The sequence below is a fragment of the Echeneis naucrates genome, chromosome 13 (assembly GCF_900963305.1).
Source record: "Echeneis naucrates chromosome 13, fEcheNa1.1, whole genome shotgun sequence".
In the NCBI taxonomy this organism is placed as follows: domain Eukaryota; kingdom Metazoa; phylum Chordata; class Actinopteri; order Carangiformes; family Echeneidae; genus Echeneis; species Echeneis naucrates.
Window position 1 is genome coordinate 24,243,634 of NC_042523.1, and position 288,358 is coordinate 24,531,991.

Below are 288,358 nucleotides of genomic sequence, written 5' to 3' on the forward strand. Positions count from 1 at the left end.
GCAGAATTGCTAGCTTTAAGTAGCCACACCTGAACATCTTATTAGTTATGCAGAGTTCAGGTACGAACTCTGAGCCCAGTTCAGATACAGGTGCAATATCATATGATTAGGGATGAGTACACCCCAATCCGTATCTGTTCAGCCGTCTACATTATCTGTATCTGTATTCGTACTCGTAAGGGGCGGGACTTAAATCGGAAGTGGGCGTGGTTCACACAAAAGTTGTGTAACTGATTACACAACTGAACTTGTAGATGATTATTTTACTGCCATTTATCCTGTTTCATTCGTATGTTCTTGTGCAGCCTTAGTTAGCGTATTGAGTTAATTGGTTCCTACCTGCCTTTGTTTTGTGGGGACAGGTATTAGTGACGCTCACAGGAAGTGCCTTGTGTTGGTGCAGGTTAAAAGAAAGAACTATTGTAGCCCGCTTATTTCCCAAAGCAAAGGAGACTGGAGAGTCCATAAAGAGAAGAAAACAGGGTTACTGTTGTATCTTAAGCCTGAAATTGACGTGGATTGGTCAGAAGTTGCCAGATTTATTATAAACCTCATTATGTTTTTATTTGCAGCTTAAGTTGAAGGCCGATCGGAAATGAAACAGTGAGGATGAGAAACAAGATGGCTGTTCTCCGCTTCTGTTAGGCGACACAACAACACACACACACACACACAGTATCTCCTCCTCTCTTACATCGATCAGGTTAGCTGGTTCTAACCTGCTACAGCTAACCATGCTAACTTTACTTACCGACTAACTTAGCGGCAGCGCCGGGCTCGTTCTGGGTCACCTTCTTCCGGTCAGCCGCCTCACCGGGCTCGTTCTCGGTCACCTTCTTCCGGTGTGACCAGACCAGACCGATTCCCCCCAAATTCCGGTTCCCCTTTACGCTGATTTACTGCTGAGTCGTGCGTAGTTGCTAAGTTACCGTGCGTACTTAAAGAAACACAAATAAAAACACAGCTGAGTGTACGGAAAGCGAAATGGAACAAGCCAATGTGTAGGTTACTGGTGTGTTATTTATTATATAACAAAATAAATTGAGAATGCATTTGTTCGGCCATTCTTTGTCAATCTTTGTGTAAATGGATACCAGCTAGCATATCTGTGCGAGAGTAGCCTACGTTAAGTAAACCTCCCCGCCGGATCACTTACACACTTACTTACGTAACTATAGCTTACCGTTCATTTTGAAACGGGCAGAGCGGCTGTGAATGACACATTTCTGCTCCTGGAAACACCCACCGGATAGTGTCCGTATGTTTCAGAATTCACGAACTCGTTGAACACTAGTTTGTCCATTTTACCATTTTAAGAACATACACTCACATGACAAACGCTCATCCTGGCCGCCCTTTGGGAAACTGGGTTGGGAATTAGTTTATGTCCTGGGTTAGTTCCAAATAAGGGCATGATTTATAGGAAAGTCAACAATCCGTTCACTGAACACTTCAAATATTTTTTCCCTGAAAGCCTACACATCTTCTGTTATCGCTTGCACGACATGCCCATGCTGAAAAAAATTCAGCAACAAAGCATGGTATTTATTTACTCATAAAAATTATAAACAAGTCAACAGGCGTGGACTCGGAGCTAAGAAGAGGTCACGTGGGATGCTGGAGCCAATCGCAGCCCACTCTGGGTGGGACGTCATCACGGTTAGGTCAGGTGACGTAAATGTGAACTGGTGAAGTAGCGCAAATGTGTAATGCAACTCTGCAGCGCTGTGGGGCAGTGGCAAATTTAGAAGTACTCCACCGCTTCACTTTAATACAAGCTAGGCTAATGGACGTTAGCATTAGAGCTGTCCAGTTAGCTTAGGGTTAGGGTTAGGCTAACCCTAACTCTAACCAGTTAGCTTATGTTACAAGCTAACGACCCTGGTTCTTACCTTGCTCTACGTTTCTCGTCCCAAATTCACCGTCACAACCTTAAAAAAAAACATTTGTATAGTGTATAGAAAATTTCTCAACCTTTATTTTCTTATTCTTCTTTATTTTCCTTTCTGATCACTGGACTGATGCTGACTGGACATTTTCCTACCGAACTTTAGACAACAGGCTAAGGATCGGTGGCCAAACCATTTGTTGTGGGGGGGAGGTTACAATTAGGAAGAAAACAAGAAAATAATTAATATACTGAAATATTACATAATCTTTCACTAAAACAGTTCATCTCAGTGGGTGTTCGCTTTACTGGTCTAGTTTGTTCTGTCTCCGGTCTGGTCTCGGTCTGTTCCTGGATGGGTGCCATCACCGGTCTGGTCTGGTTCGGCCTAGGTCCTGGGGGGGGCGCCGTATCTGCATTAGCCCAGTCCAATACTCGTAACCAACTAACTCCATAGACACGTTCAGGTGCCCACACCGGGAATGGACCTTTACATACATTACATTATATTCATATTCAACATTACATACATTTAGGGTTGCAATCACCATTACATTTACATCATGTATATATATTACCATTGTCATCAACCCCGGGGTTACATTACATTATACATTTACATCACCTATCCTAGCCGGGAATCGAACCCTTCCCACCTAGGTGCAGGGCGGCAGCAATGCCGCTGCGCCAAAGCGCTGCTCGAGTTGCAGCACGCTCGAGTTGCGCCATTTACGTCACCTGACCTAACCGTGATGACGTACCACCCAGAGTGGGCTGCGATTGGCTCCAGCATCCCACGTGACCTTTTCTTAGCTCCGAGTCCACGCCTGTTGACTTGTTTAAAATTTTTATGAGTAAATAAATACCATGCTTTGTTGTTGTATGATAATTATGTAGACCTATAGCCTATTTTATGGGCATGTCGTGCAAGAGATAACAGATAATGTGTAAAAATGTTTGAAGTGTTCAGTGAATGGATCCTTGACTTTCCTATAAATCATGCACTTACTTTGAACTAACCCAGGACATAAACTAATTCCCAACCCAGTTTCCCAAAGGGCGGCCAGGATGAGCGTTTGTCATGTGAGTGTTCTTAAAATGGTAAACTTGTGTTCAACAGTTCGTGAATTCTGAAACATACGGACACTATCCGGTGGGTGTTTCCGAGGAGCAGAAATATGTCATTCACAGCCGCTCTGTCCGTTTCCAAATGAACGGTAAGCTATAGTTACGTTATACGTCAAAAATAATGTCATCAGTTCGTCAGCCGAGCGGCAGACTGATCCGTACACTCAGCTGTGTTCCTATTCGTGTTTCTTCTTTCAGTACGCACGGTAACTTAGCAACTACGCACGACTCCGCAGTAAATCAGCGTAAAGGGGAACCGGAATTGGGGGGAACCAAATCGGTTGACACACCGGTCAGCCGCCTCACCTGGCTGTTCTCGGTCACCTTCTTCCTGTCAGTCGCCTCACCTGGCTGTTCTGGGTCACCTTCTTCCGGTCAGCCGCCCCACCTGGCTATTCTCGGTCACCTTCTTCCGGTCAGCCGCCTCACCTGGCTGTTCTCGGTCACCTTCTTCCGGTCTCGGTAACCTTCTTCCGGTCAGCCGCCCCACCTGGCTGTTCTCGGTCACCTTCTTCCGGTCTCGGTAACCTTCTTCCGGTCAGCCGCCTCACCTGGCTGTTCTTCTGTCGTTTCCGTGTTTAACTTTCTGACTTTAACGGCAGACTGATCAAACTGACAGAGAAACGAATAATTTCGCGGGCTTTGTCGGAGCCGAACAAATGTGTTGCCGTTGCTTAGCAACGGGTCACGGACCACAGGCGACGGAAGCCCCAGAGGGCCAAAAGTGAAATGGGCCTTAACGCAGAAAGGGCGAAGGAGTTAGAGTGCAACACAATATGATTTTTAAGAAGTATTCAGAAATCACTGACTCCTTCTCGTGGGAAGACGGCGTATACCAGCATATACTATTATAAAATGAGGATGTCGCCTGATTGGGGGGACTCCATCAGGTAGTCGTAAATATCGATGTTTGTCACCTCTGCATCATTTCTCCATGAAAATGAAGAGACAATGAGAAAGACCCACAGATGTGAGTTTTTCGTTGTACCTTTATTCTCAGCTACAGCTAGTGTGTTAAAATAATCATCTGACATGTTGAAATAATGTTTTAAGATAACTGCTGGACAGAGTTTTTCAAATTGTACCGCTGAATGTTTTCCTTTCCGGTGGGCGTGGCTTTCAGAACATGATGCGTGGCGCTCTGTCCTATCACAGGATGCCCTGAGGAAGATTTTCCTTCAGCCCTAGCAGGATTCAGAGTCGTCTTACTCAGATATTGACTCGTACTTGTCAAAATTGTTCTATACATACTGAATACTCCGCTGAAACGAGTATGCAATGTGCTTTACTTCCCAACCTATCCATCCTCCTTTGTTTCTGTAGTAGTTTACCTGCTGTTTTTCCAATCCATCACTGTAATTCTGGTGCCAGTTGCTCCTCTGCGACCTTTGACCCCTCCGGGTTACGCTCCCAGTGCTGCAGGTTCGCCACCTCCCCTGTTAGTATTCATCTCTGCTTCGTCTCTGTTTGCTTTCAGGGGGAACTGTCACTTCTGATCTGGAGCCTTCGCTGGTCTGAAACCTTGGTGACAACTCTGAGGGGGAACAGACGCGACATCGTGCTGTAAGCTCGACTGTGTGGAAAATACTTCTGCTGTCACACTCACTCCCCCCGTCTTTCTTTTTCCCTCTCCTTCATCTTTCCTCTGCCATGGCAGTGATTTGAGACACGGATCCAACTGTTGGCTTCGCCCCCTCTGGGAGACTCTTTAGCTCACTGTTGGTTCTTCTGTTTGGTCCTCTTTATTCTGCTTTGATAAACATGCAGTTCGATGGAGAAGTTGGGAGTAGGCCGCTGCTCAAATCAAATTTATGTTTTTTGTGTTAAATTACAAAGCTCAACTCATCTGTGGAGGTTTCAGTGGTTATGATATACAGCAGCGGTGCGATCCTTCCCATAGCGCCACCTCTGGAGACGCCACAGAAATGTAAAAAGAAAAAAAAAAAACAAAAGAATCATAACAAAAGGCTTGATGGCCATCCCCAAATAAAATTTGGTGCCACGTTAATTTCCAACATTCACCTTTTAGCTCTGGCTTGGTCTCCACCAACCACAGAAAGAAGCTCATAGACTTGTAGTGAGTTCTCAGATGCTACGTGTTGGGGGTTGGTCTCCTTGCTCACGCTGATTTCACTCATTAAGAGACAAGTAAATTCTCTCTACACAGCATTAATCTGTTTTCTTTTTCTTTAATTCTGGAAATCATAATAATCCGTCGTCATTCCTCCGTCAACCGCAGATACACAGAATGAATCCTGGACTGTTTGACTTCGGAGGACTTGCTGAGCCCCTGTCAAGTGTCTCAACTCCTGATTTTACATATATTGGTATTTCGGGGTTCCACATTGTTCCGGAGAGGTGTTTCAGTTGGCCTTGCCTGATGATTATTGGTGGTTGAATATTTGCATTTGCATGTTTAATGCACTTCTAATTCTTGCAATTTGCATAATGGTCCTCTGCTATCCATCTGAAGTCACTTAGAGGCGAGGGAGCAAATGGCTCACTGATCTCTGCCATCTCGCTGCATAATTTTCCCATTCCGGCTGATGGCCTTGGTTGGCATCCATTGTAATAGGCTGTCTGATTAGTGATTTAAATGTTTACCGGTACATGGAGAGATAAATCCAGGCAATAGGCCACCTCTGAAGCCCAGGCATGCAGCTGGCGTCACAGACAAATGGCCCCAGGGCTTATGTCTTTTTAACCACGTACTTAGTTGGCAACATGGTGAATGTTGGGAAGGCAGCGGGAGGGAGCTTTACAGATGCATGAAATCATACAGGACAAGACAATCAGCCCCTTTTTTTAACTACCATTTGTCACAGGCGAGTGATTTCACAATTGCCCAACATTGTTACAATCTCGTTGTCGAGTTTATTGCTGCTGAAAAATATCAAGTGCTTGTTGTTTTGGAAAAAAAAAAATGTTTCTTCTTCCATTTATTCAACTGCAAATCTGAACATGATCTCAGAGGTGAATAGCACAATACCAAAACAATGGTGAGGAATACTGAACAGATACGGACACATGAAAGGATTCAGACCTCAGAGGAAATTACATTTTTATTAAGCAACAGTTTCTGCTTTATTCAGAGCTTAATCCTCTTTTGCTGCATGAAATTATTTGTTTTCATCCTGTTGAAAAATGACAAACCTGTTTTTGTTTTTCTATAAATCATTAAATCATGAAGACATCTGATTTTCCCAAACTGTCACTCTCAGAAGAGTAGCAGAAACAAGACCTGTACTGTATTAGCTTATACAGTCGGTAAAGATGTGTTGTTGTGACATCACAATGTCCCAGATGTTTTTAAGGCTCAGTTTCTGTCTCTGGACTGTGAGGGTTTCTCCGAGACCAACCTGGAATCAAAGACCACATGGAGATTTCACCGTTAAGTGCTACACAGATGACAACATGCAATCAGACAAAAGATAAACTGATATTCGTTGTGTTGTGTTTTTGTGTTAAATTACACAACACCTGACGATTCGTTGGCTCTCTGGTCTTATAGAGCTGATTTGGTCTTCGTCTGGAAGCGTCTGATGCGGAAAGGTGAAAGGTCATAGGAGGGCACTTCTCCCAGGCTGAGTTCACACAGAAGCTTCCCGACGATTGGTCCAAACTTGAAGCCGTGACCTGGAGAGGAGAAGTCGTAACTGTGGGCAAAGTATGCAGAAAGGTCATCAAAATGTCAGATAAAAAGTGTGAATACGAGGCGGGCCGCCGACCCGGCACCTTGTAGTTTGCCCATAAATATCCTGCTCCTCAGGGCCCACGTGAGTCAGGCGGCAGGTTCAAGCCCCACATGAATGAAAACATAAAAGCCGAGCTGCACAACAAGCATCTACTCAATTCAGTGAACTGGGAGCACAAGCTAAATAAGGAAGATTTAGTCCTCTGCACAACGACTTCATGTGCTCGAGCCCGGGAGTGAGATGAGAGAGCGTCTATTTTTCAAAATGTGGCAGGCTGACTTCCCTTGTTGCTAAGGTCTGAGAGGCAAATTGTGAATGTCAACAGGGCTGGAGGAATGCAGCTCACTGCCATCTGACAAAGGTCTCACGGCTCCCCTGGATTCCGTCAGGCTTTGAAGTCGTAAAAGCTCGGCTCTGACAGTTTGGCCACGTGAATTTTCATCTTGCCAGAGAAAGAGAATGGAAAACCTCGATAGATGGCCAAGCCCACAGGGTGACTTTGTAGCCATGGCAACCCCCCAGCACTTGCTTTAAAGCACTTGTGTTGGGCTTTGATGACAAATGCACGTAGTGAAGGAGGAGGAGGAGGAGGAACGAAGGCAACACACTTTTTTTTTGCTGTATTATGGATAAGCCCTGTGAACTTCTCCAACATGGCTCTGAGCTCCTTCATTGCTGCTGCAGAGAAGCTGCAGAACGAGCAGACAGTGCAGATATTAATTAACACTGCTAACATGGCTAACTAACCTGCTAATTAAACAGAGATGGTGTCGGGGGAGGAATTTAATTGCCATATTTGGAATATTTCAGCTACGATGGCAGACACTTGTAATCCCTCCGACGACAGACGGCACCTTCTTCAAAGAAAAACAGCAAATCTTTGCCTATATCATATAAAACTCAGAAAATATGAAGTCATCATATTAAACACTCTGACCGTCAATCAGCAGTTCTCACTGTTCACCTGTTAGCATTTAGCTCAAAGCACTGGGCCTCTCAGACGACAAACTTTGCATCTTTTGCACAAACGTTTGGTTTCTCCTCCACATGTACAATAATGCCCTTCCTGTAGACTTTCTGAAAATAGAGAGGAGGTAGAGCTGATATCTGGTCTCTGACGTTACCTGTTTAGTCAGAGAATAATCCAGGTCGGGATGTTATTCATGGGAATGGCAGCACCATTAGTTCGTAATGCAAAATACTTTGTATATTTTGTGGGCTTTTGGACTGAGTGCAGATTTAATGAGGTGAAGACTGAATGAAGAGATGGAAACAATACTGAAGGAGCAACATTATGTCAGCTTTGTGTTTCAAAAAAATAAGATGGCCGGCAGACCAATTAAAAACAGCAGCCTGTGACCAAAGGTGACGTCACGGCGAATCAGAAATTTGACCAAGTGAGGAGATTCTTCGGCAGGTGCATAATGTTGTCAGATTAATTCTGCTTTTTAACACAATTTGATTTGATCCTCAAATGATCCGCTGAGTTTTCGCCAAGTCTTTGTTCTGAGAGAGCCGGCCCAGAACAAACAGACAGCTGAGTCAAAACAAGCGGAGTTAGACTAACATTCGACGGTTACGGAGGGAGTGCAAATTAAACCAGGAGCCGTTCAGGAAATCAACCTGAAATAATAAGAAACATCAGACGGCTGCTGCACTCCATTTTATGTTTCTGTCTTCTGTCCAGGAGGAATCCTCCTCGGACCGTGATGGCGGTCTTCAGACCCGAAGCAGTCCAACCATGTGCTGCAGCTCCTGAGCTTTTTATGTCCAGGCATCACACACTCGGCTGGGGCGCTTGGCTTCCTGCCGCCGGCTCCTCTGAGGTCAGCTGGAACAAGTGATGCTGATTCGTTTGGCTGCTGCTGTAGTTTTTCTTTTTTCCACGCTGGCACTCGACCTCACACATCTGGTGTACGAAGAGCTGTCCGCTCTTCGTATTGTTGAGATTCTCATTCTGACACCTGACATTCACTACTTGACTCCACCGGTCCCCCGAACAGCCGCTGTTGTTTTAAAATATTTTGCCTTTCAATAGATGACCACAAACATACAGAGAAATCTGAATAAAGCCAATGGATATTTAGAAATGTCACCTATTTATATATGTGATGATCTATTTATGCTTCTTAATTGTCTTTAAAGTTGGTGACTGAATGGCTGTGATGTCTCTTTGTGCACGTTGTGTACTTTTTGTCATTCCTCTCCTGTGGTGCGATGGCAGCATCGGTCATTGGCTTGGCTTGTCTTTCACGTTGGCCCAAACTGATATTGGTTTTATGTTTGCTGAGGCTCCTCACGGGCTGACTGTGACACCGTGAGTAATGTTCTCTTTCCTTTCTTCTGTGCAGCGGGATGAGATGATGCCCCGTTTGGACTATGAAATAAAACTGGAAGCCAATTCCTCCTGTTCGAACGCCAGGGATTCTTAAAGCGATTATATCAAATATACTAAATTTGCGCTTCTTCTGTAAGTCTGCTTTCAGCCCAGTTCGACGGCTGCTTCCATTACTGTGATCTCGCTCTCTCTGTAGTTATCTTGTTAAAAATCCTTATCACATTAGATATGTTTGTACACAAGCCAGAAGTAGAGGAGTCATCCTAGATTCTGTGTTAGAATAATAAAAAAAAAAAACAGATGAACTCAAGTCCATCACACTTTCATCACCTCTGAACTGTCACATCCGTCTTTATGTGGGAGTCTGTCAGTCATTATTTCCATCCCAATCAAAAATATCATACATAATAAGTGTCCATAAAATTTAATTATCTAATATCTGTCTTTCCAGACAACATATTTTAAAGCTTTACATGACCTTTGGAATTTGGAATAAATTCATATATTGGCATAAATGTCTGTTCATATTGTAGACAAATGTAATATATTTCCGTACAGCCCATCAATGTGTGGTTTGGAATAAGTTCAAATTTGGCTTTATTTTCTCAGGTTTTATTGTGTTGCTTCAATGCAAACAAAGAGTATAAATGTGAAATCCAAAGTCTTTGTGTTTGCAATGATTTTCTGGTGATGATTATCTGACAGTCTGAGGGAGCGTTGAGTGTGTGTGTCATTTGGTTTGTGTTGTACCTGAGAATCCAGCTCCAATCACAATGTTGCTGTATTTGGGGTGACAGTCCAGCACAAAGTGACGGTCGGGCGTCATCTGCAAGCACAACGACAAAACGTGAAGAGCCAGTGAAATGATTCAGCTGGTTTAGGATCGCACACATTCTGACTGTCGCTCAGCAACAGTTAAGATCCTTGTGTGTATTTCAACTATGTCCACAACGGCTGCGCTTTAGTTTAGGGGTTAACACCTTCCTTTCGCTATGTTGACACCTAAATAACTTTAAAATGGAGACTTTCAGAAAACGCTTTGATTTGAAAACAGACTAGCACGCAGCTCCTGAGTTCACATTTTGTTGCTGGTGTAACTTGGAATCACCAACAACTCGGTTCCTAATGAGCTAAGGTTTATTGTTGAACGGTTCAATTCTATGTGAAGTGTGACAGTTTTTGGCTGCCTGGATTTAATTTTTAATGCTTCCCCCCAGTCCCATTGTCAGATGTTGGATTGTGTGTCTGCATGTGTGTGTGTAATTCACAGCAGTGGGGGACTGTGCAGCTGCTCTGCCCTCCAGCAACACGAGCTGCTTTTACCACCATCACATACTGAAGCTGTAGGAAAACATAATATCTGTGACATTGTCCAATGCCATCCAAAATCCTGACAGTCACGCTCTTTTCTCGGTTCGCACTGAGAGTCGTGTGGCTCCGTCACCACTGATTCCTGTGAAAAGGGCAGAGCGTTCAGCTACACCTCGTCTGAAACTCTGCGTCCTGTCAGAGGTGGCCACTGACGTTTTCCTCAAAGACACAATGACAGATCCAGCTCAAGCGGACATGGGGTCGGATGGACAGAGCTCCTGTCTTTGTGAAGTGTTTCCCAGGACAACCAGCAGCTGCTCATTTCTTTCTTTTTGTCTCCATATCAGAGGAAGAAGACCAAATAAGTTTGAGTTTAAATCAGCATTTAAAATTAAAACAGAGTGTCCAGATTGAGTATCAACCCGCCGTGACGTTACTGTCAGATCCTCTCTGTTCCTTTGGAGGGAGCGTGAACAGTGGAGCTGACCTGCTCTGCTCTCTCTCCTGATTGGGTGATACAGTCTGTCAGTCACACAGTAGCCCCGCGCCTAACCCCTCCCATCCTTCTTGCTCTTCATCTAAATGGATCATCATGTTGTATTTCAGACTGGGAAAACGTTTACTGCTGAGGAGGACTGACTTTTTCCCATACACTTCAACACAATATGGTCTTATCTAAGAAGTCTGCAGCCACTTTTACAGACCATCGGTGTGTGTTTGGGAGACATTGTGGAGGATTTTTATTCATCTGAAAAGTTGTTTTTACAACTTTTACTTCATTCGGTCCTTTTTAATCAAAAATAGACTTTGACTGAATTTCAGCGTTTCATTGGAGAACTCCGGGACGTTGCAGGATGCCCTTTGTGTTCCTTCGTGAGACACTAGCACAACAACACACAAAGTATTTCTAATTCCTTACATCAACTTTTTGAACTTCAGTTTCTGGTCTCCAGAAAAATGATGTTTAAATCCCTCTAAATAAATGACACACTTGTGAACATCAGATATATTAAGTCTGAGGTCTCGATACTTCACCGTGTACATGCAGCTCTCCACCACGGCCGGTTCAGGGATCAGGCCCGGCACACAGCGGGCGACGTATTTCTGGAGGAGGTTGATGTCGGACCTGTCTGTCTGCTTGTCTCTCTGGTCTGGATCCGTCTTGACGCCGTTGTGGTAGCAGATCTACAAACAGGATGACACCGTCAGCGCTACCTCCAAATCCACTCCCATAAACAAATAAATGATCCCGTCTATATCACATATTGATATCATTGATTATCAGCCCAACAGATAAACTGTATATACTGATATTTCTGTAGTTTTCCATTTTTGCATGTTGACACGCTGTTGCTGTCATCTAAATGGGAACAAGCTGTTAACATGCAGAGAGGACGCGGCTGTGCAGGCTGTTTTCTGACAGTTGAACAGCTCAGGTGTGTTGAGTGGCATCTGAAATAAGATCTGTAACTACATAAACACAAATCAGCGAAGTGACAGAGAAAACAGAAATTAATAATTATCCTTATCTGAGGAATAAACAGGAAGTGGTTGGGAATATTCTGGATTGATCTGTTTTGATCATGACTGAGTGATCAGCGGACATAAATCCAGTGATTGATAGATTGATAGATCTGTGACCATTTGGCTGTGCAGCGCTGACTGCAGATTTTAGATTTTATATCAGTGGGTTTTTGGTCTGACAGTAGAACTGACAGACTCGGCAGGCACAGCAGCTAAAGGATTAAAAGAACACACGCATGATGTGAGTAATTACAAGATTCTCCTCCACTTGGTTTTCTTTCAAATTATGTTTAATGGTCCAAATATTGGACATACAGTAGCTCTGGTGACTGTGTCTCTGAGTGAATAATACGACGTGGCATCGCCATCTGTCCCCCCAACCCCCGTTTTACGCATGTGGCCTGCTATTAGGCAGCGAGCCCCTGCCGGCCTGCCATAATGCCTGCCACAGAGATGTGCCATCAAACCCTGCACGAGCTCCCACGACTAATCTCATGTTGAGGTACGACACGCTGCATTTTACAGTTAACTTTGCAGCTGGGAGTTCATTTTGCCCCCCACCCGAGGCAACACAGCTCTGAAAGGCAGATCTGCAGCCAGATTTTTCACAAATCCTTCTAGTTTTTATCTGAGAAGTTTGAACAAACAGAATTTCCTTTTCCTCCTGTAGCTGTGAGGAGTAATTGAATGTTTTGTGTTTAAGGAGGAGAAATCTGCCTGTTTTTTGAAATCCCTCCGTCTGCTCAAGGTCTGTGTCGTACCTTCACCAGACCCGGGTACTCGTCTGACGGGAGGCCGTAGATGTGCTCGTTAGTCTCCTCCCCCTCGGTCAGAACGAAGCAGGGAAAGCGCCGCTTCACACTGTAGGTTCCAGGAACCTTCTCCTTCCAGTAGCACACGTTGATCTTCACCACCTACAGAAGGAAACCCAGGAAAACCAGTGAAGTCCCTGCAGACCTGGTTCCTGCCTGAGACTGAAAGAGTCTTAGATTTGATCGTCATCATCAACATCCAGTTTGACTGAAATCTTCTGATCTGAAGTCTTTCCTTTCCTCAGATATGACAGATACCTTCTCATTAACAAATCGGCACTGGGCATGATTCCTGCAGGATGCCTTAAACCTGAATGAATGAGCAACTTCACTAAAACTGCTTCCAAAACCTTAAAATGCACAACCATCCGCTTCATGTTTTTTTTTTTTTTTGTGCTGATATGAAGCAGCTCTGCAGCTGAGAGGTGAGAATTATTAGGATTTAATGAAATGTGCACATGACTGTACAAACGACGGTGGCAGTAATAAGGACACATTGTTCAGGAGCTCTCAGTGTAATGACTAACCAGCCGTGCACTCATTCCCGGCAACCATAAAAATTCAGACTGAACTACTCTGTCGAGCCAATGGGCTTGTGCTTTTTCTACCAGTTCACATAGGAATGGCACTCCCCAGACGACCCCCCCCCCCCTCCCCCGAGTTAGCAGCAAGCCTGAATAATGCAAATCCAATATCAACTCCAGCTCTCCACTCTAACAACTGTGTGCTTGTTTTCCATCACCTTGTCTTTTCAGAATGTGTGGCAGATTGTAAGAGGGGAGAGGCAGCCTCGCTGACTGTGGCTGAATCCAAATGTTCAGACTTTACCCGACTTGCAGACTTAAACAGGCTCCAAACCTGGGAAGTCAGTCAGTGAGGTCATTAAAAATCCACCGGGGGCCTCAAGACGACTTTCTGCCAGACTTTAAGAGAGTCCGCTTGTGGTGAGGACTTCAAAGTTTCTCAGGAAATAGCTAAATCTACGGCCACGTGGACGTGATGATCTGAAATATTATAGAAATACCATGACTCATTCAAGGCCAAACAATCCTGCCAAGAAACCGAGGTCCAGTTTTATTTACAGTCTGTGAGAATAACACTTTCATTTCTGCTGCAGTGTCCAGAAATTTTTATATCACTTTCTTTTACGTTTACGTTTTTTTTTTTTTCATTTATGTCTCAAAAGGCCCAAATGAAAACAGACATTCACACCAAAGGCTGCAGATAACAGAATTTAGGTTATATCAGTAAGTGACTTGAGCTTTAGTACCTCCAGAGGCAGCTGGAGGTCCGTGTGGCTCAGCAGTCTGTTGGTCCACGGTCCTGCTGTGATCACCAGCCTCTTGGCCCGATAAACACCAGCAGAGGTGGACACCGTCACCACGGGGCCAGGCTTGATGTCCATCACCTTCTCTTTGTCTCTGATGATGCCGCCCAACTTCTGAAACTGTGCCTGTAAACAGAGCGACAAGAAAATCCATTGATGGAAAGAATTTTTTTAGTATTTATGTTATTAAGTACCTAAAATATAAAAATGTAGATGGAGCATTGAAGTAGTTTTCATCTGGTGTTTTTATCTCGCACCATCATTTCATGACATTTACTTTAGTTCAGAGACAATTTGTAATTGTTCAATTAACAGCACAAAGTGGGAATTCTTATTCTATATATATTTTAGATCTCTTGTCTCATATTTTATACTTACAAGCTGCTAAACAAAGCTTTGCATTATCTTATGTGCAAGCTTTCTATTTAGAGCACGTTAGCATGCAGCATTTAGCACGACTGGGATTTTACAGCTAAAGGTTGATAGCCTGAGAAACCCTTAATGCAACAAGACAGATCAATCAGGCAAGAGGTTATTAAAGAGACGTGGCATAAAAATACACAAAGCAATATCCGCTGATCTATTACACATTTGTCACTTCAGACTTTAGTTTATAATTGACTGCTGCTTCAGAAAAAAGCAGCTGAACATCCATCCAGTCGATTGAAAGTGGCACCTCATTGAAACAACAAAGCAACATTTTGTGCTTGACCTGGCAGCCTTGGATGAGTCTGTTCTCCTCTGGTGCTTTTTGTCAGCGCTGAGAAACTCCAGTAATGTGAATTTATCGTTGAAGATATTCCTGCTGTGAGTTATTATTAGATTAAAACAAAGGAAATTAAATATCAGCTTCAATTATCTCCATCTTGGTGTTTTTCAGCGTCTTGTGTTCACACATCTTGTGTGAGAATGTTTTTTTGCTTCTTTTATCTTTTCTAACTTCCACCTGCTCTCACATGTTTCTGCGACAGGACCACCGTCTTCAGTTCAGTTGAGAGGTTTATTTTCTACAGATTTATTCTTTTAAATCACAGACTTCCTGCAACGAAGGCTGGAACAGACGTCATTATGTTTTATTGAAACTGTCTTCTGAGTGATATACCGGGTAATTATAAGACTTATACGACAAATAAGACTTGAAATAATGCGGGTGCTTTTAGTACAGAGCACTTTTATTTTTACCAAGGAGAGAAAGGCCTTGAAGAAAATTGGATAAATGAATGAGTGAGCTTTAGAAACCTTCAGGGTCATGTTGTGTCTGGGTGGACAGAGACGGAGATGTCTGGAAACCAGATTCAGTGTTTTGATATAAAAGAAAATAATGAATGCGACAAGGTTAACGACCAAAGGCTGGGTAAAATAGGGTAAAAGGGTAAAATAATCATGATGTTGGTTTGAAGTTCTATCCCTGAGCCTTAGCTCCATGATCAGACTGCAGACAGAAAACTCAAACACATGGACCACATCAGCGACAGCGCTGCCGTACCTGGACAGTCCTGAGCGTGCGGTCAGCATACAGAATTCCAGCCGTTATGTCCACCAGTGCTCCGTCTCCCTCGGCCAGCGTGAAGTTGGGGATGTGCTGGCTGAAGTTGTCTCGGGTCAGGAGCACCAGAGGAACCTTGTTCCTCTCCAGGGTGGTTTTCAAAAGCTGGTAATTCTGGCTCTTCTCTGGTCCCATCACCAAAAGTCCTGTCTGCCTGATGGGGGGGGTGACAACCAAAAATTATTCAACCCTCTGATTTAGTTTCCCGATAATATAATAAAACATCAAGGTCACTGGATTTGAAAGTCTGCAGAGCAAAAACCTTTGAGCTCAAGTGCCACAAATACCTCCAAACGTATTTAAACGTATTTATAAAAACAACAAAATGTTGTTTTTATAAAAGGTTGTGTGACGACACCTGAGAAACACAGAGTGAGGCCAAGATCATCATCAGCAGGTTGACTTCTCTGATATTAAAACCTGCAGAATATTTCAGTAAAGGAATTGACACAGAGAAGCTGCTGTGATGAGAAAATATCTACCTGTCTGCTTCTACAAAAAAGGTAGTGCGTGGCTTCATAGTTCCCTGATGACTTGAGATCTTCTTCTTGAGGTTGACACCTTGGTTTTAGTGAAATGGCTGTACTGGTTGAATTTGAGCATTTATTGCTCCCAGATGATGAGCCCTGATGACTTTGGCCTTTTCCTTTGTTCGTGGCTGAACCTCTTACTTCATCTCTCTTCATCATCTGGTCCTGGTTCCGGACTCTTAGTGCTTTGATTGTTTGGTGTTTTTCTAACCTTCACGTTCCCTTTGCTCATCAAGCAGCGCTCCATTTTATTTTTCCTCTTAAGTGGGAGCAGAAGAGCAAACAAGTAGGAGGTTTATTTAAATCAGGCAGCACAAAGCAAGCAGTGGAATAAATTAGGCAGCAGCTAACGGACGGATCACGAAGACAACGCTGCTGTATCACACATGTAAAATGTATTACAGTAGAATTAGGACTGAGCTGGCTTTGGATTGATGCAGTCAGATAAACTGCTCCACCAGGCTATGTTTTTATTACTCATTTGTATCGTCATTGCACTAATTAACCGTTAAGAAGCCACACCATCTGCCTCTGGCTGCACATTTGTGGTGCCGTGTGTTCAGGATGTGCTGCTCTGCTCTGCGACATCCACACAACAACAGCTTCCTGCAGAAGCCTTTTTGAATTTGTTGTCGGTGAGATTACTGCAGCTGTTTCAGAGCAGAGACATCTGGATCTGCCCCGCCTATAATCCACTTCACCCAACTCTGCAGCACTTCCCTCCACTGCAGATACAGGAATGAAAATATCAGATGACCAATGTTCTGAAACTTCTAGCTGCTGTCGCTGTCTTTGTTTGATTACTAACCTGTTCAGCTGTTGAGTTGTTGGACCTGTCAGAAAACCTGGGTTGCTATGAAAGGCAATAACAAGCAACTTTTCTCCATATTTAGATACGAGGAGTCGTCGTGTTGTGTATGCTGACAAACATTTTTTTCTTTTTACCAAACTCTTTGCTTTCCCATGTTGATGTCACAGATTGAGCTTTCCCTTGAAAGCAGAGCTCATCGAATTTCAACAAATTTGCCCCTCTCAACCCCGAAACGGGTAAACTCTTCTGCTCATGTGTGTCATCCCAGCTGGTCTGTGATGCCTCACTTGCATATCACAGGACACTCAAAGAGATGAAAGAGAAAACAATCTCAGGGCAGAGCTCCCACTCGCTGGTGCTGAGGAGCCTCTTGGATTTTAACTCTGCGTTATGTGCTTCTTCGTCACTTCTGTGGAAAAATTGACTGAGGCTCTCGGTTTTGTGCGTAATTTCTATCCAACCTGTGAGTGCTAACTTGGAGCGCCAAGTCAGCGGCAAATGCGTGTTAGAGACACATCCATCTGTCCAAACCACACCAACTGCCACAACCTCCTGAAGAGACGAGAACACAGCAGCCAACCAAACTGCCCTCCGGCGGCTGACTTACATCACTGAAACCAACTGTCCTGTTAGTGTGCTCCAACAGACATGTGACGCAGAAACGTTTACTCTCCTTCCTGCACAGTCAAACTGCCGCTGCATAATTTTTCTGATATGAATGTGGAGTGCAGAGTGAGAAGGGGTTCAACACTGAACTGAGACCACATGTATATTTTAGACAGAAGAGGATCTTAGCTGAAAGATGGATGGGGGTTAAAAACACTTTAACCTGGATCTGCAGAGATTTTGTTCCTGCACGCACAAAATGCTGCTGATATTATGAGTTGATGTGGAGGGAACATCTTTGAGTCATAACACTGGTGAGGTTTCTTTTTTTAGCTGTGTCTCAGCAGAGTGCCTGTCCATCTCTGGATAATGAAGGATGGAAGCATCAAAGGTCTCACCACAAAGGTTGTTGGTTCTTAATGCTGTAAATATATTTACTTATAGAGATGGTTAAAATGTGGACCTTTAAATTCTTGGCATTGTCATTTGACTGGACATAATACAGCAGCTTGACAGGTTATGAAACACAAAGTCCAATGCTCTAATCTGGTTGACAGATGGCTGACTTGTGGTTCACCAGCAGAGTTTACTTTAGGCGGCGCTGACGTCTGTCAGTTGCCAACAACACCAGTGGAAGGCCTCAGTTATCTAACCCTCAATTAGAAGGTTTAATGCCACGTGGTGTCACCGAGGCCGGTCAGCTGTGCGTCTTAGGTTGTAAATGCAGCACCTCATCCGTTCTGACCCCGTCCAGGGACCCGATAGGTGGCTGGTGGACGTTGTGCATGTGTGCAGAGGAAATAAAAAAGGTTCGCGTTTTTTTTTTTTGATGGCTTCATCTGTCCCTGAGGCAGCAGCAGCAGGAGTGGGAGGTGATGCTCCCTCCAGCCAGCCCGACCTGGCGACATGCCTCACTGTTAGACGCGCAGTTTTTTATTTTTCTTAATTTTTCTATTTTTTGCCAGCCCAAGGGCACAGGTGGCTCTCGGATGTGGGCCCATCAGTCATGAGTTATAGATGGGCGCGCTGTGTTTCTGGGGAACATAATATGGGCATGGCTTGGTATCATAATCTGTTACCCTGAAACATGAATAATGAATGGATGTTATTCAGCTGGCTGGAGCTGAGATGCTCGGAGGTAAATGACCGCTGCTGGAAGCATGCAAGCAGTTCGATGCCACCGTCATATTTGTAAACACACAAATTCCTCCATGCTCTGCAAATGCAAAGCAGGTTTAGAAGCCACAATTGTACATTCAAAGGCAGGACAGCTGTCGAGGGGTGATTCAGCGACGCGGGGGGAAATGAGAAAGCCATTCATACATGGCTCCACCGCTTTGAGACGCTGCTCTTGAAAGTGACAAACCTCCATGTTCAGGCAGGGCTTTGTGACAATATTTTAATTGTCTGGTTTTCTTTTGTGTGTTTGTGCCAACTGCGTACCTGTACAATTTGACACCTGTCTCCCGCTCCAGCTGAGCCCACAGCGCGTAACACTCCTCCATCATGTGGGTGTAGAAGTCCTGCTCGTAGGCCTTGCGGATGATGCGGGTTTGGCCATGGGAGCTCCCTCGGGTGTGCGGCAGGACGAACTGCAAAACATGAACACACAACTTGTATTTCTCATGACGTGCTGCACACAAAGTGGCCAGAAATACGTGGACGTCTGGGCGTTACACACACAGACCTGGACTCCTCGAGACCTCTCAAACTGAGCTGTGAGATCTGGACTAAGAAAATCCTTTAAGTCCTGACACCTTTATATTAGAACCCTTTCATCTAAACCTGGTCCAGGCAAAGTCCAGGTCTTCCAGTAGGATCAGGCTGCCTGTCTCACTGTAACAGCATTCAGGAGGTTTGAGGGACAACCACCAGTTCAAGCTGGTGACTCCAAGTCCTTCAGATTTCAGTGCAGTCCAGCATCTGAGCTGGAGCAACAGGTCCAAATCCACGGAGGCTCCACTTCACAACTTCCAGGACTTAAAGGATCTTCTGATTACGTCTTGGTCCAGATCCTGAGACTCTGAATCAGGACTGTTTAGGAGGGAACAGTGTGACCTCCATTATATCACACAGGTGGCCGTAATGTTTTGGCTGATTAGGATTTAAATCCAAAAACATGTAAACTCTGAGCAGATGACCGGTCGAGACAGTTGCATTATGGGTAGACTGAAGTGTGGTCATGTCTGTGTTTTCAAAAAGTGATTAAATCTGTTTTGCAGATTAATCTTACTGTTTAACAGCATTCTGATTACTAATTTTGTTATTTTGCCAAAAGAAAAACGATGAGTTAATGCAAAAAAAATACAAATTTCTGCAAGTAGTCGCATACAAATGACATTGGCATTAACCTGCGTGTACTAATGACTCAGACAGAGAAGTGTTATGTAACATGGTGCCCTGTTTTTAAAAGTAAGAGCCCTGACTGATGATGATGATGATGATGATGATGTTTGTACTCTCACAGTTCTTTCACTTTCTGACACAGATTGTGATTTTCTAGATTCACAACTGCAGTTGGTCGCACAGTGTGTGTGTGTGTGTGTGTGTGCAGTATGCAGACTTTGTTAACACTCATGTCAGTGGTTTGTGTGACAGTTCTTCACCTGGTCGAGCAGCAGGGTCCTCTGGTTCTTCTGAGCCAGCTGGTGGGCCGTGAAGGAACCCTGGACTCCGGCTCCGACCACCACGCAGTCAAAGTCCTCCGCTGCAGACATGTCCTCTATCTTTAGCTCCAAGAGAAGAATGTCCAACTCTGCTGTCCAACAGGGACAGTCCCGCCCCGAAGGAGGCACCGGAGTGGGGGGGCAAGTGTGGGCTAAACTTCCCCCTGTGCGTTGGCTGAGAGGGACAGAACTTCATCAGGCTTAAATCTGGACTGGGCCTGGTCCTGGTCTGGATTTGGTGACACTGCTGAGATCAGTTTTAGAGGAACATTTGTGAACGTTTGAAATACAAGATAAATTTATCTTTAGCACCTGTCCTCCGGCTTCATATGAATTAGTGACTTTATTTTATCTTACATAATATAAACTTACCAAACAGCAACAATAATAATAATAAAACTTTTGGGAAGTAATTCAACAAGTTCATAAAATAATAAGTAAACAGTAGAATATGATATTTCACATTACTGTACACCATAGTATGATAACGGTTTAGAAATAACACTTTCAACTCTCCAAGTGATGTTCATTTACTATTATATGGAAAAAAGACTGCTAATCTGCATTTTCAGCACATTTCCACAGAAACAGGATAAACTGAAGGAAAGAAAACCTGCAGAAAACAGTCAGGGTGAAAAAGCTTCAGCAGTGGGCCAGAGCTAACTGCTCTGAAAGATAGAGTGAACAGGTTTGGTTCTGTGAGTAAAGCAAGATTTTCCAACAGATTATTCGATGAGTTAATAACAGATTCCAGTAAACTTTCCTCACAAGCTTCATTAATACATGAACTATTGAACACGCAGCCGCTTCCATCAGTGCAGTTATTGTCCTCTCTTGGTAGATAAGCTTACACTTACATAATGATGACTGGCCTGCAAAGTCCAGAGGTCGCTCATCTGTGGAGGGGGGGTGGGGGTGGAGGTGGAATGCACTGCGAGGGCGGCTTTGTCCTCTTTCAGATAAAAACACCAAACAATTCATAACCATGTGATTTCTGTTCATAAAAAAAAAAAAAAAAATTCTTGCCGTTCAGATTCATAACAGATCTGATACGACTGAACTGAAATCTCTGATCAGATAGTTTGGAAATATGTTTATTTATTTGTGCTCTTAACTGTTTGTGTAATTTAATGTATCATTGTTCACTTTTCAGACTTTGCAGTCAGACTGTGGACGAAGACGAGCTTGGAGACAAGGTAGAACCAGGACAGTGTGTTTCTCTTTAAATGCCCTTACAAACCTCCTTCAGGATCTTTTGCATTTGGACACATACTGGAAGGTTGTCAGGTTTGGGGGTTTTTTGTGTGCGTGTGTTGATAAATTCAAGCTTTCATTCATTGATTTTTTTTCCCTCTTCATATTCTGTGGACAGCTGGAGCCTCAGCCTGAACTCTTCTCATTTGCAATCCATCAGTGTTGAGATAGCTCATCCTCCTCTGACCTCCGCAACACGGCCGCCCAGATAAGGCAGCCTCTCCTCTAAAGCCGGCAAAAAAAAAAAAAAAAAAATACTGGCAGCCTTTTTTCTTTCGTCTCACACAGGCCGATGACTCTGTGTCTCCGTAAATTAAAGACACTTCCATTGCTGTTTAGTTTTCTGTGACCTGAGCTGTGAACCTTCCTGTCAGCTTCAGCATCTACAAGATGTTATAAATTCATCTTTTCATCATGAACATAACTCAAAGCAAGAGGACATAAAGGTCTGTGTTCACACAGAATGGACCCACCTCTGTTTGTCTTTTTACACCATTTTAACCTGCTGATAATATAAAAATAACTTCAAACCGATTATAAAACATTTTCTCTTATTTCATTCATTCATTCAAATTACAGAATGGACCTTTCTCCACCTTTACTACACAATTATACTGACGACATGATTTTAGATGCTTAACAGCCCATTCACATTATTGCTGTCATATTTATTATATTTATATAACACCGACTTTAATGGACCAGAATGATTGTAGGAGGATAAATAACTGTGGGTGTCTACGATCTGCTAATGACCTTAAAGTGATGAAGAGTCCAAACGAATAAAAGTGACATCAAACAGCACGTTATCTCGACCACGCCCTGTTTGCCATGGCAGAGGAATTGTGGGTAAACGGCGGGCTGTGTGGGAGCAGATGGATGGTGGAGAAAGGCAGAGCTGCAGAGGGTCAGATGGTCGAACACCCCACTGTTCCATCGTGTCACACACACACACACACACACACACACTGAGTGTGAACCTCCCCTACATGACACCACACACCTAGCAGCCCTGCTCCATGATCTGCTGTCTGATCCAAAGAGGCTGTGGGGGTTACATGTATTTATTATATTTATTTATTAAACCAAAAAGATTCACTTTTCTTATCTGTATTTTACTGGAGGATTATTTTTGGGGGGTACTTTTACTTTCACTTCACTTGAAGGACAAATACTGTACTTTTTACTCCACTACATTTCTACTGATGCTCTCATTACTCACTCCTGTTGTCTAACATTAGCTGTTAACTGTTTTTGTAACACACCTCTGTGTGTGTTACAGGTAAGAATACAGCCACGATGTGTAATCCTGAATAATCCTACCTGGATTATTCCTCCACAACGAGGCCGTATTATTACCTGAGCACACATTATCTTGTAGCCACAGTTTGGATGTCTTCACGACAACCCTAACCCCAACTCCTCATCAGTCACAGCTGAATACAGGTCTGTCTGTCTGTCTGCACACACACACACACACACACACATTACAACATTAACAATGAGTAACGTCCCGGTGTGTCAACCGATTTGGTTCCCCTTTACGCTGATTTACTGCTGAGTCGTGCGTAGTTGCTAAGTTACCGTGCGTACTGAAAGAAGAAACACGAATAGAAACACAGCTGGATGTACGGAAAGCGACATGGAACAAGCCAATGTGTAGGTTACTGGTGTGTTATTTATTATATAACAAAATAAATTGAGAATGCATTTGTTCGGCCATTCTTTGTCAATCTTTGTGTAAATGTATACCAGCTAGCATATCTGTGCGAGAGTAGCCTCCGTTAAGTAAACCTCACTGCCGGATCACTTACACTAGTTAGTCGCTTTGAAATGGACTGCTAGCTAACTGGTTAGCTAACTGGTTAGCATGCTCGACCGACGAACTGATTACATTATTTTTGACGTATAACGTAACTATAGCTTACCGTTCATTTGGAAACGGGCAGAGCGGCTGTGAATGACATATTTCTGCTCCTCAGAAACACCCACCGGATAGTGTCCGTAAGTTTCAGAATTCACGAACTGCTGAACACGAGTTTACCATTTTAAGAACACTCACATGAAAAACGCTCATCCTGGCCGCCCTTTGGGAAACTGGGTTGGGAATTACTTTATGTCCTGGGTTAGTTCAAAGTAAGTGCATGATTTATAGGAAAGTCAAGGATCCATTCACTGAACACTTCAAACATTTTTACACATTATCTGTTATCTCTTGCACGACATGGCCATAAAATAGGCTATAGGTCTACATAATCATCATTGATCGATCAACCTCGATTCCTGGCTAAGGTAGGTGATGTAGATGTACAATATAATGTACTTCTGTATAATGTAATGTAAGCCGTACTCTGTACGTCCCGGTCCCGGTCCTTGTGTGTGTTGTTGTGTCTGAAGCGGTGGAGTACTTCTTCTAAATTTGCGGTCAATCTTTGTGCAGAAATAAAGCCAACATGTTAAATAAATTCCTCTGCCCCCCCATGTCACTTTCTCTGTTACCTGACTGGAGCTGGAGCACTCTCCTCTCTGTCTCCTCCTTTCTGATGGAGCTACCAAACTCGGCTGTTTCTGTCAAAGCTAACGTTTTGTGTCGGGCTTTAATACAAGCTAGGCTAATGGACGTTAGCATTAGAGCTGTCCAGTTATCTTACGTTACAAGCTAACGACCCTGTTTCTTACCTTGCTCTACGTTTCTCGTCCCAAATTCACCGTTACAACCTTTAAAAAAAATCATTTGTATAGTGTATAGAAAATTTCTCAACCTTTTATTTTCTTATTCTTCTTTCTTTTCCTTTCTGATCACTGGACTGATGCTGACTGGACATTTTCCTACCGAACTTTAGACAACAGGCTAGCATAGCAACAGTAACAAATGGGGGCGGGGCTTAGCGAAGGAAGAAAACAAGAAATATTGCATTAAAATAGTTCATAGTTCATAGAACAAGGTGACTTGTTCGCTTTACTGGTCTAGTCTGTGGACGCGTCCTGTCTCCGGTCTGGTCTCGGTCCGTTCCTGGAAGGGTGCCGTCACCCGTCTGGTGTGGTTCGGCCTAGGTCCTGGGGGGGGCGCCGTATCTGCATTAGCCCAGTCCAATACTCGCAACCAACTAACTCCGTAGACACGTTCAGGTGCCCACACCGGGAATGGACCTTTACATACATACACATTACATACACATACATACACACACACACATTTAGGGTTACAGTAAGTCATACAATCACCATTATATTACATTTACATTATATTACATACATTTATCACTTATCCCCGGGGTTACATTACATTCTACATTTACATCACCTACCCTAGCCAGGAATCGAACCCCTCCCACCTAGGTGCGGGGCGGCAGCATTACCGCTGCGCCACAGCGCTGCACGAGTTGCATTAGACATTTGCGCTACTTCACCAGTTCACATTTACGTCACCTGACCTAACCGTGATGACGTCCCAACCAGAGTGGGCTGCGATTGGCTCCAGCATCCCACGTGACCTCTTCTTAGCTCCGAGTCCACGCCTGTTGACTTGTTTATATTTTTTATGAGTAAATAAACACCACATTTTTCTTGTGTATATGCTACAGTTTAACCGGTTGATCGATCAATGATAATTATGTAGACCTATAGCCTATTTTATGGGCATGTCGTGCAAGAGATAACAGATAATGTGTAAAAATGTTTGAAGTGTTCAGTGAATGGATCCTTGACTTTCCTATAAATCATGCACTTACTTTGAACTAACCCAGGACATAAACTAATTCCCAACCCAGTTTCCCAAAGGGCGGCCAGGATGAGCGTTTGTCATGTGAGTGTTCTTAAAATGGTAAACTTGTATTCAACAGTTCGTGAATTCTGAAACATACGGACACTATCCGGTGGGTGTTTCCGAGGAGCAGAAATATGTCATTCACAGCCGCTCTGCCCGTTTCCAAATGATTGGTAAGCTATAGTTACGTTATACGTCATCAGTTCGTCGGTCGAGCATGCTAACCAGTTAGCTAACCAGTTAGCTAGCAGTCCATTTCGAAGCGACTAACTAGTGTAAGTGATCCGGCAGTGAGGTTTACAAATTGACAAAGAATGGCCGAACAAATGCATTCTCAATTTATTTTGTTATATAATAAATAACACACCAGTAACCTACACATTGGCTTGTTCCATGTCGCTTTCCGTACACTCAGCTGTGTTTCTATTCGTGTTTCTTCTTTAACTACGCACGGTAACTTAGCAACTACGCACGACTCCGCAGTAAATCAGCGTAAAGGGGAACCGGAATTTGGGGGGAACCAAATCGGTTGACACACCGGTCCTTGTGTGTGTTGTTGTGTCTGAAGAGGTGAAGTACTTCTTCTACATTTTCGGTCAATATGTTTGTGCAGAAATAAGGCCAACAACTTAGACAAATCCCCCTCTCTGTTACCTGACTCAGCTGGAGCCCTCTCCTCTCTGATGGAGCCACCAAACTCAGCTGTTTCTGTCAAACATAACGTTTTGTGTCGGGCTAAGCTAAGCTAAGCTAAGCTAAGCTAGGCTAATGGACGTTAGCATTAGCGCTGGACAGTTAGCTTACATTACAAGCTAGCTGCTCCGTTTATTACCTTGCTCTACGTTTCTCGTCCCAGCGTTTAAAACATTTGTTTAGAAAATGTCTTAACCTTTATGTTATTATTCTCTTCTCTTTTCCTTCCTGGGCACCGGACAGGACAGGACAGGACTTCACGTTGACACGTTTCAGGTACCCACATCGGGAATCGAACCCTGCCCTCCTTGTTGCGCGTCGGCACGACGGCAGAAAAAAATCGGTCGATCAGCATCCTCCATCTGTATTTTATCTTTACATCCCGAACTGGGAAACAGAACTTTTATATTTTTTAATCCATTTTTTGATTATAAATATATATGATAGACATGTACTTTATTTCTCCTGAGGGAAATTCACTCAGAGGCATGCTGCCTCACCTTTACACTGCAATGAGCTTTACTTCCAACATGACAGACACACAGCTCGTTTTTGTGCAGATTAGATTCACACAAAATGGGCTCAGCAATGATGAACTATACTGAAATGTATGTTGATATTGTGCTAAAACACCTGACGGAAAAAAATTCAGGCTCTGGATTTTTTCTTATTTTCAGCCCTGTGTTTGATTCTTTAAAATTAGGACTGTCAAAGAAAACAGCGGAGGCCACATTCAGCCATTCCCATTTTATACTGATACTCATTTAGCACTTGAAGCGGCAGCCATCTGAGGCTGTTTAGGGTTTAGTATCGTGTCCAAGGACTCTTCATGTGGACTGGAGGAGCCAAGGATAAATAACCGCCCCACAAATCCAAATATAAATAGATAAGTAACTAAATTTAAGATGTAAAAATTCACAGTGGAAAATTAGACCCAAACAATGAAAGTTGTGAAAGTTGATTAAATAAGTAATTGTCTCATCAATGTCACTTCTTCCTGCCCAAAGCAGCATCCATGAAAAATCGAAATGGACACCTGCACTTCGCCTGTATATTAACATTTTACGCTTCGATGTGACTTTTGTGGTCTATTTCTTAATCTTGTTGTCGGACAGGCCTTTTCATGGCTCCACAAACAGATAAAACCAGACATCAGATTGCTTTATGATGTGGCAGTCTTGCTGGGCTGCTGAAATCACCATCTGCTGGTAGTGAAGGTTTATTTCTTCGGTGCAGGCGAAGCCCCGGCTCGGCTGTCCACGTCCCTCAGCGGTGTGCGAAACGCTGAAGGTTGTTTCTCTGCAGCGGGAGGAAAGTGCAGCGTCAGGGCATTTCAACCGAGCAATCTCCTCGTCCCTGACACCAGAGATCCGGAAACACCGGAATTAAAATGTAACTGGAGCAGAAATTGCCCTTGTTGTCCCAAGTTGGATTGACTTTGATGATTTCACCTTTAAACAAACACTGGTCTTTGTGCTTTTTGGAGAATTTTGAACTTTAAAGTGTGAGATTCTGTTTGAATTATTCATCCTGATCGGGCGTGAAGTTTCAGTTTAGTGTGTTTAAAAGCTGAAATTAGAGACAAAATGTTTCCTCTGTCTCTCAACCAGTAAAGTCAGTGGACTCTCATGTCCATGCACCCATCAGCCATAGCATTATGACCAGTGTGAAGGTCCTCCATTGAGGTCTAGATTCTTGTAGACCTCTGATGGTGGACTGTAGTGATCTGCAGTCCTGATGGCTTTCTACCAGAACCAGCACAAATTTCTTCAGCGGTCTGAGCTGCAGCAGCTCTTCTGTTGATCAGACCACGCAGTCCAGCCTTTGGTTTTAACGTGAAGTGAATTTAAAGTGAGAGGAACTTAGTTTGATTAAGTTTAAGTTGGTTTAGGAGAAGCAGATTATTATTTAGCATGCAGTCATCTGTTTTTATGACGCAGTCAGCCTCTGTGGCCAATAAAGTGAATTCTAATTTTGAAAATGATTCCAGTAAATGCACCTCTCTGTTCCAGATCTCCCACCACATTCTGTTTTGAATTGTTGTTCAGACTGACAGCTGTTGCTGGCGAACGCCTCCTACCTGCATTTTAATAGATGCACGAGCATTTTTAGGAAGTTAGTCCAGCCTGACAAACATGGACTGTAGTTTACATCACAACAGTAATTAGATCAGCTCTCTGCCCACACAGCAGCAGGATCAGCTGGTCAACTTGTGTTCTAATTGTCACAGTGACTGGTCCACTTGTTTTGTTGTTGTGTTAGCAGTGTGTATTTTTTACATCATGGCTGCACCAATAAAGCCATCTGAATACAGTTTTGTTCTCCTTCATGACGACTGTTCGATTAACTTCTTATCACTCATTTCTGTCTTTAGATTTTTATTTGTTAAGTTCTGTAGAATTCTGGCTGCTGTGTTATTAGAAATAGGATGATTGCTCTGGTATGTTTTTGTTTTGTTTTTGTTTTTGCCCGGACACCAGGACTTTAGGACAAAAGCCGAATGCTGTCCGACTCGTTCCTTTTATTTCACCATTTAACAAAAGCAGCAAAAAAGACTTTTAGAGTTGCAAGATATTTGACATATGTTTTAATGCCACACTCACTGCCAGCTAGTTTTTGCTGCAATTCAGATGCCCGAATAGATTATTAGGCAGAAAATCAATGACATAAGCTTCATTTGAGAAAAGGTCATTCAAAAAAAAAAAAAAAAAAAAAAAGCCCTCCCTGAGACTTGAGTACTTCTCTGCTATTTACCTGGCATTTACTGCTGGCAACGTATTCTGACTCATATATTCTTCAAATATCAAGCAGCTCTTGTAAATATTCATGACGATTGCCCGTACCAACAGGACAAGAGTATTCTCTGGAACATTTAATGAATACCTGAAGCCACATGAATAATGGAGAGCTGCTCCCCCCACATCACTGCAGCTTCAGGTGGAGTCTGTGCAGGCAGCAGGAGGTATCATGCGTCATTGTAGCGTTGGCTCTGACCTGAAGATGACACCTTCCACTTTGCCTCTCCTGTGTTAATGACTCTGTTTAACCGCTCTCTTCTGTACACCAATTGCTGGAGGATTAGCTGCCTCATTCTCCCTCTGTGGCCCTTTTTGCTGCCAGCTTTAATGGCTGCTCTTTGCCTGTCAGATAGATGTGGGCTCACTGAGGGGGAACAGGATTACCTTATTTTTTTCAGGATGGTGTTTATGGATAAAAAGCTCAGGCTGCACTTCCTTTTGTCTGCGTATACGCTAAAGACACACCCTGGGGCAAAAATCCCCTTTTTGACACAGTTGTCAGTGACATCGGGGCATGCTGTTTGATAAATGTATTTTTCTTTTTAATCGTTGTGGAGAAAACGAGAGCAAAGCCTGAAAAATTTCCTCTGGATACTGTAACATATTTCAGACTATAGTCTTTGTTGGGGGATGGAGAGACAGCTGTTGTTATCTCTCCCTCTGGAGCTGGCAGACGGGCAAAATCTCTCTATTGGAAAAAATACGGCCGCTCATCTCTCAGCCTGCAAACGGCTATTTATGAAGCCAGACAGTAACATGAGCAGCATCTCTAAAGTTTTCATAATGAACGTGCGCCGCTTTGAAATACCTGAAACCAAATCACAGTCAACTGCACCATCATGTTCTTAAATCTTCTCTCCCACAGTCCACATCGACGTTTGTCCTGTACTTTGGTTTATGAGCACGTCTCTGCAAAAACAATAACCATCCCCAACTAGCTCAGGTGCTCATTCAAGTGTATTTTTCTATTTAGCACGCTAACAAAGTTAAGTTTCACAACACGATGCCAGCTTGGCATCAGTGTTAATGAGATACAGTGTTTGAATTTCTGAATTCTTAATGCCACAGACGTCCATTTATTGAATTTGTAAAGTTCAGTTACTTCATTAAGCTAATTCATCTGAAATATTGACGGCTCCGTAATGTCTGAGTGATTCACTAAAATGTTACAATCTTATTTTAGAGCTTGTCGATAAATCTGTGGATGTGAGATGTTGCCCAAAAGCCAACAGCCTTCAGACCCCATAAACCACTGATATAGACTTATGCTGGACGTCCCCAAAGTTTAATCAGCACTTCAGATCATCCTTCTGTCCTGCAGATGTCCATTATTTTTTTTTGCCTGTCTGCGCTTCACCTCTGGTATCAGTCAGAGCTCGCTGGCTGTCAGCAGCTGGAGCAGAGTTGTATCAGACCCAGGAGATAAGCTCTGGACCTTAGATCTTAGGCTGACCTTGCAAAATGAATAAATATCTCCAATGCGATTGTATTTGCTGCAAACTAATGAGCTTCAGGCCCAGAAGCTGCAGGTTCAGTAGTTTTCTGTCCTTGCTGACAGTTGGCTCCAGCAGTTTGAGCCAAACAACCAGAGAAAATGGGGTATAAATAGTTTTATTTGGTTTTCTCATGTAATTTGAAAAATATCTGGCATGAAGGAAACGGCGTGATTATGATTTATTTCCTGTTTTATCTTGAAAGCACTTCCATTGCTTTTTCCTTCCTGTTTTTGTCCGGTGTCCTTCATGTGCTTGATTGCACTTCTGGATTTACGTCTCTCCTTTTGGGCTGCTCAGGTTTTGCTCTGTTGAATTTTGAGGAGAAAGAAAACTGTCAACAATCAGAAAACAAAGAAAAAGGACAAAAAGACACAAACACACAATGAGAACCAAACATTACAGCTCCTAGTTGGTTTCAGTCACACAGTTTGATATGACAGGGTTCATGTTGTGTAAGCTGAAAGTGACCGTGAGCTTCCAAATTTTAAAATGTTAAAGTTCTGAAGTGTTTGTTGATTTCACCAAATTATAAATGTGGGATGTGCAGAAGTTTGGGCACCTCGCAAATTACAAAGTGTGAGAACTTCAGTCACTGGAATGAACGTGTTACACTTTGTGAGGTAAACTGTCACAGAGTGATAGAATTCAAAGAAGAGAAATTCTGACTCTTTAAACTCTTTAAAAAGACACTAAAGCTCTTTCCAGTTTGAAATGTCCACTTGCTGTAATATCATTCAGGGGGAAGTCTGTCAAAGTCACTGAGAGGAGTGTTTGTCTGCTGGCGACATGCAGGAGCAACAGGAAGGTGTAGCTTCAGCTTTTGGCCCCGTGCTGTAGGAGCCATCAGTGAATATTGATCCCTGATTCATATCTTGCTGATATAGAGGATGATGTAGGAGTAAATGCTGCAGCTGGGCTTCCACTGAATTCAGGGTTTTCTCTGCTTACAGTAAATAACTCAGGAAAATGTATATGAAAACATTTTAATCAGCCCATTCAGACGCATTAAAGATAATGTGATCCACTCAAAGATCACAAATTAGCCTGTTAGCATCCCTGGCTGGTGGGCTGAGGTGTTAACAGCAGTGAACTGCACAAAAACACCAACTGCATCATGCACATTCAAAAGAGTTCATGTTGATGCACAACATGATGAAAGTAATTTCACATGATGAATAATCTGACATGATTATGATAATTTCACCTGTCAGAGACCTTAAATCCGACAGCATCATTATGTTTTTTACCCAGTCGAGATGAAGAATGGATTCTGTGCCTCTACAGTGTTGGTGTGGTTTCAGGGAATTCAGACGTCAATTTAACTGTCGATGCTCATAAAGTCAACCCAGAGTGTGACTTCACACTCAGTCTGCATGAATATCTAAACTGACTGCTGTGGCTCTCCTTTGTGGACTTGCATCAAAAATATTGAAACTGCTGCGACAGACTGAATGTAAAGCAGCTGCATGAAAAAAGTCAGTAGAGAGAGACAATTTGGTCCACTCCGATGTCATTTTGAGTTGGCGCTCCCTCAATCGACTGCACCCTGGGTGGTGCTGCCATGATATGTCTTTCTGCTCGCACTGAGAGCCGACGCAGCAAGAAAATGAAACCTTCCATTCATGCATCAATATGCAAGTCACACTGATCACAAGCATATCTGAATTACAAGAGAAAAACAGCTACAGTGCAATCAGAGAAAGGCTTACAGCCTTAAAATCTGTGACTTTGTGGTGTCACTCCGTTCAGCCGCGCCTCCTTTTTTAAAAAAACAATCAGCCGAATTGGTGATTGACTCACTGACCTGAGATGAAAAGCTATTTCGATTCTTAAAACCATCAAAATAAAACACACTGCTTTAACTTAAATGTCCATATTTTACCTTCTAGAGTTAAAGAAGACATTTTAATGATTCTAGAACTTCATGTTCTAAATAAAACACTTAAACTGAAGAGTAAACTAGCAGTGTGGGCACTATTTATATCTGCAGCATATAGTCAAAAATAAAACCGTGATTAGATGTTTTTTCCCCACAACTCTCCGGTCCTGGCAGTGCCGGGGCAATCTATCCTCAGCTCCGATGGGAAATGCATTCAGCCCGACCACGTCTAATAGAAGCAGCCATGACACTATCACTTATTAAGACAAATACGCTCCAGTGCCAGAGCAAAGGTGTGGAGGAGCCTTAATGTGATGCCGTTATTAGAAGGAAGGAGAAGTGAGCTGCTTGCTCTACTTCACACCACCTCCAGTAAAGTTGTCCTCTTCTGATCTGAAGGGAATGGATATATCTGCCACCATGTTGTGTACTGCTTGTTCTAAATCCTGCTAATTACTGTCTCTCACATTTCTGCCTGGGAAAGGGAGCGAACATGAGAAGAATGCAACTTTTGTGTAGCAGGTCTATTGTTAGACCAAAGCTGTCCTGGAGTCCTCCAGAGATTGGAGCGTTTAATACACTCCATGATACACAGGTCCAGGACAGAATTAACAGCTTCTGAGAATTAAGGCCCAGTTGCACCAGAATTCAGAACAGTGTGGAAGAATACCTTGCTCTATTTCTTCAAAAATGTAAATATATAACAAACTGGCATCAGCTAGTTTTGTAGGAGAAGAGTTGGAAACTTGATTGTGTCAACAAAATATTTTTGTTTAGTTTATAAAACCGTTCACTGCCAAAGCAGAATGTTGACAGTTGGCACGTTTAGTTTTCTTTCCATCAGGAGCCAAACAACAACCATTGGCGTCCAGTTAACTGACAGATGGGAGGACATCAGCGTTCTTCTTCTTTTAAGGTGAGTTGAAATCCACTTTAAAAATTCTAGTTTAGTTATTAGCACTAATTAGCATGAAAGCTGCCTACCCACCTCCTGCTCGCTGATACTGAACACATCTGCAAGCTGTCTTCATTCAGTCTGCCTCATTTGTTTTCCTACAACCTGCTGCTGAAAGTCGATTTCCTGAGAGCGAGGTTCTGTTCTAGATGTGTTAGCAGCGAATCTGTGTCCACACTGTCCGGATCTTTAGCCCTCCAGTAAATGAATTACTCCTGGACCGGCCTTCATGCAGACTAAGAGTAATACTGCTGATGGTGACGGATGCTTCTTATCAAACCGACGTCTCCTTGCAGTCTCAGCAGTAGCTCAGAGTTTCGGGCGGGATTCAGGCCGTGCCAAGATGGTGACAGTAAAGCGGAAACAGCAGAAACCTAAATCTACATTTTGTTTATCTTTGTTTGTGTTATATTGTTAAAACCAAAGTGCAGAAACCGCTGAGACAGGGTTTGATTGAGAGGAGGCCCCCGATCCTTCACATCAGAAATAACAGATTTCCAGCTCTGCTGCCTCTGATCCACTATTATATAAATGAAATGCCGAGGAGGATGATGGTGTATAAATGAACATTAAAACTGCATTAGGAAATGTTTCCTTGATGTAAAAAAGCTGCCTAGATTGCAAATTTTCACAAATGAGCATTCTCACTAATTGACATGTCGCCAACTCATCTCCTGTTTTTTAACATAGCACATTCTGTCGTGGTTGTTCCTGTCAGCTTGCGTGCACTAAATGATGAATTGCACCTTAAAAGTGAACAGAGGCGTTCTTGACATCTGTTCACACATCAGCGGTGTGAAGACGGCTTTTCATTTACTGATGTCACTTTTTGGATATCAGAGTCCTCCGGTCTGACTTTCCTTTAACGTTCTCTGAGAGCTACCTGCCTGTGCTGTTGCTTCAAGCAGCTTTAATAGAACTGTCCCAACATTTTGTTTTCCAGATCATTCAAAAATAGTTCAGACACAGAAGAAAAAAGTCATATTCCTTCCAATGTTGTAATATGTATTCTGCCTGTCTCTTTGCCTGAATTTCCTCTTTGTTTTTGCTGGATGAAGGAGTTTCACTGAGGAATAAAGTCAGCAGTGACTGACTGTGATTGACGTTGGGGAGGAAATTAAGCCATACTACAATGGGGGCGGTTAAGATGAGAGACGGATACAAAAGGAGTCTGAACAATATGAAACCTAAATGCTGACATACATGCAAGTGCAGAATGTAATTTGATTGGTGATCTGTCCAGATACATAGAGTATTTTTATGGGTCAACCCACTATGACATCAGCCATCAGTTTGGGGGGGTAGGGAGGGGGGTTGACCTGCTCTGAACTCTGTCCGGATTGGCTGACTCAGGAAAATGTTGACTGAGCTAATAAATCAAGGGAGAAGGAGGGACATTTTTCCAATAGAGTTCAATGCAGTCTGACATTAGTCACCCCCTGATGGTCATGGTCATCAGACGGAGCGCACGTTTAAAGCTGTCTGTTTATTTTAGAGTCGAAAAAATAAATAAATAAACAGGCCATATTCGTTATGGTGGTTACCATGGTTACCACGGTGACCATTGTGCGACACACAATCTCTCTGGATCGTATCAGAAGGTCAAAGAAAAGAAAACAACCTCCGACTGTTGAGGTTGGATGATGATCTCATGAAGAATGTCAAGGTCATGCCCTTCCAGACGGAATGAAGGAAATTTTCCAAAATTAGATGCTGTTTTTTTTTTTTTTGTTTCATGGCTTCATATGTAAATAGACCTTTTGTGTGTGTGTGTTCCAAAAGATTAGACTTTAGCACGATGAGTAGTGTCTGTGCATGACTCGGCTTTCACACACAGAGCATCGAATCTATGAATAGTTTCTCTGCTGTGAGGCAAAGGTGTGACAGTAAATGTGTTGTTGAGATTACAGTCTGCTCTCCTGCGCTGACGTAGTGAGTCATCTCTAAACGGGGAGCAGCCCGACGGCCTTCCATGGGTTTTTAAGTAGCTGGAGGTTCAACGGTAGGCTGAGCTGACAAAGGGCCGCTGATGCAGGGAACGAGACGGATCAGTCACAGATTATCGTGCAGTGTGAACCTTCTTATCAGGCCACCGTCGACATTCATGCATGATTCATAAATGTCTTCTCTTTTATTCGGACTTGGCAGTTTCCAGAGAGCAGACATGTTGATGAGCAGGTCGTTGTATGGCTAATCTCTGTGAAAGCACTTCATTTCCATTGTGCTGCCCTTTGTTTTGTTTCATTTGACAGGAATTCAACCCAATAAATCCGAGGTGGCTCCGATAAGAGATTAGCATAATGACCCTTTTATAATGGAAATCCTTCTAGTTTTGAGTTTTTTTACTCATCAGATTCAGATGAAAAACTTTAAGCTTTGTGTGGAAGAATACTTTGTAATTGATTAAAGTCATCAGAGCTTTGAAAAGCACAGATATGCGTCCAACAATAGAGTCCGAAAACTCAAATCAGTGAAGTTTTCGTCCTTCCAGGCACGTTGTCCTAAAATGAGTTCTGGGGTTAACGCGAGCTGACGACGAGCGTTTTAATCTGCAACATACGAGCACAAAGGTCATCTGTCAGCAGGTTGTTGTGAGTTTTGTTGCTTCGTAACACAGAGCAGTCATAATGATGAGAAACAAAGTGGGGTTGAGTGGTGGAGTCACACTAAAGTCACCCAACGTGATCAGTTTGAATCTCTGAGTTGTGGATGGTTGTTAATCTTTTATCTTTAGTCATCATCTGCAGAAGTTTTCAATTGACCTTTAACCTCTAATCTGAATATTCCTGCCCCTCCCCGACTTCATTGTATTTCAGTAGACACTCTGAAGCTCCTGATGAATGAATGAAATTCAGAGCTTTGTTTAAAAGGCATTGGAGGAGGAAACATGGATATTAGTGATCAGGTGGACATATTGATCCGTCTCTGAGCCGTCTCAGGTCTGGCTCAGGTCTGGCTCTGATCTGGCTCTGATCCGGTTCAGGTCTGGCTCAGGTCTGGCTCAGTTCTGGCTCTGATCCGGTTCAGGTCTGGCTCTGATCTGACTCAGTTCTGGCTCTGATCCAGTTCAGGTCTGGCTCATTTCTGGCTCTGATCTGGCTCTGATCCGGTTCAGGTCTGGCTCTGATCTGGCTCTGATCCGGTTCAGGTCTGGCTCTGATCTGGCTCAGGTCTGGCTCTGAACCGGTTCAGGTCTGGCTCATTTCTGGCTCAGGTCTGGCTCTGATCTGGCTCTGATCTGGTTCTGATCCGGCTCAGGTCTGGCTCTGATCCGGTTCAGGTCTGGCTCAGTTCTGGTTCAGGTCTGGCTCAGTTCTGGCTCAGGTCTGGTTCAGGTCTGGCTCAGTTCTGGCTCAGTTCTGGCTCAGTTCTGGTTCAGGTCTGGATCAGGTCTGGCTCTGATCCGGCTCAGTTCTGGTTCAGGTCTGGCTCAGTTCTGGTTCAGGTCTGGCTCAGTTCTGGCTCAGTTCTGGCTCAGGTCTGGCTCAGGTCTGGCTCAGTTCTGGTTCAGGTCTGGTTCAGGTCTGGCTCAGTTCTGGCTCAGGTCTGGCTCAGTTCTGGTTCAGGTCTGGCTCAGGTCTGGTTCAGGTCTGGCTCAGGTCTGGTTCAGGTCTGGTTCAGGTCTGGCTCAGTTCTGGTTCAGGTCTGGTTCAGGTCTGGCTCAGTTCTGGCTCAGTTCTGGCTCAGGTCTGGTTCAGGTCTGGCTCAGGTCTGGTTCAGTTCTGGCTCAGGTCTGGTTCAGGTCTGGCTCAGGTCTGGCTCAGTTCTGGCTCAGTTCTGGCTCAGGTCTGGTTCAGGTCTGGCTCAGTTCTGGCTCAGTTCTGGTTCAGGTCTGGCTCAGTTCTGGCTCAGTTCTGGCTCAGGTCAGGTTCAGGTCTGGTTCAGGTCTGGCTCAGTTCTGGTTCAGTTCTGGCTCAGGTCTTGTTCAGTTCTGGTTCAGGTCTGGTTCAGGTCTGGCTCAGTTCTGGCTCAGTTCTGGCTCAGGTCTGGTTCAGGTCTGGTTCAGGTCTGGCTCAGTTCTGGCTCAGTTCTGGTTCAGTTCTGGCTCAGTTCTGGTTCAGGTCTGGCTCAGGTCTGGCTCAGTTCTGGCTCAGGTCTGGCTCAGTTCTGGTTCAGGTCTGGCTCAGGTCTGGTTCAGTTCTGGTTCAGTTCTGGCTCAGTTCTGGTTCACTTCTGGCTCAGGTCTGGTTCAGGTCTGGCTCAATTCTGGTTCAGGTCTGGCTCAGTTCTGGCTCAGTTCTGGTTCAGGTCTGGCTCAGTTCTGGTTCAGGTCTGGCTCTGATCTGGCTCTGATCTGGTTCTGATCCGGCTCAGGTCTGGCTCTGATCTGGTTCAGGTCTGGCTCAGTTCTGGTTCAGTTCTGGCTCAGTTCTGGCTCAGGTCAGGTTCAGGTCTGGTTCAGGTCTGGCTCAGTTCTGGCTCAGTTCTGGCTCAGTTCTGGTTCAGTTCTGGTTCAGTTCTGGCTCAGTTCTGGCTCCCTATCCAGATCTGATGGAGCCTCATTGTGTTCCATTGGCCGACGCTAGGAGCTGTCCGCGGTGCTGAATGCGACTGAATAGGAAATTCCAGCTCAGGCAGCAGAATCTGATCCATCTGATCCACCAGATCCATCAGAACAATCTGATCCATCAGATCTACCAGATCAGTCTGATCCACCAGATCAATCAGATCCATCAGATCAATCTGATCCATCTGATCCACCAGATCCATCAGAACAATCTGATCCATCAGATCTACCAGATCAATCAGATCCACCAGATCAATCTGATCCACCAGATCCATCAGATCTACCAGATCCAGCCTCCAGCCAGTCCGTCAGTCCATCTTCGCCGTAACTGAAAGCCCCTTGTCTCTGAATGAGTAGATCGAGGCGGCTGAAGTCAGCTAGAGGGAGCGTTCGGTGTGTGTGTGTGTGTGTGAGTGAGTGAGTGAGTGTATGTGTGTGTGTGAGAGAGAGAGTGTGGGTGTGTGTGTGGGGGGGGGAGGACGGTGCTCGGCGGAGCTCGGTGTTTTCAGTCCGTCACAGGAAAAGTGCGGATCCCAAGGACGTCCAGTGGACCCGGAGCTCCAGAAGCGATGAACGCGATCAGAGATTATTTTCTTCTGCTTGTTCTGGCGGCGGCGGTGACAGAAACGGGCTCCAAGGGTAAGACATGTCCAGAAATATTTACCTTCTTTTCTGGAAGGGCTTCTCGGCGTCCGACGTCGCTGCTCCTGAATGAGCCGTTTCTGCCGTGGCTTCATTCCCCCTCTCGGTCCCTCCATGTGCTCTCCGGAATCTAATGAACACATGAACGCGGGGTTTGTTCCATATTTCGGGGTGTGCAGTCGGAAGCTTCAGAAACTGTTTCACTTTTCATTTCTTGTAGATTTAATTGTTTGAGGGTACATTTTCAGTCGGCTGTCTTTGACAGAGCAGCACAACCAAATCACTTTTCCTGTTCTGTTTTAATGTAATTGTTTGTTCCATGCTTGATCAGGGCAGGCTCCGTCAGACTGTCTTAGCTCAGGGCTCCGGCCGGCCGTCTGTTCTGGGTCTCTGTCGCCCCAGCATGTGTTCTGGTCTGTGTTCTTCAAGGACCTCAATGTGTTGGGACTCTCCGGCCTTTCCCCCTCCAGTCCAGCCGTGGTCCTCCTTCCAACAGGCTCTTGTATCTTTTCTAGTGGACTCTGTTTCATTTCTGGTGCTTCCATGTTCTCCGGGGAACTCTAAGCTTTAGAAATGGTTTTGTTCTATTCCTCACGGAGAGTCTCCGGAGGTCCTGCTTTGGTTATTGTCCCAATTTTCTGTCTAAGTTGTTAGTTAGTTGGACCTGAGCACAATCCAGAGAATGAGGTGGGGGGTGGGGGGTGGGGGGTCTGATTCTGTTTTTATAGCAGATATTTCTGGTTTTGATTTTTAGCTTTCTGCAAAAAAAAAAAAAAAAGATTCACTCTGTAATTATGGGTTGTGGGTAAAGTTACAAATTTCATCAATTAAGATTCAATTCTGTCTAAAGTGTCAGCACCTGAACATTTTCTGAATCCACTGAATGTCATGAAAGGAGCCTAATAATAGTGAAAACTTCTTATCTAGTTCTTCTCTAGTTTCATTATCCTTCCCTCAATTTAAGTTTTCAAGAAAATTCAAGCAGGGAAACAGGCTGATAAAAACGTCATTTTCCAGCCTTGGGAGAAAAAAATGAATTCAGCCCATCTCCTGGTCTTCTTGTCAAAGTAGTGGTATGGCTGATAGTGTTTTTGCAGCCTCCCTGCATTATTCATATCCCCTGACAAAATAGAGACGGCTACAAAACATGGCTGATAGAGAGTTGTCTCCCAGGATAGTTGCAACTATTTGAGCAAACACTCAATATTTTTCCTCCTCAAAATGAAGTCCCAGGATTTCATTATTAAATCAGTCATTTGTGTATTTAAAAACTCTTCTTCCAAAAACAAGAGACCCCCGTTTGTGCGGGATTGATGACAAAAGCAGGAGAGGGAAGGAGAGAGGTTACATGATGACAAACTCCCGCGCTGTTGGCCGTCTTTAATAGGATGTTTTTCCACGGACACGCTGGACGCCTCGACCTTAATAATTAAGCTTTTGATTATTATTTGCATGTCTGTTTGTAGAAATGTGCCGACTGTGTCTGCGTGTTCAGGTTCAATCTGGCAGATGACACACATTCACAGATGGACTGAGCATTTTACTCAATCAGCTCACATTTATTAAGGTCCCATGTATGACATCAGCGTTAAAGTAAGAAGATATATTTGTGAATTTAAATGTCTCAATGAAAGCTTGGCCTGAATAAGGATGCTTTTTTTTTGTCTAATCTGATTGGCTGATAAATAGAAGTATTGTAAATCTCAGAAACCCGACCACATGGAGGTCTGCTGTAGACCTCGACCTCGACCAGTCCTTGTTTGTTTTTGTTCACTTCCATAAAAGGAGCTCTGTCCCACTTCCAAGCGATGTGCTGATTCTAAGCAGATTTCAGTCTGGATGTTCAAAGTGAAAAAAACGAAGCGTGCAGACAAACAGTGTCTGACTGTGCAGCTCAGCTCATGTGCTCCAATGTTTCAGTGGAGAAGCTTCTCACAGCTGGTTAGAAATGAGAAAATAAATGTAGGTGGTGGGCATTTCTATAGAAAGCTCTAAAAATATTCATAAACAAAAATAAAAACAGGATCACAATACAAACCATTTTCACTAAATCTAATTTTAAATGATATGTTCCAGGAATCAGCAATTCAGCTGCATTTGGACTTTTTTTGAGATTCTAAAAATGATGGTGCTTGGCCTAAATGTTTACGACATTCAGTATTATTGGACTGAGTCCAGTTAGGCACAGTCTGACCAAGAGCTGCTGCTTTGAAGCTTGTGGTTTGTAATTTATCTGTTTTTTTGGTTTTTTTTTTTTTTATTGATACCAGAAGAAACCGGTATTGGAGGATAAAGTGGAGCGAGGGCTGAATCTGACTCAGGAAAGGTGTACAAATAATTACTTCTTCATGTTTTTATTAGAGAGAAACAATGAAAACTTTTTGTCTTTATCAAATTATAAGGAAAGATCAAATAATGACTCCATGAAGAAGATTTGACAGTTAGTGAAAAGAGACCATCAAATCTGTAAGACCAATAACTGAACTGATGATTGAAGAGGAGGAAGAAAAAACGCAACATTTAGTCTTTGGGAAAAATGTATAAGCTGTAACTAATAAAATGTCACATGTCAGCGTGTTAATGAAAGTAACTTTTGGTTTGACAGGTTGTGAGAAACGTGTGTGGCCTGTGAGTCATTAATTACCAAGCCAACAGTCAGTGTGTAATGTTACACACCATCAGCTCTTTCATGGAAGTCAGACTGTCTCCTTGATGAACTTAAGTGCGTCCCACCACGAAGGAGAGACCTGACAACCCTGAAGAAGTTTGTGTTCAGAGTCGCTCTGTTATCTGTCCTCCTTTTCAGACCAGCCTTTAAAATCTCCTCCAATGAGTTCTGTCGATGTGAAAGGGAAGAAAATTCACAGTCCTGTATCTGTGAGGAAAACGGTTCTTTGTGATGTTAGTCTGATTCACACAAAGGCTCAACTAGGTGTGGTCTCAACAGTGATGGGAAACCAAACCAGCCTCACTGCTGTCAGCCGAGCGGGTTCGTTAACATACCTGTCAAGAGAAATGAGAGAAAAATGAAATAATATTTTGGGATTTCAGCTCTCCCCTTTCTGGCTCCAGCAACAAAATGCTGCTGTCCAGAGATGTGTCAGCAATAGTTAATGCCGGGCTGGTGAGGCTGAATTTAACATTTCTCTAAACCAAAATAACACGTGCGCTCTCTGACGGCTTGGCAGCAGCTCTTTCTGCTTTGGTCCGTCTGCACATGCATCATAGTTTGCCAAAGCTCCTAATCTGTTGTTTTTCTTCACGTTTTGTGCGCCCACAATCGGCCCTCCTGCTCGTTGTCCGTCCTCCATCAGCACCGTTGAGATTAATCAGCTTTATGAGATGCTATTCTTGCTCGAATGGACAAGTATCTCCTAAGGCATGAGATAATTCATATTAACGCTGGAGATCCTTCACCATGCCCTCTGATTAGCCCGTAATCAGCAGTGCCAGGACCCTGCAGCCACTTGGTCTGGCTGCAACTTCCTGCTATGAAACTGATTCAGAGCTCCTCGCTGCCACCGTTGCACAAAGCAGCATCTTCTCTGAGAGGCATAAAATAAACCTAGCATGAAATAAACACGGTGTCTTTTGAGCAGCAGTGAGGCAGCGATTCAAAAACCCGTGCTGTTTCTGGACAGCTGCTGGCCCGCGGTGATCACCATGTCACGACCTTGAACTCTGACCCTTCTGGAAGGCAGAAAGTACATTTACAGTAGAAAGGGAGTCGGCAGCAGGTTTTATTCATTTTATGACCATCTGAAAAACATCACAGCGCAGCTCAGCAATCTGCATTCAAAACCTGAATCAAATAGGTTTCAAAAATTTGGTTAATCCTTCAAACCTGGTTCGGACATTTGGAGGATTAAAGATGCATTTCTGCGTTTTCACAAGAGTAGTCAGCTGCTGTGATGACGTGGAAAAGAAGTAAACATTTATTTTTAGCTCACAACAGACTAACAGACTTCCAATCCTGTGAGTCCTTGTGGCCCAAAAGTCTAATTATATGTGAAAACATTTAGATTGAATATGAGGTTCTTCACTATTTGCACGTTTTTATTCCATTTTATTTTAAATTGAAACAAAATTCCCTCACAGAGTTCACTCTCCTGGACCACAGCAGGAAGTCCCAGGAACTTCGGAGTTCTTTCAGTCCAACATGGCTGCAACAGAAAGAAGCTCAGCACAGACCAGTTCTGTTTAGCACTGCAGATGAATTAGCTCCTGGTCTGCAGCAAATCAGCGTCAGACGGAGGTGACAGTGTTGCAGTTTCAGCCCAGAGCTCGGCTCCATGAGTGATCAGCTCTTCTTCTTCTCCTTAATGGTTCAGGCTCGCTGCGACGCCGGCTGCTGATTGCTGCTGTGTTATTCATCAGCTGAGCTCCGGCTGTGGAGCCCGTTATGGTGGACCTGAAATAGCAGCTGTTTTGATGATGTCCCTGAGGTTTGGGGGTCAGGAATTCTGTCCTTTTCCCTTCAGATTACTGCCCAGATAAATATGTTGGCCTTGGCTAACCTGGAGCAAGCGATGCCCCCGGAGTCCCACCCCCTCCCCCCACCCCCCCAGAGTCTGCCTGCATCGCTGCGGCCTGTCGTCATTGTCAGCACTCCGCCGGGAGAGCTGCCTCGAAACTAATGGCTGCTGCAAGGCTGACTGGGCTAAAGGGGCTTTATTTTAGGCCAACAACAGCAACAGCTCTATTCAAACACACACACATCACACCAGCAGCAGTGGGGGGGTATGTGTGTGTTTGTCGGGGGGTATCCGCTGCTGTCAGAAAGAATGCAATCTTAAACAACCTTGACGCACACATTGATTTGTTTGTCTTAAAAAGCTGCCGCTGCAGCACCGAAGCTTTAACTATGTGATCATTTTTCTCTGTGAGGAAACAGTTTGTCCTATTGTGGGACAGTTGTGTTACTTACACACACACACACTAACCCACTGTGCGATTATTATTATTTTTTTTTTACTGAAGTGTTGAAAAGCACAACACAGTTTTGGACCCAATTAATCCACTTGAGGCAAAAATGAGCCGTTGAACCTCTCTCACTCTGAGCGGGATGGAACTTTTATTTTCTCAAAATAATTCTACTTTCTTCATTAATTAACCAGTTTTATCACATTTATTGTAAATTTAGTTTTCTGGTTTGACATCAAAATATTCCCAGACTCACAAAGAATGCATGTTTAAGAGCTGAAGTTATGACTTAGGTTTCATGTTGCTGGTAAAGAAGCATGAATTAATTAGAACTAAACATAAAGGCTGATGAGAATCAGACTTTTAAATCAAAGTATTGCAGAAGTTAAACAGTAGCTTAATTTTGGCATTAAAAGAGATAAAGATTGAAATGAACTCTTTAACTGGATACCAGCGAAGACAACTGGTCTGGTTTCTGTTCCTGCTTCACTGATGACTGAGAATTTAAGTTTACCTGTAATGTTAAAAAATAATAATAGTTAATGGTCTACGTTGTTTTAAGAAACCTGCATGTATGAATTAAATACAGGACAGTTAACAGAATGGGATGGAATAATTTTATATCATACCGTATGTAAGTACACGTCCACAATGCATGTAAATGGAATTATTACATATCAGTACATCAAGATCAGAATATGAGATTTCATTAATATCATACTGAAAATTCACACCGTGCAATTTCGAATTAACAACTAAAACATTATTGGAACATATTTATCATCATCAGACTCTCTGATCTGTAAATGATGATCACTTTCCTCATTCATCAACAAATCAGGACTCTTGTGCTATTTATACCGACCCGAAACGCCACAGACGTCGTTTAACGTTGTCATGGCGACAGCTATAAACATGTGGGCAATCGCCTCGGTTGCTGTGAAGCCTCTGGTTAAAACTATTTCTGGTGTCATAGTTGAGAACCATCACAGGTGATAGAAACATGAAGATGAAATGTCTGCAGCAGAGAGAACCGGAGGATTTACAGGACATCTCTGATCTACAGGTTTATTTCTCTTCTCTCTTTAATCTCTCTGCAAATTGTAAGGTTTGTTTGCATCCAACGACCTGTTTGTTGGTGAATTTCACACAACCAGAATAACGCTGCAGACAAACTGTGTTGATTCTCTTGGCAGTGACTGCTGTTGGCCTCAGTTTTCACTCAGACTCCAGCCATCGACACTGAAGTGGTGAAATGTTGTTTATGTCATTAAATGGCCGCTTCATACGACCTCTAATGAAAAAACGATTTAAATCGCTCACTTGAGGAAACCAATCTAATCTTAGAAACAGTTATTTTGATGAGCTTGTCCTGTTGTGCACTTTCAACAGTACACTTGTGTGTGAGCCGTAGATGGTCGGGCTTCCTGCTCAATAGACTCGCTCTGTTTTGATTAAAGGTGAAACTTGAACTCCTCTTTTCTGTGACTTCAGAGGACGATTTCCACGCTTCTTTTTTTTGCATCATCTTCAGATTAAAGGCACCATTGTGCCTCTCCTGTGATAAGCAACACTCATCCTATCTCCCAACACACACACACACACACACACACCCTGTCCCCACCCCCTTCATCATCCCTGCCACGGCAGAAAAAGCAATTTGTTCTCGGTGTCACTGATCTGATGCAATCAGCGTTGCTTCACGCTCTTGAATGAGGAAAAGACGGCAGCAGAGGACACTGTTTAATTAAAGCATGCACTTTCTTCTGAATGTGCCGATCATATAATTTAGGGTGGAGGGGGGGATTGTGAGGTTGCATGTTTGACACCTGCTTTCCGATTAGGACTGATTAACCTATCCAGAGCTGCCTGTTGCTCTCATGGAGGGCTATTCAGGGCGCCGGGGCGACGCTCTCATTCTAATTGTCTCCGAGCCTTTTCCTCTTTGAAGAGCTCAATTGGAAATGAGTGTTATCAAAATTCAGCTCGACTCCCTCTCTCAGGAAATGGGGGGAGGCTTTTGGTTCTTTACACTCAGCTCCTGACACCTCCTGAGAGGCCTGCAGGGTGGGGGTGGTGGTGGAGTGCTTTGATTTTCCCTTTTCTTGCATCGAACCCCCCCTCCCCCACACACACACACACACACACACACACACACACAAACACACACCCTTTGCATATGAGTCCCTGTGAAACTGCACTGAGCTTGTGAAGTGTTTACCCTCCGTCAGTCAAAGCTGGTTTCCCAAAGGCTGCGTTCATCTGCTTTACGATATCTGTCTCCTCCCCCTGCTGGAGATTTCTTCTCTCCAATGTAAATTAGAGGAGATGCAAATGTGATGCGTTGTGCTTTTGAACCTGCACCTGCTTTATGTGTCACCGTCACATCTCGTCTTGTGTCGTCTTTGAACGCCGCTGCAGCTCTCTGGCGTATTGGCCTTTTGAATAAGCAGAACGAACTGAGTGTCTCTCATTTGGCTCTAAATCTGACAATAGAACATTCTCCAAATCCAATTCTGCTCACAGATCGCACTTAATTCCAGTTTAAGTCTCAGAATAATTCCCTGCCTCCCAGCTGCTGCGCCGATACTTAACACGACGCTAATTGATAGCTGTCATGTTGCAGCTGTCATTCACAACATCAGGCCGCAGGCAGATTGAGGGGGGGTGAATTCCTGCTGATCGATAGCTGAGCTGAGATATATTGGGGGCGGGGCGGCAGGGCGGCCCAATGAATCACACAGCTCTGACACCAACCAATGAGGAAGTGATGGGCGGTGGTTCAGCAGAAGGTGACGCTCAGTTAGGGACGCTTTAGTTTAACCCTGATTAAAAAAAGAAAAAAAAATGGCGGCTGTCGGATGGGATGTGGGATGTACCTACCTCACCTGCATCACCACGGTTCCTGCTAAGGGTTGTGGCTCACTCACTTCATCTGACACTGGTCTGAAGGTCAGACATCTTCTCTCTATCTTTGGTGGCCAAAGGTCAAAGGTCGAGATCGGACACAGGTGTGGTCATAGCTCACAAATTTATAAAGTGATAGAATCTTATTTCTGAAAGGTCAAATGTCAACGTCACTGACATAACAAAAACTGACACCATTTCATTGGACACGATTTGTCTGCGTTGTTGTTGTTGTATTGAATTTCCATCAGCATCCCCTCGAAATATCATCCTCCTTTACATTTGCATTTGTGAAATGAAAGGTCTGATTTATTGGGCTGTATAAAAACATGGGAGGAGTTTTCCTGATTTGTCTTTGTGGTTTGTTATTAATTACATCTTTATTGTTTGGTTCTAAACCACACAATGAATGAAAACACAATGAACGCTGATTGATCTTTGAAGTGACTGAGCAGACTCTCATCTGGTCGCCGTCTTGCTGGCCTAGCGTTCCTCGGTGGGGGACAAGTTGTTTAGAAATCGCCATCGGCCGCCCCTCGTTTTCCCAGATGATCTCCATTTCCGCCTGTCAGCATTCCTTCCGACAGCTCTCGGGCCTCTGTTTAGCTGCCTGCTGCTCTGTGAGGCTGGGGGGGGGGGCATTGATCCAGCAGCGGCGGCCCAGAACTGGTGTTTGTGCAGAGACGGCGGCCCGTCGGCTCTGCTCTCGCTCACTGGCAGACTGTGCACACCTGTCTAATTGGGGCTGGCGTCTGCTGTGCATACAGAGCCGAGGGTCTTTCCACAACGATTAGGGCTCCGGCAGGCTTGGCTCCGTGTTACACCGCTGTTTCAGAGAGGTCCGAGGGAGGGGGGGGGGGGGGGACTCCTGATTTGGTCCTCACTGGTAGCAGTGAAGGAAGTGTGGGTGTTTTTTTGAGACAGAGACAGCAGCGAAGTGTCTGACTGCTGTGATGTTCTTTGTCCTCCTCTTGTCTTCGGAGCTGGTGGAGCTCAGCTGAAGAGTTTCCAGGGAAAAAAAAGAAAAATACAGAATCTGTGGCGCACACCTGAGTCGACTGCATCAGAATCTTCTTTGGTTTGCTTTGCTGGGAAATGTGTCATGAAATTTGTTCTTAGAGTGTGAAGACAGAATGTGACTCGTTGGGATGTTGGCCTGATATCAGCCACCTGCTCCTCCCTGCTACGTTAAGCTGCATGAAGTCTGATCCACAGGGATCAGTTTAAAGGAAATGATCTGGACTCTGCACTGTGAGATCTGCCACCCAGGGTGAAGCCCTTCGCTGAGGTTTCCTCCAACATATCCAGCTATATCTGACAGATGTCAGCTCAATGAGTATCGACTGTAAGGTTTGATTTTCATACTCGTCAGCAATGATGAATTGGAAAAACATCAGTCCTGGAGGTTTTCACATCATAACTCTCTCTGGCTCTTCATTAGAAACTCTTACGTAGTTTTATAGAAAGCAGCAGAACAGCTTGAGCTGCTGAAGTTGGTCATTTCTGAATTGTGCGTCATGTAGAAGAAAACTTTAGTGTGAGCGTCGAAGGAAAATGGTTCATCAATATGCAGCCGGCACATTTAACCGCGCTCGCTCTGATCCAGCATAATGGATGCTGCCATAGATCTTGATTTGTAGTTCGACAGCAAGTCGTATCAAGAGAAGCTTGGCGTCCGTACGAGACAGAGAGACGCTCCGGCAGCTCAGCTCACGTCACGTCAGATTAGGCAGAATGATCTGAGGGTGTTTGCAGTGTGACAGGATGTTGTCTGATCCTGATCCTCAGCTTTCAGGCCTCAATGCCCACCAGACACCTGCGACGGCGCTGACCTCACATCTTGGGGCCTGATGGTGCTTTTATTGTGCTCTGTGATGGCAAACAGCAGGGTTTATGGGTAATGCAGTCTTCATTTTGAGAAACACAATCATCAGAAGCAGAGTTACCACCTCAGGTGCCCAGTGGCCTGTTTGTAGACCCGGTGCTGACTGATCTAAGACTCTGACTGGCGTCAAGCTGTCCTGCTGAAATCACCACAGATAATGAACATCTGGTCCTTTGTTACCTCACGAAGACCCCAAAGCTTTCCTGGAAAACCGGTATTCAATATAATCTTTAGAACTTTTTATGAAATGCAGACAGAAACAGAAATGAAACCTCTGTCTTTTACTGTAAACCTCCAGCTCTTTATCTTCCTGTCATATCAAAGTGAAATTTCGCTCTTTGTGTTTCACTTAGCTGATCTCAATCTATTGCAGGTAACAAACTGATTATGGAACATCACACCTCCCACACAACTACCTGCACCACAAACATCCCTTATTCAGCTCTGAATAGTTGGACACTTCGGCTTTTACATCTTTCTGCTCTTCCACTCCAGTGAAATCTTTAGTTTTATTATTGCCCCTCTGGGAAGGCTGGTTAACGTGTACGTGGGACAAGAGATATTTATGGAGTTTTGGTTCTGGGGTTGAATGCACTGAATTAAAGAACAGAGACGGTGAATGATACGGTGAGGTAGCTGAGGCGAACTGCACTGTTGATTACAGCACAGTGTAAGTGCAGTGATGACATCTGCGAGGCCCAGGGGCTTCCTCCTTCCCGTAATGGTCTCTTTAGTACAGTTTGCGCTGCAGATGATCACAGCCGTGCTATTGCTTGTTAACACTATGCCAGGCCGTTTGCTTTTTAACCGAGGATGATATGAAAGCTGAGACTTGCACAAGCTGCCGTAGCGTAACAATGCCATATGAAAAGAGCAGAACCGGGTTTCCAGCCCTCCATTTGCTGTGTCATCTGTTTTATTTTGCCCCCTTTCTGATATTAGAGCTATTATTCATTCAGTGGCGTGTGTGTGGGGAAACAGAGGAGCTGGATGTGTTTGTGCTGAGGTTATATATGAGCATCAACTCGATGATGTGACGTATTGGATGTATTCATAATGTTGGGTTTTCTCATTTTAAAATGAAGAATTCGATGAGAAGGAGGAATGTATACTAATCACTTTCATGGAGATGAAGGGTGGATGAGCGTGAGCATGTAATGAACTGACCAAGTAAAGTGCCACTGACAGCACACCCCCGGCTCTCATTCCTGCAATAATAAAGATAAAAAAACAAAACAAAGCAAAAAGCATGCAAATGCAGAGCAGAGACACAGAATCCTGTCAGAAAGAATCAGCTGCCTCGTTTTTCACCCTCAGAGTTGTCTGGCAGGCTGCGGAGCTGCACCTATGGCTCCACGAATCGCAGGCGAAGAGCTCAGCATTGCAGATCTGCAAAAGTAAGACAAATGCTGCGACTTTTGCACAGAATTGACTATGCAGTTTTGTTGTGCAGGGAGACATCTGTGAGCTGCCAAATGAAAAAGCGGCAGTTTTTAGGGCCAGGCATTCTTGAATGAGGCTTAATTGCGTACCAAGGAAAAGCTGGCGGGGGATGGAGGGTGTTATTGTGTGCTCTGAATGAGCGGGGACAGTGAGGAGGACGGAGTTAGACCGCTCTGCTCCCCGTCAGTAACTGGCACCTGTTTCCATCAAGGCTACTGTTCAAAACTCCCACACTGCCACAATCCCCCTGTTGTGAATTACACACGCTGAATGAGCAACAGGAAGGAGGACAACAACAAAATGGAAGTGTGTGTGAGGTGTTTATATGTGGAGAACAGAAGCATGAAGGATTTATTCACTCCATGTTTCTTTGGTCACGTGACTGTCTGAGCCAATCATGGAAGAAAAGAACTCAACAGCATTTATGGAAATTATGGAAATTCATTTAGAGAAGCTGGAATTGTCCTGATTGGACAATTTAGATTACACATCCTTTAATTTCAAAATGTTTTTTCTTTTTAGACTTCCGTAATTTATGGAAGTAAAAATCTGCTAATTTAAAGCAACACAATTTTTCTCTTTGTCAAACGAAAACGACGATGCAATCCGGTCACAATTTTTCCTATCAGGAGCGTCATGCTTGCTAAAAATGCCTGACAGCAGCCAAGAAAGCTGTTATTACAACAAACAATGCTCCGAGGCCGTCGGCGTGGATGAAAACGAGACCGTTCCTTTCAGACAGCAGCAGTGCTTTTATACACCTACTCACTTGACTGCTGCTGCCCCCATCATGAGTTATTCTGTCTCATTCCCTCCTCACAGATAGATGCTTGTCGTGGATTGATTGAAAGCCGTATTCTCAGAGAGCTGATGCTGCACGGCCGGCAGCGGTGAAGCCACCAATGGCTCCTGCACGGTGCTGCAGGTGGAGGGGGCTCCGGGTGCCATTCGTCTCAACCCCCGTGTGTGGCCCCCTAAAAACGACACCAGGATCAGTGCCACTTTCGCCCACTGTGGAACCTGAACCCCCCTCCTCTCTGTGGGCTCCTTCTCAGTCGATCTGCCTCCGAAGTCTTCAATCTTGAAAGGAGCACAGGGCCCATCATCGCTTCATTTCTTCAAATTCAGAGAAAAAGATGAATACGAGCGGCCTGCACGCACACAGCGATGCTCCAAATTCCTCGCTGTGTTTTTGTGACAGGTTTACTTTCCCTGCCGTGGCTCGGCGTTCTGAGGTAAACATGCGCTCCCACAGCCTTGAAATGTGTGTCAGCAGGTGTTTCTTTGGTTTTTGTGGCTGTTCTGGCAGAAAAAAATGTTTAATGGGAAGGAACAATTAAATATTTAATGCTGTAGACCTGATTCTGTTATTTTCAAAGCGACTGCAGAGAGCTGGGGGGGGATTGAACATTGTTTAGGATTTATATACAGATACGCCACGATCACGTCAGCAGGTAAAGTTCTGCTTTAGCCTACTTTGCACTGTGCTCAAAATGTAAAACACATGCAGCCCATGATGGTGTCATATGATTTTAGAATTTGCAGCGAAACGTCACCCAACAAATGAGTGCTCTCACTTAATGTTTGTATTATTTTTGAACATCACCGTAGGCGTTTGGCAAATATACAGCCGAGATGATTAGGCCTCCCAAATGAAAATCCCCCTAAAGGATATTTTAATACACTGTAAGTGTCTGAAAGCGATGACACATCCCCATCACCCACCAGGTGACGTGCTGGCCTTCAGAAATGTTGCTGCATGCCTTAATTTTTTCAAAAGAATTCAAAGAAACACAATTAGGAAAATATATTCATTACTTTTTTTTATGTCGGTGGACAGAATTGGACACATTGAGCACAGTTCGGAGATTATTCTGGGACCGAAGGCCGGTTTCACAGAAACACTGGACTAGACCTTTATGTTTGAAATTACTTCTCAGTTCACTTCATGCTCACTATTCAGGGATGATGGACCTCTAAAAAATGTTTTCAACCAAATGTTTTTCACAAAGACTCACAAAAATTATCCGGGCAGCAACAACACAATATTGACATTCTTTGGAAAACTAAATATTTAAAATATTTGATCATATTTGCTGAACTTATGACGCCAAACTGAAGCGGTATCTTTAACCTTAACGCTGATAACGACCTTCAGACTGGAGCGTAGTTTAAACTCGTTTTCTGCTATATATAAAATGTGTTAACGCAGCATTTTTAACAAACTGAACTGACGAAGAGCTTTAACTGTCTGCTTTATCCAGGAGGAAGCTCGTTGACCTTCTGGCCTGAGATTCAGATGATTTTTATCAGAAATGCATAAAATCTGAGCTTTTGAATTGTGCTTATTGTATAAAAGTGTGATTTATTACAGCCTGGGCTTTAATTTTGGAACAGGAGCATAAATTAAAGGTCTTATTTGGTCTAAGAATAGCTTGAAGCTCCGTTGTGGTCATCAACAGACTTTTATGTTTATCTTGCATGTTTCGTAAAAACAAACAGTAACAGAGGTCTGAGAGAGGAGCTGTAAGACCGCAGAGATGGTTTGTCTGCTTCAAACCGCAAATATATCTTCGAATGGATATAATCCCTTCAAAATAAAACACTAAAAAAATATATTAAACATTGAAGTAACAATCTCTTGTGATTAACGCTCAGCAAAATAAAAGTTACTCATTAAGATTCAGTGAAGAGAGAAAGTACTGTATGAAACATCCAGAAGTCTCCAGTTGAAGGGGCGATATTCAGCAGTGGACTTGTTAACTGGCCTTGTTTGGGCTGCTTTGAGACTCCCGTCCACTTCCTTCACCCGATTCCTCACAGCGCGACCTTCCCACCTTTCTCAGGTGTCTCAATGGGGCCAAACCTCCGAGTGAAGGCAATTTAGAACAGCATTAACTGCAGCTCAGCCTCTGACCCCACTGCCAGAGCGGGCGCGCTCACGTGGTCGGCTGGAGGGGAAGGGAAGCACAAACACACACAGCCCTCCCTCCCTTCCGGGGGACTCCTTCACCTGCTGACCTCGTACAGAAAAGGGGATTATCACAGTCTGTGCTGTGAATGCTGGAATTCCTTGTTGACCTTGCAGAAAAACTGCATTGATGAACAATCGAGTTTTGGTGCTGAAACACCGGAGACTTCAGGCTCCATTTGATTTCCTGAAAGTTTCTAGCCAAAACTGTGGTAGTTAAGTAAATGACCGAGATCTTTGAATGTGAAAACTGGCCTTGTGTGGCCTGGATGTGAGGCGTTCAGGGAACATCCGTAAAATGCATAATTCAGCTTCAATAGTGTACATGAGAGGAGTTGAAGAGACGTCTGAGACATTTAAGTGAAACGTGTGAATTGAAGTTTGCATCATCTTGTGAGGCGTTTACTTGACATCTGTGAATTGTGGATGCAGTCTCCATGTGAGGTGTTTAGGGAACATCTGTAAATTGCAGAGTCTGACATTTCTCTTTTGATATCTGAAAACCACCTCGCTCAGTTTGGGGATGGAGCTGAGACGGCCGCTGTTCCCTGAACGCTGTGGCAATGTTCTGCCTATTCACCTGCACAGAATGCAGTCAGGCGTGAAAGATGGCGCCTGTCCTCTCTGCGCAGGAAAACAGTGGCCTCGCCATCCTGACAGGCTATAATTTGGCCAGCCTGCACAAACAAAACAATTCACCGTGATGGAACGGCAATGCAAAAACAAAAAAGGCAAAAAGGGGCCGTTTTTCTGAATCAACGAGTGTTGGTATGAATTACAGTAAGGCACAGCTGGCCCGGCCCGTCGAGGCCTTAGAAAATAAACTTTTGGGTCTTTTATGGCCAAACAAAAGATCAGATAAAGATAGAAACTTCAGATCGCAGGAACTTTTCTTTGGTTAATCTGCTTTACACAGAGGGAAGGTTTTTTCCTGCACTAAACTAGCCAAAAGAAAGAGGAGAGGAAGATGTGTCAGAACCACCTTCCCTTCCCCAGCAATAAAAAAAAAAAAAGATTTTTATGTTTGTATGCTGCTGTATAACACGCAGTAAACTTTAATTTTTGCATCAGTGAACGCGGCCTGACACAAAAACGAGCATAAAATCTCAACCTGGAGCGGAATACCTCCCAGGGTGGGTCGAGTGGAACAATAACTGTTTTCATACGCACTCTTTATGAAACAGCAATTAGCTTGTTTCTCATGCCTCGCTGACCTCACAGTGAACCCACTGAGGTCTGTTTGCTAAAAACCCTCCATTAGTTTCCCATTAAAATGTCGTTAGAGCCAAGCCGCTGATCTGCCTCACCTGGGTCACTACCGCTTACCAACCACCATCAAAGAAGAATATGGATAACACTGAATTATCTGTTACTGTTGAGGGATTTGTAGAGTTATCTGTAATGAAGTGAACAAGTCACAGAATAATGAAGTAGAGCTTCCAGTATAACATTAATAGTATTATTGTGTCTATTAAATAAAGCAGTTATGAACAGAACTAAAGCTGAACCTCTGTCGTGTTTATTGAATCCGTCCTCAGGTCTCAGTCCGGTTCATGAGACAATAAAGGGAACTGGACTGACCTACAATTTAGAAGTTCATCTTGATCAGCAAGGAGAAGCTACAAAGCAGATGTGACATGGTGCTGGCACACAGAGCTTTCCTCACCAGCTAAAGAAAAGAACAACGGGACCCTGAAAAACACGCCTCGACAGCTGGAACCTGACTAATCATTTGCTCATTGGTCTTTTTTTTTTTTTCTAAATTTGGGAAATTTCTGGGTTAAATTCCTGCACCAGAATGTATAAGTGGTGTAGAATAGAGCCAAACCCTCAAACATCAAAACACACCCCTAATAATAATTCTAATAATATAAAATAAAAAAAACATAATGAATAAAAACAAACGAATTGATTTACGTTCCAAAGAAGGACACTATGCTCCCCCCATCATGTATCTACGCCTCTTCTGCTGGGTGTTAAGTTACCAGAAGGACAAAAAACACCAAAACAAAACAGGAAACGGACACTGACAGCCCGCAGCTGAGAAACACTTTGTTTTAAGTGCTGTAAATGCAACGCATGCAGTTATGGCTCCTGCAGCCATTTGCATAAACCCCTCCCCCGACCTTTAGAGTAACCACAAACTATTTGTCTTCCGTTCTTCCTCCAAGTCTCCTGTGAGAAAAATGTCATTATTATGAATTATTCACGTCACACAGAGCATTAATTAAGCATGCATTGTATTTAGTGTGAGTAATGCGTTTAAATATATATCACAAACGTCGTCTTCTCTGAGCAGCACTCCTCGGTATCAGAGAGCGGCAGTCCTTTGAAAGCTCATCACTCTAATGCTCATATTCTCATCGTGTTTGAACAATATCTCTGGCGCTGATGTGCTGAGCTGTGAGCCTGATACGGGGTCGACAGTGTGTGACTGCTGGATGTGCTGTGTTTTAAGAACTGTTTGCCGTGCCGTAGCTGTGACAGAGCGGAGCTTTACGGAGGTGAAGTGCAGATTTAACAGACCGAGTGTTTGAGGATGAGACGAGTCTGTGTTTAAAATTCTGATTTCCAGAAGAAATCTGCAGCGCAGGTTTTAGCTTTTATTGTGTTTGCTTCACCAGTGAGACTTGGCAAAGATCAGCCAGGTTAAGTTTAGTTGATTTGAAAAGGAGGGCAGAGCGGCCGAGGTCGAAGGTCGTTTCTTTTTCACAGCAGAGGTACACACTGAGCTTATTCTCTCTCTTTTTTTTTTGGAGCATTTCTCAGGTTAGCTCATCTTTTGTGCATGAACTAAGGAAGGAATATTTATTTAAAAAGGGCAAAGGAGTACAACAAGAACGCAATTTTGGCTGATGCTGGAAGAATAAAAGTCGATCCAGCAGTTTATGATTCTGAAAATGTCAGCTGAATCGGTCGTGGTGAGTGTAATTGTTTTTTAATGCAGAGCTGTTAGCCAACACGGGGTTTGTTTATATGGGATCACAGATGTTAATCAGCACTGTCTTGATTATGATTAGTAGAGCCGGCGGTATCACCGCCACAATCACCATTAGACATTTGCTTTATCATTACCGAGAGGCTTCAAATAGCTTTACTGCAGGATGCTGTGGGGAAACATCATCAGCCCTGATGGACCACTAGATTTAACAAGCCCCAAAGCAAGAAGAAGCCTGCGCAGAGATCTACAACACTGCAGCTGCAAAAACCCTAACTCTATCAACTCCTCCAATATCTTTTGGAATCAGAACCATCCAGACTTTTATTTCCCTCTGGATTTGAATTGGAGTCTGTAATGGCTGGAAGCAGCAGCTATAAATTAAACAGACTCTTCCTGGAGATGTGTTCTTTGCTTATATTAATAGCGGGGAGACCTCGCTTTGCTCCAGGCAGTTATGCTCTTGTCTGCTTCAGATTCATTTGAGGGCTCCTTTTCTTAGCTCACACTCACCGTACGGCCCTATTGATTGGCTGAGTCAAGCGTATTAGTGTTGATGGATCACTGTCATAGAGTCACTCGTCACTGGAAACGAGCTGCATGTCAGTTAGAGAGAAGGTGGTTGACTCAGAGAGACCTTGAGTCCGAGGACGTTCAGGAGAAAACCTCGTGTTCCTCAGCTGAGGAGTCCTTTATGTCCTGTGAGGTGTGATGTGGCTGTGCTGCAGATCGACAGACCTGCTGATTGGGTCCTTCATCAAGTCGTGGTCTTTGGTTCCCTGAAGGAGAACATCCTCTCCTAAAAGCCTGAAGTGTCTAACTGCACCATCTCATCCGATTCCTGCACTTCTGACACTGAGGCCTCTTTCGGCCCTGAAGCTGTGCTCAGGTCGCTCATTGTGAGTCACTTTGGATTAAAGACACACATCTGCACTGACGCTTTCTGTCGTCCTTGAGAGATTTCTTTTGTTTGGCGTAAACACAAAGGGTTCTCTGCTGAAGGAAACTGGTGTCAGCGGAAACAGATAAATATACATTTGACATATTTCAGCATTATTTCTATTAAAATTAATTTAATACTGAAGTGACGGAGTAGTAGTTACACATTCGGGTACGTAAACATTTATATCATTGGACAATTTAGAGTCCCCAGTTAGCCTGAATGTGTCTTTGGACTGTGGAAGGAAACTGGAGCACCAGGAGGGACGTGCAAACTTCACATACATGAATAAATACATTTTATTAAACCTTGCCTTCATTCAGCTGAAGCTATGATTCATTAATCTGAGCGATACTGCTGCAACAAAACTCTTCACACTGAAGCTTCATCCAGAATGAAGAAGCTGAAATTAGCTGCTGGTCATCAACTTTATCTTTTTTCCAAACGTCAGTCAATGAATACGTACTCGTGCAGGATTTATATATTCTGAGAATGAAGAGCACAAAGCCGACGGGTCGTACTGGATTTACTCTGTCGACAAAAACAAACTGTGTTAACGCCAACTCACAAACCCCTCCGAGTCTCTCCTCAAAGCCCTGTTGGATTCTGGGAAAATCTGCCCTCATCAACACATGACCTTGATGTCACGTGTGAGAGCAGCAGCTCTGAGGATGTTTTCAGCTTTCAGTCCTTTCAGTCTGCGATGTCTTAAAAACCTCCCGTGTGTGAGATTTGCGGCGTGCTTGTTGTTTACATCGTTATCAGATTATAAAGCCTAATGTGTGTTTGTGTTTGTGTATGCAGGAGCGGAGGAGATCAGCCTCCCTCCTGATGTCTCTGAGGTTTTTTTTTTTGCCGCCTTACATGGAGCCATCACACTGGCGGCTTTCAGGAAGTGTTCCATTAGGAAGGCGAAATCCCCCCTCAGCCTTCAGCCGACTCTGCTCTTCAAGGTCACACCTTTTCAATTGGCCTCCAGAGAGACGGCAGCCGACACGCCGGCTCTCCGGAGGCCTCGCGGCCCGGCTGAGTGACACTTCGGTCGGGGTGAAGGAGACGCTGATATCTGCTGCTCATCCATCACTCCAGGGCTGAAACACGGGAGGCCTGAGAGGCGACAGGAGGAGGAAATGGATTATAATGAGCTCACCTCGATTTCACTGTTAGAGCAGGAAAAGAAAATGTTTGGCCAAAATAATCTTTTAAAGATTTGATGAAAAGTTCAACAGTGAACAGAAAAAAAAAGCTTCACAGTGTCTGACTAAAGGCGGAAATATCATTCTATCTAATGACCATCAAAAGAAGTCAGACTGCATTGAAGTCTTTGGGAAAATGCCCCTCCTCCTCCCTGATGAGTAAATGGTCTCAGTCTGAAATGCAACATGATGTTAATTTTTTAGATGATGCTCCATTTAGAGGGAAATAAGGCGCCTTCTTGTTTTGACATATGCATACATATATTAAAAAAACAAGAACATGCCAGCGAAGATGTTTGTTTCACTGGTGAAGTCTGACTTTGGCAAAGAGAGACATCTCATGTAAATATGAAAGTCAACTGTTAATTTTTAGTTTGATGATAAGAAATCAAACATCTTCCAGATGGCAATTTTGTTTCCCTTGAAACGTAATTTTCTAAATATGCAGTTCCGGTATTTTTGAAATATAATTTCTCAGGTTGTGTTCTTTGAAACGAAGCAGCTTTTCCTCCTCCTGACACTGTTCATGTTGGACTCCCGACTTCAGCTGTGAATCATTGCTGAGGTCGTTTAACATGACGTCATCCTGTGCGCTGCGTCTCATTGGGCTTTAGAGCGTAAACGCCGCAGCACCGAGGTGTCAGACGTGTTTTACACCAGGTCAGGTTGTGTTTGACACTTGAAACAAAACCTCCAGGATCAGAGCTGGAATAAGCCGACCTGCTGGTACATCATAAAGGCAGCAGAGTTAACCTCTGACCTCAGATGCAGCCAACTGACAGCAGAGCAGATACAGTAGATGTATAGAGACGCTGGTAAATGTAAAATGACATTTCTGCAGAGCTTTATTTACTGTTTTGTTGCTTGACTGAGTGGGGAGACGGTGTGTGTGTGTGTGTGTGTGTGTGTGTGTGCGTCAGCACAGAGAACATCAAGCTGAGTTCTGCTGTTTTACCCCCATTCAACAAAAACCCAGCATCATCCGCTGTGTTAACTCTCCTCCTGCAGGCTGATGCAGTCCATTTTTATTTTTAGAATGTCTTTTTTGTCATTTTATGTTTTGTCAGCTGGAGAATCAGGAACATTAAGATGAAAAACATTCATAGAGTGAGGATAAATTTTGAATGGTTGAGAAATATTTCCAGAGTAAATATTGAATAAATGTTTTGATGTGTCCTTTTTAAATCCGTTAAAGTGTATAAACCAAACTTTCCTAAAACATTCTGTCTGAAGAGAATTCACTGCTGAGTGACTTCCTGCTTCCTTTTTTCTGTGTGTTCATCCATTCACATCCTCATCCTCCATCTTTGATAGTGACGTCCAGAGTCACGTCTCTATGTCAGACGCTCCTATTGGCTCTGGTGGGTGATGTCACAGCCAATCAGAGAGTCTTTGGATCAGTCCTGAATGTTTCTGACAGAATAAAGACAATCAGATATTTGGAGCTGATTTTTCATCATTACTGAGCAGAACTCCTGATCAGATAAAGACAGAAACGATCCAAACACATGAGAGGAACTTTTCTTTGGTTATTCTGCTTCACACAGTTTTTATCAGGAAAACAAAGAAAACATTACAATTATATTTTTACTTAGTTCTTGTTTTCTGAGCTATCTCCTGTTACAATGAACAGTTTTTATTGAGCTGATTCTGAATATGTAGAAACTTGGAGACATTTGTGAATAAAAATAAAATACATGAAAGAAAATATAAAAACTATAATAGGATATTATTAAAAAGACACCTGGAAAATAGAATAAAATTAAATGATATGTATCGTACTGTACTCTAAAATACCGGGTATTACACCCACTCATTTTTGTGATGTAAAATTCATATATTAAGTTTAATATTCCATTTATTTATTCTGTGTTCACACTGAGGGTCATTTTCAGGGCAAACTCGTCGCACAAAACGCTAATTTATGCTAATTACGCTGACACATTCAGCTGCTGAGGAGATGTGCAGTATTAATTGGCAATTTAATTTGAGAGCCGACTACAAACGTGTTTTTATTGCAGTCGTCGCAATATCCAGGAATTATAGGACAACTTCTGCTGTGTTGTGACGATCCTTCAGAAACTTTTGGAAAGACGCACATCGTCCATTCGACTCTGGCTTCAGTTTCGACGGGATGCTGTCGTTCATCAGTCGTCCTATAATTAAAAACAGGATTCATGTGCGGGCCCGGCCTGCACTGTATTAATGTTTTGCTGTGGAGGCTTCATTATCTTCCCCACCATGCAGGAAAAAAAAAGAAGAAGCAATTATCGGTTTCTGTTAATGTTTGGTTCATTTCAGCGAGTCATTCCTCAAACTGAGTCTTCATCCCTGAAAGGCCAGATGCAGAGAGAGCATCTTCTGGTTTTAACGGAGCAGAAACTGGAATGGAGAGGGACACCACAGCTCCCCGAGGAATTTAGGTTCAGTATTGCTTCAGGGAATTCTGGCCAGCCCAAATCCCTGCAGGTCTCCGGGAATGGGCCGGTCTGAATTAATGATCTTTAAAGCTGATCCTGGTCTTCTGGCAGTGTTTGACTTTTTGAGCGGAGTGTGACCACTGGACTCTCCCCTGAGACCTCCAGTCGGCTCAGTGCACTCTTTAATTAAAGGGAGTCATTGCTCAGTGGACGGATCCAGAGGGCTTTACTTAATACCTTAAATACAGCTCAATAACACCAGCTGGATTTCAAATGGAGCTCCTGATACGGCTGCAGGTGAGACAGAAGTGGATGTTGCCGAATTTCCCTCTTCAGAAGATTAAAAAGTTGAGATGTGAACTTCTTTCACTTTCCATTCATTCATTATTTTCAGGACATTATTATCTGGACTTTAGTGTCGCTCTTTTCCACCACAGCTTTGGAGTTGGTCAAATTAATTGTTGGCACATCACGCTGATGACAGTCGTGTTCTCACTTCTGTGTCTGGCCTTTAAAAGAAAACGGTTTCTCTGTGTTTGTTCCCCTCAGACCCTCTCAGATTAAAAATAAATTAAAGGTCCATACAGAAGTTCAGTCCTCAGACTGTTCTCGCCGCTGCATTATTTTCTAAGTATATTGAAGGATCCACTTGTCAGGACTCTAATTTCCCAGAAAGAGGAGGAAACATTTGTTTTGGTTCTTAAACCCACAAATATCTTCTCCTGGGTGTCAGCACTGGCAGGTTTTTCACTGAGTCTGTTCCAGATCGGGATCAAGGTTGGACATCTGGTAAAGACAGACGACTAGAGCGACAGAAAAGACGTGGTGGCTGTAAAATGGAAAGGTTTTATTGTGCATGAAGTTCACTGTCAGGAGCACGTCAGTTGTTTTGGGACACGATGACAAACAACCTGAATTAACAGGTTGGGTGTGTAAAACTCTGCACCGTTTCACTCCAACGGCACCAGCTGAAGCCTTTTTCCTCTGACGGCTGCTGGAGGTCCAATGGCTGACTGAAAGCTTTGGTCATTGGCTTGTGACGGGCTGAGGGAAGGACTGAAGGCGGGGGGGGGGGGATCTGCTGCAGCGGGGTAAGAGAGTCATAACACTGCAGCCCCTCCAGTAGTAGCTCGCTCTTTTAATCTCAGTGCAACAAGGAAATGTCAGCGTACGTACGGAGTTTTGATCTGAGCCGCCCAGTCTGAAGACAGTCGAGATGAATTACTGTTCTGACATTCTCCAAATCCCTGAAACATTTGCCTTCAGCAAGTCTAATCCAAATATATATATACATATATATGAGCTGATGAACAGCAGGGCCCCGTTCCCCGAGTATCGCTTTATTAGACTGTGTTTGAGGGGAGATTTAATCCTTTATGGGGCTTCATCCTTTCGTGCATTTCCTTTTACAAAGTCGTCATTGCTGCATCGATGTCTCCGAATATTCAGAATCAGCTCAGCCTCAGCTAATTCTATGTGTGACTCAGTAAAGGCTAAAAAAAAAAAGAATTTTCCTGATTAAAAATTATAAAGCAGAATAACCAAAGAAAAGTTCCTCTCATGTGTTTGGGTCGTTTCTGTCTTTATCTGATCAGGAGTTCTGCTCATTAATGATGAAAAATCAGCTCCAAATCCAAACTAACTTTGCTCATCAGTTTATCGCTGAAGTCAGTTTCACACATGAAAAGTCAGGCCTGTTAGAAAGAGCTGACTCTGCAGTTTAAGAAGGAAACAGGAAACAGGAAGAACCATCAGGAGGAATAAAATCTGCTCTCTGTGGGATCGTAGACTGAAAGCTCCTCCTTTTATTTACCTGTAAATAATGGTGTTGAATTAGAATGAAGCAGAAGGTCACAATGAGGGATTTGATCTGATCTAGAAATCTCTTTGATGAATGTGTGAGAGCCTCCATCTGAACCTTGCTGATAATTATCATATAGTAAAAGTGAAGTTGGAGCAGAATTTGCTCCTCGGCTGAGCGATGCTGAAGAAGCTGGAATAGATAATGAAGGTCAGATGTTCACGGCTCGTACTGTCTGTACTGTAAAAATTCAGTTAATTATGGCTTCAAGCCATTAGAGCGGCCGAGTATTAGATTAGTCAGGTTCATTAACAGATTAACTTAAGATGACCTGTCGCACTTCAGACGCTTCTGACTTTGTCAGAAATGTACTTTTCAAGGTCACTTGTTTTTGTTTTTTTAAGTTCATCGGCATTACTTTTACTTATCTGGGGAACTGAGGCCGAACACGCTCCCATTTCCAGATTTATATTTTTCATGATTATACAGTTTAAAAATACAATTATATCAGTATTATTTGTCATATTTTATAGAATATGAAATAAATCATACCAGCTTACAATTTCCATCAGTGTGGCTTGTGTATGATTTTATTTCTGGATGTTCACCTGAAGGATGTTTCTGATTATTTGCGGGAGCTGATCTTTCTTTAGTAGCTGGGATTTGATAACTGAACTTCACGTCATTCTGATAAAAAGCCAACTAACCTGGAACTGATTACTCGGGTGAATGTTGGCGCAAACAACTTTTTGTTCTTCTCTAGATGTTTCCCATCACCACAAACAGATCGAGCCCGGCTCAGGAATACACCTTCAGCGGCCTCGGACACTTTGACCCTCCAGCAGGGAAGACATTCTGCTGTGGCCCAGAACTGTTGGTGCTGTCTAGAAAACATTAATATTCTCTACCTGCACACGGGGGTGCGGGAAGATTTGCTGTATCTAGCCTTGGAGGATAATCGTGAAATCCCATTAAGCCTCTTGTGTTTGCTGAGACAAAACAGCAGCCTTACTTAATGCCCCTCCTTTGGAGTCCCAGGTTTCCTGTATAGCTGTGAAAAGACGGGAAGCGTTGCTTACCAACTCGCTGTGATACTGTCCTTCTGCCCTGATAGAAAAATCTAATTCAAATCCAACTTTTCTCCTCATGCTATGGATATAAAATGGTAGTTTTGGGGCCATCTTTCCAACATATATATGTAAATGTGTCCCGGGCTGAGGGCATTAATAAAAGATACCTCATGCATGTGCAGGGAATGCACTTTTCATGCTTTGATATTTCAGCACATTCTTAAGCACGGTCATCAGGCATTGTGAGCGGGATGCATTATAAATAAAGTCACCACACCTAGCAGGTTAACTTCTACGCTGGAAATGCTAATACTGTAGTGTTCTGTTGATTCACTCTGCTGTTTCCAAATTCAAAATGATTGAAGCTCATCTGTCTTGAAGTGCTGCAGGAATGAGCGAGAGAAATACAATTTCCCAGCAGGAAATTAGGCTTTGCTTCCTCTGCCATTCAGGAAAACATTAACTCTTTGCCAAATGCATGTGGATGCCCGACCAGGAGGAACGTTAGCACTGCCAATAAAAGTGTTGGATTGAGCAAACAACCTTCGAAGGGTTTTCTATTTCTGGAAAGAGCCTGAATGCTGTTAGTCATACATGTGTTCTGATGCTCCTTCTGTATAAATGACCTAAAGTGGACAGATGATTGTTAGGAATCATCTGGAGGTGTCACCCTAATCCACAGAAAATGAGGCTACTAGTTATTGATTCAGATCTCACCTGAGTTTGGGCTTTTTCTGATTTAAAATTGAAGGTCTATCCAGTCTGAAGGTACAGACCGGACCGGACGTCTGAGCCGTCATTCAGGGAGCTAATGAAGCTCAAAGCGCGGCTCGTGGCTTCAAGCCGAGCTGACGGCGTGAGATGATTTTTGACGTTGGTGGAAAAAGATGGCTGAGAGATGTGAATCAGAATACTGTTTCCTCTGCACCGCGCAAGCCTTTCTGAGGTGTGGTGAGCAAATGGAAATGTCTCAGAGATAGGCAGGTGATAGAGTGGGTGAGTCCGGCGCGGCCCATCACTCACAGTAATGCCTCCATTACCTCGAAGTGAGTGCAGTGTGTGTGTGTGTGTGTGTGAAGCTGTAAGTGTGCCTTATTCTAAAATAGACACGCTCCACAGAGCTGGACGCAAAAACTACTGCAACACATTTTATCCCTCCGTTCCAGGAGACCACCTGTGTGGTTGTTGAAGTCGGAGTGAACATGTTGATGTAAAGGACACCTGAACATTTCACCCAATTATCAAAGTGTTTCCAAGCAGGAAAAACATCCTCAATGTGAGTTTAATCCTGTTTCCTCCTCCTCTCTCTGGCTGATCGATGTCCACAAAATACACTTAATGAAAGTTTGAAAAATGAGTCCGACCGGGTCACGTTAAACTCAAACGAGTTCTCCGTTCCAGTTGGTCATCGCTGCAGGTCATCTCTGAGCGGACTTATCTCTCCAAATCAGTCAGCTCATCAGCTCCCCCTCCCCCGACCACCGAGTTCCTCTCCCAACATCCAGTCTCTTATCTGACCTTTTTTTTCCAGAGGAATAAAGAGTTAAACAATAAAAATATTCAGCTACTTGAACAAACTTTTTTATTTTTTATTTTGGCTGTCTCGTCTCCCAGGTGTCACCTTGCTCTCTGCGGCTTCATGAAAATCTGCTTTGCTGATGCTGCAATCTGAATTATTTATTCACCCTGTAACTAATCTATTGTTCCTCTTTCACATTGGCATGTGGCTCTGCCCTTCTCCTGTGACTTGTCATTGAAGAGGTCTGTTTGTGTTCACATTCTCATTGAGCAGCATTAGTTCTTACATTCAGTGCTTTGTCAACAGTGTTTGGCCTAGTTTTGTTTTTGTTTGTTTGTGCCGTGCTGACGCTGAAGACAGGAATGTGTGATTTGTTGCTTCGCTAAAGTGATGCAGCTGAGCTGTTTTGTGGCCAGCGAGCTTAAAGGTCATATTTAATCTGCAGGTAAAGGTCCTTGTCTTCTTTCATGGCGGATAAATGGACTCCATTGTCCTGCACATAATCTTATAAAGGTTCCAGCGAGTCAAAAGTGATATTTGTCCTTTTTCATCATTATGAGGAAGGCCTAGATGTGAGATAGTCTCCATACAGGAACTGCAATCAAGGCTTCAGTAAATTTCAGTAAACCTTCAGCCCACCTGGATCCACCTCTGTGTCGGAGGGTTTCATTTAGTTTCCCTGAAATCTATTTTGGATTTAGTTCGCACCGTTGAGGTTCAGCCGCCACAGCAGTATTGTTCTTCACCTTCAAACCAAGAATATTCCCACCTCTGTCATTTTTCTCCACTTGTGGATAAAATGACACTGATTTGAAGATCACTTGAGGAAAAACACACCATGCATGTAGATCATCTGCATCTTCACTGATTTGACTGAACAGAGCAGATTCTGACTAATACACGACATGTCAGCTGTATGTGCTGGAACGTGGGATCTTTGGACATGATTTTCTGAGACTTCCTGGTCCTGGCTGAATTACTGTCCCATCCTAAATGTAGCCTTAGCTGTGGAGGTAAAAACAGTGCAGGTTTTCTGAACAGTCCTGCATAATGGATGCACACACTCTTGTCCAGCTGCTTTTCATTCAGGCTGTAGCTGCAGGAAAAATGAAGACCGAACATTTGAGGGGAAAACTCAGCCAAATGTTTTCCACAGTGGCTGCATTACTCCTGCTATTTTCTGTTTGGCTGGGCCTGGTCTTCTTTTTCATTGGCAGAGGCTAGATATTCAATAATTTATCGGTGTTACACAGGTAATTGATCCTGAAGGTCTCAGGTTCGACTCCTGTTTGCAGTTTTCAGTTTCAACAGTTGAGCGGTGGAGTGAAGATTTTAATACACGAAGCAGTAATCAAAAGTTTCTTTTGTCGACCTTCATCGTGGAGCTAAATGTATTCCATCAACAAAGCTCAAGAATTGCCATTCTCATTCGTTGCTCCTACTAAAAGCAGAGAGCCTGAAATCTGAAAACTGGAATATGCCAAACGACGGGCGGCGCCAACAGAAGATGCGCACAATGTAACCCAAAACATTATTGAACTCGGTGGACTGCGAATAAGAGAAAGAGTGAAGCCAAAACGTTGAATCCTGAGAGACTTGGATCTGTTTCCTCGGTGGAATCAGTCACATCTGTTCTCAACAGATTTCAAACATAGACCTCATATTTTTTCTCAATCTCATCATTATATGTGTGAAGAAATAATAGTCTTCAAAGTGTCACGGTGTCTGTCCCTCCCCGTGCCTTCGTCCTTGTCAGACAGGAAACGGAGGCCGAGGACCTGAATCTGCACAGCCTGCCAAGTGCCAATCTGCTGCTGCAAGCCAGCGCGGCGCACAAACAAGCTTATTGAATTAATGTTAAAAAGCAGTGCGGCCCCCGAGCGCAGTAATTATGAATCAAGACTAATCAGCAGAACATAATTGATTTGATAATTGTGTTTGCTTTCTTGAGTTGGAACCAAAACTTTGTTGGCGTAAATTAAAGAAGTTGTCAGTTGAAGCGCTGCGGTGTGGCGTTGTTGTTGTTTTTGTTTCAGCCGAGTATGAAACAGGCTCGTCACAACAACACAACAAAGAGTGCAGATGACAGAAGCTCTCACTGACATCAGAATGAAATATGGCTGACACAAATAATCACGCTTATTTGTGTCCAATACTTACATTTTTTATTGCACATTATAAATCATGCTGTTGTATCTTATTACTTCAAACAGCTCGCAGTGAAGTGGCTCTGTTTCTATCCGAGCCGTTTTCATTGGTTCCACCACAAACAAGGAACGACTGAGGCCTTTGATAAGACCGGATTTATGACCAAAGCAGACAGGGACGTCTGGAGAAGTTCATTTTTAAAAGTTTGCATTCAATTCATATTCAGCTCCTTACCTTCAAAATGTTTTAAATAGATCTTAAATTAAGTTTTTACATTTGAATCTGCAGCATGTTGATATTTTATATTTCCCGTTTGCACAATCACAATAAATATATCTATATCCCGCTAACAGTTCCTGTGTGTGATAAATGTTCCTCTCCGTCGGCACTGAGGTTGATTATGACTCAGTTCCACATACACCAGCCTGCTGCTGTATGTGGATTAATCCACTGCTCAAAATAGTCCCCAAGAAATCCAGTCCCTGCCCCTATTTCAGGAGGAGATGTCCAGATGTTTGAAGAGATGGCGTGGCCTTAAAGAATAATAATAAATACATAGATATGTATTCATTTAAATGTTTGTTATTGCAGACTGGTCTTTAGTAGAAAGCATCAGTCTGAACAAAGAGCACATCCCTCCTTTAAAAGGAGAGTTCACAATCACACAATTAACCTTTGACCTTGTGCGCCACCATCGCATCTTATCCAGACCTTTAATTCAAAACATCATCCATAATTAGTGTATGGATTTATGAGTCGCAGCCAAATGTGTTTAAGGTCACAGTGACCTTTGACCCTCAACATCCAGTCTCCATGTGAATGTTTTTGGGTTTTGTTTTTTTTTTCTGAATTAGAGGAACAGTCATGAAGTCCTGATTGAGATGGAGAAGCTGAAAAAGCTCGACTGCCGCCAACATGGAGGAACAATAAAACCAACAACATTCAAAGAGCAGCAGCTCCCAAACCAGAAGTTGTCTTTTGTTTTGAAGCTATCCGATGCAGCACCATCTCTTCTTCATCCTGCAGCTTTTTGTGTTCCTCCAGTGTCGGATTTAACGGCGGCCGCGAACAACTGCTGACAGAGAGCATCCGCAGGTCGGCTCTGCTTTCACTTCCTCGTTATCTCCACCCGGTGTAGCTGCCTGTCGCAGCACGATGAGGGACTGGAGGGGGCCAGATTGCCTGCCCATCCCCGATTGAATCAGCGGCTGTCTGCTGTCAGTTATCACCCCTCATCAGGTAGCGCTGCTCAGGTTTTCGCCTGACGCCCCGATAAGGCCGACAGGAAGCTGCACACTTGATCCCGTCACCGATGGCTTCCTCTTAGACACAAGGCAAAGCTTGCCTCCTTCCCTTCCTGATAATTCAAAGCTATTTGCCGCCCACTCTTTGTGCCTACTTCAAATATTTGAATTATTCTGGTCACTGATATGCAGATTGCTCGGTGGGGGAATGTTTTAATCACACCAGAGTGAGATGCTTCCTCTTTTCATTTCTATTTCCAGGCATTCTGCTCTAATTGTTTTACTGCTCGACATGATGGTTAAATTCCGCCTTAAACATACAACCGGCTCGCCTGTTTGTTTTTCTAAAGGATTAACCCTGCAGCTATCCTTCCCTCACACTTCACTGATTAAAAATTGCGCTTGGGAAATCAAGGACTGCCTCCATTCTGGCTGGTGAAACACGACTGGAACATTGTGAGACATCAGCGTATGGCTTATTTTCCCGTTGAGTGCCCTTGTTGCCGCCGGTGTCCCTCTCCATCTTAAGTTCAAAGGTCTTTAAGGCGGCAGGGTTTCATTTTGGGCTCCCTCTGCTTTTTCGGGTGCTGAATGTTGACGTCCTTCCCCTTCCTGTCCACTGACTTCACTCAGATTTCACACTTGCCAAAGCAGCCTGATTCCTCATAGAGCTGCCAGGAAATCAAAGTGTAACACTGCCCCCCCCCCAGGATAAAACAGAACCGTTCCCAGTTGGTGCCATTTTGAAATATTCATCTTTCATGTTGATGTAACAGGCTAATATCCTGATTAATGATTGTTGGCACGTCGAATGAGTCGTCACAAAAGTTTGATGTGAGAATCCACTGAGGGCTCCAAGTCCGGATCTTCTACTGGTCGTTATTTACTGATTATTGAGAACCTTTCTCAGGTCTGAGAGCCTCCAGTTTGTCATTTCACATGAGCCATCTTGGTCTTTTGAAACCACGTGAAGGTGGAGTTCTTTTACAGCCAGCGGCGTCACCTCCTGATGCTCATTAGATAGAATGAAGGTTTGCACCTCTCTTTACAGACCGTCTGTGATCTCTCTGTGCCGACTACCCTGAAAACAAGAAGGAATTTCTTATGACCTTTCATGCCCGTCCATGAAAACTCCACTGTGGTTCATAGCAGAGAAACAAATACCAAATTTAACTGCACAACAATGTCAGTAACAGTTTTAATTTTTCACAGGAAAGATCCAAACGCGTAATCATCACTACATGACAGAAGTAAAACCTCTTTAGTGGGGACGGAGCCTCAGACGTGAAGCTGCTGAGATGCCGCAGCAAACGGCCTGTAGTGTGTCACCATCGAGAGCGTTGTTCAACAGCAATCAATGTAACCATGACAACAACACATCCTAAAACCTGAGTAAGAAGTTTTTGTGTCTAGATTTGACTAAACCTTATCGAACGAGATGCTAATGAAGGATCACCGGAGAATTCAGAGGCCTAAACCGACACAGAGCATCCTGGGAATGCTAAGAAAAACACACATGCAAATGTCAGGCTGTAACGTGCGTCATCTTACATTTCACACACCGTACCGCCACATCCCGTTCTCCGCCTCACCGTCGCCGGGCCTCTCCTCCATCCAGCCCTCTGCCACTTTGAGCTCTTCTCTCGACCTGTTGGAGTGGAGAGGCCCATCTGTGGGCTTATCGTGCTCTGTCGGAGAGCAGTAAACACTCATTTTTGTGGCTGTCAGTTTGGCAAAGGTGTGCAGCCATGTGGAACGCCGCTGCAGCATCAGTGGAAATAGAGCTGGCTTCGAGGCGGCGAGAGTTTCTCCCTCCTACTTCTCTCTTCCCTCCCGGGGAACCGTGTTATAGCTTCCAAACATGCTGGCATTGATTTACAGCTCATGTTTTGTGCATTCTCTCGTACACATCTCTATATATGTGGTGCTCTGGAGTCATTACTGCTGTTTCCACACTGTTTTCTCATCGAGCTAAATTACTATGTAAATGTGATAAATACGCAACGTTGTGGGTTTAGTGCAACACAACTGCAGCCATAGAAACTCCAGTTTAGTGCATTCATACTGACTTTCTCCCCAGAAAAAGGACACTTATTGTGAATAGTGAGAGCCGGATTCCTGCAAAAACTGGCTGATGTTAAATAATACAGGAGATCGCTCATGACTGCGAGCAGAGCTGATCTGCTGAATCGTCACTACCCCCCCCCCCCCTCCAGAGGACCCAACACAAAAACACACAATCAGCTGGAAAAATCCCTTTTTGGACAATTTACAGGTTTTAAAATTGAGCGACAGAGGGAGTGAAAATGTTTAATTTCTTTTTTCACTGTAAGAAAATTCTAAGAAATAAAGATTAAGCATTCGGACCAGTGAGTCCCATTCACGGACAACCAATCAGAATGGGAAGCTGGGTTACCGCGGCAACCAAATGATGAAACTACCAGACCAGCAGTGCATGGCAGGAGCGGTATGTTGTCAAGATACTATTGTCGCAGAAATAAAACCCACGTATGGTGCTCCTCACCTTCATCCTACTTCATGCTAAAAAAACATCTGGACTTGTAACCTAAAGCTAAGAAGTGGAGTTTGAGTAAAGATTTTTTTCCTTTGGGAGAAACATGGAAACACTTTTTTCTTGTTTCTTGTTCACATGCTTGTAACTGCGGATGATGTGTTGGTCTGTACCTCAGTGACTTGGTCTCACAACAAGCATCAACCTTCAGGGCTGAAAAATGAAGCCGAAGTGAAAGAGCCCAAAACTGCTGCTCTTCAAATTGGCTTCAACTGCAGGTTGATCCCTGCAGACTGCGCAGCAGAAAGGAACATGTTTGCAGCTGCTAAAACCAAATGTTTTGGTCTTTACAGCTGATTTCCTCCCTCGTGGCAACTGTGCTGAGAAAGTGAAGGACTTCTGATGTTTCCTTATTTTAAGGTAAAGCCAAAGAAAAGTTCCTCTCATGTGTCTGGGTTGCTGCAGAGCCGATTGAGTTCTGGGGGTCAGCGGCCTTTTAGCAGGTTAGCGTCTACGCTAACATTCCTCCTGAGACGCTTTAAGGTGAAACTTTTGTTCAGCAAACAGAAACAAACATCAGCGTCCGTACAGTTTGAGCTCCGATGGGCTGACAACCTTTGGTGGCTTAAAGTTCTTCATGACTGAAGATGCTGCTGCTCCTGTGATCGACAGCTGTGTGAACGTTTCCTCCTCCGTTATGTTTACAGATTAAACAGGAGTTAGAAGGAATGCCAAGATGGCGTCAGTGGAGCAGCTCACTCTGAGCCTGAAAACTGTCCTCGCTGTCTGTGATCTCCTTTGACAGATCCATCTAGCGTTTCATCCAAATTGTGCACAGTTTCCCAGTGAGGCGATGTCGTGACGTCTAATCCCACAATCTGGACCGCAACATGCAGATTCTGTGAGCGATGCTCAAAAATAAACATTGAGGGAAACAAACCTTTTCCACTGTTTCTTCAGAGAGATTATGAGCAGCTGACTTGCTAACATATAGGCTCTGATGGTTCCAGGCCTGCAGTCCTCTAAAGGACCTCATTTGAGCCCCTAATGGTACAGAGAAATGGGTTTCAGGCAAAGCAGATAGTATCTTTGTGTTTTTGTCTGGGGGAGATGAAAGGAGGCCAGGCTCTCTATATGTGGCTGTGAAGATTGGGCCTCGCTGCCTTTCTCATCTTCACTCCATTCGGCAGAATTAATGACAGCAGCTCTATCATGCTATGGACTGGAGGATGGCGAGGCAGTGGGGGGGTTGAATGAAAGAAGAGGGGGGGCAGGGGTTACTGTGTTGAATCCCCCCCTGAATGGAAGTCTCTTGTGCTTGTCTTTGGAATAAGTTGGAGCGGTTTATCTCGCTGTCCACAGTCATGTCTCACGCCCCCTCTTTCCTCCCAAATCTTTTTATTTTCCTCCTGAAGATTGTTTATTTTACGGTCCAAAGTCGATGTCCAGATTCAAAACAGACCTCGATTCAGAAGTGAATGCTGTTTTTGTCCAGGAATTTCCAGAGTGAAGTGACTGCTGCTTTTTGTTGTGTTGAAAACGAGTCTACGTTGTTGGTTTCGATGTGATTATATTTGTCCCCTTGAATATCTTTGAGTGACTTTGAGAAAACATGTAAGCTAATCCCTCTGGGCGCCCGTGGTTTTCAATTCTCCAGAGGACGGACAGCCCTTTTTCTATCAAAGTACTCATTTCAACAACTAATTTTCCTCTCAGTCCACCGTTTGTGTTTCTGTCACCGCTCTGACTCGTTGATTGAATTTGGTTCATCACGCTCTCTGAGAAAAAGGTTTCCCTCCTCCTGTTTCTGCCCCCCCCCCCCCCCCCCCCCAGCCCCACCTCACAAACTAACCACAGAGGGCCCACATGCCAAAATTAATTAAACCAAAATAAATTATTGAAAGTGAGTAGGCATAGTTTGAAATTTAAAAATGATTCGTAAGGCAATAAAACGATACAAGTGTACTGGAAATAATTATCATTTTTAAATTAGCCTTCAGTTTTTCTTCTTGGTTGACACGCCGCAGCGTCACTGTGGAAGCTAAAGGCTGCAGACACATTCTTATCAGTTTAACAAAGATTATTTTGCATATATCTCCTCTTTCATTTACATTTAAAGCTGCTGACCAATGAGGATTCATAATTAACTCCTGTAAAGATTTATTATACGTCTAAACTATTAACTATACTATTTACTATAATTTTATGACATAGTAAGCAGCCGTCGATAGAAATTGTCATTAGCAAATGTTAGCATGCTAACAGGAAAATCTATCTTGTATGCATTGTTGTGTGTGTGTGTGTGTGTGTCAGGTGAGCCCTCCCATGTGTTTGGTAGTAAGCAGCCAAAGTGTTGAAGCGCTTGATCTTCCCCCAAAGCTGCCAGCTGCTGGAGGTCCCACATCTCCCCACCCCTCATATTTCTTCATCTAATTGGATTTCGGCTTGCCAGCGTCTCATTTATATACGACCACCTCCGCCTCTTCCACATTTTCAGCATTCTGCCGCTGATTATTCAGCCGACAGCTCCCCGACACCACCTCAGGAATGACTTTGCGTTGTAATTTCCCCCATCCGTTCATATTTGACTCGTCTTTGTGTTGTCGTCCATCTCTGTCTCTTGTTTTTGTGTATTTTCCTTTTTGTCCTCCTCTGGGTTTTTTTTTGTTTTGTTTTGTTACTTTTCGCTCCCTTCGTTCCTTCCAGCCTCGGGAGGAAGTGGAACACTCGCAGGCTGGATCTCAGTATTGATGCAGACTTTAGGTGGACGGATCCAAAGTGACAGATGGACTGAAGCTGCTGGACACTGGCAGGACAGAGCAGTGTAGATGACAGACTGGCAGCAGAGACGCCGCAGTCAGGCCGAGTTTACTCTCAACTGCCAGATCAGAAGTTTGACTGAGTGGAAAAGAGGTCAGAATATACGTCTCCACCAGCTGAGGTGTTCGCATGCAAAATAACACAACAATTACAGCAGCAGCCTCAACACAAACACACAAAGTCTTATTTTAAGTTCGTATGCAGTCTGAGACACGACAAACACATTTCATCTGTCATCTGTAAAATCCTTAAAAAAAAAATCTTCTAAAGAGGCGTCCTGTGTGTTTTAGGCGTATAAATGCAGACCAGAGGTCGGGGAACTGCCACCTCTCCCCAGTTAAGGTCGAGAACACTCAAAAACACTGCCGCAAACTGCAGCAGTCCTCATGAACTCATCAGAAAACATTATTTAATGATGTGTCTGTTTCCATGTGAGGATCAAAAACCAGCTGAAAGACAAATTCCTAACTTTTCCCAAACCTTTCCGTGACGGCTCGCTTCGAAGCCTCATTAGCACGGCTGAGCTGATGCAGTCGGATGGTGAAACGCCTGGTTGTACATGTTCAGACGGGATTTTTCCGTAACCAACAGTGACGAAGGAAGAATCCTGAGAAGAATTCAGCTTGATCAATTTTGAATCTGTTTGGAAAAAGGCACGAAAAGAAAACGAGAAGCTGAGCAAAGAAAGAATCTGAAGTGAAGCTGCAGATTTCTGACTAATGAATCTTTACAGCAGACGTTTTGCCTTCATTTCCATTTGACGGAGAGCCAAGTCGCCCCGGTGAGACTCAGAGCACCGAGTCCGACGGCAGCCACCTTAAAAAGCTTTTAGAATTAAAGTGCTGTAAGACCTTTGGGAATTCCAGGTCTCTCTTGGAAAAACAACTCTGTGAAATAATAAATGCTGCTTTTCTGAATATGAGCTGAGGTTCACATTTTGGCCTATTTCACCCAGAATCCTCTCTGAAACCTCACCGAGTAGTTTTTGCTTTAACTTAACCACAACCTGAGTCTAAAATAAAGCTGCTGCTGGGTCCTCGGGCATCTTCGTTTCCATGTCTGGGCCTTTCTTCTCGGTCCAAACCGGTTCCACATCCTGAATAGACCACGTTGGTTCTGCAGTTGTGTCCATGAGGTTCAGGTCCAGTTTGTTCATTTCAGACCATCATGCTGAGGGGTGGAATCCAAAGATTCCCCAATTCCTCGATCTGATCATCTGAGAAAACTTTGTCACGTTTAATTTAGCAGATTCCAGACTCATCTCGAGGATAATTAACGCTAATGGGACGAATTAATCTTCAGAACCTGAACGTGCGGCTTTGCAGAGGTTTTACCGTGCGAATGGAGTTTCTCCCTGTTTGTTTTATCTCCCTGCACAGACTCAGGCAGCCGACACGTCTATTTTACTTCACTGTTAACAGCGTGCACCTGTGAAACACCCAGTTAGTCATTTCCATAGGTCTGAATGAATTTCTGCTCAGTCAGACGTATTGAGAGTGGAGAGCGTTGCTTTGTCATGTCTCAGTAAGTACTTTCCCTCTAAATCACAATTCCTGGCATCACTGAAGTATACGGCTGCCAAATCATTTCCATTTGCTGTTGTTTGATAGGTGGATCCGGGCTTATCTCTCGGGCTGTTGTCTTTTTTTTTTTTTTAGCTTTTTCAAATTTTATTTTTTATTTAACATTAATTTGTTTGCCAACCGTAGCTGGGAAAGTGACAGCAGCCAGAACCTGAACTGAGTCTGAATCCTCACTGATTATTGCTACACTTAGAGCGAGAACAGGGTCCCTGTCTCTCAGCATTTCTGGCACGAGCAGCGAGCAAAATCAAATGCAATAAAAGCATGTCTGGATTAGAGCTTGTTAAGCGAGAGAAAAAACCTTTAATTGCTCAGGCTTTGTGTGGCTTCACAAAGAGCTGGCATTGCTAATCTGTAGCTCAAGGGTGAACGTTTGTGACGAAACAAGCAGAGATGTAAAGTGCGGTGGAGAGGAGAGAAAAGGCGTTCAGCATGTCGGGTCTGAGCAGAGTTGGCGGGAAAGATGCGCACACTTTCAATTAGCTGCTGGCACGTCGTTTGATTTCATGGGGACGGGTATCAGTCAGGACACCTGGAGGACACCTGGCCCGCCGAGGACCGTCCTCTCCACGCCGCAACTCCATCAAACAATCCCATTAACAATTTGTGTTTGTTTAAATATGCATACGCACAAACACAAAAAGTCAGTGCACAGAAGAATGTGTCCACGATTTTGGGCCTTTTCTTTGATTGGGGAAGACACCGCTCAGAGATTACACGTCGGCCGTAAGCCTGCTTATATTTCTTTGATTTGTGCTCCTTCACATGGACGTTTACAACGCCACATTTTTTATCCATTTTAGAGATAAACTTTAGCAGCAGTTCCATCAAATGACATTGTTTTATTATTTTCAGCGTGTCTCAGCGTGATCTGATGATAGATGAATTCAATTTCATTTGGACTTTTCAGTATGGAAATGGTTCACATTACAGTGGGAACCTGCCCAGCTGCACTCAGTGTAACAACAGAACACAGAGCAGAAGAGAAAATCAAGTTATATGTTTTTAAAGGTGACATTTAATATTTCCACTACATAGAAAAACAAATGATATTTTCAACTATGTATTTCGACTTAATAAAAACAAGGAAAAAAAAAACATCATTCAAGTCCCTGCTGCTGTTTTTCTGTCCCACCGGAGTCGGCCGTCCACTCGTACGAAATAACACTCGATATCGTTGGAACCTAAAAACGAGTTTCTGTCTGTTGTAATGATGTTTACCTGCTCTGCTCTGCAGCATATGTGCTCCCTCTTTTATCCACCAACTGTTGATGAAATGCTGCTAAAACAACTTTCACTTAGCCTTTTTTTGTGAAATCAATAAACACTCTGAAGTTAAAAAATAATAATAATAATTTGAAAAATTGAGGTTTTTCTAAAATGATGGGAAAGTTGGCTGCACCAATCAAACCACTGGCCACAGAAATGGTTTTTCATTTCTATCATTAAAACTACTTTCTGGTTTCTTCTTCGTGTGCATGCACACAGATATTCACGTGTGCCGCAGCTTCTCTCATCTGCTGGAAAAACAGGCCAGGCAGTTTCTTGGCTCAGAACATCACACGTCTTCTCTGTGAGCCACAGATCAATGCACCGGCACTGATACGGGCTGGAGCCGCCTATTGATCCACTCTGCCTCGTCCTTGTCCTCCGTCATTATGGCGATGAGAGAGTGACCTTTTGCAGAAGTGTCAGAGTGGAAGAGGAGACTTTTTAGCAGCTTTTCGGCCGCTCACAAAGACACCGGTGAGCTATGTCTCCACAAAGGCTGTGGCACCTTTGCTGCACGCTGCTGGCCTCAGACCGTCGTTAAAATGTCACCTTCTTCTCCGTCATGTCATTATTCCTACAGATGGTAGTGTGTGTGTCATTACAGTGGAGGCAATAGGCTGCTTCCAGTCGGCTGGATTAAAGGTGGATGGAGAAGAAGCTGCTGCTGCAGCCGTTAGTCCTTTTAATCCCATTTATAGATTCACCTGCTGTTCCTCCTCCAACCTGCACAACCTGATGTGCTGTTTTCCTTTTCAACCCGTAAACAGTCACAGCTCCATTACTAAGGCTGAAGTAAACAAGTTTGTGACAAATATATTCTAATTTCACTTCACTGATCCCAAACAGAGTTCCCCACTCTGAGGATGATTAAAATAAATACGTACAGCAGATAAATGAAATACTCCATATGTTTCTGACTGCTGATTGCCTGGTTACCATGGATACCTGTCAGCGCACCTACAGTGTCAGGCAGGTGGTCACGATGTTACGGCGCCTCGGTGCATATTCATACTGATTTTGTGTTAAAAATTGTGTCAGTGCTGCTGCTCAGGAGAGAAAACAAAGAAAATAAAAATGCTGCATTATGTTTTAAAGTAATCAATCATATGTATTTTAATGTCAGCGGCGGATAAAGATCACGTTCACTGACATCTCTGTACAACTGAAAAGGCGCCTGTTTGATTTTTGGAGAATAAAACATGCAGAAACACGAATCCCCAAACACCATCCAGTCTAATTTGATGTTTTAAGGCTTTTACTTTTAAAACAAGGTCGAACAACATGTGCAGCACAAGAAGCAGAATATATTTTACATTTCATTTATTTGCTGCAGATTTCTGTGTTTGGGTAAAAAGGGATTTGGCCCTTTAGGCCCAAACAGTGTTTGTTGTCGTTGGTTTTGGTTCCTGTAGTGTTTCTGGTGCCGCGGGGGGGCTGAGAGGCCTGTGTCTGGATAAAATATCAGAATGAAGCTTACACCTGATGATACTGTTGCATGAATTAGTGTCCTCAGCTGAGGCGGATCAATATGTTGGGTGAAATCTTAAAGTGGGTAACATTTTGCTTCAGGCTAAACAGAATTAAGAGTCTGCGTCGTGTTCGGATGAGAATGAGACAGCGAGTTTGGGATCAACTGGACCTCAAGCAAAAATCCAAAACATCCTGCGTTGGTACCTGAAGTGGACATTCTTCCTTTAATCTTTAAAATCAGTCAGATCTGGTTTACTGTACGACAATTTGTTGTTGACACAAACCCAGTGCTCTCCTTACAGTTCTACGGTGGCCCAGGCAGGTCCACACAAATGCAACAAAAGTCGAAAAACAAGACACAACGTCCATTGTGGCATAATTTGTGATTGTGTTGCAGCATTGCTGAATTTCTTTTTGTGTTGTGGCTTTTTTTACATGTTGTTACACTTTGATGTTTCTTTGTGTTTAAACTGTTGAAGCTATTATTAATTCATTCATTAATCAATCAAACTGTTTTTATTTTTAACATTTTCCAAAAAATACACAACATTCAATTGAACAGATTCAAATATAAGATAAAATTAAAGGTCTGTTGATGAAAGTTGATGGCTTTTTTAATATTTTATTATTACTATATTTTACTGTAGATTACCTTTAATTTGTAAATCTGTGTTACGGCTGAATTTGGCACTGGGGACTTCAGTAATATTACGACGAAGGCAGCACAGTTCCCAACACAAACCTGTCACGTTAACTGGGATTTTAAAAATTGCGCCTTCAGGTGTGAACGTGATTTGGTGCGGTTGTCTGGTTTTATGTGTCAGCCCTTTGATTGTACAGAAGCCTCCGGCGGCTGAATGCCACCTCTCACCCGGTGTCTTCTTGGATTAGCTCCAGCCCCCCCGGCAGCCCTCTGGGGCAAGCTAACAGGAGGGCAGGATGCTGTCAGGACAGAGCTAATGTTGATTTATAAGAAATCCCTTGCTTGCTCAGTGAAACAAGAAAATCTAAATTCAGGCTTTGCTTTTGATGTTGGAGAGATGTGATTTTTACAACCTCATTAATTCCCGTGAAGTCTGCTGTGCTTCATTTTCAGTGCAGACAGATGTTTTACGTCTCCAGTTGCTCAAAATGCAAAATCCCCTCTGAGGTGGGAGGCTTTTAATGTGAAAACCCCATCCAGGAAGTGTTTAAAGGCACTTATAGAGAGAACTCGGCAACAAATCAGCAGTATTCTGTTCTGTCTGTTTACTGCAGGCACACATTCAGCTGACGTTACATTATCTGACAGGCCGCATTATCTTTAGACGCACAACAGTGCACACACAGACACACAGGGCCACAGTTACAAACACGCAGCCGCCATCTGCTGATGTTCTTCCGGTGCGTCCTCGTCCTCCACATATTAAGTGGCCAAGGCAGAAAACGCTGAAATGAAAGAAAAACCCGATGAAAAGCTGCAGACGGCCTTTTCTTTCATGTCTGCTTTCACAGCTTGTTTGCAGCACGACAACTGTTTGATCCAGAAGCTCTTCGCTGCACGGGACTGAATAAATCCTCTATTCATTCATTTGGGAGACAAATGAAAGTGAAGAGTCTGCACGAGGGGAACAAAATAAAAGATACAAAAAAATTAAAAATAAAAATCACCTCTTCACAGTTACATTTTCATGCACCTACAGAGAAATACTCACAAAAACACCCTTGTGTACAGTAGCTGCTGATTGAGTCTGAGGTGTTTTATGTTGTGTATTTTATAGCTGACTGACTGAGAGTCCCCAGAGAGACTTTAAAAATAATCCAGTGATCAGACTTTGGACACAGGAGCCGGATCAGGAGGGGGGGGGGGGCAGTATCAAAGTGTCCCTTCAAGTGCTTTGCCCTTTTTCCACACCCTTCCCTTCAATGTGTCGCTGAGGCCGACGAACGCTCGACACTCCAGTTTAACGTGTAAATCGTTGAACGGTCAGATGATGGCGGCCTTTGGCGCAGCAGATACATTTATTCAGCACCAAAACTGTTGTCCAGAGAACGCTGTGATGAAAAGGATGTCATGCTCGGGGCGTTGGCATCGACGGCTGTTGACTTAAAGAAAGGTTGGAAGTTCACCAGCAGATATAAAGACTTTCCGATACTGTCATATTAAAAAAAAATAATAATAATCATTTATATTTCATTATATGTTTGTAAAAATGTTCAGTCTTGATAATACACTTTAATGTTAGTTACTAGTGATATTTTGGTGCAGATTGTAATTGAATTCTGCCACTTCAGTATCAACTTGTTTTTCTCAGACATGTTGATCAACAGTTTCCTCTCTGAGTTAGTGGGAGCTGTGACCCTGTTTGAATTAGATTTTCTTCGCTGCAGCAAATTATGTTTATATAGAAACTAATTTGCAGCAGGCGGAGTTGGTGCAGCCAGAGCTGAGGGCCGGTCTTGTGGGCGATCACTTTTGTGTTTTCCATTATTGTGTCTGATTAGATTTCTGTTCAGATTTGAGTTGTGCAGAGCTGCTGGAGGAGGCAGGAGGCCCAGTGGAGTTTTAGAAGAGGAGGTTCAGCCAAACATGAAATAAACAAATGGCAACAAATAATCTTGGTCCAGAAAAAAAAACTAAACTCAGACAAAGAGAACTTAACAAAAAAAACAAAAACAAAAAAAGAAGGAACACAAAGCTGCAGCCCTGACCAGCAGCTTTCCATCTGTGTGTTCACAACTTCATGAATATTAACCAAATTTGAGCTGTAAGATGATTTGATTATACATCTGAAGACCTTGATGTGTCAGCGTGCACATTAATACAGATAAACTGAAACGCAAGACAGAGTCAAGGACAACTCCTTAATGCTGGACTGTGCAGAGTTTATAGAATAATCCCAGCTGTGCTCTGTAACGACGTGATGTATGGCAGCACAGAAGAGACCTGAATGAAAGGCATGGTCTGTATTTCACAGCAGAAGTGTGGCGCCGTGGAAGCACGTCTGTTTTGATAACATGGAAAAGGCGGTTCGGAGTCGCAGCGAAGAGTCCAGCATACAAATATCAGGAATAACAGGATCGCTCTTCAGCCTACCTCCATTTAATCTTCTCTTAAAACCACAACTAAAACCACGAGAACGGTTCAACATAACAAGAACCAGCGTTGAAAGTACAAATAATTTTAATTATGACCGTCTGTCTGCAAGAAATGACCAACTAATCTTTAATTAGTAATTTCAGTGGAAATGGAAAGAGAACGTCTGGGGCAGCTTCTCGGCGCACCAGATGTTTTGTTTTTTATCTGAACCACACTCCAGAAACCAACAACTCTCATCTGAGGAGCAGAAATTACCGAAGAATGTTAGCTGCACCTTTTTTACAACTTAGCTTGAAAAAGGTATTGAAATGATTAATTGGATATGAATGAACTATCGGCAGGCTGTGGTTACGCTGATACCCAAGCAGATCGTGCTGTCACCGCCACGGAGAGAAACATTCAGCGGCTGGTGGGGGTCAAGGAGAAGGTCATAAGCTGCGTCACAGGCTTATGGTTCAAACAAAACAAAGCCTAACTGTGGCTGACGCTCAGCTGCGTGTTTGGATCTTTTTGGCCTTCTTTAGCCTCGTTTCATCATCAGAAACAGCCACAGTCAGTTAATGAGGCTAAACACAACACAACGCACCGACACACACCTTCCTCAGATAGCTCGTTTTCACCAGCCTGGAGGTGGGCAGCGATGGATTTGTCACATCAGCTGACCTCCCAGCTGTGCGTCCTCAGTCCGAACAGGAAGGTGAAACTGAACATCAGACTTCGACACACTGCTCACACAGAGCAGCGTAGAATCATCCAGCGTGTCATTTTCAGGAGTCGCTCACTGCTTTTTTTTTTTTTTTTTTAGATTTTCATGCCAACATTCTCGATCTTGTGCAAATTGCTGTGCGTGTCTGCAAAGCAAGGAGCTGGGTGGGAAGTGGCACAACTACAATAAACCCTGATTGTTTGAAGCAGATAGCTATTAGCCGACAGAGAGTGGGAGCTATTATGGTGGAAATGAAGCATTGTTAAAGAAACATAAGACTTCCCTCAGCGGATGAGAGCTTCCTGAAGGGGTCTCAGATTAGATCTCACAGGTGCACTTGGGAGGGGAGTGCTGATCATTACACTGGGAGAATTATAGCGCCTCATCAAATCTCCTCAGGAATGAATATTAAGTCTTATTACAAAGAGGAGGACAGGGAGGGAAGAAGTCACTGATGTGAGCAATTTCCCAGAAATGTTTGGACTGTAACATTTGGCGTTTTACACGGTTTTCCTCTGCAGCACACGGCGAGCAGTGGCGTGGCGGCGTTGATGTACCGTTCCCTATAAACAAGTGCTAAAAGGAAACATGGCAGAAATTCAATTCAAGTTTTTTTCCCTGAATGTCCTGTCTCTGTCCAGAGATGTGAGACGGGCCCCCTCAGTTTGAAGCAGAGGCAGAGAGCAGGCGGAGATAAAGAGGGCGACTGAGTTCCATATTTACTCTGCAGCTATGAAGTTACACTCTCTGCTGTCAAAGCTGCTGCAGTTCTGTGAAGTAAAACTCTCAAACTGATAAGTCAGTGACACACTATTTGAGCACGTGTGTAATTGGTTCGTGTCCGTTTTGAGTGCAGCAACAAGGTGGTTGCAGGTGAAGGCTGGTGTATCGAGACTCTTCTGCACAGGATGCATTAGAGCTGCAATAAACAGCAAAGCTCTTCAACATGACCACAATAGTTCCATCACATCAACTTTAACAGTGTTGCATCATCAAAACGTATTGCTGCTGTTTTCACTGATGGGAAATGAAGCTTCCTCTGCAGTCCGTTAGAATGTGTTCCACCTTTTGGGCTACGGATTGAGCGTGACAGTAAGAACTCATTTCATCAATAATTAGACGACATTAATAAAAGTTATTTGTGCTGCAGATGAGTTGTTGTGCTCACTGGTGCAGAATCCTTCAGGATAATGTGTTTAATTCAATTACCAGAAATGATATGACGCACGGTGAAACGCGAAGGGAGAAGGTTCTTTTTCCGGACTGGCTGCAGCTGTACTGCACAGCGGTTGTCATGGTTACAGCGACACTGACGATAAAACTGTTTGTCACCATGGTTACTATAATAACAGTCATTGATAACAACCTGGCTAAAAGTCACAGAGGTCAGCAGAGGTCGGGGTGGAACACGACACAGGAAGAGCTGCGTTCGATTCCCATGGGAAGTTACCGCGGCCAATTGTTGTTATCAATGTTATTGTTGTTAACCGTGACAACTACGATGGGCTACTTCTGACCTTAAACCAAATCATCACCATTCTCTACATCTAACCAAGTCATGGGAGGAACGCCGCGGCGTACGTTTATTACTGTAACCATGACAACCAGGTGGGGACATTATTTCAGGAGACATTCAGAAGGTTGGAAAAATAAAAACCGGCTGTGTGGTTGTTCAGGTTGTTGGTAGGTTGTGGTGCAGACTCTCAGGCTTCTCCATCATTAACCAGTAAAAGAACAGAGCCGGCGGAGCAGACAGGTGGGAAAGAGCAGCCAGAAATCGGTTCGAGAATCTTTGAATCTGTGAGTCAACATTTTTCTGACTGCACGTGTTATTCTCTCGTCCTCTGCAGCCTCCAGCTCTGAGGATGCCCCATCCATCACCCCGGGGGGGGCTTCGGAGAGCAGGGCCAGCATGTTCTCCACCACCCGGGACACGGAGCAGAGGCTCCCCGTGGTCACCACCGCGCTGCCTGTCAACGTCCCCAACCACCACCTGGTTTACAGACGGCCCCCCCAGCACCAGGCCCCACTTGGCCCTCACGGTCAGCTGAACTATTTTGCGGACAGCGGAGGATCCAGCTCCCCCACCCCCCCCTCATCACCCAGGTCTCCCCCAGACAGCGTGGATAAAGGTCTGTCAGACGACAGAGACACCTCCCGCTCCAACAGTCCCGGTGCGTTGGATCCACAACGCCCTCCCATCACCCCACCTCCACCTTCTGTAAGGGGCAGAAGTGCACTGACGCCAGATCAGCCTGGGCAGAGGCAGACTGCGAGGCCAGGAAGTGACGAAGAGGAGACAACCACCACCACCATCACCACCACCACCATCATCACCACCATGACGAGTCCAGGTGAGAACACGTGAGGAAAGTCTGATGAAAGCAAAAAATGGAAAAGCTCCATGTGGGCTAAATGTAGACCTCCATCGGACAAATGAAACATGGGGCCTTTCACAGAAAGATTCATGTTCCATGAAAGCAGTCAGACAACTTTTATTTGTTAAATTGTCAGCCGAGATAATCTGGATGTGATATGAACTACTTGAATCAGCAGAATTGGTATTTGCTCTGATCTGGTCTTAGTCTGCTTGTCCACACTTTCCTTCCTCCAGCTTGTGAGCTTCTTGCTGTCCTGACTTCAGTTCAGTTCACATGTTTATACCTGACATTTATTGTTTATTAAATTCATTTGCAGAGTCTGACCAACCGTAACTTGTACGCTGATCTTCAAGTGGTCGTTCTCCCAGTTCGTTCGTTATTGCAAACTCAGCGTTTCTGCCGTCTTTACTTCATCTATTTAAGCTGCTGCGGACATGCACATTATGCTGAATTTACGGTGTGTGCTGTTATTAATAGCCCTGGCAGATGCTTTGGAAATTTAAAAATAAAAGCGTCTTCTGGCTTTCTGTGTTCCACGTCGTTTTCCCAGAAGGCCGTCCTGTAAAAAAACGGCCCCAGATGTTATCAGAGCAGGCGGCTTACAACCTGCCGTTAGGTTTTATGGTGAGGTGACCTCCGGCAGCTGTGGTGATTATGAGGAGGCAGAGGAGAATGTCGGTGATAATGAGAAGCGCAGACTGTCTCCGGACTGGAGACCTCTGAGCAGCAGATCCTGTGGACCTGGTCCAGCTCATCCCAAAGATGCTTGACTGGCCCTGCAGACTGCAGAGCCTTCTTGAGTTTCCTTGAGTCCTCCAGGCACGCCTTGACGCAGTCCTTCAAAATGCTCTCAGCACCAATGGAGTCCGTGAGGCAGAAAAGCGTGTTGTGCGCTTGTTAGACAACCGACCACCCCAAATTACCTGCGACAGGAATGCCGCCTTCCAGCCGCCGTGCTGCTTTTTAACCACAACTTTTGATTTAGTAGCTATCCAAAACTTCAGTCATGCAGAGTGAGCAAAGCCTGAACGGCAGGGAAGCTGGCGGAAGGTCGGCACGCAGGTTTCTGTTTCTCGTCAGAGCATTTAATTTATTCATTGCTCTCCGGATGTTCGGAGAATTTAAGGAAACACATTCTAGCTTTAATGGAGATGCTTCACATCGATGGTGTCTAATCTCTGAGACTCTGTCACTGAACTCCAATCAACATCATTATTCACGTCCATTTGATCTCCCCTTGTTGAACTGTGACGGTGACACTCGCACACAGCTCAGGACGAGTGATGATACAGCAGTGCAGAAATAATACTGGAGTGGACTCGGAGTGGACGTACAGTCAGGAAGCACTTCAGCAGAAGTTTACTTTTCAGCTCAGAAGGAGAGGCAGAGGTGAAGGTGGCAGAAGGAAAATACTGTCCCCGGATGTGTGTCAGTTTAACACCTTTACAACTGCACGATGGAATCAATCCTCTGACGGCTATAAAAAATCTCCTTCAAAGAATTCCTTTAGAATTTGATAGTTTGGTCTTGACCTGCTGATAAACCGCCTTCAAGTAACTTTGTTAAGATTCATAAATACATTTTATTTGATTTGACAGACTTTCTGGACAGACCTCATTTGCTCAGGGATGACAGACGGCCTTCAGTGGGCGGTGCAGAGCATCATCATCATCATAATCATAGTCAGCCAGACACGGACCAATCGCTCACCCCCTAAAATCCTCCAGCTGTGAAGCTATTGATCCACAAAGTGATAATCTAAACCTGACAGATGTGGACATCGATGGAGCTGCCGTCAATCCTTCGGTATCAGCTCCTGAACTGGTTTCCGTCTGCTTCCTGTCCTTCGTCTTCCTCTGTCCTTGTCCCCTCAGTCGCTCTCTCAGACTATGAAATAGTTCAGCAGGCGGTGCTGGAACTTTGCTGGGTGTCGGCTGCCTCCCCGCCAGTGAAGGCTGAAGCGATGCTGACAGTAACACGATGATCCTGGAGCTTGGAGAGGAAACTGAGTCTTCAACACAGCGGCCCCATTTGTAGGAAAAACAGGGAATGGATTAGAATTGATATTTGGTGGCAACACATCCACAGAAACATATGGAATGAAAAAAATACTTTATATTTGCTGTTCTTCAGAAACACTCGATCACAGAATCCCACTCAGGAACAGAATTAGTATCTTTGTGTATGAAGAAGAGACGTTTTGGTCCAATGAGCTTTTCCAGTTAAATATTTGATCCCAGAATTACATCCAAAAAGCTTCAGGAGAGCTAAAGCTAAACATTTGAGGTTTGCAGAGGAGCAGCTTTTGGTTTCAGTGTTGCCATGGATAGAAAGACAGTTAGATGAGTGTATTAGTGTCTGACAGTCAAACCGTTGATGTGTTTCTCTTTGTCGCTGCAGTTCCCTGCCAGCTCAACCTGACCGGACCGGAGGGATACATCGAGGCTCCGCCTCTGACCCGATCTGCCTCTGGCTCTGCTGTGCACTGCAGCTACACCATCACCGTCCACATGGGATACGGCGTGGAGGTCCAGGTACGATCCAGACTCCTCTCGGAGGATTCGTGCAGATTAGGATAAGAGCATTAGCTCATTTCATGGTGTGCATGTTTAGCACCAGCTAAGACAAGTCTGATTCAACAAGGAGCAAAGTTTAAGGAATGAAATGGTCACAATCTTTTTTACGCTCACAGAATTTCATTTGTAAATTAACAGCAGGCGACAAAATTTCAACATACCATAAACAACAACAATAATAATCATGAGCTGGTGCTGGATGGGCTTCGTCCTCCTGTGTGAAATGGCTTTGGGCAAACGCTAATGTCCATTTGTGTCCAAAACCTTGTCCCCGTTTAAAACTGTTGAAATACGGTTTGTGTGGTCTTTGGCTTGTTTTCAGATGGATGGCTTCAATTAGCATTTTAATTTTTCATCAACAATGGTTCTCCGGCCGCCTCAGGGCCAGCACTGAGGAGAAATACAGTTTATGTAGCAGCCGCTCTGACAGCAGAGCAGTTCACTGTTCACGTTTTAAAATACGGCACCATTATATCTCCCCTCGCTCTGATACACGTCTGGAATTTATAAGAGGATTTCAACAGAAACACTTCATCAACGTGCCGCTGTGTTCCCTCATGTTCTGAAACAGCAGCTCATCTCCGCAAGATAAAAGGTGTCAGTTCATGAAGTGAATATATGGAGATGTTTAGATTAACGCCTCATTTCATTAAGTAATGAGAGCCTTGATAATGATCACCTGCACTCACACCGTAGATGGATGGTAGGTCTCATCCCTAAATACTGAGACGCATGGCTTCTTTATGAGATAGTAAAGAACAAATAAAAGAACTATTTCAAAACAATCAAATCAATGAAAGAATTGCAAAGTCATTTTTTCAAGGTTACCGTGATTTATGAAAGTTTTTGTTAAATAGTAATAGATTCATCCCAACAGGCAATTTTTTAAATGTGCTCTATAACAAAATACAAACAGAAGCCTTTAAATGTCTTATTTTAAGAATCATATCAATATTATTAATAATTTTATATGCACACATAGACTCTGTCCAGAAGATCTATTTATCTGATAGTAATCATTAGTAATCAACATTCCTCTTGATCCTCTTTTGACTGTAAATGCAGTTTGAATGCTCTCAAACGACGACTTGAGCGTGAAGTGCCGTGGTGGCACGCAGCTTGTGTCGAAGCCCAATGTCACCTCCGTAAATGCATTTGGCCTGTAGACAATGGCAGGCGCTCCAAATGATTACAACCACTCTGCTCACTCGAGGGCATTCAGTGTCATTTTGAAGCGTCTGACCTTTTTGGGGAGGCTTATGTGATGATTTAAGGAGTGCCCTTGTCTGCACCTGAAAATACCCCCCTCCCTTCCTGCCCCCACCCCCCAAGCTCCTCATCCACATGATTAACTCCAAGAGCTTTGCTTCCTGCTGCTCATAAAATATACAATGGCCATTACGCTTCTGAACCTCCAGATGCCTGGGCTAATATATTTAGGATAAAAAATGAATATGTGCTTGCAAATCATTGCCGATGATGTCTCCCAGCTGCTTCCTGTCACGAAGGAAAGGAAAGGAAGTAAAGAAGGAAGGGGGAGGGATAACAGAGGAGAGAAAGGAAAGGAAAAACACACACACAAAAAAAAAAACCCCAAACAGGAACTGTGAATAGCGAGGAGTTTGTCCAGAGTATCAGGGACTTTAAAGCGTTTTCCTCAGAGAGACTCGGAGCGTTTGATGTCTGCGTGCTGTTTACCAGCTTCCCCACCGAGGAGGAAGAGAAGGCCACTGAACCAACCAAAACCAAAACACCACTCCCAGAGACGTCCTGGTTGTGGCCCCCTCCCCTGAAGGAGCAGGAACGAGGAGCTTTTTGAGCAGATTAACCTCGTGTCTGACGGGCCTTCCTGTCAGACTTCCTGTAGACCGACCTGACAGCCTGATATCTGAGATGAAATCAGGGACCAAAAAAAAAAAAAAAGTTCTGATAAAGCTGCTGCGGTGCGACACAACAACAGAGAGCAGCTGAGGTGACGCTATCAGCATTTTATCAGTTCGGTGGCAGCAAGACAGGAAGAGACACCTCTTCAGAGAGCCGACCCAAACTGGACCAAAATCAGATTCAGAGAACTGACTGACTGATTTTAACAACATAATGTGAGAACGATGAGCTTTTCTTAAATTGCAGTGAAACTGAGAAAGGCTTGATAAGTTGTGTTTTCATGTTGTAACGCCACTGTAGACGGACCCGCCACGCCTGATTGCCTTCCATGTTGGAGACTGAAGTTGTTTTTGTTTTCTCGAGAGATTTGGGTGCCATTTTAATTTGACATAGCTGTGATCTTTTTTTTACACAGCCCCAACTAAATTCCCTTTACGGCGCAGGTAGAGTTCTTCTCCCTCCGAGCTGCCATATCTCATTCTTCCAACAGGCTCATAATAGACAAGACGAACCTTCGTGGCCCTGGAAACAATCAATACGACTAACAACCATGAAATTACCATGTGCAGACATTATGAGGAGAAAGAAAAAAAGCTCTCCTTGGATTTAAAGAAACATCGTCAGTGAATATAATGCTCAACCAACAATCGCTGCGACGCCAGTGTCGAAGAAGTCGGCCGGATGGATGTGTCACTCGCCTCTGATTGATTTAGACTGAAAAACCAAACAAAAAGAGGAAAAAAGCAGGGCAACAATCAGCACAGTGTCAACCTGAAGAAATGAATTGAAAGAAAATGGCCACAGGGTCAGATCAATCCCACATGGCTCTACGGCTAAAATGGAAATCTGGGAAAGCATAAAACGAGAGGGAATCTGTAAAATAAGCCGAGACAAAGGCAGGAAAGGAAAGAAGAAGAAGATAAACGTAGAGCAAAAAGGAAAGAAGGCAAGAACGACGAGATAAGGAGAAGAGTACCGACGATAAAATAAATGGAGTTCTCTCTCATCTGCTGTTTACTCTCATTATTAAAAGTGTCCGGTGTCTGGATGTGCCTGAGCAGCGGCAGCTAATTAATTGCTCATGGATTATCTGTCCTTTTCTATTGTTTGTGTACGGAGCTCTTTAAAGGCGCTGCGGTTAAAACGTCTATCATCCTCTACTACCTAAACTGAAAGACTTCCCTCCTCCGAAACGCAGACTCAAAGAAATGTGGGATTGAAATAACGTTGGACATGCATCAAAGATGTGCGGTGGGCCCGAGAGGTCACTCCGAGCTTTTTATAAAACCGAGAGCAGGTCTCTAATTTGTCTTATCTGGAAATCACACTCATTAATCTACTTCAGGGCTTTATTAGTCCCGGAGAAACACAGCTACCTAATGTGATGGTCCTCTCGTACAAGATAAGACGGGTTGATAAAAACGGATTGTCAGATGAAGTCTGGGAATAAAAACTTGGATTAACCAGGTTGTTGGTGTTTGGTTAATGAGGGGCTCTGATGTGAAAATTCTTATTCAAATGAATTTTTGAAAATATTCAGAATCCGACTCATAGCAGCAAATCTTCATAATCCATAAAGAGTTCGTTCGGTTAAATCTGTCCAGCTGTTGCTCATACTTTTCACAGGTAAACTCTGTGCAGCTGCCCTGATGGTGATGAGGCGGACTGAAACAGACTCTCCTCAGCTTCAGTAAATTCTCTTTACTTGTTTTCTCTTCCGCTCACTCCTGACTGATGTCTCTGCTTCATGCACAGCTGGATGCCGTCATTGATTATTCAGATCTTTTAAACTTCATCTAAATAGTAAAAAGTTATTTAATGCTGATTTGTTCTTATTTTTAAAGTCTTATTTTTTTCCATTGGATAAACAAGAAATAATTCACTGAAATTTACTGGCAAATTTTTCAAAATTGGGAATTTTTTTTTTTTTTTTACTTTTGAATTTAAGCTTGCATTAAGCTTGCATTCCCATTTTGGCATTACATGTCGGAGTCAAACTAGAAAAACTGAAGTCCCTTTTCCAGCAGTCAGAAACTCACTAAGAATCGCCAACATCTGGCTTTTGTCACCAACAAAAAAGGTCAAGTGACTCCACAGTGTTTATTTGCTTCGATCGACACCAGACTGAACCGGATATTTCCTGTTTCAGTGGCTTTCAGCAGGTTTTGTTAAATGACTGAAGCTCATCGTGGCTCCACCAGCTGACTGTGGATCTTTAAAACCCGACTCTTTATTGCTCCTCCTGTTCTTCATGCTGCCCTGTTGCCCCAATGGGACAAAAAAAAGAAAAGGAAAGCCTTATTTCAGGAAAACTGTGCCACTTCAGCATCAACACTGAATTTAAGTTTAGCAGCGAATGCAGTAAAACACAATCAACCTAAAGAAAGCTTTCACTTTAATAACTGATGTGCTGCTGATATATAATATATTTAATATATAATATATAATATATATATTCACAGCTACCCACACTGTCTTCCCGAGCTCTGTGGTAGACTGCTGATCTGAACCGGCCGTCTCATGAAATGAATTAGCCAGAAGGTAATTTTCTATTCCAGTGAGTTCCACTGCGTGGACTTTCATGCGTCCTCGCTGAGCAGGTCCTCGAGGTCGATGTGTTGAACTCTGTGGGTGAATCTGGGTTAGGATTGTACACAGAATGTGTGAGAATCGCTGTCGGCAAAAGGAGTAAAGAGAGTTCATCAGCTTTGTTCAATCTCCTCTGCTTCAGCGGGCCGAGCTCCACCAGGAATGCGAAGCAGCTCCGGGTCACAGTTCTTATCTGAGGACATAATAAGGTCTCTTGGCAGCATGTGACCTGCGTTAAATCTGACAGCTCAGCCACATACTGCAACGGTGAGCGTTATTTCCAGGCCAATTTTTTTTATGGACTCTTGTCTGCATGTCCTGACGCACACAGTCTGTTGATACGAAGCTGAGGATGTCATGAAGACTTCATCTCCATTCTTCAGTCCAACATTTAACCCAATAATCGATGAACTACTCACAGTGTCCAAAGAGGGAGCTCACATTTAAAAACAAAGCCTACGTGAGCAGTAGCTTCTGATTCATTTCAGAAATAAACAGTTTCATGGTTTCAAATCAGTTTTTCGTAAAGTAAAAAAATTTAGGATAATTCAGGAGGAGAGAAGTTGAACTCATCACTTTCAAGTTTAGAATTTGTCTGTCAGCCATCTTGGTTTTTTTTTAACCGAAAGACCATAAACTTTCAATCAAGTGATTAGATGAAGCATGCAGCTCTTAAATTCACTTCACATCTACATCAGCTGCGTTCAGCTGAAATTAAAGCTGCCTGGTTGTTCAGACACCTCTGAGTCAGGCAGATATTTCATGTCTGAACATCCACTTTGATTGGTAATTTATCCATCAGCCATCATGACGTCTTCATCAAGTCGTCCTTCTTCTTCGTGGTCTGACTGAAGAGACTGAGACCATAAACTCATCAGGAAGACGGAGGAGGGACATTTTCCCAGAGACTGATTTGTTTTAATAGCCAGTCAGAGTCTGTGGGTGAGATGGACGGAGGCAGGCAGCCAGTTTTGCTGGGTGAGGATTACTGCAGCTCAGGAAAACAGAGGATCAGCACAGAGCCAGAAAGAAAAAGGTCAACGACAACACAAACGCAACACTCAACAAAAACGAAAGCAGGATGCAAGACGTTTCACCGCAGCGGAGGATTGGAGGGGTTGTATCCTGGCAGGAGTGCTAATGTGGATTTATGGAACAGCATAGTCCACGTCCGGAGGTGGGGGGGTCAACAGGACACAGGAGAGCTGTGTTCGATTCCCAGGGGCGAACCAGCACTTTCACTTTCACCTAAACCAAAAAAAAAAACCATTCAAACATTCATTCTCTCCGCACCACCTGTTTTAATTCGGTGGATTAAAGCCTTTGTCCTCACTGATTTCTACATTTTGGGATAAAGCTGTTCTCATCATTATTGTACCCTCGACCAAAAAGCTGACTTCACCCTGACGAGCCCGCTCAGCCTCGCATTTTTATTTCTTTCATCAGTTAACTCACTGACTCCTCCGACGCCTTCAGATTCATCGGAGGGTTTTGGAGATATTTGGGTAAATAACAGCTGAAGTGCTGCGTCACTTGGGGTACGAAGGCCAAAATAAGCTGGATGTCTTGTGTTTTTGAGCATGTCGAGTTATTTGAACCGTCAGTTATGTGAGAATCCTCTCTGTGTGGCACGTGTGCAGTTTTTCAATGTGTCTTTAGGTCGATTGGCTCCACTACTGATACGGCTGTGACAGCGCGTGCTGTGATTACCTTGACAGTCCTCTTGTTTAATGAGAGTCTTCCCGGTGTGTGCAGCCTGAGCATGAATCCCGGATGACCATATAAAGATGAGAGCCAAGGCCAAATAGCAATCTCCCTGAAGAGAGCTCCAAGCAAATACAAACAACAGTCAGCAAAGGTTTGGCCACGGATAGTGCAGAGTATTGACGGATGGATCGATGCTCTCAACTGCTTTAGCTGAGCCAGACTCCGCCTCAGTTCAATACAGCCCAGGTCTATCTTCGGTCGCTGTCTCATCTGATGGCAGAGATTGATTAGGGCCCATTTGTTAATGCTGAGACAGTTTCCGTGAGGAATAGGTAAGACTCTCATCCTGTGCAGGCAGCTGCTCCCCTCACTTACAAGTATTTTCCTGCTCATTTTAAAAACGTGCGGGTTACCCACCCCAACAGTTTAAGTTTGTCTGCTTCGCCGTTAGCTTGTAATAATGAGTCTCCGTGGTGTGTTGTGAACGACTGAGCGTACGTGCCGATGCTGTAAAACCACCGAACCGTGTTTGCATGCAGGGGCCTTTGGGTTTACTGCAGAGTCACCCAGACTAATAATCCCACGCATGCTAAATGACGGAGGAGGCCAGAAACAAGACAGGAAGGATATTTGTGAAGGATACCTGAAGGAGACGATAATAAATTCAACCTAAACTGCACCTCCCTGCTACATTATGCATCAGCTCCATTACCATAAACATGTGTATGTTCACCCGTCAGCTGCATCGTCAGCTTTCCTTCCTTTCCAAGGGGTTAATTGCAGTCCTTACACTTTAAAATGTGAAAAAAATAAAATAAAATCCTGAGATTGTTGCCACGGGCTAAACTTAGTGTGCAGCAAAGGTCACTGTTCACTTCCTCTGTCATTGTGTTGCTGTGTGTGTACAGCAGAGCGTCCAGTTGTAAAAAGCAAAGTGTGAAGTGATTCATGCTTTAAGTGCCCCCCCCAGCAGCTACCCAACAATCTGAACCCGCATCTGCATTTTTACAGCGTCAGTCATCAGTCCGACCTCCGCGCAGAGTGAAGGAGGGCGGATGTGCATGTCAAGCATTTGCTGTCATCAGCATCCTGACTTTGTGTCACACCTCAAAGCCAGCACGGACATTTTGATTATTTGGCCGCAGCCCAACTTCTTCCATAAGTGTAACTTAGTGGTTAGAGTATTGAACATGAGCCTTGTGAATCTCTCTTTAAAGAGAAGGACGTTCTCAATAAACAAAACTTGGACTTTCCAGAATCACCAACATTAGTTCCAATGTGTTGATGAGCTCGAGACAAATAAAATAAATAAGATTATAAATGCGATTTGAGCTGGAAGTCAATAATATCCCAATATTTCTAAATATATCAAAACTGTGGCCATCAAACGTTGAGCTGCTGGTTAAAGGGAACACGTCAATATATTAGAATAATATATAATTAAAAAAGAAACATTCTGAAACTCAAAATAAAATAATCAGATTGAATGAAAATGATTTAGGATGGAATATGGGCCATAACTGATCCATCCAACACAGCTATGAGCTTTAAAAATGTTCATTGGAGAGATTTGATGTGCAGCAGAGGAGAAAAATGAAGGAGGTGCAAACGGCAGCAGCTCTGGATGGTCGAACAGCAGCTGTCAGTCATTTTCTACAGAAATAGAAGTTACTGTTGGAGCCGCTCATCTTCTGGGTGTCAGAAAGTGTGATGGCTAATGCTGAATGAGTCCATCAAGGGCCAGCGGTCAAAGTTAATCACGGAGGACATTCTTTTCACAGAATGGCTGACATTAGAGTCGGTGTGAGTCAGGTGGATGGATGCAGTTGTTGTAGTTATCCATCTGCAGAGATATCATAAGAGCGAGGTCACCCAGCTCTGCCTTCCACTCCGCCCTTGTGCTTATGCCATCCCGAGTGCCTCACATCACTCAAAGATGACAATCTAATGAAAGATCCTTGTACCGAGCTCCTGGTGCCTTCAGATGCATTCCGCCAAATAGCTATTAAAATGCCCTACACTCTGTGATTGCCTTTCAGAGGGGAGGAAATTGGAGAAGGCAATAGATTGGGTCGCAGGATTAAACGGTGCAGGAGTTGATTAGATTGCAGCAGTCTGTCAAGATCTCATTGACCAGAGGAAAGGATACTCTGTTAGGCAGCAGCCCAGCAGCTCCCACACAGACACACTGGAGGCATATCTGCATGCTGCCGTCGTGTTGTTCCAAAGTGCTTCCTCACAGCCTAGCACGTTATCTTAGCTCATCTGGATTATAATATCCTAACTTGTTAGCTTAGCTCATCTGGATTATAATATCCTAACTTGTTATTTTAGCTCATCTGGATTATAATATCCTAACTTGTTAGCTTAGCTCATCTGGATTATAATATCCTAACTTGTTAGCTTAGCTCATCTGGATTATAATATCCTAACTTGTTAGCTTAGCGTCACTGCAGCAGCTTTTCTGTCACGAGCCGGATGTTTGATCTTGTGATGTATGTAAACTTGGAACAGCCGTTCTGGGCCAAATGTCAAACGTTCATCATCATTTAGCTAAACATTATTTTCATTTAAGATCAAAACAGAGATAAAATATTTTCTCAGTCATGAAGAGAGAAACTGTGTTTAGAAAATATGAGCAATGAAGTTTTACATCTTTTCACATTATTCCCATTTTCTGCCTTGTTGTATTTCACTTCTTTCCTAAGCATTCTTTTTTTGTGGGAGTGAAGACACCAATCAGCTGCAGCTCAGCTCTGGATAGCAGTTTGAATGGGATCGACAGACAGGAAGAGGGGGGGTTGATGCAGAATGAAATCACTGCAGATCAAAAGACAGCATTCACATCACCTCGCTGCTCTTCTTCATTAAACGTTCCTCACAGCGGGGGGCCGGCTCCACTATAACATTACCACCCACTTATTACATCAGCAGCTGCAACAGGGACCCCTGTTGGTTTCCCAGCGGCCCCCTCCGGCTGGAGAGTCACTGCTGTGGAATCCTCAATCTGTGCAAACTCCCATGATGCACCAGCCCAAATTACTAAACCAGGACAAAGTGTGCAGAAGCTCAATGAACAGCAGCCAGACGACTTCATCGACAGCAGTTTAATGAAACAACCTCCGATTCTTCAGCTACTGACCAGGAACCAGCCTGACCAAGAGTCGAGCTCCCTCTCTCCCGGATATCGCCTCGGATTTTTCTGTTTGTCAGAAGAGATGGGATGTTCCTGAAGCCAAATCAGAACACACACATTATACATACACTTCTTTACCTGATATGACATACATCATACAAACATGAGTTTGTTTTTACGCTGTGACGCCACATGATTTAATCCAGAACAACCTTTAACCGTCACTATTAAACATTCAACACACAACACAGATATGAAAGCACTTAAATAAAAAAAATGAAAAGACTTCTTGTGGTCGTGTTACAAAGAGCACACACTGAACATTATGTTTGCATGTGATGTCGTGATGAATATAAGAATAAGTACAATTAAATGAACGTATCGTGAAATAAGGTTGTGCAACACAATGCTATAATTATTTTAAAAATTGTAGGAAGTGACAGCAAAAACCCTGAAAATGACAGCTGATCAGAAAATTCTACTTCTCTGTTCATTCAAATGTCCCCCTTTTGCACGTGCTCTCAGCCATTCTCCACTTGGCTGCAGTAATATGTTCCTGTTTTGTGGTGAGAATTAAATGTGAATGATGTGTGAGCCTCTTCAGGACGAGCAGATATCACTGACGGCGTTTCTGTATGCTGCAACGTCGTCCTCAGAAAAACCAGCAAAGACCCCAGAGCAGTGCAATTACTGGATTTCCATGTGAAGCCTCGCTTAGCCTCACATCACTGCGGGGGGGGCAGAGAAACATGGAGTCTCACTTAATTTGGCAACAGGGGAGTTGTGAACGCATCATCTGGCTGTGATTGTTCCCACCGCCGTCAACCTGGGCGATGGCGTGAAGAACATGCAGTGACACTGATTGGGCTTGTTCTCCGACGTTCTGCAGAAAGAAACACCAAGCGGAACAAAAACCAAACTGGCTGCTGTATTTTCATCAGACGGGACATTTCTGGGGCGACAATGACCAGCGATGGATGGAAGGTCAGACTAACAAGCACATGATATCCACTGAGCATTCAAACTGCAGCAGCAGCAGCAACATCCTGGATAACAAGTTACAGCAGCGACACCGGACACCTTGTTATTACAAATACACAACAACAAGGAGAAGCAGAGACAAACAAATGCCTCAGTCTGTGCTGTTTGATTGACAGACTGGACCATCCAATCAGGATGGAGTTCAGATCAGGGTAGAGCGGCAGCTCGCAGACTGACGGTTGGCGTCATGGAGGAACTTTCTGTGAGTCCGGTTCTTTCACTGAAACACAAAATGATCCGAAGACATTTCTGTCATTTGTCCTTTTGAATTGTTTGTATCCAGGTTTTTGTTTTCTCCAAAGAGAGAAAGTCCAAACTCTCACAGAATAAATCACACTTAACCTTAGAAAGCTTGAAATACAGATTGGACAGTGAAATAATTGGACGCTTGCCCTCGTGGAACAAACCACCAGCGAAACAGCAGCCTGCGAGGTAAATGCAAAAGATTTCAGTTTTTAATCAGGAGAAGCAGCTCTGGGGTCTCCGGCTTTGGTAGAACGGAGCCTCAGGACCGGACTGAGCTGTAAGCACAGATCTTCAGACGTTGGCCTCTACTCCACACAGCATAGAAGTACAAGTGTGTTCCTATCAGGAAGCACTTAGCTGCAGAGTGAATGGTGAAGGACGCCGGTCTTCTCGCTCGCTCGCTCCTTCTGCCCTCAGCGCCACCTTTTTGTAAGCGCCCATTGTTGGCTGAGGATTTCAGGCATGTGTTTGTGGCTGAGTTAGGCCTTTTAAATGTGCACTGTGCAGCGCTGCACTTTAGAAATTCTCTCCACTGAGGCTTTTTCTGATGTGGGTGTTTTTTATTCTGCTTTAGGTGAGCCACGCTTGATGGGTCAGCTATCAGCTCTCTGCAGCCCTGCTCACAAGGCTTTTGATTCACGCACACACACACACACAAATGCGTTTATAAATGCATGTGCAGCACACACCTTTACACACAGTCTGCTTCTTCGTGCCCTTGACTTTGTATTTTTGCTTTGGTAAAAACTCCAGCCAGCTCGGTCCAAAGCTGCCTTTAAATCCTTCACGCATAAAATATAAACTGTCTCAGTGGCAGAATTATCATTAACGCGACGATCTCTGTTAATTATCATTGACAGAGATCGTCATCTCCCTGAAAAGTGTCTGTTTGAGGTCAGCTGACATCTGAATGTACAAAACTTTTCTAACTCATGACAAATACCTCAATAAAACCTGTTGAGCCACCACCTGCTTTCAGACCGTAATCTTTCAGCCAACACTCTGTTGGTTTGCTGATTCATCAGTCTTCAACACGACCTGATGTTGGACGAGGTCACGGTCAAACAAAGAACTTTATTTAAAATTCTGAAAACCACAAGAAGAAAAAAAAACCCACCACATTAAGATAATCCTCTGCTTTACACATTTCATCTATTTATCAGAGAGTTGCTTTGTTTCATGAATTACTTATTAATACAATAAATATTTTACGTCTGCAATATAATTATTGAATTTAGAAACTCTGCTCTGATACTTATTATTATCGCTTTGTCCTTGATGTTTTTCTTATTCATTCACTGAAATAAAAATAAAAAAATCCAACTTCTGAAATGAATGATAATTTGGGAGCCCATCTGGTGGAACAGTAGACTCAGAAATGTAATCTTCTTCTCTCTGTGATGATGCTCATTCCACCTGAGACGTAAGGATCCATTTGGAAAGACAATTACCAGTGCTTGGTTTACTCTGAATATTGCTTCTACCTCCAGTCTCATTCCCAGTTTGGCTCCAGGAACAGTCCTGGTGTTATCATCACCATCACCGAGTTTCTCAGGTCTGCTTGATATTGATACCCCAGAGTCCAATTTCTGCATGCAGCTCTCTGGAAGGAAAATACATATTTTACTTTGCTCCATGTAATTTATTCTCTTCAGCACCATTTCCAATGACAAACGGACCTGAGAATGTAGATCCCATCCTGTTGTCCACACAAACGGCTCACTGCAGTGCATCTTAATCTACTTTTTATTTACACCTTCACCCTCACCTTTCTTGCTCATCATTTCTTTTTGCACCTTTTTTTCCCAGCTTGTGCTCTCATCTTATATTTGTTTCTTGTTTTTTTGTTTTTGTTTTTTCCCCTCCCGTTCAGGCTTACTGGATAAAACCAATTTTCTGACAGACATGTGGGGATTGTGGTAATAATGAAACAGCGATAGGTGAGGTGAATGCTAAAACAACATAAGTGCGTGAGTGAATTTTCTTGTGCCTGGTTACGATATTTTTTCCTCTGCTGGTGAGTTGAGGATGTTGAACCGGGCGCGGCTCTTTATAAAGTACATTTAACATTTACATCAAATATATATCAGAAATATAAACAAGTTTCCAGCCCTGCGACGTTTACTGTGCCAGATCTTTACTACTGACCACCAGGGGGCCACTCCGCTCCTGTCAGGATGCATTGATGTCTATAGGAAAATGTCCCTCCTCCTCCCTGATGAGTTTATGGTCTCAGTCCTCGACATGATGTTCATTTGTTTAATTAGAGGAAAATAGACCAGAAAGCAGGGGATTGGTTTGGGGGCGGGGCTACTGTTTGACTGACAGACTGCGCCACCCTATCAGGACAGGGCACAGAGTAGGTCAGCTCCACCTTCTCATCCTGATTTGGAATCATCAGACATCCTGAACGTGTCGCAGGTTATTATAGAAAGGTTAGGCTTTTTTGTTGATCATGAATGCAGCTCAGTGAAGCTGCTGACCTTCAGCGGGCTGCTGCGTTCAGACGACCTTCTGCCCACCTGCATTCATGCTGCCATTTGCACTACCCAGAGCCCATTTTTTTTACAAATACTCCTAGTTTGTTACTACTTTATTGTAAATGCTGTGCTACCGCAGTTTCATTGTACGTGCTACAAGGACAATAAAGAGATTCTGATTCTGAAACAACGATTATCTGGCCGTCCTGAGGGGGGCGGAGTCATAGAAAAAAGAAACAGGACCCTTCTCGCCTGCTTGTTGTGCCACCACGTGCAATTTCCCTTCAAAGAGCCGGACTAATCTCAAGCTCCTCTTCTTTGTGTTTGTAGCTGAAGAGAGAAAGAGGACTGCAGGGCATCTCAAGGACGGAGCTGTGAAAGAAGGCCGAACAGTGTTTTGCTCTGCTTTTCCTTTCATTGCAGAAAGAAAACCATATTCATCTCACGTGGTCTGCGTTGAAACTCTGTCAGCTTTTATACCAAACAACTTGTTTAACTGCGGAGCCCTCACGACATGAAGCTCTTCAGAGCACAACCCTGTGAGGAGACGATGTCCTCATTTCATTCTGAGGAATCATTCAGGTCTTTCTCGGCCTGCAGGTCACGGTCAGTGAGGAGATTTCATTAATGCTGCAGCATTTTAGAAACCACTCCACTACAGTCCGTATGTGATATTCTTATTCTGACTTAGATTTAAGTGTAGGGCTAATTATTAGCGATAACTTTTAGACTTGTTATATTCTAAGTACAAATTTCGTTTCATGCATAAATATGTGCAAAAAAACTAATCTTTAACCTTCAACCTTGAAAGAAGTGGCTTGTTCAATGTCTTTGATGATTATATTCTACGCAGGCGACACTCACTTCCACATATCTGACTGGACGGTCGTAATTATTCTACATATTATTGTAATTATACTGTTTCTAATGCAGAAATGTTGATGGAGAGAAGGATGAAGGATGATGTTGACATTTTCAGCAGACTTTGTCCTTTCAATCAAAAAACTCAGAATTAATGTAAAATAAACTGAAATTGAGCACTCAGGTATCAATCAAACCTCTAAAGCAGCTTCTTCTTTTTCTTCATTTATCGCTAAGTTGACATTGTGGACGAAAACATTATTCGTCAGTTTACTCTTCCTGCTTTAATATCGCTAACGATGCATCCCGTTTGCCACCTGCCTGTTTGTTTGCATAATACTGACAGCCATTAAATGAGAGTGAAATTAGAACTTCTTGATCACGTTTTGTGCCCACATACTGTTACATGGCGCCGTTTGATTGAGAGTAGATGCACAGGAAATTAGAATTTAATAGTTTGTCTGGTGGCTGACGGATCTCAGCAGTGAACAGATGTTTTCTCAATACAGTTTTGTTAAACTCGTAGGTCCGGCAGAGAAACAATGCACAGAGGTCATCAGTTTTCATTTTACTTTTTACCCTCGCAGTGCCAGCACTTTATAAAGAAGATTCATAATGACAAAATCTGGCTAAGTTAAATGATAAGTATGACATAACCCCTTTAGGTTTTACTTCAGGAGTCTGGGACCAGCGACCAAACAACTCACCCATTCAGTATCATGAAAATATCATTAAATCCTGATTTGACAGAAAAACTTTGGGCCTCAGACTGAACCAACACTGACAGTAAAAACCAACTGAGTCTTTAAAACTTATTAAAATCTTTTGCTGAATTATCTAGAACACAGAAATGTCTGCTGTGATGATAAACTAATGAACATCAGGAGAAAGTATGAGTAGGTGGAAGGTAAATGTGGATTAGTGAACATCTGGACACGTTAACAGTCTCATCTCTGTCTGTTCATTCTCACTGAAACATTCATTCGTCTCCGTCTGAAGAACTGGGACAGCACTTTAATCTATTGCATCAATCACTGTTGGGGAAAATGATGAAAAAGAGATCTAATGCTCTTAATTTGAAAATTTGATTCATTATTGAAAACGGCTGCACAGCCCACAAAAGTCAGGTAGCTGCTTTTTGTGCCTTCAAAGGAAGTTTTTTGTCATAAAAACACCAACATCTTATTTTGTGTGTGTATGAACTTATGATGGATTAATGTGGTTGATCAGCTGAACAGACTGGACTCCAACATCTCCAACTCAACTGTTGGAGGCAGATTTTTCAGCCTTGGAGGTGAAAGCCGTGAAACCAGCAGCATTAGTCACCTCTCCGCTGACCTGGACTCAGTAAAACAGCTGGAGGAGGACGGTGTGTGCTTAATAAATCTAAATATATCCATAGACACTTACATCCTTGATGGCCAGAGCCAATCACGTCTGACTCTTGGCGAGAGGTGGACCACGCCCATCCTGAGGACGGGCCGCCAATCAATCAGACCAGACGGTTTGCCGACCAGCATCAGCGTGGTCAGGTCGTATCAGGATTATTAGTCTGGCTTCAGTTTAAACCAGAGAGGAGAGACCAACCTGGGTCTTCTTCATCATCATCCTCTTCCTCGGTGGCTTTGGCAGGCGGTGCCGCTGTAACCCATCTCTCCGCTGTGACCCAGTTCTCCTGCTGGAACAGATGCTCCCTCGACAACGACATCATTTACTCACCTCCCTCTTAATTACCGCCGTTAATTAGCAGACACACAATCACAGCTCGTTATATGAACTCGCATGAACCATACTGTATATGTGATATGTGATATTAATTGAATATATGATGCATTTAAGCGGCGGCTTCAGCTTCAGCGGTAATTATGGATGAAAGAGAAGGTGTGATGTTTGGAGGGAGAGGTGAAAAGTCTTCTTCTTCTTCTCCTCTCGCTCTCTTTTTTTTTTTTTGCATGCCACCAAAGAAGAAGAAGATCAAGTCTCAGTGGAGAACAGAAGAACATATAACACAGAAACACAGTCGACGACGTTTACATGAGTCTGCGTTCCACTGGATCCCCCCCTCGTTCATTCCTCTCTCCGTCTCTGCACACACACACACTTTGATCCATTAGTCAACGCCATATCCCAGGGTTCCATCTGTCCCTGTTTTGCTCTCATCCTCCATGCTGTCCCCCACAGTTGTCAGCTTATACTTAATGAGGGAGTGTCAGTTGAATTATTCAGCTGTCATTTGTTGCTTTTATAAAGTAAATGCATGTCAGGAAGACTTTTCTTTGAATGCCGCCTCGCTCAGTGTTCTCTTTGTTTTGAGGATTTCGTTTTTCCGGATATAAATGTGACAGATGATGGATTAAAGAGGTCGACCGGAGGTGGATGGTGGAAAACGTACAAAAGACGATGTCAAACCAAAGTCCTGGTCCAAATCCAAAGTCTGGTCATTGGATGGGAACCTGAAGACGGTGGCTTCAGTTCAATTTAAAAAAATGTCTTCTGTGAAAATCAGACCAGACCAGGTTGGGGCCTAAATATAAGTATAAACAGCCGATACTTTGTAAAGGGAAGAGATGGAGTTCTAATCAGCTGACGTTCTGTACTGAGATGGCTAATATGTTCAATATGACACCTGATGAACGTCAGCTGTTAACTGACATTTAACTCTGCTCGTGTTTCCTCGGTTCAGCATCTGAAAACACCCACTTAACTTGTGTGTGTTTCACCGCTTTTGTTCTGGTTGCTTCTGCTCTTATTTGTGGTGAAGCTAATGCACTGAGGATCAACGGAGGAAAATGGAATTGACAATCGCAGAAGGCGAGTCAAGGGCTGCGTAGTATCGGCAGATGTGTCGACGACGATCAGCTCGCTAATCACGACGTGATCGCAGAACAAAAAAAAAAAAAAGCTCAGCTGCTGCTGCAGCTTTTCCTCAGATATCTCAAGTAAGCAAATAAGCGCTGCCAGATTTCAAAGTGCGACGCAATCCATTATGCTGTCAGAGTAATAACTCTTTCTCCTGACTGGGGGGAACACCCCTCATGATTATGTTTGTGAGGTGCAGCCATACAGAGGCTGGACTGACGCCAGGGCAAATTGGATTATGTCTCCCAGTGTTCTCTCAAGTGTTTTATTATCCCTGAGCTGAAGGCATAATGTGATTACTTGGTGATGCCCTTTGTTCAGTGATTCACTATTATCCTGATGCAGTGTCCACAAGTTCATTAACAACACATTATGACTTGTTATACACATGGCAGTGCGGTGCAGTGCGAGCCAGTCATGTTAGGCTCCAACTGTACGTGGGCTGGAAGTAAAACTTCTCTTAAAACAAGCTCACTGTAATTGAATAATGGATCGAACGTACAGAGAATTATGTAAGTGGCATTAAGCGGCCGCTGACATCAATCCCTCCCTCGTTTTCTGCTTTAAATCAGGATGACTCTGAAGCAAAGTGAGGGCCGTGCTGTGGTAACGAGTTTAAGTGGAAAATGTTAACTTAAAGTCCGTTTAATCAGCTCTGTTTTCCCACAGCTTTCAATCAGCTAATGGTCTTCACCCATGGCTGGAGTCAGAGAAGTCTGGGTATGTTTTTATTCAGGTTGTGCTGCCGAGTCTGAACGATCTGAGGATCAGTTTTTAGGGGTTAAAGGTCAGCTGGAATCAACATTTCAGGAAACATCCAATTAACCCGACGAGGGAATCAAACGGTGCCATCAGTGGACTTTATTTTATCAGCCTTGACTTGACTGAGGGAATCTGACGCCCCCTCCCTCTCGCTGGTCTGCATTTGAAAACATCCCCGCAGAACAATTTTCCTTAAGTGCGTGAGAAGCCGAGTCTAAAACACATTGATCCAAAGCACAAAAGGTGTCATCTCATTTCACAGAAAAGGAAGGAATCATGTGCAGGACGTGCTTCCTAAACAGGACGGTGAGTTGTTACTTTAGATGCGGCGCGGCAGAGGTCACTCTTTCCCTGCTTCGGCTGAACTGTGATAAAAGCCTGCAGTGCTTTTCTGCATAATATTGAAGCTCAATAGAAATAAAGTGGGGAATGAAAATACCCAGTTTGATGTGTGGCCTCCGTTTAAACCTACATGCATTAAATAAGTGGAGCCTCTTGTTGAGTTGTCAGCTCTCTAAAGACCAAACACAGCGTCAGCAGCTAAAGGTCATCCTGCTGTGGTAACATTTGACATCTTGATTTTCCACATATAACCTCCTTTTAAAGGGTAACAGTTGTCATCTTCACAACTCTCACCAACGCGTACAAATGACACACCCGACGTCACTAAAACCTGCTGCATCTCTGCAGAGAGGTTTCATACCGACGCTTCGAATTTCAGTCATTCAAGTCGGATTCTTTCTGAAGAGGAAAAGATGAGTGTGTGCCAGCTACACCCAGAAAGGAAGCAAACAACGTCGTCAGCTGTGTTCGCAAACTGCCGTCAGGACTTCTGATGCTTTGTGATGTCACTGCCCTCAGCCACCATCCAATCACGTCCTGTCGGTGGAGAAACGGCGCCTCACGCTTCTTCTCACAGGAGAGCCGTGGATAAATCTCCCGGACTGCTGGGAAGAGACGGCGTTGATACGATCTGGGGACGACCACGTGAAGACGAGACGCCTCCTTCCTCTTAACATCTCAACGGAGACACTCCTGCTGTGATAAAAGCAGATAAAAACAACATTTCTGGGCAGATGTGCCGTCAGAAGAGAAGACGAGCTGACAATTATCGGGCCTATCTGCTGTGTAATCACTGAGCTCCACGTCATCCTCCAGCTTTTCTCACTGCTCATTTGTGTTTAGGTGTCGTGGAAAGCAGACTGCACACGCCGCCTCTTATGATACACACAGATGTGCTCATGATAAAATGCAGACGGTGCTTGACTCAGTCAGTCTCTCACTTTCCGAGAGCGTTTGTTTTTCTTTTTTCCACCCAAACATTAAACATGCAAGTTTAAGTACGAAGTCCTCCATCAATGTGAATGCAGGCAGCTTCAGATTAAGGCCGATGTTCTTCGCCCCAAAGCCTTTGTATGATCTGATCTGAAATTGGAAAACGGGCTGCTGACGATGACTTGGCCTCAGTAATGGCCGCCACACTGATGGATAAACTTGATGCTTCTTTTGAAACGACTTCAAATAATCAGCTGCTGCTGCTAAGTGTCTTCAATGTTAATGGGCCTGATTGTCAATTCATATTATGTAAATCAATAAATTTGCGTTTCATTTATATTTGCATGTCTGCAGCAGTTTGTTGTTGTTGTTTGATCACTTTTGGGGTTTTTTCTAGCACAACCCAGAGTGAGTGCCGTGAGAAAAAAACTAATTATTTGATTTACTGATTTATTACTATTTAATTTACTGGTCAGGGAATTTGAGTCTTTTTACGTGCTCTCAATTAACTCACACAGGAGAAGGAAGAAATGTGCACAAAACAGAAACAGACCTGAATTCAATATTTTTTCTTTGAGCCTTCTTCAGTGTTTAAAGATAATATCAGACTTTAACATGTTGAGTTGTTTCCATCAGACTAATCTTTGATTTTATTTCTTATTTTCCTCCTTTTATGCCTTTTATTAGAGAGAGAGAGCGTTCTGATCACTAAGAAATCAGGGATTTTAATAATAGTAACGTCGATGATATCCTCAATGCTTTCTGTGTGTTCTGAAGATGACAGATTTGGATAAAATGTCCCTTTTGTAATTGACTAAATTTGGTCGTCAGCCATCTTGTTTGTTTAAAACAGATTTGGAGCTGGAGTTGGTCGATAGTCAACATTTTAGCTTTTGGGATCGTTTGTGACGTCAGGAGCTCTGTCTTCTGTTATTGTGTTGAAAGAGACATCTAGAGGCAGGAAGGTGCTTCATCTAGTCACAGATCAAAATCTCAGCAGATGAGATTTCAGGTTCAGGTTCAGGTTCCAGGACCTCCAGCTGCTGCAGCTTGTTTTTTAACTTAACTTTGTTTTCTTTCAGGTGATGAATGTGAATCTCTCTGAGGGTGATAAGGTGGTGTTCGAAGACGTGGGCCACCGGGAGAACACCATGCTGGCCAACGAGTCCATCCTGGTGAGAGGCCTGGTCGTACGGAGCCACAGCAACCAGATCTCCATCCGCTTCCACAGCCCGAGGTCTCGGACCGGATCCGTGCTGCTCAGATACCAATGTAAGTCCAACGCCAATCAGAATGTATATCTGCTGCGCTGAAACCTTGACGGTCAGAAATAATGATTTGCTATTGATGGCTGTATGATGCTAAGTTTGGAATTGTTGTTATCATAAGCAGAAACATCTCAAACATGTTTCAGGTCAGAAGGTTTGAAATCGTATTTTCAAATCAGTAAGAAGAGAACATAAGTTAGTTTTCTTTATTTCTGAAGGAAATCTGTCGGACGTGCTGACTTGGCATCATCAGGAGGATCCATCCAGTCTGCCTAAATAATCAGTGTAGTTCATTTCATTTTTTCCCCCACAAAATCGTACTTTGTGCATTTTTTATTCATACTTGTGTTTTGTTTTTTTGTGTGTGTGTGTGTTAATCATGAGTTAACACACAAACAGCTGATATTTCTCGATGTGATCGCAGCGACTGTCAGTCTGTCATCACGTCGGCTCTGATGAGACTGAGATCTGTTTGTTGGTTTTCTGTCACGGCTCCTGTTGAAGCTGAATGTGAGAAATACAAGCCCAGTTTCAGATTGTGCTGTCAGACCGTTTGGCTTTGTGTAATTGTTGTGTTGATCTTGACGGAGCCCTTCAGTGATGTTTGCAGGACGCTTCACTCGTGCTGATTGTTTGTTTTTTGATCCGCTCTGCAGCTCGTACACGTAAGACGAGCAGACACATGACGTGCGGTTGCCATTGATGCTCTCACACCTGTGTCATCCAGGTATAATGTCTAATTAATCAGTGAACATCCCATCATGCTTTGCAGCAGCTATAAAAAGTGGGTTGATGGATGAAGCAGGAGCTTCAGTCACTGAGATGCTAAAGGAGGAGATGGGAAGCGGCTCCGACTCGGAGCTGAGACAGACCTGGAGGTGGAAGCAGGACCTGAAAAGAACCTGCAGCACAACAATAACAGACATGAAATGATGTGCACAGCCGTGACAGATTTATTTTACAGGTTTAATCAGAGAACTCTGGAATAATTAAAATCATCACAAGGGTCACTTCCTAAGGACTAAAGAGAAATAAATATCGGAGTGTCTTGCCTGAAGAAACTGATCAGAAACAGGATCTGGTCTTTGAGGGGGATCACGTCTTAACAGCGGTCCTCAAGTATCCGTCCAACCATCAAACACTTTGAGGTTGCTTGTCGTGATCGTGCTTCAAAGAGCAGTGAGATGTTTTGACCTCACTTCTGTGATTCCAGAGTGAAACTACAGAAAGCGTCTCCCAATTAGTTTCAGGTCACGATCCGTGTTTGATCTTTCAGCTGAATTGATTGAAACGGATGCAGCATGTGAATGACCGTCAGCGTACGAACCCGAACACCCGGAGTCATGAAGGTTAACGAGAAACAGACGAATAACAGCGCCGGGAAACGTCCCAGTTGGTTGTCAGAGGTGGAGTACGCAACTTTCCTACCCGACTAAAAGTACAGATACTCTGATACAAGTGAAGGTAGCTTAGACAAAACACTACTTAAGTACTACTTACTCAGGAAACACTGTTAAAGAGGTGCTATGAGAACCGGTCCAGTCTCTAGGGGGTTCTGGTCTGGTCCACTTTTCTTTGCCTAGTCCATCACTCCTTCACGTTCAGGTGGGAATCGAACCTACAACCTTCGAAGTACAAGGCAACATTCCTAACCACTGCGTCACCGTGCTGCTCAAAGTAAACAGCAGAAAAGTGGTGGATCAGCAGCCTCCATCTGTTTCTCTCTGTTATTAATCTGTTATTAATCTGTGTTGGCCCTCTGCCTTGTGCTGAGAGAATTGAAGGTTTGATATGAATTTGAAGATAATTTGACTCTTTCTTTGTCAGCAGGTACCTTAAAAGTCGCCAGCCAGTGTAAGCACTGCTGACATTTCTATGAGTCTCAGTGTGTTTTGTTACAGTGAATTAAAGGAAGGTGAGAAAACTATTTTCAGCCAGTTGTTCTCTGAATTTTGGGCATTTTCATTAAAATATGTTGTTTCCTAACTACAGAAAGAACAAGCTGCTGTGCTGCTGTTGTTTTTTTGTTTTTGTTAAAATAAGTGTTAAAAGGTTCTTTATCCTTTTACAGAGTTTGGTCAGTAACATGTCACAGTTCTTAAACATTTCTCTAACTGAATATGAAGCGAGGTGACTGCCTCACCATCCCCTGATTGTGTAACCACGTGAATAATGAACAAAAGACACGAAGGGCCGTAGTTATGAGGGAACATTTGCGACAGCCGTGAACGAATCAGTGGCGTCATGTGGCCGGTGAACAACACACCCAGAACCGAAGACCCCGTTTTATGAATCAGAACATGCAGCATGAACGAATCTGAGTCTGTGGAAGGAAAACCCGATTCATGCAAAATGAACGACACATCACGAGCTCTGCTTCACATCCTGCGACGTGTTGTTCGCACTAACAACAAACATTTGAACTGTTTCGTCCATTCTTTATCTCATCCACACGTACGGCAACACGGCTGAGACAAACCATACGTGAATCAGCAGAAAGTTTATTTTCTCAGCTGATGTAAGTGCAGAAGTCGAGCGTAACGAGAGCATCAGTAGAAATGTAGAGGAGGACAAAGGACAATATTTGTCCTTCAAATGTATCTCCCAAAAATAATATCCAACGTACACAAGTACAGAGACTCAGAAACTTTACTGTCCACCCTGCTGCAGCTGCGGAGGACTATTCTGGTGTCTTTCTGTCGTTAACATATCGGTTTATATCGGAGAGATTCTTCTTTGCATGTTTCTGCCAGATCGTCCTGCTGGATCAGCGAAAAAGGCCCATCCTGTAAACGGCACACACAGTAAGTGTCCACTGTTCGGAGGCTCTTGGGAAGTTTCACTAGCTTCCCCAGACATAATGAGGAAGAATAGAAGCAGGACCTTTAAAATCTGTAATCGGCACTGACCCGTGCGTCCCAGAACACATCCGTTTTTTCTGCTCTGCCTGGAAACGCTGAAACAAAGGTGACTGATCAATACGCTGGATCGCTGCGGCTCGAGCAGTAAAGAAGCGCGTGTGTTGGCTGAGATAGGATTCATCACGCTGAGTTGCTGGTGCCACTTATTGTTCCCGGGAAATAAAAAGGAAAGCAGAGACCAGGCGGCGGCGGACGAGAGCGACAGCTTTGTGACTGCTTCAATGGATTCGTGGTTGAACGTGCACATATGTTATAAATGACATGCACATAGATATTCTGACCGCATCCAGAGCCAATTCTGCTCTTATCAGGAAGCTGCTGTACGGCAGCCGTCACGGAAATCCAATTTAGGAGTGTCACTTTTCACTTTTCAGCTTTTCCACCACTTTCCAATCTCCCAAAATATCGAACTTTTTTCCGTTTTTGTGTCGGTGGGTGGGGTTTACTGTCAGGTGACCTCCAAAGGAGGAAGGGTGCATCGCCACTGGTTGTAAGAAGTCAGACTGTATTGAAGTCTATGGGAAAATGTCCCTCCTCCTCCTCAGTCAACGTTTTCCTGATGAGTTCATGGTCTCAGTCTGAAATACAACATGATGTTCATTTTTTAAAATGAGAACACAAAAAGAGGGACGACTTGATGAAGAAGTCAAGATGGCTGATGGTTAAATTACCAATCAAAGCGAATGCTCAGACATGAAATATCTGCCTGACTCAGAGGTGTCGGTGTCTCCGTCTGGAACAAGCAGGCAGCTTTCATTTCAACAGAACACAGTGAATGTAGATGTAAAGTGAATTTAAGAGCTGCATGCTTCATCTAATCACTTGATTGAAAACAATGATTGTACTCCTCCATGTGACTCCGGCATTACTGCAGCGTCGCCACGATATTCAGCTAAATGTTGAGCAGCGACTGGGCCGGCTCATTCTGCAGCTTAGATAATTATAAATCATTGACATGGTGACAAATTAATTTGAAAGGGCATGTATCTAATATTCTTTTAGTCATTATGAAGATGTAATTGCAACAGGATTCTTCCATTAATTAATTATGGGGGAAGTCAAATTGTGTGTTTTTTTTTTTTTTTTTCCTGGCTGCATCAAATTACTGCCATATCAGAAATTAGCATGAATCACACACGGCACGTACGAAGAGGCGGGTATTCATTTGAGTCTGTCAAGCATAAAAAAGACATGGGGTGACAATTACACAGCCTTCAGCTACACAGTGTGTTTGTATCACTCACAATATCCAGACTTTTTGACTAAACTTTTGTGTGTGTGTGGAAGTCGGGGTGCCATTTAATGGGCCGTGGCTTATACTCTACTAAAGTTGATGAGCTTTTGTAAATCTGATAAATTGGGAATTATCAGGAAACTAGAAGTTTACCAGCCTCCTGTTTTTATTTTTAAACTGCCTGAAATTATGTCTTCAGATGAAATAAAGATTAGAATCAGATATTATTATAATCTGGCATAGAAGGAGTGACTCTGGACTCAAGACACCTTTTAGCTCTAGTTTGGTCTCCATACACCCAGATCTGAATCCAGTCCAGCATCTTTGGGATGAGCTGTTCCTCCTTCTGGACCAGCTGGTCTGATCTGTGACGGTGGAGTCGGCAGCCCTGAAGAGATCAAAAAGATTTTTTTAAGATGCTTAAAAAGATGCCAAAGAAAGTGTTTCTGTCACTTGGACCTGAGCGGGCCGACTCCCTTCAGGCGCACGTAAAAAAAGAGCCAAAGAGCATGATGATGAAACGGAGCTCTTCCTGATGGTTAATTAATTGGTAGGCAGCAGGAAGACGAGGGGTGACAGCAGTCACGACGCTGCTGTTATTTATAGGCTGTCTGTTTTAGCATCTGCTGCGTGACAAGTCTGTGATTTCCACAGCTGCTGTTATCACAGTAAAATCGAACATGTACTGGCTTTACTGGAGAGACCGCGTGGCCACATTCCTTTTCTGCTCCCTGTTATGTTGATCAAACAGATCATTTTCCTGCTTAAAAAGAACAGCGAGAAGGTTCTGGTTCAGTTTTCCCACCAGATCGGACTCTGTGAGGGTTCAGGTCCGGACTTTGGGCGACCCACAGATGAGACGTCCCCGGTGATGAAGTGTTGGATCTTTCTTTGCTGAGCTGGAAAACCTAAAACTATTAAAAATGGTTCATAACCAATTTCAACAGATCTGTCCAGCGCCACGATCCACTGCTTTTGATATTTAATACATCTGCAAGTAAAGCAAAGAACAAAACTCTAATAGTTTGTTTTCACTTTGCCATTATGGATGGTCAAGTCCACACTTGCAGAAAGAAATTGCTATTAAATCTGCGACGCAATGAAGTGCAGAAAGCGTGAAAAGGACCGAAGACTTTCTGAAGATGTCACAGTATAAATAGTTTTCTCACCAACGCCCCTTCACGCTGCATAATACGATTATTTTGGACAGAATTCATCCTTGTCATCATTGTCCTCCTTTCCAGCTCTGATTCAGATGAGCTGTCACGCCACTAAAATTATGACGAATCTCTCAGAAGAAGGATGTTTCCCTTTGCTCCCTTGAAAAGACAAATTCCTACTTTGAATGTAGGTCAGCTGCCTTTTTCTGCCCGTGGTCCAGATGGGCCTTATTATCATGATCACTGCTGTACCTAAATCCCGATCAGCTGCCTTCTGTCCGCTCAGTAAATAAACCCTCGCTGCTCACAGACTCCACGGCCCGATCCGACACGGCAGAGGTTGTGACATTGTGTGAAATTGAGTCTCATCACTGAAGGATATTTCCCACCCACAGTGTCCTGTCTCGTACAATCCTGTCACGCCCAATTATTTTCAATGAGCTTCGATGAGCGAGGCACGAATGAATCCACTCTGTCAGGTCCTTTATTGACGTCCGGACACGGAGAGAGATGGTTCTGGGTTTTATTGGTCCATGTAAAATGCTGCACCGCTAATAGACCATTTGTCTCTGCTAGCAAGAGGAAACTTCACTGTGGCATGAAACAGAACATCTGCAGGGAAGTCTGGACTCAGCAGACTGGAGGTTTACAAGCTGGAGCTGATTTCAGGAGAAAGAGAGAAGATTTAAATTTAGCATGTAGCTGAATTAAACTTTCGTGTGTCAGAGAAACAGGTAGTGTTGATGGTGTTGATTAAAGGGGCGTGTCTATCAAATTAAAGGTCTCAAAAGGGGCAAAAAATATTCAACATTGTCATTTTTTTCTGCAGCTTTTGTTCATTTGGCAGCGCTGATGCAGTTAAATGTCTGATGATGTCACATTTAAATTGGTGAAACTGGGCGGAGCAGTTTGAGTTGGACTCACACAGACCGTGACCCTGAGCTGTGCAGCCGCTGACAGCTGAAACGAGGCAGTCTGGCCTTCAGAGGACCGAAGCGGTGCTCAAACACCTGAGGTCACCAATGAACCGACCCACTGCTCCACCGTGCCCCCTGAAGACACTCCACTTCCTTTAGTTAGTTTGCGGTTTGTAAACTCTGTGCTTCAGTGTTTAAATGGCTAAAATGCATCTGCAGCTTCTCGCAGCTCCTCTGGGACGTTGTTGTTGTTGCGGGTCGGTCTCAGCAGAAGCTGGCAGAGCACCGGTGTAAACTACCTGCTCAGGCAGAGGGAAGGTCAGAGGGAGAGTTATGTGACTGATAACAGCTGCAGCAGCTGTGAACAAAGAGCTCTGCTAAAATGACTTTTTAGCAGCTTCTAATTTGCTGCAGTACTCACCATCCTGCCGTGCTGAAGTGCTTCTCTTTGTTATATAGTTATTAATGAAATGTTGGTAATAAGACGGACCAAATTTCTCTAATCTCTCTCTCTGTGCCCCCCCATCTGCCTCACAGACCTAATTTCCTCTCAATCAGCAGCAAGTATAAATTAGATTCACTGGCCATTTATACACATTTGCATTTCATTTCCTTTCTCATGTCTCATATTTTATGTGCACATGTAGGAACCCGGTCGAATACAACCTGAATTAACCCTGAAGTTCAGTTTCTAGCGATGCTTCTTCACTTTTATCTGCACAGATCCACGGAACAGTTGAAGCTTTACCTGTTAGAGCTGTCAACAGCTGGATCCTAAACCAGGAAGTTAAGTGGAAAAGATTCATCCACCAGAATATTCAGAGGAATTTCCTCTGTTTGAGAAAAAGGAAGGAAGGAAGGTCGAAGGAGGAAGGTCGCAGCACGTTTTAATTAAAATCTCTTGATGAGTTTCACATCTCTCTGATCTAGATCTGACCCCGGTCCTGGACTTCGGTGTTCAGCCGGTCAGAGATTTTAGGCTTACGTTGAAGGCAGGTCCAGTCTTCCCTTCTTCCAAATATTTATCTTTTCTCATATTTTATTTAAAATGTTTTCCTCTCTGTGTATTTGTTGTCTAGACAAAGTTATCGACATGAATAATTTCGTATTCTATCAGTGCAGCAGCAGATATGTCATGCTGACCTGCCCTCCGTTTCAAAGTAACACAATTCATATTTGAATTTTTTCAGTCACTCATATGTACATATCACCATAAAAGCCTTTCGCTGATCGCTGCCTGCGCTTGTAACCTTGACTGCAAATAAAACAAGTGAAGGATTTAATGGCATTTAAAGGAGAGGAGTGGGCGCTCGAAGTGGCACATTTTGCATTGACAATTATAAACCCCCCATATAGACACTTTTCTGTGCACGTGCCACCTGACAAAGTGGGTCGCTCGGGGAAAGTCGGACCACCTTACAGAAGGGCCTTGTTGCTGTGGATTACAGTGCCGGGCTGTTCTCACGGTAAAAGGCTCAAAAACACATGATGCTGAATATTTCAGGTCAGTAATTAGAGGATCGGACCGATCCATACGGAACAAAGCGTGATGAGGAAGGCTCGACGTCAGCTGCTGGGGGAGTCTCCTCAGCTCTGCCTCCACAGGCCCCATATGTCTTCAGACCGGCCATCAGAGGACCACGCATCGTGCTGCTGCTGGGTGATTAAGCTCCAGGTGGGGGGTCCAGTGCTCCGTACCATGTTCAGCTAATTGTGGGGGGGGTGATCCTGCTATAACAGCACGTCCACATCCTGCAGCCACAGGCCCCCGCTGGGCCGAGAGGCTGCTGCAATAAAGCAGAAATAAAATGGATGGCAGTGGAAGAGAAGGAGGCGGCAGGAGCTGTATGCCATCGGCTCAGTGACTTTAAGGGAGAGCTGCAACGTGGATTCCTCTCTACTGGACCCGTCCTGTGTCGACTGTGCAGCTCGGCTCGCCGGTTATTAATCATTGCCGATGGCCTCTTGAGGATGAGGGGAGCTGGGGCTGCAGCACCCAGCGGTTTCTGTCCATCCTCTCAAACTTTGTTTGGTTTTTTTTCTCTCCCAGTAGATCGCAGCCAAAATAGGACGAGATGAAGCAGAAAACAGGGAGAGAATAATTTTTTATGTTATATCAGCTCCTCTGTGGATACACCCAGCCGCTCCGTCATCATTAATGTGATTATTATTCTCCTGCAGCGGTGCATGATTTGACTCAATAGTCGAAAATAGGCAACAAAACTGTAGCTGTGATGGTTCAGAGGTGCTTTTTGGGGCATTATCAAGGTCAAAGTTGGCTTTGCTTTTATTTTTTAGACTTTCATGGAGACACTAAAACAAAGAAAAGTCAATCAGTTGTACTTTTCTGATCTCACATCGATGTGTGTCCTGATCTGATCCGGGCAGCATGAATGTGCTCAGTAAATTCCCGTAGATCTGGATCAATATGGGGGCGGTGGGTTCATCTTTCAGGGGACATGACCATCCATCTCCAGGATATGGATATTTGTTATATTGGAGACCGGTTATGGTTGTAACACTTTTTGCTTCAGCACCCGAAACTCACATTTTTTTTTACTTCAAATGGCACCTATTCCAAACTCTGCGGGAGGGGGGGGGGGGGAATAAGCAAAAACAGAAACCACATAAAAAATATGATTCAAAATGGTTGTACTGGAACAAAAGAAGGGCCCAGAACTACTTCTGTCTTTCCATGACCGACCAAAACTCAAAGTCACTCTGTGTGTTAATGAGTCTACAAAAAAACTTTCATAACGTGACTTTTTAATGAATACTGTATGAAAAACACACCTCCGTTGGTTTGATCTGTATCTGCTGTTGGAGCTTCCTTCACCGCTGATCTGACTGGCTCGTCCTTCTTTGCCACCTCATAAGATGCTTCTTTCTTTTCCACTAAAACTTTTTTAACGTTAAATATTACATATGTAGAAAGTTTGGCCTTTGCCTTTGTTAAAAAAAAGTTACCTTTTCAGACAGTTATAGCATATGTGCCATAAATGAAGCATAATCCCCTCAGAACAAGCTCGAGGTCTTTTGCCCACAGCGGCTCCGGTGTGAAGTCTGGAAAACGGAGCTGCATTAATGGAGGCAGACTTCGTTGGTGAATATGAGGCCAAACGGTCAGCAGAAATAAAAGGTCTGAGGGAGCCAAATGAGATTAGTGATGAAGTTTGATCCTTGCAGAGCAATTCCACATGAAAGCCTTGTCACATTGTGACCGCAAAATAAATAAATTCAATTTGCATCCGCTTGCTACGAGGGATCATTAAACATCTCAAATTATGGCTCTTCCCGTGTGATCTGCACCGTGGCCATGAGGCGCGGGCCGACATTTTCTCCCAGCAGTCGTAGAGAGTCGGCTTATGGCCGGTCAGGGGCTCGTGTTGGTTTAGCAGCTCAGGGGCAGCAGAGGAAACTGTAATACATCTACTGAAGTGCTGGTAATAACTGCTGAGACTTTATGGCTCCGGCGGCAGTAGAATTTCTAATGTGGAAACAGATAAGTCAAAATAAAGTCATAAATTTCTCAGTCCATATTTGAACTTGAACCTCCTCTGATTGACAGTTTTAATAGATTTGAGGTAAACACTCAAATCCTGCGAAGTGATGGAGCTTTGACAGACACCGTTTCTTAATTAGTGTTCCTCAACAACAAGCCAATAAAGTCTAATAATGTCAAAACAAATGATTCATTGTGGATCCTATTATTGCTAACTGATCGTCTCTGGCGTGTCCTTTGTGGATGCAGTCGCTCCGTCGGGAAGACGAGGCTGACCTAAAGGAAGTTAAATGTTATGTTAATGATGCATCACACTGAGCCGGTTGTTTTTCAGCTCAGTGAGACGAAACTTGCCGACTGTGGCTGTTCACAGTTTGGAACACGGTTGAGATAATCAAATCCTCAGACATTTCCTCATGCTCTGTTTGGAAACTCTTCCCTACAACACTCGGCAGCTGCGTCAAAACACATCCAGTAAATGTGTGTGGTTATCAGGACATCATGTAACCTGATTGGTTAAATGATGTCAGACAGCAGCAGATTAAGGAGCTTGGCTGGTGGGAACTGCAGCAGTTAGAGGAAGGATTGATGGGTACTTTATTTTATCCACAGGGAAACCCTTTGGCTGCAGCAGCATTGAGAAATAATCCAAACAAACAAAGTAAAAGGAAGAACAGAAGAATAGCCAACAACAAGTGCTAAACATACATACAGATGTTATAAACTGAGTGTGGGATTACGAGAGGAGGGATTTTGACAGTGTGGGAAAGTCGAAGCAGATCAGTTGGAGCTCTGCTGCACATGACAAAATAATCTTTACTTTTCCAGGTGAATGGACAGCGAGTGTCGTAGAAGATATGTTTGTTATCCTGATAATAGTTTGCCTGATAACTCAGTGATATTCTTCCAAAAATGCAGCAGGATGTCAGAACACGTTGGCAGCTTGGCAGATCTGAACACAAAACTTTTTCTGAAGCTAAATATGAAAGTTTAGAGGAAGATGTGGAGAAAATGTCCATCTGTGATTCAACAAAAAAAAAAACACAAAACTTTAGGTCCAAGCTTTTTTTTTGTTGTTGTTGTTTTGTTTCATTGTTTGTTCTGTCTATCTTCAGCTTCCATATTTCTTTGTCTTTGTTGAAGACGAACAATGTAACAGCGCTCCAGCTGAGCAGCACCAGCAGGTCGGAGAGAGAAAGGAATAAAAGCAGAGCTTATCAATAACCTTTCATTAAAACCAAAAGTTGATAAATGGCCAGAAGGTCCAAGTAGACAAGACAAAGTGATGCAGCATATAGCCGGCATTTTTCTGCTCCGAGGCAATTTGTCTCTGTGAAATCATCCTGTTAGCACTCAGTGCTATGATTCCACAATGCTACCATGATGGCTCTCTTATCTCTCTTCTAGTCTCCAGTGAGCCGCTGAGTCTCATAGTTTTTGGTTGGCCTGGATATTAATAGCTACAGCAGACCATGGTAATAACTAGCTCAGGGAGTGATAGGGTGCTGCTCCGGCAGCACCGAGTCCAGGATGAAGCTCTAATGAGAAATACTATAAAAACCAACGTTGCTCTTCTTATCTCTATTTCCACGCGACACTGCAGCTCTGGCATCATCCCTCAACGCTAACGGAGCGTTGGAAGCGGCGCAGGTCATAGGTTGTCATTTATTGGCCTCTCTAATGTCCCCACATATTTCCTTGGCTGCAGCACAGAGCCGTCCCCAGCAGGCAGAATCAATAGCAGCCTTCGGAGGCGTCACAATAAAACCAGAGACTTTAGCAGAAATATATTATTAAACTGTTCGGCTCGACGACCAGCAGGCTGAAGGGAGACAGATCATCAGCCATCATTGACAATAAGGCAAAGGCCTGGATGTGCCCCCCCCACCTTACACCAACAAACACACACATTCAGAAAAGATTCAGCAAAAGAGAACTATTCTGTTCCATTCAAGAAACTTTATTCGTCCCCAGGAAGCAAATTCTCTCTAATTCAGTTTCATTTTGTGCTTTTATTCCATCTTCATTGATCCTTTTCAGCAGAAACTAACGTCACATACCTCCACAGTGCAGGAAGAGAAGGTGTTGGTCCAACAGGTGTGTTCTGCCCCGGTCCCCCAGTCTTGTCTCTAGTTACCCCGTTTGATGCCCCCTGTGTCTCCGCAGTCTTCATCCTCAGCTGCGTCTTCCCCCAGCAGCCTCTTTATGGCGACGTAACGGTGACCAGCCTCCACTCAGGGGGGGAGGCCTTCTTCTCCTGCCTGACCGGCTACCAGCTCCAAGGCCCCGGTGTGCTGACCTGCCGCAACGCCAGCACCCCCTACTGGAGTGGCAAGGAACCGCACTGTCTGGGTGAGATCACCACAACCTGCAGGACACACAATCACACAGCAGAAATGTCACAAAATGTAAAAAGTCTTCATTTAAGCAGTAAAACACAACATGTCTTCACGTCGCTCTCAGGATAATTCTTTATTTTTATTCATCATTTTTTCTTTGCTGCCAAAGTCCCATCAGCACTGACAGCTTCATTTCCTGGAGGACCTGCTGTTTGTAGGGCAGACCTGGACAGAGCTGGACTCCCACCGGAGAGGCTGGATGACGGATCCTTTTTGTTTTTTTTTTCCTTTATCTGCTCCGATCAGGCTGATGAATAAAGAGTGGCAGTTTTGCTCCTGACCACTCGGCTCTGATTCACAGCGCAGGCAATGTGCATCTGAAAGCAATTTCCAAGACAGAGTTTGTGTGGTTGTGCGTCTCTATCTCTGCCATCTTGATTGTATGTGAGTGTGCGTGCTTGTGTGTGCGTCAGAGCATAAAGCATGGTGTATTGAGGTGTGATTACTGAGGGCTGGGCAGGACGCCACTGGGTTTGCTCTTCTTGTTCTGCTTTAATTAAGCTTTGTCTGCACGAGTAACCTTGACCTGATCAGCTGGGAAACAACAAACACACTCATCTTTACACAAACACAAACACACACAGCTTCTCGTATCCGCAGAAATGTTTCATCTTTATCTTGTTTCTCTTTATGAAAAACAAACAGATGATTATTTCTGTTTGACCTTTTTGACTCTTAAATTTAAAACCAAAGGTCTTTGATGAAATCTCCAAATCTGAGTACGTGTTTTCGTGTTTAGCTGGGAGCAAACACCAGACTTTATGAGTCTGGCTGAATTTAAATTGAATGTGGAATAACGTTTTCATTTTTTTGTCGTCTTTTCTCCTCCTGCTGCCTCCAGCCGCCTGCGGTGGTTTGATCAGGAACGTCACAATTGGTCGGATCATCTCTCCCGGTTTTCCCAGCAACTACAGCAACAACCTGACCTGCCACTGGCTGCTGGAGGCCCCCGAGGGCCAGAGGCTCCACGTCCACTTCGAGAAGGTGGCGCTGGCCGAGGACGATGATCGGTAGGCAGGATATTTAGTTGTTTTTTTGTTGCTGAGGATTGTTGGACGAGTCATGCGGCTCTCAGAGACTCACATTCCAGCTGCTCAGCACCAAATGGAAGAGAAACACAGTTTCTAAAAAACAAACATGTCTGAGTTAAAGTCAGAACGTCCAAACAGCTGATGACGCTGACAGAAACATGAATGTTTAATTTCATTTTCTGTTAAATCCATTTCAGGCTCTTTTTTTTTTATAAAGAATTCCCGAATCTTTGTATTTTCATAAAAATTTTTTAGGAACGATCTAAATTGATGACTAAATATTGTCGGAACAAATGAGGCGGTGATACATCAGCTCTGTATTTCCTGCTCCGTTAACAGTGGTGCATCACTTTGTGTCACGCTGCGTGGTTTGGTCCTTTTTAGAAGATTTTCTGAGGATTCCTCGGAGGTAACAACTGGCCATCAGTGCAGCTGGTAGCCATGACAGTCCGGTGTCATCTAAGCAGCGTGGGGTTCTCATATGGAAGAACCACGGGGGGGGGATTAGCTGAATAATCCATGGTTTATACCAGCCAGTAGCTGCTCTGATGAGCCCGTTACAAAAGTGGCCCTCACAGATGTAAAGCGACATCTGGACAGCTCAGAGGAAACTGAACAGATCAGGAAGAAGTGATGATTTGTGTGTGTGTGTGTGTGTGTGTGGGGGGGGGGGGGGGGGGGGGGGTAGAGAATTGGCCAGCGTGTAAAAGAAAGTCATGTGAGAAGGACTGATGGTCTCTCAAAGATGAGAATTCCTTGTTTTCTGTATGTACGCCTTCAACGGCCTTGATCACACGAGCGCGACTGAAGAACAGTGAAATCGTCAGCTGGTTGATGAGCTTCTGGCTGCGACAATAGAAGCAGCAGTCAACTGTTCTTCTTCAGCTTAGCTGCTGTTGTTTTGACAATGTGAGTCTGTTGTGAGTGCGTCAAAATGTGGCCCCCGTGCAGCAGCACAGAGGTGGGGGAGTCGGGGCCTTTTCAGAGGAATCACAAAGAATTATGACATGAACCGAACTGGCGAGGAACCAAAACTGTTCCCGTTTCAGAGAAAGAATTCGAAAAAGGGGAAGAATTTTCACATTCAGCTCAGTTCAGTCAGTGTGAAAGGAAACATAAAGAATAAATGTAAATATAGATTTTAGTTTGACGTGCTGTTGTGCTGCTACCTGAGAGGAATTAATTATGTCGACATGATGTAGAGCAGGTGGAGATCAATGAGGCGGCTGCCAGCGGAGGAACCGAGCTCGAGCTGCAGCAATCGATTATTTTCTTTGATTTGATTCCATTAAATGATCATTCAAATAGGTGGAAAAAACTGCACAAATGTGAGGAAGACATGTCTGAAGAACAGGCAGAGCTGGGAGGAGTTACGGCAGGTGATCTGCTGAGATTCTGTATTTTCTTCTTCTAGGCTGCTGATCAAGAACGGGAACAGCATCGACGCAGCTACGCTGTACGACTCGTACGAGGTGGAGTATCTGCCTAACGAAGGTTTGCTCAGCTCGTCCCGCCATCTCTTCATCGAGCTGACAACAGACTCTCTGGGCACGTCCACCGGCGTTGCCCTCAGATACCAAGGTAAATATGAAAAGATGTGTTCTGACGACCTCTGCAACCTGCTGTGAATTCTCAGTGAATCGTCCATTGACATGACATGATTAACAAGACTGCTGAGAGAAATTAGTTTCAAAGTTCAGCATGGCAACGTGTGAACGGAGGTCAGGAGTTCTAGCGGTGAAGAAATTTGTAAGGTGTGAAAAGAGGCTCCTTTCAGATGGAACACCTGGCAGCTCTCTCAGGTGTGGAGCCGCCGTGGGAATGAAAGGCAGACCTTCTTTCAGATCAACCCACCAGCACTGCCATGTTGCTGCTCAAAATCCTAATTTGGTCCAAACCTGGATGAAGGTGAAGACACATTTTTCACCACAAACCTTTAAATCTCCTGGACAGAGTTCGATGCAGGAGAGGAAACAACATGTTTTTGTCCCATCACCAAAACAGCGTCACCAAAAGTAATGTTTCACTTTCATTACCGCCTTCATTGCCGGCAATAATCTTGGCGATAAACACATTATTGGGCGTGCAGTTTAATGCTTCAATGCTTCCTGAGCTTACTTGGCTCTCTTTATTGATTTTTCTTTTACATTAGTTGCTTTTGTAGTAATTTAATGGCTCTTAGGACTCGAGAATCAAGGGCACTTTCAGGTTTCATATTCATTCGCGGCTTCTCAAAAAAATTCTAACAGATTGTAGGAACACTGTCAAGGTGAGACATCACTGAGCTTCTCTTATCCTTCGTCTCAGCTCTCACCATCAGATAAGCAGTTTGTGTCTGGTCCACAAGGAGCACTTGGAAATACAATCAGTGTAATCTTCTTAGGCCGCCGCTTCACTGCTACAAATGGGATTAAGTCCAAAGGGAGCAGCCATGCATAATTCCAGCGGACCTCATTATGGACCATTAACAGGAGTTAATGCTGTTCAGCTTGTCTCCAGCAGATTTTTATCGTTGTGACTTTTTCCCGACACACCATTCCCACGCCGGTTCTCAGATTATTCATAAGCTTTCACTTAGCCAATGCTTTTTCCCTTTTAAGCATCTTTTTGTCTCGTCTTCAAAGGAGCACGTACATTAAGCCCAAACTGGAATTTCCTGGAATTCATTAATTCACCTTAAAGGTTAAAGTCGTAGTAGGGACTGAGGTTTATACTTTGGAGGAACGTGGGGGAAGATGACGAGAACATAATGACCTGAACTCAAGTGGTGCTTTATCAGATGACTGTGCCAGCCGTGGATTGGCCATTAAGCTGGTTCATAAGTGTCTCAGGTAGCTGAGGACCTCGGGGCAGACATCGTTGATAGACTTTGGTCCTATCGTCAGATCTGCCTGTCAGACTAAGTCCTGGTACTCGGAAGTGGCAAAGGTCTCGCCATAATTAATCCTAATTTTAATTTGGTGTGCTGATCAGCTTCATCATCACCAGAACTGAACTGACGTGCCTCAAACTTTTATTCATTGCAGATAAAATGTCCAAACCATCAGAAGAACACGGCCACGAATGACATTAGCTTTAAAAGTCTCACCTTAACTTGCACTTTGTCTCTGCAGCCTTTGCAGCGGGCCACTGCTACGAGCCCTTCGTCAAGTACGGCAATCTGACCACCAGCGACTCCACCTGGGCGGTGGGAGCTGTGGTGGAGTTCGCCTGCGACCCCGGCTACACTCTGGAGCAGGGATCCGTCACCATCGAATGCATGGACCCCAACAATCCGCTGTGGAATGAGACCGAGCCCGCCTGCCGAGGTCAGTGCTGCAGAATTGAATTGTAGAAAGTGAGAATAATACCGCAGCTGAGATCTGCAAAGATAATAAATCTCTGGAGGTTTTTTTTTCACTGAGGTTAGCATGCTGCAGCCCTTCTTATCACTTTCCAATAAAAACTCACTGAAGCTTCCTGTCGGCTCTGATGCAACAATGGCCGACGCTGAAAAACACCCATGTGTACGTAGTCAGTACTGCTCAGAACTCCTTTTGGCTAAACAGCACGTTTTTAACATATGCTTATTCCTGACTTCGATGTAGTACAAGATTTAAAACCCATTTTAGAACCAGCTCTGCTGAAAGATTTAAACCTTTTTATTCTCTGATGAGACATTTGCTGATTTCAACCAAAATTTGTAATTTAAACAAAGAAAAAAAAAGGTTAGGTATCAAAAATCAAAAATCCAGCTTCTCTTTCGACCAAACTCTGAAGTTCAGGAGCTGTATCATGTGCTGATAAAATGAAATGTGTTTTTCAGCTGTGTGTAGCGGTGAGATCACAGATTCAGCCGGAGTGGTGCTCTCTCCAAACTGGCCCGAAGCCTACGATAAAGGCCAGGACTGTATCTGGGGGATCCACGTCGAAGAAGACAAGAGGATCATGTTGGACATTCAAGTGTATGTACCCCCCCCCCATCAAAACTCTTTCCTCTTTAGAACTAATCCAAACTGAAGCCACTTTGACTCCATGGGGAGGGGTCGGTCCACTGGGCCCTGGCTTCAAACAGAACCATGGATTGAAGATTATAAAGAGCTGCCCCCCCCCCCCGACTGGTAAAACACAAAGCGCCGTTAATGAAGGAGTGCTTGTCTCGTAGATACGACGCTGAGAGTCACACAGACAAAGGTTAATTAGGTGCAGCAGAGAAAGCTAATTATATCAGGAAGTTTTGGTTTGGAAGTCCCCCCCCACACACACACACTCCTGTAATGGCTGCTGTGTGGCGTAGAGGGTTGGTGTGTGTGTGATTGCAGAGTCGAGGTGACGACACTGAGCAGCACACCCCGCCGTGTTGGAGCTCGATAAGTCAGTCAGCCATCGAAAATCACTCGCCGTTTGGTGGCAAATTAAGGAGGCCTCATTTGAATAGGCTGCATCTCAGGCTGTGTTTTTCTCCCTCACCTCCACCCCCTCCATCCCTGCCTGTCTCTGAGCACCACCTGTGCTCCTGTTGTGTTTTCAGAAGCATTGATTAATGGCTTCCTCCAGTTTCTGAAAGGACGTCTGTCAACATAAGTAATTGCTGCTTTTCATTTAGCAGAGCAGGTGATTTTAGTGGAAGCGAAGGTACCTGGTGAAAACATTTAGAAAAAAAAACAAGCTGCACCTTTCCTGAAAATAAAGTTTGAACATTTTTACTTCTGTAAGAGGACGTGCTGTACGTGCACATGATCACATGAAATCATGAGGACACAAACCGTCCATCATATTCAGTCTGTAAACTGTCTTTACAGTGAAACAAAGTGGAGGTGATATCATTTGAACACAGTTAAAGCATCATTTTGTGTGAACAATGTTTAGTTTTAATGGATTGATTGGTGATAAATAATCATTCATTAATAGTTCGGTATCCATCTGTCAGAAAATAAATATTCAAGCTCCCAAATAAAAGTTCCAAACTGTTCACAGCCGCCTCGCTCTGGAGGCAAAGCCCAAATCATGAATTTTAAAGTCTGAAAACTAACTTGCACCGCATGACACGGACCAGCAGAGAGTGCTCATGGGAGTTCGGCAAACACAGTTTTCCGTGGAGGGAAACTTCTCATCTGACAGAAAAACCCCGCTGGCTGCCTGAACATGTGCAGAACAGGTGTCTGAGCATTTATATGAAGCTTATCGGCAGCAGCTGTTCTCCCCGAGCTCGCAGGGTTAGACCATGTACAGAGATATATGAGGCCTTTAACAAGGTCCCTGGGAATCAGTCCCAACCCCCCGAACACACACATCTCCAGCTCCATCTGCATAATGGACCAGGCTGTGGCAAATGACTTTTATAGATGGCCTTCAAATGAAAGAGGAGGGAGGGAAAGGTGTGATTTAAGTGAACATGGAAGAAGTAAAACGAATGAAATCACCATTTCCACCACAAATTATAGAGCTCAGCTCCCACCGCCCCCAGAAATCAAAGACGCTGCCTCGTTTAAATGGCAGTAACTGCTGAAGCGGTAATTAGCTGCATTATTAAAGAAACAATCCAGCTCACATGCTGTTCCCACCACGCAGGCTCACTGGAGGTGTGTCTGGTGTGCTTCATCTCCTGATCTGGATCAGTCCGACTCTCTGACTCCTTCTGTGTGTTCATCCATCCATCCTCATCCTCCATCTTTGATAGTGACGTCTGGAGTCACGTCTCTACATCGGACGCTCCTATTGGCTCCGGTGGGTGATGTCACAGCCAATCAGAGAGTCTCTGGATCAGTCCTGAATGTTTCTGAGTTTATTGTGTCGACAGAATGAAGAAAATCAGATATTTGGAGCTGATTTTTCATCTTTAATGAGCAGAACTCCTGATCAGATAAAGACAGAACACATGAGAGGAACTTTCTGTGTTCAACTTTTCTTTACACAGTTGTAGTCTTGTTTTCTGATCCACTATCTCCTATTGCAGAGAACAGAGTCTTTAATGAGTCACAGATTAGCTGAAGTTTAAGTGATTCTGAATATTTGGACACTTTTTTAAATCACAGAAATCACAAAGGGATGAAAAAACTGAATTGGCAGTTCTTTTTGTGGAGAATAAACGCTGTGTTTCCATATTGTTGCTGATATTGAAGTCTGGCGATCAGATCAGGAAGCTGAGATGGACTCAGATCTGCAGCGGCATCGTCACAGTGATTTGTTTACAGTTTGAGATTAACTGTATCACTGACGTGAAAAATTGAGACATCGCTCTTATGAATGAAAACTGAATGAAAACTGACAAACAAGTAGAGTAGGATTTATTTCTTTCTTTTACCTTTGAGGCAGCGGAGGTGAAATGTGACGGCAGCTGGTCCTCAGGGCCCGGGCCTTTTTTTTTTTTTACTAATGAAACCAAATCAAATTAGTGTCAGGGAATCGAGGCGGCCATTGATTTTCCTGTACAGATGTGCCACGGAGCCACATAAAGCCTTGTTTAGCTTAATCACAGCAAATGTGAAACCAGCTGAAGACGTTTTTCAACCTGTTTGTTTTGTCGAGGTTTCGACCTCGAGGACCGGTGAGGGCCTGGTGATGGTCCACAACGCTTTAGGATTACAACTTTTATGTTGATAGTTTTAATTTCTGAAGCTATTGAACAAAATCAGTGCTGCGCTGAATGTTTGAGTCGGGGATGTTTGTCGTCTCGGTTATCTTTTTTAAAGCCTTGATGGAAAATTGTGCTTTGAGTGGTAGCACAACTCTGCGACAATAAATTTAAATAATAACATCTCATGCAAAGGTGTGAAATTAACACATTAAAAACCACTGACAGAAATATTCCAAAAAATACTGGAAACAAGATCACTCTTGGTGCTTTCTGTATTCATGAGAAACTATGCAGTCGAGCATGACTGAACTTTGGAATTATATTTTGAATATCAGTTTGCGTCTTGGAATGCAGCTTCATGAAGATGAGGCCCAGAATCAGGTCTCAGCTTTGAAAAGCCTCTGCCAAACATGATCAGACTGTCAGTCAGATAGTTTAAAGTCAGAATCCAAAGAGACCTGATGGTCGTCTGGGTTGAAAGAGTTTTTGATTATTTCACATCTGCTGGGATCAACTGAGGGCGACTCTGCAAGACTGATGAATGCAGAAAAAGGAGCTGCTTAATTAACTCCTGAGGAAGAACCAAACCTTCCCTCTGAGACCTGAGAACATACAACAGTGTGAGTGTGTTGGTTGTGTTGATTGTGTAGCTAAATGTGCATCTAGGGCTGACAGAAGACAAACGATTGTGTGTTCAGGAAGACAAACATTCCCCACACGGGTTCTCGTCCTCTCGCCAACAGTCCTGTGAAGTCTTCGTGCTTTGGTTGGATAAAAAATAAAAACCATAGAAACACTTGGAACAATTAGATTTGATTTTGTCAGACTCGGCCATATGTCGATTCCATCCACGCCTCTTGAACTTTTGATTTTCCAGCATTCCCGTGGTGATTAATAGCTCAATCTCAGGCTGCCTAATGAGTTTTATCAGGAGCTGCTGGTGATTAATTAGCAACAGCAGAGAGCATGTCACTGCTTTATTCTGGCTGAGATCATTTTTCCATGCTCTAAAGCTCCTCTGTATGAAGACGGTGCTCCGCTCCAGGTGGGATCTCTGACCAGAGCTGCTCTCTGTGACTCGTTCAGCCTGATGCTGAGTCGGTCATCACTCAAAGAGGGAAGATGGGCTGTCGTGCTCGTCGTATCTGGTTCACGATGTTCACGTTGAAGCGAACTGTGTCTGTTACTGACGGTGATGATGGGTCGTTTACGCGACATTTTGGGTTTCTTCACGTTGTTATCCTTCTCATATTTTCCCAGATTTGATAAATATGAATTTGGATAACAAAAGCATCGACTGCAGGAGATAAACCTCCAATATTTCATGGTTTTTATTCAGAGAGCCACAAATTAAATCCATTTATTTCTTCTTGTCTCTTGTGTAATATAGACGATATTCTCCCAAAGAGCCGATCAACAAGAACCAAACTGACCGTCATGAACGATGAGCGTAACCTCGATTTGACCTGCAGCTGTCGTGGCTGTCTTTGTGCGTCTGCAAGAAAATGCAACAACACATTTACCGTTATTCTTTCAGAAGAGTCATGTTGCTTTTTCAACCACGACACAGACGGTCGCTTCTTTGAAACAGCCGTTTATCTCCCAACGTGAAACAAAAGCATTTCACATTTGAAAGAAAATACCTTGTTGGTTTCTTGTCATGAAGAGAAATGATTCGGGAGCTTAGTAACTAAATATCGAGTCCGATAATCTGTTAATGCAAACATCAGACACACTTTTGACATTTTATCCCATTTTGACTGAAACTAATGACTTTGATATTCAGCATATATTTTTTATTTATTTACGACGTAAACAAAATTGTGAAATTCCTGCATCTGTCTGTTATCTGCACGGTCGCACTGTGGCGCATTTAGGCAACATCACCATCGGACCTGTGTAAAGGTGTATGTACACTCTAAGTCAAAAAATTGAAGCCAATGAAATCTATGGGAAAATGTCCCTCCTTCTCCCATTTAGAGGAAAGTGGAGCTTTCAACAGAAACTACAAACACTGAGCTGGTTGAGGAACAGACTTCCTTCCTGTTTCAGGTTGAACATCGGGAAGAACGACCTGCTGACCTTCTTCGACGGAGATGACCTCAACGCCAAAGTGTTGGGTCAGTATGGAGGATCGAAGCCCCACTTTAAGCTCTACACCTCCACTGCAGACGTCACCATCCAGTTCCAGTCTGACCCTGCAACCAACGTCTACGGCTACAACAACGGCTTCATCATCCGCTTCTTCGGTAAGGCTCTCATCTCAGACATCATGAAGAGGAAGAACTTCTGTTGGTGGAACATTTTCCACTGGGGGTGCGAGCAGTGACTTTTGGGAAACTTTGATTGATTCAAGTTTTGTTAAAGACTTTCAATTTTCGATAACTGATTGTCAGCTCAGGCTCACCATTTATTTTTTTTAAATCTTGAGATAGGTTGAAGGATCTTCATTTCCTCTATATACAACAACTCCATGCCTCCTGATCTCCTGGTTGTTTGTTCTTCGGTTGAACCTACCTGCGATCGTTCTCTCATCTTCTATATCAGTTATCATTTACCATAATCTGTTTGGAACATCCTTTGTCCTTATCAGGCGCAGATATATTCACGTGCAATTTGCATCTGACTAAATACTACGAGGATATACACATATATGTGCTCATTAATCCCAAGCACTCATCAAGGCTTACAGGGCATTAGTTATCTTTAAATTAGAATGAATGTAATGGCTCAGAAATGCTGCTCGTACGAACATTTCAGGATGGGATTGGGTGGAAACACAGAAATGTAATAATACAGTTCAGTAATAACAGTGCCGAGCAGATTATTAGCTATTAGTTCACTAAATGGTCTCCAATGCAGACGAGGAGAAAGTAAGACTATTGATTAGCTGCTTCCTTAAATACCACCTCCAACAATTGTTCTGGTATATTCATCTCCTGAAATAAATGGTCTCCAGAGGTGTCATAAAAAGAGTTTATTCACTTTTTGAACAACAGACAGATGCAGATTTTATTCGCAGGTGAACTGATATTTCCAGCAGCAACGCTGATTAAAAAAAAAAAAAAAATCCAAATGTTCATAAATATCCCTCCATGATTGTCTTCACACATTCAAACATTTTGATGACATCTGAGGAATGAGACCGGTGGGTGTCATCACAACAGCTGAAGAAATGAATGCTTGGCTTTGCACATCAGACATCGTATCTGGCTTCATGAATATTACCATCAAATAAGACATTTAATTACATAACAGAGACAAAAATGATGTATGATTACGATTGAGCAGATCAACAGAGAAAATGTCTATTAAAAATATGGAGCTGCCTGACTGGAGGGATAATGGGGCACTTTCAGAGTGTCCTCCATGAAAACAGAAATGCTAAAATCAGCATGCTAACATGGTCACCATGAAAACGTTATAAGAAGCCTGTTAGAGGCCTCCAGGATGGATGGAAGGAAAGTAAAAATGTCCAGAGATAAAAAAGAGGCAACCTGGTCATTTATTTTTGACCGTGTGGGACCAAAAAGTGAAAACAGTTGGAGCCTGCAGTCGGCCATAACCAGCACTCTGTATCTGATTAAATCTAATGAATTCAGAGCAGCAGCATACAAATGATCAACAAAGTGGGATAAAGGGAAGGGGACGCTTTTATTACTATCTCTTCATGAATCTCATTGGTGGAATGTAAACGAGGGACTGCGACATTGGCTCCTCTTGGAGAGTCGAGCTCGAGCACAATTACTTTTCTGTGTTTGTCTGAATTAGACTTTTCAACACAGAACACAAAGCTGGAGAATGAGCAGAGATAACAGGTGACGCCTCAAGGAGACGGTCCGGAAATCAGAACTGAGACGGATAACCAGACTGCAAATCTGACTGGATGATGGGGGTTTGTCTTCTGAGGTGCTTGAATGGCGTTGTTTGAGGTTAATAACTTCCTGTCTGTATCTTTCTCTTGCCCCCCCCACACTCCTGTAGAGGTAGCCCGTAATGACACCTGCCCCGAGCTTCCAGAGATTTCCAATGGATGGAAGAGCACGTCCCACCCCGAGCTGGTGCAGGGCACCGTGGTCACCTACCAGTGTTACCCCGGGTTCCAGGTGGTCGGCGCCGAGCTGCTCATGTGCCAGTGGGACCTCACCTGGAGCGGCGACCTGCCGAGCTGCGAAAGAGGTGAGCACACCAGCATGGCCGCCGGCCTTCCAGATACAGACGGCTACATTCAAGGTCACATTTCTACGCTGTAGTGTGCTAGTTATGTAGATTTGATAATATTTTCATTAAGGCGACGCTGAAAAACAAGCTATGTCAAAGTCAGAACATGTTTTCAGACATTTTGGCTAATTTAAAAGTCAAATCCCTCATTAGCAAAGAAAATATTCAGCCCCTTAATTCAGTGCTTTGTAAAAACCCCTTTCTGAAGCAATTAAATCTCAGAGTCTTCTGGGTAAAACTCTACAAACATCGCTCGCTTGGATTTGAGCAATTTATTTAACTCCTCCTGGCAGATCCTCACCAGCTCTGTCAGTCTGGACAGTAAGAGCCGTTTTAACGGATCACTCTGACAGCCAGCAGAGGCTTTTATCAGCATTAAAAAATCAACAATTACACCGTTTATTTGACCACGTGGAACGTAATATTCATCACTCATATATTCATGTGACTAGTGACGCTGTTTATTGTGTGAAGGCTGCGGGACACATTTTGATGAAGGTACATTCTGTGATTTCCGAAGTTCACCTTCAACAACTCAGCTGTAAATGACGGCACGATGTGACAGAGTAAATCCAGACTTGAATTAGTGTGTTGTTCCCTCCTCTCTGTCATTCTTTTTTGTGAAAGTCCCATTTCACGTTTTATTCGTGAAATGCATCACGGTGCGACGCTGTTCAGGACACGAGATAAAACGGAAACAGTCTCAGATTTATGTGGCCGTGTATCTGTCCCGTCCAGGAAACCTGGAGCTCTGTTTCAGAGCTGGAGACTGAATTCATACGTCACCACACCTCAGCCAGCAGGTCCTGCTCATGAAGATGCAGCCACACTAAAAATCCCAAAATTTAACAGGGAGACATAAAACCGTGAGGCTCCTCAGTTATGAACGGGGAGTGGGACTGATCTCGTTCTGTAAATTTTTGTTTTTTAAAGATTATTTTATATTTTATTTATCTTCCTGAAGGGACGTACAGTCTAACGGTGGACGTTATATTTGTTTGCTCCCGTCCTGTAGCTCTTAAAGCCTCTGATCTGTTTGAGTCAGCTGCTGTGGAGATAAAGTCATCTTTCCTTCTCTGCCCTTCCAGTGGTGTCCTGTGCCGACCCTGGGAAGGTGGATCACGGCAGACGGGTCCTGTCGGGTCCCCATTTCACTGTGGGCTCCACCATCCAGTACATCTGCAACAAGGGTTTCACTCTGTCCGGAAACAGCCTGCTCACCTGCTTCAACCGCGGCTCCTCGGGCCCCAAGTGGAACCAGAAGTTGCCCACATGTCTCCGTACGTACTGACTTTAAATCATAAAGCGCTAAAATCACAGTGCCTGAATATCAACAGAGTTTTTATGTCAAGTGACTCCAGCAGCAGATGTTTTTATTTTATTTTTTTTACGGTTATTCCAGTTACTTAATATTTGACTTTGTCTGGAATTATTTGGAAAATTATCTTAAAAGTAAAACATTGCAAGGTCTGAAAAGAAATGAATGAATAACCGACGGAGCACAGATGCAGAGAAAAGCATCTTTTTGTGCAGCTCTGAATTTCATCTGCAAGATAATATGACGCATTAAAGAAATAAATGTGATCTTCGGCTCTTAGTAGTTAAAAGGTTCATTTCAAAGTTTGTCAAAATGGCTTTTTCCAACCTAAAATCTGTTTTTGAGCATCTGTAGCATTTATCACAAACTCGGACTGTAAATGGATGTGGGTTTTAATCCTAACCCCTCCATTGTGTTGAAGTCTATGGGAAAATGTCCCTCCTCCTCCTCAGTAAATGTTTTCCTGATGAGTTTATGGTCTCCTTATCCTCCAAATATCCTCCAAAGATGGCAACAGACAAATCAAAACTCACAAACTGACGGGTGACGTCGTGCTGAAATGTTTCTGATCGTGTATCGGCTCCAAACTATGAGCCTGAAGATGAATCTTTTCACTCTCAGACATTCAGACTTTCACTCAGGAACTTGCTTTTGGAGGAACCTGTTGAATTGGTCTCCAGAGCTTAGAATTTCATTCTAGTTCAAGTATTAATTTAAGAGCGAATACCATTAAAGAAGTTAATTAGCCTGGTTTTGAATTTAGTTTTCCTTCTTTGATGACCTAAATTCTTCAGTCTGTTTTATAGTTGTATATCATTCTTCCTACACTTGGACATATATGAAACATATAAAGCTTTGTGTGCTAAATATAAGTCATAATTTTTATATGACTTTTGTCATTTTTTTTTTAATTTGAAATTGTAATTCCAAGTCTGAAGTCTCTCCTTCTTTTTGCTGTCTTCACCCACATCGCACCGTTCTGCCTTGACCTCCTGCGACTGGGTGAGCCAGATGTGCGTCAGTGTGATTAAATTAAATTCCCCCTTGAGGCCATTAATTTCGTTTGCATGGACGGCTCATACTCACCTCCTTTCTAGGTGGAGATGTGCAGCGCCGTAGCACTGACTTAATGTAATTAATTCAAGCGGACAACTGAAAGTCCCGCAGAGGAAACGAGCCGGGTTGTCGTTATGTATGAGATGGAGATCATGAGCATAAGACGATTTATTATGTCACAGACAGGAAAACTGTACTTCCCACAATTCTTTTCAGCTTCAGGACAAAGACGTGTAATGATGTAAAAGTGTATTTTTATTCTCAATGCAATTTTTCTTCTTTTATGAGACATGATTTCATTTCCTCCGCGGGCTGATCACTGTTGTATTTCAGGGTCAAATCAGATCATCACAAATAAATTAAAGGACAAATTTTAGTGACTGTGCAGTTAACAGACTTGTATTGATTAAAACTGTGACTCTGTTAAAATTTTATTATTTACCAGCAGCTGCTGGCTCGTGATGACATTTCTGCTCCTGTCATTTGAAACAAACTCATAAAGTCAATTTGAACCAACGTCTGAATATGTATTTAATCTGAAGCGCAGCAACGCTGTGTTTACTAAGTTTAGCTTCATGCTTTTAAAAGATTATTTTTTATTGATTTTGAGAAAAGTGGAAGTTAAAACTTCAGATCTTTTTCAGAGCGTGTTCTGGCTTTTTGAGGAAAATGTGTTCTAAGTGTAATCCCCCCCCACCAGCGGACACCTTTGAGCCCTGCAGCCACCCAGGAACCCCCAACTATGGTATCCCCAGCTCCAACAAGCTGCACTTCCAGCCAGGAGACACGCTCAGCTACTCCTGCCTGAAGGGCCATCAGCTGCTGGGGGAGCCTGTTCTCCACTGCGTCCCTGGACACCCATCCCAGTGGAGTGGGCTGCCCCCTGTCTGCAAAGGTAAAGGACTGCAGCCGACAAACTCAGAAGGTGTGAGGAGTTCTACAATGAAATCATCCTCAAGGCCCGTGTGGATATATTTATCTGTACACTGGTTAAATATTGCATCTTTGGATTTCTCAGCTCAGCTGGTGGCTCAGCTGTGAGGTCATTTTTATTTAATCCCATTTTAATTCCACATTTCTAGGCCTGGTCTGAGACCTTCTGATGGTTCTTCACTGTCAGGGCCCTGAAAGGTCAGATCAGACCGGATCAGACCAGCAGCAGCAGCTTCTGCTTTTTATTTTTCATTCTTAGGATTTGTTTCTTAAACTAACCGGCTCTCAACATTCAATCAACCTGAACTTTTGTGTCGTAGCACCCTTTAAACCTTCTCTATGATTTAGCCCGTTGGTGGGAAGGCCTTTGCAGATTGCAGGACAATTTAATAAAACGAGACACAAGCTCAACAAAGACAGAGCGTGTTTCAAAAAAGCAAGAACAACACATCAATCACAGTGAAAGGCTGCGGAGGAAAAGCGTATTGGCTTTCTTGTCTTTTAGCTATCCTTTTTTTGTTTCAACCTCTCGATTGTGCTGTCCTGACACTTTGAAGAAGGCTGTTCCAGTCTGGAGGCTGAAATAACACCGGTGGCCTTTAGTTTGATTCGTTGCACCTGGAGGAGACGGACACGACGGAACAGCTCACCGTCCAGCACTTTCACACACCAAAAAAATCCAAAAAGCTGCTGTATTTAAATCTCATACTCAGCTCTGGACAGTGTATCTTTTGTTAAAGATTTTTTAAAATAAGCACAATTAAACTTCTGAATATAAGCACATATATAATTATATGTTAGTTAGCCTGTTAAGTTGCTTGGCTACAGGATACTAAAATTGTATGAAGGGCTGTCAGAGACTTTATCTAAAATTATTCGCACATTCAGTTGTGGTTGTAAAAGTGTTTCACTTGTGTGTGTGTGTGTGTGTGTGAGGTTCTCAGTATAATGATGATGGCCCCTCATAAAGTGAAGTGTAGAATGGAGTTTAATACACAACTCATAATCAGCGTTAGCTTAACGAAACAGAAGCAAGTGCTCATACAAAATTATTGTTGAAGAATATTTAGTATAAATGCTAAAATAAATCCTCCACCTTCAACCATCTTACTGTAAGTTGATGTTGTGTATCATCATAGATTGGTTTTACTTGTATGTTTGAGTCCATCTCTTTTACATCTCTTTATCCATGAGGCTCTTGTTGACTCTGTCCTCTCTCATGTCTTATCCTCAGCCCACCCTGCAGGCTACAAGGAGCACAGATTAGATGGTGAGTTCATTTTACCTGCAAGTTTTCATTAATTACCATAAAAAACAAAAACTTGTTTTTCCAACAGTGTCAACTGCAGATGCCAGACTGGAGGGGGCTCAAGTGGCGTTTGCTGTCTTCATCCCCGTCATCCTCCTCCTCATCCTCATGATTGGGATTTACCTCCACTTCTCAAAGTAGGTTTGACCAGTGAAGATGAGAAAAGTAAATAGTTAATGAATAAATGTGACATCAAGTGCGATAACATGATGATGAATTCATGAATTTCCTCATCAAAGGTTAAATTTAAGTTCAGTTGAGTGACTGTTCCACGATTTAATATTTTTATTTTGTAATATGGTTTCAGACTAGGAGCGTCACTGTCAGAGGAAAAAAAAAAACTATAAACACATAATAAAATAATGGTTTACAAAAAGACAATGCTCAGACAAGAAGCAAAAGAGGGGGAATGATCTAGTCTCCAGAAACAACATTTTTAATTGTTACGTCATAAAATTGGCATTCATGCCCATTGATTTAGATAAAAAAAAAGGAAAAGACAAATAAAAACCCCCAAATGCCGCTTCAGTAAAAGCTAGCGTGTTAGCATCCAAAGAAACTTTGATCGGATCATGATGGCGTGTTGTTGGAGCTGCTGCTGCTGTCAACATGAGCAGCTTTTTTGATACTGAGATGTCACTTCTAACACTAATGAGGTCTGACCCAGATCCACTGCACCTCCATCTCACCTCCTTCAGGAACCCTCATTAGGAATGTGAACCTGGACAGATGGAATACAGCAAAGTGCAATATGAACTGCAGGAGAAACTGATTTTTCCAGGTGACATCATTGATTCGAATCTCAAATTTGAGAGGAAGTAGAATTCAGACAAAAACAAATAAAAGCATGTGTAGAAGTTTGTAAATGGGAGGAAGAAGTGGAGCATTTTAGAAACATATTACTTCTAAAGCTGACTGAAAATAGAAGAGAGGCAGCTTCAGTAACTCAAACACAGAGGGAGAGAGGAAAAGGTAACTAGATTTACCTTTTAAAAAAACAGATGTCGCCGGATCGGAATTAAGGATTTTCCAGCACACGACGACAAAAAACAGACTGCAGAAGTGTTTGTGTGTGACTCACTGACACCGGAGGGATTTTAAATAAACATCATTCCTGAAGACGCTGATGCTACATTTGTGACGTGCCTGTTGTTTCTCTGTCGGAGCTCAGGGGTCAGAGGAAGTCACTGCAGCTCTCCCTGTCCTCCAGCTTACCGTATGAAAACATCTCTGCAGAATCTACATTTGACAGCTCCGTTTACGAGACGACGGTGAGTCAGCATGTGTTCGGCTCAAACAGCTGCCTTAAGTTTGTATGAGGGGACGTTTTGACTGAGCCTGTCTGTGAAGATGAGAGGAACAAAGTGAAAGATAAACCAGATGAAGCTGTCTTTTTTAAATCAAATCAGCTCAGTCGACTGAAACTGTTCATTTGCATCTATAAATAAAATTAAAAATGTCCCTTTTTTACATTTTTAAACTGGGTTCCTCAAGTATATATTAATAGATCATCTTGGATTGAACTGTGAATAAGCATGAATTAGGAATTAGGTACAGGAGCATCTCAACTGATTCAAAATCTTTCTTTGTTCTTTTTCTTCTTCTCCTTTCTGTCAATCCTGAAGAACAATGAGGTAAGTTGCTGCTGAGACATGAGGCCATACTGTTGTCCTAAAACACTGAAAAACAGATCAGTGAGCCTCACTGACTGTCGTCACTCCGGCTGATGAATCTTCAGTACAGCAGCAAATGAGCCTTTTTCTGTCACATTGAGAAACACAAAATGTGACCTTATGTTGTCCCTCTGTAGCTCTATGACCCTACAAAACTATAACCCTCAGACTCTAACTCTGAAACTGCGAGCTCAGGAATTCAACGACACGTCATAGAAACTTCATTCAGGTACTTGATGAGAATATCATCGTTCCACGTTCTTTTATTAGGAAGCAGCTTTGACTCCAACAGCTGAGTCAACAAGCTCACGTTAATGAGCTTCATTCAGAGGACACAGATTTTCATTGTGAACATGAAAACTCCTGAACAACATGGAGCAGCAGTCATAGTAGCGGCCCTGACTGTTATTGACTGTGATTTGCAGAGTGAAGATTGGTTAAGTTTTCCATTAATTTAATTCATTACAACGTAAATTGGGCTTCATTGTCAAATGGTCTATTTTGTGTTTGGGGAAAATGTTTGACATCTTTTTTTCTCCTTCACAGGAAACTAGAGAATACGAGGTTTCGATCTGAAGACACCGGTGTGTGTGTCCCAGTATGGACAGATAAAACGCCTGCTGGCCTTTTCGACGTCCATCAGACTCACACCTTTGGTGACTCCATCCTCTTGTCTGTACACTGAATTTGAGCCTCCCTTTATTTAGCCAACAAAGGACAGCTCACCATCCCTGGAAAGGCTGGACCACTGGATTATTTTTCTAGCTCTTCAACAGTAAAAGTCCAGCGGCGGCAGTTTGTACAGTTTTTAATCCCATATTTGCATCCTGAGGACTTTCAGTGCAAAATGTCGTCTCAGAAAAGCAAAAGGAATCGATGCGAGGCTAGTGCCATTAAGTGCATATAACCACAGATGTTACGTTGTGTTATGTTCATTACACACTCTACGTCTCCTGCCATTTAAAGAACAATACTTATTATGGATGTAATTGGTTTCAAGAGTAAGATCTTAATAAATGTCACAGAAAAAATGTGACTTATTGCCGTTGCCAAAAAAAAAAAAAATCGCTTTGAAATTATGCCTCTTGGATCAGAAATCATAATGTGCCTTACACTAAAGGCCATTGAACGGATTAGTCTTCTCTCTGAGAGTGAAAGTGTGTTAACTGCACAGCTTGAGTTCTGGTGTAGTTAGCCTAGCTTAGCAAAAAGCCTGGAAGCAGGGGGAAACAGCTAGCTAATATTTAAAATAAACCTCACCAATCAATTCCTGCATCTTCTTACATACTCAAGTTCAAAAAATGTAATCAGCAATGAGATAGTTGTGCATCTTTGACTTTGTTGAAACAGGACTGTCACGTTAAACTGCTGCGGACTGACGGGATCAATTTGTTTCCTTTGGCTCTTCACCATTAATGCTGTTGGCGGAGCTAAGCTAGGCTAACTCTGTCCTGACCAGTTCTGCGCTGAATTCACTGGAACAAAAAAGGTTTCAATCTTCACCCTCAGAAATACTACTGAACCATTTCTTGTGTCAGCACATTATGGACACATGTGGACGCGCCGAGTTAAAGGCATTTTGGGTTGAAAACACTTTGAGTGACGGCTCAAGTGTTAAACTTCCTGTGAAGTGAAAGGAAATTGCACACTGAGACAAGTTGATGTTCATGTTTCCATTGCCTACGTCTAACTTTAGGCCTCACTGTCATTCAAACATACTGTACAGTATATATTGTCCTATGAGAACACAGGATGTATCCATGCAAGCTGGTGTGATGACAATGATAATTAACCTATTTTTGATTCAATGTACATAAGGTACTGGTCAAGCAACTTCACAAACATCTTCAATAAAAGATATTGTTCAGAAAAAACTGTGCTGTAATGTTTTTTTTCCATCCAAGTGCATTTTATTTCTCACCGTTTTTATTGCAGAAACCTTTCATGCTCTTACGTGAACATGATCTATAAATACTTTTTTGGTAATTTGATTCGTTAGATACAGTTGAAACTAACAGAACCAAGATGTCAAATTCAGATCTTTGGCTCCTGGGACAGCGATAATCATAATTAGTCCTCCTTACGGAATGTGTTTCCTTTAAAGTGTTTCCTTTAAACAGCACTCCATTGGCTGCAGGCATAAGGAGACCAAACACACAGATTGTACTGATAGCAGGGATTCAGTTGTTATCATACTGGTCGGATCTTCCATAAAAACATGATCTGAGTTAAATAAGTACTTCCTAAAAAGGTAAACAGCTGCTTTCACATGGGAATGGAACATCATTCTCATGTCATATTTCTGTCATGTTGCCCCCCTCCATCATCCTGCCATCATGATTACAACGACTAGATGTCATCTCACAGCAAACCTACCTAAACCAGCTGGGGGTGATAATAACCTACCGCATAGGTGACCTTTGCACTTTTTTGACTCTGCAGAAAACTTTAAAAATATCACTCATGTACAAAGTGTTGGAGAACAGAAGGGCACGGGGATGCCAAATCAATCATTAAATACAGATGGATTATTAAAAATCCCTTTAGAAGGTCAGGGTTTGGTCACACCCTGCTAAATATTGATCTGCTTATTAAATACTCAAATTATAAAGTCAATTCGACTTTAACTTTAAAAAACAGTAGCACAAACCTTTCACAGGTGTGATTTTAATTTTAAGGCCTTCGGGAAAAAGATGCAGATGAAACTCTTTGACCGACAGAGGAAACAACTGGCTGATCTGCAGGTTTGGCCAAGATGACATCCAGTAAATTTAATTAAAGTAACTTGTCACGTTACACCAACTTTTCTTTAAATCCTGAAATAACTGCAGTTGGAACAAAAGCACTTCCTTTTTGTTAGAATTGAATGTGAACTGATCTCTGCCTTCTACTGCATTACGTTTCATCTGGACTCGTCTTCACCTCCAGAAAAGAAATCACTGTGTGCTAATGAAGGATTGAAAAGAGTTCCGTTAAATGTGATAATTAGCTTTGTAATGAAGTCATGACATGCAGGAAACAGCAATGCATCTGCTGTTCAACATGATGTATTACATCTGCCAAGGCAGCAGTTATCTCTGAGCAGGCTTTGTGAAGTGGGAGGCTAAACCTGCAGTAGAGAACAAGGTTCATCCTGGAAAGCTGGGCGTCGGGACCAGCATGGATTACATCAGTGCAGCTGTCAAGGCTGTCAATGTAAAGTTTAAAGGTCCATATGGTCCAAAGGTAGACCTCCATGTGGTCTAGTTTTTCTTATTACAGTGAAAGTACATCGTAATTATTTATAATCTACAGATGATTATATGCTCTCTGATAATTAATTTCAGTGTGTGCAGGTCAGGTAACAAACCCATCTGGGCTCACGCAAAAAACTTCAACTCAATGCAAATAAGGAAGAAAACAATTATCCTAAATTGAAGTTTCAAGAGATTCCAAATGCCTCACTTCTGAATATTTATGATTTAGGTCGAATTCATAAAATTAATTCTGTTTGTCTCTGATTTTTTTTTTTTAGGATTCTTTCCTAAGGTAATCATATTCAAACTTTAAATTCAGAGGTCAATTACTCTAATATGCTGTAGCAGAGCACTGCCTCCCTCTGCTGGTGGTGTTACCCACCATCTGTAGGAAAGAGGATGTGGCTGAGGGATCACTCTAATACATCTTCTCATCACAATGTTGGCTGTTTAATGGGGTTATTGTTCGTTTATTATATTCCCCTGTCATCTGTTAGCACCATGACATTCTGTTTCCAGTTGTCTTAAATTTCTAAAAATGTTGTGTGTTATATACGCAGAACTGTTTTACCATGAGATTCTGTGGTGGCTTCTTCACAGTCGGATAAAGTGGACAAAAGTCTCCTACAGGCTTCATCTTTCTAATGTGAGTCCCCAGATAGTAAAATAAATCAGGATGGCATGTCTGTCGGAGGCAATTTCCACACCTAGACCATCTTCCTCCTCGATTTGTGGTTAATAGCCCTCTTTGTTTTATTGAAAGTAATATTTCATTTTCACCCTCCATCCACAGACTGTGCACGTCAGGCTGTTTCATTTTATTATTAGTTTAACAGATTCCTATGAGATATCTACCTTCAGCAGCATAAACACCATCTCTAACATTGGTTAGGTTGGCAGGAGCATCTGTGGTAACAAAACAAGTTTAAAAAATAAGAAATGCTCTAATACCACCCTGTTACTTATTCTACAAAAGGCTGATTGGAAATACAACTGGACATTCAGAAGCAGTATGTTCCATTAACATTTTCAATGAATAATAAATGTACAATACTTAACAGTTGTCTGTATTTATCTCACTATCTATATTTTGATATTTCCATTCCCATTTTAATCTTTACTTACTCATGGATAGATTTTACTTCATTGATCCCAAGCTGTGATGTTCTTAAGTTACAACAGCTAGTAGACACAGTGTGAATAAAACGTGCAGAATATTGACAAAATAGAAAACCTGTAGAATAAAATCAGCACTACAATATTTAAGCACAATAGGCCCCTGAACTGGATTTTAATCTTTTACTCTGCACGCCACTGTTTATATTTTTTTTACATTCTATCTGCAGGATATTTAACTATGCACACATTTCCAGTAGTATTTATATTTGTAAAATAAACTCTGGAGATTAATCTTTAGTATTTCCGACTGTGATATATGCTAATGCTAATGCTAACAGCTTCATTGCGGGACAGACAGCAAGTAGCGGACGCTACTGTGTTAGCAATATGGCTACCGACCGCTGCTAACTACCTTCAATAGTGCCAAAATAAAGACGGTTAAACAACGGAGGATTGTCGGTGGATTATCGCTAATGGCGACATTTTATCCCTCAACACTGTACGACTGTACCGGATAGCAGTTAGCCGCGGGGGGCTAGGCTAGCCGCCCCTCCACTTCCGTTCCGCTGCGCATGCGCGTCTGGCGGTTCGCGTTTGCGCCAATTGGTAGAGGATGTTGCTAGCAGCCTCTGTAGATGCTCAGGCTCCTCCACAACAATAACACCAACTACATTTGCATCTCCGCCTGACCCGATTTGAGGATTTATACCCTGTCGGAAAACCGAGCGTTTGGCCGCCGTCACGCCGGGCTCCCCCCCCTCGCCCACCCCGTTCCCCGGTGTTCTCTTCGGCTGCGTTTTTCATGTTGACAATGGGAGCGGAGGGGTTTGCAGATTTCCAGGGCTCCTCACTGCCGGAGCAGAAACAGCAATCATGGCTGGCCAGCTAGGCCGCAGATGGGTTTTTTCTGTAGCTGAAATACCGTGTGTAGGCTTCGCACTGCCGTACGTAGAGCGGTGGCGTTTTAATCACACAGTTATCGTTCGTTTTTGTGGTCTTTTCTTTCAGCGGGCCGGCAGCACTTCGCTAGTGAGCCCGCTAGCTTCACAACCTTGACTGGTTGACGTCTTATGCCTTCGTAGTTAGCTCCTTTAGCCGGCTAACGACAGCTAGCATCGCTCGACCGGCCGTCCGCTGGTGGAAAACAATAGGAAAAGGACTTTTTAAGTGTGGGATTTGGTCTCATCCCCTGTGTGCCCGCTTGGCACTTTGTGTTGCTAATTCGTTTTGTAACGTCTGACTCTGGATGAATGTGGGACAAAATGGAGACCCCGACGATTGTGTACGATTTGGATACCTCTGGGGGCTTAATGGAGGTGAGGCTGCTCCGCTTGCAGGCCGTGATTGTGTCAAACACAGCTCTGTTTTTGAGGTTTAAGTGTCTTTTCCTGTCGTATTAATGGTGGCTATGATCGGCCCACCGCAGCCGGTTGTCACGCATTTTCTGCTCTGCTAGCTAAACTCCAATAGTTTGGCTGGTTAAAGAAGGCCACAAGTTAACGTTACCGCTCCAACACAGAGCTAGCTGGATGTAATTATTTTTCCCCTCCAAACCTGGACAAACGGTCCGCCGGGATCTCATGCAGTTGATTACTTAAAAAAACAAACATTTTTATTATTACAGCAAATCCAAACACTGCTGGCGCCTCCGAAGTCCGAGGAGGTGGAGAAGAGGAATCGGAAGTTGGTGAGAGACGTCCGAAGGAGCGGCAGGGCCACCAACCATGACACCTGCGATAGCTGCCGGGAGGGGGGAGACCTGCTGTGCTGTGACCACTGTCCGGCTGCCTTCCACCTCCAGTGCTGGTGAGTTAAAAGGAAAAGGAGGCTGGATGCTCACTGGCATGCCCCATGACTCCGTTAGCTGCATGCCCTAAATGCTCTGAGTCCCCCCCCCCCCTCGGTGAAGTTAGACTATGGGTTTTATTGGATGTGAAATGTAAAAATGTGTGTATGTGCCGTGTAAAAATCGTGCTTATTTCAGCTATAATTTCAACTTGCCCCGTCGGCGGTTCACCTCCTCTTCACGCTGTAACCCCCCACTACTTTCAGCTGAACCGAGGAGGGCGATAGTGAGCCCTGCGGAGCACTTTTAGAAACTTTATTCCAGGTTTTAATTTGTTCATACCGTCAGCAGCATCACAGCATTACTGAACCCCACCACGAAGCATACAACTGCACACACCAAAGTGTTGTTTAGGTTTGTTTTTTGAATGGAGTTTGATGAGGGCAGCTTCATTTGATCGGTCAGGCTGTCGAGTAACTTTCCCCCTTTCAGCGGACTGCGTGAGATTTAATACGTGCCGAGCTGTTTTTGTCGTTGATTCACATTAAAATGAGTCACTTTAAATACGAGAAGACTCGTTTAGGGGAACACACGGAGCTCGAAGGAAACGTGTGCCTGTAGCCTGCACTCGGTCCTCCCCTCCTGTTGTGGCTGCAGCCGGAGGAGCCATTGCTGCTAAAAATGGAGTCGACTCAGCCTCTGTTTACAATATGGCGACCTCCCTGCTCCTTTCCCCCTGTTCCACCGCCATTTTACCAGCCTTTTAAAATTAAGCTTTGACAGAAGCGAGGCTTCAGAAACACCAGCCCGTGTTGGCAGGCGGTGGAGCTGCAGCAGCGGCGGCTCTGTGGGGTTATTTTAGCGGACACGCCGCAGAGGTCGTCCCTTTGTGGCGTTTCTGTCGGCGCCGCTTCGCACGATTCTCCGTTCAAACATCTGCTTGGATGATTTATTTTTTTAACTTCGGCTTTTGGATCGGTTGAGTTCAGTCTGTCTGCAGGAAACAACCAGGCACGTTTTCTCTATATATGGTCAGGCCTGCCACCGGAGCAAACTGGGAGGACACTGCTGCATTAATAACTGTTTTTTAGTGTTGATAAATCTCACTGACTTTTCAGCCTTTGTCTGCTTTACGTTTTTTTGTTTCGCAGAAATGTATAATAACTCTCATATGTTCCCGAGTGCTGAAAATCCTGTATCTTGGGTATGACTCATATCTGTTATGCTTTATTTATACATTGTCAAACTAAGTATTGCCAGTCCATTAAACTCCACGTTAGAGAGGGTCTTTTTAAAGGTGAGACAGAAAACTGATGATTTTTCACACCTTCTGAGTTGTAAATGTTTTCAGGGCTCATGCTTTTAAGTGCTTAAGTAAACTTTTAAGTGTTTCATAGTCATCAACATCTATATTTATATAGTAAATAACTTCACTCTGCTGAATAACTGCTGTACATACATGGCTGCAGTTAATAAAACGCAATGTGGTTTTTGTTAATATTTTTCCCTCACAAACACAAGATTGATCTTTGCTAAAATGTGGTCAATAATGATGAGATTAGGCAAGTTGTGACTGCACAGATGGGTGATAGTTGATAACTTTTCTTGCATTCAATATCAACCTCATCACTAGTGTTTTGTCTTTCCCCAAAGTAACCCTCCTCTGAGTGAAGAAATGCTTCCTCCGGGGGAGTGGATGTGTCATCGCTGCAATGTTCGTAAAAAGGTGAGAGGAAGGTCTCCTATGCTACAACCCCAGTTTTTCTCCAGTGTTCCTGTCACGTTGCCGTCAAAATGCAAAGGAAAATATCCTCATGACGTAATGGAAGAATCTTCATTTTCTTCCATCAGAAGCGAGAGCAGAAGTCAGAACAGACCAATGGCCTGCCAGAGAAATCCTCATCCAAGCGCTCTGCATCTCCAGCTGTGGAGCTGGAGCTCAATGCTGGCCCTCTGCGACTTGATGGCCTTCCTCCGGGGGCCGGAGCAGCAGGACCTGGTTTACGAGTGGCCCAGGTACGACTCCTGGACCGCAGGACAAGCAGCAGACCAAGCAGCCGGCCTGGAACACCCACCTCCAACACCTCGTCCACCCCGACACCCTCTGAGGAGCAGAATGATGGAGAGGAGGAGGCAGCAGAACCCGAGGATGAAGTTCAAGGCACAGAGCTCGATGGTGCTACGTTAACTGCTCCAACACCACGTCTCCTCAAAAGGCCTTTTCAGCTGCTTATAGCAGCTGCTATGGAGAGAAACCCCACACAGTTCCAGCTGCCCAGCGAGCTCACCTGCACCACTGCACTGCCAGGTCAGTCAACTTGAAATAAAAAAGTGTTTTTAATCATTTCAAATGCTGAAGGTCCCACATTTTAGACCATGACTTTGTTTTATTTGAAGTGTTGGTCTACATCTCCTCTCTCAGGCTTCTCTGGAGCTCTAGTAACAACAGGGCAGTCAGCCAATGCGAAGAGAGCCTCTAATCCTCTCTTCGGATTGGCTGACTGCTTTCTCAGGGATCCAATTAAAACATAGCAAATCCTGTAAGGCTGGATGGTGGGTCCATGTGCTCCACTGCTTTTTCAACTTGTCCATACTGCCTTCATTTCTCTCAGGATAAATAAAAGTGTCTATGCTGAGGACAGTGCCTCCCAGCTGTGACATCACAAAGTCCCAGAAGTTCAGATAGCTGGCTTTAAGGCTCAGTTTCTGAATTCAGGCTGTGACCATTTCTCTGTGGACAGAGTCTTTGATACTTTTCCTGTATTAATATAGAACCTGCAGCTGCTTTATAATTAAATCATTTATTGAAATATCATTTTTTACAATGTGACTTTTACAACCTTTTGCAGAGGAAAAAGGAGGATAAAATACTTAAGGATTTGGAGGAGAAAATAGGTTTCATATTTTTATGAATTAAAAAGCTAAGATATTGTAGTGAGTCCATAATTAAACTTCATATTTCAAAAAGTTCACATACCTCGGGTGTTAGATTAAATATTTCCTAACCGAGTGACCGGTGATTTTCAAACATCTCTAGTCTGGTCACCACAGCTGAGTTTGCTATACTTTTGTAGTTTTAATGTCAAGAGCATGGACACTCCAAATGGGTTGTATTAGCATCAACAAATTGCAATCCCTTTTAGGATCAATACCCCAAAGGTGAGAGAGACTGCTGAAGCAACTTTTCTTTCTGAAGCTCTTGCCATTCCAGACGCCAAACTAGAAGTAGATAAATCAAGTTACAGAAACCAGATACAGAAACAAAGTCTTGTGTGTTGGAATGCACCGAGTAACTCAGATGTTTGATACATGAGAGCATAACTACAGGTGACAGATGATTTACAGTCACAGCTGCCACAGTCAGCAATCAGGTCAGCAGAATTACTGACCCCTTTTAAATCTTTTCTTTAAACATACTTTAATCCGAGAGCTTCTCTCTGATTGACTGTCCTTTGTCATGAGGGTTTAAAAAAGTTTTCTGCAAATAAAGACGATTATTTTTGTTGTTTGAGATTATTAAAACATGTCTGGTTTGGATTGTCAGATTGTTTTTCTGATGTTCCTCTCGTTTGGATTCCAGGGAGCAGTAAACGGCGGAGAAAAGAGGAGCTATTAGGCAAGCCTTTCAGGAGACCTCAGCACGAACTGGATCCTAATGGTCTTGTCCCTCTACCAGTAAAGGTCTGCTTTTCGTGCAACAGGTCAGTATTAAACAGATTAACATGTTAGAAAGCGCTGATTCTTGAATTTAAATAGTCAGAAAGAGAGAAAAAGCATGTCTCTTGCTATTCCCTGAGTTTAATAGGGAATTGTGTATTTCCTCTGACAGGAGTTGCAGGTTGGCTCCACTGATCCAGTGTGACTATTGTCCACTTCTCTTCCACATGGATTGTCTGGACCCCCCGCTCACAGCTTTACCTGCTGGGAAATGGATGTGTCCAAACCATGTTGAGCACTTAGTGGTAAGATGCGAGGCTGTGGCTCTGAGGCAAACAAAATTAAAGCTGCAGCAGACACGATTAGTTCCCCAGGTTAAACATTTGTCTCCTGTTCAGCTGAATCAGAAGAGCCTGAGTCTGTCCAGCCGCTGTCAGCTCTTTGACCAGTTCCAGGACAGAATGTCGCAGCATGCCGTCAAGTTGGACTTCCTGCGCAGAGTCCATCGTCAGAACGCACCCAATCGGCGCAGCAGCCTTCAGCACAACAAGAAAACCATCAAGGTAAACTGCCAAATACTGATTCACAAACGTAACATTCATTTTTCATTAATTGTGTTTTGGGAGCAGGGGTTGCTGTATTCATCTGCAAAAAGAATTTATTCTGTTAAATCATCAGCAGTCTGACTCTGCACAGATGTTAATCTACTTTGCCTTAACACTGTCAATATGTGACAGCCCCCGTTCATTCAAAGGCATTAGAATATGATGACTAAATGAAAGTTAGTCATTCACTCATTTCTAACAATCACCGTTTGTTCTCAGGTGCCAGATGCCATCAAGTCTCACTACCAGAATCCTCCCCCCATGCTGCTCCCTGCAGGCGTGCACCAGCTGGAGCTGGTCTGTAGTGGCGTTCCTGACCATCAGCCCTCAAAGCACCTGACCACGGACACTGAACAGCAAGAGGTAGGCAGAACAAAAGCCTCTTCAAGAGGAAGTATCAGCGACAACTGTGCTACTTGCCTTTAATTTGGGCTGATAAAGAGTTAGAACTGCAGCAATGTTCTGAACCATGCAAAGAAGATCGCAGCTACAGTACAAAGAGCTTACTCGGACATACTGATAAGTGGATGGAGCTATGGCTCGAATCCTACAGGGCTGAATGGTGGATCCAGGGGGGCCATGATGTCACACGTGGCTGTGTAGTCATATTTATGTAGTCTTCTTTCACACTAAATCAGCTCCATTTTTTTATATTAATCCAGTGAAGGTCTCAGTTCACAGCCTTGATTCAGAAACTAAGCCTTAAAACCAGCCGACAAGACTTCTGGGACTTTGTTATGGCACAACAAATTCCCACCCACCCAGAGCCACCATCTACCAACTTTGTAGGATTTAGTTTCTGTTAAATGTTTCTCTGAAATCTGCTTAGTTTCTATTGGAACACACAGAATAGAAGCTCAGTATCAAATTTCAAATTCAAATAAAAAAAAAAAAGATTCTTGGTCTTCCTCTTTCTGAGATATTAAGGTCACCATAAGACAGGACATGCTTCTCTCAGGGGTTGATGGCTGCTCATGTAATAAAACACTGTTCTACTGTGTTCAACAGTGGCTTCAGGATGTCATCGCCCTCCAGTGCAGCATCATGCGACACCTATCCATCAAGCAAAAGGCACCACCCACAGCACCCGCTCTGTCACCAGTAACAACATCAGCAGAGTCGGAGCAGAAAGCCAGCGCCAAGTTGTGTGTAACGTCAGAGGACACGAAAACTCAGACCTCTTTAGGAAGGACTTCCTCCCCAGAGCCTGGCTCTAAACCCTGCAGTGCACCTGATGAGTCCCAGGGGGCACCTCTTTCTGGGGCAGGTGTTTGTAAATGCAGCATGACGTCCTGTCAGAATTGTAGAAAACCCAATGGACCTCTAGCAGCAGAGTGTCAGCCCCCCAAAGCCAACGGCCCTGTGGACTGTAACAGTTCGTCAGACTCCTGCAGGCAGGCGGAGCTGCAGTGCAGAGTGAAGCCCAGTGTGACACCCCCAGACTCGGCTCCCACCTCCGGTCAGGTGAACCACATAGGCGTACAAACAGTTAAAAAGGAGCCCGAAAGCACTACGGAGGCCTGTGCTCAGAAAATCTGCTCCACTGCCCCGACGATATGGCCCCACAGCGGCCAGCAGAACCACAGGAACCAGACGGTGCCCCAGGAGGAGGTTGTGACCAGCAACGAAAACCGCTCCCACCCCATCACCAGCAGTGCCCGCTCAGACACACCACCTAAAGGCAATCAGGAGCACGATTCCACCAAGATGGGATCATCTTCACCCACTCCAGGTAAACATGAAACCCCGCCCCCCAACTCTGAATAGCTTCCCGGGTTCTTTTGAATCTCTCTGAGAATTTCTTTATTATATAATCCATACTTAACATTATTTTTTTATGTAGTCTGAAAATGCTAAATTTTGCTAATTTTAATTACCGTATAGATTGTAGATATTGTTTGTTGAAAGGAGATTTTGAAGAGTGGAGCAGCAGGACATGATCGTACATCAGGCTGCAGCTCATATCTACATGAGGTGAAACCCGCAGTGCTTGTTTCAGCTGGATCTCCCAAATCTTAGAAAACACAAGATGTAGAAACAGATTGGGTCCTGGGGAAAGCAAAGGAAAATGATGAAGTGACAAAATGATACAGTGCAGAGAGGAATGTTTTTCCTCACAGAAGATATATCAGGTTCATGAGGGAGAACAAGAGCTGCAGTTTCTCCTTACTCCTGCATCATTCCCCAACAGCACAAACACATGACGTAGTCTGTGTCGCTATTTTCAGCAATTATAAACTCACCTTTAATTACATTAATAATGTTAGCACATCTCTAAATATGTAAAATTATGGTCAGACTGAAGAAAAGCTGTAATCAGATATCCAGAACACAGAGAGGCTGCTTTAAATCGAGGGTGTTTAAAAAAAAAAAAAAGGGGGGGGGGGCAATAAAGGGATGATGATCAAGAAGAGCGGTATCAAACACTGCCGTTTTGAGCAAAACAGGTGACTAACAGCTCCCTCTACTGCCCAATAATTAATAATTTCACAGTAAAATTATAGGAGCAGCATGTATTTAAATATATATCAGGTCTGTTATAAGCAAAGCACATAGGTAACGTTGATATTGTAATTAAATGGCTGATTGAAAAAAATATTCCTTCACCTCATGTCTCTGCACGATTCTCCTCCACAGACATAAAGACTAGACCTGGACTGATGGATTCAATGCTGCCTAGTGCTCTGTCCTCCATCGCTAACCTGTCCAGCTGCATGAAAGATGGAAAGGATGAGGATGGAGGTAGGTGCCCCCCTCCAGGGAGTTATGTGGCAATGCTGAACCACTATTGTGTATTTACCCTCTAATTTTGTGTGTGTGTGTGTGTCTGTGTGTCTGTGTGTGTGTGTAAAGGGATTGAGTTGGACAAACTAGATGCAGATATGATCAAGCTCTTAGCCTGGCAGAGGATCCAGCAGCTTTTCCCTCCAAAAGCCCCCAGCGCTCTGCTTCCTCCAGCAGCCAGTGACGCCCCCAAAGCCCCATCACCCCACCCCGACAGTAAGGCCCTGCTTTACCTCAGGAAGTGACTTTACCTCAGGAAACACAGTCAAAGCTTTAAAACCTAAACATCTGCCACCAGGTCAGAAGAAGGTGCAGGCCCGAGCAGTGTTCTACCCCCTCACAGGAAAAGGAGGAGCGATCAGCATGTGCTACAGGACATTATACATAGGATCGGGTGAGATGTCACTCAAACTGAATGTTATTCCAAATTAGGTACTATCTTATATAATTAGCTGAAATTTAGCTGATTTATTAATATGTGGAAGAAAGTTTGTTTTAATTCAATAAATAAATAGATAATGAAAACCTGTATTTAGCAGAACTCCAGACGCATTGATGTTTGTCTTTGGTAAACACGTTTTCATAATGTCATGTTTTCCTTAAGGTGCCGACATGGACGTGTGCCTTACAAACTACGGTCATTGCAACTACATTTCGGGGAAACACGCCTGTATTTTCTATGATGAGGTATGAACTTCTTAATGCTGCAGAACAGCTATCCATCCCTACTGACTGATGATGTGGATGTGCTGGCATTGTTGGTCACTATATAAAGTGTTTCTGTCTCATCTTCAGAATACCAAGCACTATGAGCTGCTCAACTACAGTGAGCATGGCACCACAGTGGACAACGTCCTCTACTCGTGTGATTTCTCTGAGAAGGCCTCACCAACTTTACCCAGTGGCCTTGTGGCCAAAGTCCAAGGCATCATCCGTGAGTACAGTGTGCAAGACCCCATCAGAGTCCAATCCATCAAAACATCAGTCGCCTCACTTCACAGGCTCTAACTGTATCTGGATGTTTCCAGGAACAATAGATGCTGCAAAAGCTTTTTAAACAGGAAGTCTTGTGGATGGTGGAATCAATTTTATGATGATGGAAACATTTTTAATTAAAGTGGGGGGGGGGGTCTGGGGTGGAGCTGTAGATGAATGAGCTAGAGGCAGCTGCTGCTTGATGTCTCATCAAAGCCGTTTCTCATCACTGTTGTTGCAGTCAAATTAATTGAATTTGGTTTGTTGAACTGTTGATCTGATCACTAAGACTTGAATAACAACTGTACTGCTGCTTTGCCATTTCCTCTTAATGAATAAATAAATAAATAAAACATTTGCTGTTGTTTCCTCCTCCCTTTTTCTAAATTGGAACAATAAAATTCTCTGCTTTCGTGTCTCTGTGTGCAGGTCGCAGTAAGAAGCGTGACGAAGGCGAGGGTCCCAGCTCTGCGATGGGTCTGTTGCCAGTCGGTGGAGTGATGAGCAGCCAGCCTCAGGGTGGCTCTGAGCTCTTGTGCACCTGTAAGGCGAGCAGCTCCAGCCTGATTGGAGGCAGCGGGGCGGGATGGGAGGGCACGGCGCTACTCCACCACGGCAGCTATATTAAACTGGGCTGCCTCCAGTTTGTCTTCAGCATCACAGAGTTCGCCAGTAAGCAGCCCAAAGAGGAGCAGACCGCCACGCCGGCCGCCAGTTGTGCTAATCCCACCAGCAGCAGTAACGCCGGCAGCACCACTACCAACGCTGCCCCCAACTCCACCTCCACACCACCACTGCCCAACACTGCCACAGCGAGCAGCCCCTCAAGCCAGGACGAGACTGATACCGAGACTGTCCCTCCCCACCAAGTGCCAGTACTGCACTCCAACTCTGTTCCATAACCCGCGCAGGAAGTCCTGCCCTCCCTCCTTTTGTTTTGCACCTTCCGAGTCACAATGAAGGGAAAGCTGCACAGCTGGTTGGTCAACAGGGAAAAGTTTATTTTTTCATTTTTAATGGTTTATATCTTTGCATGAACTTGAAGTATTATTGACAATCTCTTCTGTTTCTGACTGACTGACAGTAACCTTCTGTTCATTTATGACTGTTAGAAGTTTGAGCAGCATTATTTAGCTTTGCTCAGTTTTTCTTTTTGCCGTTTATTAGTTATGTATGGTGTTAACTTGTCAGTCATCCCATTTAGCACAAACCTTTTACTTTGTAGTATTGAATTCCATACATTCTAATTTCTTTTGCTGCTTTTGCACCACAGGTAGCTATATATGTATGAAAACATACATGCTTACACACTATATGTATATATAATGTAAATATATATAATTCAGTGCCTCTCAGTTGGAGAAACATTGGATTTCATGTAGATTTACCATTTTTTGGTTTTTAACTGTACAGTTCATGGACTTTGTGATACTGTGTAGAGTACCAGAAGTTTTGTGATAAAACTTGTTCCTAGTCTGTATTTTCCGCTGTAGACCATCTGTAAATACCACATTGTTTTAGCACTCATTTTAACATCTCGTGCTGCTCTGTATATAAGCACTCTTTGTCTGTATCTGCTTGTCTGTTCAAAAACCTGTAAATACAGAAAGATTTTCTAAGAACAAACTTGATGGACACGTGTTCACTGTTCCTTCAATGGCATTTGGGATTTTTCTCAGCATTCCACACGCACCCTGGAAAACAAAGAGGAAAAACTATTTTAAAACACCCATTTCAGTTGCTAACATTCTATTTATAGATGTGAAGGTGAAGCCAGTGGTGAAAAGCCTGAAACCTTCACTGGAATCATTCCCCTGGTGGAATGAAGTGGGATTGAATTGAAGTCTATGTGAAAACGGCCTTATTTCTCAATTTATTTATTACCTCAGTAAATGTTTATGTATGATACGGTATGATGGTCCCACATAGAGGAAAACAGACCCTGGTTTATGGTCTGTTAATCTGAGTCAGATTAAAACGGGCTACCATGTGACGTGCCTGACAATCAGGATGAAGTACAGAGGTCTGTGCAAGTTCACTGGGTGACTGGAGCCAGATTTGGATTTTCTATCATATTCACACAAAATAACAGATTAGACTGCCCACTCTGCAAACTAGAATATGTTCACAACCAAGATAGTGTTATGCTCACACAAAGGATAACAGACTTATTAATTATGTCCATTATTTCAGATTTTGATTCAGTTTTCCTCTTTAAACGAGGTACTTTTACATCGAGCTGTCCTCATTTCCGGCTGTCCACTTTTTTGTTCAACTCTCAAAAAAGTTCCTCAAAGTGAATAAACTGAGATATAGATTCGCATCAGATGCAGTTTTCCGAAAAACTCGTTTAGGTTTCCATCACTTTTTTTTTTACTTTATTGCTTTTAATCAGTACGGGGAAACGTCGCTTCGAAAACCGGAAGTTGCTGAAAATACCGACGTGGTTTTTTTTTTCTTTTTGAAAACAAACAATATAACTGTCATTTTTTGTATTTTTTTGTACTCTATTTTATCACATTTCCTTCTAAAAGCCACGTTGTATGTGTGTATTTTTCTTAGCTTTTGTTTACTGAATAGCTTGAGAACTGTCACGAGTCTTCTATTGTGAAAGTGTGAACCGGAACAGCGCTGTAGCAGTTAGCCGTTTCGATGCTAATGGCGCCGGTTCGAAGCGAACGGAGATGTCGGCGTTTCTCTGCCTCGTAGCCGGAGCAGTTTGCCTTTATGTCGTCGTTTATTACGGAGTTTTCAGGGGAGCCAGGTGTCCGGTGAGTCCGGTAAAGCTGGCGGGGAAGACGGCCATAGTTACCGGTGAGGAGACTCTACTAACACGGAGCTCCATTCATCTTGTTCAGTGTAAACCGGCTAAATGGTTTATCTTTCTTTCCTGTCGGATTATTCTGAACAAAAATGCATAAATATAATTAAAATGTAAACAGTATTAAGACCAACGGGAGTCACAGGTGGACTAACGGCTGTCTGAATAAGTTTGGCTGACTTCAACAGGTTTGGCCTGAATTTAAAGTCCCAGATGGAGAAGCTGTTTTTGGTTGAACTAGAAAACAATCATGCCTCGGGAAACATAATTTATGATGAAAGTTTTAATGGTGTTAAATTGAATGAACGCACTTTTACCTGCTGTAGTCACGTGACTCCTCCTGCTGCAGGGACTTCTTATGAATTAAAACCTAATTTCCTGTAAATTAACCATTAGGTTTTAATTCCCAAGACACTAAATGTGGAGCCTTCCTGGTGTGAGACAACAGTGCCAACCACTGCCACACCGCTAATATCTAAAAGCTCATTATAAATAGATGATATTTTGTAAAGAAAAGCAACACCAAGGTAATTTTGGCCTTTAAATGACACTAATAATTAAGCTCAGTATGGTGCCTTTCTTTCTTCCTTTTTTATTTGAATTGATTTCCTGCACAGGAGGCAACACCGGCATCGGCAAGGCCACAGCTCTGGATCTGGCAAAGAGAGGAGCCAGGGTGATCCTGGCCTGTCGCAACAAGGACAAAGCTGAGGCTGCTGCTTTTGACATCCGCAGAGTAAGTAAACTGTCAGGATGAGTCCACGTTACCTGTTTGTGGATCAGCTAATCTAAAGATTGTCACTATATAGGGTCCAGGTGTTCCCACTGCAGTTTGTGGGGCTCCAAATGGAGGGTTCTAAACAATCTAAACAAATTTTTTAACTAAATTTGTGTGTTTCAGCCAGACTTAACCAGAATTGTTTTTCCAGGAGAGTGGAAACAATCAGGTGATTTTCATGGAGTTGGATCTGGCGAGTCTAAAGTCTGTTCGCACTTTTGCTAAAACCTTCCTGAGGACTGAGCCCAGACTGGACGTCCTCATCAACAATGCAGGTGAAGATGCTGAAATACGACAGAGTATCCCTTTACATTGTCCCTCTTCTTGGTGGATACTGCAAGTGACTTGTTGGCAAGAAGACAGTAGAGGGATCCCTTTGAAACGTTTTATGACAGGATCAGTTGCTTCAAACATCCAGTTAAATGCAGGATGAAGGTCAGAGTGTTTTTCATTTCTCTATAACACAAAAGATGTAGACGTATTTAATCCCAACAGTCAACACAAATTAGTCATCTTTTTTTTAATCAAACTAAATCATGTGCAGAAGACATAAACAGATCTTAAAAGAAAGAAACACATAACTCAGGACAAAGGAAACGAGACCACCTCCACTGAAACCAGAACAATGAATGAGCTCAAAACAGTCAGGTACACCTGGGCTGTCAGGCCAATTAACACACCTGGACCTCCTGTCAGTGTCCTCTGGTTTCCAACATATTACAATAATATTATTTAAAAAAAAATTTAAACTGAGGGCAGCACGGCGGCGTAGTGGTTAGCGATGTCACCCCACAATAAGAAGGTTCGGGTTCGGTCCTTTCTGTGTGGAGTTTGCATGTTCTCCCATGTCTGTGCAGGTTTCCTCCCACCGTCCAAAGACATGCATGTCTCAGTTAACTGGAGACTCTAAATTGTCTGTAGGTCTGAGTGTGAGTGGTTGTTGGTCTCTGTCTGTCTCTGTGTGTTGGCCCTGTGATGGACAGGCGACCTGTCCACGGTGTACCCCGCCCCTCGCCCAATATGAGCTGGGATCGGCTCCAGCAGCCCCGCGACCCCGCAACGCATAAAGCGGATGAAGATGAGTGAGTGAATTTAAACTGAAACCAAGTCTATGCAATGGTGACGTTTACATTCCTGGTAAAAATTGCAGAGAAGAGGGGGAGGGCAAAATAGGCCCACATTGAGACACCCTCTGATAAGTGTGTCTAACATAAGTGCATGTTGTTTAAGGATATCTTTGGTTGTGAGACAGATAGGACCCGTCTTTGAACCTCTCTCACTGAGCCACATGGGGCCGCTGTTTGGCGCCACGAGGTGGTTATCTTTCGCTTTGGACAGTTCAGTGTACACAAGTTTTAATTGGAATTTTGTGTTTCAGGTGTGATGGGTCCAGGATGTACTGAGGACGGCTTTGGTTCAGCTTTTGGGGTGAATCACCTGGGTCACTTCCTGCTCACCAACCTTCTCCTGGAGCGTCTGCAGCAGTGTGGCCCCAGCCGGGTTGTCACCGTGGCTGCGCTGCTGCACCGTTTTGGAAACATAGACTTCCCTCTGTTGGCTTCCCAAAAAGATCTAGTGTCGGGTCGGTCCATGTGGCATGACTTTCAGGCCTACTGCAACAGCAAGCTGTGTAATGTGCTGTTCACCAGGGAGCTGGCCAACAGGCTGGAGGGCACCAGTGTCAGCTGCTACAGCCTGCACCCAGGTCAGTGAACGCCACATATTTTAGATTTACATTTTTAGAGGTCCCACGTTGGCTAAAGGTAGATTTCCATGTGTTCTTTTGCTGGTACAAACACAAACGCCCCAGTGTGGCTGCCACCACCTTTGGGCTGGACTGTGTTTCACAGTAAATACGCCTCGTCTCTGTCCTTTCCAGGAGTCATCTACACAGAGCTGTGTCGCAGTATGAGCCTGTGGCTGCAGCTCCTCCTGGCGCCCATATCCAAGCTCTTCTTCATGGACCCAGAGGCTGGGTCCCAGACCACGCTGTACTGTGCCCTGCAGGACGGCATTGAGCCTCTCAGCGGACGCTACTTCTCTGACTGTGCGCTGCAACAAGTGGGAGCCAAAGGACGGGATGATGCTTTGGCAAAGAAGCTGTGGGAGGTGAGTGAGAGGTTAACGGGTTTATCGTGACAAACCCAAAGCTGAAGACTGGATCATTGCTCACCAGGTTTCCCGGTTACTGGCTTATTGTCGGTCCGTTTTCTTACGACTGGTTCCTTCTGGTCATATGTGTAATATTTGTTATTTAGAAGCCTTAAACTTTTGGCTGCTGTTCATCATGACATCCTTAAAGAGGTGTCATGATTGCACTCGTGGTTAGACCACATTTTCCATGTATCAGGTCTAATCCTTCACCACTTCAGCTTCACATGATTTGGACTCAGATGTGGTTTATATAATAATTTGTAGCAGGTAAAGATGTTAATCCAAGTCAGGAGTAAAGTTTCTGATCAGACCTGTTGCTTTGGTCCTTAGAGAGTTCTGGATATTTGAGCTGTAATGCCGTCATTGGTCAGTGGAAAAGCTGAGTGGTCAAATGAACAGGAGCCCTGAAAGCACCATTTTATAATATATCTGCTAAAAATATTTTTACTCTCAGGCATCATTTTCACAGGTGAAAAACACGAACTAAGAATTTTCTTTTCTTTTTTCGCAATTATGTGTTTCCCAGGAAAAAAGCACACTGAAATGTTAAACAACACTACCAAATAAATATTGCTAACACACTTGCTTTCTTATGGAGCTGAACTGGAAAATAATAAATAATATGCGAATGTTCTGTTCTGTAGAGTTCTGTAACTGTCTGCGAACCAAACAACTCCTCTTAGTTTAATCTACAACAAAATAAAATGAAACAACACTCTTGAAGTCTTGAAGTTTTTCAGATTTTTTTTTTTTTTTTTTCCTCTTCCCTTCTTCTTCTTCTCTGAAACTGTTTTGTCAAAGTTGAACTCTGCTCCAGGTGACAGTTCTGTTGAGCTGGACTGAACTGAAGATCCAACTATCCAAAAGTTTCTGGATTCCAGTTACTCTGTGCATTGATTTATGACTTGAGCTTCTGTGAGTTTATAGCTGAACTAACTGTGAGGGGGATGAGGTTGGCTCATGCATCTTAAATATCTGCTGATCAGATTAATATTTCAGGAGTTTGTCAGCTATTTAAAACATCACCAAGACATCAGAGTGCCCTTATCAATCTGAAACCATGAATTTTTTGAGCCAAGTGAATTTAAGCCGTCTCACCAGGTGAAGGTGAACCAGCTTCACTCGGTCTGACAGGGTTCAAATAAAAAGCCCTTTGTTTTTGCTAAACCTGCAGAAAATAGCAAGAAATCGAATAGGAACAATTTTATTAGAAATGAAGTCATATGCAAAAAGATGCATGACAAACACCACCACCATAATAATATAACTCCATCAGCGCTCCAGTTGGAAGTAAGAGATCAGCTACATGCCATTTCTTCTGTCCTGCTGACACTCTGGACTGTGAAAGACATTTCTATCTTTTTTTTTTTTTTTTTTTCCTTCTTCAAGTCACATAGCTTCATATTTGTCATATTTGTTCTCTAAATTCAAGAATATTCCAGAAAACCCAAACCTGAAAATGAGTTGGTAGTTTATTCACAAAAGAAATAAAATGGAAAATGTTTGCAATCTAGTTAACGGACTGTAGCACATTCATCCGTTATAGTGTGAAGTGTATGTTGAATATTTTCGTGCTGCAGTGAGATTTTTAACATCAAGAGGGAAATTCCTGACAGGTACCGTACACAGCCTGTTGCCCTTTAATCCAATTAGATTGCCTTTTTTATGAAATGTTTGTTATTTGTGGAATTGGACACAAACCTGTGAGCACATTTGAAGTCTTTTCAGGTCCGTTTCCCTTGTGTTTTAATTTTCCTGCTGAAAAAAACATGACAAACACAGAAATGTGGAATAGGATGTGTAGGAGGGGGAGGGGGCCACACCTGAGAGCCAGAGGGGGCCGACCATCCGGATTTTAGGGCCCATGGAGCCCATCCAGCAAAGGCCCCCTTTTCCCTCCCTGTTTTTGGGCAGCGTAATATAAATCTTTCTCGTGTCTCACTGCCACATTTTCTTAGTCATCCGCCTTCATCAGAAGTCTGAAATCTTTCCCGTGCACACTTTGCCCACCAGGTGGCAGTAGCGTCGCACGGCTGCTGCGCAGTCTCGCCATGCTGTTCTTTGGCTGTTGTTGCTTGGAGCAAGGTTGTTGAGGACCTTAACCCAGCAGACCTATGGATTCTGTTCATTATGAGCACTGATTATTAACACAGGTAGGCATGAAAGCCAGGTCAGTTGAGTGTGTTAAGAGAGGTGCTCTTGTAATTACTCAGTAGGACATTCTTCTGCGCAGGCTTCTCCTTTAACCTCAGTGTTGGTGGGGAGAAACACACTTCCACAATCGATTCCTATCTCCTCCTGCCTTCAACCATGCCTCTGTCCCCTTCCTTGGCCCCCTCCCTCCCCGTCTCTGCTTTCTCTGCTGCATGTTGAAAGGACCTGTGGTAAACCTGAATCCTCCAGCTTTAATGACAACCTTTTCTGTACCGCCGTGCTGTGCCACCCTTGTTCCAGCAAACAGTAACAGCTGAGAGGTCATTAAGTTCAACATCAAACCAAACAAGACTACAAAGTTTAACAACACAACTAGTTCTGGTGAGGCCGAGTCTGTGGACTGCCCTGAAAACAGACAGCCACAGACAAAAGACATTGTTTTTCTTGTTTTTCGGTGCTGCAGAAACCTCATTGAAGGAAACAATGAAGTTTTCTTTTCTTTTTTTATACATCCAAAACCTAATTGCATGGAACAAAAGTTCTCTCTATAGCAGACAAGAACTTATAGTATGAAAAGAAAATGTGCTTCTTTTTTTATCATTGGGATGGATGAACCTCTTAGTGGGGGTTTTTTTTGTTTTGTTTTTTTTTTTATTAAAAATCTGGAAGGTTTTTGTTCTCTTTCACGTTTGCTGTTTGCTGATGTCTAGCTGCTGTTTGAACATTGGACCAGCTCAGGTCAGTCATCGGGTCATTGTTGCTTCCTGGTCCATCACTTCTGTTCAAGGTCATTAAGATGCTTCCAGATTTTCCTCTGTTTGAATCATATGGCCAACATTTTCTTTCCAAACTTCTACCTGTTTGCTCGACAAATATGTCAAGTTCTGTCTTCTCTTGGTTGTTTCCGAGTTGAAGCTTATAGCCGGGTCATATCCAAGTCAAGCCAGCGGTAAAAGGTTTGCTGAATGCCTCTGGGTTTATCTGTTGCAGTCTGGGACATGATGAGGATGCAGAGGATGGATGTAACCTTGACTGAATTGAGAAAGCTCAGAGAAGACCTTACCTCTGGTGACACTGCGTACCGCATCCAAAGTGCTGATAAAAGGCTTGGACAAATGGTGTGAAATTTAGTGCACACTTTGAGTCTGTTCCTGTTTTTGCTTTGTGAAGTCCTGTTTGAGGAAATGTTGCTAGAAAAAGTCAATTTTTTTATTAAATTTTTTCTGCTTGCTACGACGTAAACAAAATTAACAAATCAAATTCCAGTCAAAATGAATGCTGTGATGCCAAGACACCAAAATCAACCTTTAAAAACACAGGAGAATGGATGGCCGTTGCTAAAAACCCCCAAATATCCAGAAAAGTCCAGAAGTGGTGACTTCAGCGTGAGATGAGATGTTGTCAACAAACTAAATGTGCGCCCTGCAGCCACACAAGTAATAATGCTACAGACAAAGTTGCAGCTACAATGAAAAAATGTTTTAGCTTCACCTCATGAAGAATGATTAGATGAGAGAGCCGAGTTGTTTCAGGCCAAAGGTCTGGGACTCAGGAGAGTGCACTCCTCCTCTGATCTATAGTTCATAGATGTTCTGTCAGTCCTGCTCCACTCTCTTGTTTGAGAAGCAGCCTGTTGATGACTCGTGTGGTGTGTTTGCTTTGGGCAGACTTCACAGCTCTGCAGTACTTAGTGACTGGATTAGTGCATCAATTAGCAACTATTGGATGCATAGAGCCACGCTGATTGATTTCAATGCTGAGGGAGCCATGTGCAGGTTGTTTGCATGAGGCTGACAGCAACACATCCGAGTGAGAGGAAACATTGGTATTGGTACCTCAGTCTGATTTGACATCAGAACCAGAAAACCTTTATTTAAGATTGGTTCACGTACTAAAGGTGGTCCAAGGAAGGAAAAACAACCGAACCACGAACACAGTCATGGCGTCACATCACAAGGCAGGTGGAAAATATGTTAAACTGTAAAAACAGTTGATTCCCGACAATGTCTGGATAAAGTACAAGGTGAAGTGCTGTGATTCTTTCATGTGCCGTCTGTTAGTCTCAGGAAGATGCTAAATGTAAAATCTGGATGAGCACAAACGTGGCCGTCACCCTGAAGACTTAATCATCCTGATCTGTTTGTGTGTAGGCGGGAAGGAAGCAAACTGTTCGTGAGCTCATATTCAATATTTTTAACATTTTAACCCCCCTCCCTTCACATCGCTTCTTTCCTCCAGAAACTCCTCACTTTTTAGTGTGAACACACACACACACACACCCGTCCGGCCCTTATCAGTAACAGTGTGGGTGTCGATAAATAGAAGCATCCTCTGGGTCTTGTTATTTCCTCCGCTGCAATTAATGTTCCCATCTGCTAACCTGTGATTAACGGTGTTTACCGATACGCTGCGGTGTGTTCGACTGCTTCAGTCACAGTAAACACCATCCTCTCCCGTTTCCTTGGCCCCTCCCACCGCCAGCTCAGCTTGTCAGCAGTGAATTCAAGTCAACACTTCTACGGGGAAACTCTGTGCTTTTACTGCCAGTGATGGAAAGTCAGTAAGTTATGATTATCCAGATACAGTATTTCAGGCTGATATTGATCCTTTAAATCTGCAGTACAAAGTAACTATTAAGGTGCAATTTCTGGAGGGGGGTGTTCAGGCTTTAATGTGGTTTTATCACTTGTAGCCATCTTGGCAAATTAACGAAGAATTAACTCCACTGAAGTCTGTCCATCACGGCAACGGCCTTAATATAGGAGGCCTTTATCTGCTCTGGTCTTTGGAAGAGCTTCCTGCCTTTTTCACCTCTTTGCTACAAGGTGACAAATTTCTATAACAGCAAAGACCTCATGGTACTTTGATGAAGCATCTTCACTTAGGACTTAAAGACCAGTTTGAGTTGTCCTTTGGCTTTATCAGGACAATGGGTCTAAATGTGTCTTTAAAAGAATAAGAACAAGCTGCACCAGCTTCGTCCATTTAGGATTCTCCTGCTTTCCTAAACAGTCAGCAGATTTCAGACAGTGTGTGGAGATTTTGGACATCAGCTCATTTGAAAAGACGTCTTCTTTCCCCTACGCAAGCTCCTCAAAGAGCATTTTGTGATAAATCACAGCATGAAACGTGCCGGTGGATCATTTGATCAGTTCTCCTTTGTTGTGTAGGTGTTTTTTAATTATTCTGCCTGTCACCCACTGTGTTTGGGAACAGTGTGACCCAAAACATGGAGCCAAAGTGAAACTCCAACATTTTAAAAACAGCGGGTGCTCCTTGCCGAGCGGAGGCTGTAAAACGGTAACACATCCGGGCAGGTTACTGCTGTAAAAAGCTGTTGGTTGCCACGGTAACTAATTGCCCATTAGCTGCATAGGAACATGTATTTGAGTGACATTCATCCGCCCCCGGTCGGTAACATATTCATGAAAAGGTTCAATTTTTCAAACACCGATTGATTTCAGCATGTCAGATATTCTGTTTTCCCTCAAAAGTATTTTAAAATAATTTTTCTAAATGTCTTATTTGGGGAAAGTAAGAGTAGGATGCAAAACAAATCAAAAGTCGTCTTCCACTGATATTTCTCTGAGACCTCAGAATGTGAAGAGCACTTTTAAATCAAAAGTCTGATGTCTGTCACCGAGTAGACTTATTTATGATGGAGAGTGCAGAACATCCCCACTTTAAACATTAAATATAGAAGTGTTTCAGTGATGTGTGCCGCTCGTTGCTTTTTGAAGCACATGGTTGTAGCGCTGACACCGACAGACTCCTCAAGGCCGCAGGTTTTTTTTTGCTTTTCTTTGAAAATTGATTGAGAAATTCCACAAGAGCACCAACATCGATCGGACGTTAATTGCAGAGGGGGAGGAAAAGCAAACATTCCAAACTGGCAGCCGCAGATTGAAGTCAGATATCTGCGCAATTAACACTACGCTGGATATACAATGAAATATCCTTTTGTAGATGTTTGGCTATTTTCCAGAGTGTAGCGATTGAACCTGATTCTCTTTTCTAAAGTGGACTTGTTTACGAAGCTCAGTCTGTCTTTCTTTCACTTTTGACATGAAAAACAAGGTCAGTTTAGTAGATTACACTAACATTTATAATGAAGACATGGCGTTACCTTGAAAATCCACTTTCAGTTGGAAGAAAGTACTCACCAACACAAACTAATTTGTGGGGGGGGTGTGATCTCGGAAGGCCGCAGGCTGATGTGTGTTTTGGAACAGCAAAGCAAATCCGGTACGTCTCCATCTTCACCCTCAAACTGACAGTGATCTGAAGACTGAACCTTGAAACTTAAAATTTAAGTTCTCATGAGCAGAAAGTCTCTCAACTGCCTGTGACGGTGGAAATTTGATTATCTGTAATTCTGATTGATTTCGTTTTGTTGCTGTTTTGTTGTCAGTCATTGTGAACTTTAGTGTCTCCCATTTGGCGTCTTCCAGCTGAATGTATCAGAACTGGTTGATTATGTTGATCGGTCAGTTGGGCCCCAGGCGATATTTTTTGGGTGTGACGTTTTCTGGTCCAGATCTGTTTGTTTTCAGACCAGCAGGAGAAGCTGAACCCATTTCCATGTTTCAGTGCTTCAGCCCTTCGTGGTCCCTCCTCACCCTCCATGGCTGTTGTTGTGCGTTTGGGTTCAGGCCCGTCTCCAGATGCTCCAGAACTGTCCCAGTTAAAGAGGCGTTTTCATGTCACAGCAGCTCCGCGGGGACAGCAGCACCCAGCGGACTCAGTAGGTGGAATGTAGGCCACTCAAACTTGGCTTCAGTCGGGCCCGTTAAAGAGTTTCTGGGTCATGTTCATAATCAATTCTGCTATAAACACGAACTCGGCTGAGGGTGAACGGGTGTCAGAATACATACATGCAGCCATGGTGTGGCATGTCATCTGGACATTTTCTCATTTAGTCAGTTAGTTTATCATTTACAAAAGCTGGCAGACTTCCATCTAAATTCCCTAAAATATCTTTGCTTTTTTAGCAAATGGAAGCGGGATGAAAACGTGTACATGTCAGGGACCATTTTCAGCCGCCTGTTCAGCCACATTTGAGCGGTTTGAAGTGTTCATGATAACAAAGACACAGGTGATGGGATTTAATTCATTTTTTTTCTGGGAGAAAAATGGAGCAGGATCATAAGATACTTTGGGAAAACTGTTGATAATTAAAGGACACCATCATGAATAAACTTCTGGGTAAACTGTGTGCTGTTAGTCATAACGAGTAGTGAGGAGCATCTAACCACCATCATCCACTGTTACGAGTGACATTTTCTGATTTGTGTACAAGCTGTTTAATGTGCTGCAGGAGCTAATTATCCATCTAACCAACAAACCGACATTATCCAGTTCACTTTTCCCCAGCAAGTGTTCGTTTGGTGGCTCGTTCAACAAGCTAAGGTGCACGACAAGTTAGAGAGGGAAAGCTAATGTGGGTTGATGTGGCTGCCGTCTGGCTCAGTGTAAACATCTGCTCTGCACAGAGTGATGACAGTTCAGCTTTATGCAACGCTTGGTGAGCCTGAAGCAGAGGGAGGTCTCAGATACCGTCACTGGGAAACTGCTTTCCATCAGCTTAATGCAAATCCAGGACGACACCACGGAGGGAAAGGATGTAAAATATACATTTTTCTGTTGAGGTTTAATTTTAGTTGAACTTTAAATTCACTGAAAATGAGGATTCTGTGAGCTGTTACCTTTATTTATTACCAACATGTCGACACTTATTCATGTTGTTCAGCTCATTTTGCTGTTAAATTACTGTCAGTCTCTCTGCTGTAGTTAACTCGGACCCAGGGGTGTCTGCTTTGTCCCAGAGGTTCAGTTTCTGAATCCAGACTGGATCAATATAAAACCTGGACCGGCTTTAGAATCAGAGACCACATGGAGGGCTACCTTTAGACCGCCTGGACCTACACGATTATTTTGTGTCATAAGGTTGCTAGTTTTCCAGCTAAGAGGGAAATTTGAGCAGTTTTATACATCACTAAAGAATAATTTTAGAACTTTAATGAATGCTGCAATTTTATCTTTGCTTTTGTTAAAGCAGCGGCCTTCATGGACTCTTTGGCCTGCTGTCTGTCATGTCCTGGGATCACCACCGTCCTTTGTTCACAGTTTCTGGGTTGTCTGTGTTTAAGCAAGTGATGCTGCAATGATCCTATTCTCTAAACGACCCACACAAACACACAAACACAGAGTGTAGATGTAAGTCACTCTGTGCCGTGCGAGCCTTGCTGCCTCTCTGTGCCAACAGTCAGTGTCAGAGAGCGACAGCAGTTGCGGCTGATTTTGAATTAAAACTATGGCTCGGGGCACTTCGTTAACTTATTATGGAGAACGGAGGCCCTCACCAATGCCCCCTCTCTCTCTAACACACAAACACACACACATAAGCACACAAACCCACTCCCTCCTGTCTTTTGATAAAGCTTGTACCCTTGTCAACAAGCACACATTTTAATTAGTGTTGATTGTTGTTGGCATGTTCAATAGTTATTAATTAGTGCGGGGAGGGGCCTCAGTCTTGATTGCATGCCCGAAGCTGCGAGACATTGTGTTGTCACACTTTCCAGAACAACAGAGATGCTGTTAAAATCAAAGTGGGGGGGGGGTGTTTGACCCCATTGATAATGCCTTCTTAACCACACCCAATAATACATGAACTGCAGTAACTCCTCTTTTATTTCCAGTGTAAAGTTAAATAGTGTTAATTCACAGACCAGCAGCAGGAAACTCCAGTTTCTTTCATCGAAATAAAAACCCCTTTAGTGACTCACAAAACTTTTGCCCTCCTCCAGACTCTTCTGCTGTAACAGTATAAACTGAAACAAATCTGCAGCTGGTCCTGAACTGTCCATCTGCCCCCCCTTTTATTTTCTCTGCTTCATATTTCTGTTGACTGTTTTGAGGATACTTTGAGGTTCAGTTTATGTGTTTTATCAGGTTATTATTAAATCAGAACTATCAATCTGCTGATGGTGATAGTTAGGGTTCATTTCCAAATGATATACTAACTGTAAGAAATGAGAGTAAATATCAGAATTCAAATTTGTCAAAAGATGCTAGAATCTGGTGATTCAACCTAATTGGCCCCATCGTTCCTTTTTTTGTGTGTCTGTAGCATTTCTGTGTAATTTGATGAAGCGGTTAATATTGACTTCAGTGTATCAGTATCAGAATGTAAAGCATAAAGAGTCGGTGTAAACGGGGACATGTGGTCACGGCCTCTGTGTTAAACTGGAATCTGTTCTCATATTGACCTCCCTCTCTGAGCTCTGGGGGCCGACACTTTATCAGGAGTGACGTGGACCATCCCACACCCCCACCCCCTTTCCGCCTCGCTCCTGATGTGCCTTTTGTTTGGTGCCTAATGACAGCTGTGATGGAACCGTCATGCTCTGTGATCAGACGGGACCACAGCAAGGCCCTCGTTCTGCCGCCGCCGCCGCCGCCGCCACTCTCCATCTCTATCTGCTCCCTGCACCACAGAGAGAGAGAGAGAGAGAGAGAGAGAGCTCTGCAGGTCTAACACAACCTTGCTTTCTCACCTCATCACTGCTGATCTGAGGTGGCACAGTATCCAATCTATTTCAGAGAACTTTTTTTTTGTGGGTCAAGTATGCATGTGTGTGTATATATGTATATATATGTGTGTGTATGTATATATACATATATTACACATACAACGTTTATTTGCTGCCATAGGCTGCAGGCAGGGAGGCCCAGTGGCTAAAAATATCATTTTCCCTGGCCCAGAAATTGTCTGGAGGGTTCATTGAAAACGTGCAGCTGGGTGCGTTTCCTGCTGTTTGCCTGAACACATACCCTCATTCGGAGACGGTGAGGAGCTCTGCCTATTAAAATGTAAATTCCCTCTCGATGCTGCGGCGGCGGTGGCGGCAGCAGCGGTGACGGCAGAGCCCAGACTGGGATGCAGCAGGGGAAGGGGGGGGGGGGCGGTGGGGGTGAGAGGTGTAGGCGCTATAGGCAGGATCTGTCGCTCACCGTGCGGGGGCTCCCAGATAGGCAGTCGGTCTGTGGCGGGGTAATATGCTCCACTGGCCGGGCTGGAGACAAAAGGGGAAGAGGTTTTTGCTGTAATAGACTTTGTTCTACTGACTTCCTGCCACCATGTCATGTTTTCTTCATTCAGTTTTTTTCCTGAATGTTACACATAATTGACTTTTATCAGCCAGCACTGACAAATTATCTCCTGTCCTTACTGCATCACACATTAACTATCTGCTTTTATTTCTCCAATGTAACATATTACGGCGTCCTTTATGTCCTTTACATCCAGCATCAGGCCGGCTGGCTCTTTGTGGTCATGGCAGGAAAAAGGTTGTGTTTTGTTTGTTGTTGGGTGTAGGTGGCGGTTTAAAGTACCTGACGGAGAATTCGCCTGCAGATTAGATCTCACTTTCTGCTTTCACCTGAATCATAATGTCAGTCGGCAAAAATGGTGAAATAATTATTAAGCTATAACAGAGACGGAAGAGAAAAAATATTACTCATACATGTAGAGAGACACGTTTGTACAGCTCACACACACAGACGCAGTTCCTTATTGTAAAATCTTCTTACTTCCTGTGTAATGATGCTGATCTGTTTATTAGAATATATGATTTTAATGTGTCAGAGTAAGTTCGGGGTTGTTGTGGCTGCTGGAACGACAGAAGGAACAAATACCTGATAAGTACAGAGATGTTTCATATCCTTTCCTATATTATTTTCTGAATGAACGTATTAGATCTAGATGTTGCTCTTATGATCTCAGTCTGTTACTGCTGATAGTTCACTTCCCTTCACGTGAAAAGGAAAGCCACTTTGTGTTTCACTGAATTAAAACTAAACAAATGTCAAATCAAACTGCTGGTCAGTATTAATGAAACATGCATGGTTTTCTTTGGACGTCCTGATGTGAGTGGTATATTTTTATTGTGTAACTGTGAAGTGATTGTGCAGCAGCGGTTCCAGCTGGAAGGCTTTGCGTTGCTTCACGGCTGACATGCCACGAGCAGAACACTAGATGGAGCTGCGATCATGCTGCAGCGGCCTCTCACAGCCTCCCGTCTCCAGGAACACATGAAATCCAGCTGGCTGCTGCTCCCGTTGGCCCCCGTCACTGCATAATGACTCTGCTGCTTGTATTGCACTGCTCGCTTGCATCAACGAACAACTGCACAAAACAACAACCAACAGCTACAAGTTCATACATTTATTCTTACTCTTTCGTTGCTCTCTGTACTTCTGTGGCATCTGTGTTTATGAGATTTTGGATTCTGGGCCTGTGGGGGGTTCAGGGGGTCTGCAGAGTCCCGTTTCAGGAGCTCATTACTCCCTGAAGCAGAGAGACTATGGAGGAATCTGATTGTGTCCATTGTGTGACAATAAGCAGAATTGATTTAGCAGTTAGAGGCTGATTTATGTGGGACGGACTGACAGTGTAATGTCTGCTGTCCTGACAGAGCCGACGTCCTTTCTTTGCCTTTGCGGGTGATCAAACATGCTTTCTTTCTCTGTCAGAAGCTGTATACCAAATGTTGCGAGGTAAGCCGTCAGCGGCCTCACGTTTGGCTTTTTTCTGACTGGAAACAAATCACATGAAAGCGCCACAGCCAACAATAGGTGATGCTCACAAAGCCCGCTCTGAGTTCACACCTTGCTGTGACTCATTTTTACAGAACCTTTTACATCTTTAGTACGAAGAAGCTTCAGGATCAGCGTCGCACAAAGGTTGGGCTCTTTTTCTGAGATTTGTTGACCCAAAAAAACAAATACCAGCACCACCTGTAGGAGAACTGCTGCTCCACCACTCACTTCAGGTTGGTGGTTCTGGTCTTCTTAACCCTTGGTTGACCTCAGTGCTTCTCACTTCAGGGCAGATCAGCTCTGTATCTTTAGTATGAAGTTTGTTTTATATTCTAACTGTTGCTACATTTGATATTTCTGTCTTTCTGAGCTCACGTCTCAGTTCCAAGTTGGTTTTTGTTCTCAGACCACCAAGAAGACTTGATCTGCTGGACCGATCAGTTTTATGGTCTGAAGCTCTCACAACGGTACAGAACCAAACACTAAATACACAACATGTATAACATAAACTTTGAAAAGGGCTCTGACGTTCATCTGTCTGATCGCTCCCACGCTGACTCTCAGACTGAGGACGCCTCACAGTGAGCTCCGTGCGTTTGTCGAATGTGTTAGGTCAACACGACCACCTGCATCCAGACAGGTGAAGTACTAGAAAACCGAAGAACATTGTCTATCAATCACACAGTAGCCCCGCCCCCTAATTCATCACCTGCTTTCTGACTACAGATGAGCTAGCTGCAGCTAGCACCAGAGTCGTTGGTTGTCCACGTTGTTCTGTAGCACAAAATCCAGGAATTATTCAGCTCTCCTGAGGCGATGCCTGTCAACAAAATGCACTAATTGTTAAACTATGTTTTTTTTCTGGACAAACTGTGTTTACGAACCTTTGTGTATTTTTTTAGCTGGTAGACTCGAGGAGTTTCCTTCAGACCAGGAATGACCTGCGGTGCCTTAAATCCAGCTCCAGCAGTTGCTGTTGCTGCTCCCCAGTGTTTCTGTCACCGGACCTTGAAGAACTCCTCACCTGTACCAAACTGTCATTTCAGTCCACAAAACGCTCCTCTTCTCTCTCAAATGCTTTATTGTCTCCCTGAGAGATTTCAGAGTTGAAAATTGTCCATCTGTCTTTTTCAGTGAAAATGAATTCCAGGTCTCACCAATTTTCAGGCCTTGTGTAATTTAAGAGACTGTTCCAAATATCTTTTAAGTAATGAGAAGTCATTTTTGTGGCTGTTGTTAGAGCGTATTGCACAAAGGCTTCCATTCTGTCTGAAAGGTACATTCAGCCACGATGAGGGGAAAAAAAGGGAGAAAGCCAAAGTCTGAATGACTCTATGGCCCTTTGAACCCCAAGTCAAATATCATTGTGTGTGGCCCTCCCCTGAGTGGTAGTCACCAAATACTGCTGTTAGTACTGATTGAAAATCCATGAGGACCTTCGTGAAAGCAGCTCAGTGCCCTTGAAAAATGATATAAAAAATGTCTCTGCCCTTCCTATCAAAATGTTGTGTCTGATGTCTGCAGCACCTTCGCTCCTAGCTCAATTCTTTCACCTGGAAAAAAAAGAGAGTGTCTGGAGAGCATTCATAGACAATTTTACCTTTATTTGAAATGACTGTGACCATGACAGTTACAATAGACCGTTTGAGGCCATCAGAGCTGCTTTGGTAGCGTCGCCTTTGGCCTCTTCTCATTCTGATTGGTCACAGTTTTGTTGTTGCGATGTTTGTTTAAAAGGCATTTTGTACTGAAGGCTCACATTGTCTGCTCTGGATGAGGACGTGGTCATGGCACTTATTTATTTCCTCCAAATTCAACAGATTCAGTCTTTGTGTGTGTGTGTCAATGAAGTGATGGTTGCTTCGAGCATAAATACAATTAAAGGAAGAGCTAATGCTAAGCTTTTGGAAAAAGATAAAAGTACCCTAAATTGATTGAAGAATATTCATCCATTCATCTTCCACCTCTGTTTCCGGGCCACAGGGGTTCTGGTCTCCAGTCCATCACAGAGACAGACAGACCTACGGACAGTTTAGTCACCAATGAACCCAAACAGGATGTTGAAGAATGTTAAAGAATGCATTAATATAAAATAAGTTAGGGTAGTGACCGCTTTGTTGTGACATCACAAAGTTTAGTCCTGACAGCTGCTTTTAAGGTTCAGTTTCTGGATCCATCCAATACAGAACCAAGTCCTGATTCAGATTCAGAGACCAGATAGAGGTCATTCTTTGGAACTGATGTAAATGTTTTTCTTTTTAAGTTCGAATTATCTCAGGTGACTCTTTGGCCCGGTGGCTTTCAGACACCTTTAGACTGGACTTTTAAAGAGGAAACGTGATGAACTGATGTTTCGCTGTGACTGTTCAAAGACTCTTTCTTCTTTAAGGGAAATAGTCTTTGACTGGAGAATAAAACATAAAACGTTCTGCTTTTTTGAACCTTTCTGCTGAAGCGTTAATCTCTTCTTGGCTGAAGGAGCTACTGTACACAGCTGACTACTGGACTAAACAGGGTAGCTTTGAGGAGTTTTGAATGCCGGGCTACATTTGATCAAGTTTATTTATTCATTTATGACAAACAACATATGAATGAAGATTCTTGATGAGGTTATTGTTGTCATTGCAGGCTTTTATAGAAATTCTGTCCTACACTTTAATATCACCTGTTTTATAAACAGTTTATTTATACAATTCTTTTGTTCCAATTTTTGCCTTTATGTCTATTCTGCTTTTATTTTGTACTTTTCTTTTTTGCACACTGAATGACCTGTATGGTAATGTCCTGTACAACTCCTACTACTAACTACTAAAAACAGGATTTTTCATAAATAATCAAAAGTCAGAGCTGGTTTCTTTTTCACTGAGTAGTTTTAGCCTAAATATATCATCAGATGTGGTTGAATAAAAACAAATATGTTCTTTCTGTAACTGTCATTTACTAGATGTGAAGCTACTCACCGACTTTCCTGTTGTTGACGTCACAGTTGTTCAGTCAGTAGAAAGGCGAGGCTTTAATTTTGGCGGGTTGTGACAGATCTCAGAGGAATTCTTGTTTATTCCTGGCTTTGTTGTTTTTGTAGAATTTAGATTGAAGAAGAAATGATGACTTTGGTCTATTTGTTCATGTTTTACACACGGAGCAACAATGACAACAATAACACAATCGTATCACATTGGTTTGTATCAGCTGATAAGCAAGTTCAGGTTTGGAGGGTGCAGGTGTTGTCTTTGTGTTATCGTCAGCTCACTGTGGGAACTTGGGAGTGTTGTTGTTCTCAGTGCGGACACATTACGTTGCCACATGGAGTCAGGGTGTGAAGCCTCAGTTCTGTAGTCATACCTGTAGCATTGCATTCTGGTCTATGGCGCAACAGAATCATCCTGGCATCCTATTAGGAAGCAGGACCGCACTCCTCCTCCTCCTTTTCACAGTTGATTCGTGCATATGAATCTGTCATTAGTCCCCCCTCGTTCCTGACGGGGAAAAGAGATGGAGAGAGATGAAAGGAGAGGCGAGCCGCCACACGTGGCGTAGTTAAACACCTCGTGATTTATGGAGCTTTAATTTGGTCGAGACCCATCCATTGTTTTGCAGCTTGTGGTGCGGCGGGCTGCCCCGCTGACAGTAATTTCCCGCTAGTTGGGGAGGATGGTGTATCATGAGCTAATGGCATCCTCTCCCCACCCCCGTCTCCAGACGAGGAATTAGGTGTGTCAGTGTGTGAGGGGCTGACAATGAGAGTTTGTGTTTGAAATCGAGTAAGAAGACGGTGGCGGCGCAGGAAACAAACAGCAGTTCCTATTTTCTCCGCCAATTGTAGTAGACAATGCTGCGTTTATTGAAATGAAGCGGGCTGACTGCGGCCGGGGCGGGGTCAGGGGCGGGGTCAGGGCCGCCACGTTTGGAATACATGGGAGCAGGTAATTACTGCAACCCGATGGCTGATTAGAGCTGCCGTATCAGACCTCCCTCTCGTCCTGATGGGACTCTATCACATATACTTACTTTGACCCGTCGAAACACCTCGCTGAGTTCAAAGGCAGCAACCTGCACTGAGTCTGATTCGAACCAGTTTGTGTCCTCTACTTGTTTGTAGTTAAAACAACAGGAAATAGAGGGATCACAATAATGACCACACAAGAGCCTCCATACAGTGAAGAACCATGTCTCCTGTCACCTCAATATTTGGTGGATTACAATAAAATCTCATCCAGACATTTATGCCAAAATTAAAAACCAAGGAGTGAGCTGGTGGACCGTTCAAAGGTCGACGCACTGTGACATCACCCATCGGGCTGTGAGCCACCATTTTAAAGCCGGTAGTTTGAGTCTGAGACTATTAACTTGTTAGGAAAACGTTTACTGAGCTAATAAATCAGGGAGGAGTGACATTTTCCCATAAAGTTCAATACAATGTGACTTCTTGTCGCCCCCTGATGGTCATCAGACAGACTCCAGCTCCACTTTTATCAACAGTCTGGTTTCACCTCTTGTTTCTGTCTGAGCAGCAAACACGGAGCTAAAGGCGAACGTGACCTCGTATCGGCTGCAGGAGTAACACGGCGAGCCGCGGCTGGATGAAATTACACGTTCTGTGATGGTTAGAGAATCTGTCCACTTCCATATCTTTCACTCGGGGAGCTGAGCTCTAGATGTCTCTGGCGACTATATTACATCATAAAAAAAAGCGCTCATTATTAACAGTTTTAGAACAACATTCAAGGGCAAATGACTTTGAAATGGGAAACTTGATGTTTTTTTATTTCCTCTCCTCACACCACATATTTGATTTAGCCACCCCTCAATAGTAATTCACTTTGATATGGTTTTCCACATAAACAAAGCTATGTGGCTGGAAGCAAGCCGCTGGCCGATGGAGTGTGTCGGCCATAAGAATCCATATCACCACAGCTACAGAGCACTGTCTCCACAGAAATGGAAACAGTGTCATCAGCATTAAGGGAAGGGGCATGCCCATGCTGATAACTGTGTGTGTGTGTGTGTGTGTGTGTGTGTGTGTGTGTGTGTGAGAGAGAGAGGGGAAGGGATGGGGGAGGGACTGATTGTCTGTGTTTATTGAACTGTGTGTTTGTGTTTGTGTGAATTTGTGTGTGCATTCATGCTGACTGGTCTCATGATAGCTTGTTCTGTGTGGTGTGGATTGGTGCTCAAAGTGCACTCCACAGTGTGTGCTGCCAGCAGTTCACCTTTAGGCTGCAGCAGCACTCAGTCCATCACGGTGTGTGTGTGTAGTCATGTACACACACTCAGGTTAACTCCAGGCTTCTCTGGGTGTTTATGTCTCATATTCAGACTCAGGAATCACGACAGCGTAGTGGTTATCTCTGTTCTCCACAACAAGAAGGTCCTGGGTTCGATTCCCTTTCTGTGTGGAGTCTGGAGACCCTCGCCCAGAACCCCTCTGTGACCCGGGAACAGATCAGAGGAAGAAGCTAACATTCAGAAAACATGCTTCCTTATTTTCTGGATAAAAACTGTGTAAAGCTCCTCTCGTGTGTTTCTGTTCTATAGCTGATCTGAAGGGACTCTGACGGCTCAGTATCAGCCGCTGCCCCTCCCTCTGGGTTTATGTGTATAAGTCCAAATCAGCAGTGCCTTGATATTATAGCAGCATGTCTCCATTATTCATGCTCAAGGCTGCTGTTCTCTGTTGACACTGTGAGGGCTGATTTGCAGATGTGTGGTAATGAATGGATGTATGTTGTGTGATTCGATATGAGGTCACTCAAGGCCGTGAGCTCAATGTATGAACGTTGTACATTCAGACCTGCAGGTTTGGCAGTTTTCATCCAATCTGAGTGGAGCCCTGATTCTGAACTGTCCCTGGTCTTGGCTGTGGCTGCGGCTGGCTTCTTCCCTCTTCCTGTTGTTAATGGACACGGCGAAGGAAGTGCAGTAGCAAGAGAAAAACCACTTTATAACTGTACTCCATCCTATCTTCTACTTACCCACCCAAATCCTGCAGCCCGCTGTATTGGGGGGTGATATATACCAGCACGGGCAGTTCGCAGCCAACAAGGTGATAAAACTCTTTACATTTGGGAACCTCGGTGGAAACTCAGGTTTTTTGGGAGTGCAGAAAGAGCGGTAATTCCCTTATCACTTTGTACATGTATGCTATTATGTCTTATAACACTATTTTCAGTTGCATTAGCAACTCGGGCACCCCCTTCAGCCCCACAAAAGGCAGAGCTTGAATGGGAAAGGCCCAGCCCACCGTTTATAAAAGCATCCGAAAAAGCCCCACTTTTGAAAGAGTGCCACCTCCGAGAAAGCTGTAAGCACTGATCCCAGCTGTGTGTGTTTGCAAGGCCCCAGAATTAATCCTGAGCAATTTTTCTGCACCACTTGTGCCTGTGATAAAGGAAGCCTGAGCATTCAAATGGGCTGGGTCCCTGGTGGCATTAAGTTCTTACCATATTGGGCTGCAGTCAGGCCTGCAGTGTGAAGAGGGGACTGAGGCTAACCACTGAGCCTTGCTAGGCTTAAAGCTCTATACCTCTATATCGCTCCCTCCCTCTCAGTCCGTCTCCTTTCTAACCAATCGTCCTATCTGACAGATTAGACAACAGTCTCAGCGCCTGCAATCAATACCGGTGGAGAATCTGCTCAGTTATTGTGCGGTTCACATGTGTTTACCTTCATACCTGCTCTAAACTAATTAAAGGCAAGTTAGCTCAAGTGGTATAATCTTTTGAGACCTTTTAAGGCTTTGTGTAACTTAGTTGCACTATTTCAATTTCACAGCTTACCTCACCAATTTGAAGCTACTTATTGCATTTAGCGTGGCTGTATTTTTAACATCTTTGAACCCGCTGACCCACGGACTGGTCCGGTCTTTCCTTTCTCGGGCTCACAGAGAATTCTCATGATTTCCAACACAGAGGTCTCAGTTAGTTATTATTATAGATTAAAAGGGTTCTAGGTTCGAACCCCAGGCCACAACCTTTCTGTGTGGGTTCCTCCCGCATTTCAAAGGCGTGCATGTTAGGTTGGTGACTCAATAAAGGTGTAAATGGTTGCTGCCAGGACAAACCCCCCCTGACACATACACACCCAGGTTTAGATGGGATCAGCTCCTCCCTCCAGCCTCACGGATGACGGACGGATGGGTTAGCATTAATAATGGTTGTATTTTGTAGGCGGGTTAAATTTGGTCGTACCTGTTTGCACTGACGGCGGTCCGTTCTCATCATGTCTCTGTAGCTGTGGTACCTGGACTCATACTGAGCTGCAGTGATTGCAGGAAATCTCACATCTCTACTGTGAATTTAAATTCTACAAAGACACTCCCAGCTTATTAAGAAAATAATATATTTGCTGTAAGATGATGCATTTTCAAGCATTTAACACTCTTGTATTATTGCACAGCTGCTCAGTACACCTTCTTTTTGCAAAAAACAGAAGAAAAATCAGCCTCTGTCTGCAACCTACCCAGACTCGAAGCACATTAAAAGGGAGCCAATTCTTTACCAAGTGTGTGGAAGGACAAATAAACAGCTTGACATAAATTTCCTGCAGCGGTTGCAGCATTCAGTGGTGACTTTTATAGCTTGAAAGTGAGAGGAGAGGCGCTATCAGACTATTGGGCTTTATTACAGTGGGTATAATAGGGCTGGCTGGAGAGTTTTATACGTTTCTGTCTGGTTGAGCGCCATTGCATCTCTCCATTCTCCACTACTGTGATTGTTGCAGCGGCAGGTTGTCTGTGATAGGCTATTGTGCCCACTCTCCAAAAACCCTTCACCTCAGCTGCGATGCTGCCTCTTCTCTCTTCTCTATCCTCGGCTGAGCCCCCACCCCCACCGGTCTGAATAAAGAGCTCTATCTATCAAAACCAGGCCAAGACTCAATCTCTCTCCTGCTCTCCGGCCTTCGATCAACTATCTGTGGAAACAGTGGCGTATAGAGGCGAGGCGTGATTACATTTTAGATCTACCACAGGAAACGTCAAGCCTCGAGTCTCCGCCATACACCGAGCCACGAAGGCTCACGGGCTGTAGCCCCGGCTGCCCAAATCCCCCCACACGCCCCACCCATTTAAATCCAGTTAGCCTCTTTAATTTACCTGGTAAGTAGATTTAAGGTTGAAGAAAAATCATCTCCTCGACAGTTTGAGCTCTTCACTGAAGCAACATCAACGTGTCTTCTGCATCGTTTTGTGAACGCCTGACCTAGTTATGACCATTTCAACCCCCCATTGACCCCGGGGGTAATAAAGAAAACTGGACAATAGTCTGCGCAGGATTTAAACCATCTGGAATTAAGGATTGAACTGATTTATGTGCCAAAAGGCAAATATGTCGTTACTAAAACAAAACTAAATATTGCTGTGACTTCAGCATCGTTTAGGTCAAAATGTTGCAGGTTTATTTCCGACTGACTGGTGTCAAATACATCTGTATTTTCATCCTGAACTTTCAACAAAAGGGCGGGAGGGGATGAACTTCTCACCTTCACTTGTTTGCATTGAGTCACGTATGTAAAGAGAACATAAGGGAAATAAACAGACTGAACCCAAACCAGAATCCAGCGTTGTGACTTTGAATACTTGGCTCGATGCTCCTGAAGTGCAGCCTCAGCGGCCGGAGCTCAGACTGTGGAGGTTGATGGAGAGCTGACGTTTCCCACCGTTGTGTGTGTTACAGCTGTTGGGTCTCTGCACGAGCACGCTCAGTCACTGAACACCACCTTGAAGTGTGTTCGGTTTCTTTTAAATACCTTCACACGCAGATATCAAAGAAGCCCGTCACGATGTGTTTGATGATCAGTGATAAAGCAGGGCGGCGAGTTCCTTCAGGGTCACTGCTTCCTGTATTCAAGCTCTGCTGTAATTACACCCGAAAAAAATACCACAAGATTTCTTTAGCAGCAAATTCACAAAAAAGGACTTTCACCAAGCGGCTTGAACCGACACCTTGAATAGAGAATGTCTCAAAGCGCTGCTGGAGAGTCCACACCGGTTCGCTGAGAGGCTGCCGGAGTCCTTGAGGTTTTTTTAGGGAAGAATGTAGCTCATCTTGAGAAACACACCAGCTAAACTCAATATCAGTCAGTGTCGCTAAGGTGACCTGTGAAATATTCCTTTCAGCACAGCTGTGGCTTTGTGGCTGCAGGATAAGTTTGGAGGACAGACGTTCATGAATAGCCTTTTTCGACAAGATGCTGATTGGCCCCTGAGAGAAGAAAATAAGACGTCTATTTCAAACAGGACGTTAATGTGAAGGAGGCGTTTGACTGAGCTGCTCTGATGAAATAAACCGCTGTGTGTGTGTGTGTGTGTGTGTGTGTGTGTGTGTGTGTGTGAGATACATCAGATAACTTTCTGTAAATTGAGCTGCAGTCTGATACTGTAGAAGGTTCTCCTCTCTGCACCGGCCGGCCATGAAATGTTTACTGAGTTGTCAGTTGGGGAAGAAGAAGCAAACACTTTTTGACTGGTCAAGTAAAACTATATGCAACATTTTGATTAGTTTGTGGAGATTTAAGTTTGGGGAAGGACAAAGTCCTTAAAATGCAGATTGCACCGACACAGCAGCTCAATTCTCTGCCGACGGGCCTTTTAAAATGAATACACAATCAAAAAATAATTAGTCATTCATTCATTTGTTTACTTGAGCTTTCAGATGAATCCATCTATCATCACTTACATACATTAAAAATTTTATATAGAAAACATCAGAGATCAGTAATAGATGAATCCAGACCTGGATCTACAGTAATCTGCAGATTACTGAGAATTATTGAGTCATTACTTTTTAACCAGTGTACTTTTTCTAGCCCTCACAGCACCAGTATAATAACAATCATCATCATCTTTCTTTATGACACACTTTTCCAAACCTCACTTACAAAGTGCTTCAAACAAAGCAGTAAAATTAAACATCATCATCAGTGACAGTTGGAAAAAATCACACAGGAGGAATAAAAAGTAAAAATCCAATTAAAGTGCAAATAAACCAAAGAACACAAGCCTTAAAAATAAAGAGTCCAGTAACACAATCAATCAGGTAGAAACAAAATACGCAGTGAGTACAATTCATTGTAGATGAACAAAAACACAATAGAAGAACTTTTCATAACACAAACAAAAGAATATTGGAACATTTATATTAAAATATTTTGGGGACCTGACGTCACTCCGCAATCACAGCATGAATCTACTTCAGTCAAACTAATGTTTATCTGATTTACGCTTGAAAACGAAATTTCCAAAAAGGAATTTTTATCATGTGTTAAAACTCGCTCTGCGGGTGAAGGACCAGATAAGAGCCATCACAGGGATGATGGAGGATAATGAGCTCAGCCACATCCTCACATCTCTCTCTGCAAACAGTGAAGCTAATTTTCAAATAAGGTATTATGTTGCTAAATCAACCACATATTTGAAATGTAAATGGTTGTTTTTGAAAACGTATTTACTGCAGAAAATTATTGAAGAACAGCTGTAGGTCTGTTTTTGAATGATGCTTTTTAATGCAAAATAAAATACATGTTGAGATAACTGTTTATTCCAACTAATGCAGAAGAAATTTCTTTAAAACAAGACCTGGAGAGCATTGACGCTAAAGAGCCGATGGACCAGCGATGACCTCACAAAGATGGCAGCTGCACTGACAGTATTACATTACACCTTTCACTGCTTCAGAAGTGTCATCCCATTGTGAGTCTGTTTCATTTACAAAATAAACATCATGCTGTGTTGAAGACTGTAAACTAGAGACTCATCAGAGAGGAGGAGGGACATTTTCCCATAGACTTCAATAAAAGCACGTCTATTTCAGAGCCACCACTGCCCTGAACTGCACAGGAAGCTGCACCGCGTCACCGCCCGTGAAGCTTCCTGTCACACAACTGGACCATCAGGTGTAAAATGTTATTTCTGCAACAGTCAGAGTCAGACACATTACTTTTATGTTTCATTTTGTTAACCTCGTGTTTGCGGTCTTTGTGGCTTTACAGTAAATCTTAGTGTGCGATTGTGCAACAGGAATAAAGGAATTCGATTCAATTCGATTTCAGTTCATAAATTCAGATTACATGAAGACTGTGAAGGCTTCAGTGTCGTGACATCAACCTTGCAAATTGAAGAATCTAGATTTCACAAAGCTCCAACTCCAACTTATCTTTGTGATGATGAATGAATAGAACCACTTTGAACTGATGAAATGCAGCCGCTGTGGATGACGACACATTCAAAACAAAAAGTTACCTTGAAATATCGTCATGAAACCGAAAATGAAAGGACGTCAGTGACAAAGTCAGCCCACGGAGCCGATCACCTTATTGGTGTCGGTGAAAACACGGGCCGAGTCCAACTAAACCAGACGGAGACTCTGTTGGAGAATAATCTACATGAGAAAGGACCTGCTGCAGCACCTCCTCCTCTGCTGCTGCCCTTCAGCTCTCCACCCTGAAGCCCCCCCACCCCACACACACTGCTGGCTGATAGAGGACTCCACCTGAATGACATTTACAAATTACCCAGCCCAGAGTGCTTGGTCCCCTGACCCATGAGCCTCTGCTCAGCACCCAGAGAGACTTGCCAGCGTTTTGTCATATAATTACTGCAAATCCTCTGAAAGTAGAGCCCACCCCCCCGCCCCCTCCAAACCCCCACCCCCACCCCCAGCACTATGTCCACACACACTGCATTCCCTCCATTAGGTGTATGCATACAGATGCATGAAGGTGCAGAAGAGCAAACCTGCAGAGTTGAATGTGGATGTGTGACGAGCTGACAGGCTGCAGGTCAGAAACAGAGTGAGCATTTCTTACACTGATTCATCTATCGGAGAGAGTCTTGTTTATTTTTGTTGTTTGTGTGTGGACCTCAGAGGAGACTAGTTAATCTGGATCCAAATAAAGTCCAAGATCACAGACTGGTGACCAACATCTCCATCCTGAGGCCGGGAAGGATAAAATACACAGTCTGTTAGATTGGATTCTTCTTCTTTGAGGTTGCAGAGTAGATCTGATCTCAGACATTTCCCTCCCTCTCTGCTCTCTGTTTCTCAGCTGTCTTCAGTCGTCAAAGTCCAGCCAGGAGCAGACGTGGCTGAGTCCTGAAGACGCACCGAGCATTAACAACAATAATAATGAGTTCTGATTCAGAGAAACTTCCAGATGAAGACCAGACCTTCGTTAGTATTTACAGAGATGGGGGGCGTTTAGAGGAAGGGAAGGCTGATCTGAAATCTTTTTTTTTTTTTTTTCCTGATCGTGGAGTAAAAAAACAAATATTCTCAGTGTAAAAAAAAAAACATCCTGTGAATCTTTTCTGTGTGATAAGTAAAATAAAAAGGGGAAGATATTTCTGGAACCAGGACGTATGACAGAGTAAGAAACATGAGCTCCATCAGACGATGAGACGAAGCCTCCTGTTAGTCAAACTCATCTGTCACTGAGACTCAGATGGTGACTGATGGTCGTAAACATCTCTCACAGTTTACAGACACACTTCCTGCTTCAACTCTGACCTCCCGTATTTGTCAAAGCTGCACACGTTCGTATAAAAACTGTCCTGTAACGACTGAGTGAATCTAATCAGGGCTCTTAAATCTTATATTTTTGAATTCACTGTCAGTATCCAGTGATGAGCGGCTGCTGCATTTGTTGCTGCCGTGTCCCCTGATGCACGCAGGTACAAAACTGAAAAGGATAATCTAATTGAACAACTTTAAAGCATGCAGCCGATTTTCATGTAGTCCGATGGAACGGCCCTCATTTCGCCGTTGTTACCCAGCCGAGCGTGAAGGTCAGCTGTCTGCCATCGACAACATGCACAAAATGTAAAATCAGCCTCTCCCGCCTCCCTCCCCTCGTCCCTCTCATGCCCGTCTTTTCTTGGCGTCTCGCCCATCTTTCTTCTCTTCTTGAGCATTGATCCCAGGTCTAATCCAAGCACAAACACATCCACAGGCAGCTGGCTCTGAGAGCGTGTGTGTGTGTGTGTGTGTGTGTGTGTCAGGGTTGGATCATTGTGTATTTCTGGAGGCAGGTATGAGTTTCTGGTTCAACCGGCATGTTTCACATTTAATCATTTTCAGCATGTTTTTGACCCGACACACACGTCTGTGTTGTCCAATGTCAATTTAATTTACAGCACCTGAAGGAAAATCAAAGCGACCACGACGCACCTGACCGCCATTTTCAGTGACACCAAAGACAGTATGAATAATTCGGTAAGCCGGAAGTTTCAACATGTATATTTTTGCTATTGTTGCATAACCCGTGTTAGCATTAAGAGGCTCTCAGTGTATATGAGCATAAATATCACAACACGCTCTTCTTCGTCGTCAGATTAGCACGCTATCTCAAGCTAATATCACAGTAACACACGGAGATCTTGGTGAGTGAAGTTGGACACAGCATTTCTTCAGCTGATGAGTAACAATTTGATTTATCTACAATGAGACGTGCAAAAACAGTGGTGATTCCTGCTAAAGCTGTCAGAATGAATGACTGACAATTATGTCTTCAGGTGTGTTGTGTTTTAAATTTTATTGATACTTTGTGTTACTGATATCAGTCTGCAGAGAGAGAATGAGCTATTCACCTGAAAACCACAATACTTTTATTGGATCATTCAGAAAATGGACCTGATGCTGAAAGAGATCCAGACAGAGGAGGTAAAAAAAAAAAAAAACCACAAATAGTAATATTTATATATCATAACTTCAAAGTTAAAGTTTGGATGTTGGACCAAGCCGACAGACATCAGAACAGTAACGCTGACAAAAACCAAAAAGAAAGACGGACTGAGAGAGGTGGAGTGTAAAACAACGGAAAAACGAAATCTTGCAACAATACAAATACACATCCTGCATCAGCTCCTCCGTCAGCTCACAGCTACAGTCGCTGCATGCAGAGTTTTGAGCCGCTGCGCTTTAATACTTCAGGGACGGAGCCGATGATATCAGAGGCCCACTTGTTATTGAAAAGAAAAGGTGTGAAGGGGTTTGCAGGTGAATTGGGTTTGCTGCAGCTTTGCATCTTGATCTAACTCTCTGTATCCCCCACCCCCCGTCTGTCCCGGTCTCTGTCTGCCCCAAACCCCCCTCCCCACCCGCCTACCTAGTATTTAACTCTATTCACTATCCCTCTGAATGAGATCTCCCGCTAGAGAGAGTAAACAATGTCTGGCAGAGAGACAGAGAGGCATACAGAATAGAGGATTCACTCGCCCCTATTAGCATCTTGTCTGTCTCAGATGGGAACAGAGAGCAACCAGAGTGGAGCATGCTGGGATAGCCTGCCTCAGCTGACAGCCTCTGCTCGGCTCGGATCCGAGCCAGGTTCAGGGCCCCGAGTCGCCGGCCTCTCTAAGTGGAGCGTGAAGAAAAGTTGTCAGCATTAATGTCGTCCTCAGTTTGGACGTCTTTAAATATCTTTCTTTTCCTCTCAAGTGTAGAAAACTTCAGATCATGAATTTACAGCTGCGCCAGCTCGCTCTTCAATTCACAGAAATGACTCTCCGGATCTCATGAGCATGTGTGAACTCGCCGTTATCTGGAGCTCGTTTAATTTCATAATACTTTTTGAATGTTTTTTTTAATACTTAGATTTGAATAAGTCTTTGATCTATTTATGTTCTCACTCAAACACTCTCCTCGCTCCGAAAGATGAAATACTTGAAAGCAGTACAGCCAGCTAACTCCATTATTTGTTTTACATCAAAAGTTTCATTAATTATTCCATTAGCTGAAAGGCAGAGGCTGCTGGGAGAATGACACAGAGACTGGGGGGGTTTGACTGCTTCTCCTCCTCACCTTTATTATTCTTTCTGAAGGAGGGATGAGGGTGAACGACAGTCTGATTCAGTTCCTGAAGTGAGGAAACTTTCTAGTTGCTTTGTTACCCTCAGCTGTTGAATGGCCTCAAATGAAACCACATTTTATTTATATACTTAAAGGCTCTTTGTATTTAGAGAGATTGGTTCAAACTAGACGTGATTATTTAAAGGGAACTAATAAATCCCCCCAGAAGCAGAGAGTTGGTCATCTGGGGAAGGAATCCAACCACCTGCAGCTGCTCTGCCGTCGCCATCTGAAAATTTGCCCCATGATGCCGATTTAATAGCTCTAGCATGTAGCACTGTTAGCGCGGCCGAGGATCTTGCTCAAAGTCTGTCGGGCTCGATGCCTAATAATTAGTGCTAGCAGGTAAATAAAGAAATGTCCCCGCCTCATCGGCTTGTGATGGCACCTACCTGTCAGTAGCCATGCCTCCCGACATGAAAACAGCTGGACTTTTTAACACGAGGGGTCTGTGGGGACTGACTCTCGTGGCCATCAGAGGAAGTGCAGGTTTTGGCTCTCCGGAGCTGCTTTGGAAAATCACATTATTTCAGATTTGTGCAATAGAATCAAAATGTGTCATTAGATTTAGTTCAGCTCCAGGTTAAAGGCGAGCAGCGCAGCACCTCTGATGAATTCTATTAAAAGTCACTGAAGATCAAATCCATCTCTCAGCTGCCTTTATTTTAATAAATGGACAATAGTGGCTTCATATATGGGTAAACTGGTACACGGTGTGACTCCAGTGATTCACTGGAGGGTATGGAGAAGGAGAACAGCGGGGTGACAGGTGAGGTCCAGCAGAGGACGAAAATCTAATATGAAAATGAAAATGTAAATGTGTTGGGGGTGTCGAGGAGGGGGAGGATGGTGGTTAGCAGTTTTTCAAGCCGGCCCTAATCCTCCCTCTGCGGGGCCCAGATAGAGATCGCTAACAGGAGGCCGACATCGGAGCTCCTTTGAAATGCAGAGCGGCTCGGTGTGTAAATTGAAGGCACCACGGCGCCGCCGGCAGATGACACGTGGCACTCATGACCCTCAGCGGCCGTCCGGGGGCCACAATGCCACAAAAGTAAATCTTGCACATCAGACAATTTAATTTTCAGCACAGAGGGGACAAGTCACACAATACCTGAATCTTGTGAGACGATGATGCCCCCCCCCCACAGAAACAGATCATCACTTAGTTTTTCGTAGTCTGACGTGAACAATAGCAGTTCAACGTGTTCCACTGAAGAGGAGAACTGGAGATGAACTTTCCTCTTGATGCTGTCCAAAAGTAAAGAATCACTCATAATAAATAATAAAACAGAATCGACTCGTTCGGTATCAATATTCACAAAAAAAAAAACACTCAACACACTTTCTTTATTGATGATTGATGATCATCAGATGGGTGATCTACACAAGCTAACAGTGCTGTTAAAACATTGTTTGGTTAAGTTGGTGGAGACTAAAACAAGCAACAGCAACAGCACCAAATAGTCACAGAATATCTTGAACTTCCACTCCTGATTCATTGAGCCCACTGGACAGACTTCCCCTTCAGCAGGATTAATCTTCCTGTTAAGACAGCAGCGTATTCACCGTGTTATCTTCAGGTTGGATCGACAGACAAACTTTATTAATCCTTTTTGGGAGGTTCCCTCCAGGAACTCAAAATACCAGCAGCAAGTGAAGAAAATCACACAAAAAACCCAAAATACAATTAAAACAAACAAGCAAGAATAAATAAGCTCAGAGCTGTGAACACAGCGCAGATATAGAGCGTACCAAGCTGAGTTTGTTATTAGTGCTCCGCTCCGTCACCTCCAGAACTCAGCTGATGAGTATCAGGATCTACGAAATGACAGCTTTGATTTTAACAAGTGGAGGCCGTTCAGGACTTTGAACAGGGCCAAGCCAGCGTTCATCTTCTGACCCTTTAACACAACTCAGAAATGTCGCCTCTACAGCCGGCGGTGGTGATGATAATTAAATATTCAATCAACAGGTTCCTTTTCACTCAACCCAGTTTTTCATCCAACTCTTCGTCCAACTGTCTTCTACTGTCAACTTATTAGATGCAATACAGAAACCTCCTCCTCCTCATCATCACCTTCTTCTTCTTCATCTGTTTGTCTGTCACACAGAAAGTCGATTTAAAATGGATGAATTGATCTTCTGTATCATGGCCTGTTTTTTCTCTGTCAAGTAAATTATTCATGTATATATATATATTTTTTTTTTGTGTCGACGGCCTCTGACCTTTGACAGCAACATGCAGACGTGCTGTGTGGCTTTAAAGGAGCAGCAGGAAGATGAGATCTGGACCCGATGAGCTTCAAATCAAAGGTAACAAACGAGTAAGTAAATAAAGTTATTTCTTTGTTCAGGTTTTGTTCCTGAAGTTCCTTCATCAGCCGTTTCTGACGACAGAAGTGGTTTTATCTCCATCATCATCACCATCAGGTCTCTTTGTGTGCTGCCAGCTTTACACAAATATAACTGAACCGATTTACACAGAACATTTGGAACAATCGGAATCCTTCAGGAAAAAATCTGAAGTCTGGTCGATGTAGTGATGATGATGATGTTCTTTTTTTCATCTCAACTGAATCCTAAATGAACATAAACAAAAAACAAAACACTTCTTTCTCTTAAGTTTTATTTAAGCTGTTTTTTTTTTCCTTCTTTTTCTCCGGCTGATGCTCTCTGACAAAATGCTCTCAAAAGAGGAAGTAATAGTGTTCTCTGATATTTCCACGCTCTCAGCAAACTATAATCCACAGCTCTCATTCACTTTGTCTCCCTTATTCCTGCCACGCTGACGGCCCTGCTGCGGCCCGCCGCCAGCCTCGCTGTGGTTCGCCGTCACTGGCGGGAGAGGATAGACCGTGGCCGTTCTGCTAACTTACCAAACCAAGCCCACCCTCCTTCTTTCCCATGTTCCTCCACTCTTAGCCTCCTTCTTAGTCAGTCTATTACATGGCAACTCATGTTCCAACACAAGGTCCTGCGCTCTCTGCTTCTCATTGTATTTCACACCGGCTTACGCTGGCGAAGTCACTCAATGCTAACTGTCATAAAGCTGCCTCATACTGCGCAGGTCCGTGAAAATAATATCTTGTTATTTTCCCTCTCTTGGCTCATGTAATGGGTTCACCCACCATGTGGAAAAGATTGTGATGGATACTCTAATCTACTGGAGAAAAAAGGGAAGGAATCCTCTTCAGCTGGAGATGGAAGAGAACCCAAAGTCTCCTATCCTGAGAAGCAGCAGCTCCAAATAAAAGGAAATCCATCTTTAAATTCAACCGGCACAGACACAACTGCTTTAAGCTCAACATTTAGCCATGTGATTAAAAAAACTATATTTCTCAGCTAGGTTAGTAGCATAGCTGCCAAAATCATGGAGCCAAGAAGCCAACAAGGCTCTAGCTTGGACCCAAACCACCCCCTCCACCCCCGTTCCACCATTCCCCGTTCCAACACTACCACTTGCCTGCAGCCCCCACACATAGATGGAAAGTGACACCGTGATTGTGTGCGGGGCCCGGCCACGCTCAGATGAGGGTGTCACTTCTGCCTAGCCTGATTGCCACATTCGGCGGGCACGGCGGCGAGGAGTTAAATTGAGGGAGAAAAGGTCGGGAGCCAGTGGTCATCTGCTCTCCCTCTTTCTCCCCCAAATTACTTGTCCTCCAGGAGGGGAATGAAAACAGACAGGGCTGGCCCGGGCACCTGGAGCCCGGGAGATGATCCGCAGGGCCAAGCAAGCCCCTGGGAGGAGAGAGTGAACGACGGATTGGTAGGGGTGGGGGTGGCGAGGAATAAAAGGAGGTGGGGGTGGGGGTGGGGGGGGATCAGGTGTGTGTGTGTGAATGAGAGAAAGAGGAGCTGGTAAAGGTGTCAGACTCAGATGAGCGCACAAAGCAGGTGATACTGCTGTAGGAAAAGGACAGAAGGTCAAGGCAAGACTGTCCCACAGATAGTGGAGCCTCTGAATGTAAGGTTTCATTTCAGCTGTTGTGTGCCTCTGTTATTGTTGTGTGTGTGTGTGTGCGTGTTGGAGTGGATGTGCGGTAGAACCTGGGCTGCAGTAACACAATCTGCAGCATGTACATTCATCTGTTTCCTTATCACACGCAGAAGAGAAAGCATGCACAGATATGATACTCAGCATCAATCTTCCTGTGTGTGTGTGTTTATTAAAAATAAAAAGATGCTAAACAGAAAATCTTGTGACCCGTTCTCATAAGAAGATGCCTTTTTTTATTTTCATTTTTTGCTGTTTTGAACTCACGGTGGATCATCACCCGTATATTTGTTTTGGTAAAGGTCTTACACCAGATGCTCTTCCTGATGGAACCTGGATTTTGGAGCGAGCCGGGGATTGAACCACCAACCCGAGGATCAGCAGCCAACCTGCTCTGCTAACCAACCAACTCCCCCCGACCCCCCAGTATATGTAACTGCCGTGTGAGTATTGTGTTTGAGTTCCCCTGTGGTGTTTGTTGACTTCCAGTCATGAGTGGGTCCCCACTTTGTGTCGTTGTGGTGCACAAATGCACGGCTGATGTGCCACACGACTGCAGACAGACTCACACTGCGCCAATAAAAGCAGAGAAGAAGAGGAGGAGGGATAGCTGCTAAACATGGATGTAAACAACACTGATGTCCACCTGCTCATTTATTTTCTTATTCTTCCACAGATTTATTCTTTCTCAAGACTCCGCAGTGCCCCCCCCCCCCCAACTGCCTCCCTCCATTTCTGGAAAATTTCCTGCCATGGCATGAGTTATAGTTGGCCTTTATATTTACACGCTATGATGTGGACTAAAGAAGCAGAAGGTGGTGAACCAGAAAGTTCTGCAGAAAGTTCTACTGCAGTAAATCTGCTGGCCTTTCCCCCGGAGGTCTACTCCGACACAGCAGGAAAACCAAAACCAGGATCAACCTCAGCACCAGGAGAGTGTTTGTCTTTGTCTGTGGTTTCACAAATTTACTGTAACTTAAACCACATTCTTTGGATTTAAGTTCAACTCCTAAATCTGAAAGTTAGAAAGCACAGTCACCAGAAACTCAAATAAACAACCTGGTGGTCAATGATGCTGGGAACATATCTCAATGTCTAATCGTATAAATTATGTTATGAAGATTATTTATCTTTTTTAGTTTTTCCGATGCAGACATTTTGCTCTTTCTACATTTATCCAATCTGGCACTTATCTTATTTTATACATATCATGAAGGTAACTAAGCAGCAAATTTAGATGAATCACATCAGGAATAATAAAAATGTATAATGTTCTCCATCTAAAGTTTTTCACAAAAGCCATAATGAAATGAAATTATAATCCCAATTAAATTCTGACTGCAGTGTTCCAGTCTTTCTGCTGGTCCTGCTGTCCCTCTCTGCCCCCATTAGGTGGCGCTGTGGTCCAGCTCCTCTGCCTGACGCCATCCCACGATGATGTGCTTCACATCATATACAGTATGACACAGCTGCCAGCCTCTGGTGCAGAACTCGGGGCTTACAGTACAGCACAGCTAACAATTAAACTAAAATGGTATCCTATTGACGTCCAGCCACTCTTTTGCACCGGGGCAATTAACCTGCTCATAATACAATGAGCACGAGTACCCCTCCTCACACACACACACACACACACACACACACACCTTCCTCCTTCCCTGAGCTCATAGCCCCTCAGGCCATAAGAGAGCCATTGGATTAGAGGATGCGAGCAGAGATAGTTTAACGTAATGAACCATCAAGATGAGGACTATTAAAGATGATTTGCGGCGTTCCAGTGCAGAGAGGAGGGAGGAAGAGTGACCTGAGTTTGGCTTGGATTGATGGTGTTAACTCTTTCCTCCATCATTGTTAGGCGGATAGAGAAGGAATCCTTTTTCTCTCAGAAGAAAAATGAAAGAAGCTGATTTGCACAGTTTTGAGTGTTGGGGCTTTTTTTTTTTACGTGACACGGCACATTAGGCCACTGAAAAAGGACATTTGTATTGTACGCCAACTGTCGTGCAGTCAAAACACACACAGGGTCAGTGAATAGACTCAATGTTCCAGAGGTGGGGAACTCCTCCTTTATTGGTTTGATTAACTGTCGATCACGTCCCTGAGGAGCTCTGGGATGTGGCCACAGATCTGAGGCGATGTGAACATTCAAGAAACTGAAATGACGATTTTTCTCACTTTTTCAGTTTTTGCTGAAACGTCCAATCGTAGCATGAAAAGGCTAAAAGTGAGGGACAGGAGCAGCTGGACACAGAGGGGTTAAACCTAAACTGTTTTTTAATCTAGTTTCAGCTAATTAACAGCCCCCAGTCTTTGAGCTTTTCCTGACATTTCTGCAGCAAATCCAAAAAAGAGAGACAGAAAAGTTTATGTCACCAAAAATGTGCCGATGTTGGATGGAATAGTTTTAAAGCATCTTTAGAACAGAAGTGTTGGGCACAGAAGACCTGCAGCTGAGATAGGACGAGCTGCAGGAGGAGCCAAACCTTTCCAGATCCAGTGTCCGTTATTTATTTGTCTGAGTGTAAAAATGGAGGTTTCCAACCAGCAGTGTGATTATTCTTCTTTCGTCAGACGACTGAATGAGCAGTTTAATGAGCTGAACTTATGTCGACTTCATGTTCACAACATAAGTGATTTAAGCAGCGCTTTAACACAGCAGCCTCGTTAGCAGGTAGCATTAGCATTAATGAGCTACAAACAAATTGTTTGTGCTCATTCAGTTGCCTGACATCCGAAAGAGGAGAAATAATTGAATGACAGCAGATCAACAGCGAGTGTGTGACATTCAAACAGTGTTTTGATGTTGATTTAAATACACAACAGCAACGCATAAACAAGAAGGAACTAGTTTTTCCAACTCATTGTGGTTTTTCCTCATAGAGATCAAAACAGCACGAAAACCCAGAAAGAGTAGTTCACGAGTTAACACCTTTACTGTCAATATTACAACCAAACTTTGTGAAAGTTATTCAGGAAAATGTAATGATTTATACTTTTAACACATCTATATTAGCATTCTATTGTTTTCACACACTGCGTGTGTTTCCTTGTGTTTATATTTTGGTATATTGTCTTTCTTCACTAACCCCATCTAATTTTTTTTCCCTTTTCAATATCACTGCTTATAATTAGAATTTTCAAACAGTTTTTAAAGGCACTATATATTTCAGGTATTATATTTATGTACATCATTATTACTATCATTATTGTTGTTGTGATTATAGTTACTAGAATTCTCACTTTTATAAACCAGCTCTCACTTTGAGCGACTGCTGGAGTTGTGAGTTTGTTCATCCATTGTGATGACCAAAAACTAAAGGCCAGTTCAGGAATGCATTACAAATAGTTTATCTATGAATATAAAATCTCTATTTAACACGTAGGTGTGCGATGCTAACTGGGAGTATTGTAGCCAAAAACAAAACGTCATGTTGGCCAACTAAACGGAAACACTTCATGTAAATTAATATGTTCTGAAATCACAAGATAAAAATTCTCTTTTCCACGAAAACGCCAAAAACTGATCTCTGATTGTTTCTGTCCTGACAACAGACCAAAATGAAGAAAACAACAAAAAGATGAGCATGCGTGAGAAGAATTCAGAGTTTCAAGTTGTAGCTCTTTGTATGTGAATCTTGAGTTTATGTAGCGTATTTATCGACACACCAACTTTAAACACATATGTATTTATGCAGCGTGCACTCCTCTACATCTGCTCCTGCAGAATCTCCTGTCGTGATGCAAACCTCGTCTCTCAGCCTTCGCTCGGCATGAATGTAAAGACCGAGCGGAGCCACTCGCTGCCGTCTGCAGACTTCACCCAATCTCCCAATATCTCTGCAAGCACAGGACCAGATTGAAATTTTCTCCAGAGCCTCCCAGGATGAGAGCGGACGTCACTGGAGGATACTTCCCTTTCTACGCCTCCTGCTGCGGCCCTATAGATCCACGCCTCAGATATTTCTCCCCAGATGGGAGCGAAGGCGTCAGCCATACTGCAGGAACGCTCTGGATTCGCTTTAGATTTTAAATCTAGTCAACAGTGGGAATTCGCTGATAAACAAAGCAAAGTCCATCTGGCATGAAAGCCAGCATCCTCGGAGAGCGGCGGCGTGTTTTCTAGATTGGAGTTCTTATAGCTGATCCCCAATATAGTGATAGTCACACAAAAGGAACAAAGCGCTCCGTGTTTGCCTCGACATTCTTTGATAATTTCACAGCTAATTTTCCCCATTGTCATTTCAGCTACCACTGTGGCCTATCGGTCCGGGTGTGTGTTTGTGTTAGCATGTGTGTGTTGTGTAAGCAGGATAGGAGAATAAATATTTACCATCTGTGGTGTTTTTTCCCGTCTCTCTCTCTCTCTCTCTCTCTCTACCACAGAAGATTCCCGCACTTTTTCTTTTTTATCAGCGCTGGAGTTCTGCCATGGGCCTTTTTAATTTTCTGCTTTTGTGTTTTTAGCTGAGATTGACAGGCTGCTCTCTCCCTGGAGCATTGTTCTATTAATCTGTTTAATATGCTACAGAAACATTGGAGTGCCGGAACAGGCAGCTGGGGTAATGGAATCGCAGCAGGTAAAGGCGGGCTTGCATATCTGATGACTGGCGAGGGGGCAAGAGAGGCGCCATAGTCGGGCTGGCCTGGCCTGGCGTGGTAGCAGTATTCGTCAACCCCCCCCCCACCCCACCCCTCATGACCTTGTGTGCAGACAGGCAGACGGATAGAATGAGTCCCTTCACATGTAGTTGCCGCCAGTTGCCATCAGAGCCGCCTCTCTGCCGTGTTTCCTGAGCACGCCGTCCTGAGTGGCGGGGGATGAAGTGAAGCACGTGCATTGAGAGGTGACCGCCAGCAGAGCGCCATACATTGCAAAATTGTAGGTAAATGCCAATGTATAATAGTGTACCCCCCCACCCCCCCCCCACCAACACTGTCTTGCTCCCTTTTTCCTCCTCCTGCTGAGGCAATGAGTTGTGGTTTAATTAACTCTGCCTTAATGGGTGCACAGCAAGACGGAGGTGCCGTAGAGGGGAGCTGGGGGGTTGGGGAGGGGTTGGAGGTTGCAGGTTTGCGGCATATGGCACTCTGTAACGGCGCTGTCCTCCAGAGATGAGCTTCGAAACTGTTCACTTCCCTCTGACAAAAAGCTCTCTCCTGCAGACATGGAGACAGTGGACACGGCCGAGGACAATGGCGGACCCAACTCTTGGGCTGAGGACTGAATAGACTGAGCCGAGCGCTAATGACATAAGAGCGAGATAAGTATGCACATAAATTCATCCTCAAAGTCTTTACAGCCTCGCAGACAAGGTCTAACCTCGTTTTATCCTCCGTGTAACGTGGAGAGAGTCATGTGCTGATACTCTGACTTAGGTTAAGCTTTTGATCAGGCTGTTATCCCGAACTGGCCCGGGGATGAAAAAAAAACAAAGGAGTCACAACTGGATTTTCCAGGCGCGATGACACTAAGAGCAAAGATATTCTGGGGGAAGGATTTGTCACTTTTGCTTTTCCCCTGAACTGACAGAAGAGAAGACCTCAGAAGAATCAAAAGCAAATGATTTCTCCCTCCGCCGCTGCCCGTCATTCTCGGCAAAATAATGCTCTCATTACTCATCGGGGCGCAGGCTGGTTCAGTCGTACGATTGATTTGGAAGGCAGATGGAAATAACACTCGCACTTAGCATCAACAGAGTATTTAGCTCCAACTTCTAATGAGGTGAAACTCTAATCCACACCCTCCACTCTCACTCCATCCCAGACGTTATCACGCCGGGTCCAACGCCGCCTGATATATCCCCTGCTGGTGTTTGGCTCTTTTACCGCCACCTTTTTCTGCCTTTATCTCACATAACTAAACCTGTACATCCGCCATTACAAAACAAAAAAAAAAAAAGAAGCTACTGTGACAAAAAGAAATTAGGCCTCCTGATGAAAAGCGATTGGAAGGAAGGATTGGAAGTTGTGAAGCTGCAAAGGGCCTCAGATCAAAGCGACCCACCTGTAATTAGAATACATGCTGAAGAGAAGCAGACGTCGGCAGAAATCTGGATTTTAGCTGGAAAATTACCTGTTGAGCTGTTCAAATAAATGAGAGCATGTCTCGGTGAAGAAGGAGAGACTAAGATGTGGAGCTTTGCAAAGTCAGACTCACCGGTCGCCTCGCTTTCCCAAGGCAGTGTGACAGACATCAGGGGGAAGAAATAATCTCACCTATTTTCAGTTTCCTTCTCTACATTATAGTCTGGGTTTGTGGAGCCCCCACCCCCCTCCTTCAAGGACAATTTTCTTTTATGGCTTTGCTCGCATTTTGAGCATCTTTTGTTGCGATCTACTTTTCTGGTGTTTGAGTCTCTGCTGCCTCGCACATTAGATTCTCAGCTCTTTGTGATATTATCTGTCATGGACTTTTAGTAATCAGTTTAATGTGGAAAAGGAGCAACGCCGGGTCGTTTAAATCCATCAAATTAAATCGGATCGTTCGCCGGCGTGCTTGTTGTGCTGGTGCAACTGTGACCTCTAACCTTATTTGACTATTCGTCTGGATGTGATATTAGTTAAAATAAAAGTGGAATTGGGCAAACAGGAAGCCGGTTCTGTTTGGAAAGACGGAAAATGAAAGAAATGAAAAGTAATTTACGAACACTAACCTCAGTATGACAGAGAGAGGCAACATTGGTCTGTAAAGTGATGACGTTTCTTATTGCCCGCAAAGTAAACATCTGTTAGCTACGTTAGCTACAAAACAAGAGAAAGCTAACATCAGCATACTTCTCCCAAGACTGACGTGTAGAAGGTTTAGTGTTAGCATGCTAGAATTTGCTAATTTGCATTGAATGTAACTGAAAGTTGACCTGAGCAGCATCAGCAGGAAACCAGAAACTTTAAAGTCTGGACTATAAGTTCTGGATGCTACTAGCTCATTATTTAGCATGCTATCCTCAGTCAGTTAAAAGGTTTATGCAGTCCAGGCTAAGGCTTAAATACTCTGCTGAGGATGACTTTTTTTATTTAGTGCTCAGAGAGGCTTAATAGATTGAGACGACTGTCGGATTTCTGCAGAAGTGGATGTTTTCCTTTTGTGTTTCATATTTTCTGCCTATAAAACAATGAGCCTTTCTGCAGTCAGCTCATCCACAATAATCATGTGATGAAGTTGAAATCCTCTTAAGTTGCAGGTAAACTCCTGTTTGCTTTGTGTTTGTGTGTCTGCAGGATACTCACATACAGCATACCAGTTTTTGTTGAGATCGTGCTGCTGTTTCAGAGTGGCTTGGTTTATTTGTGCGCAGACTCGCCGGCGTGCCCATCGTCAGGCGTTTGTGCAGCACGTGCCCTTGCAGGAAAGGGAGAGTGCCGATGTTGCAGATCCCCGCCTTTGATTTAGACACGAAAGGCAGACCGGCAGCAGGCGCACTGAGGCATGAAGGTAAATTCCCATAATTCACAGCTGAGAGGTTAGCCAGTGGTGCGCTTTGCTCCTCCCTCATGTTAGTTGATAACAAATGTCAGCTGATTGAAATAAGTGCAGTTGTACGTTTTGTGGGTACGAGAGCGTGCCTGCAGCTGCAGCTCCTCTAAAACTGATATAGTGTGTTTTGTCGGAGGGTCTCGTTGGGAGTAAATCTGCAGCGCTGGTCTGCATCAGCACGCTGTCACTCAGCCACTTCCTGAACACTACAAGGGCAGCAGCCTCGGCTGAATCGTTTCCACTCGGGGCCAAAACGATGCCTGATATTCTGTTTCATCTGGACACTTTCTAAATGCGGCGGAGCCGTAAATATAATTCTGGCTCCTGTTTAGTTCAGTTAACAAACCAAGATATTTCCTTATTTCCTCAAATCTGTGCTGATCTTATTTATCTTTGGATCGTGATGGAAAACAGGAAGTATGTTCATCACCGTAGAATGTCTTTGTTCTATCTACTGACCATCAGGGGGCGACTCCATTGGTTATAAAAAGAAGTCAGACTGCATTGAAGTCTATGGGAAAATGTCCCTCCTCCTCTCTGATGAGTTTCTGGTCTCAGTCTGTAGTTTACAGTCTTCAATACAACATGATGTTCATCTTTTCAATGACGCTCCATTTACAGGGAAAGGGGAGGGGTTAGGGGTGGGGCTATGGCGTAATTGACAGAAACAGAAACAGAAGCCCACAAACCAACAGGTGACGACATGTCGAGGTTTTTAAGATGTTTTCTTTACTTCCTTGTTTGCTGAGACCGGAGGTTCCTCGCACTTGGCTACCAAAATGGAGGCAGATGCTTGAAAACAAAACGCCACAAACGTCTTCCCTTCCAACAAAACTCCCCAAAGCTTCAGGGTCTGCCGCCTCGGACCAACGGAGAAAAGAGGGGAGCGTCTCTTTGTGCGTGAACAAATGTCACTGATGATTAGCTGAGTCCTCGTAGAGGAATGTGCACAGAGCAGTTTTCCAATTCTGTTCCTTTTATTTCTCCTGCTTGCTTCCTCCCTTTCTCTCCTGGAGTTAAATGAATAACCCCCCAACACCAGCCCACCCCCTTCACACACACACACACAATTGAAAATATGGCATAAATTTTACATGACAGCCCCTTGGTTCATTACAGCCCATGAGTTATTAGCTAATTTGCGGCCGTGAAATTTCTAACCACTATGAGTGAACTGAGGTGTCAAGAGTTCGCTAAATGTGGTGTGTGGAATTTGATGTTTGATGGGCACCTTCTGGAGAAGACAGCAGTGTGTGTGTGTGTGTGTGTGTGTGACTGAAGATATACAGGGATGTACAGTAGCTTAAACATCTTTTTATTTGCAACAACACAGTGAACCGCATTTGTAAAGTCATGTAAATCTTTGACGCCACAATCACACCGTGTTTCATCGTCCTCCCCGATTAAAATGACAAAGAAAAAAGGAATTAATGGAATGAGAATAACTTACAGTTGAAATTCACCTCTTTTGGAGACTGAAGCGAATATTGTGATGCATTTAAAGGCTCTATTATCACGACGTGATTAACAAAGAAATTATCGTCAAATATTTACTCATCGGCAATAGACAGGAAATATTAAAGCAAATATCTGACAATGGTAGATTTGTGAGTAAGTATTTTTGGAGATATCTCATCACTTCCAAGCTGAAAGATCCATCAACAAAACATCGACATCGTCGGGCTCTGCAGCAGGTGGCGGAAAAATTAGCAAAGATGGATATCGCCTCTGTGGTGGCATCTCCTACAGGAACAGCAGCTTTAAAGATAAGTTTATGTCTCTAGTTTCTAGTTTCAAGTCTTCAATACAACATGATGTTCATTTTCTACATGACAGCCCCGTTTACAGAGTAGCAGGTCAGATCCACCCTCTTCTTCAGAGACGGTTTCTTCAAGATGGCTGACAAATAAATTGCAAACCAGAATCTTCAAAAAGGTGGAGCTGAACAGCTGGTTGGAGTTGAACTGACAGCTAATGTGTTTTTTTAAGGACACGTTAACAAATGAATTTGAGGAATCATGAAAATCAGTTACTGTTTTGGTTATGGCCTCATCTTTTCTCAGTTACTTCCTCTTTTTCAAAAAGTGACTTGTGTGTGAGAATGTGTGTGTGTTTGGGGGCAAGTAGAAGTAGGCTGAGGTAAGGACCCCCCCCCCCCCCCCCCCCCCCCGTGTTCCTGAGGTGAGAAACAAAAGAAGTGGTGCTCGGCGGAGGCCCGGTGAAGGCCCGGCGTCCCGCTGTGGGAAAAGCTTAGCAGCAGTTCGGGTCAGCGAGGTGAGGTCTGTTCGGCTCGGCTGCAGCCACAGGCCCGACCTCGCCGCTACCAGCCTTCCAGGAAATTACAGCAGGGACCAAGAAGCAGCTCCCGCTCCCTCAGCAGCACACACAGTAACAGAAACAGAAACAGGTCGCAGCATAGAAGTGTGGCACATATACAGTCTCCGCTCCCCCCACCCCTTCCATTTAATAATCCATTGTCACACCTCTATGAATAATTAAATCAACATGTCTGAGGTCGCACATTTGTGCTGGTTGTCATGGTGATAACGACTAAACACTATTTACATCAGAGTGTTTTAAAACTTCGTTATATCCTGAGAAGACAAACAGAAATATTCAGAAACATTTTTCCTCTTTTTTGTAATGAAAAGAATTCATGTTTTCTCTGCACGGGTGAACTGAATTATTATTATTATTATTATTAACTTCCTCATAAGTGAAGACCTCATGATCTCGCTGTCTGACACGAGGACGGGACGATGATGGACCTTCAGCAGATTTACACAGCAACGATGTCGGACTGATCTCTGAGTCTCGCTCAGTTTACATCTGAACTCTTAGAGCAACATGTTTCACTAACCATACTTTAATATTTCTGCCATAACTGCCTTTTGGCGGCGGGGTAGGGGGCAGCTAGAAGCTGTCAGTGATTAGCCCAAAGTAATTGGTTTATTTATTTATGCAGATAATTGCAAATGTTTTAAAAACAGTCTTTTCATTTCAGGCTTTGTTGGAGCCCTCACCGACGCCGCGGCCTCTCTGGAGCTAATGTTAGCATCACTCCTCTGTCAGCATGTCCTCCACATCAGGGGCTGCGAACACGACGGGGACGTCGAACGAGGGCCAGTTTGGATGCCGATTTTCGTTTTTCTGTTCAGAGACGTGAGTGTTTTTAAGTTCCGGACCGGCGTCTTTCCATCCTTTTGTTTCTACGTCTGACAAACTTTCCCCTGGCAAAGTCACACTCACGCTCTCACTCTCTCTGCTCCACAATCCATTTCTTATCTGTGTCTCCCATGTTCAGGAGGACCCTGGCAGCTCAGCTCAATCCTTTGAAAACCCCGATATTAAGAGAGAGATGCTGAGAAGAAAGACAGCGATGCGGCGCACCTCACCCCCCCATTTACCCCGTCTGAACCTTCTGTCCTGTTAGCAGGTTTGTGTGTGTGTGTGTTCCAGCTTCATCCAGCAACACACACACAACGTCACATGCACAGATACATACAAGTCTGAAAATACTATTAAAATCATTGCCATTGTTGTTCTGTCTCTGTCTCACACACACACTAACACACAGACTGAGAGAACATTAATCCTCCAATCTACACAGTCAGTGGTCGCCTCGGGGGCTGGTGGTGGTGGTGGTGCTGGGGGGGGGCGGCTCTCCAGCACGCCGTGTGATCTCACATTGTTTTGCGAAAATTGCAGCCTCTGATGATGGGAATTTCATTTCTTTGTCACACATAGGTGAGGGAGGGGAGAGGGAAGGAAAGAAGGGAAGGAAGGAAGGGAAGGAAGGGACGGAGGGAGGAGGAAAATTTGCAAAAGCAATCGGTGGGATGAAAAGGGGGTGAAGGAAGGTTGGTTAAGACATTATTATAAATCATGAAATGGGTGTGTGGAATAGTTACAATTCCAAATTTTAACAAATAGTGTCTCTGATTAGTTCCTGTCATTACACACTTTCATTTTCATTTAACTCTTCACAGTTGAAAGTCGTGTTTTCGTCCTGTAGTTTTGGTGAACCAAAGGTAACTTGACAAATTAAAAATTTGATTGCTGTAATATTCTGTCTGTCCGTCACTGTGGTGTATAATTCAGTCCCGAGGACGGAAACTGATTCACTGATTGATTCTAATCTGTTTTCTTTTTTTATTTTGTCTTCAGCTGGCTGTAGTTGGGCTTCGGAGTTATGACATTTAAAAAGTGAAATGTCACCCGTCGGTTTGTGGGCTGTCGTTTAGAAACCTACAGCTCTTAATTTGTCCGTCATCATCCTGCTTTTCTCCATTTTCTGCTCTGTTTTACTCTAAATGGGAAAAATGAACATCATGTTGTACTGAATCCTGTAAACTAGACTGAGACCAGAAACTCATCAGGGAGGAGGAGCGACATTTTCCCATTGACTTCAATGTGCTCTGCCATGGTGGCATTTTGTTCTAATTGCATTATGTGTTATAATTTCTTGTGCTAAAACTGGCAGATCAAGCTGTTTGTGATGAGTGTTTCTGATTGGCTGTTTTGTTGTTGTTGTTTTTTTTTTTTAATTCATTACTGTGAACGTTTTCTACTCATTCGAGTTTCAACGGCAGCTTTGGAAAGTTTCTCTTTTTCACAACAGCTAGAAAACAGTTTTCAGCTGCAAAGGTTCAGATCGTCTCTCCTTCCGTTGAGGAATATCAGAGGTGCAATTCGAAGAAAAGCTTGGGAACGTACTGTAGGTCCCTGCAGCTGTCTGTGAGAATGTCCCTCAGAAATCCAGCAGACAGAACGTCACTTCTTTACGAGGTGAGAACGGAAACAAGTTGATCATCTTTTTTGTGAAGACTGAAGCAGTTGAGGAGCTGCTCTGACTCTTAACCACCACCAGATGTCGCTGTACTTTCTCTGTTTGAATCTTTTTTCTTACGGACAAAGCTTCACCTGCCCGTCTCCACCCCCTCGTCACCTTTTCCCCTCTTATATTTTCTCCATCCTTCCTCCCCCCTCCGATGGCGCGACGGCGTCCTCCAGTTGGCCACCGCGCTCTCACGCCTCATCTCAGCGCCATGCCTGAGGATGGAGGGGCGCGCAAAGTTGTTGATCCACATGCGAGCAAATATTATGCTAAAGTGATTGGCTCTCATCAGGCTCTAACCCTGCAATGATGCTGGAAAACAGCCGAAGAGGAAGAGTGAGCCGTGTCTCCTTCCTCCCCTCCCTTAATTTGCATTGCATACTGAAATGCATGAACCGGGGCCATTAACCGAGGGGCCGTGCTGTGTTTTGGTTGTAAGCAAGGGGAGGGGGGCTGTCATATCTTTTGATTTGCTTGATATGAAAACAGTGGTGGTTTGCAATCAATGGAACCTGTGGTTTATTTGGGGTGAAATGAGATTTTTTATTGGGATGTTTGCATCTCGATGCAATTTGCAGGCTTTATTGTGGCCGACCCGGGAGCATCCTTGCTTGATTTTACAGTAAATTTGTCATGGGGCCAATACAAGAGTTGAAAGTGAATATGGTTATTTATTTACATGCACACAAACAGGCGCACTTTGTGAGACGCTTCTGATGATTGTTTGAATGGAGATCCCAGCTGGCTGTATGTGCAGGAGCCTGGTGTGAAGGCAGCCTATCAGAACGATGAGCAGAGGGAGGCGAGGCCGACCAGCTGCTCTACATGTCACCACACGGGGAAAAATAATGTAGGATCCCAGAAAACACACGTTTGTCTCACTTTATCTTGGAGATCAAACTTCAGTGTGTTTCTGGAAAGTGGTCCGAGGCAGTTCAGAGAGTTTTTGGATTTAGTTTGGGAAACGATAACAGATTAAAAAAAAGTAGTTTTAATTATGAAAGGCTTTATGTTTCTGCAGCTGGCAGTTTATTTAGCTGAAGCTTTCTAAATAATAACAATAATGATAAAAGAAAACGTTGATCACACTTTGAAAAGAATACCAGATGAAATTGTGTTGAGTTGTTTCGTCAATCTTTGTAGCAACAAAACAAAATTTGTGAGACAGAATAGAAAAGTGAACTTTCATAACCCTCCGTCCTCTCTCTCACACACACTCAGACATTAACAGCATCTGTTTGATCCGATGCAGGTGAGTTCTGGACTCCAGCAGCTCCACCGGTTCCACGGTCCGTGGTTAAGGTTTGATTCCCGGACCCTCGGGATAAGTTACCACACCGCAGAGAGAAAATTGGTATTTTTTTGTAACCACTTGGTTCATTGACTCCTACAATTGTTTTGCCTCTAAGATTTGATTTGCGTTCTGTCTGTGCTCAGGGCCATGCACAGCCATTACAGGGGGGAAGGGGCTGAAATTAAATGAAAGGGACCCCCCACCACCCATTATTATTTATAACAAACAGAAAACAATGGAGAAAAAACAGCTTGTGTGTTCAGTCTATGAAGGAGCATTAACATTTTCTCAGAGCAGGATATCCTTTTTCTGAGTTTAAAATGAGGCCGCTCAGATTTAGCAAAACGTTGTTGGAAGAAGCTCACAAACCAGATTGGCAGCTAATATTTCTGACAGAATGGTCGTTTCACACAGGAATCAAAATTAAAATCATATTTGCGTTTTGCAACATGAACATTTCTTGAACCTTCACATAAAAAGTGTGAATTTGTGTGTAAATCTGGATATGTAATAACGGTTGTTAATGGTTGTTAACTTCTTAACTTCGTCAGTGTACATCAGCATGATTTTAAATTTGCATCTCAGGTTGCTGTGTTGCAGGTGTTGTGTCGCCACCTTTGACGTGTTGTGTACACCTGCCACTGAACAAAACCCAGCAGAAATGAGATTTTCATGAATGAATGAATGAATGAATGAGAGTCGTCCTCTCAGACCTCCATCCGCTCCATTAAAGACAGTTTAACGTGTTTGTTCTTTATTCGAAAAAAAAAAAACAAAAACAATGAGAGAGGAGGGATTTTTAATCTGTAAAACAGTCCAGGTCAGATTTTATTCATCCAGAAGACGTGAGGAGGATTTAGATGATGATCCTGACTGATACGCTCTATTGTTCTGTTAATGTCCGCTTCCTTTTCAGTTAAATCCATAAAGAGTTTCATCCACATCCCTGAATCCGGAGTCAGAGAGCGATATTCACTGATATCCCAAAGTTCTCTCCTCTCTTTTAGCTTCCTAATTAAAAATATGAATGTTTATGAATCTAAACTTGACCTGATCAGTTACGGTAGCAAAGCTCTGGTTGCCATTGTGGATTTCTTTACTTTTATTTATTCATCCACAGCGTCTCTGATTTGCTCCAGATCGAGAAGCTGGTTCTGTTCTGAGGATAAAAGGATGGCGTCTTCATTCACGTGTCTCGTCTGTTCCTATCAGATGTTCATGGTGATAAAAGGTCAAAGAAAGTCGTCCAGACCGCCCTCATCGTTTTCCCACTCCTCCTGAGGGATCTCCTGGTGATGTCGGACCAGATGATGATCTGGGTCTCCCCTGGGACTCGTACTGAGTTGGACAAGCCCAGAAAACCCACAACGGAGGGATCCCAGGATGGAGGACGCCATCTTGGTGTTTCCTGTGACACCTCGCCCACAGCTGGAAAGAAATTAGCCTCCTCATTGCGCTCGTTGAGCATTATCTGGTGAGACGAGGCTCCAAACGTACCTGATTATCCTCCGAATCCTGGCAGACGTGAAGCCTTGTGGAACATCCAGAAGCTTATGTGCACCTCATTATTTTATGTCACGTGGATCGTACACACTATAGTTTGAGTTGAATGAGTAAATTAGCCAGGCTAATTACGGCTAATCACTGTCCTCACTATCAGAGTGATGCATGGCGTCAGAGCCTCCACGATATTATTATTGATCATTGAATAAAGCTTCTATGTCATATGGAGACCGGGAGAGAAATTAGAAGAAGAAGTTCATTTATTTTTTAAGCAGAAAGGGATTTTTTATTCTTCCTGAGCTTCTGTTCAGTCAGGAGATTTTTACTGATCAAACTGGAACCTGAACGAGCACCTTAGGTTGAAAAGCCAACTGATTTGTTGTGATTATGTGATTTCAGTCAGATAATAGCAGCTTTTATATTCAGTTGTTACTGTTAAATGATCCAAAGTGTTTTTTTTTCCTTTTTTTTATAAATACAAGCGTGTTTTGTTCTCAGTGATACATTACAGCATCAAGCAGGCGTTATTCTGCAGAACTGCTTAATGTAGCCACAACACAGAAAAAGCACCACACTGTATGCATGTTTGTGTGATTCCGACTGTTTCAATGTGACCTTGATGAAAAATCATTACACTTTCATGCACATCAGACACCATACATGTCCAATCCATCTCTTGGTTAATCGTTATCTATTTCTGTTAGCGATGCCAACGCCTGGACCTGTTTCCAATTAGAAGAGATATATATCACACATCCAATCTTTACCGGTTACCTGCAGAGAGAAGGAAGGAGCACAGAGGCAAATTCACGGAGCTGCAGCGGGGAGCGAAACAGACAGAAATACAGAGGCAGTGGAAGAAAGCTGGCTATTTTTCACCGGGGTCCATAGTGAAGTTGTCTGGTGGGAGTGTATGTGAGCCCGCCAGATGATAATGCGGCATGACACTTATGAAATGAGAGCCGGGTTGCCATGGTAAAGAGCGGGGAGGGACAGTCTCTCCAGAGGCCCAAATAAAACAAGCTGTAAATTACGTTTGATTAGGATTTAGATCATGGAACTGTTCGGGACGGCCCTTTTTGTTGCCGACTAACTCGGAGCCTCGGAGGCTTTTTGTGATGTTTGTTTCTGTGTGTTATCTGAAATAGGCCATCCTCTGCCTCTGCTGCACTTACATGTGACCAACACAGCTCCAGTTATATAAAGGAAAGCCTCACAACCCTCAGCAGTCTCATGAACTCTCTTGACTACGACTGCAAAGTCGTTTTCTTGCAGCAGTTCAGGTAGACTGACGTGTTTTTACCTCTGGGTTTACGTAGCTGAGCGGAAACTGTACTAACTTGACTTTAGTCAGCTGGTGCTGATACCGACTCTCAAACTAACAATGTCTCCTTCTCTTCCTGATAAAAACTGTGTGAAGCAGAATAACCACAGAAAAGTTCTGTTTGGATCGTTTCTGTCTTTATCTGATCAGGAGTTCTGCTCATTAATGATGAAGAATCAGCTCCAAATATCTGATTGTCTTAATTCTGTCAACACGATAAACTCAGAAACATACAGGACTGATCCAGAGACTCTGATTGGCTGTGACATCACCCACCGGAGCCAATAGGAACGTCTGATGTAGAGACGTGACTCCAGACGTCAGTATCAAAGATGGAGGATGAGGATGGACGGATTCAGGCTGTCAGAAAGAGCTGATTCTGCAGTTTGAGGAGGGATACAGGAAGAACCACCAGGAGGAGTAAAATCTGTAAAGAGTGACGATATAGATCCCAAATTAGCTTCATAATCAAATGAAAGGTGAATTTCTGTCTCTAATGTGTTGTAGTTGCTGAAACAGTTTGAATAGCTCAAACTTTTCTCTTTGAATTCTGCTTTTATCTTGAACTCGATGTGGCTTATCAACACAAGCAGTGTCCTTTGCAATAAAGATTGTGAGAAACAAAACATCACACACATACCGACAGTGGTCAGGAACAATTTAGTTGTTTTTCCTCCATCTCTTCTCCGTCGCTTCCTTGTTTAATAAAAACACACAAACCGCTCTCTCTGCTCTTTTTGTCCTTTTCACTGTATCTTTCTTTGTTTTAGGAGCTGAGAATATCTCCCCTCACACACACACACACACTGATTTGGTAATGTAATCCTTATCGTCCCCTGTCTCCTCTCCAACCACACATCTTGTTCAATAGACCATAATAGGATAGAGGTGTTGACGTCAGCCACCATTGAGGGAACATTATGATGTGTTTCTCCTTTTGTGCGATCTCCCCACTGCCTCGCCTACCACGAACAGACAGGGGTGAAATTTATTCTCTCTTCTATTGTCTTTTAGTGTCTTCTATTCACGGCAGGGAGAGCCCTCCAGTTTTCCATTTTGTTTCCCTCCTTCATTTCTCAGAGAAAAAGAAAAAAAGGTATTGAAGATGTTTCTTAGTGCAACCGAGACCGTAATGATCATCAGCGGCACTCGACTCCGACGGAGTGAGTGATGTCTCAGGAAGGAGAGCCGCGATTGGCTCCTCCAACTTCAAAAGTTCATGTGAGATGGAAATAGTTTTTCTTCAGTTTACATTTAAAATCATGTTTGTTTTCATAAGATTTCAATTAGCAACAACTCGCCCGAGCTATAGGTTCCATTGTATTGAAGTCTATGGGAAAATGTCCCTTCTCCTCCCTGATGAGTTTATGGTCTGAAATACAACATGATGTCCATTTTTTAGATGAAGCTCCATTTAGAGGGAAAGGGGAGGGGCTAGGGGGCGGGGCTACAGTGTGACTGACAGACTGAACCGCCCAATCAGGACGGAGTACAGAGCAGGTTCTTCTGGTTTCATAAAACCAAGAGGATCAATGAGGATCTTATGATGTCATCAACAGGCGACCAGTGAAACAGATGAAAATCTGCTTTTTCTGGAAATCATTTGTGACAATACGAGGACACAACCAGATCCGACGCGATGCATCATTTATATTGATATTTCACCAACTTTCCCGCCGCTCAAGGTCGCCGAGCTGCAAAATCATCCGATGCGTCTTTCACCTTTAACCATCCGCAGTTACTTGTGACTGTTACTTTCTGCATATCCTGTGTTTGGCTCCATCTTTTCCTCCCTCCTGCCTTTCCCCCTTCAGCCCAGGTTGCTAATGAACTGCTTACCAAGGCTGAACTAATCAAGGCTGACTGCTCTCTGTCAGTGTCAATTATACAGCTCACCCTCCCACCCCGTCGTCCTCTCACTCTGCTCTTCATCTCCCTTATAAAGGGCTGGCGGGGACCAGACTCTGCTTCTCTGCTATAAATTGAAAAGTAACACATAAGAATGATGGGTTAGTGCCAGACACTGGGGTGGAGATGTGATGTGATGTGTGTGTGTGTGTGTGTGTGTGTGTGTGTGTGTGTGTGTGGCTTCCATGTGTCTACAGGTTTTAACTTGCGTCGTATTTTGCAAACTTCAAATGAATTCAGTGGACAATAAATGTAGATTGATTATTCAGCCAAGGTGGCAAACTCTGTCAGGATGGCATTGGAAGAAATGGAATAAAGTTTCGACTTAATTTGAAGTGAAATTTCAGAGTTGTGCCATCAGTCCGCCCATTTCAACAAAACGAAATGAAATTATTTTTTTTTTTTTTTTCGGAAAAATTTTCACACATTTGATTGACTAGATTCTGCCTACTTTTTCTGTGTAATTATTGAAACATCAATGTGAAGAAGAATAGAAGGTTATGAAAACCTTGTGAGCTTGTCATCAATCCGTGTCAGCACACAATCACAGATTTGAACTGAGTTTCTCCAATAAAAGGCTCTTCTAAAGAAACGTTCCCTCACTGAGGCAGAGATGAGTCCTGAAGTTTCACTTTTTGGTCAAAGCAACTAATTAAACCTGTCAACAGGCAGATGACCTTTGACCTGGTAGCTGCAGTCCCCTTAAAACACACAGTTTTATTTATGATAAACCTTAAACTGTCTTTATTTATCACATTGTAGTCGAACGGCATCCCCAGAAAAGACACATCATCATTATGTCTTTACTTCTACATGCAGTTTAATCTAGTTAGACCAAAAACCAAATTTACCAAGTCAGGATAAATCCTGAGTTAAGACTGGAAACTGGGTTTGTCATGAAAGTTGAGTTCAAAATTAGAATGAGGATTAAATTTTAAAGGGTTAGGCATTCAATGAATAAGCAGCACAAAGTCCTGATGAATCTGGTTTAAAAGAAGTGTGTGTGTGTGTGTGTGTGTGTCTTCACACTCACCTCTGCCTGACAATATCCTCCAGCAGACAGCAGGTCCACCTCCTCCACCTGCCCTGCGACTGTCCAGAGAATTAAAACACATCTCCCCCTCCGTTCGCTCCCGGTCATGTTGTTTAAAGTAATTAACCTTAATTTGCCCAAAAAGAGACAAATCTGCATTAGACCACTGCCTCTTAAGTGGAGGCCCAGTTGCAGACCGCCGTCCATCTCCCTTTGCTCCTAATGGGGTCTCTGCTTAATCAAAATTCAGCCATCAGATCTTGATATTGAATCATCTTTTAATTGGGAGCTACATTCTGGTTAATAGTTTTATAATTCACAGGCTCTAATAGTCTCACCACTGGGATCCGCTCCAGTTTCTCTTGCATGGTTGAAGCGGCCACAGCAGTGAGGACTTTACGTTCACACATTCATACACACACACACACATATGCAAATAAGAAGATATATATATATATAAATACATGTGTGTATATCTGGAGTAAAAACCCTTCACCCCTCCTCACACACTCTCTTCCCCTCGACAACCGTTCACTCTGTGTCTTTGCTTCAAACTCCACTAAGGCTGCTTTACATAGGATCTATAAAATGAGGTCAAATTATCAAATAAGTGCCGTCCGGGGCCCCCGGAGACTCGGACCGTGATGCTCATCTCTATATTTAGCTGCTGAGGAGTTCATTCTGATGACGAGTGAAGAAACGACGGACTGTAGCTGCGTCGCTGGGAAAGCTGAGTTTGTTGAGATTGTCGTACGGCAGTGATTCACAACAGTCTGGGTGCTGCTGCTTCTGAAAGTGACAGAGCAGGCCTCAAGGCTGAACGGCCGATCCTCCGATGCCACCCGGGGGTTTGTCTCGTGAAAGAGGCGGCAGGTGTACCCGACCTGTTGTTGTCATGGTTACAAGGAGACGTGAAGCTGATGAATAATTTGCCGGTTTGTTTGCTTCAGTTCCAGAAACGACATTTAAAACAAGCATTTCCTTTGTCCGTCGTCACGGTTACGGTAGTGAAAAGGCGGTTAAACTCATGAGTCAGATGAGAAAGGGAAGTCAGTCTGCAGCGTCCGGTGCCCGTCAGTCCACCTCAACCTTCTCAGATTTCTGTCTCTTTTCAGTAAGAGACGTTCTTGTTTGCTCAGAATGATTTCAGCCATAAAAGGCCACCCAGCAATGAAACATGACTTTTCAATAATCTCATAAACGCAGTTAAAAACTTGCTCTCTTGACTTCAGCGACCTTTGTTTCCTCCTATTAACTGCTCAAAACTGAATTTATCATCCATCGGTATGTGACTGCTGGTCTACTGCTGTTTAAAGGTGATGACCTCTGTCGTTTAATTGTACCGTGTTACTTCTACATCTGTGTGGGACATCAGCATCCTCCATCTTTCCTCTTTAATTATGTTCAAATTATTAAAATGTGCTATTATCCGTAGCGCTGTGTTACTGTACCACTTTCCTCTTCACACAATACTCCAAGTTCTGCCATGTTAAGTGTGATTGAATTTGAAGGATGGCTGTAAACAGCTCTTCCAATTTAATGAACTGCTGAATGCAGTTTCTGTTGAGACTAAACAATCTGGCTCCTTTCGCAGTTTCCAAACTCGCGTGGCGTGAGTTCATATTGTGGTCTCCATGAGAATTCAGGGTGTGCCATGTTTGGCTATGAATGGCTGAAGGGCAGAGGACCACAAAACACACTCACGCAGTCAAGAGACGAAGAATGGCGAGTTGCTTCGTGTTTACACGGTGACATTCGGGGAGTTTCTCTAGCCTGCACTGGACCAGGGGTCGATGGAGCAAGGTGAGAGGAGAAGGATGCAGCTGGGTGAAATGGAGAGAGCACGGCACGCCTTTGTTGTCCTTTTCTATTCTTCTTCTGTCTTCTCCCCAGTGGGCTGATTTACTATTGATTGGCAGACCAGATTCCAGCGGCCAGAGCTCCGTCTCCAAGGCCAAGGCTCAAGGCTGGGCCTCAACAAGTGAGCAAAAGTATATATTTATATACACGTGTACAGAATGTGTGTGTGCACAGACACCTCGGCGACATTCTCATTATCTGGACCAAACGTGGACCGGTCTGAATATAGACTATAGACCGGCCTGGACCTTTGTCACTCCGGCTGTGTGTGGTGAGTTTTCAGTTTTTTGATTCGAACACTTAAAAAAAACTAAAAGGGAAAACAACTGTTGTGCATCTTTTAATTGAATTTGCAGTAAAGTGCTAAAACCCAGTGTGACTCATTAAAACAGGTTTTGTGGTTTTGTTTCCGTTGGCTAGAAGAACGATTTAAAGACAGAGAAACATCAAGGAGCTCCTGTGGAACGGCTGCAGCGTCGCAGGTTTACGTCAAAACTACTAAACATTTACCACCTAAAAATGAAATCAGTTACTTCTGCTTTCTGCAGCAGTGTTGAGCTAATTTTACTCTTTGGATCCTTTTTTCACTGAACGTCTTCATCGAAGGAAATGATGTCGCTTCGTCTGATGGACAGAATCTGAGAAACACTGAACCATATTGATTTGATTGATACGATTTATTTGTTGGATAATTCAACCTCCTGACACTGAAGGAGAAAATCTCCTGATCACCATCTACATGCTGCTTCTGTCTCTTCATTGAAAATGTGAATTTTTGCCTTTTGTTTCACATAAACCTGATTGTTGGTCTGGAGGGGGAAATAAAAAACACACAAATCAATCACATTTCATCCAAAAGGCTTTTATCCTTCTGATCTGTACAGTTTTCATTTCTGTCCTCACAAAGACTGAAAACACACACGCATACATACTGACATCAGGCTGCAGGTTGGTGTGCTGTGGAGTAATCTCTTACACCGAGGCAGAGGGAGTCAGTGGAGGGTGGAAATGAGGTTTTCAGCCCTCCTCCCACCTCCGTCCTCCCCCCTCAGCCTTTGTATCCAGTGCTCCCTTGTTCATTCAGTCTCACCGATGAAATCTGAACTTGCCTCTACGGAGCGAATGAGATACTCAGCATAATTTGTTTACATGTAGAAGGAGGTGTGCCCCCCCTCCCCCACTGTTGTCCTCCCTGCTGTTGTTTTTGCTGTGATGTTTTAAGTCTCTGCGACGCCCCCTCAAGGTTGATGCAGGCCATCGCAGAGGAGAGCATTAGCAGCCGAGCTTTGGTTTTTGCAGAGATGTTCATGAAATCGACAGAGGACACAATGGCCTCCTTCTCACTTCCACCCCCCCCCTCTCATTCATGCATTAGAATAGCTCACAGGGCTGCTCCCTGCTTCACAGGTAATAATAAAGCCCATTCCTAAAGCTGCCTTCCACACAGAGGTTCCTCCTGAATAGCCAACACAAAGTGAGAACATGTAGCGGGTATGAATGGCCTCCTGGGTGCGCCGTATCATTCGTGGGAAGCCAATCTCCCTGCCCGTTCTTTAAGTGGGCCAAAGGTGTTATAAAAAAAAGAAAGAAGACTGTCCATGCATCATTTTCCCTCCTTACACCCTCATATCTCGATGAGCTCAATGTCAGGTGTCGCTTTGAATGTTGATGACGATGGAAAAAAAAAGGGCGGGGGGGGGGGGGCTGATGAAAATGTGCATTGAAATGGAAGCAGATCTTTGAACAGAAAAACAAACGTACTGTTTAGGTTTCCGATGTTCGATGTTCAAACTCCTCCTACGTCAGAGGCAGCAGCTTAAATATCTCCTGACAGCCTGTTTTCACACAGCAGCCAACCCTCCCTTCATGCTTCGCTGTCGCACGTCCTCATTAATCTGCTCTTTTGTTTCAAATCACTGCTGACCTGAATTAGGGGACTTTGAAAGCCGAGCAGTTAGAAATAAAACTTCACACAAACAGCATCCCGTCCTGTATTTTTTACTCAGCTGTCCAACCAGCCTGCTGTGACAGAGCTGCGAAGATGCTCTGAGCTAATAGGAAGAAGAACAATTTCAACCAGCTACAGTAGCTTCAGAGACCAAACCTGGTTTTTATTCGTGAGTTTAGGTTTCTCACTGTTTCTATAAAAAATAAGAAGCAGCTTTAGAAGAATTTGAAGCAGGATTTACAAACAAACGGGAAGATAAGTGTTGTTACGTTACACACTGAATGTAGCTTAGCATTAGCTGCATCTTTATGAGGGACCCCACGATGTGCCCCCCTCCCAAAACAAAGGCCCCACTTTGTTTTCCTGTGACAACAAACACATTTACAAACACACTGGTGTCTACAGGGCTGGGGGATGACAGAAGAGACAAGCACTTTGTCTCCTCTCCTTCATCTCTCTTTCTATCTCCTGTCTGCTGAGTCTCCTCCATCTATTCATTTCCTTCATCAGGCGGCCATCTCTCACTCTGTCCGTCTCACCCTCGGCCCGCTCCGTCGTTCCCGCCTCCCTCTTTCTTTGCCTCTCTCTTCTTTTTCTTTGTATCGAGTGCTGAGCGCTGACAGCTCTGGCAGAGACAAAGTGCTGATGCTGGGCTTAAAAGTGACCGCCCCTGTCCTGCAGCCACACAGCTGGGGAGCCGGAGATCCATCACCCCGTGGCATACATACGCAGACAGAGAGAGAGAGCGTGAGAGGGGGCAGGTGGGAGGTGAGTAATTGGAAGACTGACAACAACACATTCTGAAAATCAAGGACTGCCTCATCACTGCAATGTGTCAACAGTTTAGTGTATCACCTGCAGAAGTCACAGACGTAGATCTGGACCATTAATTAACACTGATCAGGCGCCACGAGCGCTTTAAGTACAGTGTCAAAGTTAAAATTTTTGAGGAATTGATCAAGTGCAGTTAAATTCTTTGGCTGAATGAATGTGTGTGTTGTATATTTGTATTGTTGTCTCAGCTGAAAGGTCTCTTTGGTCTTAAGGTGGTCCAAAGCTAGCAGCATTCTGTGTCTCTACCTGAAATTTGCTGTATTTTATTAGTTCACTCAGTAAACTCAGTCAGGCTGCCTCAAAACTTGACATTTGATTCTAGATTTGCGTGTTCCTTTATTGTTTTCATCTATTCTTGATTAAATTTTCATGTTAGCCTGCTGGAGGTTAGAATTAGCGTCATGGAAGATTTTTGATGGTGCGTCGATGAAACGGTCTGTTGTTCAAAGACTCTGGTGTAAAAGTGTAAAATTACACTGAGATGATTTTCAGTTCTTAAAACCACAAAAGATATCAACCCTTCAAAATAAAAGACCGGAGAAGATTAAACATAATACAAAAGCCAAATTAATAGGAACTCGCTGTCTCTCTGCCCTGTGATTGGCTCCTAAAGCCCAAAACCGTTTCATTAAAGAAAGTCAGCTACGGCCACAAATGAACCATTATCCCTAAACCAACCCAGCGAAATTAGTTTTGGTTGGAATTGACTTCACGAGAGAAATGTGACTCCTCATCACATCTCATTCTGGAGTGTGAATGAAGGAGTGAAGCTGATGTCGGTGGTTCGTTTTCAACCTTCTCCTGAAATGTCTTTGGGTTTGATACTGAATCCTAAACTGTCTGAAGCTAACAGCTGGAGTCCGCCCAGATGTGGAGGTACGAGGACCAGACTCTGGTTGGGGACCCAGATGAGGACCAGACTCTGGTTGGGGGCCCAGATGAGGACCAGACTCTGGTTGGGGGCCCAGATGAGGACCAGACTCTGGTTGGGGACCCAGATGAGGACCAGACTCTGGTTGGGGGCCCAGATGAGGACCAGACTCTGGTTGGGGGCCCAGATGAGGACCAGACTCTGGTTGGGGACCCAGATGAGGACCAGACTCTGGTTGGGGACCCAGATGAGGACCAGACTCTGGTTGGGGGCCCGGTAATGTGTTGGCCCAGAAAAGTAAAGATCCTCAAAGAAGGGAGGAGGATGAAGGAGAGGAGGAGGTGAGGTGGTGGCGAAGGAGAGCCGGGGTGGTGAATGTGTGTGTGTGTGTGTGTGTGTAGGGGGGGGGGGGTGGACTGAAAGAGTGCTGGCTGGGTTGTCTGCAGGATGGAGGGATGGGGGGGCATTAATCATTATTGGCGCACACCTTCGTCCCCGACGCACCCTGACGGCCCTTCCACCCCCGACATAAATCATCATTCCCCCACAATAGATCCCCTCTCTTTGCCATGCCAGGGAAAAAGTGTGCTAGTTGTATTGATTTTTCCTTTTTCTCCCTTTGCCTTCCCCCGTCTCCTCTCCACCTGCCCCCCGCCCCCCCTCACCCCCACACACCTTCTCCCTCCACCAGCCGTCCGCATTGCTGTGTCATTATGAAACACAACTGATCTGAAATTCATATAATACTAAATAAAGTTTACGAGGCACTCAACTGTACCCCCCTCCCCTGCCTTCCTCACCTTCCTCACCTTCCACCCCCCCCAGGCCTCCCTTCCTCTTGATGCATGAGGAGTAAGCATGGTGAGGGGGAAAACAGGAAAAAAAACTAATGATATAAAAATTACAAAGCATGCACAGTGCTATTATACTTCTATTGATTTGTTTTTGAAGCACACCTAGGCTTTGAAGAGTCGCTTGAAGAGATTAGAAATGGCCCAGAAAGGGAGGAGGAAAGACAGACGGTGGAGGGGAGAGGCAGGACGGAGGGACGGGGACGGGGGTGGGGGGGCTGTTCAAGACAGAAAAATAATATGAGAATTTTGGGGATTAGAGGGAGGGGAGGAAGGAGATGATGCCATTCAAAAGGTTGGGGGTTAAAGGAAGTAAGTAGAGAATAAGAGACATAATGCCCTCTTTGTAAGGAGGATAACTGAAGGCATGTGATAAGTCATGTAAGTCAGTGACCCCCCCCCCCCCCGCCAAAGAAGAGCCTGGAGGGAAGAGCAGAACAATTCCTTCAGAAATACCAAAAACATTTGGGAGAAACTTGTTTACGTTTCTTTAGTTCACATCATTTCTGCTTTGGTTCAGCTAAACTAAACTAAAGCGTGCTAATCTTCAAAGATTCCTTCAAATGGGGCAGAGAAATGTGTCCAACTCCGATCTAACGAGTTCAGCTTTGGGTCCAAATGAAATGTGAATAAAACTCCCCTCAAACTGTTCCAGAGTCATCACACAAACACCCACCCTGGGCTCACCTGCCATTTAAAGGGACCAGGAGAGAATTTAGAGCGAGATACCCTGATAGGATCTCCTCACCTAATAATCATCGTAATAATCGAAGATGCTTGCTGGTTAAATGCTGAAACTTTTTTTGTTCCTTTACTGAGATAACATTTTTTTGTCTGGCTGAAGTGATCCGATCAGCACGTTCTGAGTTAACGAGGACTTTGTGATGTTTTTAGCCTCCTTTTGGTTTCACTGGTCCTGATTCCGTCGAAGGAGGCTGAAGTTGAAAAGATCAGCTCAAAATCGAAATTTCAGTATTTTGAAAATGGAACTCCCTTCCTCACCCTCTCTCACACACACACACATCTCCTGATCTGGCTGTAGATTAGGCTGGCACAGCGATGGAGGACAGTTGACAGGTGGGAGCGGGAGAGCAGGGAAGAGGGACTGAGTAGATATTGGTGGCAGAAGTGGGATTCTCAACCTGGCCGGCGTTGGGAGTCTGGAGTTGAAGGGGTATTAATGTAAAATGGAGGGGACAAGTTTGCTTCTGTCCAATTACGCTGCACCCTGTCACTGCCAACCAGGGTGCAAACAACAGGAGGAAAGGATTAATTGCCTTGGACTCTGCCCCCACTACAGGCCCAATTATGGCAACATATTGGCTCCCAGTGCTGGTTGCAGCCACTGCTGTGCGGGGAGGTTGTGTGAAATTTTCAGCATTGTCTTCGAAGGTCAGAATGAGGGGAGACGGTTGGGATAAAGAGCTGGATCATGGGTAGGAAGGGTTGGGGGAGAGAGGGAGGGCGTTAAAGTCGGATGTCGGTGAATCAAACATGGATATTTCAGCTTCTGCTCTGTTTGCTTTGTTGTTCGACAGTTAAAGAATTCCCACCATCGTGAAACAAAATGATCATTGGTGAAAATGGTGTTCGGAAATAGAAACGGTTTGTGGAAAAACTAAACTCTTCATTCCTCATTGTGAAGAGACGCAGGGCGAAATAATATTTCATTGTATTGAGCTGATTTTTAAATGAGTACTTCTGCAATTCAGTGCTGTATTTTCAACAGATTGATAAAAATAAAATAAAATGGAAAAGCTAGAAAGTTGACTCCACCAAAGCAAAAGACGTCTTTTATCCCAACTTCATTTACTTCTTTAATCGTTACACACCTTTAGTTTTATTTTATTTATTTTGGCAGATTGTTATTTCCTTTCTTTCTGCGCTCTGCTGTCAGATAAATACTGTGATGGTGAAGGTGTTTGAAGTAATTCTCCACCCTCTTACTACCTTCACCAGATCTCCCTGCTGTGTATTCGACTTTAGAGACTTAAAATCTGAGCTGCAGCCGAACGACCTCCAGTAACTCATAAAGCACATTAAAAGTCCAAATATTAGCTGCCTACACCTGCAGAAGGAAATCATCAGGGGCCCATAATTTAATGGTTGTGTGGAGAGATAGACAGACAAAATAAAAAATAAAAGAGAGAAGAGCTGTAGCTCAACATCTCTGCAGGTCATTAACATAAAAATAGATCAATGTGAGCGTCTGTGGAATTCATGTAGAATAAATAAAGCGAGCAGTTTTCCTGATGCCATGATGCGGCAGAAAAAGAAATCCTCCCGTCAACTTAAATCTGTCAGAGTTGGGCCTTGTAAGATACCGGTCGATCGGGCGTGAGTGCAATGATGTTCCTCAGTCAACGGAAAGAAGCAATGAGGTCTTTTTTTTGTTGTTGTTGAAATACAGTATCGAGCCAAAGGAAACCACCCAGTAGTTTCTAATCAGAGACGGAAATGGAAGTGGAGTTACTGATGGTCTCCGGTGCGTACGGGAGGCACCCTGAGACCACACGAAGCACACTGGAGCCGGCACCTTGACGGATGCCCACTTCATGAATTTTGAATTAAATTGGCCCTTGATGAATTTGGAATGTGGTTCCTCTGTTCCAAAGCAATAGGAATCCAATAAAATGCCAGTGCCATACAAATAAAGCCATACATTCCCCCAGACCTGGGAATGAGCCTCAGGTGGGGGGGAAAAATGACTGCAGCACCGGGAAGCAGCAGCAGAGAGGGATGAGAGAGAGAGAGAGGCGAAGGCGAGAAGAGGGGGAGATGGGAAAAGAGGTCCTGATATGAGCCCGGCTGAGAGAGGTGGCGACAGATAGAGAGGCTGTGATATGAAGAAGAAGAAGAAGAAGCAATGGGGGTGCAGGAGAGTTAGGCGAGATAGAGAGAGTCTTAAATGAAGGTGGAAGGGGTTTTTGCTGAGGGGTGTCAGGGGGGCGTCGGGCCCCGGTTCTAGCACATTAGCCCTGTCCTTTTGAGTGGAAGGGAACATATTGGTTGGAGCCAATCCCCACATGGGGCTCGGACTGCCTGGAGCTCATCAGCCAGACATGCCAGGGCCTGGAGTAAATCAGAAGCCCCACTCCTCAGGCCCGATTTCCCCAGAGGAGGCCAGCCACAGCCACTCAAATCAGCCGGCGTGCCAGAGAGCTGTCTGTAATCTCCTGCTCTGACCTCTACATCTGCCTCCACGCTCCAACAAGACTCCTCCAGATACCCTAAATGTGCCGGTTAAGGCGTTACGGACCGGCGTGGGGACTCCACATTTGCAAACATTCGTATAAATCGTTTGGTGGTACGATGTGTCGTCGTGTGACATGAATGTGACCAGTAAATGAGCCTTCAGACCTTTTTTTTGGGTTTGGGACTGAATTCACCTGTAAAATGATGATGAACAGTTTTTTCTTTCAAGCTGATCATTTTGTCTTTTTTGGCCCTTTGGTTTAATTTCTTAATTTGAATTTTCCTTCAGGAAACATTTGACTGACATTTGACTGCTTCGATCATCAAAGGCTGGTTTAACCACCGGGGCAACTGGGCATAGTTGCCAACCCTCCAGAGGGCCCAAAATCCTGATCTGCATTCAGTCTGATTTGTCTTCGGCAGGCGTCGGAGCAGCTAACATTAGCAATTAGCATCATCGGCCTCGGTGCCTCCAACGCTGCACAAATGTTTAAACATTAAAGTTGTTCATTATCTCAGATTGTACAAACATTTGGCCTCCGAACGCTGTTTCTGCTGCTCTGTAGAAATGATCCCTTTATTTTGTGTCTTCTGTTTCCTGTCCCTGGACTTCCTCAGCGGTGGCTTCATAGAAATTGCTCCTTCTCATTATTTAGGAAGAAAAAGTTCTTTACTTTCTAACAGCGTTTTCTTTTTCGTTGAAGTTCTGTTTCTTTATTCGGGACATTAGTTGGTCTCCTGTTAATGTAGCTCAAAGTTCTCCTGACCCAGACCGGAACTGCTTTTCTTGACTTTATATTTCTTGCCAAAATGAATTTAAACCAAAGACGCTCCACTTGGTGTGTTTAGGATGAGACTGCTGCGGTGATTGGCTGTGCACACGTTTAATTGTCAGTTGTGTTTTGAGCTAAATGAGGTCAAGTAAATGGGCAATAATCTCATTTTTTGGGGTCAAGTCCTGTTTTTAAACGGAGGCCTCTCTGCTCCAGCAGTGCAGTGACTAAGCAGCTCCCTCCTCCAACACTCCCTCCAGCTTCTCTCCCACCAGCATGTGCATACTCTAATATGAATAATGTTTCTCCTCCAAGTCCCCCCTGTAATAAATGGAGTGCCATTTCGCACAATGGCAAAGTCAGGCCTGTATTGATTAACTCTCATCATCGACTCACGACGCCTGCTTCCTTGATTTATGATTGTCTGTTATTTTTACATTAGCTGTCAAATTCATCTTGTCTCTCCACAGCCGGGGTCAGCATCTGCAAACAGTAAACACCCAGCACCCTTCTTACCAACCACCCCTCACCACCCCCCAACCCTCGCCCGAGGGAATGAGCTCGGCTCCGCCAGCAGACAGGGACGTGTTCAGGCTGGTTTCACAGCAGGTTTCAGAACAGGCCAGGGCAGATATGAGGAGGACGGAACGCCACACAGGTCTCATGTTAAGGCAGGTTAGATTCACCGTCATGTTTGTAAAGTTGCTGCTTTAGCTAAAGAAAAAAGTCAGTTAATGGTGGTTCAAAGTCTCAGCTGAGCATAAGAAACTATTCAGACTTACACTTCACTTCCTGTTGTGACTGAACCAACAGGAAGCTGTTCTTCTATTGTTGAGATTTCAGATCAGCAGAATTCTCTCTTACTGTTTTCTCCAAAATTATGTGAAAAAAAAGAAAAATGCAAACGGGCTTGGTTTATTCAGCACCTACAGCTGACACCAAAGTTTGGATCCAGACATCCAGACCTGAGGATCTGGGGATCAGGATCCTTCTTCTCCTTTTGCTTCGGTCTTTGTGGCCTGCAGTTAAAAGATTGAGGCCCTGGACATCTTCCACAGAAACAGGGCTGAATTCACAGCTTGTCTCTTTGGAGGCCCCATAAAGAAGCTGCAGAAAGTTCAGATCTGCTCGGTGTGAATGTTAAGTGTTTGTTTAAACTGCACAGAATTAACATATGTATTGCTGCTGTTCTGATGACAGCCTTAAATTAGCATACTGCAGGATTGAATTTGGCAGAAGGCGGACTCACATAAGACAATATGTTTAAGACTTCGAGATAAGAGCACAAACCTTCAATCGCAGCTCTGCAATTTGACCTGAAATTTCCCCACGAAGCAGAACCTTAAAATGATTTGAATAATGCTCCTCGGATGGATTTTTCTTCTCCTGTTTTTCTTTTTCTGAACCTTTAAAATGACAGCCACATAGACGCTCGCTGTGTGAAATATCTGTGCTCTGCTCGTCTATTTGGAATCCAGATTGGACATCGCAGCCAGCCCGGTGATCAGCTATCAGTTTAAACACAGTGTCCAGCTCTGTCAGTTCAGAGAGCTGCTATTTTGGCCCCCCCACCCCAAGCCCCCCTCCAGCTGAACTCGATCTAGCAAATGCCAAGGTACATAGGTCTAAGTTGGAGGAGCACCCCCCTCCTTTCAGCTCGGCGCCGTCTCACCCCAGGAGAATGAAGCGATAATAACAGACGGGCTGAGGCGAGAGGTGTTCGGGTAAAGCCGGTCCTCGGCTCTAATGGGGGGGACTGTCTGCTCCCCCGGACCTGCCGGCTCGGGGGTTCATTGAGATTCCATTAGAGGCTGCAGGGGAGGGATTTCATCGCAGCCATCCTTTCGTTTGCCTGACACTCACACGGGGATCACTGTAAATTGGCTCTGTCATAGCAGGCAATTTTTGAGATGTGAAGTAAATTAAACATGTAATCACACAGGAAGTGCTGCCGTGGGTTCCTAACACTTGACTCCCCGTCGTGAGCGGCCAGGGGCGTCTCACTAGCTCGTTTTCATTCCTCGTTACCCTCCCATCTTCTGTCTCAATCTCCTCATTGTTAAATTACTGTACATGGTGCTGCTTGGTTTCCCGCCACCCGGCGTCCTGACCTCTAATGATGTCAGGCCTCGGACGAAGGTAGCATCTCCGTGCGGCAGCCGACGTTGCTAAATTTACGCTTATTTCATTGAAATTTTAGCTAGTTAGCTTTTGGTTTGCTGTAACAAACTCTGACCAGGTCACACGTGTCCAGGATGGACTTTTATTTTGAACATGAATGAGTCAGTGAAGTGACGGACATGGTTTATTTAAAAATGAAAAAGAGGCTGACTTAATAAACTGAACCAGCCACTGAAGTAACCATTGTGCTTCCTAAAGGTTGTGTGACCTTTAATCAACAGTCAGATAGTTTTTTTCTGTTTTTCAGCTCATTGAAACTTCTGGACTTGTTTTGTTTTTAGATATATTTATATTTTAATTTATGTTTTCAAGTTGAAGAAAGACAACATTAAGGTGCAGGTTTGTTGTGATGACAATAAACTAAATGTTTTTCCATCCATGAACAATTTAAATGTGACCATTTGGTAACTGAATGCTACCTTTGTCTCGTTCTATTTAATATTAATTATGCAGTTGTTTTTATTTATTTGTTGTAATGTAAACTGTCTCGTTGTGTGATAAACAGAATTAATGATACCACAGGAACCAGGATCAAAAATGTATTATCCACACACAAAGATACTGATTATTAGGTTACAACATTCTTTTCAAAATTCTGTAGAGAATGTTTTACCTGATAATCTACAGCTAAGTGACAACAAAAACGAAAAGTAATTATAGACAAAAAAAGGCCAGAACACTTAATTTGACTTAATTTGACTACACAAAAAACTGCAAGGTTAAATCATTTGATATGATGTGAAAATCCAAATGAGATGAAGATTCAGATGCTTCTCTGCTTTCATCGTCAAACCTCCACCTGTTATTCTCAGAACGAGACTCGAGGTCACATCATCAACGTTTGACGAGCCGGGGTTGTGTGGCACGATTCCTCTCTCTGCTGCAGCGTCTCTCCTTCCCGCTTTGTGATTAAGCCGTCGGTTCTACGTTGTCCCTTCCCATTCCCATGTTGCAGCTGAGGGGCCGGCCAAGTGCTGTTGGCAGTGCGCTGGCCGGGTAGCCTTTGAGTGGAGGAAACAGCGAGGATGGAGCAGCATAGGCTGAAAAATTAGGTCCCTGCCTTGTAATTCAGCGGCGGGAGCTGATATCATCAGGCTGCAGTGAGATATCAGGCAGGTAATACCACCCACCGACTGTAATCGCTAATGAAGCTACTATTGAGTTTATAATGCGCTAAATGATGCAGACTCCCACTCCAGATAAACATGTCCCAAATAAACGATTTGGGTGGTAATTGCACTCTGCCAGTGGCTTGTTAATAGAGTCGGGCTCTGATGAAAGGGTTAACACTTTTTCTGAAGCATCCTCTCACTGGCTCATTGCACTTTCATTTCTACGGAGATCTCAGCATTCCCTTGGTTATCAGTGTACTTAGAAAGAAAACCTAATTAGACAAAAAGGCTTTTTTCTCATTCCCTAATTAGGTCCTTAACATAATTAGCAGGTGATGTTAATAAGCCTCTTTTAAAACCTATTAAAAGGCTGTTTGGGAGCAAGTGGTGGAGAGGAGTTGGCCTGTGGGCAGTCAAGCGGCCCCTCTGAGGGCCCCGGCGAGGACAGCCGAGCATGTTGGGAGTACAGTTCATCAGGACTGGAGTGCCACTGCACCAGGACGCCAGCCTCATCGGAGACCGAGACAGAGCGGCGAATCTGCTCAGCTGTGAGGAGACCAGGACCAGGACCTGAGTCTGAGTCTGGATGGCTTTCTATCTGCTTTATTTGGAATTAGCATGTCCCCCGAGCAATAAAACTGTATAACTCTGCACTAGGTGGGAGGGGGAGGAGTAGCAGGAAGAAAGAGGGATTGGAGAAGATGGGACACTAAAAAAACTGAATATTTATGGTTGTACATTTGTTGTTTATATATTTCAAACTGTGTGTTTTCTTTTACTGTTCTTGTCGGTGCTGTACCTGCTGGAACAACAATTTCCCTGACGGAGACCTCCCAAGGGATTAATAAAGTCTATCTTATCTTATCTTATCTTATCTTAGCTAACAGCTTATAAATAGAAAGTTTTTCCTCGTTTAAACAATAAAAAAACTAAAATCGCAGCTAATATCAGTAGTTTATTTAAACGTTTATGTTGGCGACAAGCTACAGAGCATTTTAGCATCCTTTAGCTTGTTAGCGTGGTTTTATGATCAGCAGCTTCAACTAATCTGCCTGGTTTCCAGCTGTTTGCAGCTGTTTGCACTGTCGGCAGACGCTGCTGGAAGCTGACACAAATTAAACAACCAAAGAACCAAGATATTATTTTTCTGGGGAGATGGTGGGGACCAAACCGGAGCTGAAAGAGGAGCGAGTACGTACAGTAAGATGGGAGCAGCTCCACGTGGATGCTAACGGCTCACCATCATTGTCTTATAGCGTGTCAACATGTTGTGTTTACAGTCTGTTGCGTTGGAGGCCTGTCCACGGTGACCCGACCTCACCCGATGAGAGCTTGGCGACCCGGAAACAGATAAGAAGTGAAAGATGAATGTGAGTGAGAGGTCTGAAGGTCCATGGTGTCGTGTTCACGTCTCAGCAAACTGCAGATGTGGGAGCGTTTTGTCTTCCGTTCTGGGCGTTCATTGATCTCTCTCCATTTAAACTTCCCAACTCTTCCCAACCGAAGATTAAGTCCGCATTTGTGTATTTATTTATCTATTTGTCTGCTTTTTATTTTTGTTTTGAGGAAATGCAGTGCAGCTTTTTTTTTTTTTACAATTAGCTTTAAAATTTGCATGATCAAGCATAATATAATGTGAATGTAAATGCAGACATGAAAAACAAGAAGAAGAAGAGAAAGCATTGATGTGTAGGCGCAAAAGAGGCTGAAAAAAACGGCGCTGATAGCTGCAGGAGCTGAAAGGTGTTTTGTTTTTTAGTTCATCTGAATTCTGAATTTTAGAGAAAGAAATGATAAAGATTGAAATATATGAACAATAATTTGGCTATCAGGAGACAAAGCATTTACTTCTACTGGTCAAATTAGAACTGACTTTGCAATAAGAACCACATGAAGGTTCCATCTCATGTTCCACCTCCGCCGCACGTGGAGATCAGCAACCCTGCAACAGCTGTCCAATTCACACACTCCATACACTCGGCATGTGTCTGCACACGGATTGTTTACAGACCACAGGACAGGAGGAGGAGCTGCAGTGTGTTTGTTGTGTATGGGCTGGTGGCACAAACCACCAGGGGGCATTGTGTATTCAGTATTGCGCCCAGAAAATTACCATGGACGCAAAACAGGGTGCATTGTCACTAACTGGCCTCCAGTGAAATGCTGTTGACAGGGCTCAGGGAAGTGCTGCAGGTTCCAGTGAGCGGTCTGTGCACTCTGCCGAGGAGGAGGAAGATGAGGAAGAGGCCGCCGCCGACCAGAAGAGCCCAGTCCTCGTCTTTAATTAAGTATCTGAAACATCAATTTAAATGTAAATATCGGCGGTGCAGCGCCACTCATGCGTAAATTAGAGGGTTGGCCCAGCCACGTTTCTCTCTCTCTCCCAAGTCCCTCGCTCACTTATGCTGACATCTGCTCACAGCTGCTCGGCCCCGGGCTGCCCCCCCCCCCACCACCACCAACGCTCCTGCACGCGCACACACACACTCATTACCCATTTTCACTAAATTTTACAGGCCCACTTTTACTGTTTGCACCATTCAGAGTCGGAAGCATCACAGACATACTTTGGGAAGTATGATAACTCCACGGATTTCTAAGTATCCCACAGAGCAGGCTGTCAGCAGTAATGTGTCCTTTAAATAGTTTTAATTTAAGGTTTTAAAACTGCATTTCACATTAACAGTGACAAAAGATTTTACTGTTGGCACAAGTCCTGCTGAATCACAAATATAGTTGTGATTTAAGTATCTTGAAGTCTATAAAGTCTAAAAGTAGATGTTAAAGGTCCAAAGGTAGACCTCCTCTGATTTTAATCAGGTCTAGCTTCTGTATTCATCCAGTTAAAGTCTCAAAGGTCTCGGTCCTCGGAGAAACCCTCACAGTCTGGATTCTGGAACTGAACCTTAAAACAGCCGACTGGACTTCTGGGACTTTGTGATGTCACAACGAAACATAGATCTGTTGTTACTGGAGCTCCAAAGAAATATAAAACTACACTGGGAAAGTTTTTGATTCTTGAAACTGCAGATATATTTTCTGGATATCAACTCTTTCAAAATAAAAGGCTGGATCTTTAAAATCAGAGGACTCAAAATTTAACAGCACCAACTGATTCACTGGAAAATGCTGAAAGGGCACGAACGACTATCCAACTCTGTAAACTAACAGAAACTATCTGTATAGATTTAGATATTTTTGTTGATTGAGATGAAACCAGATTTAAACAGAATGAATATCAGATCAGGCCGACAGGAAACGGTCCGCTGACGCTGGAGCCATCACACCCGGCCACGTGATAAGATGTCAGGCATTTAAGCTGCATTTGCCCCAAAGGAGGCAAGAGTTTTAATTGTTTCATTGCATATATTAAATATATTATTGAATATATTAAAGTGGACATGATATGTTAGACTGGTGACAGAGGAGGCGGCGCCTTGGTGCCCACCTGAGTTTGAAATGGGGGTGTTGTGGTCACTTCAGCTGCCCCGACTGCATAATGGTGAGTGGAGGAAGGAGTCCAAACTGGAGACATCATCTCAGTGATCACATCTCAAAGGGGCAGGAAAACATTTGTAACATCAGGTGGATGTAAACAACAAATAATTGACCTCAGCCCCACAGTGACCTTTACGGCAGCGGGGCCTCGTTGTCATGGTTACAATTTTAACCACACAGATTGTAAGAGCGGCGTGCCGACCCTAAAAGATGGCGACTTGGGCTAAGATAAATGAGTAAGACAAACATTGTTGTCATGGTTACAGCAACAACCAGGTGGTTCTTATTCACCGCCTCCTGAGGCTGTGTCGCCGTCGTCATCACTATGGCTACCAATACTACATGTCGCCTAGCAACAGATCTTAACAGAGGTCGAGATAACCTGCAGTCAGGCAACCAATCGCCTTCATCTGCTTTTAAACCAACTCTTGTGAGCTGCTGCAGCAAATTTTCCCCAAAAAGTCTCTAAGAGTCTGGGCCGAACTCAGGACTCCCCCCTAAATGCCCCCCACTGCCCCCCACTGCCCCCCACTGCCCCTCACTGCTCCTGTATCTGGGTGACAATGCTGTGACTGGGAGCCTGTGATGTGAAGCCAAGCTTTACACTCCCTACACACTCACACAGCCTACAGTATGTGTGTGTGCAGTTCTAACTGCCCCTTCCGCTTGCTTGCTCTCCTTCTGGAGTCACCCAAGTGGGACGGCTGGCCTTTAGCCGTCCGTCTGGCCCATCAGGACACAGCTCATAAAGAAGAAGGACGATTTAATGGAGGGGTGGAGGTGATCTCTTCTTACGTGCCCCTTCCACACGAGGAGGGGGGAGTCCCTCCCATCTTGTTGCTCTCGCTGACTGTTCCAATCCGACGGCCCCTCCGTGGCGGTGGCGTCAGCAGCGGGCTCGTATCACCTCACTAACCTGCCGCCGAGCTGATTAACCAGCTCATATTCACTCATTTGAGGGTGAAGAAGTGAGCGGCGTCCTGACAATGTGTCCAATATCTGCCTTTTGTGTGTCCTCCCCCAGTCTACATGGCGGCAGAGGATGACACGGCGGTGTATTGCCTCAGGAAGATCTTGGCTCAGAACTAGCACTCAGCTAGTGTTCAATCTGCAACTGCCAGTCGTGCTGATGGGTGTTAACTGCAGCTAAAGGAATTAGGATTGACATGTTCACTCTGCAGAACAATGTAGCTTTTAAGTGGCGTCGTCTCCGCCGCTCGTGGCTCTGCGGCGTGTGAGAACGTGCTAATCAGTTAGACAGCGCTAATCTGAAGTCAGATATTCCAACAGGTCGACATATTTCCATGGGATTTTTCTGTCAAAGCTGTTACAGCCTGACCTTCGAGGGCGGGGGGTGAATTAGTGCATGTATTCTGCCACTCAGAGAACGGTGTCTTTAACGGGGAACAACAGGCTCACATTTGGAGGTATTACACTGGCTCTATTGTCGTCTGCTGAACCCACCCACAGTTTTTTATTCTGCTTTTTGGGAAATGAACACAACTGTAAAGACAACAAAACATTACTGTGATGCTCTCTCTTCATAAGCTCAGGCTTCAGGCTCAGACTTGGTTTGTCCCATTGTTTTATTGTGAAGGTCATGTCTTTATTTTGAAGTGTCAGGACAGAAGCAGAAATTCTAGCTATCTATATTTACAGCTTTTGGTTGATGGAGACACAGCACACACTTTTTGTGTGCTTGTGGGTGTATCAGTCTGTCCTGGGGGGCTAAATTTGACCAGAAGATTTGAGTGACATTGACAGCAGAGATATGAACATTTCAGAGTTTAATAGCGTAACTAAATAGAACTGTAAAACTTTATGTGGTCAGCAAATGAAGGATAAAGTTTTAGTATTTGTCTTTATCTCAGTAGGTGAGCTTCAACCCAACAGAGAGTGAAGATGCTCTGCATGCTGTCCAGAGACTGGTGAACTGATGTGACGCCACCTGCAGGACTGTGCAGGCGTGTTCTCATACAGACAAACAGCATCGTGGTGCTAATAGAGGTCTGTAGCTCCACAGGGAGCCTGTAATCAGCTCCTGTTACAGTTCAAATTAGGATTTTAATTCAATTGACAGCATAAATACCTGCAGGTTGTGTAACCATCTCTTAGGGGTGATTTGAAAATGTGGAAAGTTTGATCAACTAATTGGTTCATGCTGACGGGGATGAGAAGTTTGTCGAAGAAGGTCGAAGCCTCCATCGGTCGCACACAGACACAAGCACAAACAGAAGAGTCAGCTTTATATGAAACAGCTTCAACTGCGACTGCCAGTCTGTTTTAAGATATTAAACTGAAGCTAACACGAACCATCTGTGTTTTCATAACACGAGTGCTCAGTAGAATTTAGCTAGCTCAGCCCGAGGAGCCGAAACGTGTGTGTTCATGTGACTGTCGTCGTCTTAGCTCCAGGTCGATGGCTGTGAAGGGCCTCACAGAGGAAGGTGAGGGCATCTCTGCAGAAGAGTTTTCTGAGGAAAGCTGCACAGAAGGAAGCTAAAAAATATTGCCTCAAAACCTACACAACAATAAAAGCACAAGTTTCAACAGCTGTTCTGCTGCGTTCTGGAAGAATATCCAACACTCACACATCGCTCTGCTTCACAACATGTTGATCATCTGGAGAGACCGAGAGGTCGGGCCGATCAACAAACCGATGCAGAGTGAGTGAGCAGGATTATCTGTCTGTAAAAGCACATTTTTGACCTTATGATGAAGAAACTGTTTTTTATCAACATGACTGCTGACTTCTGTTAAGGTGAGCTCTAAAAATACAGTGAATGTGACTGCAGGCTTTAGAATCTGATGACTTTGTGGTTGTGACACATTAAGGCTATCTGAGAGCTCCGTCCACATCTATCTAACCTAAAATAACACGAATTGTTGCCATGGATACATGTCTTCCATCTTTTTCTTTTGATCTCAGAAAAGGGATGCTAAGACAAACCCCCCCCCCTTTTTTTAATGAACTGGAGGGCTTACGATTAAAACCAGCTGCCCTCGTCACGTTAACTCGCTCCGTCTCCACCACTGCAACCAGGACGTTCTACATTTCAGAAGTCGCCGTTCAAACGCAACACCTCCCAGGTTAAAGCCATGAGAGCCTTGGCCTGCAGCACTTCCAGGCAGTGAGCGAGGGGGATTTGTGGCAAGGACCCAGCTGGTAAGCCTGTCCCGGCGGCGGCGCCCACTGGCAGCCTTCGGTGGGTCGTGCTTTGGAGGACCACCCTTGCCATGGTGAGTAATTCCCCCGTCATCGCTCCATGCTGGCTGGCATGGCTCCCTGTGCACATTCTTAGTCAACAGGATTAAGCTTGCTTAGTGTGAGCTCCCCGGGATCACCTATACTCCACATGGTGCACTCATAATGCTGGCTCACCAGTTTGGCTGCAACAGCACCTTTTTTTTTGTTTGTTTTGTTTGTTTGTTTGTGTCCATTTTTACTCCTCCTCTTCCTCTTTGAGTCGGGAGCGTATGATTGGTCCTCCCTTGAGGATTGAGTGGTGACACAGGCCAATCACATCCTGGCCTCAATGGGAGAGCTGAGCTAATTTGCCATGCTATTTATAACTTTAGATTAATCGAGGAAAATCCATCGGTTGGTTGTTTTGTTAGATTGTTTCACAGCCAGAACGGTAAGAACTAATAAAAAGCCCAGTAAAACCAGCAAGACTAAAAACTAAATCCAGCTGGTAACACTGCTCATTTAGTGTCACTAAATATTCTCATTAGCAACAAAATGAATTTTGATTTGTTTTGTTTGATTGCATAAATGCCACAGTGCTTGATTAAATTCTCTCAGTGGTGTACGACGCAGACTGTAATTTTACCAACAAGCACACTTTACAAAGTGACATTTGTCTGATTTACAGAACTGGAAATACTTTCATGTGAATGAGAGAGAACAGTGATGGAAGTTTACAGTAAATGCAGCTATACATAAAGAATGAACTGCACGTTTATTTTATTGAAACTGTGGCAGAAGATCATAACTGTGATCGGACAAAAACGGGAAACCAGATTCAGAGAAAACTTTTGAAGTTTGAGTGTCACCTAAATGTTTGTGAGCTTTCGTTTTGAAGCCTCCAGTCCACCATTTTTTTTTTTAAACCAGAAGGAATCATCGTCCTCTAATTTGGACCATCATCATTTAAAAATAGGTCATGATGCTGCATTGTGGACGTGAAACTACAGAAGGAGAAATATTTACTGATCCAACAAACCCAAGAAAAAGTAGTTTTCCAGTACACTTCAATGCAATCCAACTGAGGTCGCCCCCTGATGGTCATTAGATAGAATGCAGAGTCTTCAGACGGACCATCTCTCCATTTCTTTTAACTCAATATATTCAAACTTTGAAACAAACAAAAATAAATAATAATCGAAGCAGAACATCGTGATACATCATCCTGTATGAAGCTCTGTGTGCTTATGATAAGACAGCTGACTGAGCCACCGGTCTCCATGGATAAAAAAAAGGTTAACTAATCCAGTATAGACATGATTTGTGTCAGTCACTCTGCTCCATTTAACCCCCCTTTATTATCGGGGTGATTCGTTACTTCTGAGCTCACGTGTTCGAATAACAAAGCAGTACTTGAGTCTCAGCCTGACCTTCCAGTCTGCTGATTTTCCCTCACTGAATCCTGGGAAAGCTCTCCTGACTAAGTATTTTGGTATTAAATTGTACCTCGATGCCATTTGTGTCACGTTATAAAATGCTGGCGGTACAGAATGTCATTTGGTGGAATCGGGGGCATTTGCTGCAGAAAATTAATGCGGTTTCCTCCAGGAGCTCTGTCTCTTTCTTCAGGCTTGTATTTCATCGGAAATGAAATGCCCTTCTCCCAGCAGCTCTCTTTTGACAAGAGTAATATTTAATGAATAGGACTATTATAAACTTCTGGCTCTTAGGGTATATGTCTTGGTAACGAATCGGCACGCGGACGCTTCATGTGGAAGAGACGTTGTGAGGCATTAACCTGGTCATTTTCCTCTGTGTTCTCTGAATAATCACAGATCAGTCAAAACACTCCAACACTGACTTTACAGTTTGCATTCACTTCACTATAATGTCACACAAGTGTGCACATTATCAAGTCTTGTTTTTTTTTATTCTTTCTCTCCACGTGTGCAAAAGTGCAGTTAATTATGATGCTGATAATTCGATAATATGCATACATTCATATATGTGGAGGCACATAAATTCTGTTTATGTGACATGTGGGTGAATATTTCCGTCAGTCTTCAATATGAATGTGCAAATATGTGCTCTGTGCTGAAGCACACTGTGCGTTTGTGCTGCACGCCGGCCAACATATGCCCCCTCCGTTTGTCTACGTGCACGCAGCGCATCTACAGAATCTGCGTGTTTGTTCATGTGTCTGTAGGAGGATAATAGCCATCACACGGGCTCAAGTTAATTTCCCATGTAAATAGCACGGTGCTGTTTAATCACACAAAAAGCAGACAGAAATGGAGCATGTCTGCAGTGCTTATGCATAATGAACTCAAGCTTTTTTTTATTACAAACAGAGAAATTCACCTGAATTCAGCTGAATTTCAGAGAATTGTTTTCACTGACTTTGCATATGAAATAGAGAAGTTACATCATGTATCTGATAAAACTTTACACAACGTCTTTAAAAAAATAAAATGCATTGGTACACAACATGCCGTAAAATGCAGAGAAGAGGAAACTGGAAGTTTTCTCTGGGATGTGAATGAAGCCATGTTCTTGGTAGTCAGTTTAGTGGAAGCTGAAGTTTATTTATTTAAACTTTTTTAAATGTGAAACTTCTTTTTAAACTTTAGAAAGCGACTTCTGGATTTTCTGGAGTAAAGACACTGAGCTCGGTGTTCGACGCAGAAACAGCCAGCAGGTGAGACAGTCCGACTAAAGAAGAAAAGATTTTAGAATTTATTTTAACATATGTTTGGGTGAACCAGCCCTTTAAACACAAACATGGCCGACCTGAGGAACAGCCTCATTGGCTGAAGGGACAGCAGTCGTGCGTCAGCTGTTTGCCACCGGTGCTAAAATACAGGAAGTCAAAGGTGGCGTGCGTTTGTGTTTCGGAGGCACCTCGGTCTCTCTCCGTCACGCCTCGGCTGAGTGCTGACCCCTCCTCGTCCTTCACACCGGGGGCCAGGAGCACCTTAATAATTTCAGCGGTGGCAGCGGTGGCGGCTTAAAACCGCCAAATCATAAAAAAGCCACGGCGAGCTCTAGTGAATTACGAGGAAATATGGCCTTCCTTTACAGCGGGGGCCGTGAATGAAGCCATAAAATTATGAGCAGTTTTTATGATGGCCCATTGAAGTAGGATGCTTGTATATTGATGGTTCACAGGCTGTATCCCTCTTCCCCCATGCGGTGGAAGAGCTGACAAAGGGGCCCCTGTGTAACTATTTTTCATGCATTTAATATATTAATTATCCGGTAAATGTTCCCCAGGCAGTGCTTGGGATAGCAGAGAATGACAGCTTTTCGATGAAGCTCCCGGGTTGGCCCATCAGGCCGCAGTGTATTACGTGGGAAAGGTCATTGCGGGGTTAATGTAACTTTTTATTTGCTGATTTTTCATACGCAGAGAGGGAGGTAAGGACGGGAAGCACGGTTATTTTAGGAAGGGAAAAAAAGGGAGACGGCGAAGAAGAAGAAGAAGAAGAAGAAGTGAGAGCAACCACGACAGACAGCTGCTGTGTGTTGTGAACGTCGAAGATAATATTATTGTGTTTGGGTTTTTATCCTGTCTTGGTCTGATGTTTCAGCCCCCTCCCTCCCTAAACACACACACAGTTGCTTCTGGCTCTGTGACATGAGAGAAGCTGATAGGTGAACCCCACAGTAAGAAAGGCATTACTTCGGTGTAACTCACTGATTGTCTGCAATCATCCATATCCCACCTTCACATCCCATCCCAAATCAATTCTTGATCAATTTCATGCCAGGGAAATAAATCATTTCTCCAAAATGGAGAACATATTCAGTTTGATCATTTGTGCTCTTCCAGAAGTAATTAAACTGCTGGGTGGAATAACTGAAAAGATTATACTGTGCTGCCTCTGCTGCTGCTGCCGCGGCTGCTTTATGCCAACTATTTCTTCCCTCTACAATTTTAGATTATAATGCTGGAAGTATCTCTTTCAAACATGTTTATGAGAAAGGGAAGAAAAAAAACACAGAAGAAGAAAAACTGACTTTTTTTAATCACCATATGCACCTTCACTAATTCAGGTGCTCTGAAGTGCTGTCAAGAAACAATTGAGTGGAGAGTCGGTTGAAATTATCAATTGTGTGCGGTCCCTAGGTGGGGCTCTCATTTGCTGGCGCATTCCTCCAGCTGATTGAGTTAATTAGGCCGCCCCCACATCCTGCTGATTGGATGTAAACATTAATATGCCAGAAAATGACTCCGTCGATGTTTACCGCGGCATCCCCAAGCCACGCTAAATTGATTGGCTTTGAAAAAGAAAAAGGCTGAAGAAGGAACGGCTGCTGTGATTTGATCCCACTCGGAGATAGTGATGGTGGTCGGGGGGGGTTCAGAAACAGACACCCTTCTGTCCACCCCCCCATCCTCCCTCTTCTTCATCTCCCTCCCAAACCTGCTTGTAAGTTGTTTGGCGTATTCTGATTTGATTTGTTAAACTTATTCAGGAATTAATCAGATTTTCCTCGAACTTCAAATTTGTCTGTAAACCTCTAAGCACTTAATTATGATTTTTTTAAATCATTTTTTGCTTCTCCTCCCTTGACTCTCTTCCCCTACACCTTCCCTCTTCCCTCTGAAAGTTGAAAAGCTTTTGCGGCAGTGAAATACAGAGCGAGGATGGCGGCGTGCTCCGAGATGGTCTTTTATAAATCAGAGTGCGGTGTGAAGCCCCGGCTCGATATCTCATCATAGACGTGGTGGTGTTCAGAAAGTGGCCGGAGCAATGAGCCAAGGCTCAACTATCTATTCGGAGGTGTACACGCTTTTGTGCAAGTGTGTGGATGGTGTTTCTATTGACCAGTGAATGCACCATTGTACGCTGATTTATGAATATGTGCTTTCATGAGTCCTGCATGCATTCACAGTTTAGAGAGAAAACACGGTTCATTTGTCAGACGGGCTAAAATGCACGCAGCTGAATGAGCACAGATATACCTGGACCGTCTGTTAATAGCTGCAGCCCAGAGGGGGACGTGACAAATTATGTGTGCTCTCCCTGCTGTCACTCAGCAGCTAAATGTTTATGTGTGTAGTATTTTAAGGGTTTTCCTGACTCGTATAATAGAATTTGCACAAAAGAGCATTAACTGTACAGCATCAGAAAATGGCTATAATTTTAATTTCTATGTAAACTGTTGGTCTGTGAGTCTCCGAATCTCTTTCAATACCAGATATTTTATGTCCACATGTGGGCAGATTCCAGCCGGAAGTTGTTTTGTGCTGTGTTGGCGACGTTGTTCTTCCTCCACCTGACTCATCCTGCTGATGATGAAGCTCCGCCTCTCTCCACCTCAGCACATGCACAAACACTTATCACTGTGGAAGCTAAGAGCTCTGTGGTCTGACAAATCATCAGTGAGGCCTACCCCCCCCCACCATCTCCCTGCCTCACCCATCCCATCCTCATCTCACCCCCCTGCGGTGCATCAAGCCCCATTAACCCCCCGCCTGCCTCTCTGCACACTCCCTGTGTGCTTAACACGGTGGCGTTAGCGTAAAAGATGCTCCTTCAGATGAGCTTTGCACAGTTTAATAGAGGTCTTGGAGGGGTCCACATTAATATAGTAAGGCTGCTGAGTGGAGGCCATGACTTACAGTTCCTGCTCCTCCTACTACCCCCCCTCCATTTTTCTATCTTTAGTTATTTCTTCTTTTTTTTGGAGACGAGTCATTTGGCGGTGTGGTGACAGGTCTGTCCTCACGCCGGTGGGACTGTGTAAACTTTAACCTTGCAGCTGGGTTATAACCTGCTCCCATCTGTGTGTGTTGACAGCAGCGGTCAGACAGCCACAGGAAGGTGGTGACTTGAGTCGCCTTTCGCACCGTACGGATGTTGTGGGCGTCTACTCGAGCAGAGCCTTTGGCACGTAGGCCAAAGTGTTCAGGAGCGTCCTCGTCTGCAGGCAGCCGCTCCCGATGCTCCCGAAGTCTCATGACTGCACTTTCTTTGTTTTTTTATTTATTTAAACTTTCTGCCTTGATGTTACAAAAAATGCTGGATTGCAACAAGTTTTAATTCTTGACCTCCGATCCTGAAGTAGCTGCTCTGGAATCCTCATCAGGCCAAAACAGTCAATGCAAATCCAAATCAAGACACTTCAGGCACTGACTTGGTTACTCAATTAACTACTGCTGTTAAATAAGCACAGGAGGTCATCTAAGAAAGTTAAACTGAATATTTATGGTTGTACATTTGTTGTTTATATATTTCAAACTGTGTGCTTTCTTCTACTGTTCTTGTCGGTGCTGTACCTGCTGGAACAACAATTTCCCTGACGGAGACCTCCCAAGGGATTAATAAAGTCTATCTTATCTTATCTTATCTTAACAGGTTTTTAATAAATAAAAAAACCAACTGTGAACTTTTTGTGTTCAACTTTTCTTTGGTTATTCTGGTTTTCAGTGTTTTTTGTGTTTCTTTTTTGTATGTAATTCACTGAGGTAGAGCTCGATCCTGAATATTCAGAGATTTCAAGATATATTAAAAAAAAAATATATAAAAAACAACTTTAAGAGGGAAAACAAAAAGGAGCGATAAAATTGCTAAAACCAAATAAAGACAACGAAGGAAGACTTTCAAAGTAAACGTCCTCTTCTGTTCACTTTGAGTTCAACACCGATATTTCAACTTTGCTTGAGTGTCGACATTCATGAACTTGTGCGGCCTCATCATTTCTCCGCATGTCCGACACTTCTGTACGCTGTAGTGTGACAGAAGTGGACTGAGAGTGTTGGTGTTTTGATTCTTGACTCGAGCTCACCTGTAATTTCTTCGTCCACCTCTCCACAAACACGCCTGATTGTTATTTTTACTTTCCCCTCTCCTTCATAATTCGGCCCCGTCTCACCCCATCAGCTGTCGTCCATGCCCGTCTCCACCTCTCTTTCTTTCTGCTCTCCATCTCGATGCCTTCATAGCTACACCCCCCCACTGCCTCCAGTCCCCACTCCCTCTCCTCCCTCCCTCCCCTGTTTCCCTTCCTGCACAGCCGTCACTCTGAATTATTTTCAATGAGCTCCTTTATAGCGGGCACCAGATCTCAGCTCCAACTCATCACTGAGCACAGGGCTGGGGGGACGCGCTCTGCATTTCGATCAGCTCTGAGCCTCCACTTTGCTATTAACCCCTTTCACACTAAACCCCCCAACACAGCACCACCACCACCCTCCTCTTCACCCCCTCCTCTTCTCTACACCTTAGCTCACTCATTTCTCTACCCATGTTTATGGTCTCACCTCTCTACCTTCATCTCTCATCCTAATTTTTCTTTTATTTATTTATTTCTTTTTTTACTCTCAATTTTCCACAAAGTCTTTCTTCTCAGTGTCGACACACTCCACACACTCGTCTCTTAATTCAGACGCTTTATCTGCATGATTTTGCTTCTGAAACAACACAGGCAGAGAGGAATTTTCATCATCCGTGGGTTTATATATTCAAAGCAAACTGAGCTGATAAAAATGTAGGAGTCTAAATAATTTCATAAGTCGTGCTGCGATAAATCCAAACCTGTAATAACAGTGTGAGAATGTGTTGTACACTGAATTATACGGCAACATCTCATCTCATCATTCATCAGTGTTCTCTGTACACTGAATCTACCTGAGATGAGCATAACTGACATTTTGAAATGATTGTCATGTGTGTGTGTGGTTCTCCACTTTGGTATTTACTGATAACTACGACTGTACAATCACACTCATGGTGTTACGTTAAGTTGAAGCACTTCTCAGGTTTTTTTTTTTGTTTGTTTGTTTGTTTCTTTGCAGATGACTCAGATGTCAAAAAGGACATCGATTGTTCGGCCACATCTCTTGCCAAACATATTCTCCACTGATTCCGTCCTTGGACAGCCCAACAACTGCAGCGTTGTGGAATCCTTCTGCACCAACTGCAGGAATTCAGCCTTCCGTTGCTGCGTTAAACTGAACGTTGCGCTGCTTTCCCATTGCACAGAATAAACAGAATAAACATACGAACCTGCACACTCACCGGTCATACTGGACACTCCTGCTGTCTATTGTTCACTTTTTCATTACTTTTGACCTTAATGTTTATTTTTACGTCACTTATTCCGTAAAAAGTGATGCAATGTGATCTATAATCCTTTTTAAAGTGACATACTCTCATAATTAGGTAATTAATTTTTAAGTTATGCTCAAACCACCAAATTCTACCAATTTCCTCGTCAAGTCAAAGTCCATTTGAAGAACTTGATGAGATGTCACATTCACAAGCAGACCGGCGAGCGACCTGAAAACTTTTTTTGTAAGAAACTTAGCAGAGTGAGGACTTTAAAACAGTTTTGTTGATTCATTGTTGGCACCAAATCACATCTGCGTTGTTACTGAAAGAGTCTGAATGATACCTTCACTCTCTGTTTAGAAAATAGTGTAAAGAAAATGATTCCTGTCATTTCAGAATAAAAAGAGAAAAGAAGAGTTTGCCTGCTGTGAGATTTAAATACTAAAGCAGCCAACTGAAGAGACGTGTTTCAAAATTACCAAGAGGAAAACCAGAATTTTGTCAATAGCGTGCTGAAGATAATTTATTTTTGATAATATGAAATAACTCACAGGCACAAAATCAAGCCATCATACAAACTTTTATTTTGTAAATAGGCATTTCAGAAATCCCTAACTCACTTTTTAAACTATTCCTGCAGAAAAAAGTACTAACACACAAAAGATGCTGAGATATTAAGTAAAGATAGTGAGGCGGCAGAAAAAAGACAGACAATCACAGTTGATGCAGAAAATGATGCAAATAACAAAACAGGATGTTCAATTTCCCATAATGCATCCCACCCTGTCAGGTAAACATACACACTTTACTTGACAAACAACCGTCCATTTCTTCACAAAGCTTTCAGTGACATCAGGAAAGTTTAAATTCAAACATGTTTATTACTGAAGTGAAAGTAAAGACTGAATCTGAATGTAGCTTTAGGTTTACATATTCTCTCTCTTCTGATTGGCTGACTGCTCTGTTGTGACATCACCAACTTCAGCTTCAGCACTGTGTGGCTTCTCATAATGAATTATTAGTTTGTTCCTGCCTGTTTACATCCACACACACACACACAGTGATATTTTTAAATACACAATGTAGTTGTAGTGAAAATAAAAAGTAATGATTAATATTAATAACAAAGTGGAAGAATTACGTCTGTTTGTCTAAACTGAGGAAACATTTTCCTGTCAAATCATTTTGAAGGTTGTAAAGACAAACTTGTTTACAGTTTGTTCCCTTCAACTCAAATTATAATTCAACACAGTCGGTACAAGGAGATGAAGCAGAGTTAAATAATGTTATTGTAGGCCACAGGAAGTGACAGACACTGGGTGAATTCAATTAAAAGGTTTTTACTAAAAACATCAGGCAAACACAAGCACAGCTCATTTAGAGACGGGATGTTTGCCTGCTGAAAGGCAAAGAATGTTTCTCTTCTTCAACCAATGCATTTTGATAAGGAGAAAAATTTTCAGTCTTTTGGGCCGACACGCAGTGAAAGTGTTGACGGCCCTCCATCAGAACTTCAGGTCCATCCTTGACTTGGACTGAAAAGTGATGACTAGGACATTTTTTTCCAACTTGGTTAGAATCTGAGTCCATATCAAATTAAAATTTGTTGCATTTTCGTCACAGTTGCTCACACTGAGCGGAATCAGAAAATGTATTTGTAGATTATTAATGTGAAACTTTTTTGTTGTTGTTTTTATTTATTGGCTCTTTTTGTTTTAAAGGTTATTCTGGACAAATCCAGCTCCACATAAAAATCTCCTCAAGTGTGTTCATAAAGGAATGGACTCGACCACGACGACTGTCCGTGTGAGTAGATGATTTTAAGACGTTTGACTGTGTGAAGGGAGAAACAAGGCGACAGAATAGAACCTCATGACAGGAAGTCCAAACATCCATCCATCCATTATCTTACCCATGAAGTGTCGAGGAGGGGTGGGGCCAGTTCCAGTTGACATTGACATTTAGAATCACCAATTACATGAACATACCATGAGAAATAACAGTGACTCTAAAGGTGAACCCTGTGGTACACCGTCCTGTTATCATCTGTCTCCTTCTTTATCTTTAACACGTGCCCAAATAAAACTGCATCTTTAAAGATAATCAAAAATATTTGAATCTGGTCTAAACATTTGGTTCTCTTCTGTCAGTTGCTGCTTTGATTTTGTCTGTGTGGGTAGCAAAGGTGTAAACGGCGTAAATGGAATCAGTATTGAGTTGTTCTCTATGTGAGTGAGGATCCTTTTATTCACCACTTTTCTTCTCATATTTCAGAGAAAGAGTTTGAAAAATAAAATGTGTTTCCTTTTATTCTAAAGTAATTTGACAGTGGAAATTTTCACCTACCAGCTTCTTTATAGACACTGAACAAAGTAAAAGTACTCATATAGGAAGATATTGACACTATTTTCATCGCTGCTATTTCCAATCCACAAAGAATCTCTATCTCGCTCCCAGCTCTCGCTGCAATCTGCACACTCTGTGGGAGAAACTGGTCCTGGCAGAGCAGTAAACATGTCCTGGTTCCCCGTCTGATGATGTCCTGCAGAGCCGCGGAAACGTATCACTCAGTCCCTGGACTCGGCTGTAGTCTGCCATTGAAGTTTTTTTTTTTTTTTTTAAGTTATAATTGGGGGGAATTGAAAATGTAGTTTGATTCGAATGCCCCCGAAAATGTGATGATATGGAGATGTTATTTTTCACGTGCTGAACGTAGAACACTGAGCTCTTCTGTGGCGCTCGGGCACAATGTGAGCTCCTCGGAGAATGGCTGCTGCTTAACTGGACTCTGATAGAACTTGTGTTAATCGCTCCGTCTGTCATCCCGGCGCTCCAGGGCGAGATTAAGCTGTGGTGTAAAAGCAAAGTCAGGAAACCCCCCTTAAAAAACTCTCCGTCTCAGTCTCGCTGACAGCTCGGAGGCACGTGCCAACCACAAGGCATGTCCGTTATCACAGAAATTTATCTTCAACACTCCACGAATCGTGAGTGGCGAGCAATGACCCATCGCTGGGTTCTGCTTTGCTATTCGCCCATTTTATGTAGCCGTCCGCAGGAATGTAGGACAGACAGGGAGATATCTTTCCAGCAGCAGCGAGCCGGCCATTGTTAAGAATAACGTCTGTCGCCTACAGGAATGATTTGTCATCTACAGAGAGTTCAGGTTTGGTGGCAGTCGCTCCCTTTTCAAGTTGGAAAAGCCTGTTTGTTTGAAGATCACTTGACTGTGCTGAATCAATTAAGTCATCCATGGCTAATCCAGGAAGAGTGTGAGGAATTGATTTGGGGACGCAGCCAAGTGATGGGTTTGACAGCAGCATTGTTTATCCTGTATGTGCTGTTCGAACAGGGCCACAGATAGGAGGGAAGGGAAGGAGAGGCAGCAAGTCAGAACTTTGAATGTCTGTCCATCTCAGATATCGGCTCCTGCCCGACTCCAACATCTTCATAAAGTGAGATTTAATGCAGTTTTCACTTCAGGAGAAATTCTGGATGATTTCATGTTGTTGATGGAACATAATTAAAACGTTGATTTTAAATGGCAGCGGCTGAAGAAACACACACACACACACACGTTGGTAAAGATATCTTTTTTTGGGAGCATTGTTGACATATTGCCAACCTTAAGTATCACAGTTAAATGCCCCAGTTCCACCTTAACAGCTTCTTATTGATCGCACAAATGTAGTAAAACAAGCACACACATATCTACACATTTGAATATCCTCTTCGTCCCTTCAGAAGATTTTCTTTTGTGTGTTTTTCCTCGTCGAGTTCAGTCACTTTTAAAACATCTAGAAGAACAAACAAACAGAGAGATGTTGAATGTTTCCTTCTTTTCCTGATAAAAACTGTGTAAAGCAGAGTAACCAAAGAAAAAGTTCCTCTCTTGTGTTCGGGTTGATCTGATCTTCTTTTAAACACACAGAATGATGAATTCCTTTTCCGCATTATATTCCCATTTTCCATCCGTTGATATTTCATTTCGTTGCATTCATTGCGTTGTGCATTACAGGACGTACTGTATAACGGCTCTATAAAATGAGTTCTAACCCACAATTCCAACTATTTTATGTACAAATAATGATTGACGGCGCCAGCAGGGAGCTGGTAGTGGACAGATGGGAGGTGGAGAAAGTTTTTCTGAACTTTGAACTGAAGCAATGAATGTGATTAGCGAGGAATAAATAGCTTTACAAAAATGAAGCAAAAACATTGCAGGTTATTTTTTTCCATCGCAGTTCAGATTTAACGACGTCCATTTAAATGGTTCAGCTCGTAATCCCGATGACTGTTCTCCAAATTTTTACTGAAACAAATTACAGTTTTTGAGGCGGCAGCACAAACCTTCTCGCCTTCCAGGTTCTTAATTCGTAAACAAAATTTTTGAAAAGAATGAACATTTCATTCATCGTCTGTCTTCTCAATCAATAACTCGCAGTCCCTGGAGGAGACACTCCTCCAAACTGGGCCTTGCTCTCCTGTAAGTCTTTGTCATGGCAGCCTGAACAGCACTGAGCACCACTCCACATGGAGGACCATCACTCCACACGCAGATTACTGAAATTGTTCCAACTTTGCTCTGTACCTGATAGAATACTGCAGCAGTCAATGACAGCACTCACCGATGGAGGACTCGGGCCATTAGCACGCCTCAAATTGATTTCTGTCAGTGAGCACTCTATAATTATGCTGCACCTTGTCAGGCGTCGTACTTTGGTTGGAGAAGGTGGCTGCTTGGCTTTGTTGTCCCAGATCGTCTGTCAAAGACTCCAAATTGTGAGAATTCGTATTATCGTGGGAGAAATGTGCACTTAAAATAAAAACGTTTGAAATTGAGGGTTTAACGCACAAAAGAGGAGGGACAAGAAAGACTGATGACCTGGTCAGATCTGAAGGAATCCGTTACATAACTCCGCGTTTGGCTACATCTGCATACAAAAAAAGAGTTAAACTGTACTGAAGTCTATGGGAAAATGTCCCTCCTCCTCCTGCCTTATATTAAAGTCTGTGTATCTTGTGACACTCGAGGGAGGCAGCATCATTTTCAGAGAGATGCTGGGACCAGGAGACGGGTCCAGATTGGGGACACATTAATGCAGAGACCTGCTCCAGGATCCACGTGAACTGAGGCCGTGAGGACATGAACCCGCAGAGACCTCAGCACATCAAGAAAGGCTTTTATGTATGAAGTGTGTGTCTTTATTACAAAATTTACACACAATTACACAGAGTGAGCATTTAGAGACAACACACAATGACAGAGTGGAGTGTGTACGTGTGTGTGTGTGTGGGGGGGTTAGCAGCTTACTGTTCAGTTGAGGTGAGGATAGCGACAATTTAAAAAAAGAAGCACCACTGCCGCAGAAATACACTTCAAAATTACTACTGTACAATGGAGGAAATTGTAGTTTAGACAAAAGGCAGAGAAAAATGAGCATTCTGTCAATAAAGGGAGGGGTAATTACAGTAGAAAGAGGCAACTATCGCATCTAATCCCACATCTCTAACTGACTGCCAAAATCCTCACTCTATCACACACACACACACATAAGCACATAAACACAAAGCTTCTCTCTCTGTAATAACAGTTTACGGTGCAACATTGTACAGCCACATAATAGCCATGTTATAATTTGCTCTAACAACTCTAATTATGCCTCTTATTGATTCAGGCACACATTTTAATAGGAGCAGCCACACCTCTTGTATTACCAGCCATTGAAGGAGTTCAATGGGCAAACATTTGAAGCTTCTCCTCCTCTTCATCCCGCATGGATGTGTCCCTGACAGTGTAATTCATCGCTCCAATTCTGAGGCCACTGTAAACATGGCACAACAACAGTCATTTTAGCACTCAGAGACCTTGTCCCCCCCAACACCACCAACACCACCACCCTCAACCCCTCCCATCCAACAGCAAAGGGATAGACAGGGAGAGAGAGGGAGGCGAAAACAAAAGGTAAAGAAAAGCTAGTTTATTGTTGACTGTGCCGGACTGGGTCAATCTCAGTGTTTTTCAGTGACAGCTCACCTCATTTTGTTTCTAATTGCAGTGGTGGATTTGGAGTCGAGGTCGCTGCAGAAGAGCAATTGTGTGTCTCTCTCTCTTTCTGTGTCACTGTACACTTTGTTCCTCTCTGCTGCGCTTTCTTTATCTTCCTGCCGTTAATGTACAGTTAATATACAGCCATCAAACTTTCAAGGTTGCAATAAGTCATTTTCACCAGGTCTGTATCTCTTATTGACTGACTGAAGGGGAAAAAAAAATCCTGCCCTGATGTTTGGAAGCCGGAGAAAAGCTTCAGGTTTCTGCTGGTTAAATAAATGATGCTGCTTCTGAATATTTGTATGGTTGAATGAAGTTAAACATTCAGTGTAGATATTTTATTGATTGTCTTTTCAAATCTTTGCATTTTTCTTCACATTCATATTTGACTCAGTTCGGACTCCCTTCTCTGTAATCAGACAAAAAGGAAAGAAACTCAAAACTCACTCTGAATGTTTCCTTCTTCTCCAAAGAAAAAGTTCCTCTCATGTGTTTGGATCGTTTCTATCTTTGTCTGATCAGCAGTTCTGCTCATTAATGATGAAAAATCTGCTCCAAATATCTGATTGTCTTTATTCTGTCAGAAACATTCAGGACTGATCCAGAGACTCTCTGATTGGCTGTGACATCACCCACCGGAGCCAATAGGAGCGTCCGATGTAGAGACGTGACTCTGGACGTCACTATCAAAGATGGAGGATGATGATGGACGGATAAACACACAGAAGGAGTCAGAGAGTCGGACTGATCCAGATCTGACCTAAGAAGGCTGCGGACTGAGATCTGGATTTAGAATCAACGTTTAGACCGTGTGGACCTTTATCAAGCTCTATCCTGTTTAGCTCTCCCACCTTTCTCCGTGTCACTTCCTGTTCATGAAACTCTCATGTTTCCTTCCTTTCATGTGTTTTGCCCTTCAACCTTTCGTTTGTTTAGACCTGCTGTCCGCCGGCCCTTTAAAACCCTGCCCTTCACACGCCCCTTCTCTCCTGTCCCTGCCATAACTCATTTTCAACGCACCGGCAGGAAAAAAAAAGAATGAGCGCAGATAAAACACAGGTCACCTTCAAAGTACTTGGCATGGTTATGTTGAATTCACCACAAGAGCCGGTGCTTTATTAGGATTTTCGACAACTAAGTCTCCTCAAACCTTTGCATAAAAGCTCCAATAATGTCTTCTCAAGGGCCGGACATAAAAATAGTGCTGAGCAGGAAGTGTAAATTGGACTCATTTTGAGGGCCATGCAGATATCTTGGCACTTTGGGGTAATGTTCACATTTTTGCTCATGGCAGAACTCTAATGTACCTCAACAAACCGACCTGAAATAATCTGGATTCTGAAGGATTACTTGACTTTATTACAACGTGGAAGACAATTTCAGCTCCAAGTATTTTCCTTTTCTGGGACCTGCATGCTCATCTGACAGCAGCGAACCGACCTAACATTTTTTTGACAAAATGAGCTCTGGTGCTGAACTTGGATCAGATTTTACGGCTTTATGGTCAACAAGCCTTTTCCCATCAGGGACTCTGATCAGACCATGGACCTCCATCAGATTGAAAGAATCTTTCTCTCTTTCTAATTTTATATTGTATTTTTTGAAATCAAATTTTCATCATCATATCGTGGACCAAATCATTTATTGCATCGCGACACTAATGCTGCATCATCAATGGTTCAGAAAATCAAATGGACTTTTCGGGCCGTATTACTTTTGCAGAGATCGTTCTCCATGATTTATTTTAGCTGTCGGTTTATTCTCAATGTTTTAACTCGTGAGTTTCATGAAAAATGGCCAGTTTGGACTCAAATGTGACACTTGATGGAACAAACACTTGCCAGTAAAGGATTACATTCCCAATACTGGTTGAAACTTTCAGCCCAAATGTCTGTTAACCAGTCACAATTTGACAAATGGCTGCCGTTTCTTGACTCTTTGCACTGCTGCCTTTGTTTTCCCCCTGGTCACGGAGCCGTGAGATTGTTTTAGCGGCGGCGAGGTGTTGTTCCTCCCTCCCCTCCCACTGGGTGGGAGCTTACCCAATAAATGCCAGCCAGCCCAGGTGTGAAGTGTGGCTTTGGCATGTTGTGCTGGCTAGCTAAAAACCCGCTGTGTGTGTGTTCGCTGACATGCCTGCATATTTGTGTTTTCGACGCCAGTGTTCCTTGACAACTTGGTGGTGTTTTTGCTGTCTGCAGAGAAGTGTTGGAGGTCAGAGAAGCCAAGTGGAGGGAGTAAGAAAGAAGGGGGGGGGGGGTGACCAGTAAGCTTTTGTGTGTTCAGCACACACAACATCACTGCAACATTTACGACAAGGCCACACAAGTACATGCAACGAGCATTTTATTGTGCGACACCTCCAAAATGTCGAAAAAAGTTACACTGAAGTCTGATGTGCAAGTTCAAGGCTGCACTCACAACCACATGCACCTCCTGATATAAAAGCACTTTAATGTTACACACACACATACACACAGACACACACTTTTCCTTGGGCCACAGGCAGGGAGAGGAGCCCCTGTTTAATTTTCAGCCTCCCTGTGAAGTTTGCGGAGGGTGCCAGAACTGATGACACGCAGGTATCAGCGGCAGCAGAGGAGGGCTGTCCAGCACATCCACCCGTCACAACACCCTGCGGTCCGCCGTGACCCTGCGCCTGCTCCCTGGACCCCCCCCCTCCGAAAACTCCAGGACAAGACAGCCGCCGGGTGACGACAAGACGCAGGAGCCGGAAGAGAAAGACGTGAAAGTCAGAAAGACAGTCGGTGATTTTCACTGCAGGGAGGAAACTGATCAACAAAACCTTCATCCTCTCTACTGACCATCAGGGGGTGCGTTGAAGTCTATGGGAAAATGTCCCTCCTCCTCCTCAGTAAACGTTTTCCTGATGAGTCTATGGTCTCAGTCTGAAATACAACATGATGTTCATGTTTTAAATGATTGTCCATTTAGGGGGAAACAGAGCAAGAAGGAGGGGAGGGGTTAGGGGGCGGAGCTACTGGATGATTGAATAGTTCTGCTAAAATGATAAATTATCGCTCATTATTGAACCAAAGAAACTCGTGACAAACTCCAAAAACAGAAATGACACACAAACAATCAAACAAAAAGACAAATACATTTCATAAAAGACTCTCACCTGACCGTGGCTGAGCTGTGGCCAGCAGAGGGCCCAGCATCAGCAGCTCTCAGCTTCCTGTCTGGATAAGCTCCCCTCCCTTCATCTCCCCACCGCTGCCCAAAACACCCCATCTTTAATCCCACCACTCTGTCCCTCCCCCTTGAACTTTATCACCTATTAACTGCAGACCAAATAAATCCCACATGGAAAAAGGAGGGGCCCTGCCAGCACACACACACATATATAGTAACTACACAGCGTCCTCTGGACTGTAGCTGGTGGGTTTGCACGTTGGTGCCTTTGCTTTATGACTTGATGGGGCACAAAAACAGTTATTTCCCACAACACAGCTTTTCAAGTTGAGTCTTATCCACCATCACCATCATCTTTCTCTCTTTCCCCTCCATCCATCCTTCACCTCCTCCCTCACGCTCCTCCTCTTCACCTTTCTCCCTCACTTGTGCTGTCATCAGTTTTTGAGCTGGATTAGTCGGACGAGTTAAGGGGGTGGGAAGGGTCGCTGACCTGCAAGATGGGACGAGCTGATGGCACACGACCACCCCCCCCCTTCCTCCCACTCCCCTCTGAGGTCAACCGTCAACTCGGTCGGGACGGAGGGGGGGTGGCAGCTCGTGGCTGCTTTCACGCTGAGTGGAAAGATGGTAATAGATGTGTTTTCTAAAGGTGAGGTTGGTCTTCAGGGCTAAAGGGGTTCAGGATCAACCCCCCAGTCCTGCATCCAGTTGAGTTTGTTTGCGCTGATTGGGGGGGGGGTCAGATCACAGACTGCAGCTGACTGCAGGCTGGGAGCCGTATGTGCTACCTTCAGCACCTATCTGTTACTGGATGAAGAAGCAAGCTGACAGTTGGCTGAAAACAGTAAGATGGAGTTGAGAAATTGTCTCCTAAGCACCTGTGTGTGTGTGTGTGTAGCTGTGAGAGTGTACACATCAAAGATTGCTGTTTTGTGTGTGTGGAGGAAAGAAATGGGACCGTGGTGACACATGTTCCCTTAAAACACTTACACTGATCTTCAACACTTTCTTCTCCTGATTCGTCCTTTCAGCTTCATCTTCCTCTTTCTAATGAAACCTGACAGTCAGCTGGATATTTGGTGTTTTTGCTAAATTGTGCACATGTTGGTGCTTTTTCATTCTCATGTATATAATTATAATTTTTACATAATTGGTTTCCTCAGTTCATCTTTTCTATTAGTGCGACAAACACACAGTGAAACACAACTAAAGTGGAAACAATCACTCAGTCAAAAATCCCACTTGTGTTTTTAATTTATACTCTATTTTAATACATGTTCCCTTTTAATCAGCAGATATATTAGACATTTAGCAAGAATGGTAATACCGTTATATTTAAGTGGCCATTCGCTGATCAAATATGTTTTTCACTGATTTGTTTTTTAAAAAGGCTTTTGTCCATTTTCACCTGAATTTGACAGTGAAGCAGAGAGAGACCGGAAGTAGCAATAATATCACATTTTTATTTAAAAGCATTGATTTCAGGAGAAAGTGCTGTGTGTCAATTCAGCAGTAGAATTAATTGCTGGATCAGAGAATGATCTTTTATACCTGACTTAATGCTGAAAATATAGATTTTTATAACCTAAAGATGAATTGGTGAGGTTCCAGCAGTCTCTCAGATTTTGTCACGTACAGCAGCAGCAGGATTTATTCCTTTATATGAATATTTTTCTATATTAGCGGGAATAATACTAACACAGACTGAATGAAATGTGAGGATAAAAAGAAAAGTATGTCGTCTGCGTATTGGATGAGAAACATACCAAGTTGTCTGGAGGTCAGTTAAAGAAAAATCAAAGTTACAGTGACGGATGTTTACAACAGATGTCTGGACTGTAGATTCACTATTTGTTGCTCATGATTTTCTTCCATTGCCAGTTTTTACTGCCACTGAGGAAGTGCAGGCCGTCCACTAATATTTTCCTCTTTTCGTGTTAGCTAACCTCGAGATGCCAACTGAAAGGTGACAAAGACGGTGATCTCACATCAGGTTTGGTGACTCTGCATTAAAAAAAGATTATCGACCAAACATCAGCAAACTGCGCCGAAAAGTGAATTTTGAAAGATTTGGATTTTTAGCAGAATCTGAATCACAATCAGGTTTGTTTTGCTTTGTAGGTTTTAGAACAAACAAGAGATTTCTTTTAGTGTTTAGTTGTCAGGATTTGCTTGCCCCGTTCTGTTTTTGGATCAATCATGGAGTCTCCCATTAACCAAACTGTAACGGATAATATCAAGCCAGATATTTAAAATTCAATGAATGCTCACAGTGAATTAAAAAAACAAAACATGACAGTTGATTGTTCAACTGTTGAAGATATCCACGACAGTGTGTGTGTGTGTGTGTGTGGGGGGGGGGGCATTTGCATTTTCTGACACCCTTTGAAAATCAACTGTGTGTCAAAATGTTGGCGTTAAACTGCCGTAGTTTCCACCTCCAGTCAGTTTCTTTGGAAAGGAAAACTGAGTCCCCTGATACACATACAGAGAGATCCCCGTATATTTTTTCAGCTTGTTTTGTGTATTGATGTTTTTCCCGCTCACTTTATTTCCATTAATGTACAATATTTATTTATGATTCCTCCACCAGCGTCATTTCCATCTCTCATGTTTGTGTCTGAACCAGATTCAAAATGACAAGGAAGTGAGGATAAGTGCTGAGGGCTGCCAGTGAAGTGATGAGGGGGTTTTCCTGTCATTGTTGCCAACCATCTTCCTCCTCCTCCCGTCACTTTCCTCCTTTTAAATCACCCCCCCACCACACACTCTCTGCCGGACAGCGGGGGGGCTGGAAATTCTATTTGCCTCCTCATCTCTGACCTGAATCTGGCTGGGCCTCGCAGTAACAGAGGGAGAGAGGAAGGAGTGTACGAAGGAAGTGAGTGGAGAAGAGAAGGAGGCTGAAAGGGAGGAATCAAAGGAGACATGGGAAGGAAGGAAGAGAGAGGAAGAGGAAGTTTTGTGTTTTTGTGTGATACTTAAAAATACTGGTGTATTTGGAGTGCGATGTGGAGGAGAGAGTGAAAAAGGAAAATGTCTGCTGTCTGTTACCCACGAAGCACTGCTGCCGCGGATTAACTTCCTAAAGCTCTTGTGTAAAAATAAAGCAAAAACAAAGTTGCTTATTAGCTGAAGACAATCAGGAAGCGGGGATTATGAATTCATCCACCCATTCACTCATTGGCCTGCCCATTCTTTCATCCATTCATTTCCCTCCATCAGTTCTGTCAGTTCATCCGTTGATATTTAAGTCGACCCGTGAACACAGCTCTTTCCCCTCTGTCTGCTGAGGGGGCTCTTTATATTAACCTACATGTATATTTTATACATTCCTGAGTGTGATTTATACACAGTATGCACAATACAGTTTCATTTACATAAATTAGTATTTCACTTCATTACTGCAAAATATATTTCCCTGCAGGACAGCTGTATATTTTAGATGAAAGCCCCCCACCTCTGTGTTCTCTCTCTCTCTGACTGTGTCCTGTTCTGTCCTTTGGCCTCTCATCCACAGTTCTGATTGGTTCATGGTGTCGTATCTGGTCCTGCTGGGTCCCGAAGAGAGGACGCCACCGCAGATCTCTTTCACTGCTAATGAGTGAGTGAATGGACAGAAGTCAGAGAGAGAACAGCACAAACTGCAGCTGGAAATACGAAACAGCCACAAGCTGAATTACACTCGACTGAAGAATAATTCCATGTTTTTGTGTTTATGCCAGCGAATAAAAAACTGAAACAGAAATGCACTCTCAGGCTGAAATATTAGATTTCTGTTTTCTTTTTGTCCTAAAATCTGGTTCATAAATGTGTTTAAAACTGTCACCGAAGATATTTAGTTTTTCAGCATTTCCTCCAACTGTGTGTGTGTAAAACATTCTGCAGACGCTCATAACTGCAGGTTTCCCCCTTGTGCGAACAAAAGCTGTGTGTGTGTTTGTGTGTCAGTCAGTCAGTGTGCATTCAAATGAGGGTGTTATCTCCTTACCCAGGGTGCTCAGGGCCTTGTCTTGCCACCCTCTGATCCCTATCTGCCTCCCAGTTGTCCCCTCCACAACTCTGTCTTTGCTCATTCAAATTCTTTTCCTCACACCTTCGCACCGCTCCCACCTCGCCTGTACACCTACAGACACACACACATTTCAGTTATTACACTCGTTCTTCGTGGCTCTAATCATTTTCTGAAGCCTGATCTGCTGAGGATCACAGCTGGCAGGTTGTGATGTGGAGCACAAAAGTGACACAATGACAAAATCATTCACGCCGTCATGTTTTCCGCACTTCTTTCCAGTCCAGAACATGGCGGCTCGTCTTCTTCTGGGTTTGATCGTGACTTCAGGCTGATCACTTTCCTTCACCGTTTTAGAACTGATTTTAGGACTTTAATCAGTTTGTCTAAATGTTTGTTTACTCTTCCCACTTTTTCACTTTTTACGGTTATCCTTTTAGTTTCTATGATATTCTAGTTATTACATGAACGGCCACTTTATCCTGTCGGTCTGGTCTCCTGGACTGGACGACAGGTTTTTCTGGAGCAGACATCGTTTAAAAAATGATGTTGGTGCTCCGTGTCTGTCATTTATATGAACAGCCTGCGTGCTGGATCGTGACAGTAGTCGGAACTCGAGACAAATCAAATGCAAGATTACACAGCTGTGAGGCTGTCGATCAAAGTCAACCGTTGTCTAGCAGCATCCACAGGATAACATCCGGTCTGGTTTTAATTTTGGCACCTACATGTCTGCGCCATATTCAAAAAAACTCCAACAGCAGACTGACCTGCTGCGCAGCGGCGACGACGCAGCTTGACGTGTTGGGGAAGCATCATGCTCGTCGAGTCGAGCACGTCTTCGTAACACTGAACTGCTTCAGCCACACGTACGTGCAGCAGTTAGCTGGAGTCCCGATGGGCTTTACATCAGATACAACAAACTGTGCCACATCTACAATGCCTTTTAAGCTGCAGAAGTGTTGGCACTGTGCTGCACCAAGGCCAGTTAATCAACATTATTGAGTGTGTGTGCTGGCATCTCCCATAATTCTTCTCACCTTAGCTACAGTCTATCCCCACAGGTGACTGTGAAGTATATAGTTGGAGAGAATTGATAGTTTACTATGAATAAAGACAGTACACTGTTGGAGTGTTACAAAATATGGTGCGGCTGCTGAAGCACTGCACATATGAAGGATGGTTTAAAGGTAATACAGCAAGAGACCACTATATACTGTAGTGTGATTCCCTTGACCAGGTGTGTGTGTGTGCGTGTGTGTGTGTGTGTGTGTGTGTGAGTCAGGCTATGAATTTTATTACAGCTCCAAAATAGACTCTGGCCCCAAAGCCCAAGCCTCTACACATCTTCAATTTCAAAATGGTGAAGAGCGAAGAGAGAGGAAGAGCAAGGAGAGGAGGAGGAGGAGGAGGAGGAGGAGGAGGAGGAGGGCGAATGAATAGGATGCTGTGAAGGAAAAAAAAAAGGTGGGAGAGGGAGAGAAGGGCCCAAAAGAACGGCAGTGAGGGGAGGAAAATGAAAGTGAGCTGATTCAATCTTCAAGCACCTTACAAGCGTTTGCGTCAGGTTTCTTGTTTAAAAGGACGGGATGTGGAGGAAGAGAAAGGAGAGGGAAGTGTAGGAGGGTGGAGGTAATGTCCACCATTCCTCCTCTCTCTCTCCTCTCCCTCACACACATTTATTCCTTCTCTCTTCTCCAAACTGTAGTGAAAAGATTAAATTGTTTACGAGTGCGAAGCGTGGCTAGCTCGAGCGGATGAGCCAAGAGCGACAGAGATAGACATTCTAATTCACGGCTGTACTTAGCGCCCGGGTCCCTGTGTGGAACAACTAATTCTTTTATCTGGCTGCAACACTCCGGGCTTCAGACACATTCAAAGAAAAAAGATATATATATAATATATATAATATATATATAAATCCATATATAGGTTGTGAGAGAGCGACAGAGAAAGAAGAGAGACGAAGAAAAAGAATGATTGAGGATACTTTTTTTTTTTACACTGAACAACTGATAAAATAATCAATCTGTACTTGAAATACTTGATTTGGTTTTGTTCACTCCCTCCACCCCCTTTCTCGTCACCCCTAAACCCCCAAGCCTCCCCCACACCCCCCCACCTGCCCCCTCATCTCACAAAGAAGGGGCGTCCGAGTGCCGTCTTAACCCTTTATCTTGACGGAGCAGAGAGACATTGCCAGCATCTCTGTCTGTGTTGGGCTTTGGGATGGGGGGGGCTGGGGGGTGGCTATTTGTGTGTGTGTGTGTGTGTGTGTGTGCATTTGAGATTTTCAAGTGTGTGCGTGCAATTGTGTGCAACCACATTCTAGTAATACATGTTAGTATGTGCTGGGATTGGACAGCTTGATGAGAGATGGACAGACAGTATATGTGTGTGTGTGTGCTGGTATGTGTGTGTGTGTGTGTGTGTGTGTGTGTGTCTGCAAGGCGAGTAAGGTGGGGGGATACAGCATGGAGAAGAATTACTGTTATCTCCCAGGCAGAAGAGGGAAGGGGGGGGAGATAAGAAACTGCTGCAGCCGTCAGAGAGAGAGAGAGAGAGAGAGAGAGAGAGAGAGAGAGAGAGAGAGAGAGAGAGAGAGAGAGAGAGAGAGAGAGAATCAGGCGTGCAAGAAGTCGTGTGTCGATGGGGGCCGCCGTTGTAAATTGGCAGGATATTCAGAGCGAGCTAGTCCTGCCTGTGTGACTGCATCCATCTTTTTTTCAGCAGAGGTCTGCTCTCCTGATAGTGGCATTGTGCGTGGCACACTGTATAGAAAGCTCATCAGTGCTGGTTGCCTATTGGGGCGTTATCGGACCTAGTAAGGTAACTGCACGCTTATAGACTGCACCCAGATAATGGGGGGCAGAAGAAAAGAGATAAAGAGGGGGGGACCTCTTCTCATTAACAGCTATCTTCTGCACCGCAGACACTGGGCTGTATTGAGTGGTTCCTACGCCGGGCATAAATTAAAACACACCCACGGAGAGGAAGTGCAGAAGGAGGGAGGGAGGAAGAGGAGGAGTTGTGTAAATGACAGCGAAGCAGGAGGGTGGGCCATGCAGGAGGTGTGGGGTTAGGTGGGGGGGTGACCTCTCCTCTGAGCTCTGCACACACACCGGAGGAGGAGCACGATGTGTGTGTATGTGTGTGTACTAACAAGTAAATGGAGCAGCTGCTTGATGGAAATGTCAGCATGTGTTGGTGCCTGGTCGCACTTCACTGTCAGCCACTGGGAGTAACACAACTCCGCTGATATCCATTCAACAACACAACAGTGTGTGGAGCCAGACTTCTGTTTGGCCTTTAATCCTCGCCAGCCTTCAGCTGCAGGTTCGCTAATGACCGTCAGACGCTGCGTCATGCTGATTGTTGTTTCCTCCACGTTCCTCCAAATGGGTGTGATTTCAATCTTCTTCTTAAATCTCCGCCCCCAACCATGTTAGCAAACAGTTAGGCTACCTGTCCAAAGATCTGTGTTCATTTTCATTTAAAGTTGTGTCTCAAGTGTGAAAATCAAATCTAAATCCAATATTTTAGCTCTGCTTTGGTCTCCACCAAGAAACCTGAGATCCTTTACCCAATAAATGTACCATTTTGTTAAAACGTAATGCTACGTAATGTTAGCAAGGAAAAAGGCACAGACTTGTGTCATACATGAATTTGAAGATGTATTTCAGGTGTAATTTCTGCCAAAACCCAAACCTACAAAACAAGACAGATCTGTGTTCATTTTCATCTAAAGTTGTGTTTCAATGAAACCATCAAATGAAAATCCAGAACTTTAGCTCTGCTTTGGTCTCCAAAAGCTCCGGAGAAAAATATCAGACTGTTTGGCTGCTAAAACAGCTGAATACGGCAGGTTAGCAGTCTGGTCCGTGGGGGGGTTTCGCTCCGCAGCAACCCGAGGTTTTAAGGCCGGGTTGTATCATCGGCTGAAACCTGAAGTATAACCCTCTTTCTGTTGGTTTCCTGCCAAATTATTTTCATTACAGCACAATGCATCTTGGGAAAGGTCGGGCTGCGAATGATCTACCTGTTGGAGCGGTCGTCTCTTTGGACAAGGAGCCTTTGAAATGACCCAATCCGTCTTCTGAAGGACCCCCCCCGCCCCTGATAGCAGCCGTTTGTTGGCCTTCAGCCGTCTGATGCTGACAGTCGGTATTTTAACTGAACTCTAAAGTTCTGTTGGAAAGAGCCGAGAGCTCGGCGCTAACGTTTCGGTGTTTATTGGCTGAATGAAGTCACTAATGAAGCGTCCAAATGGAGCCGCCGATTCAAATTGGCTGATGCAAGACGAGGAGCTTGAAGCAAAACTTCAAATAACGAGCTGCAGATCCTGTCGAGGGAGGGTGGTGGGGGGGCGGATCCTCCTCTTCCACCGCTCACCGAGGGTCACGGATCAAACGGGTCATCTCTGTGGGGGGGGGCTGCTCGCCTTGTGTTCGTAATATGGTGGCAGCGCTCACGTTTCCCTTGTGCTGTTCTGGAACATGATGAAGACGAGTCGAGGGTGGTGGGGGGGAGCAGCCAGCCTTTAAAAGACACAACAAAAACAACACCCCCCCCCCCACCACCACCACCACCGTCATCTCTTCTCTGCCAACATGCAAGCAAATGTAAAGTCTGGAAATATAGTGATGCACTGACACATGCTGCACTTTTAGAGAGTGTGTGGAGACAATCAGCTGGCAGAGCTCACGTCTTCCTCCCTCCCTCCCTCTCTCTCCCCCTCTCTCTCCCCCTCCCTCCCTCCCTCTCGTCTCTCCCCCTTCGCAGCAGAGTCTGTGCCTTCATTTGCATGGTGCAATTGGATCTTGGCGGCGGTGTGTTGTGGCCAGACAAGTGTAGCATTACGGGGGAACAAGTTACTATGGGGGAAGGTTAATACAGACAATAAGAAAGGCAGATAATGGGAATTGGGCTCCTGTTTTTCAAACCTCTTATCGGCCCCGGTGCGAGAAATCAGGCCCCTGCTTTGAATAAAGAGGCGGGGGGGTATTTAAAGGGGCAGCTCTGTCAAGAGTGCTACTGTCATGTCCCTACAAGACTACGGTTTGTTCTGTGACATTTCCTCCGATGAGGTGGGGAGGGGCCCGCTGCTGGGGGGGGCGCTGGTCACCCGTGGTAGTTCGGTGTGGGGACGGCTCCACTGGGCTTCCCCAGGGAATGTCATCGGCTCAAAACTCCTCCACCCGAAATAAAAAAATAATGTCTTTCCTACCTGAGTATGTTGATGCCGTTTAATCTGAGATAAGAACGGAGGGGTGGGATGATAAAAAATTTAAGATTTATTTATAAAACCCTTTTTTTTAGTTTCATAATGAGAAAAATGAAATGATATTAAAAATCTGAAAAAACAATGATAAGACGGATGAAGGACATTAGACTGGAGCTGACGGAGCAGACGGACCACCTGACTGCCTGCTGCAACAAATGGCTTTTTAGCAGCTTTTCAAATTGTGGTGTGTGTGTGTGTGTGTGTGTGTGTGTGTGTGTGTGTGTGTGTTTGTGGGGGCGGTCTGAAGTTCAGGAATGGCTGACTGGAAGTCAAGATGACGGAGGGTGATGATGACCGACAAACCGCAGTGCAGGAATTCGGCTCCGCTTACGGTTATTAACACCTTTCACTAATTTGCAGCTTCATTTAAATACCCCCCCATTCCTCCCCCCTCTCCCCCCCTCTTCCTCATTCCCTCCTATCTCTCTCCCAGTCCTCCCAGAAGGTGAGCGCACCCAATTACCATGCGCTCACACAGGTCTTAACTAGAATACAACGGCTGAGCGTTTTTCATCCCACATTTTTCATATTTTTGTGCTGTGGATGTTTTTAAGGGTTGGGGGGGGGCACCTCATATTTGGAATTAAGTTTGTTAATTGTGTGTGTGTGTTCATGGGAATGTGTGCTGGATGGACCAGCAATGGGGGCCCGTCCTTAGTCACCCCCCCACCTCTTTTCTTCTTGTCAAGTGGCTCCCATCATCATGATATTTAAAATATTCAATAATTATCTCGCTGCCTTGACGAACACACACACACACACACACACACACACACTGGGATGCTCGACGTGTCGTTCCTTGTTCGCTTGCATCGTTTTGAAGGAGCAGTTGTTCGATGTTTTGTGACTGTGGCCATCATGGCGGCTCTCTTGTTAAGGTAAATGTGTTTCTCCTCGCTGTGTTCACGGCGCCCGCTCAGGATTTTGTCCCCACAGACGGTCCGATGTCAGCGCTAACAAACAATTTTTAAAAATATCAATCAGGTCTACTGATGAACAAGGATCAGCTGCTCATCATCAGCTGTTTTGTTTTTTTTTGTGCGTTTGAAGCAGCTGTAGGTTTTGACTTGACACCAGCAGCATACTAATACTGCAACTGGTTATCGATCGAAGCTCGGCACACGACGGCTGCTCTATTCACACACCTGATGACTTCTGTCTGTGGATCTTCTACACATGACCTTTGTCACCACCACGCCATCAGCTCGTGCATCCACAAGCAGGTAAATGACTAATGAACCGAGTCGAATAATGGCAGACATTGTAGATCCTGATAACATTATTCTGAGGACGACCCGGTTTGGTCTTCAGACAACAATATGAGTGAGCTGCAGAGTCCACAGAGAGATGAGGATGGATGTCCTCCCGGGAGAACGACCGTCCATTTGTTTTCATTTTGCAGATGGTCATTGCACGTTCACATCACCCCCCTCAGGCTGCGTGTCTCATTCGCCTTACCCCCGCCATGACCATACTCCTCCTTTTATGCTGTATTAACAGGAAGGGGGGGGCAGTGAGATAGAGCAGTGACCTTCTCAGGATCAGAGGTGAATTCACATAAAATGTTTGTGTGTACCTGTTGATTTAAGATAATCATAAACACCAGAGCGATGATGCAGCGCTTCCTCACCGCTGTGTGTTGTTTTATTCATCAGATGTGAACATGTGGCCATTTTTGATTAAACAAACTGATGCGCCTTCAACAGCTGATCAGCTTTTCTTGCACCCCAACATTTTTAGTGACATCACAGAGATTGAGGTCAGCTGAATTATTTAGACAAATTTTGTTCAAGAACAGAAAAGAAGCATCAGTTTGGTGTGTGTCCTTATTAATCCACACTGTAACCAACACAACAACACAATAACAAAACTGCTCTGTGTGACTCTCACTGATTGCGGGTCCGTGCTACATGACCCTGCGCCCTTCTCGCTGCCACCTCATGCCACAAAAAATTTATTTAAATAAGCATAATGTGTGATGACACCTCAGTCAGTCGACACTAAATTAAATTCATTTAACTCTAATTAAATTAAAAACTGTGAAGAAGGAACGAGAGAGAGTCTATATGAAAAGAGATCTGAGCCCCACCGAGAGGAAAAACACCTTCCAGCGAACATGACAAAAGCAATAAGTAAAAATAACAATAATCCATGACCCGGCATGGCGCTCCAGTGTATTATTTATCTCAAAGACTGTTATTAATTGTTTGCTCCTGTTTGTTTTGCCAGGCCCAGCATTAAGAGAAATTGCCTGGTTAAAGATTGATAAGAGCTGGGCCTTTGTGTGCGCTGCTTAGTGTGTGCACACATAAGTGCATATGTGTGTGTAATCTTGGGCTTTTCATTTTAACATGCCATCACCTTTTTGTGTGTCTGTGTGTGCACAAAGTAGGTATTCTCCATTTTCCTTCCTGTGATCTGTGTCTTCCATTGGTTTGTTGCTTCCTGCTGATGATGCTGATGTCTGATTCTGTAAATGCACTAAAACATTTGAGTGCCGTTGTGTTGCACTTCCCAAAGTTAAGGTTGGGAAGTTTTCATGGGAAAGATTTTCATGTCTTCAGTGAGGACTCTACATTTCTACGCAGACAGGATTTTCTAAGATCAAAAATAATATTGTAATGAAGAAGTCGCTCCAGTGACGGAGGTGACGGAGCTCCAAACAAAACAGGCTTATTTGAGTTTTCAGGTATTTTCTTTAATAATTTTGCAAATTAATTTACAGCTGATGTGGACGAGCCTCATCTGTATTTTAGAGTTAGCTCGTGTCAGCATCTAGCCTGTTTCTGTAAACGTTGTGTAATTCTGCGGGGAAGAAACAAGCTGGAAACACGCTGATGTTTTTGATAAACTGCGCAGTGTGCAGACATCCAGATCAGCTACACACATTTATATTCAGAGTCAACTGCACGGACACATGAAGTGTTTGTTTTGTTATCTGATCAAATCCCTTCATCTACAGCAGCGAGAGCTACCAGATTCTAACACAGAAGGTAATGATGTTGTTCTGCTACCATAAAAAAAATAAAAAAGCTGACCCCAGAAATGCCACAGTCACAACGTGAGCTGGAGTTTGACTGATGGGCCGGAGCGGCATGGATCCGGAGTCGCAGCTGACAGGGTTCTCCTGCAGGGCCGAGGCTGGTATCGATTGCTCGAGCCTGGCCAGGTGTCTGCCTGGAGAGAGGGAGAGAAAGAACAAGATCAGCCATGCAGGCAGAAAGAGAAGGATGGGGGGAGCAGGAGGAGGAGAGAGGGAGGACATGGCCGGCTGGGCCAGCCCTGATGGAGAAAGGGAGGAGGAGGGCAGGTGGAGAACAATGTAGGAAGGAGGTGAGTGTGTTCAACACAGTTTTGGCTGCGATTTAGTCAAATATGGAAAGGATCAAAATGTTCTTGGTTTGGTTTTGATTCAAGGAAAAGTTTTTCTCATCGAATCCTTTGAAATGAAAATCTTAAAGTTTGTGATTAAGCTTTATTTACTTGGTTCAGACAAGAATCTGAAAGAAGCTTTCTTTTTGAATCTTGTATATATTTTTTAATCTGTACAGCTTCTTTTGTCTTTATTTACACGGCTTGTAGAGTACGAGGATGAAACAAGGTGGAGTGCCTCAGAGGAAGTTGCTGCTTCAGCTGAGGCCGTTAGAGGTTTAGAGGTCATGAGACGATACATCTCACCTGCGATCAGTTCGCTTTGGGAGTTGATCGGGAAAAAAAAAGGTTTAAAATAGTGCTTCCTTCTCCACGTGGCTGGGATCACTGGCGGTGACAAGTTGATGAGCTCCGACGTAAAAGAGCTTGGAGAAAATCCACGACTCCTTCGCTTTGAAAGGAATCAGTTGAGGTGGTTTGGGCACCTGATCAGGATGCTTCCTGAACGCCTCCCTCGAGTGGTTTCCACGTCCATGTCCAACTGGAAGCAGACCAGAACACGCTGGAGGGAAGACAGATCCCATTTGGCTCGAGAACATCCGAGCTCACCCCCCTCCCCCCCGTACAGCCAACACAGGAAGAGCTGGATAACATGTTTGTGGAGAAGACTGTCTATTGAAATGGTGGAAAAAACAAATAACCCATTTAGGCTGCTGTCAGCGATCTTTGAAAAACGAAAAACATTTAATTTTAACACTTCTGCTGACTGGCAATATTCCCTGTTCCTGTATCATCGTACATTAATTGCTGTCGACAGTTAGATATTTAGGATTTTTCATTTTATGTTTATGTTTTTTGAGTCTCAATGTCACTGAGCTAAAAACGAAACTTGAGAAAATACAGTTTACAGGACGGACCGACCTGCCGTAAGAATGAGAGACACCTTTTCATATTACATAATCATCACAAACATTTAGACGCTTCGAGAAAATGTTGGAACTTACTGCCTCTGTTATCTTTAGTATTTTTCCTCTGGAAATAACTTTGGCCCATGTTGAGTAAATATCAGCTTATTCTTTTAGAAGATCTCAAAATATGATGTGGGACCGACTCCTGTTTAATTTAGTCTTTTCTTTGAGTTTTACCTCCTTTTCCTGCTCTGTGTAATCACCATGAGGAGATATCTGTTATTGACTGTTCAGAACATCCTGTCTCCCACCCAAGGACAAATCCCTTCATCTCCTCTTTCTGCCCTTCACTCCAAATACGGCTGCTGAGCAGGATTTATGTCGCTGGCTAATTTACTGCCCTGTTTTTTATGTGATTGGTGTAAACCCTTAACAGGCTAATGCATGAACAATATCCTCTTTTAAACAAAATCCAGCTTAAACATCTTTCCTCCAACATCATTTTATGAACGTAACAGTGACCCGTCCTCCCGCTGCAGCGAACCCTCCCACCCCTCCACCTTTCTTTCTTGTGTTGAGATGCTTTTGATGTCCCCACACCTCCTTTGGTAGTTAAGGGTAAGGGCTTAAAGGCGTCTTATCTCAAATTCATCATGGCTTCAGCTGCTCCTGGGTCACTGACAGACAGCCATATTCCTCAGAGGAGGCTTTTATTGTGGAAGGAAGATAGGAGGGTATCAGAAAGCAGCTGAATGTCACTTTGGTCAGAAACACTGTCCTCATGGTAACCCCTTCGACGACTGTGTGGAGATGCTGACTGCACGACCCAAAGTATGGAGGCATCTGTTCAGCCACCTCGGCGGCCCGTGCAGATCTCTTTTTCTGAACTGAAGAATTGTCCCCGTCTGGCTTGTGTCTTTTACTTCCTGATAAATACATAAATGATGAATAGCTCTTTGTTTTGGGCCTGAATGGGAAACTCTCCGTGTGCACATAGAAACCAGCGGCGCTAAATGTCAACACAACCCCGACACGTGTGCACACCCTGCCTGCACACTGAGGGCGAATTCCCCCCGATTCATTTTGTAAATCAAAAACCAATACATATAACATGGAAGGATTAATTTGTTTTATATTCCTTGGTTACATTTTTTTGTGGCACACATTTGGAAGATTTAGAACGTATTTGTGCCTGCTGCTACCCGCCATTATATGCTTCAATTCATACATCTATTTGTGAGCTCATAAAACAGGCATTGACTACCCATGTAAATTGTGTTCCCTACAATAAATTATATGCATACTTGCAAAAAAATACATAACTGCTGTCGGTCTCCCCGCTCCATGTCACTGGCATACTAATAGCACCATGCTAGGAGGCCAATGATGCCACTTCCATTATTTTTCCATTTAGCCATAATTTTGCAGAGGAAGTTAAGAGTTGGTGAAATTGCCTCCCTCTGCTTTCCTCGTGCCTGATTACCACCATCCTCGCTCCCTGCTTGTTCCCAGAGTCTACCCCCCCAGTCTCCTGCTCATTCAGCGTCTGAAGCACGTGGGGGTTGTTTTCATCCTTGCAAGTGGATAGAAAACGCCAGTGACCTGTACTAGCCTTCGGTTCAGTGGGCGATTCTGCAAGCTGCGGAGGCTACAAGCTCAGGAGGTCACAGGTCAATTTATCCCGCAGTGAAATGGACACTGAGGAAAGTGATGCAGCTCAAGCCTGCTCTGTATGCCTGGCTGACACCGAGCCCATTACCGTATCATGAATCCTTTATCGCTGCTTAAAGCTGAAATGAAGTCCTGGATTTTCTTCTCCGCTACGGAGAACTGATCCGCTCTGAAAATCACAAGAAACAGAGAACTCCAGGAAATCACTTTTTGTCATATATTTTTTGTTACAAAGACACAGACGCTCTCTCTGCTGCTGATGTTTTGGTCTCAGAGCTCAGCTTCAGAGGTCTGGATTAGCTCCATGAAGGTTTATTTATTTTAACTTGTTTAATAAAAGTTCATCTTATCTCTTAATCATCAACTTTTGAGTTTTCAGGAACTTTATTCAGACGTATTGGGAGCCTTACTCTCCTGGAGTCCACCTGTGGCAGAGCGGATTGATTGGACATCGTTGAGACAGACACACCCGTGTATATAAGGTCCCAGCATTCAAGTAACTCCGTAAACCTCAGTGATAAAACTGCTGGCGAGCCACAGATCAGGTCGAGGGTGTAAAAGCATTTCTGAAGCTCTGAGAGTTCCCAGGAGCTCAGTGACCTCGATGAGAGTGAAATGGAAGAGGTTTTTGGAACCACCAGGTCTTTTCCCGGAGCCGACCGTCGGGCCAAAATGAGCAACGAGTGCTTCAGTGAGGGAGGTGATGAAGCTTCCTCTGCAGAGACGGAGAGAAGACAGGACGAGCATCAATCGGGACTTTAGAGTGCGGTAATTAGAGAGAAGCCACTTTGAGTAAAAGGCTTCTGACAGCTTGTCTGGAGTTTCCCAAACGACAGCGAAAGGACTGTGAGAGCACGAGGAGAAGGATTCTCTAATCTGATGAAACCTTTTGGGCAAAACTCCAAAACTTTACACAGAGAGCATCCTTCTGCTTGTTAAACACAATAATGTGTCATTAAAAATGATAAAAAAATTGTATTTTATTTTTCTGGAGTAAAAAAAAACTTTATTAATTAGCGACATTGGTCCATTTAACCTTTAGTATACTTTTTATTTTTAACAAACAGACAAATGTTAAGACAAATTGTCTTAACAGAGAAAAAAAAAAAAAACTGAATTACTTTTGCATCAACTTCCAGTGAATTTATTTACTTATTATTATTATTTTTACAAAATTCTTCACAAAGCGTGGTTACATATAATAAATTAGACTACAAATGTTCGGGGTAGTTCTACTCATACATGCCAATTCATATTCATAGCATAATGATGCTAATAAATAATTCTGGTGACTTTTAGAAGTATTATTTTTAGGTGTGAGTGTGTGTGAGGGCTGAATGATGCAGGGCAGTTGAGAGAGTTTACATACAGCAACTGAGGACTGAAGGTCACACACACACACACTTAGTGAGCTCTCTCACAGCTCTTGCAGTTGCGGAAAACCAATAAAATTGCAAATTTTCCTTCATATTTTCACAATATACTAAATAAACAGCAGCCCAGCTTTACACTCCCCCCCCCAACATTAAATATTAATCCGAATGTGGCTCAGATGACTCCAATCAGTGGAGGGTTGACATATAGGGAGACGGTGGCTGGCCCTCTCTAGGTAAACAGCCAGGAGATTGTTACCCCCCCCCAACGTACAGACACATAAATACACCACCAGAACCTAAAGCACCACGATCTGGACCACCATGACCAAATCCTGAACCATCACCGTCACCTTGTCTCACAACTCCTTAAATCTGAAGGTGATCCAAAACGTTGATAATAAAGGTGTTAAACCGAACCCCACGTCCTGTAATCAGGAGGGGTCGAGGTGAAAACAAGAGCCAATCAGTGATGAGAGACGAGGAATCGAGGTGGGAGGGGAACATTACCGGCGTTAGCATGTTTAGCGTGTTAGCATAGTCTTTTAAATAATACAATATCTGTGTTGTCCGTTCATGCAGCAGAGAAATAAACCAGGTTTAATATTTCAGAAGCTGTCACAAACCGACCCGGTTAACTTTGCAGACCTCAGACGTTGGCTCTGCAGCGACAAGGTCAGAGGTCACAGGTCAGCGCCACTGCCGTGTCAGCTGATTCTTTTTTGTTTTACTATCAGTCCGGCAGATCTGCAGTTTGAGAACTTTTCCCAGCCTCCTCAGATCCTCGGTCCTCTCCGGGAAATCTGAAGCTGCAGATCTGTTTCTCTGACAATGACAATTCTTCTCCTTGTTTTCAGAGTCCAAGCTGATGGAGAATTCACATTTGATGATTGATGATGTATGTGAAACCGGTTTTCTTCGGTGGTCCTTTCTCTGAATTTTCTCTCCAAAAATTAATAAAAAGATCACACTTTTACAAAAAAATTATATTTTAGATTCAGGAAAAAAGGAAATTACCAGCTGAATCAACAGAAAGTTGTCTTCACTAAAACTCCTCCTAACGCACTTAGGAGTTTTATCAAACAGATAAATAAACAAACAGAGACGTAGAGGAAAATTTCATTATGTTAATTTTACAAAAACACAAATTAATTAACATTATTTTTGTTTGGAAAACATAATCATATCATCAATGTAAAGTAATGGAGATTTTAATGACTGTTTTATGTCTTTTTCAAAAGAAAGGAAATGAAAATTTGACTGAAAACTTCAGAAATCAACTTTTTAATCTTATTTTGCTGCATCATGCGATTGTGATTTAAAACAAAACAAAGCAGACCAACAAAAAAATTCTCAATTATAAAAAAAAAAAAATTGTAAAATGTTTTATCACATTTAATAATGTTTGTTTGTTTTTTAACTTGGAGTTTATCAAAAGCTTCTGCAGGTCAGTTCAATCAACAGATGAGTTAACACACACACACAGATGTTGGACACACAGTTGTGTTACCCGTCCAGACAAAGCTCTCCCTCCTTTTCTTTTCTTCCTCTTCCTCCTCTTCTTCTTCTTCACTTTGACTCCATGACGCTGAGACACCACAAGGGGCAGCAGAGGAACACGTTACAACACCTGCAGCTTCCTGGACTACAGGTAGATCAGATCCACGAGACAGAAAGACAGAAAGGACGAACAACTGAGCGCACAAACAAGCATCAAGGAAGATACACAACAAAGAGACAAAATACGCCTAAATAAGCCTAAATACAAACAACAACCCAACAAGAGAAAAGAACAAATAGAAATCAATGCATCAAAAAGACAAACAAACTAAATCTGTAAAAAAAAAAAGAAAGAAAGAAAAATAACCAAGTCGGAGTCGAGCAGACGAAAAATAAATAGAGAAAAGGCAAAAATGGAAAAAGTGCCAAGAAAACAAAGTCAGAGAAAAATATTTTTTTAAAAAGATGAAAAAGATTTAATGGAGAAAAATACAAATCAGTAACTTATAGATGTGAAAACATGCAGTCCATCTATAAGTTGTTCACGCGCAGCCAAAGAATTCATACGGCAGCGTTGCCCCATATGAACATAATGAGGATGAATACATTCACACTGAACATGCTTATTTTGTGCTGTTCCTGTAACACATGGATCTGGTTCTGGTCCTGGTTCTGGTTCTGGTTCCACAGCCCCATTTACACTCAGAGCCAGAGAATCTCTGCAGAGCCACTGATGAGACAGAAAACAGAAAGTGTTTTCTTCAGTCCCTTTCTCTGACAACACTGACACATTTTTACTTCAAATGACTGAGATCAGATATGTTATCTTTTTTTTTTTTTTTTTTTTTTTGGGGGGGGGGGGGGGGGGGGACTGCTTGTTGTTCAGGTTTAGGAAGGATCCTGGTCCGGTTTAACACAGACGGACTTTTAAACCTTAAATCTAAGTTTCCTGTTGAACCTGATCTGCCTGCTGGAGACTCCGCTGCTGTTAATAAATGGAGCTGCATTGATTTAAAAACAAAAGGTGTCTCTAATCCAGACACCTGGTCCCCCCCCACCCCACCCCCCCCCCCCCCGGTCCATCTGCTCACATTTCCGTTCCCTTATTAGCTCCTTCTCGGTCCAGGACCAGTTCCAGCCTGCCTGGTTCTGGACCTGGTCCGGTTAAACAAAGGAACAGTTCTGGTTTAGTGAGTTTTCCGGCCTCAGGTCTCTCCAGAGACCCTAACCCTAACCCTAACCCTAACCCTGTTTGCCAAATTTCAGATGACGCCCATTCCACACAATCTGACACCAGAATTTGGTATTTCTTTCTGACTTTAAGGTTTGTTGTGTCGAGGCTGTTGGGTTCCTTCAGTCCAGGATGTGGTCAGCATGCTGGGAGTTGATTTATCGTTTATTCGCCGGGTGTTTTCGTTCTCTCACCACGCCAACCGCTGGCGTCCCTGTAGTTGTATAATCGTCCTGTTTCCTTTTATTTACTTGAAAGTGTTTTGTAGTTTTCTGATTAAACAGCCAGTTGAGGTAGCTAAAACTCTGATTGTTATTTATTTAATATAGACTTTGGAACAAGATTTCTTCCGGAGGGTCAATTTGACTTTTCTCTAATTATACAAAACAAAAGTTCAGCACGTCTGAATTGTCTTCTTCTAAGTTGATTTCTGTACAAATTCCATCCAGAGAAATCTAATTCCCAGCAGTTGTTGAATCAGTTTTTGTTCTGTGATAAGTTTCGACAGAAAGTATTTTTTGTCTTCACCTTGAGTGGTGTCCCAGGTCGCCTGGGGGGAAACCCAGGGCTAAATAAATCCAAAGAGAAGCGGCTCCAGACCCGTTCAGACTCAGAAATGTTGCTGGACCAGATCCGACCTTCTAACAACACCGAGGTTAAATAGAACTTTCACTGCAGCCTGAAAAGTTCACATTCCACGTATATGTTGAATGTGTCTGTGGCGCAGGTCCGGACTGAATCCCTGACCTGCTGCCTCTCTCTCGCTGCTATAGAAGGATAATAATAATAATAATAATAAAATCGGATTCCTTTCCTTCCTAACTGTCACTCAGTATGACTTCCATCGCCCCCACCTCCTTCCAACAATGATCAAAGTTTCCCATCACTCCCCTTTCTCCCCCTCCCCCGCCCTCCCGTGTCCAACTTCCCTGTTTGTCTCCCCCTTTATTGTCTCGCGGCCTCACTGTGGTCTGAACCCGCTGCACAAACACACACACCGGAGTCGCCTCCCCCTCCTCCATGATGGACTGGGATTGGCTCCCTCTGTCACAGTGTGTGATTGCGACCTCCGTTTGACCTGCCGGGGATATATGGCGTCCCCGGGTTATCTACATAATGCACGGGGAGAGAGGTGAAGGAAGCCATCTTAGAACAAGGGAGGAGGCGTGTGAAGGGGGAGGCGAGGAAGGGGGAGATAAAGGGAGACGGAGAACTAAGTCTGGATGAGAAGATATTGCTGCGGACGGAGTTGGATTAGATAGACAATAGTGTTGGCTAAATGACAAGGGCAAATGTTGCTCTTTACTGGAAGCCAGGGAGTGTGTGTGTGTGCGTGTGTGTGTGTGTGTGTGTGTGTGTGTGTGCGTGTGTGTGCGTGTGCGTCTGACTTGTTTTTAATGGAGATTCAAGGTCAGGAAATCTTTGTACCATCTAAACTGTACAGTTAATTACACACCCACATGTGTTCAGAGTGTGTGTGGATGAACTTTGAACACCAATGAATTTAGATTTTTAGATCATTTTAATAATGTTGTTAGTGTGACTGCATGGCGGTGGATCACGGCCCCCTGGTGGACTGCGGGGGTTTTACATGTGGGCTCACAAATCTTCAGCAAAACGTAAAAAAAAAAAAAAAGTTTAAAAAACCTTAAAAGAGTTCATTTATTTCAGCCTGATGAGATCAATAACCTGAAATCAACCGCAGTTTGTGAAAGTGAACAGAGATAGACCGATCCACTGACCATCATGGGGGAAAATAAGTCAGACTGTATTGAAGTCTATGGGAAAATGTCCCTCCTCCGTTTTCCTGATGAGCTTACAGTCTTCAATACAACGTGATGTTCATTTTTAAATTAAGCTCCATTTAGAGGGAAAGGGGAGGGGTTGGGGGCGGGGCTACGGTGTGACGTACAGACTGGACCAAATATGGCTTCTACTGGTTTAAAACGAGACGCTGACGGCCGAATAACAAATTTGAGACTTCAAAATGTTCAACAAATTGAAAAGTTTGATTTAATCCCGAAGAGCTGAAATGAAATATAAAGTCACCGGTTCTGTTTTCGTGACCTTCACTCATGTTTCTGTTATTAACTTCTGATATGTTTGGTCGAATCTACGAGGAAAATGAAGGAAAACTCAAATTACAAGTTAAAATTGCACATATTATCTTTTCTATTAATCTATTCTATTTCTTTCTTATTTGATTTTTCATAATAGAGGATGATTAAGGTCTGCAGAGGGCCAGCCCGTTGTAATAGTAAAAAATGTGCAAGTACACTCAAGCAATATTAAGGCCATGTTGTTTGAAAGGTAATATAATATGATGTAGCTTTATTACAAACATTTTGTACGAGGCGCACTCATCCAGCAGCTTAATCACAGAGCTGTATATTCATTTCCGTAGGTTTTAAACATTCCTAACATAAAGTTACTGTTTGTCAGCTCGTGCCTACACACTCCCCATAAATACCCCCCCGTGGGGCAGCACGTGAAATCTAAAATTAACTCATTTAAATCCAAAGTTTTTCAGGACGTCTGGTGGCAGAGGTGGGAATGAACTGCTGGCGGGGAGGTGTGACTCCGCCCCCCCCGCCAGCTCAGATTAAACACCTTTTGATTGGCAGAATGGAGAAGAGGGAGTCTGACATAAATCTGTTCATGACCTACATTCTTACCACAGTAAGCTCTATCAGTCTGACTTAAATTAGCTGAATACTTTCCTGAAAATCTATATAATTGATTTATTTTTTTCTTGGCGGTGATTGGTTGGTTTTTGATGATTAGAGGAGACTCAGCCGCGTGACAGAGTTCGTGTTCGACGTCACCCAGTGTAGAAATAATACACATTTACTGCCCTGAACTTCATCGCTACGATCAGATGACGCAGCAGGTCCGTTTATTAAAGCACCAGTGAAACCGTGTGAGAGGGAGGGGTTAGCATAAATCCTCAGAATTAGGATTGATCCGAACACAATCACTCTTAGTTTCAGGTGATTGAAACCATATCGTTTTATTTTCCTTCAATTATTTTATTATATTTCAGCCAAATTTCCTCCTAAATCCTAAAAACTAATCCCCTGAATCATGTCTTTGTTTTTACATCCGAAATAATCAGATCTGCAAACGGTACTCTGCTTAAGATATTCCATAAAATAGATTAAAGTTTCTTTATCAAAAATAAACTATTAAACCATTTTGATGTCAGGCTAGCAACCAAGCTAGTTGGCTAGCCTGCTTTGCTTTTTTTTTTTTTTTAATTAATTTTATTTAAACCTTCATTTAAGGTCCCACTGAGATCGTAGACTTCTTCTTCTACTGATATTTGTGGGTTTTTTAAAAAGTTCTTTGTGAGTTCATTTTCACATAAAATATGAAAATAAATACATTTAAAGACAAACAGAGACGTGGAATGTGTTCAAGGCCTCATCAGTTGTGCATTTACAAACTGTTGCTGGACGTTTAGTGGCAGTGTTGAACGTTATAGTCGAATCTTAGCGTTTATTTCTCATAACGGTATTCAGGCCTCACAAATCATTAAGAAAAATATGTTTGTTTGAATTTATTTCATCCAATTGGCTTCTTGGTTTGTCCCCAGAAAACCATCATCCTGTTTGAGATATTAAATGGTTCCATAACATTTTTTTAACACAGAATGGGCCGTTTTTATTTCTCATCTTTTGTTGAGATGAGAATTTGGGACACAAGTCTCCGGAGAAACGTGTTAATACTGAAACACTCTGGCACGTTACACCATGACACGTGTTCAAGTAGAGCGGGAGTTATTTGTATGCTGAGCCCTTAAACGCCATCTAAAAGCCCCAGGTCATTGATCATCCTCAAACATTGCACAATGATGCATAATCCCCCCTCCATAATACCCTCTTCATAATCATCACGACAACTGGCAGCCCCCCACACAACTAAAACACACTTGGAAAACAGCAAAAAAAAAAAAAAAAAAAAGAAAAAGAAAAAGAGGGGCATTTAAGAAGTGCCCCATTATGACAGAGTCCCTCTCCTTTTATTTTTTATAACAGCAAACAATCAATTATCCAGATGGCAGGAGATGTGGAGGGGCAGCTGGCAGTGTCCGCAAACACACACACATATTTACACATTCTGAGAGACAAAGATACATAAATTCAAGAGCAGAAAACACACCCTTTGACACACACACACAGACAGCCATAAACATCTGTTGTGTTGCACATGCAGGTATTCCTGCCTATAGCAGCAGCAAGTGCACAGATGAGGCCTACAGCTGCTCGATGGTTCCCAGTGAGAGGATCGCACCGCTGTGATGGATAAGGTGGGATTCTTCCAATTGACAGTTTGCGGGTAAACAGATGGTTTATTTTCTGGCATTTATCACGTCTTTATGACCAACAGAAGATAACGTCACAGTGAAAAGGAGAGATCTAATTTGAGCATTTTTCACAGCAGAAAACTGTGAAGCTCCACTTGCGAGGACTCAGACTGCCGTCGAGCGTTGAAGGTGAGTGGCGAGTTTCTCGACTCGACTGTGACCGTAGTCTTTTCCTAACCTTAGCCGGGTCTCTCCTTACTCTCCAGTTCCCACATCTTCAAATGTGCATGTGTGTCACAGTGTGTGTGCATGTGGGCCTGGTTTGTATCCGTCAGCCTCCTTACCTCCTGGAGTTTCCATTATGCCTGTGACCATTCTATAAAATGGAGGTCATATCAGGTGCCATTTCCCCCCAGAAATCTGCCTCATCTAAAAATGCATCATTTTCTCCACAAATGACAAAAGCGTGATTTTCAGCAGAAGAAAACAAAACTGCTTCTCCTTTTGCTGAGATGAAACAGCGATGAACAGATACAGAATAGAAAATAAGTGCACATACCGGAATAATTATCCTCCAGGAGAAGTTTATCCTGCACTTCAAAATTCATTTTCATTTTAATAATAAAAAAAAAAAAATCCCCTTCTGTGAATGAAGTTGAACCAGATGATCACTTTTCGTTGTCATTTCCTTCCTCCTCTGTGACGTCACCAGCTGCGTTTACATGGACTGAAGATAAAAAATAAAAATCTTTCACGTCAGCACACAAATCAGAACATTCTGACCCGTTTATATCAAAAGAGATGTGTGGGCTGTACCAACTGTTGATCCGATTGGCATACATGCTGACGCTTATTCCGAAGTCTGGGTAGAAATGATGCGTGTGTCCGTTACGTCTGTTACTTTCCTACAGCACGTTGAACACAACTGGGCTGTATTGAACACAAATAAGTTACCAGGAATATTAAAAGAATTCAAAATTGTAGAAGCAGAAGAAAAAGTACGGCCAGAAGAACACGGTACAGAGCCATAAAAAAAAATCATCCAAAATGAGACACATGCAAACATCGCTATAAATTCAGTTAGCTTAGCTTAGCTTAGCTTAGCTTAGCTTAGCATTGAGACAAAAACAAGTAAAACAGCTACCCACGTAACAAGAACACGTAAAGTTGAGTAACTCATTTTTAACTAACTATTTTTTTTGTGAGCTGGGATTGGCTCCAGCATCCCCCACGACCCGGAAACAGATAGGAGGTAGAAGATGAATGAATGACTACTCGCCCTCTTCCCGCCTTCGGCTTGGGGCCGGTGACTTCTGGAATATCTGAGCAGACCAAGTCCTTCAGAGTCAGAGTCAGTGTGACAGAACAAAACCCTTTATTCATTTTTATTAAATACAAGTCAAACATAGACGATCTTTACGGTCATCAGAGCGTGAAGCAGCATTCATTATTATTTACTGAGGAATAAATGTTTTCTTCCATCATAAAGTCCATGTAAACTCACAGATTTACTGCTAATAGCAGTCGGTCGTCCACCTTGAAGCGGCCTCTGAAGACCAGAGCCAGTCGGACGGGCGTCCCAACGTTCAGGACTGAACGGCGTCCATGACGCCTCGAGGCCTTCATGGTCAACAGCAGCGACGGGCAGATCTCCTGCGTAACGGACCTTCGGTGCCATCGGCTCACCTGATGGATGGTTTAGACACAAAAACGCCTTCTTAACCTTCCTCTTGTGCGTTTCTGTGGGAACTGAAAAACATGCCACGCACACAGAAAATATGCTCCTGCCTGGACATCATAAGGACCACTTTTGGACCCTTACTGCCCTAACTGCCCCTCAAGTACTGCTGCAACCCCAACTGCACCCGCCCACATCGGGGCTCCAAAGGTGGGCCTTTATTGACTGGTTCTGGATCCTCCTCCTCAGGACAGCCTACTTATCCTCGCAGCTCTGCCTCTATCACAAGAAGATAATCTCCAGTGATTACCTTCGATGTCTCATCTCCTCGTTCTATCCCCCCCGCCCCCCGTTATGTCGCTTTCCACTCCACTGTGTTCTGTTGTTCCACGACCGCCGACCCCCACCTGCACTCATCCCCTCGCTTTCTTTCTCCTTTCAGCTTTCACCTTATTTTTTTGGATTTTTTTGATTTCTTGGTTTGTTTGGTCGAGGTGCTGAATAGAGGAAGGTCTCATCTCCGGCTCCGTCTCACCGTGTGTTCTTTTGTACAGGCGGTCCTCGGCCAGCTGCCTATTCACACAGCCCTGCCAATTAGGACCCCATTCAGTGAGCATGAGAGAGGACATGAGATGAGATCGGTTACCCCACGACACCCTCCCCGCCCCCCTCGCCCACAAATACACACAACCAATGCAGGTACAGATTGGTTTAAAATCCTCCTCTTCAACTTGTCTTTGTCTTTTTGTCCAAAGTCTGCTTCATCAGTTGGTTTTTAAAACCGATGCTGAAGTCATTAATGACATTTCAGGTGATGAAAGCTAAAGTAGAGTTATCACATTCAGTTTCTGACTTTAATCTGAAAGCACAACATTCATTCTTTATGAGTTATCTAATAATAAAACATTTTTTTGACGAAGCATAAAGGTTTCCCCTGTTCGTTTACATTTCTGACTGTTTTCCATCAGCTGTGATTTTTCTGGCCAATCCTGACGTCCACTGTGTGATTTTCCCTAACCCATGCAGTGTAATTTGGGACCTTTTGTAGAATATAAAATGACCTTTTGTGCGCCTCAACAGCGGCGCCTGTGTTTGTGATGATGGGCCACAGGTGGGTCCGGCAGGGTTGGAGAGGTTAACTGAAGGAGGCAATTTTTTAGTACTTCTACACTCCTGAAAGCTTTAATCAACACAGACACCAAGTTACACATCGGCTTCCTTGTGTTGGCTGCCCCCCCCACACACACACACACATACTACAATGGCCCTCTAATCTCACTCTGTAGAGCAATCATTAACAGGCCGATTCCACTGTGGCTGAGATGGGTGGAATAAAAAGAAAGAGGAATGTGGGGAGGGGTGGCGAGGAGGGGGCCTGTAATGGATACTATGGCCAGTAATTAGGCACCAGGTCCCGTGTTAAAGTGTCGTGACTTTGGGAGAGCTATTTAGCCTGCTAATGAGTCTCTAACAGTTTATTGATGCCGTTTCTCCCATCACTTTTCTGACGCTCGCTTTCCCCTCAGCCCATTTTTCCCTCCGCCCTGTGGGACTCCCCAAGCAACCATTGTCGCTAATTAATTGAAATTAGGACAGATCAAATGCATTCCAACTTTTCTCATATGAGCAGAAGTACCTGGGGGAATGAAATTCCAATTTAGAAACTTGTGGATTTCTGGTCCGCCCCTTGAACGGTGTTAAACGAGGAGTCTTAATATGGGCATGAGGCGCTAATGCATCCGAGTAATAGACGCTAATCTAGAGGCCATTGTGGTCTTATTGTCTGACTTGATTCATTGTGATACAGAAGCATTTGTACCGTAGTTTTTAGGCTTGATTGCTTCGCCTCAGGGAACTTTTTTTCTTTTTTCCAACTGTTTCTCCACAGAAAAGTAATGAATTAAGACTTTTGATTACAGCAACTTGTGTTTGGTTTTCCTCTGTGTGCGGTCCTTTTCCTTATCTTATATCCGTCTGCAGCTAAAAACTAAAAAATCTTCTTCTCTTCTGAGTTTGGGCAGAGCTCCTTCTTTACAACACCCCACGTGGCGACTGTGAAGCCGTCACATGAGATTCTCATCCTTTTTTGTAATCATCAAACCATCAGTGACCCCCCGTGGAGGGAAACACCGTCGTCCCGTTTTTCAGGCCTCTGGTTTTTTTACCAGTAATTATTTGATCAAATATTTCTCCTGAAAATCATTCAGCATTTTTAGATTAAATCAGACTTTTGTTTTCTCAGTATTATGGAGGAAGATGATCAGAAACTGGCCTCATCTGGGCCGAAGTGTCTGTCAGACTTTCTGTGAGTGCAGAAATAAAAATAAATAAATAAATAAATTAAGACCTGCTTATTAATTTTATCGAAAAGCAGCAGACTGCAGAATCGTTCTTTTACTCACTCACGTCATTTTTGTGTTGCATTTATTAAACTTTTCTCATTTACAGAAAGAAACACACCTTCACAGGTCATTCCCCCGACCAGACCTTTGTCCAGGTTGAATTCGGTGCGTTCACGGAAATAAATGTCCATTCAATGCGGTCCTGAGAGGAGATGTAATTAAATGAATGACTTCTAGTTGTAGATAACGTTTATTGTCTCATATTATCATCAACGCTCGTTTACTTCCTGAATTAGTGTGAACTTTCATTTGGCCACTTTGCTGCTCTCCAACAGCACACATTCACTTTGTGAGTCGCTTTAAGAACACGCTTCTTGTGTTGGCCTCCTGATCGGAGGGCATCGGGCTCATTTCCAGATGTTTGAAGCTCCATTGAAGCGGGCATCACTCCGGTGAAAGGCCTGCTTTCACTTTGTTTATAAAGTGTCTTTTATCAGCACAATGAAAAGCCAATTATGGAAAATGAATTCCTTTTTTCTGAATCATTGTGGCAGCAGAAATATCTCTCTGTGAATACCACAACATTAATTTCTAAAACTTAGATTCATAGTTATATATTATTAAACAAACAAAAACATACATAATGCTTATTGCTCTACTCTCATTTGATTCATTTGGCAGATGTTTTAATCCAAAGTGAGGAAGTCAGTAAAGAGATGAAAAGGCAGAAAAGCATCCTTTCATTCACTGTCCTGGCAGTTTCTTTGTTTGTCATGTATTTACACAGAAACACGACAAAGTCGACCCGTTGCACTCAGAAATGAGAGCTAGCTGATGAAATCACTGATGAAATGCTTCAAAACCAAAAAGCTTTAGCTCCTGGTTTTAGGTTTCTTCCAACTCGACGAAGTCTGGGCCGATCAGACGGTTCGATTACCTGCCGTTTGTTCTCGAGTCGAGTTGTTTTTTTTTAAGAATATTCAGTTTGAAGATCATGATTTTTCATGTCACCAAAAAGTCTTCCATGTCGTCCCTCCAGGTACTCTGACTGTTCTCCACAGTCCAAAGACACATTGTGGATTTACTGTTGTTTGTCTTGATTGGCTGCAGACACCCTGCACAGATATAGATGATGGATGGATGGATGGATATAAAACACACCCTTAAATGAAAAATAAAAAGAAAGTAACCGTCCTGAACTCAGAGCTGAACTGATTTCACTGAGACATTGAAGTGACATTATAATGAACCAGAAGACTGCAGCTGCACGACAAACAGAAATATGAGTCTAATGATAATAATAAGTGTGATGGGAGCAAACACACTCAGATATTGTGTGTGAACGATTTAAAAATTACAACTTGTTCTAAAAGCTTATACATCTCTTCATATCTCATGTCTGTGTTTAAATCTTAAAACCTTCAGCGCCGTCTGTAATTAATTTTTTTTTTTTAGATGCCATACAAATAAAAGCTATTATTCTTGTTTTTATATCCTTACTGTCGCTGTGTAAGAAAGTCACCACATGTGTAAAATTGTGTGTTGTGGGTTGAGCCTTGTCGTCCTGTTTGTGTTCACATGGGGAGCATTAAAGGAGCCGCAGCGCAGCGCCGAGCGAACGGCTCCACTGGGGTGTAGAAAGGAAGCAGGGCCGTATGTCTTCTTTAAAAGTCAATCTCTCCCTCTTGTGTACTGATTAAGAGGCCTTATTGGCATGTACATCTGTATTAACACAGCCATCGGTGACCCTGTGTGTGTGTGTGTGTGTGTGTGTGTGTGTGTGTGTGTCTGGCCAGGCGAAGCGCGAAGAGTCCTGCCAGATTGATTCACAAAAGGAAAGGGCTGCTTCACGCTTGTCACCAGGACTTGGGGGTTTGTGGTTGTTGTTGGGGGGTGGGGGGGTCCTCAGGGTGGAGGCTGGGACTCGACACCCACCCAAGACACAACATGGGGCACCCAGTGAGAGAAAAGTGCTCACCCCTTTGTCCGGTCCACTCCCCATATCGCACACACAAGCCCACAAACACACCACAGGGACTAGGATTAACCCAAGAGAGGTCCACAATAGGCACACATGTGCCCCCCCCCAGCCGGCCTGGGCCCCATTCAGGTCCTCAGTTACTCCCCATCCTGACAGGGATTAGACTTAATGAACTGGAAGGAGTTAACAATAAATGAATCAGGGCCCATAAGCAGCCTCCTAATTCCATTTTGTGTTCTGCTGCTTTTCTTTTCTCTCTTTCTGTTTGAACACAAGGTGTAATCCACTTGACTATCAAAGGTGCAGGGAGAGTATGAATTGAAACTAGCCCTGCCGCACACACGCACACACACACACACTGCCTGCTGAGGCAGCTTGCCGATACCATCTGCTCCCATCGATACTCTCGACAGAGCACACACACTTTAGAAAAACCCAAAAAATAAATAAATAGATAAAAGAATTCAAATATATTTTTATATTCTTCTATAATTAAACCATTACAAAACCCATTCAAAGAAGCTACTGAAGAATGGAATAGCTAATTAAATGCATTATTATTGAAGGCAGCCTACTGTACAGTTAGCACTGATGTAGCCTGCAGGGGGAACGTAATATGTTTGTTGTTTCTGTTTGAGACGGCACATTTGGGCGCATTTTTTAATTTCCTCTGTAATTACGCCTTTTTCCTCAGCTTTGTCAAGAAATGTTCTGACATCTCAATATGAAATCAACTTGTTATTTTTGATGATTTACAACTCAATTAGGCCAGTCATAAGAAAAGATAAAAAAAGAGAGAGAGAGAGAAAACACATAAATAAATAAAAACAGGCTTCCTCATCTGAGAGATTGTGTCTCTTTGTGGTTTTTACTTGTTCCGCTGACTGTTTGTTTGTATGTGTGTTCATTCATGTGTGTGTGTGTGTGTGTGTGCATCAGTGCAGTGAGCTCCCTGCCTGCATCAGCGTGTCCTTCAGTGTTTGTATTGACTCTGGTCTCTGAGGAAAAACCTGCACATTCCTCTTCCCTGCCCATGTTTTTTAATTGGAGAGGCTGTGGTGGCACAAACACACACAGACACACTTTTTTTGTGTGTTTTCTCTTCTTTCAGTTGACAAACCTTTAAATCAGTTAATTGTAGCACAAAATGTGAAATGATCAGTTGTTTTGAACAAAGGAGGAAAAATATAGATGAAGAGAAAGGCTCATTATAAAAGAGCCTCTGACGTTCCTGGAGGTGGAAAATCTGCGAAAAGAAGGGGAAAAAAACAAAAGAACCAATGTCTTAGATAACTAATCAGGACAAGAACGTCTTCGTGATAATCAAAATTGTTTCAGTTTGTTGGCGATTTTTGAAGTAAAAATAATTTTTTACATATTTCTGGGGAAAGTTTCTCCTTCATCGCTTCTCTTCAACATCAGAAACGACCAACCTGCTGCTGATGACCATGTGATGTGGATGAAAGCCCCACGACGACTTCAACACACTTCACTGATGTATTTGAGGAAATAGAAAATATACTTTCCATCTCCAGACGTTTTTATTTTAGAAAGTTCTAATTTATTATCTGATCAGTTGATCAGCCTCGGCCCAAAGAACGACCCACCAACAACAGAAGGCCGACTCTCTGTCTGTTCTTCCAGCTGGTCCAGATGTGGAAGGACCAGATTTGGGCCGTAGCATGTGGTCCTCGGTCCAAGTCTGGCCACATCTGGGCAGAGTCTGGCAGTCGTACAGCTGGAAGATTTTCTGTATCTGCAATCGATCCAGATGTGGAAGCAGCTTTTTACAGTGATGCCGTATGAAGGACAGATTTGAGTCGAGCAAAATTAAAACAAACAGACAAACAAAAAAACACTTATTGTTCTCGGTCCAAGTCTGGCCCAGTTACAGTACAACATCTTGGCAGAACCATCTGGCTTTCTGTGTCTGTGAAAGAATCGGTCCAGATGTGGAAGCAGCATCTCACAGTGAGGCTTTATCGATAAGGAGCTGAGAATGCTGGGCAAAAAAAGAGACTCAGCGTGACTCAGATCCAGAACCGGATCAGACAATGTTTGATAAAACTACCAGCGTCCGTCGCTTTGGGCTGAGAGAATTCAATCATGTGGATTTTATTTGCGGGGGGGGCTGTTAGTAAGACGACGGAGCTGGTTTGACTGTAAATGATGTCAGTAATTCATGTTTGTTTCCTCAAACTGCAGCATCACGTCGACTTTAGAAGACAGTTCTGCATCAACAGCTTTTGATATCACACATCACTCGCTCTGTGGCGTGGGGGGGGCATTCAGATGAGGCGGGATAAAAAAGATGAAAAAGAAAACAGAAAAATGAAATGTGGTCCAGTAAAGTGACCTGTCTTCACACACACAGTCCAGGAGGTCAGAGTTCAGCAGCCTCGGATGCGTCTCGGATGCGTCTCCGTCTCCGGTCTTATGGAGCTTCACCTTAAGTGTCTGCAATTCCTGAAGCAATCACATCTGAACCAACACGTGCGGCCAGATCAGCTGATCCTGAACATCACGAGGATCCGGTCCAACCAGTCTGGATCCACAGAGGCTCCACCTCACAGCTTCCAGGACCAAAAGGATCTGCTGCTAACGTGTCAGTCCAGATCCCAGCTCAGGTTCAGAGGTCCGACTCGATATCAGTCAGCTGGATGTTGTGGTTGATCTGAGTGAATTATTTTGGTCAAATTGTGACGCAAAAAAAGAAATTAAAAAATCGCAGGTTCAACCAATTTACAATAAAACTGACATTTTCTTTGGCAGTCGTAAAATATTTGGATCACTCTTTGGAGGAACTGTCATCAAGTTTTCTTCTCTATGTCCATCTGGAAAGGAGATTTTGTGCTGATTTGAAGAATTTGTTGTTTAAACATTATTCTGAAATCCGCTCCTGAGATGAGAATCTCTTCATGCTTCAGAGTGACAAAAACACGCACACACACACACACAGCAGCCGTTTTGACAACGTGAAGTGTGTTTCCCCACAATCCAAAGCCAAAATCAGAGTGTGTGGATTGACAGTGCGGTCACTCCTAGAATCTGACGAGGCCTGTCATTTCCCTCCGAGGCCTGATGAGGACTCGTCCGCAGAGACACGTCATTAGAATATGAAAGAAATAATAAGGGGTCAAAAGTTTCCTGAATGGCTTTCATACAAAGTTTTCTTGATTGGGGACATTTTGTGACTGTCACCCCCCCCGGATGATTTGAAGTGCCTCATGATTGTTTGGCGGTGTCCAAGGCGATCCCGGCGCCCGTTCTGCTGCTGGCTCCACGGATGGGAAGCAGCCAAATCAATCCTGAGCTGTCAGAGGCGACGTGGTGCAGGTGTGTGAAGGTGGGAGGATGTGCGTGGGGGGGTTGGTGGGGGGGGTTGAATTTACATTTATATATGAATGTAGATGCCTGCAGCGGCTCTCCCATCAACATGTTGAGACGTTGACATGCTAATCACAGGGCTAGGGGATGGCACCTGTCCAGTGAGGTGAAGGGAGAAGGCGGCCAGGACACACACACACACACACACACACACACACACGGTAACATGTACGTCCTGGGCCCACAGATAACTACCTGCAGTAGCCGTCACTCCTCTGACAACACACAATATTATGCAAATAGGTGTCTGTGTGACAGCGGAGCTGCTGTTGGTGCGGACAACACCGTCCTGCTGACTGCTGATCAGCTCACCTTCCTGCTGGCTGCATCTGTCTGCAGCCTGTCTCGTCTCCCCAACATCTGGCCCCCCCCTCTACCCCAGTACAAATCTGTATCCCCAGTCTGTCTCCTGTTCTCCTGATTTGTTCCTCTGCTCTGAGGACATTCAGATCCAGAAAAAGACAAAAGGTCCAAGAATCTTTTTTATAACAACGCAGCTGCTTTAGTTATCTCTAACAGATGCAGTCCTGACGTTCACAGGCTGAATAAAGATGGATGTGAACCACAGCTGAAGACTTTACATAACCAGGGCTCCACATCCAGACTGCAGAAGACAAGAATAAAATCAAAAACAATCCCACACCGTGCCAGAAGACGTTAACAGGTGACTTCTGTAAAGTCTGTAAAGTGAAAGAGTGCCGTGAGGTTTGAGAGCTGAGCCATCCGAAGTAAGAGCCAACTTGAACCAGACAAACATTTCCTTTTTTGTTTATTTAGTTTTGGGTTTGGTTGTTTTTTTTTTCTCTCTTGTCTCTTATTTGTTCAGCAGTGCGACCTTTGACCCCCCCCCTCCCAATACCGTCCTGCCCTCCACTTTTCCACGTACTGTAGCGGTCAGTGAAACCAAAACATCTGATAAGACCTGACCCCAGCCCGACCTTTAAACCTCCCAACGTTCATACCTCCTTAAAATGCACAGGGCCAGTCACAACAATCACAGCTGGAGCAAAAAAAAAAAAGAAAGTAAGAAGGAAAAGAGAGCTGAAGCTTAAACATGAGAACACACTTTAGTATCTGTTTGCATTTCTCATTTAATGTCTGATCCAGAGCTAACTGCAGAATTGTTAAGATAGACATCATCAATTTAAATTTATGTTTAAGGGAGGGGTCTGAGTAGGTTACCCCCCCACTGTCATAGCTGTTATGATTGGCCGGCAGAGCTCTGTCTGCTGTGACTGAAAATAAAAGGATTGGAAGTAATAACACCTTGTTTATTTTCTCCGGGATTCATTGGCAACTCCATTAATTCAGGTGAAAACATTTCATTTATTGTGACTTCAACGTCAGACTTCCTCTGCCTCCCCCCGTCATGTCGTCTGCGCGTTGGATGTGATCTTCCTCAGCTCTCCAGTCTGCGGCGGTGTGGCCCGCCGTTGAACCTCAGACTGTACAGACGAGGCGATGGGCTGCAGCGATTACATCTGTCCCTCGAGCGGGGCCAAGAAAATGACCCTTTTCCACATTTCTATTATCACATTTGACCTTCGTCATCCTCCCTGGCCTGATGAAATGAGCATTTAAGGCGCACTTATTAAACATAATCTAGTGAAGTTATTAAAACAAGCCAGCTTACTGAGAGATCTGCCACAATTCAATTACCTGTGTAGCTGGAGGGAGAAACGGCCAGAAAGGGTGACGAGTCTTCTGCTTTTATAGAGCGGGAGGAATGGAGTAGTTAGTGTGGCTTCAATTAACACAATGGGGCTGTGGAGGTAATGAGCTCGGCCGCCATTGGACGTCGGCGGCTGTCTGCTGTCGGCGCTGAGGGCAGTGTCAGGGCCGCGGTGAGCTCATGCTTCCTTGTCACTCACTTCCTAGTTAGTTCCTGGATTGTGGCTTTTCCATTAGAGCCCGAGTCAAAGATGTGACACTGTCATTACAGAGCAGCCGTGAAAAAAAAACTGCAAAGACAATTTATTTCATTTTTAAGAAGCCCGCCGTTATAAATTACTGTCATTTGCTTGTTTAATTATCTATTATCTCACTTTATGCTATTTTTAGTGTCCACTCTTGTCTCTCATCAACGCTGATCTTGTCACGTTTTAAAGGAGCTTTTCCTTCATCTCATCATATTTGCCGTTTAGCCTTGATGACATTTTCTGTGTCCTGATTTAGCTACTTTGTGCAACACTGTTGTGTCATTCCAAGGTCCTGGAGTTTTCCAACGAAGCGTCCAAAATTTCTCCAAAGTGAAGTAAAAGTTGTTAAACCAATAACATTCCTGAGACAAAGACTATTATATTTCCTTATTTCAATTCCTGTGGACTCACAGATGTTTACTACAACATTTTCCAACGCAGGCTTTCGGCTGAGGCAGAGGGAAACTGAATTTTCCACTCGTCCTGGTCAGCAGCATATTGTTGCTTTTCTATTTTAGTTCATTTCTGTATTCAAAGTACTTTCTGTCGTGACCAAGTGCAGCAATAACCAGACGGAGCGTCCGTGCAGCTGCAGAGGAGGGAAGAGCAGTAAATTTAAAGTGTCACATCATGTCTTTATTCCTGTTGTTCCCCTCCACATACGGACTGCTCCTGAGGATCGATGTGACTTTTCCTATTGGACACAAAATAGCAGCAGATTTGAATTTAGATGATTCGAATTTTTATGAGAATATCGATTGTTTCTGTGTCTGTTTTCATCAGGTCTTTTTTAATCATATACTATACTGTACATATACTGTAACAAATTTTCTTTTGAAAAATTAATGGAATAGAATCTTGTCTTTTTATTTGCTGTTTCAGGAGGTCCGTAAATTTTTTTTTTTTTTTTTTTCGGAAACTCAACCAGCTGAACTTCCTCTGTTTCTCTGACAGTCGTGGACTTCTTCAGAGGAATATGTGCATGTTGGTGCATCTCCATTAGCATGTTGCCGTCCAGCGGTGTGTATCTGTTTACCTCTGTTTGTCCCACTGTCTCCTGCAGCACGCAGGGATCGGTGGGTTATCGGTGTAATTGGATCACCTCCCTGTCATCCTGTCCCGGTGTTTGTTGATAGGCCCTGTTTTAATTTGGCCTTTGTCTCTAATCTGTGGTAGCTGGCCCTCACCCAGTAATCCCTCAGATAAGTGACAGACAGATTGGGTATCTGAGGAGCAGCAGCCATGTGCCCCGCCCCCCGTTTATAAGCCTCTGTAAATATGAAGGTGGAGGTTGGGGGGGTGTAATATAAAAGAGAGAAACGGATGACAGAATGTGCTGAGAATTCGGATACTTAACTCTGAAGTCAAACCAAGCTCAACAGAAGGTGTCAGCTGAGGTCAGAGGGCCTTCCAGCATCTCCAAGCTGTTGCTCTAAAGATTGCAGCAGGGACGCGTCATCTGGCGACCTGCAGCTCACACCGGTTACCGCCGACTCATCGGATCCACGACACCGGTCCGCCGTTTCTTCCGAGTCAGACCATCTTCTTCGTGTCAGTTTGGAAACATACTGAAGGGTTTATTGCAGTCGGTCATATCTGGTGTTAGCAGGCTGCTTACGCTGCAGCTCCTGGGACGTAGCGTCATGCTACACAAACGTTGTCATGTGTCGATACGAACACACGCAAACGCAACGTGAGTCGGGAGGACCATCTCCTCCTGAACGCTTTTCATCCAGTCACTTAGAGCTTTTCAAACACAGAAGTTGTGTCTCTCTGCTCTCGGACCGTCCAATCAGAAGTCTCCCAGAATCCTGTTCTCCTCTCCCCTGCCCCCCCCCCCCAGCGCCAAAATGTATTTCTCCTGTTTACGACTTCTTTTTTTAGCTGCATTGCACAGATAAGACACAACCACTAACAGTCCTGAGCTGGAGTTTAGTCCTGATGTTCCTCTTCAGAAAAAAAGAAAACAGGGGGAAGGAATCTGCTGTCCCCGGCTCGTTTGGAGAGCAGCCTAATTGAATTAGGGCGGAATGAGAACATGGAGGAACGTTCACATGCCTCCTAAATGCCTGGAGATCTGTTTCTTGGTCTTGGCAGGATCGCCAGCTCTTTTAAAGCCGATGCTAAAACCACTGAGTAAGAAACTCGACCTCTTTTCCGGTTTCCTCACTCTGCAGCACCAACACAGTTCATGTACACTGTATTTCTGTGAGTTTTCTGTTCTTTCTCAACAGCAACCTGATTTAAACAAAAAAAAAATGTTTCATTTCATTTTCATCTGTTACTGTCTGCTCCTTTTTCCTTTACATAGCTAAGTCAGAACAATACAGAATACTTATGTGACCACGAAAACCACTCGTGAAATAAGTCAAGAATCATCTGTGCTTAAAATGATGCCCAACTTTTGTCATAAACAAAATATTTTGGACGTTGTTCGTTGATGATTGATTGATGTGTGTGTGGGGGGGTTTATGCATTGAAACAATTTTATATTCAGAAATAAACTGTGTCAAATGCATTTTTATTATTTCTGCTTCTTAATCAAGTCTCTTAGATTTGCTGCAGTATAAATACAGAATAAAACAATCGAAGATTTTTCTTGCTGACCTTCATCATAAAAATATGTGACCTTCAGAAATAGTTGTTGTCTTGCCAAAGATTTGGCTCAAACTTTGAACTTTTTTCCATTTATAGAAAAATTCAGATCTCATCTGTGTGTGTTTTAGACTGATGATGATGTGATTTACATGGATGCAGCTGGACTCAGGTCAGGCTGCATCACATTTTGCAGCCGGCTGCAGCAAAATGCTCGTGTTGCCGTTTATTGCCGGGACATCGTCGGGTAAACTACTTCTTCATATCTGCAGCCGTTTATCTCATCGTTCCAGCAACTGTAGATCTTCAACTCAATTCCTTTTAAACGTCCCCGGGGTGCACTCAGAGCTCGGTGAAACTGCTTCCATCCTTTTATGCACCCGGAGCTGCAAAGTAGCAAATTACCTGAGGATGCACTTCCTTCTTTCAATACTTCCAGAGATCTTTTACGAGCTGCGCTAAAAGAAACATGCTGCCGAATTCTTCTCTTCTGTCACCTCATGTTCCTTCCGTATGTTTTAATTTTTTATGAGTTGGCTCCTTCTGGGTTAAACGAAGGATGAATAAAATGATAATAAATCGGCATCAGTGTTATCTTATGATGCATTTCAGGCCGATCATATTTACACAAAGGTGTATTTATCATGATTCTCAAGCTGCCTCTCATTGGCTGACTGTTTCCTGAGTGATCCAATAGAACTACAGTCTGGTTTTAAGGTTCAGGTTCTGAATCCAGACTGTGAGGGTTTCTTTGACTGGAGCTGATTTAGAAACCTTTGGACCCTGTAGACCTTTGAACCTTTATGTTGTAACATCAAGGAAATGCAGCTCTACACAAAGCTGATGACACTCGACATTGATGGTCTTCTGATATTCACAAAATATATTCACCCACTTTGTACCTGAGCGAAGAAATATATACGAAAACATCAGTAATCCAAAACTGAGTCCAGGTCTCGGCACATCAGTCAGCCGCACCGGTCCTCCTGTTTGCCCCGTCCTTCCCAGCAGCAGGACTCGCTGTAGCCTGTTTGTTTTAATCAGCACTATGTTTGCCAAAGAGCTTACCTTAGGAGATGGAAGTCCTTGTGTGTTCTGCTGCGGTGCAGAGAGGACGGAGGCCAAGTGCAGTCGGAGAGGAGAGACTTGAGTTAGCTGCCTCTTTCTTTTAGTTTTTAAAACACATTCCTTCTTCAGGACACAAAGTGTTGGTGCGACTTTATCTGAGTCCCACCGTGGAACTTCCAGGACCAAAGTTCAGACTAGCTTCACGTTAGCTGAGCTGTCGATGACTGAGGAGGTCTGAAGCCGCTCCGTTTCCTTCTTTGTTAATGTGGCCTTGTGGGTCTGTGTGTAGCTGGCGATCTCTCAGTGACATTCATGAATAACGCCGACGGAGACAGCGGTGCAGTTTTTGTGAGTCGGTCTCTGATGATTGTGGTTGTGTGTAATTGTCGGACTTAAATGATCTGACGAGGACATTTCCCATTGAGGGTTTAATTCTTAAATATTCTTTCTACGGTGGAAAGGTTGTTGTTTTTTTTTTTTTTTTGCCCTTTCCTTTGATCGCTCTCATTACCGGTCTAGTTTTGGCATTCACATGCTCGGGGCCCCTCGTCCCCCCTCCTCTTATTTGTTCTCCATTTCAGCACCGTCTGCCAGTCAGATTATCATCAGCCCTCATTTAGCACGTCCACTCCCAGCCAGACATACCATCTTTGGCAACACACCCGCCTGTCAGGCTACCTCTCAATGGCATCACTTCGGCCCACTATCCTTCCAACACCCCTTTTTTGTCAGCGGCACAAAGTTGATCTATTTACCCACCATCGCACTGATCTTTTTCACAAACAAGCCGAGCTGAAGGAAGGAGGGGATGCAGAAGTGTCAGCCAGCCAGTCAAACAACCAACCAGCCTGCCCGCCTGCCAGCCAAACACGGCTCCTTTCCTTCAGCCGGTTGTAAAGCCCATCTGCTGGAGGCAGCATTAGATGCAATATCCAATTCAATCCCTTCCCTCAACTTTCCAGAAAGCTTTTAGCCACATTTTAGCACACAAAAGCTGCTGCTCTGGCCTTTGTAGCTTGAGCTTCTATTTAAAAAGGTGAGGGTGAGGATGCAGGGGGGAAGAAATCAATAAAGTGTCCTGGCTCTCAATCTTCTTGGCCTGCAGTGGAGGTGTTTTTCAGTTGAGAGAGAGAGAGGGAGGGCAGTGGAGAGAGGTGGACTGTTTTTGTCATTCATAAGCTTTGCTGACAAATCCTTGACATCATTTGGCGGATTGTATCGATAACTTCTTTCCCAAACTGCAGAGGACAAATCGAAATCATTTGTCTGGCTTTGTTGGGGTAGTGGCGGCGGCAGCGGCGGCGGCGTTGGCGGTGGAGGTGGAGGTGGTGGCGCCGGTGGCGGTGTGGGGTTGCCATGGGCAGCAGAGAAGAGGATGACGTCCAGGACAAAGGAAGCGCTGCCAACCTTGTGATTTTGGCAGCCAAAAGCGTTTTGTGCTGCAGAGCAGTTCAGAGGTCAAAGTGAGACGAGCTGGTTGTGTCATTCTGAGCAGCTCTGAGCGTCGACGGAGAACAGACAGCTGCTGCTCTTCGCCGCTCCAGAGATGCAGATCAGTATTTTATTTTTTTTAAGAGATTCCCTGCTGGATCACAACATCCCCAAAAAATCAACAAAAAAAATTAAATAAAAAATGGCATCAATCAGCATGAGTCTCGTAACACTGACTGATATCCAATTTAATCCTAAAACGCACACAAATATGCACTTACACTCACTCAGAGCCCAAAAACACATTTATCTCTCATAAATATGCCCACTCACACAGATCTGTATTCATGTATTCTTAGTGGGGGCTGTTCCAGAGGGGGGAGGAAAAAAAAGCCTGCTGTTTTGACAGTTGTGGGCTTGAGCATCAAATGGCAAATCTCTTAATCTGCCCTTATTAATACCAAAAACATGAGACTGTCTGATATTGTCACACACATTCCCATCTGCACAGAAATGGATGCAGACGGAAATAGCAGAAATACCACAGAGGCATTAGCATTACATAATAATAATAATAATTTAAAAAAAAGGATTGTGACGGTACAAATGTTGCTCTGCTGACACCTGGATCCAAACCGGTGGTGTGTGTGTGTAGGTGTTTGGAAAGTGTGTGTGTTTAGGCTTTGTATTGGAAAAGGGATGAGACGGTGCTAATCGTGGTGTGTATCCATGGCTGGGGGGGGGGCAGACCCGCTTAATTAGTTTGAGAGCTGGGAAAGGTCAAAAAATGAGGTGTGTCTGGACTTTGCCCTGCAGACCGATCATCACGACGCCACAGGTGTCTGCCAGATCTCCATCGTTAACACGTCTGACTCCAAATTCAACTGTTTTATTTTCTGCACTGTTTTGGTGATTCGGAGGCCAAATCTGGTATTAATTCAGCTAAGTGGGGGCACAGTGGGGGGTAACATCTGGAGCGAAGCCTCCACCTACAGGTCTTCAGGAAGCAGCTACCTGTTGGCAAAGGTGGGTGCGAAATAAGATACGCCACACATGATCAACAGCAGAGCTCAGTTCAAAGGCAAAGATTAGCATAGATTTATAATCTGTTTATTCTTTCAGAAGGCCTCTCATCTAAATGAAAACAGTTCATGAGCTGAAGTCAGGTCGACTGTTGGATCGTCTGTTTGGAAACGAAAGTTTGTTTCCGATACTGTTAATGAAAAGTGAAAAAATGAGAAGCCTTCATTCATAAACGTATCTCTGGGTGGAGAAGTCTTGGATGGTATTATTCCAACATGGAAAGAGACAATAAATCTGAAATGTGTCGGCCAGGATTTCATGAACGTTTTCTTCATGGATTCACGGACCTGACTGTCGGGACAGTTTGGCCTTCTGCGTGTTCGTCCCCGTCATGAACGCTTTTGTTTTGCATCACCATTCACATCACACTCACACTTTCACACTGTGAGACTGCATTATTCATATTTTAGCTCACCCCTTTGAAAAGTCCAACATTTTATCATAATGAGACTTTGGCTTGATGAGGAGAGGTTCTGTCTCTGAATGGGAAGTCCCTTTTTTTTAATCTTCAAACACCTTCTGATTACGTCTGGGTGCTCGTGCTTTAAGGAGCGTTATCCGAGCGGTCACAGAGGAGAAAAGAAATACCATTAAGGTCGTCAGAATATTTCTTCCTGTTTCATGTGGCTATCCACAATTTAACAGTCTCTGTGAAGGTGTCCCGTCTAGATTTGCTTTTCAAACGCTCTTTAATCTGAAACTTTAGCTCTTGTTTCCAAACCTGTTAGACTTTATTGTAGCAACGTCAGCAATAAAAAAAGACGAAGAAGAAAAAGAATGTAAAAGAAAGTAAGTAAAAGAAAGTAAAAGAAAGTAAAAGAAAGTAAAAGTAAAAGAAAGTAAAAGAATATTTTACTTATTTTATATTTTATATTTTATATTTTATATTGTTTTTATTGAGATATCGCGCTTTTGTGTTTTTCTTGTTTTTCTTTCTCGCTGCCATGTGGAGCTGCTAAGCATATTTTCACAGTTAATGTTGGTGACAATGTGAACAGTGACAATAAAGGATTCTATTCTATTCTATTCTAAACTATACCAAGTGCGATGTTATCAGAGCTGATAGAAGAACTTCGCTCAGGAGACCCAAGTTGTAATAAAGTGGAATTTTCCTTTAGGAGGAGCGGGGAAGTTACAGTGTGAGTGGCAGGGACACTTTGAGCAAGGTCAGAGGTATGGGGGAGTGAAGAGGGGGAGTCGCCCCCCCACCCCATTGTTGTGCCCCCTATCCTCTTGTGCATCCAACTTCAATTCCACTTCAATTTTTATCAACCTTCTGCTCGCCTCTCAAGGAGATAGGATTCAAACCCTGACACGCATTAGCCCCCCAGATTGACTTGATACTGCCACACCCAGGGGACTCTTCACAAAAAAGGAGACCCAGTTTTTTTTTCCTCCACCTCATCCCCCTTTCACTCCAACCTGTTTCCTATCTTTTGCCTGCTTGCCCTCTACGTCACGTGTCCTTCCATTCCTCATCCTCCTCTTCCTCTTCCTCCGTCCTCCACCTCATCATGTTTCCCCCCGGTGTGTCGCTCCTTGTCAGTCAGCTGTCTGTGCGACATGCCGCCTCCTCCTTCAGCGTGATGGACAGGCGCCACCAGGTTCTGATGGAGTAATTTGCTTACGAAAACAGGTTGGCATCAAAAAAAAAAAGGGAAAAGAGGACAGATGGCGGCGTCGCCGAGTGATTGCATGAAGAACGGGGATGAGAGAGAGAGAGAGAAGTGTTGGGGGATCAAGGAGAGCAAGGGGAGGGTTTTCCATTTCCATTCATCACCACGGCCCCGAGACACACCACACTTTCCTCTTTTTTCTTATCGTGACATTTTTGAGGTGGAAGTCATCTGTAGAAGGCAGAGTCGGGTCAGAGGACACACTCCAGATACAAATACCACAGCAGATCTTCACACACTGTTCTCCTCCGGCTCCTTCAACAAGCGCTGCGCTGCTGTTTTTGGATCGGAGTTCAATCTATAACCTTTAAAATAATCATTTAGAGCCACATTATCTCTCAGCTGTGATATTACTGGGCAACAAACTCGTCCTTCTTACTACCGAAGCTTTGCAGTTTCTGACGTTATTAAAGCTCCACATTTTAACTTCTGTTGGGTTTTATTTTGAAGTGTTTGTACGCATAAAAGATCATATCCTCTCTTCTGATTGGCTCCCTGTCTTCTGACTAATCCAATAAAAATATAGCAGAAACCAAATCCTGCAACAGTGGATAGCGGGTCCAGGTGGGCGGGGCTTATGACAGCGGCTGCGATGTTATGATGTCACAAAGTTCAGGAAGTCCTTTTGGCTGGTTTTAAAGTTTAGTTTCTGAATCCAGACTGTGAGCTTTTCTCTGAGGACTAAAAGCTTTGAGACCTTCACCGGATTAATACAGAACCTGGACCTGATCTAGAATCAGAGACCTTTAAACCAGTACTAAATAGGCAAAATAATTTTAATCGAATGAAGCGCTTTAAATTACTCTTTGATTTGACTTTTCTTCACATTTAGCAGCAGTGTTTTCTGCATGGTGTGCTCTGCACTGTAAAATAACGTCCAAACCTTCAGCCCAGTGCTTCTAAATAAAAGCAGACACTTAACGTGGGAGCAGCCTGCTGCGCTGTCAAACCCCCCAGTGGTGACCACGTTCATGGAAGCGACCCTAAATGTATGGCAGCAGTGTGAGGCTGTCCGGCCTGCTGGTGATTCCTCACAGATAGTATTGATCCCAGATGCAGGCCTCATTCATTACAGGCTGACTGGAAGCAGATGAGCTGAGGCTTAATGCTGAGCAGGGCCTTTCTCTGTCATCTGGAAAACCACAAGGGTAAATCGTAGAAGCTATGCATAAGTAAATGTGAAGGTGGGCCGTACGTCAGCAGCATTACGTAACACGCAGCGTTCGCTTTGTACAAAAAATAATTGTGTGATCATACGTGTTGATGTAACTGCAGCTTTTTTGACTGCAGGGTTCATTTCTGCCGGCGCGAAGAGCTTCAGGAGACAAACTTCAGTTTAACATCCGAGATTAGTTTAGACTTTAATGTAAAAGCTACAGACATTTATATTCTGCTTCATTTTCTCCTCCAATTAGTTCAAACTCACCTTCGTCCTGAATTCCATGTTAGGGAAGCTGGAATTCACATTTTAGTTCATTCACCGTAAACACAATTAAAATGTGTAGTTAACAAGAAACATGTAAACGGACAAATTAATTTATTCTCATGCAAATATAGAACGATAAAATGTTTAAATCAGTACACAGAGTTCTCTGATGTTTGCATGAAAAGTTATTAAAAATGAAATGCAAATCAGCTGGAAGGTTTTTATTTCATCGGCCGATCTGGTGTTTTTTAAACATTTTGCAGTTCGTTCAACTCAGCCAGACAAACAAGTGAGAATGTAACTAAATCATAAGAATTTTTCATGTTGGACCAAGATCA

The 288,358-nt window shown here is 43.7% G+C and overlaps 4 protein-coding genes across 6 annotated transcripts; 3 read left to right on the forward strand and 1 right to left on the reverse strand.

Annotated features, from left to right (window-relative positions):
• Positions 1 to 6,042: 6,042 nt before the first annotated feature.
• On the reverse strand, positions 6,043 to 20,249 carry pipox (pipecolic acid oxidase). 2 transcript variants are annotated; one of them, XM_029517951.1, is made up of 9 exons: positions 20,123 to 20,249; positions 18,960 to 19,108; positions 15,510 to 15,723; positions 13,967 to 14,149; positions 12,646 to 12,798; positions 11,396 to 11,545; positions 9,800 to 9,875; positions 6,497 to 6,652; positions 6,043 to 6,375 (listed from the first exon to the last, which is right to left on the reverse strand). In XM_029517951.1, exons 1-8 carry the CDS (start codon positions 20,231 to 20,233, stop codon positions 6,522 to 6,524), a joined length of 1,167 nt encoding a protein of 388 aa, XP_029373811.1. In that variant the 5' UTR covers positions 20,234 to 20,249; the 3' UTR covers positions 6,043 to 6,375; positions 6,497 to 6,521. The 2 variants fall into 2 exon arrangements, with proteins under 2 accessions (XP_029373811.1, XP_029373812.1); XM_029517952.1 differs by having other exon boundaries at positions 6,490 to 6,652.
• Positions 20,250 to 38,044: 17,795 nt separating this feature from the next.
• Positions 38,045 to 138,139, forward strand: sez6b (seizure related 6 homolog b). The gene is made up of 18 exons (XM_029517466.1): positions 38,045 to 38,169; positions 82,870 to 83,373; positions 85,801 to 85,934; positions 105,899 to 106,088; positions 117,985 to 118,170; positions 119,059 to 119,227; positions 120,663 to 120,829; positions 122,362 to 122,556; positions 123,054 to 123,192; positions 127,857 to 128,053; positions 129,789 to 129,983; positions 131,114 to 131,305; positions 133,100 to 133,294; positions 134,567 to 134,602; positions 134,670 to 134,778; positions 135,813 to 135,912; positions 136,267 to 136,275; positions 136,861 to 138,139. The coding sequence occupies exons 1-18, from the start codon at positions 38,100 to 38,102 to the stop codon at positions 136,888 to 136,890; spliced, it is 2,817 nt and encodes a 938-aa protein (XP_029373326.1). The 5' UTR covers positions 38,045 to 38,099; the 3' UTR covers positions 136,891 to 138,139.
• Positions 138,140 to 141,275: 3,136 nt separating this feature from the next.
• Positions 141,276 to 152,093, forward strand: phf12b (PHD finger protein 12b). 2 transcript variants are annotated; one of them, XM_029518261.1, is made up of 16 exons: positions 141,276 to 141,985; positions 142,294 to 142,475; positions 144,109 to 144,181; positions 144,307 to 144,763; positions 146,036 to 146,156; positions 146,285 to 146,417; positions 146,511 to 146,675; positions 146,937 to 147,080; positions 147,726 to 148,449; positions 149,355 to 149,459; positions 149,571 to 149,717; positions 149,800 to 149,895; positions 150,106 to 150,188; positions 150,297 to 150,435; positions 150,906 to 151,032; positions 151,115 to 152,093. In XM_029518261.1, exons 1-16 carry the CDS (start codon positions 141,920 to 141,922, stop codon positions 151,434 to 151,436), a joined length of 3,084 nt encoding a protein of 1,027 aa, XP_029374121.1. In that variant the 5' UTR covers positions 141,276 to 141,919; the 3' UTR covers positions 151,437 to 152,093. The 2 variants fall into 2 exon arrangements, with proteins under 2 accessions (XP_029374121.1, XP_029374120.1); XM_029518260.1 differs by having other exon boundaries at positions 150,906 to 152,093.
• Positions 152,094 to 153,128: 1,035 nt separating this feature from the next.
• dhrs13b.1 (dehydrogenase/reductase (SDR family) member 13b.1) lies at positions 153,129 to 156,863 on the forward strand. Its single transcript, XM_029517122.1, has 5 exons — positions 153,129 to 153,290; positions 153,915 to 154,033; positions 154,227 to 154,350; positions 155,454 to 155,780; positions 155,955 to 156,863. The coding sequence occupies exons 1-5, from the start codon at positions 153,161 to 153,163 to the stop codon at positions 156,212 to 156,214; spliced, it is 960 nt and encodes a 319-aa protein (XP_029372982.1). The 5' UTR covers positions 153,129 to 153,160; the 3' UTR covers positions 156,215 to 156,863.
• Positions 156,864 to 288,358: the final 131,495 nt, after the last annotated feature.

What these genes read in the sequence shown, in the direction of transcription:
- pipox (XM_029517951.1), bottom strand. Translation starts at nt 20,233, where the DNA reads ATGTCTGCAGCGGAGGACTTTGACTGCGTGGTGGTCGGAGCCGGAGTC. An exon ending in ACAGGTGTCAAATTGTACAG is followed by an intron (nt 15,724 to 18,959) that starts GTACGCAGTTGG and finishes CCCCCCCATCAG; the next exon opens with GCAGACAGGACTTTTGGTGA. An exon ending in TGGAGAGCTGCATGTACACG is followed by an intron (nt 9,876 to 11,395) that starts GTGAAGTATCGA and finishes TTGTGCTTGCAG; the next exon opens with ATGACGCCCGACCGTCACTT.
- sez6b (XM_029517466.1), top strand. Translation starts at nt 38,100, where the DNA reads ATGAACGCGATCAGAGATTATTTTCTTCTGCTTGTTCTGGCGGCGGCG. An exon ending in GACAGAAACGGGCTCCAAGG is followed by an intron (nt 38,170 to 82,869) that starts GTAAGACATGTC and finishes CGTCCTCTGCAG; the next exon opens with CCTCCAGCTCTGAGGATGCC. An exon ending in CTGGCCGAGGACGATGATCG is followed by an intron (nt 119,228 to 120,662) that starts GTAGGCAGGATA and finishes TTCTTCTTCTAG; the next exon opens with GCTGCTGATCAAGAACGGGA.
- phf12b (XM_029518260.1), top strand. Translation starts at nt 141,920, where the DNA reads ATGTGGGACAAAATGGAGACCCCGACGATTGTGTACGATTTGGATACC. An exon ending in ACCATGTTGAGCACTTAGTG is followed by an intron (nt 146,418 to 146,510) that starts GTAAGATGCGAG and finishes TCTCCTGTTCAG; the next exon opens with CTGAATCAGAAGAGCCTGAG. An exon ending in GACATTATACATAGGATCGG is followed by an intron (nt 149,896 to 150,105) that starts GTGAGATGTCAC and finishes GTTTTCCTTAAG; the next exon opens with GTGCCGACATGGACGTGTGC.
- dhrs13b.1 (XM_029517122.1), top strand. Translation starts at nt 153,161, where the DNA reads ATGTCGGCGTTTCTCTGCCTCGTAGCCGGAGCAGTTTGCCTTTATGTC. An exon ending in GAAGACGGCCATAGTTACCG is followed by an intron (nt 153,291 to 153,914) that starts GTGAGGAGACTC and finishes TTTCCTGCACAG; the next exon opens with GAGGCAACACCGGCATCGGC. An exon ending in CGTCCTCATCAACAATGCAG is followed by an intron (nt 154,351 to 155,453) that starts GTGAAGATGCTG and finishes TTTGTGTTTCAG; the next exon opens with GTGTGATGGGTCCAGGATGT.